This window comes from Epinephelus lanceolatus, chromosome 19 (assembly GCF_041903045.1).
Source record: "Epinephelus lanceolatus isolate andai-2023 chromosome 19, ASM4190304v1, whole genome shotgun sequence".
Taxonomy (NCBI): domain Eukaryota; kingdom Metazoa; phylum Chordata; class Actinopteri; order Perciformes; family Serranidae; genus Epinephelus; species Epinephelus lanceolatus.
The window spans coordinates 40703268-40991625 of NC_135752.1; the positions used below are offsets into that span (position 1 = coordinate 40703268).

The 288358-nt window shown below is 43.0% G+C and overlaps 9 protein-coding genes, 1 long non-coding RNA gene and 3 pseudogenes across 15 annotated transcripts in view; 3 read left to right on the forward strand and 10 right to left on the reverse strand.

Annotated features, from left to right (window-relative positions):
• Nucleotides 1-9841: 9841 nt before the first annotated feature.
• On the reverse strand, nucleotides 9842-27763 carry atp6v1b2 (ATPase H+ transporting V1 subunit B2). The gene is made up of 14 exons (XM_033646986.2): nucleotides 27538-27763; nucleotides 25082-25137; nucleotides 24295-24393; nucleotides 23431-23524; nucleotides 23221-23298; nucleotides 22296-22435; nucleotides 21917-22018; nucleotides 20272-20369; nucleotides 19095-19218; nucleotides 18864-19014; nucleotides 15759-15841; nucleotides 15333-15437; nucleotides 15103-15232; nucleotides 9842-13540 (listed from the first exon to the last, which is right to left on the reverse strand). The coding sequence occupies exons 1-14, from the start codon at nucleotides 27698-27700 to the stop codon at nucleotides 13404-13406; spliced, it is 1560 nt and encodes a 519-aa protein (XP_033502877.1). The 5' UTR covers nucleotides 27701-27763; the 3' UTR covers nucleotides 9842-13403.
• A 2301-nt stretch (nucleotides 27764-30064) lies between these two features.
• On the reverse strand, nucleotides 30065-48819 carry LOC117269261 (uncharacterized). Of its 3 annotated transcripts, XM_033646172.2 has the most exons (10): nucleotides 48676-48819; nucleotides 48451-48560; nucleotides 47429-47504; nucleotides 46891-47022; nucleotides 46681-46804; nucleotides 44949-45009; nucleotides 44828-44874; nucleotides 44660-44735; nucleotides 44118-44249; nucleotides 30065-30940 (listed from the first exon to the last, which is right to left on the reverse strand). In XM_033646172.2, exons 2-10 carry the CDS (start codon nucleotides 48471-48473, stop codon nucleotides 30319-30321), a joined length of 1293 nt encoding a protein of 430 aa, XP_033502063.2. In that variant the 5' UTR covers nucleotides 48474-48560; nucleotides 48676-48819; the 3' UTR covers nucleotides 30065-30318. The 3 variants fall into 3 exon arrangements, with proteins under 3 accessions (XP_033502063.2, XP_033502062.2, XP_033502064.2); XM_033646171.2 differs by having other exon boundaries at nucleotides 48451-48804; XM_033646173.2 differs by having other exon boundaries at nucleotides 30065-30937; nucleotides 48451-48802.
• A 3674-nt stretch (nucleotides 48820-52493) lies between these two features.
• LOC117269417 (caspase-3-like) lies at nucleotides 52494-55271 on the forward strand. Its single transcript, XM_033646416.2, has 4 exons — nucleotides 52494-52828; nucleotides 53726-53889; nucleotides 54025-54151; nucleotides 54235-55271. The coding sequence occupies exons 1-4, from the start codon at nucleotides 52612-52614 to the stop codon at nucleotides 54558-54560; spliced, it is 834 nt and encodes a 277-aa protein (XP_033502307.1). The 5' UTR covers nucleotides 52494-52611; the 3' UTR covers nucleotides 54561-55271.
• Nucleotides 55272-57589: 2318 nt separating this feature from the next.
• LOC117269726 (transcription factor 7-like 2) lies at nucleotides 57590-84750 on the reverse strand. Of its 2 annotated transcripts, XM_078161875.1 has the most exons (15): nucleotides 83883-84750; nucleotides 81677-81746; nucleotides 81049-81188; nucleotides 74255-74332; nucleotides 72244-72361; nucleotides 72094-72166; nucleotides 71939-72007; nucleotides 71272-71388; nucleotides 70999-71164; nucleotides 69033-69140; nucleotides 68894-68942; nucleotides 63604-67805; nucleotides 63256-63473; nucleotides 60304-60436; nucleotides 57590-59871 (listed from the first exon to the last, which is right to left on the reverse strand). In XM_078161875.1, exons 1-12 carry the CDS (start codon nucleotides 84051-84053, stop codon nucleotides 67285-67287), a joined length of 1680 nt encoding a protein of 559 aa, XP_078018001.1. In that variant the 5' UTR covers nucleotides 84054-84750; the 3' UTR covers nucleotides 57590-59871; nucleotides 60304-60436; nucleotides 63256-63473; nucleotides 63604-67284. The 2 variants fall into 2 exon arrangements, with proteins under 2 accessions (XP_078018001.1, XP_033502869.1); XM_033646978.2 differs by having other exon boundaries at nucleotides 63256-67805.
• A 2691-nt stretch (nucleotides 84751-87441) lies between these two features.
• On the forward strand, nucleotides 87442-107703 carry LOC117269368 (drebrin-like protein B). 2 transcript variants are annotated; one of them, XM_033646329.2, is made up of 16 exons: nucleotides 87442-88065; nucleotides 93717-93946; nucleotides 94071-94126; nucleotides 94951-95063; nucleotides 95172-95246; nucleotides 95752-95892; nucleotides 96695-96772; nucleotides 96863-97014; nucleotides 97116-97173; nucleotides 98308-98373; nucleotides 99981-100092; nucleotides 100168-100479; nucleotides 102231-102299; nucleotides 103895-103974; nucleotides 107302-107371; nucleotides 107461-107703. In XM_033646329.2, the coding sequence occupies exons 2-16, from the start codon at nucleotides 93864-93866 to the stop codon at nucleotides 107595-107597; spliced, it is 1602 nt and encodes a 533-aa protein (XP_033502220.1). In that variant the 5' UTR covers nucleotides 87442-88065; nucleotides 93717-93863; the 3' UTR covers nucleotides 107598-107703. The 2 variants fall into 2 exon arrangements, with proteins under 2 accessions (XP_033502220.1, XP_078018002.1); XM_078161876.1 differs by lacking the exon at nucleotides 87442-88065 and having other exon boundaries at nucleotides 92662-93946.
• A 1532-nt stretch (nucleotides 107704-109235) lies between these two features.
• LOC117269856 (scavenger receptor cysteine-rich type 1 protein M130-like) lies at nucleotides 109236-148630 on the reverse strand. Its single transcript, XM_078161872.1, has 15 exons — nucleotides 148367-148630; nucleotides 140866-140998; nucleotides 134443-134475; nucleotides 134005-134328; nucleotides 125319-125624; nucleotides 124935-125225; nucleotides 122932-123237; nucleotides 122554-122838; nucleotides 121534-121839; nucleotides 121153-121440; nucleotides 120110-120415; nucleotides 114885-115166; nucleotides 113496-113825; nucleotides 112177-112250; nucleotides 109236-112055 (listed from the first exon to the last, which is right to left on the reverse strand). The coding sequence occupies exons 2-15, from the start codon at nucleotides 140921-140923 to the stop codon at nucleotides 111936-111938; spliced, it is 3309 nt and encodes a 1102-aa protein (XP_078017998.1). The 5' UTR covers nucleotides 140924-140998; nucleotides 148367-148630; the 3' UTR covers nucleotides 109236-111935.
• Nucleotides 148631-154902: 6272 nt separating this feature from the next.
• On the reverse strand, nucleotides 154903-163107 carry LOC117269851 (uncharacterized; annotated as a pseudogene). Its single transcript, XR_013488101.1, has 3 exons — nucleotides 163066-163107; nucleotides 161654-161718; nucleotides 154903-157970 (listed from the first exon to the last, which is right to left on the reverse strand). The product of XR_013488101.1 is annotated as an uncharacterized LOC117269851 (transcript).
• A 14191-nt stretch (nucleotides 163108-177298) lies between these two features.
• On the reverse strand, nucleotides 177299-280722 carry LOC117269852 (scavenger receptor cysteine-rich type 1 protein M130-like). The gene is made up of 9 exons (XM_078161873.1): nucleotides 280503-280722; nucleotides 280122-280409; nucleotides 246507-246812; nucleotides 246126-246413; nucleotides 182644-182958; nucleotides 182263-182550; nucleotides 181098-181427; nucleotides 178495-178577; nucleotides 177299-178373 (listed from the first exon to the last, which is right to left on the reverse strand). The coding sequence occupies exons 1-9, from the start codon at nucleotides 280618-280620 to the stop codon at nucleotides 178254-178256; spliced, it is 2136 nt and encodes a 711-aa protein (XP_078017999.1). The 5' UTR covers nucleotides 280621-280722; the 3' UTR covers nucleotides 177299-178253.
• Nucleotides 198120-199659, reverse strand: LOC144458787 (uncharacterized; annotated as a pseudogene).
• Nucleotides 202089-213755, reverse strand: LOC144458717 (putative apolipoprotein(a)-like protein 2). Its single transcript, XM_078161877.1, has 4 exons — nucleotides 212892-213755; nucleotides 205787-205925; nucleotides 202997-203159; nucleotides 202089-202887 (listed from the first exon to the last, which is right to left on the reverse strand). The coding sequence occupies exons 2-4, from the start codon at nucleotides 205833-205835 to the stop codon at nucleotides 202758-202760; spliced, it is 342 nt and encodes a 113-aa protein (XP_078018003.1). The 5' UTR covers nucleotides 205836-205925; nucleotides 212892-213755; the 3' UTR covers nucleotides 202089-202757.
• Nucleotides 217409-219872, reverse strand: LOC144458716 (uncharacterized; annotated as a pseudogene).
• Nucleotides 220960-288358, forward strand: part of LOC144458721 (uncharacterized) — a 93508-nt gene continuing 26109 nt past the window's right edge. The window contains exons 1-2 of the long non-coding RNA XR_013488104.1: nucleotides 220960-221081; nucleotides 221211-221308. This is a non-coding gene — a long non-coding RNA (uncharacterized LOC144458721). The remainder of the gene's footprint in view (nucleotides 221082-221210; nucleotides 221309-288358) is intronic.
• Nucleotides 287916-288358, reverse strand: part of LOC144458719 (CD5 antigen-like) — a gene marked incomplete at its 5' end in the record, with an annotated part of 1171 nt that continues 728 nt past the window's right edge. Inside the window, one exon of the mRNA XM_078161879.1 lies at nucleotides 287916-288358. This exon is cut by the window's right edge and continues 241 nt beyond it. Coding sequence (XP_078018005.1) covers nucleotides 288244-288358 — 115 coding nt within the window.

The window sequence follows — 288358 nt, forward strand, 5'->3', positions numbered from 1 at the left end:
GTATTTCTTAAAGGGAGTTTGGTGTAATATTTTCCACCAGGAGCAGGATGGGAAACGATGTCAAAAGGAATCTAGTTGTAGTTTTGTTGACAGATGCCCTGAAAGATCCCCAGGTTTTATAAAATCTTACAGTGTGTGAGTAAAAATTCAAATTGTCTTTAGATGTGAAAGATGTGTCACACTTTAGATAAATTAATGAATAAAATGTAGGAAGATACCAAGTAGGAAATAGCAGCTAAAGTTAGCTTATGGCAACTAGCATTGTTATCTGAGGGAACAGTTGTATTAACATTAGTAGGTTAAAAAAAAAGGATCTAAAGTTAGCTAACGTTAGCTAGTGACGTGAGCCTGACAGCATTTCACCAGACCTCTGGGAACATTTGACCTAGCAGGTAGAAAATAGTAGTTCAAGTTAGCTTACCTTAGCTAGTAACATTAGCCTGAGAGCGTTTTACCAAACCTCTGGCAAAGAAAATGATAGCTAAAGTTAGCTAATGTTAGTTAGTAAGGTGAGCATGACAGCATTTAACCAGATCTCCAGGTTGACCTAGTAGGTAGAAAACAGTAGCTAAAGTTAGCTTACATTGGCTTGTAACGTTAGCCTGACAGCATTTCATCAGGCCTCTGGAAACAGTTGACCTAGTAGGTATAAAATAGTAGCCTAAGGTAATCAACATTAACTAGTAATATTAGACTGCCAGTATTACACTAGACCACTGGGAAATGTTGACCTAGTAGAAAATAGTCTCTTAAGTTAGCTAACATTAGCTAGTGACATTAGCCCGAAAGTGTTTTACCAGACCTCTGGGAACAGTTGACCTAGTAGGTAGAAAATAATAGCTTAAGTTAAGCTAGTAACGTTAGCGGGATAGCATTTAACCAGACCCCCAGGAAAGGTTGACCCAGTAGGTGGAAAATAGTATTTACTGTTAGCTAATTTTAGCTAGGAACGTAACTTTTGGTTGACCTGATATAAAACGGCAGCTTAACTTAGCTAATGTTAGCTAGTGACATTAGCCTGGCAGTGTTTCACTAGACCTCTGGGAATGGTTGACCTAGTAGAAAATAGTCTCTTAAGTTAGCTAACATTAGCCAGTAACATTAGCCTGAAAGTGTTTTACCAGACCTCAGGGAATAACCTATTAGGTAGAAAATGGTAGCTAAAGTTAGCCATCGTTAGCAAGTGACGTTAGCCTAACAACATTTCACCAGACCTCCAGGAATGGAGGAACTAATAGGTAAAAAAGCAGTAGCTAAAGTTAGCTAACATTAGCTCGTAGCATTAACCTGTCAGCATTTCACCTGACCTTAATTAAGACGTCAAATCCAGTAAATACCTCAATAAAAACAGTGTGTTTCTTGTTTTAAAAAGTATAAACGTAGGAAGATTTGCTGCATGTCGGCTAATCACTGATCTTTAAAGTTGTATACTGAGTGGGACGAGTGGTAACATTCGGTATACTGGTGTTTGACTTAATATCAAACTGGTTTAAATGTTTTACACGGGCTGACCCAAATTTTGAAAAACAGACAGTAATCTGTTTATTGGCAGATTATTTTGAAACTTTTGTCACACGTGTTGAATATTAAATGTGAGTAACTGACCTACATACATTTAACATACGATGACATTTTTCCACATGACATTATCAGACCAGTGTATATGTATTTTTAATGCACAGCGTGAGCTCGGGGGAAAAGAACACGACATCCTGGTTAAATTAAATGTATGTTTCTGACAGTCATGAAACTGTGATGTGATTCATTCCCGTGGAGAACGTCTCACTGCTCTCTGAAAGCTTCACGACCACCGTGATGTATTTTTACTCCTGTCAACATGATTCATACAGACCCATCATCCCCTTCACCCTCATCCTGGTGTTTCTATGTCAGAAAAGCAGAGGTCACAAATATGATGATTTCAAACTTGACAAAATCAAAACAGACCTGCAACTCGACTCCAACACTCGGTGCACTGAATGTCAAATTCTGGGCCGATATAACATTTGGCTGATAGTGGTAGTGATGTTCTTTTGTTGTTGTTGTTGTTGTTGTTGTTTATTTTGTTTTTGTTATTTATGTCCCCTATTGTTCCAAACAAAGAAATGTTCATTATAAAAATATAACTGCTTCAAAAGTCTTTTATATAATATCTCATAATTCCCTCTTTAATATCTATTTTATATTACTGTGAAAACATCAACAAATTTCTCCTTCAAACAGCTGAATTTATTAAAGTTTCTCACCAAAAACTCCATTTTACAGGATTACATTGAACACATCATGAGAACATTATTATTAAAGTCCACCTGATACTCAATTTTACTGAATAGAGCGTGAATGCATCATAATGTGACTTAATGTAACCTCACTGCTGCAATGCTAGTTTCATCGACCGCTAATAGCTAACAGCTAATGTTAGCTAGCTCCCCTCTGGCTGATGTCAAGCGCAGACTGTTTATAAAGATGGACGACAGTATTAAAAAAGATTTAACTGGACAGAGACTATCTCCTTTATTTGAGTTATTTTCTAAGAGGAGACTTTTTACACAAACTTCCATTTTAAAAAACGATTTCAAGTTTCAGTTACAGTAATAAAATGCTTGTTAAACCAACAATAACTCTCCTGTTTATATTCCTTTGAGGCTCATTCTGACTGATGATAATAATTCTGTGATACCATGTAAAGGCAAAATTTTCTGAGACGGTCATCGTACCATGAAAATCTCAAACAGCAGCAGCCCTACTGACGTCACTTGTAGTGACACTTTAACATGAATACTGGACTTCCAAAGGAATGAAGCCAACTTTGGCCCCCAACAGTCGACCAACTGTTAGTCGACCAGAAAGGTCATCTGTCGGCAAGATTTCATTGGTCACTTAGTCGTGGGAAAACAAAACAAAACAAACAAACATGAAACTCTGTCAGGAGCTGCGCCTTGTCAAAATAAATCCAAACCTATATGACTGGAGCATGTGTGACTTTACTTTGAAAGGACAGACACAGGAAGTGTCCACGCTCAGCAGTCAGACAGGAGTCAGATTAATTTCCAGGGCTGGTACCTGCGGTTATTCCACAGGCTAGTTAATAACATGTCGGGCAGGAAATCCAAAGTGTGGGATCATTTTGAGAAGGTGAAGGACGAACCCAAGGTGATATGTAAACTCATCTTCATTGGTCGACTACAAACATGACGTATCATCTGAAACATGGAAGTAGCTACATGCCCATTAGCCCACAGCGTCATTAACAGGCGGCTCGCTCAGTGTGTGACGTGCACTTGGAGATAAAATATAGGCCTATATTAATGAAGGTTCATTAGTACGGTTTGTATTTCTCTGTAATGTAGCACAGTGTTAACAATGTTACTGATACTATTCTTTCTCACACCTTCAACTCAAACCACCAAAATATATCATTTAATCATTACATTCATATCAGAAACATGCAGGAGACTAGTCCACTGTCTCGCTAGTCTCACAAATTCTCAGTCTTTTAACACCACGTGTGTTAAAAACTAACTAAATGCTAAAATAAAATCCAAATATAAACAAATTTAACATGAGTAAAAATACATGCATTTATTTTTCTTTTACAAACGAGCAGCGCTCTGACAGGCAGATGTACACGAGTCATTAATGATGATGATGGTGTTGTAACATGGTGCAATTACTGCTGCTACAAAATAAGACCTGAGCAAATAAACAACCATCTTCACTCGCCAGTTACTGCTGTCATACTTTCCTCCGCGCGCACGTATGTGTGTGCGTGTGTGCGTGTGTGTGTATGCCAGTGAGCATGCGTGAGTATTTTAACATCGTTATTTCAATTATTCGTGTGTTGTGAGGTTGAGAATACGTTGTGACAGCTCATGAATAATTCTAGTCCTGTGCGGGAAGCGTGTGTTTATCTACCCTTTAGACTGCTTATTGACACGCACGCACGCACGCACGCACACACACACACACACACACACACACACACACACACACACAGCTCCATTGAAATGATAATGCCACAGATAATTAAGAGTGATACTGAATTACAAAATGGATGAGATAGTCTCGGTTTGAGTCTAATTAAAGGTTCCATGGTCCTCTTTTGCGTAAAATTAATATGAATGCACACAGAAAAATACACTCATGTATGTTGGCTTCTTCTGCCCTGCTCACACACACACACACACACACACACACACACACACGGATAAATAAGAATACATTATGCACTGCTGGCAGAAAGCAGGAGCTGCACCGTGTTCTTGACCCACAGCCAGTAACATTTATCAAACAGGCGACAAAAGAAAAATGATATACTAATATAAATATAATCATGAATATGAACGGGCGGTATCAGTGCAGTGAATTTATATTTATAGTCTGATGCATTAAATTATATCTCACACATTTTGTCACAATTCAAACTGCCCTGTTTGGTTCGGTTCAGTCAAACTCCAGAGTGTTTGCCCCCTCAGTGCGGTTCGTTTGTGCAGGTGTGAACACACTAAAACAACCAGACCGAGACCTTCTTGAAGAGGTGGTCTCAGTCCGGTTCCAAAGGAACTCTGGTGCGGTTGGTTTGTGGTGAGAAGGTGTTCCGACCTGGATGTGAAGCAACTGCAGTCACATGACACATTGTTTGGGTTAAACATGAGCATGTTACAGTCCTGGAGGATTATTAATGTGCACCTCCTCCTGTACTGCCTTAATATGCACATTCAGCACATCCAATGCATCAAAACATTGTTTTCTAGTTGGAGCCGCGCCTCGTTTTCAAACTGTATGCTTTGACTAAAATGAACAATGACAGCAATATAGTCCACGATGAGCAGCGCTAAAATCAACCTTCTCGTCTGTGTCACAAACCACACGTGTCACATGACACTCTGACTGACGCCTCACAGTGGGGAGCGTTTGCTGCCTATAAATGATTTCTTTGTGAAACACTCGAGAGGTTTGGAAATAAATCCTGCGAGGACACCACGGAGCACAAAGAAAGTCTGAGCGCCCCGCAGTCTTTAACACACACACACACACACACACACTCAGTGATACACAGTGTGTGAGAGGACCAGTCACTGTGAGCAGTCAGAGCTGTGCAGAGAAACAGAGACGCCACAAACCTGCCACCATCCATCAGCATCACATCCTCACTGTGTCCACTCACATCCTGTCTACAGGAGGAGGAGAGCAGAGCAGAGGAGAGGAGAGGAGACAAGAAAAGGAGGAATTGCAAAGCTTTTCATCAAATGGCGCTGCTGTTACACAGGAAGCTGTTGTAATTTATGTCTTCCCCAAATTTCAGGTGTAGTAAGAGTCCAGGCCCGAGGACAGTGAGTCAAAGTCAGTCACCTAAAGGAGGTCGGCTCTGTATGATAAACATATACATTTGGGGGTCTCTGGCATCATGGGAAATGGAGGACTCAGTGTTTTTAGCCCCATGTATAAAAGCTGAGGACGTATCTGCTGCTTCAGTTCTGAGTTCTGCTCTTTGAGTTCGAGCAGCAACACGTGTTAATCCTGTGGTTTGGTTTGTGTTTAGTTTCCCCCTCAGCTCTGTTAAATCAACCTGTTGCTCGTTATAACTCCCGCTGGAACCAGATCACGGTCGTATTAAAGACCGAGTTGTTTTCCTCTCCGTGTCCTCAGAAGTGAATATCTCAAAGCTGCGACACGTTGACGTCCTGCAGCTGTAGCAGAGTCAGAGCAGCAGCAGCGTTTGAGTTCAGCTGCAGCAAAGCTTCATCTCTCACCGAGTAAAAACACTCCCGATGCTTCTGGCTCTCATCGTCTTTAAGTTGAACTCTGACCTGGTGAAGAGCGGCCGGTCGCTCCTCTCAAATATCTCCACCTCTAATTCTATTATTGGATCACAGAGGGAGGATCAAACTCACAGTGCAACAGCGCCTCTCTGTGGTTTATCTGCACAGCTGCACCGTCGTCCGCTCTGACACAAACTGCTTTATTCTGTGGACGTCAAGTCACTTCAAATATTAAAAACTAGTCACTATAAATGATCAATTCATTAACTCAGCCGTGGTGTCTGTTAATAAATCATCACACTTCCCAATAAACATAAATAAAAATATATATTCTGCAGATATTTGTTCACTGAAACCTTCAACATAACTCTTTGGTATAAAATATGAATGGCATAATAAAAAACAAAGTAAGACAGATTTACTTTCCAACTCATGGAGGTGTGTTACAGTTTGTGCTGCACACTGAAGAACAACACTGTTTCCTCTGTGCACTAAAAAACATCCACAGATCTCTAAATGAATTGTTTATATCAGACAGTATCGATGCACTTGTCAGATACATGACTCACACACTCATCTCTGTGAATGTGACATACAAAGCACGACCCCGTGACCAGATAGAAACGTCAAGATTGTACCTTTCTGCCGACCGCAGATACATTTATAGATATTAAATAGCAGCTACACTGTTTTGGCACAAATCCACTTGGTTAGGGTTCGGAAAGTTTTAAATACCCAGTTATAGTGGCACGTTTGCCGCTGCAAAAGCAGAGATGTCTCAGTAAAAACAACTGCTTTTTGTGCCTAAAGAGCCACTGGAGAAAATGACAGGTCTCCAAAAATAGGTAAAATGCTGCAGGAAACACAGCTACAGGTCGCTAACAGAACAAACAGAACAGTTAAAAAGTCATCAGCAGCCACATGTTTCCAGCAGCCAAAGGTTGCTACAACACACCCGCACATTGTCCTCTGGTGACTGGGTTAATGACAGGACGCCACAGGGCCGACAGTGCTGTGGTTCGTTACCACAGAAAAAGAGTCATTGAACATCACGGCTTATTAAAACGACACAGCTTGAAAACAAAAGTAGAAAGACGGAGCTGAGTGGAGAAGCAGACCTCCTGCAGACTGCATCACTCACCAACACACAGGAAGTTCAACTCAGCGCAGACAACACGCTCTTATTGTGAAAAACCTGTTTGGTACTGTTCACATATACTGCAGTACTGCTCACACAAACTGCTGTACTGTTCACATATAGGACTGTTCACATATACTGTGGTACTGTACATATATACTGTAGTACTGTACACATACACTGCTGTACTGTGCATACATACTGCAGTACTGCTCACATATACTGTGGTACTTCTCACATATACTGTAGTACTGCTCACATATACTGTAGTACTGCTCACATATACTGTGGTACTATACACAAACTGCTGTACTGTTCACATATAGAACTATTCACATATACTGTAGTACTGCTCACATATACTGTGGTACTACTCACATATACTGTAGTACTGCTCACATATACTGTAGTACTATACACAAACTGCTGTACTGTTCACATATAGGACTATTCACATATACTGTAGTACTGCTCACATATACTGTGGTACTACTCACATATACTGTAGTACTGCTCACATATACTGTGGTACTACTCACATATACTGTAGTACTGCTCACATATACTGTGGTACTACTCACATATACTGTAGTACTGCTCACATATACTGTGGTACTATACACAAACTGCTGTACTGTTCACATATAGGACTATTTACATATACTGTAGTACTGCTCACATATACTGTGGTACTACTCACATATACTGTAGTACTATACACAAACTGCTGTACTGTTCACATATAGGACTGTTCACATATACTGTAGTACTGCTCACATATACTGTAGTACTATACACAAACTGCTGTACTGTTCACATATAGGACTATTCACATATACTGTAGTACTGCTCACATATACTGTGGTACTGCTCACATATACTGTAGTACTGCTCACATATACTGTAGTACTATACACAAACTGCTGTACTGTTCACATATAGGACTATTCACATATACTGTAGTACTGCTCACATATACTGTGGTACTACTCACATATACTGTAGTACTATACACAAACTGCTGTACTGTTTACATATACTGTAGTACTGCTCACATATACTGTGGTACTGTACCCATATACTGCTGTACTGTGCATATATACTGTAGTACTGTACACATATACTGTGGTACTGCTCACATACAGACTGACACAGGAGTTCAGTCCACGGCGGGACATCCACAGACAGACAGACAGACAGACAGTGTGTGTGACTCACTGTTGTGACGCTGGTGTCTCCTGTCTGTCCTGCAGGTGAGTTGTCCATGTCCTGTAATGTCCCACTGCAGCTCCTCTGTCCACGGCAGCTAGCTAACCACTCCCACAGTCACACCTGAGCAGGTAAAGTTAGCAACATGCTAACTCTCCCTCCCTTTGTTTTAAATGATTGTGCTGAGTGACGTCACACTTCCGGAGACAACAGTGACGACATCTGACCGAAACCTCTCTGTTTTCCACTCAGAGGACGCCGTCTGCACCGCACCTGTTCTCCTCCTCTTCCTCCTCTTCCTCGGGTATTCCCGCCGCCGCTGCGAGCTGCCGGGAGAAGCTCGTAGTGGGGGCGGGGCTACATGTTTAGCCCCGCCCCCACCAATCACGGCAGTATCCGGTGGAAGAAGAGCGCAGAAGTTTTCCTGAGTCACAGTAGAAGAACTACACTGTAGAAATATTCTGTTTATAAATAATAATTCTGCTTTAAAATATTAAAAAGAAATTTTAAAAATGTGAGCATCAAGTATTCTTTTACAAAAAGTGAATCGATGAAGCAGAGCGGCTCATTTCAGAGTGAAATATTGATTGGATTATAATTACTGACGCATTTATGTGTTCATCACTTTAACTTTGCAGGTGTGAAGGTGGAGCTCATTTTCATGACTTTATATCACGCTACCGCTACGTTACATTCCTACGTTTCATACGCATCATATCAGTGTTTGTAAAGTGACGTAGTTTATAAAGTGACTTCATCATCAGGAGGTGTAGGGGATGATGATGGACACCTCAGAGACACCTGCCAAGCTGCAGACCAAAAAAACACAACACAGTGACCCATCACTGTGTTTCCAGCGACTGTAAACCTCCCACGGTTAAAAACACGCTTAGTCCCCAAACGCAGGTATTTTGTGGTGTCTCTTTAACCCCCAAACATGGATATTTTTAAGCAACCTGTCACTGTATTTCCAGCGCTTTATAGACCCAAAACGTGGGTGTTTCTTCGCAGCCTAACACTACATTTCCAGTGACGATTATGTCATCAAACACTGGTGTTCAATAGCAACTAGTCACAGGGATCGTGCTACCACAGGGTGTGTTGGGGGATTGAGCCCCAAACAGGTATCTTAAGCCAAAACATATTTTTCAATCTATAACCAAATGTTTTTTGTGCCTAAATCAGAGCACCTTGCTCAACATAAACTTTCAACGAATCCACCAGATAGTAACGTGTAAATTTAACATATCTGTGGTTTGCATAAACAGACAATACCAACATTTATTCAGGCGGCTCTGTAGACTGTGAATTTCTCCTCTGGAATCAATAAAGTTTAAATCTACGGTATAATAAAACATCATTAATTTGTTGGTTATATTTTGTATTAATATCTGAATCAGCAAAGTAACTGCAAAGATATTTAATAAATGTACCGCAGTAAAAAAAAAAAAAATGCAATATTTCTCTCTGAGATTTAGAGAAGCAGAAGTGTAAAGTAGTAGAAAATGAAATACTAAGTAAAAGTACTTAGTTACTTTGCACACTGGCTATAGGCAGCACAGACTCATGACGCAATGTATGTTACCTGTCATCAGTTATTAAACAGCTTCCAGTTTGAGGAAACAATCAATGAGCTGGAACAGATGCATTTTTTTAAATCAATATTAAATGTATCTTCTTCTATTAAAAACCCATCAGTGCTCATTTTGAAGCAGATACACATGAACTCATCTGATCACAGCAGCTTTTATTTCAGAGACATTTGAGGCGCTGACATTAAACAACGATGCATGCAGGCTGATTATTACAGCCGGTCACTGTGCACACACTGTTCAACAGAAACACACCATCTACAAACATTCAGAAGTAAAGAGAACACGTACACAGAGAACGTCATCATCTAAAGGAACCACAACATCCAGCAGTAAAGGAATGATGGGACAGCTTCCTCATACATCATCATCATCATCATCATCATCATCATCATCATCATCAAAGCTGTGATATAATTTCACTTGCCGGCTCTCCTACATGGCTTCCTTGAAAAGTATCACAGCTTCTTCCAGACGAGGCCTCGTACCTGATGGCAGAACATGACAGTCTGTCAGAGTGTCACAGTCGTATGGCATGTACAAGGACAGGAAGGTGCGCCGACTGACCGCCAAAATAAAACATTGTGATGAAATGCCTGCAGGAGCCTAATGAGCACACACGCCTGTCATCACACTTCAGTTCACTCAGGAGCGAGGCTTTCAGCCCCAAAACATGGCTGCTTTCAGTGAGCCCTCACTGTGTTTGCAGCATCTTTCTTTGGCCCTCGAACACGGGCGTTTCTAGCGACCTGTAACTGTTTCCAGCGTCTATTTGACCCCAAATGTGAGGGTTTTTTTTTTTAGAGAGCTGCCATGGGTCTCCAGCTGCTTTTTAGCTCCCAAACAAAGGTGTTCTTTAGCAACCTTTTTAGCATCACTGTGTCTCTAGCACATTTTTTTCACCTCCAAACATGGGTGTTCTTTTCGGACCCTGTCACTGTTTCTGGCGTCTTTTTTTCCTTGAAATATGGGTGTTTTTAAGTGGGCCGTCACTGTGTGTTAGATGTGTTAGGCTCAAAAATCCACTACGTGTCACTGTGTCTTTAAACAGTTTGTCTTTACAGGACGTTAGTGACTGAAACAGTCACTCGAGGGTGCAGGAAGTGCAGAGAGACCACAGTGATGCAGCGGCTAGCAGTACAGCTGAAGGTATTTTTAAAGTTTAATTTTATTTCCCTCATTATTTGCATAAGAAGACTAGAGGGGAGCACTCCTGGGGGCGGGGAGATGATGCAAGCTCACCTGCAGGCCTGCACCATAAACACACCTCAACAGTGCTTATGTAGGGTGTCCCTGCAGACCAGAGACTCTGAGAGGCTGTGGTACCTCAATCAGTTTATAATTTGGCCAGTCAGAGGCTTACAATCTGCTGTCAGTCCAGTACTGTTTGTTTTAATTCAGTGATCCACTTCACAGTTTTACAAGAGGGGAGGAACATATACAAGTCAAACCCCAGGAACAGCAGTTACACCGTCCAGGTCTGTCACATGACGCCATGTGGCCCAAAAAGACTTTTTCCTATTGACTTACATCGTAGAGACGTCTGTAAATCAGTGGAAACGTCTTTTTGAGCATCGCAACCCCTAAGAAATGACTCAAGTCACTATCACGATTCGACCCGTTTGGTCCAGTAACATTTCCAAAATCTAGAGGAGCTGCACGATCGGATCATTTTGTCCCCATTCATGTTAGCGGAACGCTGAACTGGAAATTAGCTACTCAGCCAAGAGAAGTCAGCCTCTTGTCTGCTGCTCCATGGGCCCAACACCTCACAAGATCCGAGTAATTTCATACCGTGGAAATAGAGCTTTTTTGTTTCATACACCGCTGAGCAACTTTCATAGTCTGAACGGGGCCCCGCCTCCAACGCTGTATCCAGGTCTCTTTATACATCCATGATAAGACTCACGTTCTTGGATTTCCGTCACTTTGCAAACATTTTTTTGTCATGCTCCGTACGAAAAGAGTTGCGATGACTCAGCAGGCTAACAATAAATATTCTTAAGATCATTATTGTAAAAATGATGTTAGTCCTAAGCTCAACATTGGTGTGAATATTGGAAGCGAAACTAGACAACTTTTCAACTAGCTAGCATGCTAACTAGCGCGCTTGCTTGCGTGCTAGCTTGCGTGCTAACTAGCTAGCTAACGCTGCGTGCTTACCATCAACTCCTTGATCATAACAGAATATAGTAATTTTCACCACAAGAAAACCTGTTCTTTGTTTAGATTATTAAACAGACAGTGGGTCATAGATGTTTCTGGCTGTCAGTGTTAGCTAGCGTGCTAATATTAGCAATCCTTCATCTTCTCAGGATGGTACCTGGTGGCTAAAGAATATAGCGTTTCTTCAGATTACATACATCTTATATCCTCTAAGTAATATTTTTATTGTACGCACAAAACACAAAACACTGAAATTCCCTTTAAGTGAAAACCTACTTGGTCATAAACCTTTTTCTGATTCTACTTCCAACCATGTGGCAAAAAACTCGCACTTACTCTGTTAGTTTGATGCTAACACATGGAAGTTGGCATCTTGTGGTGTCCTTTCTAAAATGAGTGGTGGTGAAAGTTACGATATTCTGTTATGATCAAGGAGTTGATAAGTAGACAGTTTTTGCAAGCTAGCACGCTAGCTAATTGAAAAGTTGCAAGCCCAAGGCTAGCATTATTTTTTACAACAACAATCTTCTGAATATTTATTATTAGCCTGAGGTATCACACTTCACCCCCAAGACAGACACATCGTATCATATCGTAATCGTAAATATCGTAACGTACCGTATTGAATCGTATCATAGACATTTTTCTGTTGTTTGCTAGCTGATGGAAAAGACATGGAGGCACCTTCACGCAATAAGTTACTGTCTTTGACTGACAGACAATTCTAAGTCTGATTGGACCACAACCTTTAAAAGTCTACGGTCTGCCGAAACACAAACTTGAACCCGGCTGACACTTTGGACCAGAGAGACACTCTCCTGGCCGACGTTCACTCTGACGGTTTCTTTCTAAACAAACCAAATGTTTTATGTTCAGAGTGAATCCTCGAGCTCTGATAAACGAATCGTCTTCACTGCCTAAACTGGGACCTGCTCATTAAAACATTGCCCGTCAGTGCAATTAAAAACGCTTCTTTGCTTTCTTGCAGGGAGTCGGACAGCTGGTTAGCTTAGCTTAGCATAAAGACTGGAAACAGATGGAAACACTTAGCCAGGTTCCGTCTGATTAACACATTTTAGCTTGTTCACTGTCTACGTGCAGAAACCAAAATACGACACGATCATTCGCTGTTTTACAGGGTTTAGTGTCCAAACACCGGTATTTGCCGACATCAACTTCAAAGCCTGGAAAAGGAGGGACAATTACTGTGACTTCTCCGGTATCATTTGCTGATGATAGGCATGACACAATAATTAAAACGTCATCGTCATCATCATCATCATCATCATCCACTTAGACATTAAAGACATTAACACTCTCACTGTATTCTCTAACATTCTCACTGTAAACACTCGGTGTATTTCCCTCCTCATGTTTCTGGTTGTTTAAGCAGGAATGTCAATGTGTTGTCACGAGTGTCAGGACGTTTACAGCATCACATCATGTGTGACGGTACAACACGTTACTGAATGTATGCAGTGAGACGTCACTGAACAGATGGAAGCGGCAGGACTGGTGGAGATGATGTGTGTCTGCTTAATGTTTGGCTTCTCGGGGGTAAAACTCAGCCAAGGTGGTCTGAGGGATCCTCTTCAGCATCTCTTTGGGGAAGATCCTCATCAGCTGCCATCCGATGTCCAGAGTCTCAAACACGCTCCTGTTCTCGTAGGCACCTGGACACACAAACACGTGGACGTGAATATTAATAAACCTGCTTCCTGGTGACGCTTTTGGACTTGTAAAGACATTTTAAAGATACAATCTGTAAATTTTCTGCAAAATGTTGAAAAAAAATGACACCAGTGTTTGGATGCATGGATGTGTTTAGCAAACCATCGCTGCATTTCCAGCAGAATTTGTGCAACCAAACGTGGGTGTTTTTTATCTACTCAATCTTGCATTAGCAGCAACTTTCGTACCACCAAACATGGGTGATGTTTCAGTAAGCCGTCACTGAGTTTCCAGCGGCCTTTGGCCATCAGACGTGGGTGTTTTTTAGTGAGCTGTCGCTGCATTTCTAGTAATTCTGTGCTACCAAATGTGGGTGTTTTCTAGCAGCTTTTCGCTGCACTTTCAGCAGCATTTATGCCCCCATGCGAGCTTTGACTACATTTCGAGTGCTGTTTATGCCTCCATGTTTTTTTTTAAGCAAACCACTGATGCATTTCCAGCAGTGTTTGTGCAACCACGTGTGTTTTTTTTATCAACTCATTCTTATACTAGTAGCAACTTTCTTGCCACCAAACATGGGTGTTTTATGGTTAACTGTCACTATGTTTCTAGTGGCATCTGTCCCACCAAATGCGGGCGATTTTTTGGTAAGCTGTCGTTGCATTTCTAGTGAAGTTTGTGCCACCAAACGTGGATGTTTTGTAGCTGCCTATCGCTGCACTTTCAGCGGCATGAATGCCCCCACGAGAGCCTTGACTCCATTTCAAGCATTGTTTGCTGAAAAATACCCATGTTTGGTGCCACCAAACATGGGTATTTTTCAGCAAGCCATTGCTGCATTTCCAGTGGAGTTTGTGCAATCAAACATGGGCAATTTTGGCAACCTATTGCTGTTTTAGCAGCAACTTTTGTACCACCTAACATGGGTGTTTTTTTAGTGGGATGTCACTGCATTTCTAGACATGCTTGTGCCAACGAATGTGGGCAAATTTTCTAGCAGACCATCAGCGGCGTTAATGCCCCCCTTCCTTGCCTGGACTGCATTTCCAGTGGTTTGTATCGCTACAAGTAGGTGGTTTTTAGCAGACCATCATTGCATTTCCAATGGTGTTTGTGAAACCAAATCTAGGTGTTTTTAAGTGACCCATCACTGTATTTCCAGCAGCACTTGTGCCACCAAAGGTGAAAGTTTCTAAGTGACCCATTGCTGCATTTCTAGTGTCACCTGTGCCGCCAAACATAGATGGTTTTAAGTGATGTTTTAAGCACCATTTGTGCAATCATGTGATTGTTTTTAGTAAGCTATCACTGCATTTCCAGCATTGTGGTTTTTTGTAAGCCGAGTTTCCAGCAGCATTTGGCCATCAAATGTGGGTGTGTTTTTTTCTCAACCCATCACTGCATTTTAAGCAACATCTGTACCACCAAAGGCGACTGTTTTTTAGCGACCTCTCAGTAAGACTTCTGTTGCATATTTATTTCCTCCTCAGTCGACTGATCGACTGATTGTTTCAGATCTAGCAGGAACTAAAAACTCTGAGCGATCGGGCGCAGCCCACTGCACCTTGGGCGATGAAGTTTTTCTCGAACTTGGTCAGGAACTCCAGATAGAGCAGGTCATCAGCTGTCAGAGCCTCCTCCCCCACCACCGCCTTCATGGCCTGGACGTCCTTCCCTATGGCATAACACGCGTACTACACACACACACACACACACACACACACATATATTTTCAGACTGCGGTTGTAAAGTAAAATGTATGGAGTGTGAAACAGGAAGTGTGTTATAACTCACGAGCTGGTTGGAGACATCAGAGTGGTCTCTGCGGGTCATTCCCTCCCCGATGGCAGATTTCATGAGACGAGAGAGAGACGGCAGCACGTTGATGGGAGGATAGATCTGACCAAAGACACAACACAACCAGACGTCAGTGAGAAGATTAGAACTACTGCATCTGTCCTACAGCTGTTCACACACTTCCTGTCCAGGCTCCAGAGGAAGTTAATTGGATTTCATTTCCACAAGACAACTCTCACAGTCGAGGTTTTGTTTCCTGTTCAGCAGTGCGGAGCAGCAGCACGTCATGTAGGCTGACAGATTAAAAGAATCTGGTTTGGATTTTATTTTGGTGACATTTTCTAGATTAAATTATGTTGGTGAATTAATAAAACCCTGATGAGGAGCTTCAGCGTCCTGTGAGGCTGCGCAGCGCTGTGTTACCTGTCTGTTGTGAAGTTGTCTGTCCACATAGATTTGTCCCTCAGTGATGTAACCCGTCAGGTCAGGGATTGGATGAGTGATGTCTGAGAGACACGAGAACACACTGTAAATACATCACTGCAGTCAAAATCATAATCACAGTGAGCTGTGTGTGAAACAGGATTTATAAGAAGAAGAAGAAGAAGAAGAAGATTTATTTATAAAGCACATTTCATATAGAAAGCAACACAATGTGTTTCACAAAAAAACATGTATAAAAACATAAAATATGAGCACATATTTACAAGCACGCAGACAGACAACAAACAAGAACATGAATGTATGCAAGCATACATGGATGCATCTTATTTAAAGTGCATAGTGATTCTAGTATTTAGTGATAAAAAAAAATTAACAGGCTAGTTAAAAACAGCAGTAAAGAGAAACGTCTTAAGTTTACTTTTAAAAGAGCTCAGTGTTGGCGCATTTCTGACATTACCTGGAAGGTTATTCCATCTGCTAGGAGTATAGCAGCTAAATGCTGCGCACACAGGGAACAACGAGGAGCCCATTAGCTGATGACCTGAGAGTTCTCATTGGCTCATATGGCACAAGTAATTCTTTAATATAATTAGGGGCAAGGCCATTCAGTGCCTTATAGGCAATAAGAAGAATTTTAAATTCAATTCTGGCCTTCAATGGGAGCCAGTGTAAGGACTGAAGAACTGGGGTGATGTGTGTATATTTCTTAGTTCTGGTTAAAATACGTGCAGCAGCATTTTGAATAAGTTGCAGTCGTTTGATGGATTTTTGAGGGAGTCCGGAAAAGAGGCTATTGCAATAATCGAGTCTGCTTGTTACAAATGCATGAACCAGTTTATCAGCATCTGAATTTGTCAGAAAGTCTCAGATTTTTGAGATGTTTTTCAAATGGAAGAAGGATGATCTTGTGACCTTGTTAATGTGAAAGTTAAGATCAGCATCAGATTTCTGGCATGTTCTTTGCACTTGAGAGCAGATGAACGAAGAATGGCAGAGACTTCCTGTCTTTTTGCTTTTGGACCTATGATAATGATTTCTGTTTTATCATTGTTTAGCTGGAGGAAATTTTGGTTCATCCATGTATTAATGTCATCGATGCATTTGAGTAGTGTTTCCACAGGGCTCAAATCATCAGGAGAGAGGGAGATATAGAGTTGTGTATCATCTGCATAATTATGGTATTGTATATTATGTTTCTGTATAATGTGCCCAAGCGGAAGCATGTGTAAATTAAACAGGAGTGGACCAAGGGTTGAGCCCTGTGGAACCCCACAGGTCACAGCAACTTTGTCAGATGCATAATTATCGATGGACACAAAGAAATCCCAGTCTTGTAAGTAGGTAGTTTAGGACAGGACCGGAAAGTCCCACCCAGTTATGCAATCTGTCAAGTAAGATCCCATGATCGACAGTGTCGAACGCGGCACTGAGATCTAGGAGTACGAGGATTGAGAGCTTGCCAGTGTCCATGTTTAAGTGGAGATCATTTAAAACTTTAATAAGGGCAGTTTCTGTGCTGTGGTGAGATCTAAAACCAGACTGAAAAACATCAAATAGGTCATTTGTTATCAGGTAATCATTCAGTTGACTGTACACAATTTTTTCAAGGATCTTGCTAAGAAAAGGGAGATTTGAGATTGGTCTATAGTTGCTTAAAACTGAGGGATCTAGACTGTTCTTTTTCAACAATGGTTTTATAACAGCAGTTTTAAGAGCACTTGGGAAAACACCAGACTGGAGGGAGCAATTAACAATTTGTAGTACTGTAGTGCTTAAACAGCTAAAAGTAGTTTTAAAAAAGCTAGTCGGAATTGGATCCAGGCAACAGGTGGAGAACTTGAGCTGATGCACAGCATCTGCAAGGGTTGTAGAGTCCACAGGAGGAAAATATGACATATCAGAGGTTCTATTCATATAAGCAGGTAACACATCTTTGCCAAGGCTCAAGGAGCTTATATTTTTTCTGACTGTGGTAATTTTGCTATTAAAAAATGTTGCAAATTCCTCACATTTTGTAGTGGAGAGTAAGTTTGGGTGGGTAGAAAAAGATGAATTTAAGAGTCGATCAACGGTAGAGAACAGTACTTGTGCATTGTTCAAATTATTATTTATGATATCGGTGAAAAATGATTGTCTGCTGGTTTTTATTGCCTTGTTATAGTTGGAGAGGCAGGATTTGTAGATGTCATAGTGAATTTGAAGCTTGTTTTTTCCTCCATTTTTCGCTCTACTCGTCTACTTTCTTTTTTTAGTTGTTTCACAAAAGTATCATTTATCCAAGGAGCCTTTTGTTTTCCAGAGATTGTCAATGAGGTTTGTCACTCTCAGATTGAAGTTGTCTACCAGGACATCTGGGGACATAGATATAGACAGAGCCAGATGTGACATGGATGTGGGAAAGGATTCAGTGAAAGATTTAACGGTATCAGCACCAATATAGCGTTTTTTTACTGTCGGCATCCCTAATACTTTTTGTGGTGTAAATGAGGCATCAAAATAAATACAAAAATGATCTGATATGGTGATATCCTTGATTGAGGTGATTGTAATATTGAGTCCCTTTCCAATAATCAGATCCAGGGTATGGCCTCGGTTGTGAGTGCGGCCAGACACATGCTGAGAGTAATCAAAAGCCTGTAATAGGTTTATGAACTCTGTTGAATCATGATCATTTGGATTGTCTACATGAAAATTAAAGTCCCCTGAAATGATGATATAATCAAACTCGGTGGAAATTGTGGATAATAGCTCAGAGAACTCCTCAAGGAACCCATGTTTACATTTTGGTGGACGGTAAATAATTCTACAAGTAAATAATTATACTTGTGCATTGGTGTGTCTGTGTCACTCTGCAGTTACACCTCCTAAACACTAGTTGGAGGTGTGGTTTCTGTGAAGTGCTCTAAAGTTTAGTTGATTCAAAACACACATTAAACACACATTAAACACACATTAAACACATGGTGCACTTCAGGCTATAGCGTAGGGTACGGCGTGGTGTCTATAAGATCGACACAGAGCCTACACCTTGGTATGGCGTCTATTCGACGCAGAAGTATAAACTCTTCCTGAGTGTGTGCGTACCGTCGTTGGGCATGGTGAGGATGGGGATCTGGGTGATGGAGCCGTTACGTCCTTCCACTCGGCCCGCCCTCTCGTAGATGGTGGCCAAATCTGTGTACATGTAACCAGGGAAACCTCGCCGGCCCGGCACTTCCTCTCTGGCAGCAGACACCTGAGTTCGGATGAGATGCAGAATTCATTTCCTATTTCCTGTAGTCACCTCAGAGTGAATGCTCTGAAATGGGGACTGACCTCTCGGAGAGCTTCTGCGTAGGAGCTCATGTCAGTGAGGATGACGAGGACGTGCTTCTCACACTGATAGGCCAGATACTCTGCTGATGTCAGAGCCAGACGGGGTGTGATGATTCGCTCGATGCTGCAAAAAAGAGAGAAGTTTATGGTACAACTTAAATGATTAATTTAATATCAATAATCTACTCCATGTAAATAAAGTGTGGTGAAAAAACAGTTTCAATTTGAAACTAGAATTATTACCACGCCCCTAGATGGACACAAGGTCACAGTAACCTTGAACTTTGACTACCAAAATCTAATGAGTTCATTTGCAGGTCCAATTGGATGTTTGAGCCACATTTGAAGAAATTCCTTTGAGATGTTGTTCTGATATTGTGTTCACAAGAATGAGATGTACACAAGGTCACAGAGACCTTTGACACCAAATTTTGATTCAGTTCATCTTTGACTCAAAGTGGACGTTTGTGCCAAATTAAAGAAATTCTTGCAAAGTTTTCTTGAGATATTGTACTCATAAAAATGACACAGACAAGGTCACATTGACCTTGCCCTTTGAACTTTGACCATTAAAATCTAATCACTTTATCCTGAATCAAAGTGGACATTTGTGACAAATGTGAAAAAATTTCCTCAAGGTGTTCTTAAAATATAATGTTCATGAGAATGAGACAGAAAAGGTCACAGTGACTTTTGACCATCAAAATCTAAACAGTTAAACCTGACTCAAAGTGGATGTTTGTGTCAAATTTAAAGAAATTCCCTCAAGGTGTTCTTGAGATATCGTGTTTGTGAGAGTGAGACAGATGACATCACAGTGACCTTGACCCTTTCACAATTAAAAACTTCATCCTTGAGTCTAAATGGACGTTTGTGCCAAATTTAAAAAATATTCCCTCAAGATATCGCGTTCACCATAATTAGACCGACAAGTCACAGTAACCGTGACCTTTGACCTTTCACCAAAACCTAATGAGTTAATTTTTGAATCCAAGAGGGTGTTTGTGCCAAATGTGAAGAAATTCTCTCACAGCCTTTTGAGATTTTGTGTTCATAAGAATGGGACAGACAGCCCTTTCAATTAATGTTTTAATTAGTCACTAATTATTCCAGATAAAGTGTTTTTTTGTTTGTTTTTTTTTAAACTAAAAACAAGGTGAGGAGCTGAAGGTCATACGTGGGGTCGTTGGCCAGGTTGAGGAACAAACAGACGTTGTCCATGGAACCGTTCTCCTCAAAGTCAGACTTAAAGAACCTGGCGGTCTCCATGTTCACCTGATGGCACAGAGAAGACACAACAGTATAACGTTAGCACCTTTTAAAGTTGGTTAGCGCCAAGCAGCAACGTCTGGGGCTGAAAAATGAAGCCAAAACCTGCAGTTCTTCTGATGTCCACTAGATGCTGGCTCCAACAGTGAGTCAGTCCCCACAGACCCCCCATGTTAACATGTAGAAATAAACATGTTTACAGCCTGGTACAAGAACAGTTTTGGTCTCTGTAGCTAATTTCAACATTCATGAATTTATATAGAACTCACCTGTTTACATTTTATTACAGCTTAAACGTTACGCATCATTAAGGGCGGGGCCTCTTTGCATTAACATTATCACAGTTAACCATAGCTGTAAATGCACTGTGCTAACCAAGCTAGCAGCTAGCATTCGCAACCCCCTCTCGTGCAAATATGGTCGCTTCTTAGCTTCAAAACTCCAAAATGAAAATGGCCAAAATGCCGAACTCAAGGTTTGAAAACAGGAGTCCAGCAACCAGTGGATGACTTCACGGTGGCTACAACCGTTTTATACAGTCGATGGTTAGTCATCAAACGCCGCCGCTTTGTCCGTGATTTTGGCGTCGGACACTGATTCCCCTTTGACCACCAAAATGAGTTGAGTTAATTCCTGAATCCTGAAAGAAGATGTTTGTGCCAAATTTGAATATATTCCCCCAGGGTGTCCTTGGGATATTGCTCTTACAAGAATGAGACAAATGAGGTCACTGTGACCTTGACCTTTGACCAACAAAATCTAATCAGTTCATCGCTGAATCCAAGTGGATGTTTGTGCCAAATCTGAAGAAATTCCCTTACAGCACTTAAGATACTTCATTTACAAGAATGACACCGATCAGATCACAAGAAAGAGACAGACAAGGTGACTGTGACCTTGACCTTTGACCACGAAAATCTAATCAGGCCATTGTGGAGTCAAAGAGGACGTTTGTGCCAAACTTTAAGAAATTTCCTCAAGGCATTTTTGGGGTATCACCTTCACGAGAATAAGAAAGACAAGGACACGGTGACCTTGACCTTTGACCACCAAATCTCTATTAGTTCATCGTTAACTCTAGGCGGAGGTTTGTGCCAAATTTAAAAATATATTCCCTCACAGTGTTCTTGGGATATTGCTCTCACAAGAATGAGACAAAAGAGGTCACGGGGGCCTTGACCTTTGACCACCAAAATCTAATCAGTTTATCGTTAAGTTCAAGTGGACATTTGTGCCAAACTTGAAGAAATTTCCTCGAGGCGTTCTCAGGTTATTACGGTCACGAGAATCGGATGTATGTACATATGAACTGACGGACAGACAACCCAAGAGCTTGATGCCTGTGGCCACGGCTATCACCGGCACGGAGGCATGACATCAGGCGGTATCGTCTGGTTTAGACGTTTAAAGAAAAGTTAAATATTTATCTGTGGCTCCATGAATTCTTTCTGACCAGCAGACGTCATATCTGGGGATGAAAACACCTGAGACAGGTGGAGAGTTGAGAGGAAAGTGTCAGAATTTGCTGGTGAAAAATAAAGTGCAGTTCTCACCCCCATAGCTGCAAACACGATGGCAAAGTTGTCCTCGCTGTAGTCCATCACGTCCTTGGATTTCTTCACCAAACCGGCCTGTCGACAGATCTGAGCTGCGATCTGAAGAGCGGAGGGAACGAGGTCATCACACAAACCCTCAACAACATCCGAAGCTAATTCACTGCCCTGAACCGTTCATCTGAACAACTCCACACTGCGCCTCCTCTGGTCCTCAGCAAAAAATCAGTTTTAGCTTTCTACATTAATCAAATCCAGCCCAAATTAAAGTGACACAATTAATGAATCAATGTTATTCATTGCAGTTAATGAGGATTCAGCACACAGAACATTCACAGGCCTCCCTCCACGTTCAAACAGCTCCTGTGTCAGTCTGCACCTCGTTGTGTGGCAGCCCGGCAGCAGAGAAGATGGGGATTTTCTGCCCTCTGGCGATGCTGTTCATGCCATCGATGGCAGATATTCCCGTCTGGATCATCTCCTCAGGGTAGATACGGCACTGAGGGTTTATAGGCTGGCCTGGAACATAAACACAACCATACACTCCTGTAAAAGCCGACGTATGAGGTGTGTTAGTGGTGTTGTTTCAGCTCGAGACTCCAGCACAGCTTCACTATATCTACAGAAGACATGCAGCAGGATAAATGTTGGCACTGTATGTTTCTACAAATCAAGACACAGTGAAACTTTACATTTCAAAAACACTGTGGTTTTGTTTTGGCACAAAAACTATTTGGTTATAGTTCAGAAAAGATCATGTGTTGGGGTCAAAGTCCTGCAGGACAAACTCTGTGTCTGAGTACAAAAACAACCACTTCTCATGACACTATGCTGGCTTGGAAACTATAATGACGCTGCAGGAAACACAGCGACAGGTCACTAAAAACATCCATGTGTGAAGGCTAAAAAGCCACAGAAACACAGCAACAAGTTGCCTAACAATCGCCCATGTTCCAGAGTTAAAAAATGTCCGGCAACACAGCAATGGCTCTCTAAACAACATCCACATTTGGGAGTTAAAAAGCCGCCGGAAATACAGGGTCAGTTCCCTTAAAACCACCCACGTCTGAGGGCTGAAAATCCTCAAGAAAAGGCGCAGGAGACTGCTCCCAAAAAAACATCAACATTTGGGGGCTGAAAAGCCGTAAGAAACACGGTGACAGTTTCCTGACAAAACACCCTTTTATGGGGTTAAAAATCAGCAGGAAATACAAACAACAGGTCCCTAAATTCACCCACGTTCTGGGGGCCAAAAACCTGCTGGAAAAACAGACAGGACTCAAAGTCAAAAACAGTCAACGTACCCATGATGTCCAGGAAGTCTTCAGCCAGGACTGCTGGTCCTCTGTCGATAGGTTTACCAGATCCATTAAACACACGGCCTGCAAACACGCACACGCACACACACACACACACACACACTTTATCATATATCAGCACACAAACATACAAACCAAACCGAGTTTCTGTGAAGCTGCAGCGTTGTCTCAGTTTGACATGTTTCTGTGTCATACCCAACATGTCCTCGGAGACAGGCGTCCGCAGGATGTCTCCTGTGAACTCGCAGCTCGTCTTCTTGGCATCGATACCTGAAGTCCCCTCAAACACCTGCAGGGGGCAGAGTGGAGTGAATCAAAGCTGGAGCCAGAAGGAAATGTTGGTCATTATATGTTTCTGCAAACCACAAATACGTCACGTCACGCCGTACGTTTCAACGCACAGATGTTTCAGTGTTTCTAAAATAAGATCTGAGCTGACGTCACCATCAGGAGGTGGATGGTGCGACACCTCGGAGAGACGCCTGTCAAGCTGCAGACCACTGTTCAACACCAACAAACAACAAAGCTGGTGTGTTTTAGGGAACCGCTGCCGTGTGTTTTAAACGAGGGTGTTGTTTAGCGACCTGATGATGCAGGTACAGGGCTGAGAGGTTGTTTCTTAGCGAGACACGCTGCTTTACCTGAAACGTAAAGTTTCAACATATCTGTATCTGTGGTTTACGGAAAATTACAAAGCCAACATTTATTGTGGCGACTTGGTTTGAAACTGAGCATTTATCAACACATCAGTGGAGCAGCAGGTTAAATTAATGTAAACCCTCCGGCTGTGGGTCACAGGTGTGCATCTCACCTGTCTAATGTTGGTTTCAGTGCTGGTTAAGAAAGGTGAAACATGGAACAGGACAGGATCTTTGAACAAAGTATTTGCTCTGTTGTGATCTTATTTTCTCTCGTTCCTGTAGCAACGTCCACGACCGTTCATCTTGAGGACATGTTTCACTCTGATGTCAGCGCTACAGGAAGTGTGTCGGGCTGATCCTCTGAGGAAGATGAACGTCTGAACTGAACTGAGTCCAGTAACAGCAGAGATGTGAGTACCTGCACCACAGCTTTGGAGCCGGTGACCTCCAGCACCTGGCCGCTCCTCTTGGTCCCATCAGGCAGCGTGAGATGGACGATCTCTGCGTAGCGAGGAAACTGTTAGAGTGAAGCAGGAAACACTGACGTCAGACAACTTTCTTTATTGGATTCTGAAGTGGGACGACATTTACAGGATCAAAAATATCACTTTGAGAACAACAACACCAACAAAACAAGCGTGACAGCACAACAATCAATAAAACAACATTTTAAAACAGACAGATTCATATCAGTCCTGACCAGATGTTCACAGGCCTCTAACACAGATGTAAGAAGTTACAGAGAATCTGCTCATAGATGGTGACTGACACATCGTACGGACACGCTTTTAGTTAGTTGTTGTCGTGATTTGTAGGATAATGTGTTCATAATGTGCAGCGCAAAGTGCCACGCATCTCAGCAACATTTACAATACGATTTTGATTATTGAAAAATGCAAACGTTGTAATTATATACACAGAATGTTTAAGCTTCTGGATTAAATTATGTTCAACTTCAGACGAGTCGACTCAAAGTCTAAGCTCCCGTTTAAACGTTAGGAACGTCGCTCGTGTTGAGGGACCTGATAAAAGTGGAATATCTGCACATTGACGAGAAATGTTCTGTTCCATTTGGACGTCATTTGAATTCCTAGAAAATTAAAGTATCACATTTTCTCTCCTGAGGACTGAGGGCTTTGAATAAAGGGTGAGAACAGCAGGAGAAACTCTGAGATGTCTGAATCTAGAGGATGTTTGTTTCTTACCTTCACCTGATCCAGAATCACCAGCGGCCCGTTGACTCCAGAAACTGTTTTATAGGCTGAGGAGACAGAAACAGAAACAAGATGTGTTGACTGAGCCTGAAACCGATTCTCCATCAGAGGGCAGAGCTCAAGATTTGGCCGGGCCGGTGTCGCACAACCGACTGACGGCTGAATCAGTCAATCGACAAAAAATCAGTGAGCAACTTTTTTTAAAAAATTGAATTGTTTAAAGTCATTTTTTGAGCAAAAAACTGAAACACAAAGTTCAGATAAACTTCACTGATCTCCAGAGAAAATTCAGGTGTTGCAGCACAAAGACAGAAATAAGTACAGATAAATAACGAAATATTAAACAACAAAAAGTGAACAAAATATAGTCACGAGTGAGCCGAAAGCATTTCAATAACAGCACACGCAATTTGTTCCCAATTTATCGTATCTGAATAAAACTTGGTGGCTTCATTCAGGACGTAGTGTACGAACTCTAGTCGGGTTGCTCAAAGACAGTTTGAATTAATTAATTGAATTAATTTTCTACTAAGCTTCGCCCCTTGAGGACTGTTTTAATGATGGCGGCCATGTTGGTTTTTTTACCAATATTGCTCATTTATTGTAGGATCATGTCTCTCGGTCTCAAAAGGCAGTTTGCCAGATTTGGTGCTGATAGAGTTGAAATTTTTAAAAAGTCGTTCGTTTCAGTGTTTTTCACAAAATGAGCACAAAATCTGTCGCAGCGGACGTTTACAGTCCACGAGGGTTTTTGTGCACTGAGATGTACGTGTGTAGAAAATTTCACGTCAATCAGAGTTATGGTGCGAGGGGGCGTGGCCTTTCCAAAAAAGGGATTTCGGGCGTTAATTACAGCGCCACCATGTGAGGAAGCATTTGGACGTCATTCCCAGGTATTAAACCAAGATTCATGTTTGAGCTCATTTCAGCTGACTGCAGTCTGAGACGCAGCAGAAGACAAGAAACAACAACAACAACAAACTGGCACAAACTGAAAAGAGTCGGCTCATTTTCAGAAGGAAAATAAATTAAATAAAAAGTAAAGTAAGAGAGATGAACCAGGAGCACAGGAACACAGGGAGAATCTGCAGTGAGGATTTTTCTGTTTAAAATTACAGTGAACTGATTATTTTCAGGTTTTGGACATTTGAAGACATTTGAAGACATTTAAAGACGTCCCCTCTGTGATGAACATTTAACTCTGTGATGACCGGCCTGTCTGATCTTCATCTCAGTCTCATGTTAAACTGTATTTACGGTGCTCCTCATCACAGTGCGTCCGACAGAAGGACGAAGCAGCTGCACAGTGTTGGTATTTTTATCCAGCTGAGGCCCACACACTTTTATACAACACAGAGAATCAACAGCACGAGCTGCAGCTCAGCGTCAGGATACAACTGTGGATTGTTTTTATAACCACTTCATTTTTTTGAGTCCAAAAATGACGTCACAATATTCTGAAGCTCCAGAGTTTACACCTTCACGTCTTCACCTGTCTGAGCCAAAGAGACACAGAGAGACAGATTCACGTCTGAGAAGCTGCAAAATGTCACTTGAAATGTCACCTGACCAGGAAGAGACGCATACCGACCAGGAAGAGACGCGTACCGACCAGGAAGAGACGCGTACCGACCAGGAAGAGACGCGTACCGACCAGGAAGAGACGCGTACCGACCAGGAAGAGATACGTACTGACCAGGAAGAGACTCACAATGACCACAATTAAACATTAAACAGCTACAAAGAGACACAAGACGACTACAGGGAGACACAGGTCGACCACAAGTGAAAAAGACGACTACAAAGATGCAAAACAGCTGCAAAGAGACACAAAATGACTCAGGATGACTATGAAAAGAGAAAAACAACCACAGAGACAGAACGACCACAAAGACACACAAAACCCCAGAGAGATGATTCACTACGACAAAGAGACTACTACAAATGGGATAAACAACTACAAAGACACACATAATGACCACAAGGCTACAAAAAGATACAGAACGACAACAAAGAGATGCAGAACAGTTGCAGAGACACAGACAGTCTCACGAGGACTACAAAAAGAGATACACAACCACAAAGACACACAAAACAACTACAAAAAGGCACAAAACGACTTCAAAGAGACACAAAACGACTTCAGAGAGATGTGTAGAGACAAAGAGATGCAACACGACAACACAAACAGGATGAGGAACGACAAAGAGTGTGTGTGTGTGTGTGTGTGTGTGTGTGTGTGGGGGGGGGGGGGGGGGGGCCCTCTGAGCCCAGGGGCCCTCTGTCTCCTGATGTCTGACAGATGAAGTGTCAGGTGTCTGATGCTCTCAGATCGCTGACTCATCCTCAGGACGGGACTTTCACGTGTCTTCAAAATGACGCAGACCTGTGGAGTCCTGAATCAACCAGAGTCGCAGCAGCTGAAGGACCGACGCGTTCACACTCACTGAGGCGGGGCTGCGAGATGTAATCCCGGCTCACGGCCATCACATGCTCCCGGGAGGCGGCGGAGGACCGCGGGGCGGCGGCCGTCGGTTTGGTCCCGCTGACAGCCGAGGACAGCTCACTCATGGCCCCGTTCACCATCCCTCTGAGAGCCTTCATCGCCATGTTTCCACCTGCAGCACCGCAGCAGCGTCCGAGTCGTGACAGCCCCGGCGCATGCGCAGCAGAGGAACACCAGCTGCATCGTGAGGGTTGGTCACGTTATAAAGTTTTATACCTGTTAAAAAAAAACACTCAGGTTTCACCTTCTGTCCTTAAAGTCCGCTACAAATATGGAGAAATGATAAATCAGAACATTTACAGGTCTTTATGAGGGACATGATTATGAGGGACATGATTATGAGGGACATGTTAGGGACTGTTCGTTACTTACTGTGGGGGACATGCACTGCAGAGGGACTAATGTTTCTTTACAGTTATTAAATGGTTGTTATTTGTGTTTATTTTACAGCACAATTTATTAAATCATCAAAAAAAAATTATAGAACAAAAAAGGGCAACATTTTGAAAGGAAACCTGGTTGCAAGTCCCCATGTTTGACTTAAAAGTTGGAGGTAAAATAAATGTAAAATAGAAATATTTATATTTGTATTAAACACTTACTCTTGTATGCCATCTCCTAAACATTTACATTTTAAAACCCCTTCCCTAAACATTTTATACGCCCCTCCCTTGCCTTACATACATTACATACCCCTCCCTAAAACATTGAAATTTATATACCCCTTACCAAAACATTGACATTTGTATACCTCTCCCTAAAACATTTAAATTTGTATACCCCTTCCCAAAACATTTAAATTTGTGTACCTCTCCCTAAAACATTTAAATTTGTATACCTCTCCCCAAAACATTTAAATTTATATACCCCTTACCAAAACATTGACATTTGTGTACCTCTCCCCAAAACATTTAAATTTATATACCCCTTACCAAAACATTGAAATTTGTATACCCCTTACCAAAACATTGAAATTTGTATACCTCTCCCTAAAACATTTAAATTTATATACCCCTTCCCAAAACATTTAAATTTGTGTACCTCTCCCTAAAACATTTAAATTTGTATACCCCTCCCCAAAACATTTAAATTTATATACCCCTTACCAAAACATTGAAATTTGTATACCTCTCCCCAAAACATTTAAATTTATATACCCCTTACCAAAACATTGAAATTTGTATACCTCTCCCTAAAACATTTAAATTTATATACCCCTTCCCAAAACATTTAAATTTGTGTACCTCTCCCTAAAACATTTAAATTTGTATACCTCTCCCCAAAACATTTAAATTTATATACCCCTTACCAAAACATTTAAATTTGGATACCCCTCCCTAAAACATTGAAATTTGTATACCCCTTCCCAAAACATTGAAATTTGTATACCTCTCCCCAAAACATTTAAATTTATATACCCCTCCGTAAAACATTTAAATTTGTATACCCCTTACCAAAACATTGAAATTTGTATACCTCTCCCCAAAACATTTAAATTTGTATACCCCTCCATAAAACATTTAAATTTGCATACCCCTCCCCAAAACATTGAAATTTGTATACCCCTCCCTAAAACATTTAAATTTATATACCCCTTACCAAAACATTGAAATTTGTATACCTCTCCCTAAAACATTTAAATTTGTATACCTCCCCAAAACATTTAAATTTATATACCCCTTACCAAAACATTGAAATTTATATACCCCTTACCAAAACATTTAAATTTGTATACCCCTCCCTAAAACATTGAAATTTGTATACCCCTTCCCAAAACATTTAAATTTGTATACCCCTTCCCAAAACATTTAAATTTGTTTACCCCTTCCCAAAACATTTAAATTTGTTTACCCCTTACCAAAACATTTAAATTTGTATACCCCTCCCTAAAACATTGAAATTTGTATACCCCTTCCCAAAACATTTAAATTTGTATACCCCTTCCCAAAACATTTAAATTTGTATACCCCTCCCTAAAACATTGAAATTTGTATACCCCTCCCTAAAACATTTAAATTTGTATACCCCTTCCCAAAACATTTAAATTTATATACCCCTTACCAAAACATTGAAATTTGTATACCCCTTCCCAAAACATTTAAATTTGTTTACCCCTTCCCAAAACATTTAAATTTGACCATCAAAATCTAATCAGTTTATTATTGAGTCTAAGAGGACGCTTGTGCCAAATTTGAGGGACTAAGATATTGCATCTATGAGAATGAAGCTGACACAAGGTCATAGCTCCACCCTCTCATTCAAATATGTTCACTCCTGGCTCCAAAAATCTAAGATGGCGACAACCAAAATGCCGAATGGGAGGCTTCAAAATGGGAGTAAACAAACCAGTGTGCGATGTCACAGTGTCTACAACAATTATTTCCTTCAGTCTGTGGTCAGAAAAGATCACATGCATCAAACATCATTTTATTTCATACAGTAAAGCTCAGTAAAGACAGGATCTAAGTTTCATCAGCTTTATTTTAGCCCATACATTAAAATGTGTCATCAACTCTGACATCTCTGATAACCACCACCACACAGGGGCGTGTGACCCTCACCTGTAGACGAGAAGACATTTTGTAATTTCAGTAAACATGTAGACTGATCTGAGCAGCACACACAAGACGTCTGTCTGTCTGTCTGTCTGTCTGTCTGTCTGTAGCCCTAAATCGTCCCCCTGTTGATGAGCAGCATGTCTCAGTGTCCTGTGGAGACGACACTAATAGTCGTTATATGTTTTCACTCTGTGTGTATGTGTGAAGTGATGTCTCATGTTAGGACCCGCCCGCTCCTCCTCACGCCGGTCGTAGCCGTTGGACTCGTTGGTCCAGCATGCGGAGTAACGAGGGAGAGGAGGAGGAGCTCTCCATCTGTCCTCCTGCAGGCAGGACGATGACCTCCTCTCCGGCTCTGAGGGAGCATATCTGGACCTCCTCTCCGGCTCTGAGGGAGCGTATCTGGACCTCCTCTCCGGCTCTGAGGGAGCATATCTGGACCTCCTCTCCGGCTCTGAGGGAGCATATCTGGACCTCCTCTCCGGCTCTGAGGGAGAATATCTGGACCTCCTCTCCGGCTCTGAGGGAGAATATCTGGACCTCCTCTCCGGCTCTGAGGGAGAATATCTGGACCTCCTCTTCGGCTCTGAGGGAGCATATCTGGACCTCCTCTCCTCTGAGCCAGGGGGTCTCCTACACTGACTGTCAGGGTGAGGAGGCGTCCATCGATACGGGTGAAAGTGGGCTCCCATGGGTGGGGGGAGTAACGGCGGAGTGGGGAGGAGGCCATCGTGTGAATGGTGCCAATGTGGGTGATGGTTTGTTTCTATGGGAGGAAAAGATCTGCTGGAACAGAGACAGACAGAGGGACACTGTTAGAGCAGAGACAACTAGAGTTAGAGTTCTGTCTTAGTCAGCCTGAGTTATGGCCAAAAACAGTGAGCTTTGACCGCCAAATTCTAACCAGTTCATCACGGAGTCCAAATGGATGTCTGTGCCAAATTTGAATAAATTCCCTTATGGCCTTTTTCATTTCAGATATCACATTCATGAGAATAACAGAGGCGCAAGGCCACAGTGACCTTGACTTTTGACATATGACCACCAACATCTAGTCAGTTCATTGTTGAGTCCGAGTGCACGTTTGTGCCAAAGTTGAGGAAATTCCCTCAAGGAATTTGTGAGATATTTCATTCACGAGAATGACACAGACCTGGGGCCTCATGTACAAAGACTTGAGTGGATTTCCTACTGAAACATGGCGTACGCTTAAATCCAAAAAACGCTGTACGCACAAAAACATCCAGATGTATGAATCTGTGCGTACACATGAATCCAAGTAAATTTCCTTTGTACATCCCAATCAACGTGGAATTGAGCACACGTTGGAGTACCCGACCCCTCCCTGTCCACGCCCCCATTTAAATATGCAGAATGAGAATGAGTAAGACGGGAAAAAAGAAAATCTTCACAGAATGCGAATTGGAAACGCTACTCACTGAAGTGGAAACGCTACTCACTGAAGTGGAAACGCTACTCACTGAAGTGGAGACTCTACTCACTGAAGTGGAGACTCTACTCACTGAAGTGGAGACTCTACTCACTGAAGTGGAGACTCTACTCACTGAAGTGGAAACGCTACTCACTGAAGTGGAGACTCTACTCACTGAAGTGGAGACTCTACTCACTGAAGTGGAGACTCTACTCACTGAAGTGGAAACGCTACTCACTGAAGTGGAAACGCTACTCACTGAAGTGGAGACTGTACTCACTGAAGTGGAGACGCTACTCACTGAAGTGGAGACTCTACTCACTGAAGTGGAGACTCTACTCACTGAAGTGGAGACTCTACTCACTGAAGTGGAAACGCTACTCACTGAAGTGGAAACGCTACTCACTGAAGTGGAGACTGTACTCACTGAAGTGGAGACGCTACTCACTGAAGTGGAGCCTCTACTCACTGAAGTGGAGACGCTACTCACTGAAGTGGAGACTCTACTCACTGAAGTGGAGACGCTACTCACTGAAGTGGAGACGCTACTCACTGAAGTGGAGACCTCTACTCACTGAAGTGGAGACCTCTACTCACTGAAGTGGAGACTCTACTCACTGAAGTGGAGACTCTACTCACTGAAGTGGAGACCTCTACTCACTGAAGTGGAGACTCTACTCACTGAAGTGGAGGCCTCTACTCACTGAAGTGGAGGCTCTACTCACTGAAGTGGAGGCTCTACTCACTGAAGTGGAGGCTCTACTCACTGAAGTGGAGACTCTACTCACTGAAGTGGAGACTCTCCTCACTGAAGCGGAGACTCCACTCACTGAAGCGGAGGCTCTACTCACTGAAGTGGAGGCTCTACTCACTGAAGTGGAGGCTCTACTCACTGAAGTGGAGACTCTACTCACTGAAGTGGAGGCTCTACTCACTGAAGTGGAGACTCTCCTCACTGAAGCGGAGACTCTACTCACTGAAGCGGAGACTCTCCTCACTGAAGCGGAGACTCTCCTCACTGAAGTGGAGACTCTACTCACTGAAGTGGAGACTCCACTCACTGAAGTGGAGACTCCACTCACTGAAGTGGATGCTCTACTCACTGAAGTGGATGCTCTACTCACTGAAGTGGAGACTCTACTCACTGAAGTGGAGACTCTACTCACTGAAGTGGATGCTCCACTCACTGAAGTGGATGCTCCACTCACTGAAGTGGAGACTCTACTCACTGAAGTGGAGGCTCTACTCACTGAAGTGGAGACTCTACTCACTGAAGTGGAGGCTCCACTCACTGAAGTGGATGCTCTACTCACTGAAGTGGATGCTCTACTCACTGAAGTGGAGACTCTACTCACTGAAGTGGAGGCTCTACTCACTGAAGTGGATGCTCTACTCACTGAAGTGGATGCTCCACTCACTGAAGTGGATGCTCCACTCACTGAAGTGGAGACTCTACTCACTGAAGTGGAGACTCTACTCACTGAAGTGGAGACTCCACTCACTGAAGTGGATGCTCTACTCACTGAAGTGGAGGCTCTACTCACTGAAGTGGAGATGCTACTCACTGAAGTGGATGCTCTACTCACTGAAGTGGAGACACTACTCACTGAAGTGGAGACGCTACTCACTGAAGTGGAGACTCTACTCACTGAAGTGGAGACTCCACTCACTGAAGTGGATGCTCTACTCACTGAAGTGGAGGCTCTACTCACTGAAGTGGAGGCGCTACTCACTGAAGTGGAGACGCTACTCACTGAAGTGGAGCCTCTACTCACTGAAGTGGAGCCTCTACTCACTAAAGAGGAGACTCTACTCACTAAAGAGGAGACTCTACTCACTGAAGTGGAGACTCTACTCACTGAAGTGGAGACTCTACTCACTGAAGTGGAGACTCTACTCACTGAAGTGGAGACCTCTACTCACTGAAGTGGAGACTCTACTCACTAAAGAGGAGACTCTACTCACTAAAGAGGAGACTCTACTCACTAAAGAGGAGACTCTACTCACTGAAGTGGAGACTCTACTCACTGAAGTGGAGACTCTACTCACTGAAGTGGAGACTCTACTCACTGAAGTGGAGGCTCTACTCACTGAAGTGGAGACTCTACTCACTAAAGAGGAGACTCTACTCACTAAAGAGGAGACTCTACTCACTAAAGAGGAGACTCTACTCACTGAAGTGGAGACTCTACTCACTGAAGTGGAGACTCTACTCACTAAAGAGGAGACTCTACTCACTGAAGTGGAGACTCTACTCACTGAAGTGGAGACTCTACTCACTAAAGAGGAGACTCTACTCACTGAAGTGGAGACGCTACTCACTGAAGTGGAGGCTCTACTCACTGAAGTGGAGACTCTACTCACTAAAGAGGAGACTCTACTCACTAAAGAGGAGACTCTACTCACTAAAGAGGAGACTCTACTCACTGAAGTGGAGACTCTACTCACTGAAGTGGAGACTCTACTCACTAAAGAGGAGACTCTACTCACTGAAGTGGAGACTCTACTCACTGAAGTGGAGACTCTACTCACTAAAGAGGAGACTCTACTCACTGAAGTGGAGACGCTACTCACTGAAGTGGAGACGCTACTCACTGAAGTGGAGACTCTACTCACTGAAGTGGAGACTCTACTCACTGAAGTGGAGACTCTACTCACTGAAGTGGAGGCTCTACTCACTGAAGTGGAGACGCTACTCACTGAAGTGGAGGCTCTACTCACTGAAGTGGAGGCTCTACTCACTGAAGTGGAGGCTCTACTCACTGAAGTGGAGACCTCTACTCACTGAAGTGGAGACCTCTACTCACTGAAGTGGAGACTCTACTCACTGAAGTGGAGACTCTACTCACTGAAGTGGAGGCTCTACTCACTGAAGTGGAGACTCTACTCACTAAAGTGGAGACTCTACTCACTGAAGTGGAGGCTCTACTCACTGAAGTGGAGGCTCTACTCACTGAAGTGGAGACTCTACTCACTGAAGTGGAGACTTCTACTCACTGAAGTGGAGGCTCTACTCACTGAAGTGGAGACGCTACTCACTGAAGTGGAGACCTCTACTCACTGAAGTGGAGACCTCTACTCACTGAAGTGGAGACTTCTACTCACTGAAGTGGAGACTCTACTCACTGAAGTGGAGACTTCTACTCACTGAAGTGGAGACTCTACTCACTGAAGTGGAGACTCTACTCACTGAAGTGGAGACTCTACTCACTGAAGTGGAGACTCTACTCACTGAAGTGGAGGCTCTACTCACTGAAGTGGAGACTCTACTCACTGAAGTGGAGGCTCTACTCACTGAAGTGGAGACGCTACTCACTGAAGTGGAGGCTCTACTCACTGAAGTGGAGGCTCTACTCACTGAAGTGGAGACCTCTACTCACTGAAGTGGAGGCTCTACTCACTGAAGTGGAGACCTCTACTCACTGAAGTGGAGACTCTACTCACTGAAGTGGAGACCTCTACTCACTGAAGTGGAGACTCTACTCACTGAAGTGGAGACTCTACTCACTGAAGTGGAGGCTCTACTCACTGAAGTGGAGACTCTACTCACTAAAGTGGAGACTCTACTCACTGAAGTGGAGGCTCTACTCACTGAAGTGGAGACTCTACTCACTGAAGTGGAGACCTCTACTCACTGAAGTGGAGACTTCTACTCACTGAAGTGGAGACTCTACTCACTGAAGTGGAGACTCTACTCACTGAAGTGGAGACGCTACTCACTGAAGTGGAGACCTCTACTCACTGAAGTGGAGACTTCTACTCACTGAAGTGGAGACTCTACTCACTGAAGTGGAGACTTCTACTCACTGAAGTGGAGACTCTACTCACTGAAGTGGAGACGCTACTCACTGAAGTGGAGACGCTACTCACTGAAGTGGAGACTCTACTCACTGAAGTGGAGACGCTACTCACTAAAGAGGAGACTCTACTCACTAAAGAGGAGACTCTACTCACTGAAGTGGAGACTCTACTCACTGAAGTGGAGACCTCTACTCACTGAAGTGGAGACTCTACTCACTAAAGAGGAGACTCTACTCACTAAAGAGGAGACTCTACTCACTGAAGTGGAGACTCTACTCACTGAAGTGGAGACTCTACTCACTAAAGAGGAGACTCTACTCACTGAAGTGGAGACTCTACTCACTGAAGTGGAGACTCTACTCACTAAAGAGGAGACTCTACTCACTGAAGTGGAGACGCTACTCACTGAAGTGGAGACGCTACTCACTGAAGTGGAGACTCTACTCACTGAAGTGGAGACTCTACTCACTGAAGTGGAGGCTCTACTCACTGAAGTGGAGACTCTACTCACTGAAGTGGAGGCTCTACTCACTGAAGTGGAGACGCTACTCACTGAAGTGGAGGCTCTACTCACTGAAGTGGAGGCTCTACTCACTGAAGTGGAGCCTCTACTCACTGAAGTGGAGACCTCTACTCACTGAAGTGGAGACTCTACTCACTGAAGTGGAGACTCTACTCACTGAAGTGGAGACTCTACTCACTGAAGTGGAGGCTCTACTCACTGAAGTGGAGACTCTACTCACTGAAGTGGAGGCTCTACTCACTGAAGTGGAGACGCTACTCACTGAAGTGGAGGCTCTACTCACTGAAGTGGAGGCTCTACTCACTGAAGTGGAGACCTCTACTCACTGAAGTGGAGGCTCTACTCACTGAAGTGGAGACCTCTACTCACTGAAGTGGAGGCTCTACTCACTGAAGTGGAGACTCTACTCACTGAAGTGGAGACCTCTACTCACTGAAGTGGAGACTCTACTCACTGAAGTGGAGGCTCTACTCACTGAAGTGGAGACTCTACTCACTGAAGTGGAGACCTCTACTCACTGAAGTGGAGACTTCTACTCACTGAAGTGGAGACTCTACTCACTGAAGTGGAGACTCTACTCACTGAAGTGGAGACGCTACTCACTGAAGTGGAGACTCTACTCACTGAAGTGGAGACTCTACTCACTGAAGTGGAGACCTCTACTCACTGAAGTGGAGACCTCTACTCACTGAAGTGGAGACTTCTACTCACTGAAGTGGAGACTCTACTCACTGAAGTGGAGACTCTACTCACTGAAGTGGAGACGCTACTCACTGAAGTGGAGACTCTACTCACTGAAGTGGAGACGCTACTCACTGAAGTGGAGACGCTACTCACTGAAGTGGAGACCTCTACTCACTGAAGTGGAGACCTCTACTCACTGAAGTGGAGACTCTACTCACTGAAGTGGAGACTCTACTCACTGAAGTGGAGACTCTACTCACTGAAGTGGAGGCCTCTACTCACTGAAGTGGAGGCTCTACTCACTGAAGTGGAGGCTCTACTCACTGAAGTGGAGGCTCTACTCACTGAAGTGGAGACTCTACTCACTGAAGTGGAGACCTCTACTCACTGAAGTGGAGACTCTCCTCACTGAAGCGGAGACTCCACTCACTGAAGCGGAGGCTCTACTCACTGAAGTGGAGGCTCTACTCACTGAAGTGGAGGCTCTACTCACTGAAGTGGAGACTCTACTCACTGAAGTGGAGGCTCTACTCACTGAAGTGGAGACTCTCCTCACTGAAGTGGAGACTCTACTCACTGAAGCGGAGACTCTACTCACTGAAGCGGAGACTCTCCTCACTGAAGTGGAGACTCTACTCACTGAAGTGGAGACTCCACTCACTGAAGTGGAGACTCCACTCACTGAAGTGGATGCTCTACTCACTGAAGTGGATGCTCTACTCACTGAAGTGGAGACTCTACTCACTGAAGTGGAGACTCTACTCACTGAAGTGGATGCTCCACTCACTGAAGTGGATGCTCCACTCACTGAAGTGGAGACTCTACTCACTGAAGTGGAGACTCTACTCACTGAAGTGGAGACTCTACTCACTGAAGTGGAGGCTCCACTCACTGAAGTGGATGCTCTACTCACTGAAGTGGATGCTCTACTCACTGAAGTGGAGACTCTACTCACTGAAGTGGAGGCTCTACTCACTGAAGTGGATGCTCTACTCACTGAAGTGGATGCTCCACTCACTGAAGTGGATGCTCCACTCACTGAAGTGGAGACTCTACTCACTGAAGTGGAGACTCTACTCACTGAAGTGGAGACTCCACTCACTGAAGTGGATGCTCTACTCACTGAAGTGGAGGCTCTACTCACTGAAGTGGAGATGCTACTCACTGAAGTGGATGCTCTACTCACTGAAGTGGAGACACTACTCACTGAAGTGGAGACGCTACTCACTGAAGTGGAGACTCTACTCACTGAAGTGGAGACTCCACTCACTGAAGTGGATGCTCTACTCACTGAAGTGGAGGCTCTACTCACTGAAGTGGAGGCGCTACTCACTGAAGTGGAGACGCTACTCACTGAAGTGGAGCCTCTACTCACTGAAGTGGAGCCTCTACTCACTAAAGAGGAGACTCTACTCACTAAAGAGGAGACTCTACTCACTGAAGTGGAGACTCTACTCACTGAAGTGGAGACTCTACTCACTGAAGTGGAGACTCTACTCACTGAAGTGGAGACCTCTACTCACTGAAGTGGAGACTCTACTCACTAAAGAGGAGACTCTACTCACTAAAGAGGAGACTCTACTCACTAAAGAGGAGACTCTACTCACTAAAGAGGAGACTCTACTCACTGAAGTGGAGACTCTACTCACTGAAGTGGAGACTCTACTCACTGAAGTGGAGGCTCTACTCACTGAAGTGGAGACTCTACTCACTGAAGTGGAGACTCTACTCACTAAAGAGGAGACTCTACTCACTAAAGAGGAGACTCTACTCACTAAAGAGGAGACTCTACTCACTGAAGTGGAGACTCTACTCACTGAAGTGGAGACTCTACTCACTAAAGAGGAGACTCTACTCACTGAAGTGGAGACTCTACTCACTGAAGTGGAGACTCTACTCACTAAAGAGGAGACTCTACTCACTGAAGTGGAGACGCTACTCACTGAAGTGGAGGCTCTACTCACTGAAGTGGAGACTCTACTCACTAAAGAGGAGACTCTACTCACTAAAGAGGAGACTCTACTCACTAAAGAGGAGACTCTACTCACTGAAGTGGAGACTCTACTCACTGAAGTGGAGACTCTACTCACTAAAGAGGAGACTCTACTCACTGAAGTGGAGACTCTACTCACTGAAGTGGAGACTCTACTCACTAAAGAGGAGACTCTACTCACTGAAGTGGAGACGCTACTCACTGAAGTGGAGACGCTACTCACTGAAGTGGAGACTCTACTCACTGAAGTGGAGACTCTACTCACTGAAGTGGAGGCTCTACTCACTGAAGTGGAGACTCTACTCACTGAAGTGGAGGCTCTACTCACTGAAGTGGAGACGCTACTCACTGAAGTGGAGGCTCTACTCACTGAAGTGGAGGCTCTACTCACTGAAGTGGAGGCTCTACTCACTGAAGTGGAGACCTCTACTCACTGAAGTGGAGACCTCTACTCACTGAAGTGGAGACTCTACTCACTGAAGTGGAGACTCTACTCACTGAAGTGGAGGCTCTACTCACTGAAGTGGAGACTCTACTCACTAAAGTGGAGACTCTACTCACTGAAGTGGAGGCTCTACTCACTGAAGTGGAGGCTCTACTCACTGAAGTGGAGACTCTACTCACTGAAGTGGAGACTTCTACTCACTGAAGTGGAGGCTCTACTCACTGAAGTGGAGACGCTACTCACTGAAGTGGAGACCTCTACTCACTGAAGTGGAGACCTCTACTCACTGAAGTGGAGACTTCTACTCACTGAAGTGGAGACTCTACTCACTGAAGTGGAGACTTCTACTCACTGAAGTGGAGACTCTACTCACTGAAGTGGAGACTCTACTCACTGAAGTGGAGACTCTACTCACTGAAGTGGAGACTCTACTCACTGAAGTGGAGGCTCTACTCACTGAAGTGGAGACTCTACTCACTGAAGTGGAGGCTCTACTCACTGAAGTGGAGACGCTACTCACTGAAGTGGAGGCTCTACTCACTGAAGTGGAGGCTCTACTCACTGAAGTGGAGACCTCTACTCACTGAAGTGGAGGCTCTACTCACTGAAGTGGAGACCTCTACTCACTGAAGTGGAGACTCTACTCACTGAAGTGGAGACCTCTACTCACTGAAGTGGAGACTCTACTCACTGAAGTGGAGACTCTACTCACTGAAGTGGAGGCTCTACTCACTGAAGTGGAGACTCTACTCACTAAAGTGGAGACTCTACTCACTGAAGTGGAGGCTCTACTCACTGAAGTGGAGACTCTACTCACTGAAGTGGAGACCTCTACTCACTGAAGTGGAGACTTCTACTCACTGAAGTGGAGACTCTACTCACTGAAGTGGAGACTCTACTCACTGAAGTGGAGACGCTACTCACTGAAGTGGAGACCTCTACTCACTGAAGTGGAGACTTCTACTCACTGAAGTGGAGACTCTACTCACTGAAGTGGAGACTTCTACTCACTGAAGTGGAGACTCTACTCACTGAAGTGGAGACGCTACTCACTGAAGTGGAGACGCTACTCACTGAAGTGGAGACTCTACTCACTGAAGTGGAGACGCTACTCACTAAAGAGGAGACTCTACTCACTAAAGAGGAGACTCTACTCACTGAAGTGGAGACTCTACTCACTGAAGTGGAGACCTCTACTCACTGAAGTGGAGACTCTACTCACTAAAGAGGAGACTCTACTCACTAAAGAGGAGACTCTACTCACTGAAGTGGAGACTCTACTCACTGAAGTGGAGACTCTACTCACTAAAGAGGAGACTCTACTCACTGAAGTGGAGACTCTACTCACTGAAGTGGAGACTCTACTCACTAAAGAGGAGACTCTACTCACTGAAGTGGAGACGCTACTCACTGAAGTGGAGACGCTACTCACTGAAGTGGAGACTCTACTCACTGAAGTGGAGACTCTACTCACTGAAGTGGAGGCTCTACTCACTGAAGTGGAGACTCTACTCACTGAAGTGGAGGCTCTACTCACTGAAGTGGAGACGCTACTCACTGAAGTGGAGGCTCTACTCACTGAAGTGGAGGCTCTACTCACTGAAGTGGAGCCTCTACTCACTGAAGTGGAGACCTCTACTCACTGAAGTGGAGACTCTACTCACTGAAGTGGAGACTCTACTCACTGAAGTGGAGACTCTACTCACTGAAGTGGAGGCTCTACTCACTGAAGTGGAGACTCTACTCACTGAAGTGGAGGCTCTACTCACTGAAGTGGAGACGCTACTCACTGAAGTGGAGGCTCTACTCACTGAAGTGGAGGCTCTACTCACTGAAGTGGAGACCTCTACTCACTGAAGTGGAGGCTCTACTCACTGAAGTGGAGACCTCTACTCACTGAAGTGGAGGCTCTACTCACTGAAGTGGAGACTCTACTCACTGAAGTGGAGACCTCTACTCACTGAAGTGGAGACTCTACTCACTGAAGTGGAGGCTCTACTCACTGAAGTGGAGACTCTACTCACTGAAGTGGAGACCTCTACTCACTGAAGTGGAGACTTCTACTCACTGAAGTGGAGACTCTACTCACTGAAGTGGAGACTCTACTCACTGAAGTGGAGACGCTACTCACTGAAGTGGAGACTCTACTCACTGAAGTGGAGACTCTACTCACTGAAGTGGAGACCTCTACTCACTGAAGTGGAGACCTCTACTCACTGAAGTGGAGACTTCTACTCACTGAAGTGGAGACTCTACTCACTGAAGTGGAGACTCTACTCACTGAAGTGGAGACGCTACTCACTGAAGTGGAGACTCTACTCACTGAAGTGGAGGCTCTACTCACTGAAGTGGAGGCTCTACTCACTGAAGTGGAGACTCTACTCACTGAAGTGGAGACTCTACTCACTGAAGTGGAGGCTCTACTCACTGAAGTGGAGACTCTACTCACTGAAGTGGAGGCTCTACTCACTGAAGTGGAGACTCTACTCACTGAAGTGGAGACTCTACTCACTGAAGTGGAGGCTCTACTCACTGAAGTGGAGACTCTACTCACTGAAGTGGAGACTCTACTCACTGAAGTGGAGGCTCTACTCACTGAAGTGGAGACTCTACTCACTAAAGTGGAGACTCTACTCACTGAAGTGGAGGCTCTACTCACTGAAGTGGAGACTCTACTCACTGAAGTGGAGACCTCTACTCACTGAAGTGGAGACTTCTACTCACTGAAGTGGAGACTCTACTCACTGAAGTGGAGACTCTACTCACTGAAGTGGAGACGCTACTCACTGAAGTGGAGACTCTACTCACTGAAGTGGAGACTCTACTCACTGAAGTGGAGGTGCGCAAAATGTACTTTTTGGCATGCTGTCCTCCGGCATCAATACTAAACACAAGAGGAGTCAGTGGGAGAGTGTGTGTGAGGCTGTCAATGCTGTGGGGTCAGAAAAGTGTACACACAGACCCGTTGAAACACGACCCGCAGCCCGACCCGTAACCCGGATTTAAAGTAATCATTTTGGGTCATACTGGCTGAATATTGAACAGCATATCGCCACAGTTAACGTGCCAGTGAGTAAACAACGACCTGAATGAAGCAGCTCTCACAATAAAAACCTGACTTCAGCTCCATCATCAACCCTCTGTGTTCTTCTCCCATACGAGTGTAAAAGCACTTGTTTGTTACGTTTAATGCTTTTAAACTTTTAATCTATGTAAAGGAACTTTACATGTGTAATAATAGACTTACTTTCTGTCCAGAGCGACGTTCAGCAGTTACGAGCCGTCACGTGTTTTTAGAATCCATCGAGGAGAGAAGTAATCCATCAGGGAAACACTTCAGAAACATTATAAAGTGATAGTTGTACGTTTTATCCACTTATTTCTCAAATACCTAAATAATTATTTACTGTTTTGGAAGCGGCGCTTGTTAGACAGTGGCAGCCATGTTGATTCTGTCGTCCAATCACAAATTGTGTTATTAGATGGTGAAACGCGTGTAAACAGCTGAACCAATGACTGTTAAGAAATAGCGGAGGCGATCCTCATAGAGTAAATAATGACCAAGATAGTTATCTGTAGTTTACCGAACTAATGACTGATGTGTTTATCTAAAACTCACGATCCGACCCGCATGTTATTTTTTCCACCCAGATCCGAACCCGGGAAAAAATGTTTTTTTAAAAACCACCCGCAAATCAGCTGTTTTTGCAGGTACCCGTCGGGTGCCCGACCCAGTGCAGGACTCTGGTTTAAACACAGAGACAATCAGGGGCTTGTTAGAAAGCTCTGAAGCTGTAGTTTAACCAGCAACAAACAGCAAGTCACTAACTTTAACCACTAACTAGTACTGATAATATTTGGGGGCGCACATGCTCAGTGCACATCAGGGGGATTAATATTAGGACAATTAAACGAATAAATCATTTACTCACCAAGAAGCCACCCATCACACACAGTGCATCTGTACATTGAATGAAAATGCTTCCTGTTGACAAACAAATTCATCCTGCGATGGCGCTTTGTGTGTGCAGTCGATAGCTCCGGTAACATTAGCAAAACCGGCTCTCGCTCTCAAATTGTGCTTTAATGTTGGCCTGTTCAGCTGCATATGGGAATTTGATATACCTGGCTGACATGCGGATAATTCCCACACAGCTGGCATGACTCGGCTCAGGGTCGACTGGCACAGTCCCGATCGGTCGGCCAGCTCCCTCTGGAATGCCCTGGAGCTAGGAGCCCCAGTGGGGTCAACCTAAAGCGGCTGATGAGCCAGTTGTTATCATGTGCCAGTGCCATCTGTCTCTGAACACACGCTCTCTTTGTATTGCACCATTTACAATGTCTTCATACTGCTAAAGCAGCCGTTGTCGTTAACGCTATTTTCTGCACCACTTTGATATCCACTCATCTAATTGCAGACACGTGGGTGTGTTAATTGTTCGTCAGTGTTAATTGTTCATGTGTCTCTGATGTGCACATCACTCTGAGGACTGACTGTTTTCACATTTATTTATTATAACAGTTTCCCAGCATCATCTCTAAGTGTCACCAAAGGATCAACAGCTGTAGAAACGTGTGTACGCCAGCCATGAAGTTGGCGTGAGTTACCGCACATTTCCACGGTCATTTCACTCTTGATACATCTGAACTTTGCCGTGGAAAAGGACGTACGCCACGTTTTTGTGCGTACGTACCCTTTGTACATGAGGCCCCTGGTCACAGTTACCTTGACCTTTATCTGATGACCATTAACATCCAATCAGTTCATTGTTGAGTCCAAGTGGAAATTCCCGTGATAATGTATTCACGAGAATGACCTCTGACCACAAAAATCTAATCATGTCATCTTTTCGACCAAGTGGACGTTTCTGCCAAATAAATTCCCTATGAGGTGTTTTTGACACATCGTGTTCAAAAGAATGGGACCAACAACCTGAAATCATACTATCTCCGGCCACAGCTATCACAGGCACGGAGGCATGAAGAGACATCAAAGAATTTGCGAGCCGGGGGGGGGGGGGGGGAGGGGGGGGCGTCGACACATTTGGAGAAATACGTCAAACAGGAAGTCTCGTTGGTTCCTACCTGTGGTACCGTGAGACATTAAAGTGTGGCCGTCTGTCATCTCTGCTGTTGGAGTCAGACGTGTTGTAACTCAGCCGATGAGTAGCAAGACCTCTCATTGGCTCCTGCTCGGACTCCTCCATCCCCTCGTTACTGTTTTAAACCAATCACAACAGATTAGTCACAGCGAACCAGAGCCTAACGTTGCTATGGAGTCAGTGAGTTAACTGTGAGCTAAAACATAGCTTTTAGCCTATATCTGTTTACATTTTGTCAAACAGTCTCCATTACAGTATGCCGAATTATCCATTAGCAGCTCCTGTCTGCAGTGGACCCACTGATGTACAGACGACTGTCACTGGATTACTGTGACACTGAAGAAAACTTTAAAACATAAAATTCTCAGGCAGGTTCTGAACTATCTTTTCTATGACTCCTCAGTGAATTTATAATATAAGAGATAATATTCTCATGAAGTGAAATTCTCATAAATCTGCAAACCACACATAACCATAAATAAAATACAACACTATGAAAGATCTTTTTAAAGATAACGTGATCACCTCCTCTTCGGCCCACATCGCAGGTCGTCCAGATAGTTCTGTCTCTCTACAGCGTGGCCCCGCGACGAGTTGAACACTGACAACAAAAGAACATTTAAGATGTTTCACTTTAATTCAGAAATGAGTCAAACACAGATTAAAACCAGACGACTGTGCGTCAGCACTCACACTCCACAGCTTCTTTAGGATCCATCCCATCAACATCTATCAGATACCTGCAGGTCAGACACAGCTGTTAAACACTGATCACACCAACACTTCATGTATGTGTGATTCACACTGAACACACCTGCAGATCAGGTAGCCGGTGCGGTTCAGACCGTGGGTGCAGTGGACGCCGATCAGCTTGTCTGTAATGCAAGGGACGGTTTATTTGTGACTAAAATCAGTACACAGTAGAATATAGTAGCACTTTACCCAGAGGAACAACCTGTTAAATCAGTGAGTCCCAACCAGGGGTACTTATACCCTGGGGGGTACTTCTACTCGCAGTACTGCAGCACAAAAATCCCCTCCGGCATAAAAAGCATTTTCCCTGTAGACGACCATCATGAAAGAAACGTCTGTAAATCTGTAAACCTCCAACTGTAAACATGGTCAATATGACTCTTTTTATTAACGTTTGGGCCATGGTAGTTTTTATTTGTAAAACTTCCCTCAAGTCGAGAAAAGTGACATAAAAATCTGTGATGTCATCACAATGTTGAGTCTATGAACCAAACGGGTGAAACACTGCTCAGCATATTCAGTGGGTATCATGCCGTGGAGGTAAACCTGGAAGCTCGGAAACTTTTTTGGTGTTGGTGAGCAACTCCACTGGACTGAATAGGCGCCATCTTGGCATTCGATATTATTAAAATCTGTGGCACTTATGCAGGTAATGGGGGCTGCATGGACACACTGTGCTAAAGCATAACTGTTTGAGTTTAAAAAAACAAAACAAAAAACCCAGATATTGCGCTCCAGCTTGAACTCAACGTGCTGCAACTGAGAGTACGTGAAAAATAGGAAGCAAGCAGAGAAGTCTCAACAGCAAACTAAAAGTAATGTGAAAATGTCTAAAATGTAGCTAAAAATAATTTATATAGAGTACACATAATTAGCTAAATAAGTAATGGCTATGTAGCTTAAACTGCTAGCTAAAACTAATAGTTATGTAGCTTAAATAGTTCGTTTACTATAAAGTACTGATTTTGTTAGCTTATTAAAAGTAATGGTTGCGTAGCTTACATTTTTAGCTAACTAAAAGTAACTGTTATTTAGCTTAAATTGTTAGGCTACTAAAAGTAATGATTATGTGGCTTCGGTAGTAAGCGAACTAAAATGAATGGTCATGTAGCTTTGATATGTAGCTTAAATCGTTAGCTAACTGACAGTAATAGATATGTGGCTTAAACTGCTAGCTAAAACTAATGGTTATGTAGCTTAAGTAGTTCGCTTACTAAAAAGTACTGATTATGTAGCTTAAATTGTTAGCTAATTAAAAGCACTGAAGTGGCTTCAGTAGTAAGCGAACTAAAACGAATGGTTATGTAGCTTTGATATGTAGCTTAAATCATTAGCTAACTGACAGTAATGGATATGGAGCTTAAATCATTACATTGTAAGCTAACTAACAGTAATGGATATGGAGCCTAAATCGTTAGCTAACTAACAGTAATGGATATGGAGCTTAAATCGTTACATCGTTAGCTAACTAACAGTAATGGATATGGAGTCTAAATCGTTAGCTAACTGACAGTAATGGATATGTGGCTTAAATCGTTAGCTAACTAACAGTAATGGATATGTAGCTTAAATCATTAAATTGTTAGCTAACTGACAGTAACGGATATGGAGCCTAAATCGTTAGCTAACTGACAGTAATGGATATGGAGCTTAAATCATTAAATCGTTAGCTAACTGACAGTAATGGATATGGAGCTTAAATCGTTAGCTAACTAAAAGTTAATGTTATGTAGCTTCCTGACATGTTACACACTAAATAACAGTAATGATCACTCGTCAGCAGCATCTCTCACCATTCTCTGCGTTATCTCGTAGAAACCTGCGTACAGCACGTTTGAAGCTGAGGATGGTGTCGTCACTGGGAACCTCGTGACCGGCTGTGAAGATCTTCACAAACAGCAGTGAGTCTGGGACGTCCTGCGCACGGGAAAACAATAAATATTCATCACTTTAAACTGAAAAAGAAGAAGCGCTGATCCAGTCCTGGGCGTGTGGTCGTTTACCTCTAGTTTGTAGTAACGTGTGGTGAAGGTCAGGTCGATGATCAAACCAAGCTCTTGATTTTCTTTGTTCAGAGCGTCCAGCAGCTCCCACGGACCAAACGCATCCGAACATGGCAGCTGACGGTTCAGAGACTAACAGATAAAACACAGATTTTCATCAGCGGTCACAGTCTCACTGCTCGCTCCCAAAATCTCTGCCAAATTCTGTGATACATAAACTTCAGCTTTAAAGAGAAACTCTGGTATCTTCTTAGTCTTGTTACACACCACTACAACATACCAGCTGTCTCCGTCCAAGCACTTGAACACTGTTTAAAATTTAGTTTGCACCAAGTTTGAGAGAGAGACACTGCATGATATTAAATAGAAGTAACCACCGTGACATTTTCACGGCCTCCATGCTACTTTCCACTGTTTGCTAACCTGTCCGTGACATCCAACGTGACACACCAGAAAACACAAACTGCTGCAGAAGATGGGAAAGCTGTTGTTGTTTTAATGTTTTAACGTATTTAAAAAACCTCCTTTATCTCCTGACCTGTTTCAGAGGCACTTTGAAGGCGATGAAACGAGTCCCGTGAAGTCTTTTACCGACCGCTTTGTAATCCAGCCACCTGTCAATAAGAAACAACATCAGTGTCACGGTCAGTATGTTTACATGACATCAGAGAAAAATCTGTTTACTGCGTCAGTCCGAATCAAACCGGACTTTTAAAATACACGTAAACATGTCCGTCTGACTGAAATCGTACTGAAGCTGTTTTCATTAATAATTATAATTCTGTAACACTGAAACTGTGATATTTTCTGAGACAGTGAAAATCTCCTACAGTTTCAACCCAAATTCTGACCACTTGTTTTCCACCGATGGACCCTGATGAGGACTGTTGGTCCCCTAGCAACAGTCTTAATCGGGGGGCAGCTCTAATTTTCCTCTCAGGTACTTCCTCCACCTCTGACGTCAGCTGATCACTAAGTGGTAAAGGCAGAGTAATGTCCTGAACTCTTTTATCTTGAAGTCAGAAAAGTTTAAATGTTACTGATCAGTGAGAATCATTATCAGTATCAGCTGATCTCTGGTTTCTGTTGTCTTTAACACATTGTCATTATTCATGAAGCAACAACACAGACCTGACGTCATCATCATGATCTGCTCCCACTGATGAACCAGTCTGAACTGGTTTCACTCAAGTGGAGCAATAATATCAAATCACACCAGATTTGCTGTGATTTGTTTGTTTGTTTGTTTCTTCTGTTTTGCTTGTTAATATGTTCTTGTCTTGTGTCTGTGTCATTCATTACTTTGGGCTGCGTGTTTGTATGAGAGGTGCTGTACAGATAAAGTTATTATATTTACAATAAAATATAGGACGTTATTTGGTGCCACGTCACTTCCTGTTCCGTGTTAATGGTACTGAGATGTTTGTAGTTTGAATCCAGGACTGACTGAAGGTCTCTGAGCTGTAGTTTCGTCCCCTCAGTAAACACACTGAGTCCTGTGTGTTCATCATAAAGAACCGGACAGTAACTCATCACGTGACTGTTAAATGTGGTGCTCACCTGTCCGGTATTCCCCTCTTCATCGTCCCACTGTGTCTCTGTCTTCTGTGATTTAATCAACCTCACTGTGTGAATCTAAAGATAAAAACACGTCACGTCCCCACGTGCCTCTACAAGCGGAGACACACACACACACACACACACACACAGTCCGTTTAAAACTCCGTATTTCCGGTAACACCAGCTGAAGCTCCTCCCACCGTCTGACTGCAGGTAAACATCCACCTGAGCTCATGTGAACCTCCTGTGAACACCAGCATCCATCTTATAACTCTCCTCAGCCTCCTGCCTGCTCCCGACACAAACTGAAAACAGATCCCGCTCCGGTCGCGCCTAGATGACGTCACTTCTTCCGCCTCTTCCTTCTTCTTCGTTGGTGTTTTCCGGCAGTTTGCATCCTTCACGGTGCAGTGCTGCCACCTTCTGGTTTTATCCGACCACTGCTGCTCCTGTGATCTGCTCCAGGCCTCAGGTGAGTCCCTCACACACCTGGACATCACCTACACACCTGGACATCACCTTGATTTAAACATGATTTAACATTTATTTAGAAATGATTGATTTTAACCTTTTGAAATCAGGAAATGACCCAAAAAATAGCAAGAAATTAGTAAAAGAGAGGGAAATAATAGATTTAGAAAACTATTTAAAAAAAACTGGGGGGAAAAAAACCAACTTGAGAAAAAAAATATTTATAATCATTATTATTATTATTATCATGAAATTTTTGCATTAAATTACATATTTATTGTATTTCTTTTTCCATTGTCTTCCCCTGTTTCCTATGACATTGATAAGTCTCGTGAGAGACAAAATTTGGACCCCACATTACCTGAGGGCCACTGGCCACGTTGTCCTAGAGGAGACAGATTTTTTTAAAATGTTTGATTTAATAGAAATGATTGATTTTTAACCCTCTGGAACCTGACAGCAACCCAGCTTGGTTTCTTTCATGACATGGGAAGAAGGCAGCGAGCAATGGAAGAAGAAATGACCCAGAAAATTAGCAAGAAGTTAGAAAATAAATAAATACTATAAAAATTAATTTAGAAAATGATTTAAATTGTTCCATTATTAAAATTTAATTATTTATAATTATTATATTTTTTACATTTTAAGAACATGTTACGGAATTATTTTGATTTTTAAGGACCCATTCTGGGACATCTCCTTCTTTGTTTGTTTTTAACTTGATTTCTTTTTTATTTTGATTTTTTTTAAATGACAATTATCATTATACACTGAGAGACACAGTGGAGCGTTCAGCCTCAGCAGAATAAATGCCTTACATGTTAACATCCAGTAGGTGGCAGTGAAGAGCAGTAAAGTGACCAAACAGCTGGAGAAACACACTGACACACAGGAAGCGGTCATCACTGAGCATGTCTGACTGAAATATGTTCGGTCTCTTGAATGTATATTTAACACCTTGCACGAACTGAACAGATTCAAGTCTTTTATTTAAGTGTCACTTATCTTTAACATGTCAAACATAAAGTGTCGTCACGCACACCCGACACAAACTGAAAGACGTTAAACAGAAACTCAGCGTCTACGTTCATCAGACATGGAAAACCAATCAGGGAGCAAAAGCAAAACTCAGCGTCTGACAGAGTGACAGTGAGAGTACGAGAAGACGAGAGAGAGGAAAACAGACTGATGCTGATCGTCAGTGTTATATTGACAGAACAACGAGATGATCAAGTGAACATGATGTTGAAGAACATTCACAAGACAGTGGAAAGTAGAGATGTGCATCATATTCAGTAGTGATGCACCTGATGAATGAATGAATGAATGCTGCTGTCAGCGTGCTTTGTTTCAGCTCTCCACCCTGCAGAAGCTCTAGCCTGGAAATCCAGACCCAAATCTAGAAAGATTTAGGGTCTGGCTATGAGTAATGCAAATGGCCCAACTCGAGGGGCGGCACCAAGCATGCATTTGAAAATATCACTGCATGCAATTGGATAACGCTACGACCAATCAGAACAATACACAGGCTGACGTATCCAGAGCTTAGCTACCAGTGGAGCTAACTGGTAGATTAGACTCTTGCCGTATCCGGTCAGCAAAACAGCAAAAATGTCCTTCTTGCAAAGGAAAGATTCGAGCACCGTCTTCTGTTCCTCTTTTAGAGAAAAAGCCAAGTCTAACTCGTTCATTGTAGCGGCCAAAGCCGTTTCAAACAACTGGTGTTCATCCGTAGCCATCTTGCAATGTTTACTGACTGATTCTGGACTTCGTTGACGCAGCGCTGTCGTCATCTGTTTAGCTCGCCTCTGGCCCGCCTATATCAGATACACCGATGTGATTGGTGCAGCTCAGCTTCAACGGCATGGGTAATGAGCATCATTACTGATTGGCAGAGTGACTTGCTGAGCAAATTCAAATTGTGCTCTCGCGAGAACTCTGGATTTCCAGGGTACAGAAGGTCGGTACACATCACACAACACACATCACAACATCTGACAGAGCACAATGACATTTCAGAAAATACAGCGAGGTTTTAGAAAACTCATTTCACAAAACATGACTTTTCAAAAAACATATTACACAAAACACAACATTTGATACAGCATGACACACTTTTACAAAACACAGATATGTCACAAAATACAAAATTTCAGAAGACACAACATTTACCAAAACACGGAGACATTTCAGGAAACACGGAGACACTGGATTTGAATGAAAGCGCCCGGTCTCCACAGACAGAGGAAGGATACGACATCTCATCAGACACAGTCACACTCTGAGCTGTCATCAGCTTTGATTTACACAAAATAAATTCTGACCATCACGTTTATAATTTTCAAACAGTGTTGTTTTAATGTGACTAATATGTCTCTGTCTCTTACTCTGCTCATGTTCACACTGTGTCGTACGTCGTAGCATAAGCTGCGTACATTATAAATGTTGTACACACTCAGCACATTAAACATATTCTAGATTTTTAAATGTTATAAATATTTTGAGTTTATATTTTTACAGACTTCCTCCTCGTACTTCTCACTTCTATTTCCACATCAGAGCGAAGTGACGAACCACAGTTTCCTCTCGTGGACTCATAAACGATTTCTGCCTCTGATTTGCATATTGAAGAGGACCGGCTGACTGTGGGCCTTTAATGTAAATGTTGTTAAGTCCTCTACATGCTGCAGCATCGGGCACACACATACTGTGACGTGTCACAGAATCTCTCTGAGGATCAGTCAAATATTTCTGATCTCTGAACGCAGCACATGATGTAACCTGTTTGTTCCTGCCACACTGACTGATGGGTCTGATTGTCAACGTGATCTAAATGAGATTTGACAGAAGAACCCAGACGTGGAAATTTACTGATGACTGTTTTTCTTCTGAGTGTAACCTGTGTGACCTGATGTGTCACTCTGTGTCTCCTGACAGGTTTATGGTTGGAGCTTTATGTATCTCTGTGTGTTTCCACCTGAGAGTCCCGTGGCGCCGAGGGTAGAAACACAACTGTTAAGGAAACACATTTCACAGTATGTGGTTGTGTCCTGACCCTCAGGTTTTATCACTGAGGGATAATCAATCCTTTCAGGATGTCTCAGTCTTAAAACTCTTCAAATTTAATTTAACTGAACGTTCAGTCTCAACTTTGAGGCCGTCGGGACGAGACGTCGTTGAAGTGAACGTCGTGCTGAAACAAAGCTGCAGAGGAGCTGTCCTCCTGATCTCAGTGAGGTCACCTGCTGACCGGTTGTACAGCAGTTCCTGATTGGAGTGTGCGGCGCGAGCTGTCGACCTGCTGCAACTCTGAAATGTTCTTCTTCTCTGAAACCTGTCGTGACTGTAAAAACCCTGTTTTCATGTTCAGCACTGACTCATGTAGAAAAGCAAATACCTGAGGGAAACACGCCTGAGGAGGAGGATGTGCAGCTCAGAGTCATTTCCCAGCATGTGAAGGAAAAGGACAAAGTTACGCAACATGACTGCACCTGATGCTTGCTCATGTACCTGCCTGCAGAGGAAAGCCCATATATGGTCAAACAGGTGTGCCGGCAGATTAACAGCTGTGCAGAGCAGAGACACAAACACACAGTCTGTTAGAGACAGACATAACTCTGACAGACTTTATCGTCCACGCTGCAGACGGCTCACGCCAGAGGAAGAAGAAGAAGAAAAGAGAGGAGGAGGATGCTGCAGAGGAGAGGACTGATGGATCACAGGGGGGACAGGAACAGGGCAGTGCTGGTGTCGGTGGCACAGTTTGACCACGGGGTGCAGCTGGGGAGGAGACCAGGAGCCCAGAGGGACACCAAGAGACTCCACCGCACCCTCAGCAAGCTGGGCTTCAAGGTGGACATCCACAGCGACCTCAGCGGGGATGAGATCTATGAGCTGTTCCTCAAAGGTAACACACACACACACACACACACACACTCTGTGTAGATCCATAATGACTGACAGGAACACAGAAAAGCCGTTACTGTGCGGAGAACACACACTTTGACGTTATTTATTTAGTCAGCAGATCCTGTCAGTGACCTCTGACCCTCCTTAAAGTTCCCTGAAACCTCTTCAGCTGCTTAAAGGACCTCTAGAACCTCCATCCTGGACATCAAACCCTCTTGATTAGTACAGAACCTCCTCAATGACCATTAGAATTTCCTCAGTGGCATCTAGTACCTCTTAAAAGACCCCTGGAGTCTCCTCTCTGGCCAGCCAACCAGTAAATTAGCATAGAACCTCCTAAATGACCTCTAGAACTTCCACAATGACCATGAAAACCTCTTCAAGGAAACTGGATCCTTCTGAATGACTATCAAAACACCTAAATTACTTTAGAGCCTCAATGACCAACAGAACCTCTTCAAGGATCCAGAGAACCTGCTTTCTGGCCATTGAAACTCCTAAACTACTATAGATTACTCTAGAACCTCTTCCGTGACTTCTTTCTGGTCAACAACACTTCTAGATTACTAAAGAACCTCCGTAGGGACCACTTAAACCTCCCCAATGACCATGACCTCTTAAAGGTCCAGCAGAACCTCCCCAGTGAAGACCTGAACCTCTTTAAAGAACCCAGAACCGTCTCTAGACTGTGAGGACAGAACTGACAGGAAAGAGTGTCAGTGAGGTTTAATGTTTAATCTGTCAGCTGATGTCAGACGACACCATCATCAGTCAACATGACACTGTTAAAGGACGTTCTGTCAGCTGAGACGTTTTACAACGACGTTGTCAAACACCAAAACATCAAGTCTAAATGTGTGTGTGTGTGTGTGTGTATGTGTGTGTGTGTGTGCAGAGAGCAGGCGGCCTGTGAAGGACTGTTTCCTGGCTGTCTTGTCGTCTCACGGGGACGAGGGCTGCGTGTTCGGAGCTGATGGAAAACCTGTCCAACTGTCGCGTGTCTTCACATATTTTGACAATGAATACATGGACAAGAAGACCAAAGTCTTCCTCATACAGGTCAGACACAAACACACACACACACACACACACACACACACACACAGTGTTACTGAGGACTTTGGTTTGTTTTTTATGAAGGACATTTTCTTGGGACGTTGTCTCTGTGTCTCTGAGGACATTGTCTCTCTGCAGGCGTGTCGGGGATCTGGTCTGGATGATGGCGTGGAGGTGGACTCAGCTGCTGACATCACGGCGTGCAGTGTCTCCCAGCACCTCTCTGTTCCTATAGACACAGCTGTGATGTACGCCACGCCACCAGGTGAACACCTGTCCATCACCAGGTAGCATGTCTGTCTCGGTCCTGGCTCCTCTCTGACGTGTTGTCTCTGTGTCCGTCCTCAGGTTACGGAGCGTTCATGCACCCGCTGGGATCCGTCTTCCTGAAGACGTTCTGCTCGTTACTAAAGGACGAAGACAATCGTAACCTGGAGCTGACGCGCCTGATGACCCGCCTCTCCCACAGCGTGGCCTACAACTTCCAGGCCACAGGTGGCGCTCTGGCCAGGAAGAAAGAGATGCCATGTCTCCTGACGCGACTGACCAGAGAAGTGTTCCCCTTCGCTGAGGCGGAGAAAGGCAGCGGGGCGGCGGCGGCGGCGGCAGGTCTCTCAGCCACCTCGCTGGTGGCCACTGAGAAGGTGTGGACACGGACTCCGTCCATCAGTTAGACTGCAGCAGCAGATTGAAGGGGACTGCATTTGGACATATGGAGACAATCACCTGATGGACATTTCTGTCCTCAGAAGAGACAAACCTGTTGGTCATTTCCTCACGCTCTCTGACTTCCTGTAGGAAAGACGCCATGGAGGAAATGTCTGCTGAAGTCTTGTGGACATATTGTCCACTCCCTGGACTCTGTCATATATTTCTATGGAACACTTTATTTAACAAACTGAAGTAAACGAACAATAAAAAATTCACATCATGTTTGAACTCGAATCTTTTCAGACAAATGTTAAACGTGATGACACGTTTCTGTCTGTGAGGCCGCACAAAGAAACTCAGTGAAAACACAACATGTGAATCTGTGACTCTGCTCCGAGTGTCTCGAGTGTCGGAGTTCTGTTAGAGACAAATTAATGTCCTCACAACAGCTTTAACTTCAGTCCATTAGCATGACACAACAAGCTTTTAGCTGCAGCCCCAGTGTTAGCATGACATTACAAGTTGCAACCTGTTAGCTTTAGCCTCAGTCCAAATAGTCAAAACATATTTAAGACCTAAATTATCCAGTTAATTAGCTTATAATTACTCAGTGATCTGTAACATTAGAAATTATGGAAGGATTATTCAACTCAGGACAGGAAGTCAGAGACTGACAGACTCAGGTGAAACATGTTAGTCTGTCAGGTAAAATAAATAAAGGACTGGAACATGTATTGAGCTGTGTGTGTGTGTGTGTGTGTGTGTGTGTGTGTGTTTTATAAGAAGCATAAATTCATGACAGGAGTCAAACCTCAGCAAAAGTGAAAGTTGACGAAGGACACCTGTGACTTAAAACAAAACTGATACCAAGAGATAACAAAGGTAAGATGGCAGACACACGACACGTTCAAACACATCCAGCTGTTGCATCATCACATCCTGCTGACTGACGAGTCCAAAGGTCGGCTCCACCTGACTGCAGGTCACAGGTTTCCTTCATAAAACAAGAGAATGCTGAATTTTACCTCCTGAACCACCAGATTTCACTGAGTCCACTGAACCATAAACTCAGAGTTCATGTGCAGCTCACACTCCTGCAGCAGTCTCATGATGAACAGGGCGGCAGCGGGGTGAAGTTCACCGCACGCAGCTCTACTACAAAATAAAATCAGAACCGTTTTAAATAGTATCAAACAAACAAAAAAGTCTGCATGTTGCCTCAGCCTGTTAGCATGATATCACAACCTGTTAGCTTTAGCCTCATTACATTAGCAGATATCCTGAGCTAGGACCTATTAGCCTAAACCTCAGTCCGTTAGCATGATATGAGCTGTTAGCTTAAACCTCAGTCCGTTAGCATGATATAATGAGCTGTTAGCTTTAGTTTCAGTCCTTTAGCACAATATTTGTTGTGATATTGGGCCTTATAAATAAAATTGATTGATAATATCACAACTTCATAACTTTAGTCTCAGCCACATAGCACAATCACAACCTGTACCTGTTAACGTTAGCTTAGCCTCAGCTTGTTAGTTAGGTTTAGCTTTAGCATGATATCATGAGGTGCAAACAATATCACAGGCTCCCTCAGACTGTTAGCACTATATCAGTTCTGTTAGCTTGAGCCTTAGTCTGTTAGCATGACATCACAACCTATTAGCTTTAGCCTCTGTACATAAATAGATATCCTGACCTAGGACCTGTTCGCTTTAACCTCAGCCCATTAGCATGATATTAAGACCTGGGACTGACTGGGACAGTTAGTTTCTTAGTAACAATTCTTACAGTTACACACTGATCTGGATTTTGGAACATATTTAATTCAAAATGGCGGCACTGAAGCACTCAACATGACGGATTCAGTGTCACTTCCTGGTCAGTAATGCAGGGGTGTGGCTAAACACCAGGATCCGCCCATCAACCAAATGTCTTTGTAAATTTCTATTTAAAGCAATGAAAAAAAGATCTTTTTAAGAAAATACAAATTTTTCAAGTGTAATTTACATAAATTTAAATTTTGGTGTTAAGTTTTGGGACAGCCACTTTTATTTTGAATATATTTAAGTTATTATTATATTATCTGTCTGAGGAGTTATTTTTTATTATTATAATTTTAAGCCTCAAAGTTTGAATTAATTTAGTTAGAAATAATGAACAATATTAAGTGAGATGATGAGACCACAGAGAGTGCAACAAACACTCTTAAATAAAGTCAAGTCAACTTTAATTATAGAGCACATTTAAAAACAACAATCATTGACCAAAGGGCTTTACAATGGATACAATTATGCACAACAAGAAAAATAATCAACCAAGACAGTAGAGTTCGTCTTGAGCAAATTCAGTGAAAAAGATGAATATCAAACAATATGTTCTCATGATGAATCACCAAAAGCTAAGGCAAAGAGATGGGATTTTAGCCGGGCTTTGAATGTATTTAAAGAGGGTGAGGATCTAACTGTTTGTGGCAGGCTGCTCCACAGTTTCGGACCAACAACTGAAAAAGCTCTGTCACCTCTGTTTTTAACTTTAACTTTTTTGACCAGCGTCAGATGACACCAAGATTCTTTATGTGAGATTTTAAACGTGAAGACAGAGGACCAAGAGCACTGGTAACAGAGGCAGAAGTGTCTGTAAGGCCAAAGGTGAGGACCTCAGTTTTGTCATGGTTCAGCTGGCGAAAGCTTCATGCCATCCAAGATTTTATGTCATTAATACAGAGTTATAGTGAATTAATGCTGCAAGGATCTGATGGTTTCAAAGGGAGGTATAACTGGGAATCATCTGCATAACAGTGATAAGACATATTGTATTTCCTTAGTATAGAGCCTAATGGAAGCATGTATAGTGAAAATATAATTGGGCCTAAAATGGAGCCTTGGGGAACACCATAAACACACAAATAAAATATGCTACAACATGTTAATTATCTGAGTTTGTCTCTGTGAGTGAAACATTTCACATGACCACACACAGTCATCTGATCCATCATTAATATAAAAGTATTGATTAGTTCAGGTGTACATGGTGAAGCTGAGATCAACACTGAATATGAGATTAAATTCAACTTTAATGTCACTGCAAAGAGTCCATGTACTGAGATAATGAAATATTAAACAATATATACAATACCGTAAAACTTACTAAATGCCCAGACCCTTTCACAGCCCGGTGTGGCTACACGTTTAGACAAATAAAGGCCTGTCTCAATTAGAGGCCTGGTCTGGCTGCCAGCAGTTCTTGTTGACAAAAGTTCTTTGGATGTATAAACCACATTTTTTGGCTACCTACTTGAGCTAATGTTGGTTATCTGTTTAGATCACACATGCAAGCATACATATTTAATTTTTGTCAGTATGGAGATGCTACACATCGTTAGCTTGGCTGAGTTCATTTCACTGAAACCATGAGCGCCAAGGATGACTAAATTCTTTCAGATTTACCAGCATGATGAAAAAACAAGTGGTGACTCCCTACGTTTCCTCTGTTGCTGTCATAAAGTCAGAATATGTGTCCGTTCCTGGATCACCCTGTACGTTATTCATGTTCCTCCAGTCTGTAAGTGTCCTCAGATCAAAAGGGGTTTCATAAAAATATTAAATATTGTTTAAAGAGGATAAAGTTTTGTTGTGTCGGATGCCGAAATCCTTGAGTGCCGTCAAACAAGCGTTGTGATACAACACATAATTAAAACATTCAGACTGGTTCATATAAACAGTTTGATTGTATTTCCTGATCTTTGCTGAGCAACAGTTTTGTGTGAAAGGAATTAACTTTAGGCCTGTAACAAATACAGGCCTGTTGACTTCAGTGATAAGCAAATCAAAGCTACTAATAGAAGTTTTACGGTATATAGAATTCACAGTCAGAGGGAGATATGAATATGGATAAGATATGAACATGTGCAGCAGTTACAGTCAGCAAAATAAACAGTGCAGGTAGAAGTGATGACATCACAGGTACAGTATAAACACAGTGTATAAACTTTATGTGAGATATAAAATACATACAACACCAATTCCAACCCGGTCCAAAGACGAGATATTTAATGTTCAGACTAATAAACTTCATTCTGAACTCGATGCGACACGGTGGAGCAGTGGTTAGCATTGTTGCCTCACAGCAAGACGGTTCCTGGTTTGAACCCTCTGTGGGGGAGCCCCTCTGTGAGGAGTTTGGACTGACACAAAGTGGTCTGACCAGTCCTTCAGTTCAAAGCCAGCATCTGTACAGTCATCATCATATTCAGGCTAAATATCATATTCCACCACTGAGGAGATCGTTCAGACACACAGGATCGGACACATTTACACACTTCATCTCAAACTGCAGATCTGATGAGACATTACGTCACACGGTGATTGAACGAGACCTTGTCTTGTATCTCCAACGTCTTGTGAAGTGTCTCAGTTCCACCTTCATCTGTTCAAACCCATTCACGACCTTCTGACACTGATCAGCTGACTGTCTGATGGAGTCTCTTAACTTCTGATCCTCTTCAGGAGTCGCAGTCACTCTGAAGACACTCACAATGAGCACTAACAGATCACGCATTACTGCCATCACTGCTACTGCCACACCCAAAACTTCTCCACTTGTCTCGGCCAGCTCAGACACTTCTGTAAGCATCCTCTGAAAGTCCACCATGTCTGACAGAGTGACTGCAGCCTGAACTTTCATAGATGTTGTCTTCAGCTCTTCACATGTCATCTTTATTTCTTCCAGGTTGATCTTCAGCGATTCAACAATCTCCATGAATTCTTTCCCCAGCTCTTCGACTTTATGTACACTTTTGTTCTCTTCTTTTTTTTTTGTTAAATTTGCCTCGACAACAACAGCACCACCACCAACAGCAGCAGCAGCAGCAGCACCACCACCAACAGCAGCAGCAGCAGCAGCAGCAGCACCACCACCAGCAGCAGCAGCTAGTCCTGCCAATAAGCTCGCCCCCCCAGTGAACGGAGCTGCAAGGATCATGAGTCCGAGTACTCCTCCTACTCCTCCAACAAAAGCTCCTGCTCTTCTCTGTTCATCTGTCTTCTCCTGCATCTTTTTCACTTCATCAACGATCTTGTGAAACTCTCCTACAATCTGTCTCATCCTTGGTTCACTGACGTCAAACGCTGAGATGAATGAAGCTGCATGTCTCATAAGATTCTTTGTTGATTTAGAAAAATTAAGGTCTAGTTCTAGACTCTTGCTTCTTCTTATTGCTGCCATTTTCAGGAGCTTCCTGCAGACTGAACGTGCTCACAGGTTTTCCTCTGCAGAATCTGTCGATCGAGTTGTTAACAGTGTTTTAGTCCACTCTGTGATCAGCTGATCAGGACGGCTCTGAGGAGACAGGAGGAGACAAGTGAGCCTTTTGGCACATTTACAGTGATGTTGATCAATGTCCCTGAAAATCAATAAATTAAAAAAAGGACAAAAACCAGTGTTAAACATTGATGAAGAAAATCAACAAAACATTTTTGGGCAACGACCTTAAATTTGATATATGTTCAAATGTTCGCTGTTTTGAATTTTCATAGACTACAAAGTTATAAATTTTACTCTTCAATCTTGAATTTACATTTATTTCTGTATTTCTGTGTCTGTATGTTAATGAGGTGGGAGGTCCTACCTCTGTTTTTATTTCAGCATTTGTTTATTCTTGTATTAATTTATTTTTGTATTCATTTGCTTATTTACATCTTTATTCATCTATATGTCTGTCATTTCTCGTCCTCCAGACGATATCTCCACAGTGGCTGAACGGATTCTTACCAGTTTATAAAGAGGCACACATGCTGAAACTCATTCCTGGTTCTTGGATGCTGACTCTGACACTCGGTTGGAGCGAAGCCATCAGTAATGCTGTTGGTTCGACCAGTAATTCCTCTGGTATGACAAGTCAAAACTTAACAACAGACAGCAGGGAGGAAACAAACACAAGTGCGTGAAAATAAAGGAGATGTTTGCGGACACTATGAAAAATGTGCACCATCACAGTTTCCCCAGTTTACAGCATCAATCACTTGAACTCCGGCTAAATCAGACTTTAACACTGGAAGGTGACGGAGTCATCTCAAACCAGAGCACACGCACCTCACCTGCTCCTCCACCCTGTTCACCCTGAGAATCAAACCTCAGCTCACAAGAACCAGCTGTCAGAAGTACAACGTTACACCAGCAGCACATTAAAGTCAGTGTAAAATCCTTTAAACAACAAAGACAACATGACACCATCTGACAACCAGCTCCACCTACCAGGTGAAAGACGCTGCAGCGTTCAGGTGTGACGCAGCGGGGTGAACATTTCCTGGAGCAGTGAGGAGCAGGGCGGAGCCAGAGGAAACGTTTGTGTCAACACCTGCTGGTTCAGCTGACTCCTTTTCTTATTTTGGTTTTGCCTTGATATGACAGTGTTAGGAGTGACAGAGAGGGGGGGGGGTGACATGCTGCAAAGGGCTGGAATCTAAATCACAGCTGCTGCAGCACAGACACTGCCTTTGTACATGGGACGCCCGCTGTACCCACTGGGCCACTGTGTGCCTTGGATGACTTGTTATGTTACAGTACAGAGGTGCAGCGGTGGAGGAAGTACTCCAATCTGTCAAATCAGTCAAACAGCTGAATAACACTGATCATCTTGTTACAGCACAATGTTCTGCTGGGAAACTCTTGGCTCCTGCATTCATGTGGATACACTTGACGCTGGAGTCTGGTACTGGATCGTTGGCAATGGATCCTTTGAGACCTGTTGGTTGTGAGGTGGGGTACTGGCACATCCCACGGATGCTCCATCAGATTGGGATCTGGGGATTTTGGAGGCCAGGTTGATGCTTCACTCTTCGTCATGTTCCCTGGGCAGTTTCTGAGCATTGTTTGTAGTGAGGCATGGTGCATGTTCTGCTGGGGGGGACTTGGTCCACAGGTGTGTCTGGATGAGTGACGTTTTTCAGGTAGCATCCACATGAATGCCAGGACCAAAGGTTTCCCAGCTGAGCATGGCGTTGTAACGAGATGGTCAGTATTGTTCATGTCATCAGTCAGTGGTGTTAATGTTCTGGCCGATCATTCTGACCATCACACATTAGCTCATAGGTTGTGATATCATGCTAACAGACTGAGGCTAAAGCTAAAAAGTTTGCTACTTAGATCTTGATATCCTGCTAAAAGGCTGCCACCAAAGCTAAGGGGTCATGGTGTTGTGCTAATGCACTGAGGCTAAGGCTAACAGCTTGTGATATCGTGCTAACAGGCTGAGGAGTCTTTTAAGAGATTTTCATGGTCATTGAGGATGTACCAGGAGACAGTTAAGAGGGTTTGGTGAATACTGAGGTCTCTTAGGAGGTCAAAGTGGTCACTGCAGAGGTTCTGGAGTAATTAAGGAGTTCTGATGGGCAGAAAGGAGGTTCTAGAAGAGGTTTTCATGGTCATTGGAGAGGTTCTAGAGTTCATTTAGATGGTTCAAGTGGTCAATGAAGAGGTTCTGTCGAAATGTAAGAACTTTGATGGACAGAGGCTCTAGAGGTCTTTTAGGAGGTTCTAGTGAATACTGAGGAAATTCTAGTGGTCTTTTAGAACATTCAAGTGGTTGCTGAACAGGTTCTGTCGTAGTTTAGGAGTTTTGATGGCCAGGAAGGAGGTTCTAGGGGACCTTTAAGAGGTTTTACTGAATACTGAGAAAATTCTTGAAGTTATTTAGGAGATTAAAGTGGTCACTGAAGAGGTTCTATGGTAATTTAGGAGTTTTGGTGGCCAGAAAGGAGGTTCTAAAAGAGGTTTTCATGGTCACTGGGGAGGTTCTAGAGAAATTTAAGAACTGTGATGGACAGACAAGAGGCTCTAGGTGTCTTTCAGGAGATTTTTATGGTCATTGGGGATGTTCTAGTGAATACCGAGGCAATTCTAGAGGATTTTTAGGGGGTTAAAGTGGTCACTGAAGAGGTTCTGGAGTAATTAAGGAGTTTTGATAGTTACTGGTGAGTATCTAGGGTCCTTGAAGAGGTTTCAATGGGCACTAGGGAGGTTCTTTACTAATTTAGGAGTTTCAGTGGGCAGAAAGGTTATAGAAGTCCTTCAAAAGGTTCTAGTGGTCATTGAGGAGGTTCTGTCATAATTTAAGAGTGTATGTTGTCATTGAAGAGTTTCAAGGGGACCTACTGGAGATTTTTGGGGTTGTTCAGGTAACTGAGGTGGATTGATGAATCTGTTGGGGGGGGGGGGTCATTTAGGGGATTCTAGAGGACCTTTAGGAGGTTCTCAGGAGCCCTTAAGTAACTGACAAGATCATTATCGACCAGGCCCAGCTGTTCTACTGAAGTCAGGGAGAACTGAACAACAGTGTCAAAATTCTGGGTTCCCTTTGAGGCGACTGAGGTCGTCTTCTTTACATCTGATCTGTGAACTCAGAGGTTTTAGAACCGCTGGGTGAAGTTCTCCTGACAGTGTGGAGGAACAGTCAAACAACTGTTAGACCTCGTGTCGGAGAATAAAACGATAAAGTTTTATAATATTGCTCCATCACAGCTTCTTTGGCAGCTTCCAGAGGAACAATTAAATCTGTTCCTTGTTACAGAACATAAAGTTCTGAGACACTGGATTTAGTCCGGCTTCACTGAGTGAAGTTGATTTCCAGAGAATTTCATCAGGAGAACCGCCCGTAAACCTCAACTGGACGAGACAGAGACAGAGACAGAGACAAATGGGGGTCGATGAGATGTTGTGTTTTACCTTTAAAGATTAGCTCGTAGATCTCGTCCTCGCTGAGGTCACTGTGTATGTCCACCCTGAAGCCCAGCTTGCTGAGGGTGCGGTGGAGTCTCTTGGCGTCTCCTCCCCAGCCTCACGGACCAGCACTGCCCTCCTCTGAAGCATCGTCCTCCTTCTCTGTCTTCTCCTTCTTCTTCTTCTTCTTCTTCCTCTGGCGTCAGACTCTAACATTCTGCCATCTGCAGCATGGATGATAAACTCTGTTAATCTGCCGTCACACCTGTCTGACCATATTTGGACGTTCCTCTGCAGGCAGGTACAAGAAGAGGGATCAGTGTTGTGTGTGTTTATGTCACAGTGTTATGTAACCTTATCTCATTTCTCAGAAACAACTCTGTACAGTCTCTCTGCCGTCCACCTCAGGTGTGTCCTCCTCAGCTGTGTCCTCCTCAGCTGTGTCCTCCTCAGGTGTGTCCTCCTCAGGTGTTTGTTTTTATGATCCAGATAAAAAGCAGTGTTATCGTGGTCATGACTAATTTCAGGGAAGAAACAAAATGATCTCATGTCCAACATTTATCAGCGCTGATCCTTCACCTTAACAACACCCTCAGTTAGGCTCACACCTGACTGTCAGCTGTGTTTATTCAAACTGATAAATGACTCAGCTGGAAACTACGGTGGCCAACATGGCCAAACTACAACAGCCCAAAATATGCCCATCTGCAGAAACGTGCTGCAGCTTCAGAGAGGCACGAGAATGTAAAACAAATAAGACTGAAATAGAGACTAAACAAATACGTTTAAGACAACACGGTCCTCCACTGCCTACACTGGTATGTTTGCTTATTGTGATGTCATTTCCTGAAGTATCTTCAAATGCTTCACATCTCTAAAATCTAAAACAACCTGAGCTCAGAGGTTATGGAAGTCAATAAACCATAATATTTAATAAAAGTATTGAAATTGTGTCATTTATTATAATAATGATGTAAAAACTGGACGTTTGTCCATCAGATTTTACAAAATAAAAACACAAAACATTTTGATCCAAAACATTAAAAATGTAGAAACATAAACAAAATATTTCTTCACACTCCGTAAGTTATTTGAACTCTTTTCATTATTTAGTTTTTGAGATACGATCATTTTTATGAGCAGAGTAGTAATAGTTTCATCAGTCGTTCCTCTGGCGCCACCGTGTGTTTTTGCGCCACACATAACGATGTCATCATGAGTGTACAACACGATGACAGGCAGTGTTGGGCAGTAACGTGTTACGGTAATAATATAACATTTTCCAGTAACGAGTAGTGTAACTAATTACTAATGAATTGTCAGTAATAATATCAGTTACCCCAAAAACCAAACAACTTGTTACAACCTAACTTTACATCTTACTTACTTACTTAGGCCTGTGACTCCAAGAAGGACCATAGGCCACTGACAATATTTCTCCACCTCGTCCTGTTCTAACTTTACATCAGCAGACACATTTTAGTGATCGCCATGCTGCACACACGCGTCATAAAGCGGTGAGCTAGTTGGAAACACTAACCTTAGCAGCTGGAAATATCTGATTTGGTCGGGAGGAAAGATGTTAACAAAACTGCTGCTGCAGGAAGTCGGACTAAAGCGGAATTTATACTTCTGTGTTGAATCGACACTGGAGCTATGGCGTAGGCGCTTCATCGACATGGTGCCTACACCGTAACCTACGCCGTGTACTGACGAGCACCTCCCCAGAAATGTAACTCCACGTCACAGTGACGGCATTCTTGGAACCCATTGGCTGTATCGCCGTCCAGTAGACAGCGATACAGCCTCTGGGGGCAGACCCCCGATTTTTTGGCATTTCGGTTTGATTTGGGCGGAGGAGGCGAATTTCCGTTTCCGACTTCGGTTGATATATAAGTAAATATGCTGAACCATTGCAATTCAGAGTTTGCAGTGACGCCAATTATGTTCCGCCTCGTTAGTTCACCGCATGGACCGTTTAACCTGGCAACAACGGCAGCCAGCTCAAACGTGATTGGTCAATATCACACGGACTACAAACCGGAAATCGGGGCTTTTCCGCTCTTCTTCCAGAGGCAAGATCTCCGGGGTTTGTGTACAGACTCTACATTCACTGAATGTAGAGTCTGTAGAGACTACAGTGACGCAGACCTCCTGTCTGTCTCTGTGAGCTGAAACCATTTCCCTCAGTGGAAACAAAGCTTTGATTTACTTTAATTTCACAGATAAGAAACAATAAATAGTGAAGACAATAAAGCCTCCACACACTGTGTGTGATTTATCCTGCCTGAAATATGAGCAGAGCAAATCTCTGCTAGCTGCTAGGCTAATTTATACAATGTAAAATGCCATAGGGTTGTGCTAATAACGTTAGCATGTTGTATTTGTGTCTCTATTAAGCCATGTTTAATGTGTGTTTAATGTGTGTTTGTGTGTGTGTGAACTCCGCTTGTGTGTTCGACCAATGCACATTAGCTGCTACCACAGCAACATCAGTTAGGTAACGTAACCATGGCATACGGGCGGAGTTAATTCATGTCAATGAATGTTTTGTTTGTCTAATAAAGTCTCGTTCTGTGTTTAGTTGAACTTGAAAATCCTCGGAGGAGTCCAATGTTCAGTTTTTACGAAAATTCTGTTTTAATAGTTTTAAGCCTAGTTTTTGCTTGCAAAAATTAGCATTAGCATTATCACAGATAACCATAGCTGTGAGTGCAACCAAGCTAGTCACTAGCATTTTTATCATTAAGTATTTAGTACCGTTTATTTTAATTTTTAATGTCATTTGGACGTGTGTCACAGCTCTGCCTGCCCAGTCTGTAGCTTTCTATTCACCGCGGTTTTCCCATCTCAGTTCACCTGTTCCTCATCACTCTGTCAGTACCTCAGCCTCACAGACACTCTCTGCTAGATAGTTCTTCACCGCTCATGTAAGACTCTCCAGCACTTTATTTGGGACTGATTTCCTGTGCTTGTGTCTGACCTGCCTGCTTCCTTTGAATCCCAGTACATCAGCCTTCTGTCTCCGCCCTCAAGATCTTCTTCTGCGTCCTTGTTCCCTGTTTGCCGTCACCACCTGATGACAACGCTGCAGTGCGAGTCTTCACATCTGCTTACCTCTGATCTCCAGCGGTCCAGAGACTTTCACCGTGTCACCACACTAGTGTGCGCACAATCCTGTGAGTTCTTACCTGCTGGCTTCTCGACCCTTTGCCTGGCCTTCTTCTTCTTGGTTCTTCTCTGGTTCCAGATCTTCAACCTCCATGACTACGTCTCCTGGCTGCTCCTCCATGGTGCCGTTACCTGTTACTGAACTGAACTGTGTGCGTTTGGGTTGATGTCACTGACCACTCTTCTGCTTTTTAGCGCAGTTCAGCCTGCAGGATGTCAGAGACTTTGTGGAGAAACTTTGCTGCTGTGTTGAAGAACAATCAAACGAAGAGTGTGTGCGAGGCTGGAGTTCATATACTGGCTGTGTGTTACCAGGAACAGGTGAACTGAGTTGCCTTGATGAGGTAGCGTAACTAAAACTGAGACAGGAAACCAGGCTGAATGGAAAACTACTGACAATATGTTTATTAATACTCCGACTGTTTGAGTGACGCTTCAGTTTCCTGCCTCCGATCAATGAAGTTTATTTTATCACAGCTGTGTGGTTTATGACACAACAGACACATTTCAGCTCGGTCATCACTCAGGCAGCGAATCAGAACTCAGTGAATATTTATTAACACAGAAGAAGCAGAAAAAAACCCACTCAGAACTAACAGGTGAAAAACAAACAAACCCCGGTGCCACACCTCGTTTCATTACAACAAGTCGATCGTTCATAAAAACTAGAAAAAGTGAAAGTTTGCAAAAACACAGCGTCTGACGGAGTTAGAGATGCAGTCAAATATTGACCAATTATATTCTCGCTAATATAAAACGTGCTGATAAAAAAAGTTTAAAAAAGAGAGGGCGTATTTACAGCGTTAAAAAAGAGGTACGAATCACTTTGTGTTTCTTCTGATTGGATGAAGTGAATCCTGCTCCTCACAGCTGATTGGCTCTTCTGAGAGAGAACGGCTGTGAGAGAGCTAAGGCACTGTGGGAGCTCCCTGCTGACTGGTGAGCGGAGGTAGGAGGAGGGACCAGGAAGGGCGGAGGAGGGGGTGAACACCTGGAGGGGGCGGTGTGGGGTGAGGAGGTGGGGGTGTCGCGGCTCAGAGGGAGCGCGGTCCGGTGAGGTTTGGTGGTGAGGGACAGCGGCTGCAGCTGCTCGCCATATGGCGACGTGTGTCCGCTGTAGGAGGAGTGTGTGTGCTCGGTGTGCGTCGGCGCTGGGGCGGCGGGCGAGGCCAGCGCAGTGGTGGGCGTCGCCGGGGAGTCCAGGGAGGATGCGGGGCTGGCCTGGGACAGGTGTGTGTGCGTCAGGTGGGAGATGGTGTGTGGCTGTGACAGGTGGGGGCGGGGCTGTGTGTGCGCAGTCTGTGGGGGCGGAGCGTGTGTGTGAGGCGTCTCCTCAGGTGGTACACAAGGTCTCTTCAGCTGAGGGGGGAGGTCCTCCGCAGGATCTGACCACAAACACACAAACACACTCGTCATCCTTCAGCTGTTACGTGAAATAAATAAATAAATAAACAAATAAATAAATAATAAATAAGAGGCGAAGGACCAGCAACGTTTTTCACTTCTTCATTCTTCTCAACATGAACCACATCTGAGCTGAGTTTTACTTTGTTGTTACACTTTACAAAGAACAACAAAACAAAGAAAAATAAAACAATACAAAGATAAACATTATCAATTATTTTCATTATTGATGAACTGTGAATAAAATATAATAGATAGATAATAGTGAGAAATCAAATCAAATCACCTTCAGTTTATGAAAAGACTTCAGGCCCGTCTGTACGTATCCAGATATCTTTGTGAACACATTTTCCTCTACGTTTGGGCCTCTCGTCCACGCAAACAGAGTCTGAGGTACTGTAATTTTTTAAAAACGCCCTCCAAGGCAGGATTTATACTTCTGCATTGAATCTACGGCGCAGCCTGACGTGCAGCTCCCCAGAGATGTAACTCCACAGTGTCACAGTGACGCAGACCTCCTGTCTGTCTCTGTGAGCTGAAACCATTTCCCTCAGTGGAAACAAAGCTTTGATTTACTTTAATTTCACAGATAAGAAACAATAAATTGTGAAGACAATAAAGCCTCCACACACTGTGTGTGATTTATCCTGGCTGAAATATGAGCAGAGGAAATCTCAACACTTTCCGTTTCTGTTTCAAAATAAAAGTCCCCTGACAACATTTCTGTGAACAGAATCCCTTCATTTGTTAATGCAGCTTTTATTGTGAAATATTTGCAGGATCATGTTGTTGATGATGCAGCAGCTGTGCGCAGCAGCAACACTGTCTGTGTGAACGTCTGGAGTCGTTTTAGTGTTCCGATAGAGTTTTTATAAAACCAGACAGACACAGATTTTTTTTTGTTTTCTTAAACGGAGGGGAAAATATCTGTTTATAAAAATATCTGGATACAAACAGACAGGACCTGGAACCAACAATGAAATTCATCCATCTAAAACCAGCAGGAGAGAACTCAACCCAGGACAACATGCATTTATTTATTGTGTGACTGACAGCAGCGTCATCTTACCTTCGAACTGACTTTCACTCTTCACCCTCTTCCTCTTCTTCTTCTTGCCCTGCAGACACACACACAGACAGACGTGTGATATGAGCCGATGATGTCAGCGTGCTGACGTGATCATGTGACACAGATCAGCTGGACTCACGTAGTTGTCTCTGGCCGACCAGCCCGGGTACAGTTTGGAGTGCAGGAGTCTCTCTTTCCGAGCCAGTTCGTAATATTTGGCCTGTTGGTCTTTGGACAGCGAGTGCCACTGTGGACGGGAGACAGACAGACAGACACGGCCGAGATGTCACGTGCACGCTCATCATTCAACTTTCATTAAATAACAACTGGAGCGCACAGACAAACTTTCAGCTTTGACTTTTTGTAATGTTTAAATTAAATATTTATCCATAAACTTTGACTTCATCCTCTGATTTTTCAGCCTTATTCTTGAAATATTACAACTTGATTCTCAAATTATTTCAACTTATATTTAGTCATTTTTTCCTCTGTATTGTAGAAATATTGTTACTTTTTAACATTGTTGACCTAAAATATTCTGACTTTATTCTCAATTATTAACAAAATATTACCACTTTATTATTGAAACATTATAAATTTATACATTAAAACCTTCTCAGTTTCTTTTTTAAGCTTCCTTCTAATAATTTTACAACTTAATGAACAAAACATTACGACTTTGTTTGATAACTTTCAACTCCTTCTCTTAATACAAAAACTTTTTTATTGAAAATCTTCAACCCAATTCTAAAAATGATATGATTTTATTATGAAATTATTTGTACTTTTTTTCTCATACAATTTTTAATTAATTGTCAAAGTATAACGTTTCTTTAGGATTATTTTGCTTGAGAATATTATGACTTTATTGAAGAAAATATATCAAAATATTGACGATTTAATATATTCAATATACTATATTCTCTAAATATAATGACTTATACTCTATTTTCAACTTTATCTCAAAATATTGTGACTTAATTTTTGAAATATTATGATTAGATTCTCAGTGTTGTGACTTTTTTTTATCTTGAGTAATTTTTTTTTCTCAACATTTTGAGAGTTTATCATGGAAATTTTGCTTTTTCCAGGACATTTTTAACATTTAACTCAAACTATTACAGTTTTAATCTCAACTCAATCTCAACTTTAATTTTTTTTTTAATTCGTAATATTAAGACTTCATACTACATACAAATATAATAACTTTGTCTCATACATTTTCTGCTTTATACCCATAATATAACAACATTTTTTACTAAGCACTATGACTCCTAACTCTCTGATTATTTTTTTTTTTAGATTTTTTTTTTATTGTGAATGGTAAACTCTACTGTCAAAATATTACAACTTTATTATCAAATTATTATTTTTTGTTGTTGTAAATTTTCAATTCTGTTCTCAAAATATTACGACTTGATTCTCAGTGTATCAGGACATTTTTGTGGGAATGTTTTCCTCAAATATTAGGACTCCGTTTTAGAAATATTAGGACTTTTTCCAGGACATTTTCAACTTATACTCGAAATATTACGATTTCATTCTGAAAATATATTCACTAAATGTCATCCATTTATACTTAAAATTAAATACCTTTCGTACATTTTCAGCTTTATTGTCATAATATTACAACTTTATTTACAAACATTTCTAATTTTAAAACCTTTTATCAAAATATTATGACTTTATTATGAAATTATTCTCACTTTTCCTGTCATTTATTTGCACCTTTTTTCTTAAAATATATTAAAAAAAACTTTTCTGGAAACCTTTTCCTTAAAATATTGTGACTATTGTAGATTAAAAAAAATACTGTCACATCTTCCAGGACATTTTCAACTTTATACTCAAAATATTATGATTTTATTCTCAATTATTATCAATTCATGCTCAAAATATACTGACTTTTATTCTCATAATATTACAACTTTATTAACGAAACATTCATTTCAATTTAAACTCTATCGTCAAAATACCACGACTTTAGTATCAAATTATTGGTACTGTACATTTTGAGTTAATTCTTGACATATCAGGAGTTTCTAATAAATTGAACAGGTCAAAGCCGCAGAGCAACGGGCTGACAGACGGGCTGACAGACGTACCCTCTGTCCAAGGATCTGGTTGATGGTGGCGCTCTCCTTCACTTTGCACTGTGCGACCACTTTGGGCCGCTCCTCCCTCATGTACAACATGAAAGCATTCAGCGGCTTCTTGATATGAGGCCTTTTCTCTTCTTCTTTCTCCTGCGGGACGTCAGCCACTGACCTCCTGCACCAACAAAGAAGAACATGTCACCACGGTGTTTACGACACAGTCATTAAAACATTCACACGCGCAACAGTTAAACGTGTGTGTGTGTGGTGAGGCGTCGGTACCCCGGCTGGCTGCTGCCTCCAGGCTCCTCCTTCACTGCTGTGGGGACGATGGCCGGGTGGGGGATGGACGACTGGGGGGTCGACACCAATCGTGGAGAGAAGTTGCCCGACACCAGGCTGTCGATCAGACACGCATCAAACATTCAGTTAAACCTCGTCAAAATAAGTCAACTTCATATTCACCAACGCTGAATGCAACATTTCACAATAAATAAAATCAACAGTAAAACTTCATCAGAGAAGTTTTTATTCTCCACAATGTTCAACAAGAGCTTCACAGGGAAAACACAAACATATTTAACATGAAAATCATAGAAATTATTTTCATTATCAATCTGAATTCTAATCAGTTCATCGTTTAGTCCAAATGGATGTCAGTGCCAAATTTGAATAATTCCCTCAATGTGTTGCTGAGATATCATGTTCACAAGAATGAGACAGATGAGTCAGTGACCTTTGACCACCAAAATCATATCAGTTCATGGTTAGGTCTTCGTGGACGTTTGTGTCAAATTTGAGAAAACTCCCTCAAGGTGTTCTTGTGTTCACCAGAACGAGACAGACAACCTGTAAAACACGATGTCTCCGCCCACGGCTAACTCCAACACGGAGGCTTAAAGACGACCCCGACCTTACGAGGGGTTGGACAGGTGAAGACAACACTCACCTGGACGCGTTCACAGCCAGAGCAGCAGGTGAGAAGCCTCCCGCGATGGGATACATCGTCTGTCCCTGCCTGCATGGAGACAATCAGACGGTCAAACGTCCCGCGGACTTTTCTAACAGTCACATGTGTTTACGTAGACAGCGTGTTCTACTCACAGCCACCCCAGAGGGTGAGGGATCTGAGCCACGCCTCCAGGAGACACCGGGTAGCAGGGCGTCCTCGACATACCTGTAGGTGAGATTCACACACAGTTACAGTCATCAGTGTGTGATTACCTGCTCAGGTGTATCTGGTGTGAGACTCACCTGCGTCAGGGGAGAAGCCAGGTGAGGCCCTCTGAGGGGAGAAGGCCTCCGGGCTGTAGGACAGCAGCGGGTGGAGGTGGGTCATGTGAGGGTGCTGCACCACCGGCACGCTGTTAGACTGACGACACACACACACACACACACACACACACACACACACACACACACACACACACACACACACAGAGCAGGTGGTTTAATGGGGACGCAGTGATGTCATGTGTCCACCAGGTGGCAGCATTTCTCCTCTGAGTAACAGCAGCTGTGAGCATCCAATAACACCACCTCCACCCTCAGAGACAGCAACACATCAGGTACAGTCAGTCTGGTTTCCTGTATTAGTTGGTTCCCTCACAGAGACGTCAACTGTCTATAATAACAATTAATAACTTATTTATATATCACTCTACAAACACAGTTACAATGAGCTGTACAATAAAACTAAACACACTGAAAACACAAAGATTATAAAACAAACTAGTGAATGCAATCTCTGTGGAAATTGCGGGTGTGAATGCGCAATGCTGAAGCTTCCCCTCAATGCACCCTTTAAATGTTGAATAATACTATTAATGTATGGCTGATGTGGAATATTATAAGGTTTTTTGACACTGCAATGCTGGCTGGAGTGTGTAAGAAGAGGGTGAGGAAGTAGGAATAGTTTAAATAGTGTGAACAGGTTTAATAATACAGAAACACGCATTCACACCCAATAACATCATCAAATGTCATCTGGTAAAAGATAAAATAAGGAAGGCCAAAGCTAAAATTAAGATAACAAATGTGAAATAACATCAACAAGAGTTATTAAATAGATCAGATCAGATAAAATCAAGATACGCTTTCTGACAGAAGTACGTTTTTAGGAGGGACTTAAACGAAGACTGACACAGTCACACAAACTTTTTTTTATTTTGAGAGCTACCTCCCCTCCACATGAATACATGTTGATTATATATTTTATTTTGTTGGGTGCACTTTAACGTCACTTGAGTGATGCCGTCAGGACTGAGGCGCTTGGCGTTGAACCGCACCCTCTGGTGTCACAATGCTTAGTGAGGAATCTCTGTGTTGGTTCAGGAAACATTTAGAGTTTAAAGACATGACGATGTTACTGAAGGTTTTATGTGACACAAGTAGTTAAGTTGCAGATAAAGTGCGTCTTTTAAGGAAGTAAAAATCTTCCAGGAAGTCCCCGTTTGACGGGAAATCATGATTAACTGATAACATTCAGCTCTGTTCATTTCTTCTCTTCAGGAGTCACGAGACATTGATCAGTCTGATCAGATCAGGAGCTGATTATTATTATCTGAACCTAAATGTGTGAGCTGGGAGGAAGTGAAGGAGCTGGATTATGCAGACAAAGGTCTCCTGCAGGGGAAATACTTGAAGCAATGTCACCACGTCTGCACAGCAGGTACAGTATTGACAGAGGCTCCTTCACATGGATGTAAATACAGAATTATACCAACAGTGATCTCCTGCAGTCATCAGTGGGACACTGGTTTTCAAAGGGTAAGAACCAAAAGCAGCTCCACAAACACCTTCAGCTGCAGCGTCACCATTCAGTGACACAGGCAGGATATAACAGCTCGTGTGACGCGTCTCTAACTGGACAGAGCAGGTTTTGTTCTGGTTGTGATGGTGAGGTGAGTTCCTCTGAGGCAGCTGCATGACAGCAGACACGCTTGGCTGAAAATCAGATATCTGATGAGATGAAGGGAACTGACTCGAGATAAGAACAGTTCACACATTTAGATCAAACTGTGTTCAGGTGCTGAATATCAACTCCTATCTGTATGACAGCACGGTGGTGCAGTGGTTAGCATTGTTGCCTCACAGCAAGAGGGTTCATGGTTCGAGCTCTTCTGTGTGAAGCTTGCATGTTCTCCCTGTGTCAGTGTGGGTTTCGTTCAGGTGCTCCGGTTTCCTCCCACAGTCCACAGAGCTGCAGGTTTACTGGTGATCAAAACTGTACGTAGGTGTGAATGTGAGTGTGTGTGTGTCTTACCAGGTGTGTCGGAGCAGCAGAGTCTCGTAACGCTGCTCTTCCTGGGACATCGAGCAGAGGCCACTGGAACGGCAGGTACTGTGGACACAGACACAGAGAGGGACAGAGGGTCAACCAGCCGAAACTTAAAGTATCACCCTGTGGTTGTATGACTCCGCCCAACAGTCCACCCTGTGGCTGTATGACTCCGCCCACCAGTCCAGTGTCTCTGACAGTCTCCATCCATGTCAGTGAAAACATGGATGCTTCACACACAGAAGATCTATACAATCAGCACAGTTTCAAGATTAGAGTCACCAATTCAGTATCTGACCAAATGTCTCCCCCTCTGTTCCTGAGATATGACGTTAAAACATGATGATGTCACAGTCAAGCTGACCTTTGACCTTTTGACCTTCATTATTTTATCCTGTTAGACATTTGTGTCAAGTTTGGTCAGAATTAGTGTCTGAATTCTTCAGTTATGGACAAAAGCATGATTTGTGAGGTCACAGTGACCTTTGACCACCAACTTCTGATCAGTTCATTGTTGAGTCCAAGTGGACATTTGTGCCAAATTTGATAACTTCCTTAAGGTGTTCTTGAGACACTGCATTCATGGAAATGCGACAGATAAGGTCACTCTGACCTTGACCTTTAATCTTCAACCACAAAATTCTGATCAATTTATCGTTGAGCCTACAGGAACGGTTGTGCCAAATTTGAAGAAATTCCCTCAAGGTGTTCTTAAATATCACATTCACGAGAATGAGACAGATGCAAGGTCACAGTGACCTGTGGGGGGGGGGGGGGGGCGGGGTTCAATGAATTAGAATTGTTTTGAATTGAACGTCTTCGGCTGTGAACTGTGGTTTTATTTTCAGTCCAGCCTCACGTCAGGAGCAAACATGCGAGTGTGCAGGATGCTGTCGCCACACATCATTACCTTCGATAACGGGTGAGATAACATCGTGTAACGCTGCCCATCTCCCGCATGTTTACATTGTTTCTGCTGAACAGGACTCACACTCCCAGAACATACTGACATGAGCAGGAACACACGACTCACACAGGACAGGAAGGAGTCACAGATAACAGCTCTGCTGTGTCGTGGCTGAAAAGGACATCACAATCAAGACGTTAAACTTGAAGAGTGTGTGTGAGCACGCTCAGAGGGCTCAAATTAAAAGGGAAAGTTCAGATATTTTGAAGTGAGGTTTTATTCAGCAATGTGTCTCCACTATTTAAAGCTACCAAAGATCTGGCACCGTGTCAAGGTGATCACCCCGCCGAAGCCAAACAAGCTGCCTGATGACCCCAGAGGATACCGGCCCATCTCCTTGTGCATTACATACAAGCTCCTAGAACGTCTCATCCTGGCACATCTCAACCCAGTGATCGACCCCAAGCTGCCCAAAAAACAAGTGGTAGGTCGACAACAGACCAGGTGACTCTCCTGAGCTAAGACACAGAAGACAGCTACTAGGCGGGAGAGAAGGCTGGCACCGTCTTCCTGCACCTCACAGCTGCACACGACACTGTCTGGCTGCGTGGCCTAAATATGAAGCATCTAGAGACCATCCAAAGACAAGCACATGGTGAGCTTCATTATGGAGATACTGAGCAACCGCAGCTTTTGGCTATTCACCAGCAACGGCCAAAGCCGCAGGGTGAGACAGCTCAATAACGGTGTCCCGCAGGGCTCAGTGCTGGCACCTCCACTGTTCAACATCTTTGTCTACAACCTACCTGCAATGCAATCAAGGAAGTACGGCCACACAGATGACCTGGCCATTCTACTCAGCAGTAGAAGAGGGCTTCTCTGAAGACATGAACATCCTGTCTTCGTACCTGAAGAACTGGTGCCTCAAGCTCAGTGTTGAGAAGACCGTAACATCAACGTTCCACCTCAACAAGGAAGAAGCGACCCACGAACTAAACATCATGATCGACAGCGTCAGGCTGCAGTTCCAGCCCTTCCCCACATATCTGGGTGTGAAGCTCGACACAACACTGTCATTTAAACAACACCTGGTCAGCGTCAAGGCAAAGACGCCCACCTGTGCTGCACTGATACGCCGTCTAGCTGGTACCACGTGGGGAGCCATGATGAAGACATGGTGCATTTCCATCAAGGGCTTGGTGTTTTCAGACGCCAGTACCATGCTCCAGTCAAGAGGCTGGACACCACGCCCAACACTGCTCTACGGACAGTCTGCTCATGCCTACGAGCCACCTAAACAAACTAACTTCCTGTCCTCACCGCTATTGCTCCAGCAGAGGTCAGATGAGAACCAGCCATTGTTCGAAAGGCACAGACGAGTGAATCCACCTCCTCCACAAGATCTCTATGGAGACACCACAGTGCTCGCTTCTCGAGTTCTGGCGCCACTTTGCCACACACGCCCAAGAACTTCTCCGTACGACACCACCTGCCACGCCGAGCTGCGCATCTACTCCTTCTCCAGAGTCGGTCCAAAAGCCAGGGCGCCCACATTCAAGCAGGTAGCGGTGGAGTCTCGCCGACTGCAGTCCTGTTTTTACTTTACATATCTGCTTTATTTTACGGTTTCATGTTCATCAGGCTGTGACTTTATTTACATTAATCTGTAGAGTAATACCTGATGATTTACAGACCAAAATAAATTATATACTCGTTTTTAAGTCCAACCAGGAGAAGTTCCAGCTGGTAGTAATCTGTAATCCTCACAGCTGGACGCCACTTTACCCTCCTGACTCTGACACACTGGACCTTTACATAGACACACCGACTGCTAAAGAGGGAAACAATAAATGCTTGAAGTCGACAAAACAAGGCACCAAACAGCCGCCATGTTGACTGATTAACTACGACTGATCATATTTTCCCTCGTAATTCCTCTTATTCAGCTTCAGACGACAAAACACACACTCATCACATCTCAACACATCTGCCTCTGTGAAGCCTCGTCCCGTCCCCCACTCTGAGACACTAACTGGATCCAGCTGTTGGAAATACCAGAGAAACCACACACACACACACACACACACACACACTCAGAGTCTATTACTGAGGGAAGCATAAAGTCAGAGTGTGACTACAGGGGGAGAGCTGTTAGGCCCACTGCTGTTCACTGAGCTCATGTTGAAGACAAAGAAACACCAACAAACAGCAGAGCAGGGCTGCAGCTAGCCATTCTTTCAGTAATCGAGTATTCTATTGATTATTCTGGTGATTAATCGAGTAATCGGATGAGAAATACTGCGTGTTTTTATTAAATTACTTTGGCAGTATTCAAGGAGAAAATAAGGAAAGTCTCTAAAATGAGAGAATGAGCAACAGATTGGTTTCCTTTAATTAAAGTTCGAGCAGAGTCACACAAATGACTGATTTCACACGCACTCACGCTACAGCACCATTTCTCACGCTGCCAAAATTAACCAGTGTTGGGCACGAATTTAACAGCATTCTCAGGAGCGTTGTGGTGACGTCACTACTTTCTGAGTCAAACAGCTTCTCAGTAGTGACGTTAATGAATTGACTGAGTAGCGCAGCAGCGTCTGCAAAAGTTACAAACTCTTATTTTCCAGGAAAAACTGAAACTTTTTTTCTGCTGAGGTCTGGATAAAAGTCGGGATATTAAAACTGAGGATAAGTCATGTGACTGACGCCAGCGCCACACCGAGGCATGTGGACGACAGGGCTGCCACTAGAGTTGTGCCTGGTGACTAATTTCTCTGTTCACTAAACGATAATTTTAATTAAGACTTGTCGACGAGTCTAAAAAAGGAAAACACTCAGAAAACAGTCAAAAGTTATCACAATTTATTGTTAAGTGTTTGAAACATTGTCCCAAACATACTGTGCGCATTCAGAGCCCTTTGAAGCCTTTAATCACAGTCTTCAACAACCATGTTGGATTTTAAATGCTGCTGAAGTACGAGACACTTTGTGCCGTGCAGTATGATATGGATTAATCGTTTATATGGTTAATCACGCACATCTCTAGCTGCTACCCGTCCTGTATAATATGGGATCATCCTATATTAGAAAACCAAATGTCCTGTCCCTCACTGAGTCAATACAGGACGCAGTTTGTCCCGTGTTTCTGTGCACACAATACTCTACTGCATAAATGAGAAATATTCAACTGAACAAGTTTCATGAGACACAGCAGAGAAATAAGTTTTTTAGTAATTGAATTATTCGAGAAGGAAGGAGGAATCGTTTCTGCCCAAGCAGAGAGAATACTCACACTAACACTGTGTTCCCACCTCCTGAGACATCACTTAGCGTGGTGTGAGACATTCATCAGTTTGTGTGTTTGTGTGTGTGTGTGTGTGTGTGTGTGTGTACGTTGTTTCAGACAGGTTGTCCTCTCAGTATTTTAAGACTCTGGAGACAATGTGGAGTAAACAGAGGAATTGTGGGATTGTTCCGCCTGCTGGAAGGGACCAACTGTAACTAAACACACACACACACACACACACATACCACAGCTTATCTCCCCTCCGTCCATTCACTGCTGCTCAGCTGTGACACGTCTGTGCGGGGGTGATCACATGACCTGCACTCAACAAAGCTCTCTGACAGTCAGGTCTGTTTCCTCTTTACTGTGGCACAGTAACAGCACCCAGCTGGCTCTGATGTCTGGTCCCCAACCACTCAATTATTTTACAATCTGGATTAATATCAAGGTTTTTTCAGGGTATTTCTGCATTAACTATATTCCTGACGACATGACAAACTAGTAAATACACACACAGATATATATTATTATTAATTGAAGAACACAGAACTGTGGTAAAATAGTTTCAGCTTGTTTCAAATCGTCGGTAAAAACTAAAGAAAAATGATCTCTCATTTCTTCCGTTTGTGAACAACAACAGTAACTCAGGCGGAATTTATACTTCTGTGCTGAATTGACACCGTAGCCTGACGGCTAATTTATACAATGTAAAATGCCATAGACTTGTGCTAATAACGTTAGCATGTTGTGTTTGTGGGGAAAATGTGTCCAGATAAAGACAAGTGTTTGTCTGTGAATGCTGCGAGTTATAGTGAAGCTGATTTGTGTTTGAAACTGTCTCTATTAAGCCATGTTTAATGTGTGTTTACTGTGTGTTTAATGTGCGTTTCATGTGCATTTAATGTGTTTCATGTGCGTTTCATATGTGTTTGTGTGTTTCATGTGTTTACTGTGTGTTTACTGTGCGTTTCATGTGCGTTTAATGTGTTTCATGTGCGTTTAATGTGTGTTTCATGTGCGTTTAATGTGTTTAATGTGCGTTTAATGTGTGTTTACTGTGTTTAATGTGCGTTTCATGTGCGTTTAATGTGTGTTTCATGTGCGTTTAATGTGTTTAATGTGCGTTTAATGTGTGTTTACTGTGTTTAATGTGCGTTTCATGTGCGTTTCATGTGAGTTACATGTATTCATTGTGTTTCATGTGCGTTTCATATGTGTTTAATGTACGTTTAATGTGTTTCATGTGCATTTCATATGTGTTTAATGCGTGTTTAATGTGTGTTTAATGTGTTTCATGTGCGTTTAATGTGTTTCATGTGTTTCATATGTGTTTACTGCGTGTTTAATGCGTTTAATGTGTTTCATGTGCGTTTAATGTGCATTTAATGTGTTTCATGTGTGTTTAATGTGTTTCATGTGCGTTTAATGTGCGTTTAATGTGTTTCAAGTGCGTTTAATGTGCGTTTAATGTGTTTCAAGTGCGTTTCATATGTGTTTAATGTGTGTTTAATGTGTGTTTAATGTGGGTTTTGAATCAACTAAACTTTACAGCACTTCACAGAAACCCTGCTGCCAACTAGTGTTTAGGAGGTGTAACTGCAGAGTGACACAGACACACCACCACAGGCTCTGCCACACAAGAATAAATCCTGTTTCAGAGTGAGATTCAGATTCTGTCACAATATTAATATTTCAACTAAATCAAATCTACCTATAATTACACATTTTAAAAAATTTCCCCTGGGATCTATATATATATAAATCACCTCCAAACATCAGGCTGTTACGAGACATTCACATATATGTAGTCTTTTCTGTCGAGCTGTGAGCGTCACGACGGTGAGGGGAGGTGAGCAGCAGACGGGTCGTCTCCGTGCTGGCTCTGCTTCCTGCCTCACTTGCTGAGCACAGTAAACAGCCTGTATTATGGTTCAGGTAGCGTCCAACTGACGATGGCTTGTTTACGCTGAGCTGCGTTCAGACTGGCAGGGGCATCATCTCCTCCTCTTCCTCTGTCTCTCACCAACACTCCTAACACTCCTCCTGAGGAGGTCTGCACTGTGTGAAGAGGAGAAGCTGAGCTGTGTCCACTCGACATGTGTCAGAGGTATAATGAGACGACAGTGACAGAGGGGAGGACGCAGCTGAATACATCGGACGGACTTTGAAACAGGAAGTTTTACAGCTTCAGTCTTGTTTTTCATCCCAACAAGTCTCCAAACTGTCAGGAATCACATTTTGGATGAGGCATGTTGAAGTCGTGTTTATGTATAATTTACTTTATTATAAGCCCACAGTCAGATGTCAAGATCTGGAACCTAGAAACACTGAATGTGCCCACCCAAGAAAAACTCTTTAAAACACATTGTCAGATGGGTGAGTAACGATTAGGGCTGCCCCCGACTAAAAGTTTGCCTAGACAACCAATGGTCGTCCCTTCCTGCTGCGTTAGTGTGATGAAAAGCTGTTGTGTTTTACCAAAAACACAACAGCTTTCCCTCGAGCTGTTCTTGAGATATCACGTTCACATGAATGGGACAGACAACAGACAACCTGAGGACAGAACTGCAGGGTCTGCAGACTTACCGTCCTGGCACTTGGTGGCAGAGCTGCGTTGGCGAGGTAGGGACTGCAGAGGTTGCCCAGGTCCGGGATCATGAAGAAGGGGTATCCGACATATGGCGAGGGCTGGAAGAGACCGCCATCCTGCTGCTGCCTCCTCAGGGCTGAGGGACAAGGTCAACAGCAGAGTCACACTCACACAAACATCAGCTCATCGTCATGCTTTGACTGATCTAACACGGCAGCGTCGACACACTCCAGTGCAGCTGGTGGCAGTTCACCTTTAAAGTTGGTTTGAGAGTTGCCAATAAACTCAGAGAGGAAGAAGAAGAAGAACTAAAGTACTGTTGTATAAAGTTAAATAAAGTACTGTTGTAATAAATTTAAATAAAGACTTGTTATAATTAATAAATCACAGTGGACCCACTGGTGCTTCTATTTTGAAGCGTGCAGCTCGTCTCAGGCAGGATGTGATGATGTTTTTGCTGTGAACCTGAAGCATGCAGTCAACAGTTAGCTGTTAGCAGTTAGCACAAAGTCAAATTATTACAGCTACGCCTTCTTCACTGTGAGATGGAAACATGCAGCTCTCCTGTTCATACAATAATGTCTGACAGTCACACTGGTGCTCCATGGTGGAGAGTGTCATTACCTTCTTCAAACAGGTGAGTGTGTGAGGTCCTGCTCTGCAGATGTGGGTTTGTCCTGGGGCGCCTGTCGACCTGCGCACAAACACACACACACACAGGCACATAAACAAAGACACACCAGCACTACTACGGAGACACATCTGTGCCGATATTATTTGTGTGAACAGATCAACAGTCTGTGTGTTAATGTGTGTTAATGTGTGTATCTGTAAACATACAACAACTTCCACAAAACTTAAGATTTGTAAACTCAAAAAAACATTTTGCAAATATTAAATGGAACTGAAAATCTGCAAGCAAATTACAAAACAAAAAGATTCAGTGTGACTAAAATGAAAAACACAAACATAGAATTTGGAGCATGTTCTTTAGAAATCTTTTTTTTTTTTTTAAGAAAACGTTTTATTTAAAAATGGGCAGTAAAATAAACACATTACTTCATTGCACATGATGTGTCCAAGGATCGTCGGAAGTTTCTGGCTGTGATAAATGGTGTAATTTTGGCGATTCTTAAGAAACAGTATTCTTTTTGTTAAAACAACAGGTTTTCTTTAAAAATCAGCTGTAAAATAAATAAAATTTCCGTCAGAAATTTAAAAACCCAGTACAGTTTTCAGTTTCTGGCTGTGATAAATGGTGAAATTCACCATTCTTTTTGTTTAAAGAAAACAACTGTGGGTTTTCTTTAAATATATACATATATATAAATAAAAAACATGTTTTAAATAAGTTAGTAGATAGTTTTTAAATAAGATTTAGAAACCATGCCTTCCAAATCTGCAGGTGTTTTTATTTCTTCCCAACATTGAGCTGATATTTGTGAATCTTGTGGTTTTGTCGTTTACACACACACACACACACTAAGTCTCTTTTTTTTTTTTTTTAATTTTTGAAATTCGTTTGTGGATCTGGAGTCCCATTTTATTTTTGCACATTTATTTATTTTTTTGAGTTTACACAAAAAAACAACAGAGGTTTGGAAAGGCGTGTTTTCTTTAAAAATCAGTGGTAAAATAAATATAAAATAAACACATTACAGAAGTGTTCACATGATGTATCCAAGGACCATTGGAAGTTTGAAAATCAAACAATCATTTCTTTTTTACAGCTTGTAGCTGTAATAAATGGTGAAATTTGCCAATTTTTAAGGATAACAACCACAATTATTAATAGATTTTAAAATTTCCAACGGTCCTTGGACACATCATGTACAGTGAACACCTTTTACATGCTTATTTATTTTACTGCCAGTTTTTAAATAAAACATGTTCCTTTAAAAAAAAAAAAAAAAAAAAAGATTTTTAAAATAAACGTGACTCCCAAACCTGCGACTGTTTTTCCCAATAATTACAACTTTTGAACTGATATTTGTCAATCAAATTTTGATTTGTGAATCTTGGGGTTTTTCATTTTTCACACACTGAGTCTTTTAAATTTCTGTAATTTGTTTGTGGGTGTGCAATCCCACTTTATATTTGTAAATTAATTTCTTTTTGAGTTTACAATTTTTAAAAAAAAAAATAAATACAGCCATTTAAATTTCTATAAAACTGATCTGCAAATACACAAATTATAACAAATGGAAAACAATTTGTCTTTTTATTACCTGTGCGTACAGATCAACAATCTGTGTTTAAGTGTGTAATCTGTAAATATAAAACCAACCTCCACAACTACAAAAAAACATTTGTAAATTCCAAAGAATAATTTCAATAATAAATGGATAATAAATAAATAAAAACATGCAAATATAAAAAGATTTGCAAATTATGTAGAAATCAATTTGCGACTTCCACACAACAAAAAAATGCTTGTAAATTCCAAACATAAATAATAATTTCAATAATAAATGGATAAATGATAAATAAATTAATACTTCAAAAATAAATAAATGTGTAAATATGAAAGATTTGCAAATCGTGTAGAAATTAATTAGCAAGAACTTGTAAACTCACAAAAGAGCAAATATAAAAACAGCTGCCACTAAAAACAAAAAAACAAATATAAAACAACTCTGTAAATACACAGATATCAGTGTGAACACGTCAACAATCTGTGCGTAAATGATAAAGATATAAAACACATTGTGCCCCCCCCCCCGTTAATTAAAACACGACCCACAGGTAGTATTGAGCCCAATGAGCCTCCGTACCTGCGGACGGACACAAACAAGCTCCTCTGGACAGAAGTTGGTCTCAGTTAACTCACCTCCGAGTCTGAGCTGGACTCGGACTCGTTGACCAGAGAGGACTTGACATCGTCCAGGTCCCGTTCAGAGGACACGTTCCTCTTCTCCTCCTGCTCCCCCTCGTCTTTAAACGCGATCAGCTCATCGTTCGCTCCCAGGTCGTCTCCGTCCGCCCCGGTTAGCTGCGGCATGTCTGGACGTTAGCCGCGGCAGCTAGCATGAAAGGCTAACTCCTGTGTGCTAACAGCTAATGTTCGGCTAACGTTAGCCGCGTGATGAGCGCATCGCACGCAGCGTTAACGCAGAGTTCACTCAATGTTTTGTCTGTTGAGAGGAAAGAAAACTAGCTTAGAAACTAGCCGAGGAGCTAGCTAGCTCCCTGACGCGTCGGATTCCTGAGGAGTGAAGTTTCCACGGAGAAAAGAGTCGGTAAAAAGCGGCGCATCGGTAAAAACCAACTCTCCAGACGGTTAAAAGCGAAGTGCTGAGCGGAGAGCTGAGCGCTTCACCGCCGCGGACAGCACAGAGCGCACCGCAGAAAAGTTTAGTCCACATGAAAAAGTCGAGGCCCGCTGTGATTTCATCCCGACATCGGTGCTCCGCTCCGGAACTGGCTCCGCTCCCGTTAACGGCGGCTTTTAAATGGTCGTTTCCGCGTATCACGGAGGTTCTGCTGATTCAGAGAGTTGTGCGGAGCCGTGCGGGGCGGAGGCGTGGGAAAGTCACGGAGCTGCTCAAAGTGGAGTGGAAGGAAAAACACTGCGCGGCGGTCGGAACACTGGAAGAGGAGGAGGAGGAGGAGGAGGTCCCAACAGACCCCGGATCAGTTCAACAAAGCGCGCTCCTGTGTGACGTCAGCACCGGAGCAGCCCGCTGAACTGATCCCGGATCAGAGACAACAGGTTGATCCGTGTGTGTACAGAGAGGAAGAGGAGCAGAGAGGAGGAGAAGAGAGGAGGAGGTCAGATAGGAGGAGAAGAGAGGAGGAGGTCAGATAGGAGGAGAAGAGAGGAGGAGGAGCAGCAGAGAGAAGGAGAAGAGAGGAGGAGGAGCAGAGAGGAGGAGCAGAGAGGAGGAGGTCAGATAGGAGGAGAAGAGAGGAGGAGGAGCAGCAGAGAGAAGGAGAAGAGAGGAGGAGGAGCAGAGAGGAGGAGGTCAGATAGGAGGAGCACAGAGAGGAGGAGAAGAGAGGAAGAGCAGAGAGGAGGAGAAGAGAGGAGGAGCAGAGAGGAGGAGGAGCAGCAGAGAGAAGGAGAAGAGAGGAGGAGGAGCAGAGAGGAGGAGAAGAGTGGAGGAGGAGCAGAGAGGAGGAGGTCAGATAGGAGGAGCACAGAGAGGAGGAGAAGAGAGGAAGAGCAGAGAGGAGGAGCAGAAAGGAGGAGGAGCAGCAGAGAGAAGGAGAAGAGAGGAGGAGGAGCAGAGAGGAGGAGCAGAGGAGGAGGTCAGATAGGAGGAGCACAGAGACGAGGAGGTCAGATAGGAGGAGCACAGAGAGGAGGAGAAGAGAGGAAAAGGTCAGATAGGAGGAGCACAGAGAGGAGGAGAAGAGGAGGAGGCTCAGAGAGGAGGAGGAGCAGAGAGGAGGAGGAGGAACAGAGAGGATGAGGCTCAGAAAGGAGGAGGTTAGAGATGAGGAACACAGAGGAGGAGAAGAGAGGAGGAGGAGCAAAGAGGAGGAGGTCAGATAGGAGGAAGTTAGAGAGGAGGAGCAGAGAGGAGGAGACAGAGAGGAGGAGGTCAGATAGGAGGGGGAGCAGAGAGGAGGAGGAGGAAGAGGAACAGAGAGGATGAGGCTCAGAGAGGAGGAACACAGGAGGAGAAGAGAGGAGGAGGAGCAAAGAGGAGGAGGTCAGATTGGAGGAAGTTAGAGAGGAGGAGCAGAGAGGAGGAGGTCAGATAGGAGGAAGTTAGAGAGGAGGAGCAGATAGGAGGAGGTCAGATAGGAGGAGGAGCAGAGAGGAGGAGGAGGAACAGAGAGGATGAGGCTCAGAGAGGAGGAGGTTAGAGATGAGGAACACAGAGGAGGAGAAGAGAGGAGGAGGAGCAAAGAGGAGGAGGTCAGATAGGAGGAAGTTAGAGAGGAGGAGCAGAGAGGAGGAGGTCAGATAGGAGGAGGAGCAGAGAGGAGGAGGAGGAACAGAGAGGAGGAGGTTAGAGATGAGGAGCACAGAGAGGAGGTGCAGTGTTAATTCATCTCACCAACAGACACAGCTCATCAGTACGGTGGCTCATTTGTGTCAATATTATAACAGGTCAGCAGTCAATGGAACAACTTCCACTAATATAAAGAAAGACTCTAAACTGCAATAAATCATAAACAGATAATATAAATAAATAAATAAACACAAACTTTCAGATATTTTTAAATCCAGGTTTTTGTTTACATGTGTTGTTTTTGTGAGTTTACACATTTTATATATATGTGGAAGTTGTTTTTATTTACAGGGATACACATTCACACAAAAAATATCGAGACAAAACTTTCTCCTCATTTGTTTATCTGCAAAATATTTTTTTATTCACAAATATTTTCTTTGTTCTTGTGTTTAAAATTGACAGATTTCACATCAACATGTCAAATTCTCGTCTTTATTTCCAAACAAATACAACATGCTAACGTTGTTAGCACAAGCCTATGGCATTTTACATTGTATAAATGAGCCTAGCAGCTAGCAGAGATTTCCTCTGCTCATATTTCAGCCAGGATAAATCACACACAGTGTGTGGAGGCTTTATTGTCTTCACTATTTATTGTTTCTTATCTGTGAAATTAAAGTAAATCAAAGCTTTGTTTCCACTGAGGGAAATGGTTTCAGCTTACGGAGACAGACAGGAGGTCTGCGTCACTGTGACACTGTGGAGTTACATTTCTGGGGAGCTGCACGTCAGGCTACGGCGTAGATTTGATGCAGAGGTATCAATTTCACTTTAGGCCCCGATCACACAGACAGTGTTTTGCAGGTTACAAAAGGTGAGGCAAGCCACACTGCCTGTTTTTCTAGAAATTAAATTCCACTAGTGTGTATCCTGCAGTAATGAGTGTGTAGCTGCTGCCATGTTGAGGCAGAGGGTGCTGTCTGTAGCTCTGGTTGAGGGTGAGAGGCTGTCAGCAGATAAACAGAGATCTGTGTGGGTACATGAGACCCTAAAAAAGAGGCTGGATCATGGGGAGTACCACCAGTTGGTCCAGGAGCTTCTCCTCCATCATGGACGTTTACAGTACTGCACTTATCTGCTGTTTTCTATTGACATGGTGCTAACTGTGCTTTGTAAAGTCGTATAGCTCTGGGTATCCAGCAACCACTACCACCAGTTTCTCCTCCATTGGTTACCAACTGTGAACTTGTTGCCGTGACCACCACAGAAGCCCCGCCTCTCAAATCATCTCATTGGATGATGGGAAAAAGAGGGGCACTTTTCCGCTCTGAGTTGAAGTTTTTTCAACTCGAGTTCAGAGCGCTCCAACAAAAACACCAGGCGCCTAGAGCGCAGAAACACGAGGAGCAAAAAGTTTAATTCTGATTAAAAACATTTAGAAAAAGTCGCCTCCAGCTGCTGAAACACTTCATGTGTGGTCGGGGCCTGAAACCTGACCTGTTCACAGCTGACCTCTGTCACTCGAAGAGTTCGGCCTGTCATGTCCGTCACGTTCGTGACGGTGTCTTCAGCCCCGTCCGTCAGGCCGACTGAGAGACGAGCGTCACGCTAAAACCCAAACTGTGGGTGGACGCTGAGACAGACGGACACACAGCAGCAGCAGCTGTGGATCACAGAGGCTTCAGTGTTTGGCTCCGGGCCACACTGTGAGGATCCTCACCCTCAGAGCAGTACAGGGTCGGGGGGGAGACGGGGGAGTCGCTGCATACCTCTGCTCACTCGTAACCCCCAGATCTGCCTCCTGCCGCCGCTGACCTCCACAACACGTTCATCAGGGAGTGTGCCGAGGTCTGAGAGCCACGCCGACGGGGAGGAAATCCCTCTTTTGTTTCCAAGGAAGTCAAGTGTGTTGTTTGTGTGTTTAATGGACGAATCTGGAAACCAGACAGAAAGAGAAAGTAACGGAGGGACGGCCACATGTCACGACTCTGTCAGCAGGAAGTGACCTCGCTGTACGTCAAAATTAAATCACTGTCTCAACTCGTCTGACCACAGGAACAGAAACATATGGAACGACTGCACCGTGTGGACAATAAATAACATACGGTAAAAAATATATATAAAGGCAGATGAAAAATGTTAAAATGAAAATGAACGGTAATTAAATGAAGGGTAAATACATTTTAAAAATTAAAAAAGAAATATCAGGATCACCTTTTATCAGTCAATTATTGCCTACATTTATTTTAATATTAATTATTTCAATATTCATTTTTATAGATTTTTTTGTCAGCTTCCATCCAAAAATCAACATACTTATCAATTTTATTAGGAAAAAAAAAAAGTTACTTATTTCTTGGGGTTTTTTTGGGGAAAAAAAAACAAACGCCAAATTTTCCCATAATAACATGAAGTCTTTAAAAATATGATCAGCAACAAATTTTCAAGGGTCTTTCCAAATTTTTTAAAAAACAAATAAATAAAAAGCATAATTAAATAGGAAAATAAACAAATTGGGGGATTAATGTAAAAGTAAACTAACAAAGAAGAAAATTAAAACAAATATCAATGTCACATTATAACAGTTAATTAATGCCAATATTTATTAATATTTTTTAAATTTGGTGAATTTTTTTGTTTTGTTTTTAGTTTGGCAAACACCCCCCCATACATGATAGCCTTTTTGTTATTAATATAGATTTATGAATTTAAAATAACTATTATAAAAAATATTATTCATTTTTCATTTATTTTTTTAAGTAATTTCGTTTTTATTTTTGGCTACTTTCATCCTCTGTACTGCAAAGCCTTTTTCATTACCTTCAAATTCAAAAGATTGTTTCACATATTTCTCAACACCGTTCAGGATTTTTCCCCCAAATTTGATAAATAAATGAATGGAAACAAATTGCCATCTTCTAACAAACTATTGTGGTTTCTTTTCTCTCTCTTTTTTTTTTTGAAGAAACCAAACATTTTCTTAAAGACATGATCTGAGACAAATGTGCAAAGGTCTCATCAGAAGTTTAATAAAGAGGAAAATTAAATAGATAAGTAAATGAATGGGGGATGGATATAATTTGTAATTTAGTAAAATATAAAAAGAAACAGACGGAGGTGGATCCTGATTATCACCAGCTCGTTCTCTGCAGGAGAGAGGAGTGAAGTTGTGAGTGGGGGCGTCCATTTTATGTTTGTGCATGTGTTTGTTTGTGTGTTTGTGTTTTCAGGTTGGATCTTTAAGGCACTGATGAGCATGTGTTAACAAAGTGAATGAAACGTGTTGAAATCAAACAAAGCTTCGTACCGTTCAATAAAAACTTCAGTTATCAGAGGTCGTGTTCAGATTCAGGAGGTCACGACACGACAGTGCGTCACAGATTCACACATTCAGGCTGTTCTCTTGAACTTTTCAGATGTTTTTCTATGAAAAATAATACATCAAATACGTACATATCCCACGTAAGGCTGCGATCACGTGACCAATGCGCTGGCGGCAGTAAAGAAGGAAGCAGTCCTGAGCACTCGTAAGGAGGCAGGTTGGACTGTATCGATGTTTTTTTTTTTCTTCAATGTTTAGGAAAACAGAACAGGTTTTGGCTTTACAGTCTTACCGGACCGCTCTCTTGGGTAAAAGTCAGTGTCTGTTGGACCCTGCCGCCCCACCTGAACTTTTATCCTTATCCTGCTGTGTCTTCGCCTGATGCCGCCGAACACCAACAGCAACCGGCCGTGTAGCATGCCGACATTAAAGGATGCCTTTTTTCGTTGGTTTCTGGCGCCACATGTCACTGCCCAAGCGCCAGATTTCGACGACTTCAGAGTGAGACCGGGCTCTTTTTTACGAGAGATGAACAATTGGAACTTCAGCTACCAATTAGCACCGCGATAGCCAAGACGCGCATATGACGCGAGTCCACTAAAAATATTCTAGTGTTCAAACTTGTGCGAGTATCACAACAACACCACATTAGGAGGGGTTTAAATCATATGAAAAAAAAACAGAAATGAAACAGATCAAAGTTTTGAAGTCAGGATACGTTTCACTTCAGGTTCGGCCTGTCACTGGAAACATACTGAAAACCACAACACAAACTGTGAACTGTTAAAGAATGAACATGTCCTCAGTGCGTCAGAAATAAGTCTGCAGTGATGAAACTTAGCATCAGGCTGCATTAAGAGAACGACTGAGTGTGTGTGTGTGTGTGTGTGTGTGTTTACTCAGCCCAGAGCTCATTACAGAAACTGGGAGGAAATGAGATGCTGTAAAAGCCAAACTCTCGCTGCTGCAGCTCAGACTTGATTTACAGACTCTCTCCTCAAACACAACACGTCTTGTTTCTGGTCTCGGCGTCTCTGAGGTTTGTGTCATGTGATGTGGGCGGTTCTGGAGGATGACATGTATGTATGCTGAATGAAATGGTTGAGGAGTGAGGTCATCAGCAGCTGCTCTGTGGGGCTCTGTCTGCACCTGGAGCTCAGCGCTATCATCTTCCAAAATGTCCGCTCATCATATGGAACATAAAGTTTGTCTGACTTTTCTCCTTCTGCAGATTTACAGGAATAAAAATTCTACAACCTCAGATTCTGAAAAACCCTGAATTATTTTTTTAATCAGACATTTATGTGTCACGTGGACCTTACACAAAGCACGACCTCCCTTAATGTGTTCACTGTCATTTTTATTGTCTTTGAACAAACTTTGCTATTCGAAAACAATTATAATTATTGTAAAAATGAGCATATTCAAAGTTGAAAACTAAGGTTCGAATATTTAAAAAAAAAAACAAAAAAAAAAATGGCGCTCTACCGTGCATTAAGAGATGTTTTTTTTGGAAATACATGACTGTAAGAGAAGCCCCGTTTACAAACAGACCTACAATGCCTCTCCTCTCCTCTCTCTCTTCTCAGCAGAGGGCGCCCTAACCCTAACCCTAACCCTAACCCTAACCGCTTTTCATCGCACCAACGCTTCTCCTTGCTAAAGGAGAGAGGCTGGATGGGGGAGGAGGCAGCTTAGCCTCAGGGGGTGAATTGCTGTTGAGATTCAGCCCATCAGTCACCCATTCATTTATTAACAGGATCGTCTGCCAGCTCTGTGTGTGTGTGTGTGTGTGTGTGTGTGTGTATGTGTGTGTGTGTGTGTAAATGAGGCTGTAGAACAGGAGCTGATTAGCCTAGCTTAGCATAAAGCTCAGTACCAACAACAAATAATCACACCTTGTCTCCAAACATGATGATGACGATGATGATGATGATGATGATGATGAACTACAGATCTTTAGTAGGAACCAATGAGCTTAAAGCTGAGAGACACAGACAGGAAGTCACACACTGACTGACACTGAGTTAAATGTTGACACACTCAGAGCCTTCAGGGTTAAAGTATGAAGGATTTGTTATGTTCTACCTCCCCCTGGTGGTCAAAGATGTGCTTTGTCTGCAGAGGGTCCAGAGGAGCAGAGGGTTCAGAGTCTGCAGACGGTCCAGAGTCTGCAGAGGGTCCAGAGGAGCAGAGGGTCCAGAGGAGCAGAGGGTCCAGAGGAGCAGAGGGTCCAGAGTCTGCAGAGGGTCCAGAGGAGCAGAGGGTCCAGAGTCTGCAGAGGGTCCAGAGGAGCAGAGGGTCCAGAGGAGCAGAGGGTCCAGAGTCTGCAGAGGGTCCAGAGTCTGCAGAGGGTCCAGAGGAGCAGAGGGTCCAGAGTCTGCAGAGGGTCCAGAGGAGCAGAGGGTCCAGAGGAGCAGAGGGTCCAGAGTCTGCAGAGGGTCCAGAGTCTGCAGAGGGTCCAGAGGAGCAGAGGGTCCAGAGGAGCAGAGGGTCCAGAGTCTGCAGAGGGTCCAGAGTCTGCAGAGGGTCCAGAGGAGCAGAGGGTCCAGAGGAGCAGAGGGTCCAGAGTCTGCAGAGGGTCCAGAGTCTGCAGAGGGTCCAGAGGAGCAGAGGGTCCAGAGTCTGCAGAGGGTCCAGAGGAGCAGAGGGTCCAGAGTCTGCAGAGGGTCCAGAGGAGCAGAGGGTCCAGAGGAGCAGAGGGTCCAGAGGAGCAGAGGGTCCAGAGTCTGCAGAGGGTCCAGAGGAGCAGAGGGTCCAGAGGAGCAGAGGGTCCAGAGTCTGCAGAGGGTCCAGAGTCTGCAGAGGGTCCAGAGGAGCAGAGGGTCCAGAGTCTGCAGAGGGTCCAGAGGAGCAGAGGGTCCAGAGTCTGCAGAGGGTCCAGAGGAGCAGAGGGTCCAGAGGAGCAGAGGGTCCAGAGTCTGCAGAGGGTCCAGAGTCTGCAGAGGGTCCAGAGGAGCAGAGGGTCCAGAGGAGCAGAGGGTCCAGAGTCTGCAGAGGGTCCAGAGTCTGCAGAGGGTCCAGAGGAGCAGAGGGTCCAGAGTCTGCAGAGGGTCCAGAGGAGCAGAGGGTCCAGAGTCTGCAGAGGGTCCAGAGGAGCAGAGGGTCCAGAGGAGCAGAGGGTCCAGAGGAGCAGAGGGTCCAGAGTCTGCAGAGGGTCCAGAGGAGCAGAGGGTCCAGAGGAGCAGAGGGTCCAGAGTCTGCAGAGGGTCCAGAGTCTGCAGAGGGTCCAGAGGAGCAGAGGGTCCAGAGTCTGCAGAGGGTCCAGAGGAGCAGAGGGTCCAGAGTCTGCAGAGGGTCCAGAGGAGCAGAGGGTCCAGAGTCTGCAGAGGGTCCAGAGTCTGCAGAGGGTCCAGAGGAGCAGAGGGTCCTGTTGTTCAGAACATTTAATCCAGATCGATGATGCAGGTTTTTCTGATCAGCTGATCCATTGCCTGAATCCAGGCATCTGCTGAGATCAGATCATCCTGAGTGTTTTGGATCAAAGGAATCTCAATCTGACCAAAAAGTTTGGACTTACACAAACTGAAGGTTTGATCCAGATCAAAATCCAGACTGGATTACATGATCTCATCTGATTTCAGACTCTTCCCATTTTCAGGATGTGATTCAGTCCGACAGCTGAATCAGATTATAACTCGGAGGGAGCAGCGTGACATCTGACGTTCGTCCTCAGGTCCTTAAAAACAAGTGACAGAGTCAGGAGGTGTGGCGTCAGACAGAAGCCGGCTCAGAGTGCCCAGAGTCTGACAGGACGTCTGCACGCTGTTCTCAAAGCTCCTCGCGTCTTATAACTGTGCAGCGTTTCCATCGTCGTCAGCTGTCGTCAAATCACCAACAGGTTCAGCCCACTCTCAGGTTGGACCAATCAGAGCAGAGCTCAGTGACGCTGTCTGAGCCTCACACACAGGGAACCAACACGTTCTCATCCCAGGTCATCACGTATCGCCTCTTTGTCAGACTCTCACATCACAATATGGCGTCTGATGTTTACGCTCGTCACATGCAGCGTCTTTTCAAAATAAACTTCCGTATCCACAGGAAATGCACACTTCCTGCTCGTTAGATGAAACAGACTTTTTCAAAGTAAACAAATTGTCTTAATTTGACAGTCAAACAAAACCTCACAGTTCAGTTCATCACACACACAACACCAACGGCTCCTGGGCGAAAGTCCAGGGTTTGTTGAACCGCCCACCTGTGTGTGTGTGTGTGTGTGTGTGTGTGTGTGTTTATGTGTGTGTGTGTGTCACACAGGTGTATTTTCTCACTCAGACTGCTGATGAGTGACTGAGTGAGTGACTCAGTCAGGTGGAGGTGTGGAGCGTCTGGAGGAATGTGGCGGTGCAGGTTTGTGTTTCCTGCTCCGACCGGTCCGACTCATCAGACCGCAGGAAGTCTCAACCTCAGTCGTTGTGTTTCTTCTCCTTCACAGATTCATCCCGTCACTCTCTGTGTGTTTGGTGTGACGCTGTCGGCGGCGACACTTGGACGTGTCCCCTCAGGCTGCTGGACCCTGCTGTGAGTTTGTTGTTGGTCACTGGAGCCGGTCGGAGCGGTGGATGAACGGAGGCGTGGGGCGATGGCGGTGAATCTGAGTAAGAACGGTCCTGCGCTCATGGACGCTTATAAGGAAGTGGTGGATGGCAACTTAGACACGAACTGGTGAGCTGTCTCTGATCGTTCATGACAAACTTTACTTCCTGTTTGAAGTGTGTGATGATCAGCTGCTGACGGAGGAGTGTGTCCTTACACTGTGTGTGTGTGTGTGTGTGTGTGTGTGTTTCAGGGCTCTGTTCACGTATGAAGGGAACAGTAATGATATCCGTCTGGCAGATAAGGGAGGTAAGACATGATGGACACAGTCAGTCACATGTCCAAGTCTTAAACAAGTCCCAAGTCATTGTGGTGAAAATCAAACAAGTCACAAGTCGAGTCACAAACTCAAAGATAAGTTAAACTGCACCCAGTGAAGGAATGTAACTAAACACTTTCACTGTGGTGCAGATCTGAGTCTGCCTGTACTCCACTACATTTATCTGACCCAAACCCAACCTCTTGTGTGTGTCGGCTAAATGTAACCACATGTGTGTTGTTGAAGGAAAAAAACATTGACGTAGTGCTTTTATTTTGAAAGAGACTGTATGCAAACTGTACATTTCCTGTGAAAACAGAAGTGTATTTTGAAAACAGACAATGCATGTAACAGGCTGAAGTTGACACGGCGTCCCAGAACGTCAACAACCAACACACCCAGGGTACCTTGGACGTCATATGTGGACGTGGAAAGTCCATGACCAAACGTGGACATGTGACGAGGCAACACATTCTCACTCCGACCCCGTCTGTTTTCGAAACACACTTCTGTTTTCACAGGAAATGTACAGTTTGCATAGTCTCTTTCAAAATAAAAGCACTACGTCAGTACAACATCGTGATTTTGAAGTTTTGTTTTGTTTTTACCTTCAACAACACACACGTGGTTACGTTTAGGAAAAAAGAACAGGGTTTGGCTTGGACAAGTACCTTGTACAACCCCACATTAAAATATCTGCACTTTAAGTCCAGGGCTGTATGAATGTCAGTGTCATGAGAATTACATGTAACAGAAATGTTGTTTCTGAGTGTTGCTTGTGGGTATTCTCCAACGCGCCTCGCGGTGTGTGCAGATGGTGGGTTGGAGGAAATGGTGGAGGAGCTGAACAGCGGGAAGGTGATGTACGCTTTCTGTCGCGTCCAGGACCCAAACTCTGGACTGCCCAAATATGTCCTCATAAACTGGGTGAGACGCACAAACACACACAGACACACACACACACAAATCTAAAAATCAACATACAGATATGATCGGCTCACTTCCTGGAGTTTATATGTGCCCACATGTGTGCAGACAGGTGAAGGTGTGAAGGACTCTCGGAAAGGAATATGTGCAAACCATGTCGGCTCAATGGCCAACTTCCTGAAGGTGAGTCTGATCTGATCCATCTGCGATCCAGCGTCCTCATGTGAGGACATCACATTCTGTTTAACTCAGTGTTCATGGACACGTTTTTATGCCATCTAGTGGCAGTAAGAGCACAACACCCTAAGCCATGGAAAAACAACATGGCAGCCATCTCTGTCAAGTCAGTGTGCAGCTGACCCCAATACTGAAGTGGAGGAGGTCCAAAACCTGATCACATGTTGTGGTTGAGACTTGTTTCGTTATGTTTAATAAAGTTTGTAGTTTGATATGAAGACACGTGACCAGTTTTAGTAACAGTAAGAAAATAAGACACTGTTAATGAGGAAGTACTCATTTAAGGACATCAGGACTTTTTTTATTGTCTTGTTTGAGGACGTTGGGACTTAATGAGTCCTGCTGACCCCACTGTGCTGGGAGAAATTAAGGATGTGTCCCAAATGGGAGCTCAGCTGTCAGGAGGTGAATGCAGACTCAATGATTGGCTGTAACATGTGTGTAACCACAGGGAGCCCATGTGACCATAAACGCCCGCGGAGAAGAAGACGTGGAACCGCAGAGCATCCTGGAGAAGGTGGCCAAGGCCTCTGGAGCCAACTTTAATTTCCACAAACAAACAGAGTACAAAGACGCTCCCAGAGGACCCGTGGTGAGAGGACACACATTTATATTTTCACCTGAGTCACGGTTCTTAGGATGATAAAGGTTTCTACGATAACTGCACTCGAACCAAACCGAAACATGACAAACTTCTATCAGGTATACGGTCATGGTTAGGTTTAGGCAGCAAAAGCACCTGGTTGGGTTTCGGAAAAAAGAACAGGATTTGGGTTAAGAATCCTACAGGACGTGAACACTGCTATCTCAGATAAAACTTAACCACATGTTGTTGTTGCCTACATGTAACCACGTGTTTTTGTTGCCTAAACCTAACCACTTGCTTTTGTTGCCTAAAGCTAACCACGTATTTTTATTCCCTAAATGTAACCACATGTTTTTTTTGCCTAAACCTAACCACATGTTTTTGTTGCCTAAACCTAACCACGTGTTTTTGTTCCCTAAACGTAACCACATGTTTTCGTTGCCTAAACGTAACCACTTGCTTTTGTTGCCTAAAGCTAACCACGTATTTTTATTCCCTAAATGTAACCACATGTTTTTTTTGCCTAAACCTAACCACATGTTTTGTTGCCTAAACCAAAACACGTTTTTGTTGCCTAAACGTAACCACGTGCTTTTGTTGTTGAAGGAAAAAAACCCTCAATGTGCGGTGTTGTACCAACAACGACAAGACAATGTATGTGACAGACTTAAGTTGACACGGCGTTCCAGAACGTCAACAACCAACACACCCATGTCCACGACCAAACATGGACATGTGACGAGGTCGCAGTGAGGATGTGTTGGTGTAGCAGAATAAAACAAGTCAGCGCTCTCCTCTGCTCCGACAGGGTTCGGTGTATCGGAAGACAAACGCTGTGGAGGAAATCCAACAAACCAAAAAGGACGACTTCTGGGTCCAAACTCAGGTTTCTCTTCATATCGTCATATTGTTGTGAGTATCCGAGTAAACAACCTGAGTATTATCTAATGTAAAACAAACAAACTCTGTCCTTCAGAGGGATGAAGAGGAGCGTCGACGGGAGGAGATCCAACGAGCAGAGCTGGAGAGACAGACAGTGGAGAGGGAGAGGAGGGAGATGGACGAGAGGCAGGCAAAGGAGAGGGAGAGGAGAGCAAAGGAGAGAGCTCAGCAGATTGAGCAGGAGAAGTGAGTCAAACAACAACGACAATAACAACAACAACAATAGGAACAGCTAAACAAAGAACCAGAGCCACTGACAGCTGCTTTCTATGCTTGTGAATTTTCAGGTTGTTTCAGAGGCAGAGAGAAGAAGAAGAAGAAAGACAGAGGGAGCAGCAGCGACAGGTGAGATGATACTGGAAAAATCTGTAAAGACCCTTTTGGGGCCGGCGTCACGATGACATCGTGTTATCAGCTGGAGGTGCAGCTGCCTCTCCCCCACAGGGCTGTAGGCTCCATAGGAGTGTTAAAATGTGTTTGTCTTGTTGTGTTATTGGGAGCCAGAATAGAAGGAGTCATGGCTCAAAACCAGCCGCCACTGCCCGTCAACAAAAACAAAGACAACTATGGTTAAATGTGATAAGACCAAAGGACTGGACGGAGGCCATTATCAAAAATGCTCACATGTGCAGCGCACACTTCATATCAGGTTAGGGAAAAAGTATTTCCTGTTGTAGGGATGAATAAGGTTATGTGTATTAAGGGTTATCATGTCCACCTCATCAGAAACTGGGGAGGGATTAAGAGGAAGATTGGATTTCTCTGCAACGCTAACTTTTTAGCACATTAGCTAACGTTAGCTTCCATAGCAAAACAAACAAGTGTGGTCCTCCTTTGTAAGATTGGCTTCCTGTGACATCATCCATCCACTGAGTGAGAGCATACGGGTCGGCCAGTCTGGTCCCGTTGGTCAGTGTTTACTTATTCAAGTAACACTGGCGGTCCCGGAGAGTGAGTGACCTGACATGGTGCGTTGGTAAATTCAGTCTGACGCTCTACACTAAAATGAGAGCCCTGTTGGTGGAAGAAACGCAGCGTTATATTTCTACATGAATGAACCAACGGTTAAGTTAATCACACATTCACTCCGCTCGGCGCTCTGCTGCTCCGTCTCCACAGACAGAGTGTCCAGAGTGCGCTCTGCCACTCTGAGAGTGCGCTGCTCTGGATAACCCAACGCTACATTCAGACAGCGCTCCAAATTTATCAACGCTCCAGTTTGTGTCAGAGTGCGCTCCCACACTCACAATGAGTGTTTCTGAACGCACCACTCACATCATCTTCCTCCATCGTCTAAAACAAAACAACACAACTTGTTAGCTAGCGCTAGCTAATGTCTGTGGAGAACTGTTTTGCCTCCAGCTAAGCCCCGCCCACTAGTAGTACGACTAACAGTAACAGGGTCTATAGGCTTGTCAGTCACTCTCACTCAACAACATTATTTTTCTCACTAAACAGTCAATCATGTGTCTGTTTTAGAACCAGCCAGAAAATGGATACAAGAAGTCGGGAATTAACTCTGCTGCCTCGGTGCAGAAAGCTAACGTGAGTATGAACTCGTATATGATTCTCCTCATATGAGTGTATTAACATGTGGAGAAGAAACTGGTGTCAGAAATGTGAAATACTCATTTTAAGAGAGATTTTCTGTTATTTTATTTTTGCTCTTGAGAAACCAGGTCTGTCAGGTTTGGTGGGCAGCTCTCAACACTACATTACCCATGAGCCTCAGCAGCTGTTGCTGTGGAAGTACCTAAAACCGACCAGAATCAGAAAGTGGATTGACTTTAAACTAGAGATGGTGAAATCAGTTTTCTTAACCGTGTCATTTTTGGCACTGTTAGCAGTGCACATAAAGGACTATGAAGCTGTGATTGGATGTTTCTTAAAGAAATGCACCCTGGGAGTCATAGTCTCCTTCAGGTTTTATGTCCACATGCTTCTACCCATTTATGAATTTATTTTTTGTTACAAACTGAACATGTGGAGTGTGAAAGACATAAGCATTTACTGGACAGGGAGGGTCTCATGAAAGAGGCTACTGTGGTGCATTATGGGAAATGCAGAATCCTGATTTTTTTTTTAGCTTGACCCTTACCAGGGACTAAATGACCTTAAACCTTGTGTATGTAACTTTTTACATGATTGCCCTTTATTGGCAGCGGGTGATCAGGTCGTACCGTAACTAACTAAAAACAGAGACCTAACTTTCTTGTTTTCCCTAATTTCTCTGAGAAAATCCAAAGGATTTGATTTCATGTGCGTTCCCAAGTATCTTGCCTCTCCTCAGCTCTGCTGCAATGCTAACAGTGTGCAACACTAGCTAACGTTAGCAAAGAAGTCTGCTGATATCAACAAACAACTGTCCACACATGCTGTGTTACCACTACATTTTGCAGCAGTGGCCTGGCGGAGACGGCCCTTCACTTATAGCGCCCTGTAGCAACTCACATTCAGCCAGAGCAAGACCAAGCGTCGGGGGTCTGATCCTGGACTGTCCTCCTGACTGCCCAAGTCCCCGCTTGATCAGCAAACTTTCTGTTGCTGCCGTTACACTGGTAAAGGCCTTACCATACTGAGTCCAATTTTGTTCGTCTGAAATTGTTGCACGTCTAAAAATAATTACGACTTTACTTTGAGTCACTCATGTTTGCACACGGAGTCTAAAACACTTGTCCCTCACGAAAATTTTTGGAACAGATTCAGTTTTCTGTGTTTTTCGCCTCCATCAAAGCCTTTGGAGATGTTTGACTGAGAAACACTGACGAAAATGTGGCGGTGGGACACAGCCGCAACAAGACAACGGAATGGGGCGCAGAGTCATTTCATAACTCAGACAGCTACGTTCAGCAGGTCAGGTAGTGATATTCAGGTGGATGATGATGAAGAGGAAGAGCCAGAGCCGGCTTGAGTCAAGCTCAGACCGGCCAGTTCACACCGCTGACACTTTTCTCTGTGACGTTCTAAAACAGTTTCATCTCGTCACCAATCTTTGGTCTGAACTGGACTTTGAAGTTACACAGAGAACCTTCAAACAAGGGGGACATGTCTCTGCTGCTTCGATTCCAACCTGTCTTTTTACAATCTGTCTCCTGCGTGTCCCATTAGTATACAGCTGAAATACCGCTTTAAGCTCTTGCTGTCGTTCACAGGAGGCCAAATCGCTGATTTCTCAGAGGTCATTTAATCCCAGAGACATATTCAAACAGAGGGAGCAGAGCTTTGAGTCCAACAACCGACTGTCTCCTGCTGCATCCAGACCTGGTAAACAACAGATCCAGAGTAAATAACACTGATGACACGTGACGTGATTAATAATGTTTTCACTCTGTCATGCAGGGAAGCTGCAGAGTCCGTTTTTATCCCAGAAATCCTTGGAGAGAGAAGCTCCGCTGCAGCCTCAGTATCCAGCTGTGACCCCCCTGTCTCCTGTCTCACCTGAACGGTCTCACTCACCTGTTCCGGGTGAGACCCCCCTGTCCACCGTCTCACCTGAGCGGTCTCATTCAGCTGACCAACCTGTGTTCCCGCCCTACTCCATGCACCCCCTGTCTCCTGTCTCACCTGTCTCACCTGTGCTGTCTCATTCACCTGCTCCAGCTGTGTCACCTACACCGCCGAAGACAACAGACTCACCTGTTCAGGCTGCAGGTTAGACACACGACACATATTGATCATGAGCTACCTCTCCTCTTGGGTGGTCAGGTACCTCTTCATCTCACCGACATCAAAGGAAAGTTTTTATTAAAGGATTCTTCAAGCTGAAATGGAGTCACAAGGCCAGAACAAAATGTTGGCATCGCAAGTTTCTGCAGATCACTTACATTTTCATTTGTGTTATATCATCAATTCTTAAGTGAGCCGACTTTGTCATCATAAGGTGGGGGGGTGGTGGATGGTATGACACCTAGCTGAGACGCCTGCTAAACTGCAGACCACTGTTCAACACCAACAAACGACAAAACTGGTTGTTGATTCGCGACCTGTCGCTGCCTTTCCAACCAGGATTGTGACCCCAGAATTGAGCCCTTTTAACCAAAACACAATCTTTTCCTAACTGTAACATGATTTTGTGCCCAAATTTAACCACGTTAACCACAGTGATGTTGAAGTGAAAGTTTCAACCTATCTGCCACATAATAACGTACAGATGTAACGCATTCGCGGTTTGCAGAAACGTACAATCCCAACATTTTTTTCTGATGACTGGATCATGAATACTTTAGACCGAAATAAATCTCTTTCTGATTATCAGACTGCAAACGACAATAAATTGTTGCCTAGCTAGCTAGCACACCCAGCGATCCCTCTGCTTTTGTCCCTGGTGCTAGGAGACCTTTCACCACGGGAGCAAATTTGCCATTCCTATGATGTCTAAGGCACAGCCTGCCTTACTCAGGGACTGCCCATTGTTCAGATGTCCCAAAAACCCAGTCCCATTGGTCCAAAAAATGTCCCATTGAACCGAAAGCCCATTTCTGCGACAGCCCATTATCCCCAAAACAAATGCCCCAGGAAGGTTAGGAAAAGATCAGGTCTGGTGGCACAAACATCGCTGGGAAACCCTGCGAAGGGTCGGTAAAAGCACCAGAGATCGGTGGCTGAAATACAGCTGGGGAACACTGCCAACAGTTGGTGAAAACACCCAGGATTAATGGCTCAGAATACTGCTGGGAAACAGAGCGAGGTTTTGGTGAAAAACACCCAGACTTGGTGGCTCATATGCTGCCTGGAAACAAGGCTAAGGGTCGATAAAGACACTTGAGATTGGTGGCTCAAATGCCAGTGGGAAACACCATGAAGTTCCGATGAGCCCATTCACTCCGAAGTCATCGAAATCCAGGACGAAAGTTAAGGCAGCAAAAGTGCAAGTGGGGTGGGCGGGAGGGGTTGTGGATGGGTCCAACAAACCGTCACCTGAGAGAGCGGCGTTCCTATCCTGTAAGAGTCTAAAGCCAAACCCTGTTCTTTTTTCCTAAACCCAACCACATGCGTATGCTGTTGAAGAAAAAAAATAAATTTACGGTGTTGTACTGACGTAGTGCTTTTATTTTGAAAGAGACTGTAGGTAAAAGTTAAATTTCTTTTGAAAACAAAGTCTATCTTGAAAGAAGAGAACTTCACACAGCGTCCCAGAACGTCAACAACCAACACACCCAGGGTACCTTGCACGTTGTACGTTGACGTGGAAAGTCCATGAACAAAACGTGAATATGTGACGAGGTCAGAATGAGGACGATGTTGTTTCATTGATAAATATTTGTTGAACCTACATACAGATGTGAAGGGTAACCAACAGCATTGATTCATGAAAAAATGAGACAGAAAGACAAAATCTGGAGATACAAGGTTTCTGTGACTAAGTATCCAGACATGTCTCTCTCTGTCGTTGATCCACACAGATGCTGTTTACACAGAAGAGGAGGAGTGGTCAGATGAGTTTGATGAAGATGCAGATGAACCTACTCCAGGTATGGTGATGTTCTCTGTGACAACTTTTGTAGCTGTGATACTCAACCTACAAATCTGGCTTGCAGCAGGGTGCTGGGTGGCTTAAGCCCCGTCTCCACCAAACCCTTTCAGTCCAGTCCCTTTGGAACCAGCAGTAAGCCTTCAGACATGGTACCTAGACCCTCGGTGTGTTCAGACAGTCCTCTTAAATGTGGGCGGGGTTGTTGTCACTCACTGCTCCGTCCAGCACTCGCTGTATTTCCTCATCAGCGGTGACACAGATGGAAGTCTGCACCTGGTTTATCGTCCACAGAACGAGGCTGCACGCCCACATTTTCACAACAAAATAGAACAGGCTGCAGTGAGAGTCTCTCTCCATGGGATATTTAAAAATAGCAGCTTTGTGCATTTAGTCCTTCTCAGGCAAGCTCAGGGGTTTAGTGTTGCTGTAGCCCACAGGAAGTGAGGATTAGAATATATGACCTTCACATAATCCGCTCCAAATTAATCTATATTTTTAAAGTCATTACTAAAAGTGTGTGTCATATAAAAACTAAAGTGATGGTCAAAGTTGTCACAGTGAAATTTAAGGTGTGCTGATGGATTCACGTCATCAACTCATGCATTGAGTAACATTACAAGTTAACGTTCCACCTTAAAAGTGGAAAAAAATGTGACTGAACTGAACTGAACCGTACTGCTCGGTGGAAATGGAGCATTAGTGACCATTTTGTAATTCACCATGAAACTGATTCATACTGGATTTCTGTTTTTGGACAGAGTGTATAAAAAAAACATCCAAACAGAAGTTGTTTACAGAAAAAGTGTCACAGAAGGATCCTCCAGACCCCCAGCAGAGGTCTGGGCTAATCTTAGAAACGGCCCTGCATACACCTGATGTTTGGCTGGATCTGACTTCTGGCAGAGATAAGCGAGCAAACGTTGAAAATAGGCAATTTATTTAGAAATATCATAGTCATCTGTTTATTAACAGATGAGTGTCTCAGACTCACAGATCAAAACAAGTTTTTACAAACACCTCCTGGAGCAGTGGTGGCACTTAACTGAGTACACCTACTTTAGTGCTACACTTTTTACTGCACTACATTTATCTGTCCAACTAAGATTTTACACACAAAACAAATCAAAGTCCAGCAGCCTACAGGCAGCCTGCTACAATCTAAAGAACTGAGCCATTGCTCATTGCATTTTTGGCCATTTTCAGAAGTCGTACTTTGAGGAACTCCTTTTAGAGATTTGATCCAATCGACTTCAAAGTTGGTCTGTCCCAGTGCAACACTTTAACGATGAAAAGTTATTAATTAAAAGCTTGAGTTTTCATTGAACCGTGTGACTGTGGCGATGCGTCAAACTGTTTCGCCACAAAACAGGATGTAGTTAGTAACTCCAGTATACATGGTTCAATCTGCCCCAAAACTGCACAGGATTGATGACAGTCCTGCCCTGAACACATCGACAGGCCAAGTGAGAATATGTTGAAACACTAAATAGTCTGAGCACTTCCAGCTTCACTGTGCTGCAATACAAAGAACATCACAATGGCAGAATTTAAAAACTTATCATGCATTGATCCATAAATGTCTCCAACCTGCAGAGGATCTGTACGAGGCACCACGTCCGTCAGCAGAGACAGAGGACGACCTGTATGAAAATGTCTACCAGCACGTCCCCACAGTGAGTCCTCTCTGTCCTTGATTCTACAAAGTACATTTACTGCAAGTACGTTACTGGAGTTTATACAATGTATTAGACCTCCACCACATTCAGAGGGAAACACTGACCTTTTTACTCCACTGCATTTATCTGACAGCTGTGTCAAGACTTTACATTAAAGACATCAAAGTTTATAAAGTACAACGTAATTTAAAAGATTTTTTTTTAAATGAAATCTTCAAATCAAATCTTCAGGTCATGCCTCCTCGTCATGTTTCAGATGTTTATGAGTTTTGGCACATCTCTCCTCTGAACGTCTCAAAGTTTTGAATATTTGACAATGTCACAACTTTTTCTTTCCTCTCTGTCCTGAGCACAGATACGAGGCTGGTATCCGTCTGAACATCTCACTCTCAGAAAGAATATGACGAAGCGTAATTTTCAAAATGCTGAACTATTTATTTGTGCCTGCGACTGGAATTTTGAATTTCTTTTAGCAGAGCTGTTCTCTGAGAACAAAGTCTCAATATCAGTCAAACCATTGTGCTGAGAAGTGAGTTTTTATTTATCTGTGATAGTCTGGTGACCTGTCCAGGGTGAACCCCGCCTCTCACCCAATGTCAGCTGAGATAGGCTCCACCCCCCTGCGACCCCCAACAGGATAAATGGTTACAGAAAATGAATGAACTATTTTTTTTATCGTTGGGCACCTGATGACACTATTGTGTTTTAATCACATTAAAAAATCATAAATAGTTTGATAAGAAAATGTTTGTATCTGAAAAACTAAAAGGAACACAATTAAATATTTGGTATCTATGAACTTTGAACAAGTTCAGCATTAAAGTTATATATACACATGTGCAGTGTTAAAAATATTTCTTTCTGGACAACATTTAATAAACACAGTGTAGTGTTTTTTCTTTTTATTCATTCATTTGCTGTATCCGCTTATCCTATTGGAGCTTATCCCAGGTGACACTGGGTGAGAGGCAGGGTTCACCCTGGACAGGTCACCAGACTATCACAGGACTGACACATAGAGACAGACAACCATTCACACTCACATTCACACCTACGGACAATTTAGAGTCACCAATTAACCTGCATGTCTTTGGACTGTGGGAGAAAGCTGGAGCACCTGGAGGAAACCCACGCTGACACAGGGAGAACATGTCAGAGCACCTGGAGGAAACCCACGCTGACACAGGGAGAACATGTCAGAGCACCTGGAGGAAACCCACGCTGACACAGGGAGAACATGTGGGAGCACCTGGAGGAAACCCACACTGACACAGGGAGAACATGTGGGAGCACCTGGAGGAAACCCACACTGACACAGAGAGAACATGTCAGAGCACCTGGAGGAAACCCACACTAACACGGGGAGAACATGTCAGAGCACCTGGAGGAAACCCACACTGACACAGAGAGAACATGTCAGAGCACCTGGAGGAAACCCACACTGACACCGAGAGAACATGTTGGAGCACCTGGAGGAAACCCACGCTGACACAGGGAGAACATGTCGGAGCACCTGGAGGAAACCCACGCTGACACAGGGAGAACATGTCGGAGCACCTGGAGGAAACCCACGCTGACACAGGGAGAACATGTCGGAGCACCTGGAGGAAACCCACGCTGACACAGGGAGAACATGTCAGAGCACCTGGAGGAAACCCACGCTGACACAGGGAGAACATGTCGGAGCACCTGGAGGAAACCCACGCTGACACAGGCAGAACATGTCAGAGCACCTGGAGGAAACCCACACTGACACAGGGAGAACATGTCAGAGCACCTGGAGGAAACCCACACTGACACAGAGAGAACATGTCAGAGCACCTGGAGGAAACCCACGCTGACGCAGGGAGAACATGTCAGAGCACCTGGAGGAAACCCACGCTGACACAGGGAGAACATGTCAGAGCACCTGGAGGAAACCCACACTAACACGGGGAGAACATGTCAGAGCACCTGGAGGAAACCCACACTGACACCGAGAGAACATGTCGGAGCACCTGGAGGAAACCCACACTGACACAGGGAGAACATGTCGGAGCACCTGGAGGAAACCCACGCTGACACAGGGAGAACATGTCAGAGCACGTGGAGGAAACCCACGCTGATACAGGGAGAACATGTCGGAGCACCTGGAGGAAACCCACGCTGACACAGGCAGAACATGTCAGAGCACCTGGAGGAAACCCACGCTGACACGGGGAGAACATGTCAGAGCACCTGGAGGAAACCCACGCTGACACAGGGAGAACATGTCAGAGCACCTGGAGGAAACCCACGCTGACACAGAGAGAACATGTCAGAGCACCTGGAGGAAACCCACGCTGACACAGGGAGAACATGTCGGAGCACCTGGAGGAAACCCACACTGACACGGGGAGAACATGTCAGAGCACCTGGAGGAAACCCACACTGACACAGGGAGAACATGTCGGAGCACCTGGAGGAAACCCACGCTGACACAGGGAGAACATGTCAGAGCACGTGGAGGAAACCCACGCTGACACAGGGAGAACATGTCAGAGCACCTGGAGGAAACCCACACTGACACAGGGAGAACATGTCAGAGCACCTGGAGGAAACCCACGCTGACACAGGCAGAACATGTCAGAGCACCTGGAGGAAACCCACGCTGACACGGGGAGAACATGTCAGAGCACCTGGAGGAAACCCACGCTGACACAGGCAGAACATGTCAGAGCACCTGGAGGAAACCCACGCTGACACAGGCAGAACATGTCAGAGCACCTGGAGGAAACCCACGCTGACACGGGGAGAACATGTCAGAGCACCTGGAGGAAACCCACGCTGACACAGGGAGAACATGTCAGAGCACCTGGAGGAAACCCACACTGACACAGGGAGAACATGTCAGAGCACCTGGAGGAAACCCACGCTGACACAGGGAGAACATGTCAGAGCACCTGGAGGAAACCCACACTGACACAGGGAGAAGGGAGCATTATATTTCTACATGAATGAACCAACGGTTAAGTTAATCACACATTCACTCCGCTCGGCGCTCTGCTGCTCCGTCTCCACAGACACAGTGTCCAGAGTGCGCTCTGCCACTCTGAGAGTGCGCTGCTCTGGATAACCCAACGCTACATTCAGACAGCGCTCCCAATTTAATCAACGCTCCAGTTTGTGTCAGAGTGCGCTCCCACACTCACAATGAGTGTTTCTGAATGCACCACTCACATCATCTTCCTCCTTCGTCTAAAACAAGACAACACAACTTGTTAGCTAGCACTAGCTAACGTCTGTGGAGAACTGTTACCTGTTTCTTTTGTCGACTCAGATTTTTTTATGTGTTTTAAATGTCAGGATGGAGACCAGGATGTGGGGACGAGTGGACAGGACATCAGAGCCAGAGCTCTGTATGACTACCAGGCCGGTATGTACACACACACACACACACACACACACTATGTTCAAACTGACATATGTTGATGCTGCTCATCTTACCGGCACTCTGCTCCACAGCGGACGACACTGAGATCACCTTTGACCCTGATGACATCATAACGGGGATCGAGATGGTGGATGAAGGCTGGTGGAGAGGATACGGACCTGACGGACACTATGGCATGTTCCCCGCCAACTATGTTGAGCTTCTCTAGGTTTCATCACTCTCTTCATGTTCCATAAACACTGAAAAAGGTCACAGACAGGAAGTGGAAGACAGTAATCATAATAAAAAGAAAGTGTGGTATTTTTCAACTTGGATCCTGTTCTCCTGTGTTTTTGTGTCTGAGGCAGCTTTCACACCTGCCCTGTTTGGTTCGCTTCAATCAAACTCATGTTCGCTTGCCCCCTCAGTGCGGTTAGTTTGGGCAGGTGTGAACACAGCAATCACACTCAGGTGCGCACCAAAACAACCGGACCGGTTTGTCCGACTACAAACGAACTCTGGTGCGGTTGGTTTGTGGTGAGAAGGTGTTCCGACCTGGATCTGAACCAACTGCAGTCACATGACACCAGAACATTACAGCTGCTCTGACACACACACATGCCATCAGTCACAGGCAGTCTTCATGCAGGCTGCTGGGGCACAACCCATCATTATAGGGTTATCTTTTTAATTTTGGTGGTGAAGATGGAAAATGTGTTTTTTACTGACACAAACATGCAGCAACATTTTAGCATGAAAAAACAAACCTGTGGCTTTTGTCCTGAAGTTTGTGGAGGGTGGAGTTTGTGTGTGTGTCTGCATGAAGCAGTGCATGCGGCACATTCTTCTTCTGTAGGAAAAGAGAAAAGTAGGAGACAGTTGAAAATCTCTGTTAAAATGTTCCAGTGTGACGACTGTCTTTTTTAAACTTCATTTTATTTTACATCAAAAGCAGCTTATAATTCTTTTTTTTAATTTTACGTCAAAATGACTCCTTTGTTTTGTTTAATTTGTTTTTAAATACATCAAAACTGGGTGATAAATTATTTTCATAAATTTTATTTTGCATTAAATAACTCTTTCATTGTTTTATTTAATTTTATTTTACCTTAAGTACTTTATATTTGTCCACAGACATCCACAGGCCTGTGACCTCATGGAAAATCCTCAGTAGCTCTGAAAATTACCCACAATCCTCCACTATGTACTACGTCACACCAGTACTGAGTTTTGACAGCAGGTGGTGCTGTCGCTCCCTCAACTGAATATAATCTGAGCATAAAGCATCTGAACAGCAGAAATAGCTGAGACACAAACTGAACATATAAAGGTCACACATAACGAGACTGTTATTAAATTCAGATGGATTTAACCTCATTAACTGTGTCACATCTTTATTAAGGACCTCGGCCTACAGCTTCCTGAATAAATGCCTGATAGCAAAAACATGTAAATACAAGATTTCCAGGTCAAACTCTTTTGCCTCATTTAAAATTTGAATCAAATCTGTAGCTACAACTGTGCTGCAGCAGTACACAATCAAATACATGTAGTCCTGCTCAGTTTCTCCACTGACATTAACTAGTATATATTTGTGTCTGCCTGCTGTTACTTATATCCTCACAGCAGCCAGTACACATCAGTCAAGCTTTCACTAGGTCACATGATTTCAAATGAATATGGATGTGTCGTTTGATCATCACACATGTGAAAGTTTCACCAGGTCACATGGCTTATGTCTACAACTTTCAAAATATGAGCTCACACCACCTTCATAAGAACCCTTTACTTTTTTGAAAATGAACTTGATAATGAGCGCATTCATTTGTTGTACACCCAAGCTCTTCAACAGGTTACTTCAAATTACTTTAAAAATGACCTTAAAAGTGTTTCCATTTATTTTCATCAATATTATTTCTCTGAACCCAACTGAATGACCTGGAGGGTTACAGCAAATTATCTCATTTCAAGTACAAGTCCATAACAGAGTGTTACAAACATCAGGAAAGAATACACATCTTTGAGGAAATGTTACAGAAGACATTTTGTTTCCATAGTGGACATATCACAGTTACATTTAGTTAAAACAATGTCAGGACATTCATTTACATAAGTAATTGTTTCACTTTATTGTTCAAGTGGAAAAAATTACTAATTAACAGTCCTACATTCTCTCCCTGTCCCTGCTCTCAAACAACAATTAAGATGGGATTACTGTTTGAACTTTGTCATGTCCCTCTCACAGACTACTCGCACTACAGTACATCTTGGGCAGAGCACACACACATAAAAGAAAATGAATGAATCTCATGCCACTAAACACATGATGATGATGTATTGCGTTAATTTTCTCCCAACAGTGACATCTGGCTGACTGATTCATCACTGCAGCTCAGAGTAACACGAGACACCTGTGTGATGAGACCTGGAAAAAAAAAAACCCCAAAGATTATATTTAATTAAAAAAATAATCCCCACACTGTTAATCAGCTAAAGTGATTATAGACGCAGCACTTCAGTCAGATAGACCTCATCAGTCATTCACGTCTTGTCCACTCCTTATTTCTCCTTCACTTCTTTTAAACAATTTTATTACCATATTTTTATTCATACTTTTGATGAGTTATGAGGATATTTGGTATCAAAGCTGTTCGGTGAGAAATTTAGCAACATTCTTATGAAACAATAAAATTCCTTCCATCACAAAATTGAGCAAAATCCTTCTTTCTTAAGTTCAGAAAACATCTTTATTGTAAAAATGCAGAATTGTCCATCACAAAATTAAGCAAATCTTGCCTTTAGTAATGAAACTGGCAAAATCCATTATCATAAAATTGGGCAATTTTTCCATCAAAAAAAACATGCGCAATTCTTTGAAATAAGCAAAATCCTCCATCAAATTATAATATTTCTTTTTTTTGTGTTAATGATATTACAGCTAAAGAAATATGGGAGCAGAAAGAGGGGTGACATGAAATGAAGGGCCGCAGGTTGAAAAATCCAAAATCTATTATCACAAATAAAGCAAAATTTTGCATCCTAAATTGGCAAAATCAGTCATCAGAAAATTTGGGTTTTTTCTAGCACAAAATTAAGAAAGATCCTTAAACAAAATCCTTCATCAGAAACAAAATGTTTATGAAAGAAGCAAAATCATGGAAGTAAAGAGGAACCACACCCATTTTCAAAATTCATATATGTCATTCCTATGATCTCTGGCAGGTAAAAAAACCAAAAAGAGTAAACATGTACAACTTTCTCCTGAATCCAAAAACTAGAGTGCTAAAAGTCAGAGCTGTAAGACTTATTCATAAAGCTGATCCAAGAGAACACGCCAAAGGACAAAGTCAGGACGACTGAAACTTAAAGACTCAGTTGATTTACGAACACTGTTATTTATGTATGGAGCAAAATGCAGAGTGTTCTTCATTTTAGAGGACGATAAGCACAGAGAAAATTTCACTTAAAGCACCAGTTTGGATGGATGACATAAAAACTAATGTGTTCTATAGTGATGGGTGGATTTAAAGGGTTTCTAAATATTGTCCAGGTCAAGAAAACGTACAAAGAAAGAACAATTAGATGATATGAAGTCGTGTAGAGGCTGTTTCCTTGTTGACATTGTGTGCATCTAGCCAGCAAAATTTGCTCTGGGTAACACGTTCATCTTGATTATTGAAACAGGTGCGAAGGGACTTTGGCAGCACAGACCACCTGATTACATCAGAGGCAATTCTATTCAGCATGTTGCTGAAATTATGTTTAACTATAGCTTGAACTGAAGGGAAATTTTCAATTGACAGGTATGTGAAATTTTTTACGACTGGAATGAGGGAAGCGACAGGGCACTGGTCATTGTCTGACTCAGTGGTAATATGGCCAATAGATTCCCATACTGATCAAATATAGACAGGATCTGCTGAATACACAGAACAGCATTATTTATGTACAATAGCATGTCATCCACGTATAATGAAATATGGTGATGTGTGATCAACAGCAGTGGAGCATGACAAACAGTCTGTGCCAGTGGCTCGAACGAAAGTGTGGACACCAGTGGGCTCAAAGGGCAGCACCGCCTCGACCCTCTGCAGATGGGAAATGGAGGGGAGCAAATTCTGCACCATAGCTGTTGGATTATCATACAGCACCTTGACAGTGATAATGAAAGGAATGCCAAAGCCCATCACATGAAGCACTGACCACAAAAGCTGCCACTCTAGATGGTCAAAGGCCTTCATTGCATCAAATGACAGGACTGCAGCTGGAGAAGCCAGGACCTGACCATCTTTGAGATGCAATAACCTCCGACATTATCTGAGGCCAGCCTTGATTTTATAAAGTCTGTCTGATCACTACTCACCAGTTTCTTCTGTTTTTTTATTTATTTAGTTTTTCCTTCTGCAGTTACTGTCAGTATTGGTTATTAACTGTGACTGACAGATCATATATTTATTCTGATCATTTGTGTTTTGAGTGGGGGGGTAAAATATGATTGTTTTTTATATTGTGACTTTGACATGCGTATAAAAACCCATGTGGATGTGAGGTGAGCTCCTTGGAGGTGCTACTCTGCTCCTTGAGCTCCTTCCTCTTCAGTCGGCCCTCCTTCAGCTGCAGCAACACCCAGGTTATAATAATCCAGCTCAATGTTCTCCTGTCTGGCCACCTTCTGCCCCCTGCTGGCCTGGAGACACATGACAGCACACACATGCAACTTCCTGCATCACTCCTCTCTTCACTTCAATAAACACAGACTGAGTGCTTCATGTCAGTCACAGGTCTAAACAACAGACACATGTCAGTACCTTACAGTAGAAGTAAAGGACAGTGACCAACGGCAGACTCAGCACGACGGTTCTGATGATGAAAGGTGTTGGATCTGAACAAACACATAGAAAGTCATTACATCTTTTGATGTTCACATGATAAAGTCCTGTGAAAATAATCTGTAGAGATAAACCTGAGGTGACTTTAGTGAGACTTTTCTATGTGGGCTGACATGTGGGTGTTTCCCTACCAGACAGTAGGCCGATACAGTGAAGCCTCTAGCTGTACCTGTGACATTAAACAGTCAGTACTCAGGTGTAAACTAGAACAAACCACAAACAGCTTCAGTGTCTGGTTCTCTTTTGACCCTCGCTCAGTGTCTCACTATAGGAATCACCCTCTGCTGTGACCAATCACAGAAGCTCCAGCACGTCTGTTGGCATCTGTGGAGTCCAGTGATCCCAACAGACGTGCTGGAGCTTCTGTGATTTTGTTCAAGCAAAGAAGAACAAAGCCTTGTTAGCGCTGAACTGCTAACTCTGTAAGGACACACATAGAGAACAGCTTCCTCTACACCACTGGAACACTGCACAGCAAGGACTGCATCAGGAACCACAATTCTTTTAGCTTTACTCATCCACAACAGATGATCCTCGGCTAACACGCTGCACAACAAAGCAACTCTTCCCTCCATTCATGGACTGGTAACACACATTTCAGAGTGGCCTTTTAGAGAGAAATAGGTCTTTTGTGTATATAGAAAACGTTTTAGATCTTTGAGTTCAGCCCATGAAAAATGGGAGCAGTATATATATATATACATAGCTGATGTAAGGTGAATTACTCCTGTGTGGGATCAATAAAGTTCTTATCTTAGCCATCTGAGAAGATCAAATACATTGTTTTTGGTGCCTAACTGTTTCCCAAGTATATTAGTGTGTGTGTGAATGAATAAACGAGAGGCATTAACGTAAATTTCTTTGTAGAAAGGCGCTTTATGAAATTAAGTCCATTTACTTGTATTAGTTTACGGCGCAGCCTTGCCACATCCAATATGGCGGCAACATACAGCTCAGCGCTCGATGTGGCATCTACGTATATATGTCTATGATAGTAACACCTCACTGAGTTGTCAGAGAACCAGAGTTATACTGGTAACCAAACATGCTCAGTCCTACAGTAAATTGTTGCTGTTGCCATTGAAACACTTTGTATAAGTTTGGTTACTATATGACATGTGTGACACAATGACAGTCGTCACAGTGTCATTCCAGAAACAACATGTGGTCAGCTGATCATTTTCAGTCAGTGTGGACCAATCATCTTTTCCAAACCTGCATGTAAACAGTCAGCTTACCTGAGACAGTGACGGAGAGCAGACGGCTCTCAGAGGAGAAGTTATGAGAGAAAACATAGAGGTGATAAACACAGCTGTAGCTTCCTTGGTGGGCGGGCTCTGCTTCAGGAAACAGGAAGTAGGCAGAGTGATTGACAGCTGGTTGGGTGTAGTTGTGTGCTGAGTTGGAGGAGGTGAAGGTGAGCTGGAAGGAGCCTCCTGGGTACTGTGGCTGGATGGAGCAGCTGATGGTGAAGTTGGAACCTCTGAGCACCTGAAACCCCTGCTGCTGGGCCTTGGAGACCCCGTCCATGGAGGAGGACACAGAGATGTTGGGCTGAAGCAGCAGGTCTGTAAATACAGAGAGATGATTGGCTGAAGCAGCAGGTCTGTAAATACAGAGAGATGATTGGCTGAAGCAGCAGGTCAGTAAATACAGAGAGATGATTGGCTGAAGCAGCAGGTCCGTAAATACAGAGAGATGATTGGCTGAAGCAGCAGGTCCGTAAATACAGAGAGATGATTGGCTGAAGCAGCAGGTCCGTAAATACAGAGAGATAATTGGCTGAAGCAGCAGGTCAGTAAATACAGAGAGATGATTGGCTGAAGCAGCAAGTCTGTAAATACTGGGTCAGCACCAATAGTACGTCGTGGTACACCTGCAGTGTTCCAATTAGGTGGAGTCTGCACTCCTTTTGACAGTTATCGTAGCCAGTAGATACGCCACATCCACTGCTAAATTTAAGCGTTGACGTCACCACGACCACATGACTCATACAAACACAAATGAAAGCTGTGTAAATGGAGTGGAGTCTGTCAGCCAGTGGCAGCAACCACGTAACTGTCACCTGAGAAAACAAACAACACTGTTGGTCTACAGGTCAAAAGCCAGGGTGGCTTCCTGAGCTGACAAATAGTTGCCTGCATAGACAGTAATGTTGACAATTTGATTTTATGTAAGTCTTATTCATTTCCCTTCACTTGTTTGTGTTTGTATGAGTGATGTGGTCGTGGTGACGTAAACGCCGCTCTCTCTGCTGAACTTCAGCAGTCAGTCCGGTGTATCTACTGGCTATGATAACTGTCTGATGGTGTGCAGACTACATTCATCTGGTGCACCGCAGGCGCACACTCGTGTGGTAATGGTGTGGACCCATTGGCTGAAGCAGCACGTCTCTAAACAAAGAGACAGACAGACAGACAGACAGACAGGTGTGTCCTGTCAGGTGAAGCTCAGCAGGCTATGGATGGATGGAAAGCTTTTAGAAACAAGCCCAGTTCTCTACAGTTTAGGATGTCATTGTCCTGGATAACTCTCCAGTTCACTCCACTGACAGTCACTGTAACGGAACATAACAGAAACATCACTGTCATAGATGATGTCATAGATGATGTCACTGATAGGCTTACCTGAGCAGGGAAAATTCCAGGTGTAGAAAGAGAAATCTGACTTTACACACTCCCTCAGAGCAGATCCAGACTCAATACAGTCAGACCTGATCCACCACACAGGTCTGCGTATGGAATCCTCTTTCTGTCCTACAGAAACAGCAGAGCCACAGTCCAGATCTCTGCAGGCGATGGCTGCTTCCTTCAGGGTCAAGTCATAGCCATTCACTGGTCTCCATTCTCCATGTTTGACCTCCAGTGTTCCTGCACAACGACTGTGTCCTCCCACCAACCTGACAGGCTCTGAACAGAAACCAGAGAGTCATCAGTAAAAGAACAAAGTGAGTTTCATTAGAAGAGAAATGAACCAAATCAAAGCTGCAGCTCCTCCTCTGTCCATCAGCACATTTAACTCTATGTCTGCTGCTTCTGAAGCTGCTTTTAACACAAATTTTACCACAGAGGAGCTGGTCTACATTTTTAATCAAACCTGTCAGACGGTACTGGAATCTACTGCTGCATACAAATATAAAAAGTCAAATAGAATACCCCAACCCTTGCTACATGACTCCAACTGGAAATTATTGAGAGACTGTAGGAAAAAGGCAAGAAAATGGAAAACTATGGTTATTTTATCAATTCTAAGCCTGTTTCTCCGTCCTTATCTGAAATCATTTACTACATGAAACCAACCATGTGCATTCTCGATTTTATTCCCACTAAATTTCTCAAAGAGGTTATTGACACAGTTTTGCATGGTATTTAATTGAATATTAATTCCTCGACAGCAGAAGGAACTTGCCCATTTACTTTCGAACATGCTGTGGCCCAACCCCTTTTAGAGAAACCGACCCTTAAAAGATCAAGGTTAGGTTTTTAACAATTGCTCTGAAAACGTTTAGGCCAATTTTTAAACTTCTCTTTTCATCAAAAGTTTTAGAAAAAGTGGTTTCAACCAAACTTTCATCGTTTAAGTGTCATAACAGCAGCTTTGAGAAGTATCATTCAGGCTTTAGAGCTTTATGTAGTAACTCTTAAAGGTGACCAGTGATCTCCTTTTTGCTGCCAACAGGGGAGGGAGTGCAGTTTTAATTCTTTTAGACCTAAGTGCAGCCATTTTAATCAGTTGTCTTAAAACCTGGGTTGGCATCACAGACACTGCAATTCGTTGGTATATTTTTTTTTACCTTTTAGTCTATTCACATTACCTGTGGTGTACCACAAGGCTCAATTTTAGGTCCAATTCTATTTTCTATCTACATGCTCATCCTTGGCAAAATCATCCAACATTGCAACATATCTTTTCATAGCTATGCAGAGGACATACAGATATACTTCCTGCGGAGACCTGATGACCCCAAAACCCTCGCTGCTGTTTTAGATTGTCTCAGTGGTGTCAGCTGTTGGATGGCACAAAATAACCTTCAATTACCGAGCTCAAAATCAGGAGTCATACTGTTCCCACCCTCAAACCCAGCCAGTCACATTGTGAATGCCCCTGGTCCCCTGCCCACTAAACTGAAGCCCATTCCCAACATTTAATTCAGATTTAAGCTCTCAATCAGCCTCCATGCTGACGACCTTGCAGCTGGCCTGCTGGCACTGGCGGAGGTGCAACAGGCAGAAATGCCTTGCAGAACAGAAACACCTGTACTTGCATCTAAGTCTATCTGGAACACCAGTGACTACAGTGAATAGGGCAGCTGACACCTAGGAAAGACTGGAGGGCAGTCAGGGAAGACTGACTGCACCAGGGGTGGACGGGCTAGTTACTCTTTCCACATGCCAATGACATGACTGCTTCACTATCTATCAATCAATCAATCAATCAATCAATCAATTTCATTTATAAAGCCCAATATCACAAATCACAATTTGCCTCACAGGGCTTTACAGCATACGACATCCCTCTGTCCTTATGACCCTCACAGCTGATCAGGAAAAACTCCCCAAAAAACCCTTTAATGGGGAAAAAACGGTAGAAACCTCAGGAAGAGCAACTGAGGAGGGATCCCTCTTCCAGGACGGACAGACGTGCAATAGATGTCGTACAGAACAGATCAGCATAATAAATTAACAGTAATCCATGTGACACAATGAGACAGAGAGAGAGAGAGAGAGAGAGAGAGAGAGAGAGATGCTGGTAATGACAGTAGCTTACAACAACATTAATGAAAGTAATAATATTATAGTTATAGTTCTGGCTACTGTGGTACAATATGTTGAAAGTACATATTAATATCTGGCAGTATACATGTGTGACAATAGTCATATGTGTATAATAACAGTAGAAGTATGACTAATGACTAATGATGGCAGCAGCAGCAGGAGGCATCTGGCAGGACCACGGCAGCAGCACAACCACACACGTCACGCTGTCCAGGCACCGCTGTGATATGAGTTAATCTGAGAGACAGTGGAGCACAAAGGCTCCGGAGAAGAAGCCGAGTTAGTGACATCCAGAATGGCCGAGTTAGCAAGATGCAGTAATAGGATACGAGAGAGAGAGAGAGAGAGAGAGAGAGAGAAGGAGAGAAGGTGCCCGGTGTATTATAGGGGGGTCCTCAGGCAGACTAGGCCTAAGTCAGCCTAACTAGGGGCTGGTACAGGGCAAGCCTGAGCCAGCCCTAACTATAAGCTTTATCAAAGAGGAAAGTCTTAAGTCTAGTCTTAAATGTGGAGACGGAATATGTTTTGAAACTACAAGCACAACACAAAGGCAACAGCCTGGGATGGAAAATGGACCAATCAGGATGGATAATACCAGAAAGACTGGAACGGCAGCGAGTAATGACCTCAAGATCCTTTGGAAATGCAGCTGCAGATGGGCCAAAGTGACATCACACTGGGGCCTGTGAATACATCAAGGAAAGTCAAAGTGCCGGGGGAGAAACCATATGCAAACTTGTACTGCTTTGGCAGGTGAGACTAGGGGGACTCAAAGCCTGGTTGAGCACCACAGTGCTGCTGAGTCCACTATTTTAGATGGTGACAGAGAGGAGCTGCAACAGCCATCCTCACAGGAAGTGCAACACCAAGAGCAAGAACATGCCCCACTGCAAGGAATGTGCTTTGAGCCTGAAAGCAGCCAAATGACGAGAAAACCACCAGAGGAGAAGCAAATCCGCCAGGCCAAAGTGAAGTGGCCCCAAACCAGCACCAAAGAGGCATGGAGATGCTTTGAGCAGAATTTACATCCAGTCCTCCAGAACTAGCTAGCTAAAGGGCAGCGCAACTGCCAAACTCAACCTCTTTTGAAACATCATCTACAAAGAAGGCAAGCAGAAATTTGGAGAAATTCCCAAGAAGAAGATCAACCCCATGCAGAGAAGAAGAGAGAGGAGGAAAGGAAAGAAGGAAAAACGATTTCTCTGGAAAGCATGGAGGAATGCACAAAAGCGAAAGAAGGAGGGTCGTAAAGCTCTCTGGGACCAGCTGAAATCAAGACTTGCCAAGCTCAGGAGAGCAGAGAGGATTCAGAAACGCAGGAGCAAGAACGAGAAAGCACGCACAAGCTTTTTCTGAAACCAGCCCCCAAGATGTGGTCAAAGATCACAAAGAAGGAAAGAAAAGAGCTAGTGGTCTCAGAAGTAATCAGGATGGAGGATGAGACATAGACTACAAGATCAAAGCTGTGAGCCAGCAGCAGCGAGGAGGGTGGACAAACTGGGAGGCAGTCACCAACAGGGTCATGTGGAAGATACCTCAGGCAAGACTGAACTTCCTTATTGGGTCCACTAATGACACCCTACCATGCCCCCAGAATGTACATTTCTGGCATGGCTCACAAACAAACTGCAGTCTAAATATACAGATGGTGCCACAGCCAAGTGCTCCAAAAACTGACAGAGGTGTTGGAGGAACGCAGATTTGAAGCCAACAGAGCCAGCCCATCATTCTCCAAACCATGGATAGGCTTCATCAGGCAACGAGCTTAAGCAGAAAACATCAAGCAGAGGGAGTGGTCTGTACTGAAACCTGGATGTGTGTGGTAGATGAGGGTTGACCTCAACCAGCTGCTGAAGTTTCCACCTGATATAACAACAACTTCCCTACAGCCAGGCATAGTCTTGTGGTCTATCTCTGCCAAGACAGTGATCACGGCAGAACTCACAGCACCAAGATAAGAGGTGATGGAGGCAGCTATTGAGAGGAAAAAAGGAGAAGTACAGCAAGCTTGCTGCAGCTTGCACTGAAGCAGGGTGGAAGGCATGCACCTACCCTGTGGAAGTCGGATGCAGAGGCTTTGTTGGAAAATCCACCCAGGAGCTACTAAAAAGCCTCAGAGTCACTGGGTCCAAGCAAGAGAAGGCACTCTGGGAATTGGCTGAAGAGGAAGAGAAAGGAAGCTTCGTGCTGTGGCTTAGAAGAAGAAACCCAAAGTGGGGGAACCAAGGACCCTAGGGCCAGCCACAGGAAGCGGAAGCAAGATGTCAACACCTAGACATGTTCGAGGATTCAAGGGGTGAAATATCTGCGAAGGGTGGCTCCCAGCTGACGACCCCGCAGATGATCTGCTGGCACCAGTGGAGGTGCGACAGGCAGTTATGCCTTGCAGGTAACAATCACCTGTGCTTGCATCTCAGCCACATTTCGAAAAAGTTGTCCAGTCCTGCTTCCTCCAAATGAGAACCATCTCCAGAATTAAACCAATGCTCTAACAATAACAATAACATAATTTTGTAGCCTTAGATCCTTCCCTAGTACCCTTCTGGGTGTTCCAAAGTCAAGACTAAAATCTAAAGGCAAAAGTCCTTTTGCCATCATATTCCCCCCAGCTTTGGAATGACCTGCCTGAGGAGATATGGCTGGCACAATCAATGGCTTCTTTTGATTCACATCTTAAAATCCATTTCTGTAGCCCTACTTTTATGTGTTCTTGTCTTCTTATTTATCTTGTAATTTATCTTTTTGTTTTTTTGCGATTTATCATTATTAGCAGTATTTTGTGTGTACAGGTTTATTCTTTTATTGTATTTACTTGTTTGTTTATGTTTAGTATCATATTTATCTCTATTTCTCATCCTCATCTGTCGTCTTTCTAATACTTCCTTGTGTCTAATCTCTTGTTTAATTCTACCTTAATTTCTGTCTGGCCTTAGTTCGGCACTGTTGTTTGGCTTCCATTGTTACACTGCCTCTGGGGTTTCATGCTTCTGCTTTGCTTTGTTTGTAAAAGCACTTTGTAATCTTTGCTTTCAAAGTTGCTATATAAAAGGTTCTTATTATCAACGTTATTATTCTACCTGAGCATTTGAGTCCAACAGCTTTGCCAGGTGAGCAGGTGTTTCTATCTGAGCCTGAGCTTCTACAGTCCAGGAGAGCAGACTCATGGCCTCCACACTGGAACTCTTTGGTCCACATTGGAGCCTCCACTTCTCCATAGAGTGCCCCCTGGAGGACTGAAGGAGCCCCACAGCCAAGCTCCCTACAGACCACCTCTGCATCCTGCTGGTCAAAGTCAGCTTCACACACTGAGGACCACCTCTGGTTAGACTTCACCTCCAGTCTGCCTGAGCACAGACTGGTCCCATCCACCAGCCTGACAGAGTCTGGAGAGATAATAGAAGATAAAATAGAGAGAGATAAAAGACACCAGACACTAAATAAAAAGATGTCATCAAACAACAATTCACTGATTCAAACTGGACTCACAACAATTCCAACATCACTTCATCATTAACAACAGAACACGTCTGTATAAGACCACAGACTGCAGCTGTCTGACATCACATTTACATTTCATACTCTCTAACATACGTTATCCATTTCTCTGTCCATTTTTTTCTGAGATGATCTGTAGGCCACAGTAAAAATGTGTTTAGAAAATGATCCCTAAAATCTCAAGGGATAGGGGCTGGACTCTCCTTTAAGGAGTTGTCCAGGGTGAAGGACGACACGTGGGTGTGGAGATACTGACGAGCCCCCGGCTGAGCTGAGCTGATCAAAGTTGTGTCCAGTAGGTCATTGATGCCTGTTATGATGGCAACCAAAGAACCTGCTGCTGGAAACCAGTGGCTCAGAAAGCTGTCAAGCTGAAGGAGGAGTCCTTTCAGGCTGGTTGGTGGTTGGCCCAGGGGACTCCTGAAGCAGCACACATGTATGTTTCATATATACAGATATATATCTTGGTGCATTCAGCAGCTGATTTACTGAGGCAGCAGCTCATCAGACTCCATCATGGCTGCTGGAGACAGTCTGCTGCCATTCCAGCTGGAACATGTGTGAGTCATCCTGGGGACATTACTGTCATAGATGATGTCACTGATGATGTCACTGATGGGCTTACCTGAGCAGGTGAGATCCAGGATGGTGGAAGAGAAATCTGATGTTGCACACTCCCTCAGAGCAGATCCAGAGTGAACACATTCAGACCTGATCCACCACACAGGTCTGTAGGACTCCTCTCTCTCTCCTACAGAAACAGCAGAGCCACAGTCCAGATCTCTGCAGGCAACACCTGCTGTCTTCAGGGTCCAGTCAGAGTAATAGCCAGTCACTGGTCTCCATTCTCCCTCACGTTTGACCTCCAGTGTTCCTGCACAACGACTGTCTCCTCCCACCAACCTGACAGGCTCTGAACAGAAACCAGAGAGTCATCAGTAAAAGAACAAAGTGAGTTTCATTAGAAGAGAAATGAACCAAATCAAAGCTGCAGCTCCTCTTCTACCTGAGCAGGTGAGTCCAACAGCTTTGCCAGGTGAGCAGGTGTTTCTATCTGAGCCTGAGCTTCTACAGTCCAGGAGAGCAGACTCATGGCCTCCACACTGGAACTCTTTGGTCCACATTGGAGCCTCCACTTCTCCATAGAGCGCCCCCTGGAGGACTGAAGGAGCCCCACAGCCAAGCTCCCTACAGACCACCTCTGCATCCTGCTGGTCAAAGTCAGCTTCACACACTGAGGACCACCTCTGGTTAGACTTCACCTCCAGTCTGCCTGAGCACAGACTGGTCCCATCCACCAGCCTGACAGAGTCTGGAGAGATAATAGAAGATAAAATAGAGAGAGATAAAAGACACCAGACACTAAATAAAAAGATGTCATCAAACAACAATTCACTGATTCAAACTGGACTCACAACAATTCCAACATCACTTCATCATTAAAACACGTCTTTATAAGACCACAGACTGCAGCTGTCTGACATCACATTTACATGTCATACTCTCCAACATTCGTTATCCATTTCTCTGTCCAGTTTTTTCTGAGATGATCTGTAAGCCACAATAAAAAATGTGTTTAGAAAATGATCCCTAAAATCTCAATAACCAGACTCTCTCCTTTTAAGGAGGACGCCACGTGGGTGTGTAGATACTGAGGAGCCCCTGGCTGAGCTGAGCTGATCAAAGTTGTGTCCAGTAGGTCATTGGTGCCTGTTATGGCGGCAACCAAAGAACCTGCTGCTGGAAACCAGTGGCTCAGAAAGCTGTCAAGCTGAAGAAGGAGTCCTTTCAGGCTGGTTGGTGGTTCGGCCCAGGGGACTCCTGAAGCAGCACACATGTATGTTTCATATATACAGATATATATCTTGGTGCATTCAGCAGCTGATTTACTGAGGCAGCAGCTCATCAGACTCCATCATGGCTGCTGGAGACAGTCTGCTGCCATTCTAGCTGGAACATGTGTGAGTCAACCTGGGGACATTACTGTCATAGATGATGTCACTGATGATGTCACTGATGGGCTTACCTGAGCAGGTGAGATTCAGGATGGTGGAAGAGGAATCTGGTGTTGCACACTCCCTCAGAGCAGGTACAGACTTAACACATCGAGAGTCGATCCTCCACATGGAGCTTAATGGGGACCTTTTCTGTTCTACAGAAACAGGAGAGCCACAGACCAGCTGTCCACAGACAACACCTGCTGTCTTCAGGGTCCAGGGAGAGTAAATGACATTCACTGGTCTCCATTCTCCATGTTTGACCTCCAGTGTTCCTGCACAGTGACTGTCTCCTCCCACCAACCTGAAAGGCTCTGAACAGAAACCAGAGAGTCATCAGTAAAAGAACAAAGTGAGTTTCATTAGAAGAGAAATGAACCAAATCAAAGCTGCAGCTCCTCTTCTACCTGAGCAGGTGAGTCCAACAGCTTTGCCAGGTGAGCAGGTGTTTCTATCTGAGCCTGAGCTTCTACAGTCCAGGAGAGCAGACTCATGGCCTCCACACTGGAACTCTTTGGTCCACATTGGAGCCTCCACTTCTCCATAGAGCGCCCCCTGGAGGACTGAAGGAGCCCCACAGCCAAGCTCCCTACAGACCACCTCTGCATCCTGCTGGTCAAAGTCAGCTTCACACACTGAGGACCACCTCTGGTTAGACTTCACCTCCAGTCTGCCTGAGCACAGACTGGTCCCATCCACCAGCCTGACAGAGTCTGGAGAGATAATAGAAGATAAAATAGAGAGAGATAAAAGACACCAGACACTAAATAAAAAGATGTCATCAAACAACAATTCACTGATTCAAACTGGACTCACAATTCCAACATCACTTCATCATTAACAACAGAACACGTCTTTATAAGACCACAGACTGCAGCTGTCTGACATCACATTTACATTTCATACTCTCTAACATACGTTATCCATTTCTCAACACTTTCAACATGTTTTCAAACAATAACATAATCATCTGTGATTCTACAGAGAAGTTAAAAGGTCTCACTCTTTCTGATTATTCTGAGAAGATCTGTAACCCACAATAAAAAAAATTGTTAAGAAAATGATCCCTAAAATCTCAAAGGGATAGGGGCTGGACTCTCCTTAGGATTTGTCCAGGGTGAAGGACGCCACGTGGGTGTGGAGATACTGACGAGCCCCCGGCTGAGCTGAGCTGATCAAAGTTGTATCCAGTAGGTCATTGGTGCCTGTTATGGTGGCAACCAAAGAACCTGCTGCTGGAAACCAGTGGCTCAAAAAGCTGTCAAGCTGAAGAAGGAGTCCTTTCAGGCTGGTTGGTGGTTGGCCCAGGGGACTCCTGAAGCAGCACACATGTATGTTTTATATGCACCAATCAGCAAAAACACTAAAACCACTGACTGGTAACGATAACATCATTGATCATCTTGTGATAATAAAAAATACTTGTGGGCAACAGCATTCACAAAAGACAAAAAAGTCAAAATGTATAATTTAATAGGGCAACACACGGTCAGACACGTTTCAGCCTAAGCCTTCTTTAGTGTATCAAGAAGGCTTAGGCCGAAACATGTCTGACCTTCTTGATACACTAAAGAAGGCTTAGGCTGAAACGTGTCTGACCGTGTGTTGCCCTATTAAATTATACATTTTGACTTTTTTGTCTTTTGTGAATGCTGTTGCCCACAAGTATTTTTTGGAATCATTCTGCAACTTGCACCCATTGTTTTAAAAATATTGGAGTTGTGTGTCCTCCTTTCTTCATCTTGTGATAATACAATGTTCTGCGAGGGAACTATGGGGCCTGGCATTCATGTCAATGCTATCTGAGATGCTCCATGCACCCAAGCAGTATTGCAGACCAAGTACCCCCTTTCATTACAATGACAATCCCCAATGGCAGTGTCTCCTGCAGCAGGACAATGTGCCATGTCACACCACATAAACTGTTCAGAAATGGGCCGAAGAACATGACAAATAGCTCAAGGCATTGACCTGGCCTCAAAATTCCCCAGATCCTAATCTGATCAAGTATCAGTGGGACGTGCTGGTACCCCACCTCAAAACCCACAGGACTCAAAAGGTTTCGCCACCGACAGCCTGATGCTAGACACCAAAGGACACCCCGCAGAGGTGTACTTGTACTTTGTCAGCAAACATGATTGGGTGGATGGAGTGCATCAAGTGGCACCCACATTAATGCCAGGGTGCAGGTTTTATCCAGCAGAACATTGTAACAAGATGATCAATATTATTTACCTCATCTGGGAGTGGTTCTTATGGTTGCACCTGATTTCTTGAGGCAACAGCTCATCAGACTCCATCATGGCTGCTGGAGACAGTCTGCTGCCATTCTAGCTGGAACATGTGTGAGTCAATCTGGGGACATTACTGTCATAGATGATGTCACTGATGATGTCACTGATGGGCTTACCTGAGCAGGTGAGATTCAGGACAGAGGAAGAGGAATCTGGTGTTGCACACTCCCTCAGAGCAGATCCAGAGTGAACACATTCAGACCTGATCCACCACACAGGTCTGGCTGAGGACTCCTTTCTCTCTCCTACAGAAACAGCAGAGCCACAGTCCAGATCTCTGCAGGCAGCACCTGCTGTCTTCAGGGTCCAGGGAGAGTCAGAGCCAGTCACTGGTCTCCATTCTCCCTCACGTTTGACCTCCAGTGTTCCTGCACAGTGACGGTCTCCTCCCACCAACCTGACAGGCTCTGAACAGAAACCAGAGAGTCATCAGTAAAAGAACAAAGTGAGTTTCATTAGAAGAGAAATGAACCAAATTAAAGCTGCAGCTCCTCTTCTACCTGAGCATTTGAGTCCAACAGCTTTGCCAGGTGAGCAGGTGTTTCTATCTGAGCCTGAGCTTCTACAGTCCAGGAGAGCAGACTCATGGCCTCCACACTGGAACTCTTTGGTCCACATTGGAGCCTCCACTTCTCCATAGAGCGCCCCCTGGAGGACTGAAGGAGCCCCACAGCCAAGCTCCCTACAGACCACCTCTGCATCCTGCTGGTCAAAGTCAGCTTCACACACTGAGGACCACCTCTGGTTAGACTTCACCTCCAGTCTGCCTGAGCACAGACTGGTCCCATCCACCAGCCTGACAGAGTCTGGAGAGATAATAGAAGATAAAATAGAGAGAGATGAAAGACACCAGACACTAAATAAAAAGATGTCATCAAACAACAATTCAAAACTGACAACAATTCCATTCATCAAAACTTTCAACATATTTTCTAACATTAACATCATCATCTGCAGATTTCTTTCTTCTGTTACTTCTGCTCAGGTTGTCAACAATCTTTATGCTGCACACCAGGGCCATAATCACCTACTCAGCACTATTCAATTGACATCTTCTGTGACCCAACCATTAGGGGGGTTGGGTTAGTTGATCAGATTAGTTGAGTTTCCCTTTGGGGATGAATGAAGGTCGGTTGGTCTGTTGGTCTGTCTTCGGAACATTCTCAGGAGAAATTTCCCCCTATCCATTTTAGAGCATTTTGAAACAGCAATCTTAGATCAGAGCTTCTCAAGGTTTTGATCAATGAGTGCCATTTTAGCACACACTGTGACTTTTTTATGACAGTTTGACTTTTTTTTATGACATATTGTACTATGACATTGTTTTAATAATATATAGGCTACTATGACGTTTTAATGACGTTTACATGTTCATGACATACCAACACATTCTTACTTCCACCTCGTCATATATTGACTTTTGTTTTCCACGTCCACATACAACGTGTAAGGTACCCTGGGTGCGTTGGTTGTTAACGCTTTAGGACACTTCTGCCTGTTACATGCATTGTCTTCTTCGGCGATATACTTCTGTTTTCACAGGAAATTAAATGTTTACATACAGTCTCTTTTAAAATAAAAGCACTATGTTGGTACAATGCAGTGAATTGACGATTCAACAACAACGAACTTGTGGTTGAGTTTAGGAAAAAAGAATGGAGTTGGGCTTTAGAATCTTGTGGGATGCAAATACCGCTCTCTCTTGGGTGAAAGAAGTAGTTTGTTGGACACATCCACCACCACTCCCACCGGCCTTACCCAGACTTTTGCCACCTTAACTTTCGTCCTTGTCCCGCAGTGTTTCCCCTGATGCTGCCAGGTGCTGTTACACTAAAAAGCAAACGGCTGTGTATCATGCTGACATTAAAGGACACCTTTTTCATGAGTTTCTGACACTGCAAGTCACCACCCAAGTGCCAGATTTCAACGATTTCGGAGTGAGACCTGGCTCGACATACTATTGACACTGACAGTGATATAGCCCATCCAACACCCATATACATTCCAGTTTTCCACTTTTTAGCCTAATACATTTGAAAGTAATGAAATAGAGACAGTATAGTCTTTGACACTGATTGTACCCCTAGCAGGTGAGCAAAGGCTAAACTGTAGTACATCATAACACTACAAGCGGTAATACTTTGTCCAGTTATCCGACTACTTAATGTATTTGCTTGGTGAAAATATCATACTTTGCAGCTGAAATCCCTCTTAAATGACTCTTGACAATTACCTTTCCAAAATACCGATTGACATTATCTAAACCAAGGACAAAATAATCAAGACTACTAACAAAATCTTGGAGCAGAATAAGGAAGCTAATGCTGTGGAAGTGGCTGAATTTGAAAATGCTAGCAGTAGCAGTAGCCCTGACCTGAACATTTTCTGGTCAATGGATGGAATGGCCAACAACATCACAAAGGATATTGATGATAAAGTTGACACAGCATTTGTCGTCATAAGATAAACAAATGGCCCAAATATAGGCACTGGGAGCTCAAGTTGGTGAGGCGCAGGAAAGAATTGCTAGTGTGGAGACCACGACAGAATCGCTGCAGTCCAAAGTGATAAATCTGGAGAAACTAGTGAGTTGAATGTTGGAACACACTGATGACTTGGACAACCCATACAGGTGCAGTGCATGTTTGGTTTGTCTACCTGACGGTACAGAAGGATTGAATTCTATGAGCTTCATGAAGAAGTGGTTACCTAACTATCTCAAAATTACAAGCAAAATGGGAAGGGTGATACCGGGCCATGCACTCCATTCTCTTGCACCAAAACCTGGTCACAAGCATCCCCCCAGACTGATCTTTATGAAGGTTCACAACTTCACAGACAAGCAACTTGTCAGGAATGCTGCACACCATCTTGGCGCAGAATTGGGACATCACACACATACTGGGCCAAAGATTTCTTTCTTTAGTGATAATTCAGTGGCAGTGGTCAAGAAACACAAGGCCTTCCATGACATGAGGGAACAGCTGAAGAAGATGAATATTGACCATGCACTGACTTATCCTGTGATGCCTAAGATGAAAGTCAATGGTACAGAGAAGAGGTCTGATATACCAGAGGGAGCCATAGCATTTTTGGACTTAGTTAATTAAAATATCTGGATCAGCATAAATCTCAACACTGGACAATTTTCTCTTTTTGTTATGCTTTGATAATTGGACTGGGACTATGACAACTAACATTATGTGAGTACTTGCATGATCCTGTCATTTATTACTTTCATTTCCTATTACAGCTTCCCACGGAGAGAAACATCATATCACCATACGTAAAATGGAACTTGTGTTTTTTCTGTGGTTAGGTGTGAGTATAGCGCTTAGTTGATGTGTTCGCTGTTAGCCGTGGGGAGTAGGAAGACTGAAGTTCTCTGGACATTTAGTAGGGATATTCCCCCATTTCCCCTCGGTCCTGTTTTATGTGGGGGGTTTTTTTTACATTTTTTTTTTTCTTGCACAGCTCATTCATTGAGTTTTTCTGTTTTATAAATGGAGTGTGTCATGATATGTTTAATCTTACGTTTACATTAATGCTTTAACATAATTTAAGCATGTCCATGGGCTCCGTTATGTATCTCTGTGGCAACCACACTGCAAACTTTGAAAGCTTTTTACCTCATGACTCCCTGACAGTCATTATGTAATGTCACATAATTTGCTTAATATTTGAAGCACAAAATTATATGAAAAAAGAATTTGGATTTTTTTTTAAATCAATATATTGGAATGGACAGTTTTAGCATTTTGGAATATTAGGGGTGAGGCTGCATAAGTAAAAAGTATTAGCATCTAAGTATACTTAAAATAGACTACCAAAAGTAAAATTACTATATGTATAATCACCCATTTAAGGATAAAATCTATATAAATATTATATTATTTTGGGGGCGGCAGTAGCTCAGTCCATAGGGACTTGGGTTGGGAACTGGAGGGTAGTCTGCTCAAGTCCCTGTCCGGACCGAATATGGAGCGTGGACTGGTGGCTGGAGAGGTGCCAGTTCACCTCCTGGGCACTGCCGAGGTGCCCTTGAGCAAGGCACAGAACCCCCCAACCGCTCGGGGCGCCTGACCAAAGGGCAGCCCCCTCACTCTGAGATCTCTCCACTTTGTGCATGTATAGGTCCTGCTTGTGCATGTGTGTGTCTTTCAGACCTGTGTGTAATTGACAAGCAAGAGTGAAAACACTGAATTTCCCCTCAGGGGGATTAATAAAGTAAATAAACTTAACTAAACTTTATCATAAATATTGATGCATTAATGGTACAGATTTTAAAGGTGAAGCTCATTTTAAATGTGGGCTTACTGCTAGGTGGTTTAATCTATACTAATACATCATAAGTTATTAGTTGGTTAATATGTTGTATTAATAATCTGAACCTATAAAGTAACTAAAACTGTCACATAAATGAAGTAATGGAGTAAAAAGTAGAATTTTTGCCTCTGGAATGAAGAATAGAAGTAGCCTACAAACCAGCATAAAATGGAAATACAAAAGCACAAGTAATTTAAAATTGTTCTTAACTGCAGTAGTTGAGTCAATAAAGGTTTATTGATAGCAATTGTAATTCTACTCGGAAAGTCACACTGAGGCACTAATGTTTTAAACATCACAATTCACAATAAATCTGAAGAATAAATGTCACTTTTCAACTTACACATTTCAACTCTCCAATGATAAAGATGTGACTTTGAATGAAAATAAGGTGTCAGAGTACAAAAAAAGCATCAAAATAGAGCTTGTTTATCAAAAAATTCTTCCTGGGGGAGGATCCCTATGGACCCCCCTAAAGAGGTCAACTCTAAGCTCCAAGTGTCCTCAAACCCTAAAAAATAATGCCCATTTAGCTTTGGATAAAAACAAAAACATCCACGTGATAGTGTACGGTCTGAAAGATAAATTCATATAATCAACCAGCATCTCTTACTGCCAACCCCTAGTTTGAAGCAGTCTAGAACTGGGCCCGACTGGGGGGCAATGTATCCCCCATCTCCACACAGAGAAGTCAAAACGTTTTCACGTTTTCTCATTTTTCTGAGGTCTGTGACCAAGTATGGAAATCTGTTTAAAAAATCTGCAAATACTGAAAACACAGAGATAGCTTGTACCATCACCCCGAAAAGACTGGAATATAATATGTTGACAATTAAAAGGACAGAAGCTGACATGGCAAGAACTCAATATCATTATTATGAGAACGGAGACAAAACGGGCAAACTACTCAGCTGGCAAATTAAGAAGGAGGAAAATGCTAAAATAATTCACTCTATAAAAAATAAAGAAGGGGAAATGGTACATGACCCAGAAGAAATTAATAAGTGCTTTGAATCATTTTATCAAGATTTGTATCAATCTAAAGGTAAATTAAATGTAACAATGTGCGATCAGTTTATGAATAAAGCATCTCTGCCCAGATTATCTGAAGATTTAAAAGAAAAACTAGAGCGACATTTTACAGCAATTGAAATTTTAAAGTCAATGGACCATTTACAAATAGGGAAAGCCCTGGGCCCAGATGGCTTCACAATAGAGTTTTTAAAGAAATTTCGGGAAAGGCTTCTCAGCCCATATCTAAATATGCTTAATGACTCCCTCCAAAGAGGACAACTACCCCCAACACTGGAAGAAGCAACAATCAATGTTTTCCACAAACCATCCAAAGATGAAAACTTATGTGGATCAAATAGACCACTATCATTGCTTAATGTTGATTTAAAATTGTACTCTAAAATGTTGTCACTCAGATTGGAATCAGTCATAAACTCACTGATCCATAAGGACCAGACAGGTTTTATTCAACATAGGCAAGGAGCAGATAACATCCGCAAATTATTTCATATAATAGAGAGATCCAAAAGTGTGACGGATCCCAGATTTGTAAAGGCGATGGATGCAGAAAAAGCATATGACACTATTGAATGGGACTTTTTATTTAGGACTATGCAGCACAAGAACTTTGGTGAAACATTTGTAAATTATATAAAATGAATATACAGAAACCCCAAAGCGCAAATTCTTACAAGCGGAATTTTATCAAAACCCTTCTCCCTAGGAAGAGGCACCAGGCAAGGGTGTCCCTTATCACCATTATTATTTGCCCTTGCAATAGAGCCTCTGGCAGCAGCAATTAGAACTAACACAAATATTAATGGAATAAAACTTGGTACGGAAGAGGTGAAAACTTCACTATACGCGGATGATTTATTGCTGTATATTACAAAACCAGACCAGTCGTTACCAGAATTATTTACAATATTAAAGTCATAAAAGAAGTCATAAAAATGTCATTCAAGACCTTTATTTGTCCCCGAGGGGCAATTGATTCTGCCGCAGTAGCAATAAAAAACAACAGCAACAAACAACAATGACAACAACAAGGTTGACACACACAAGGCAACAGTCACATAAAATCAGTTGTAACTAAATAAATAAAAATGCATAATATTACAGGAATATATTACAGGAATACAGCAAATTAGCAGGTTACAAACTTAACTATGAAAAAACAGAAGTAATGCCTTTAAATGACCACACACAGGTTAACGCTCACCAACTGCTGTCTCAATTCAAATGGCAACCAAAAGTACTAAAATATTTAGGGATATTAATTACAAACGATTTGAGCAAAGTCTACCAAGCAAACTATCTGCCATTACTGGAGAAGGTTAAACATGATTTGCAGAAATGAACAGCTTTATCCATATCATTAATCGGAAGGGTTAACATCATTAAAATGAATGTGTTGCCAAAATTCATGTATTTGTTCCAAACAATCCCAGTAAAATGTCCGTTCAAAATGTTCACAGAAATAAACAAAATTATTTCTAAGTTCTTATGGGCTGGAAAAAACACCAGAGTGAAGATCACAACATTACAAGCCCCATTACATAAAGGAGGTTTAAACTTACCTAATTTTAAAATATATTATTTGGCATCGCAATTACGGGCGGTATGGTTTTGGCTTCAAACTTGACTAACCATAGAATAGCAGATTGTTGACCCTATCCCTTTGAGTACAATCCCGTTCATAGGCTCATTAAAGAACCTGCACAAGCTTACTAAAAACCAGACTGTGTGCCATACATTTGAATGTTGGCAGGAAAGCCACAAACTATTGGGACTACGGAATGCTTTATTTAAACATACTCCATTATGGAATAATCCATTAGTCCCAGACAATATTATAGATGGTATCACACTTAGGTGGAAAGAAAAGGGAGTCAAAGAGCTAGGCGATCTCTGTGATAATGATATATTTGCCGATTTCAGTTTTTTGAAAGATCGATATCAACTTCCAGGGACACACTTTTTTAAATTTCTGCAAATAAGGAGTTGGGTCAAATCAAACATCATGATGAACTATCCCAGTATTTCAGATACTACAATAGAAGAAACTATGTTGAAAGCAAAGGTACAAAAGGGATTAATATCAAGATTGTATAATACTATAAACAATGGAATGAACCATAATCAGCACAACATAAATATGAGTGGGAAAAAGATGTGGGACACGAATATATGCTGAAGGAATGGGAAGATCTATTGGAGAAGTCACAAAAAAAATTTGGTTAACACCAAACATAGACTTATGCAGTTTAACATATTTCACCGTGTGTATTATACTCCCCACAGACTACAGCAGTTTAGCCCTAATACACCATTTAAATGCCCAAGATGTAATGCAGATAATGGTGATATGATACACATGTTTTGGAGGTGCACACACTTGGAAGGATTTTGGAATAAAGTTTATAAATATACATCCGAAATGTTACAGAAAAGAATTATCCTGGACCCCAGAATATCAATTTTGGGTGATGTAGAAATGTGTAAAGACGTTAATAATGATGAAAAAAAATTAATATTATTAATAATGACAGCAGCAAAATACATGCATATTAGTTAATTGGAAATCCAAATATGCACCTCCAATAACACAATGGTGGAGAGAATTACTCTCATACTGCACTCCAGAAAAAATCATGTATAATGTTAAAGGTCAATCAATGAAATTTGATAAGATATAGGGCAAACTTGTTAATAATATAAAAAAGATAGAAGAGCAGATATTGCTTTAGATTAATTTATGGATATTTCTTGTGTGTATGTAGGTTATGAGAGAATATATTTTTGTATTTGAATTAAAATTATAATGAAATGATGTTGGTTGGACAAAGAGAATGCTGAATATGTACATATGATGGGTGGGGAAGGTATGGGGTAAAGGAATGAGTAAATTTTTTTGTTTGTTAGTTTGTTTTTTGCTTGTTTGTTCTTTTTTGTGTGTGTGTGTGTGCGTGTGTGTAAACGATGATGATTGTATTGACACACACAAAAAAGAAAAACCCAATAAAATGCAATTTAAAAAAAAAAAAATCTGTTTCCTTTTCACGAGTGGTTGGCCAGAGGGACTCCTGAAACAGCACACATTTATGTTTCATATACTTAAGGTACACTACACAAGAGGGAGCGTCATTGTTCCTAATATCAGCACAGCTGTGATTCAGCCACAGATGATTACAGCCGTGCTGATATTCAGAACAACAGCACTCCCTCTCGTGTCATATTGCTTTTATAAAACAGTGCTACAAGAACTTTTTATAAGTTAAAAATAAAAGCTGACAACAGATTATTATTTGTCCACCAACACAAATAGTTCTGCAACTGAACCGGGACTGGACTGTTGCTAAGCAACACATACACATTCCTGTGCACTAGCTCGCTACTCTATGTAAGTCTACAAGTTACCACAAGCCAGCAACTGTGTATCATGCACATTAATCTGAATGTTTCCATTTATTGTGTGACCAGTGAAATAAGAATAAGAGTCTGCTGACAATCACTTTGGTGGCATATTTGTGATGCTGAAGAGTTAGCAGCCGATCAGACAGTAGTGCTGTGGCATCTTCTGATGTCATATGAGCACACTTGGATATTTGCAGTGAAGTATTCAGGCTTCTTCCCTTCATCTTCATCTGAGGACCATGCTGTTACACTGTATATCAGCATTCATGATGTGCCTCCTGTCCAATCAAACCGCTTGGTTGGAGTGAACTGTTGTATTTACAGATATATATCTTGGTGCATGTACGGACACAGCAGAACATGTGTGAGTCAACCTGGGGACATTACTGTCATAGATGATGTCATACATAATGTCCGTGATGGGCTTACCTGAGCAGGTGAGATTCAGGATGTAGGAAGAGGAGGCTGATGATGCACACTCTGTCAGAGAAGATCCAGAGTGAACACAGTTAGAGTCGGTCTTCAACATATCCATGTCTAAGGAGACCTCTTTCCGTCCTATAGAGACAGCAGAGCCACAGTCCAGCTCTGTGCAGGCTGCAGTTGCTTCCTTCAGGGTCCAGGGATAGGACAGTGGTGCTCCCCGGGAAATATATGGAACATCAGTCACTGGTGTCCATTCTCCCTCTAGTTTCAGCTCCAGTATTCCTGCACAGCGACTGTCTCCTCCCACCAATCTGACATCACCAGGCTCTGAACATAAAGCAGAGAGTCATCAGTAAAATAAATTAAATATATTTTAAACTAAAACTTGACTACTGATTCTGCGTTAAAGGTTCTTTATTTGTCTTTTCTTTCTGTGTGTACCTGTTGAGTTGTGTTCTCCTTCAGCCTCGAGTCCTGAGGAGGCAATCAAAAGATAAACATCAGTATAAAGCAGTTTGATTGGAGCACAGCTGTGAACACAAACACCTCAGTGAACTCACTCAGTTTACTACAGGTGAGATGAACACATGAATACACAATATAGAGTTAAAGGAATAGTTCAACATTTTAGGAAATATGATTCAGTTCAGTTTATTCATAGTGCAGCATCACAAAAGGAGTCTCTGCACACGTTACAGATTAAAACATCAAATTTAAAAATGTTGGAACAGCAACAATAAAAGAGTTTGGGGAAATGCTTAAAGTTAAATATCTATTAGTTTATTCTAGATTTTGTATTTATTTAATGAGCATTGTTGCAGGGAGCCTGAGAAGGTTTTCAGTGCTTCACTGCAGTTGTTTTTCGTATGATAATAAATAACTTGAAACTAATTGTTAGGTAGAATGAGTTCCATCCATCCATCCATCCATCCATCCATCATGGAGCTATGGAAAAGTTACCATCAGGTGCAGCATATACCAAGGTGATGCCCTGTCCCTGCCACTGTTCTGCACAGGCCTGAACCCCCTCAGCCAACTCATCACAAAGAGCGGCTACAGATACTGGTTCTGAAGTGAAGCAACTGTCACTCACCTCCTCTACATGGATGACATCAAGCTGTATGCCAGGAGTGAGCAATACATCAACTCACTGATCCACCTCACCAGGATCTACAGCAAGGACATTGGAATGTGAAGCGAACTAGATCAGTGTAGTTGAATGGTGTCCAAGAGAGGGAAGACAATCAGAACCAAGGGGGTTGAACTTTCAGAAGGAAGCACTGCAGATGATCCGGCCAGCTACAAATACCTTGGGATCCCACAGGCAAATGGGAACAACAAGGAGGCCGCGAAGAAGTCAGCCACAGCCAAAGATAAGATACACCGTTATTGATCCCATAATTGAGAAATTCCAGAAATTTATACCGATACAGAGTAAGACATGCCCTGAAAAGTCAGGTGAATGGAAAGAACAAGGTCCGAGCCATCAACACATACACCCTGTCAGTCATCAGATACCCTGCTGGTATAATAAGCTGGCCAAAGGAGGAGCTAGAGGCCGCTAATATCAAGACAAGGAAGCTTCTCACAATGCATGGAGGGTTTAACCCAAGTCCAACCCCCTGAGACTGTACATTGAGAGGAACAAGGGAGGCTGAGGACTGGTTAGCGTCAGAGCCACTGTCCAGGACGAAACACATTACCGTTTTTTCCCCGTTAAAGGGTTTTTTGGGGAGTTTTTCCTGATCAGCTGTGAGGGTCATAAGGACAGAGGGATGTCGTATGCTGTAAAGCCCTGTGAGGCAAATTGTGATTTGTGATATTGGGCTTTATAAATAAAATTGATTGATTGAACCAAGATCCAGGAATATATCAGTAAGATGGCCCCCAAAGATGAGCTGCTGACTGAATACCTTAGGCAGCAGAAGAAGATGACAAACCATCATGGAAGGACAAGCTCCTGCATGGCATGTACCACCAAAAGATTGAAGAAGTGACCAACATTAAGAAATCCTGCCAGTGGCTGGGAAAGGCCGGACTGAAAGACAGCACAGAGGCACTAATCATGGCAGCACAGTAAACAGCACTTAGTACCAGATCAATAGAAGCAGGGGTCTACCACAGCAGAGAGGACCCCATGTGCAGGCTGTGCAATGATGCTCCTGAGACAGTTCAGCACATTACAGCAGGGTGTAAGATGCAGGCAGGAAGAACGTACACAGAACGCCATAACCAATTGGCTGGGATAGTGCACAGGAACATCTGCACTGAGTATGGGCTGGAAGTCCCAAGGTCACAATGGAAGACACCTCCTAAGGTGTTGGAGAATGACCGAGCTAACTACTAAACTATCGTGTTGAGTGAAAAACAATGTAGAAAGCATTAGAGATCTAGCAATTCCATGCGACAACATCAGGAAGACAGTACATGAGAAGCTGGACAAATACCAAGGGCTGAAAGAGGAGCGAGAAAAAGATGTGGGGAGTAAAGGCAACAGTGGAGGACTGTGACCCCCAAACTGGGAGAGTGGCCTCAGCAGATTCCAGGTACAACATCTGAGGTCTCTGTCCAAAAGAGTGTAGCCCTGGGAACAGCTAAGATACTGCACAGAACCCACAAACTCCCAGGCCTCTGGTAGAGGACCCTTGGGCTACCTCCTGTTCAGTGCTGGGATTTGTGATTTAAGTGACAGAACATGAACACAACAAATAGACTATTTCAGATAATAAATATTCATGTCAGTTAACGTTAGCTTCCTAACAATGGAGGACGTCAAAGGAATGTATGCTATCACCTAATATTACCTGAAACTCGGTGTCGGGGAGAGTCCCCTGAAATGAAACATGTTACAGCTGTAACACACATTTTCTCCTGCTATGTAAATGTTATCATGACATAATTTTTAATGGTGAATGGACTGCTCTTGCATAGCGCCTTTCTAGTCCTTCAAACACTCACAAGTGCTCTTACACGATGTCAAATTGATCCATTCACACACTTATGGCTGAGGCTACCATACATGGTGCCACCTGCCACTCAGTAACCATTCACACCCTCTCACACACTGAGGCAACAGCCATCGGGGGCAATTTGGAGGTTCAGTGACTTGCCGCAGGATTCTTCGAATTGTGGACTGGATGAGCTGGGGATCGAACCATCAATCTTCTGATCAGTGGACAACCCACTCAACCTCTGATCCACAGCTATCCCTGTTTTGTCGACATGTGACCAGTAACAAACATTCTTGAGAGATATCACCAGGATTCGTCCACTCTGCAAGAAACTGATCCAGGGATAGTTTTTAAATATAAATTTGTGTTTTAGTCTATTGTAGAGCTAATATCAACACGGTTGTCTCCATGTATCTGTTTCTTCATCAGTTAGCATAGTTTCCTCACATCATACATGTTAGTTCTGGTCTGTAAGGAACACCAAAGTACAGGTTTGACCAGCAGCTCAATTATAACACATATTTTTTTATATACTTTATTAAATTCAATTTTTTCACTCTGGTGTCATTAACACAAAGGTCCGAACACACACATGCACAAACAGGACCTATACATGCACTAAGTGGAGAGATGTCAGAGTGGGGCTGCCCATGACAGGCGCTCCGAGCGGTTGGGAGGTTCAGTGCCTGGCTCAAGGGCACCTCGGCAGTGTTGCTGCAGTGCCCAGGAGGTGAACTGGCACCTCTCTAGCTACCAGTGCACACTCCATATTTTTGGTCCGGACGGGGACTTGAACAGGCGACCCTCCGGTTCCCAACCCAAGTCCCTATGGACTGAGCTACTGCCGCCCCCCAGTTACATCTGTAACTGCCTAGATTTATGGGCACAGCTCGATGACTTGTACATATAAAATATTGTATATCTATATATCTTTTATTTCTGTTTTCATCAGTAAAACTTGCAGATATAAATGGACTGTGTGGCTGTAGTTGAGACTGTTAGTGACTTGAGGTGTTGCTACATTTGTGACCCTCCAGGGGTCACTGTGCTATTTCACACAGGCTTCCCCAAACTGCACTCTGTTGTTCATTATATTCTAAATCAGATAAAGGTTGTAAAAATTTTTTGACAACTTCCATCAATCATACTGGCTGAATAAACAACCATAGGTGTAACAATGCACTTGACACAAATGCTCCAGCTCCTGCATCGGATGAAACTATTATGTTTTACAGATTATCTGATCACATCCTTGGAATGAAATCAACGTTAAAATAGTCACTAGACTGAAATGTTGTTGATTTGCCATAAAAACGGTTTATTTAACGTTGTTTTTAGTTGTGTTACAACATAAATCACTAACAATGAAGACATGTGCTTCGTCTGTAACATGGGACAGTGTCCACTCGAGTCTTAATCTATCACAACTTCTTTTCTCTGTCAAAACACCCTGTTAACATGTATCATGACCCACGACATGTGATGTGTGTATATGTGTGTGTGTGTGTGTGTGTGTGTGTGTTTGTATTTGTGTGTGTGTGTGTGTGTGTGTGTGTGTGTGTGTGTGTGTGCTCGCATACTTGTCCACAATACATAGTAAGGATTGACTGCATTTGGCACCAGAGCGAGGACATTTTGAGAAGTGAGGACAATTTGGTCGGTCCTCACTTCTTCAGCGGCCTGTTTGAGGGTTCAGACTTGTTTTCAGGGTTCAAATAAAGGTCAGGCATTTAACTGTGATGGTTACAGTTAGGGACTGTTCTTTACTAATCAGAGGAGGGGTGGCTGCGGTGTGTCCTTTCCTGAAGCTACAAATATTTATCCTTGAGCCTCCCACAGTGACAGGAAGAAACTATATTACCCTCCCTTCACCTGAAATTAGTTATTAGATTTTTAAGACTTAGTTTTTGATGCAAAATAAAGTGATTTTAATGAAATATAACATGCACCTCTCCAGAAATGTAACTCCACGTCGCAGTGATGCAGACCTCCTGTCTGTCTCTGTAAAGCCTCCACACACTGTGTGTGATTTATCCTGGCTTCATATGAGCAGAGGAAATCTCCGCTCGTCGCTAGGCTAATGTATACAATGTAAAATGCCATAGGCTTGTGCTAATAATGTTAGCATGTTGTATTTGTTTTGGAAACCTGCTTAGTATAAGGCAGCTGTTTTGTCAGTGAACCTTGTGAGCTGTAATGGAGCTGAATTTTGTAACGTTATCTTTGTTAAATGCTGCCGTTGTCCCTGGCTTCATATGAGTAGAGGAAATCTCTGCTAGCTGCTAGGCTAATTTATACAATGTAAAATGCCATAGGCTTGTGCTAATAAGGTTAGCATGTTGTATTTGTGTGTCCAGATGAAGACAAGTGTTTGTCTGTGAATGCTGCGAGTTATAGTGAAGCTGACTTGTGTTTGAAACTGCCTCTATTAAGCCATGTTTAATGTGTGTTTAATGTGTGTTTAATGTGTGTGTTTAATGCATTTTGACTGTGTGTTTAATGTGTGTGTTTAATGCATTTTGACTGTGTGTTTAATGTGTGTGTTTAATGCATTTTGACTGTGTGTTTAATGTGTGTTTAATGTGTTTTGACTGTGTGTTTAATGTTTTTAATGTGTTTTGACTGTGTGTTTAATGTGTGTTTAATGTGTTTTGACTGTGTGTTTAATGTTTTTAATGTGTTTTGACTGTGTGTTTAATGTGTGTTTAATGCGTTTTGACTGTTTAATGTGTGTTTAATGTGTTTTGACTGTGTGTTTAATGTGTGTTTAATATGTGTTTTGAATCAACGAAACTTGACAGCACTTCACAGAAACCTCCGCTGCCGACTAGTGTTTTGGAGGTGTAACTGCAGAGTGACACAGACACACCACCGCAGAAGTAAAAATGCTCACAATAGCATAGGCGACATGCGTAGGGTCAAAGCACAACCATAGATCCCCTTTAAGGAATGCAGCATGCCAATTAGGGTCCTCACAAGGATAGAAGTACAAGAATGTGTGTGCGTGTGTTTATGTTTGTGTGTTTATGTGTGAGTGTAAGTGTGTGTGTTTGTTTGTGTGTGTGTGCATGTGTGTGTGAAAGTGTGCGTGTGTGTGCATGTGTGTCTGTGTATATGTGTATGTGTGTGTGTACTTCTTACTGCACACATGAAACTACAACTATTAAAATGGTGGTTGTGTTGTGGTGTTTTATCCACCAGGTGTCACTATGTTAACTATGTGTTTCAAGCTCTGCGAAGCTTCCTGTGACTGCTTCACAATAAAAGCCCCCCTGCGTTTGTCCAGTTGAAGTGTTTTAATGTGAAGCAACATCAACAAGAAATGTTGCATAACTTTCAGCAGCTCTGATCAGGCTGCAGGAGAGTGAACAGGAAACATCGAGGCTGATACCAATCAGATGTTGCATCACACGCAGCATCGTTTCCTACACATCTGTCCTGAGTCTGAATCTATGGCGGACTCCCCCACTACTGATGAGAACCACTGCACAGACAGATCATTACTCAGTTATACTAATTTATAAAATTGATTTGATGTTGCAGAAATAAAACTGGACTAAAAATAGATTCAAAAACTAAATAAAGTTTTTGTCCAGTGAAGATGATCGTCACACTTCTCTGAAGTTCATTTCTGTGAAACTGATAAAATCAGATTTGTGCCGTCAGTGTGTTCTTCTTATTTCGGGCAGTCCCACTGACTGTTTAAGTGAGGCCTGTACATGAACCGACTGGTCCATCTGAGATAGTCACTGAATATAAACACACTGATTGGATGTTGGATAATAGATTAATAACTGACTGAAAGAAGAACAGAATAAAACTTGATGTTGGTGTGTGTGAGCAGTTTGTTCTCTGATTTAAAGGCTCAGTACAAATATTAATAATAACACATCATCTTTAAGCAGAGTCCTACCTGAGCTCCACAGCACCAGCACCAGTACCGACAGGTGATCCATGTTCAGGTGGACCATCTCTCTGCCCGTCCGTCTTTCTTCCTGTGTGTCCGCTGTCTACTCTGATCATCACGTTATGTCCTCAGTGTGTATCTGCGCACAGGAAGAGGTGGAGCTTTACTGAAATATATCTGTCACATCCCGCCTCTCTGTACCTCCCTACAACTACTTTTTTCTTAAGGAGACAGGAGGGGATGACATGCAGCAGGGGGGGGCCAGGCAGGAATAAACATGTGTGTGTGTATTTGTGTGTGTGTGTGTATGTGTTTGTATATGTATATGTGTGTGTGTTTATATTTGTTCAGTCAGGTCCATAATTATTTGGACAATGATACAGTTGTCATCATTTTGGCTCTGTACACCACCACAATGGGTTTTAAATGAAACAATGAATACCTGCTTAAAGTGCAGACTCTCAGCTTTCATTTAAGGCTTTTTTCAAAAATGTAGTATGAACCGTGTAGGAATGACAACCATTTCTTCACACAGTCCCCCGACTTTAAGAGCTCATAAGTATTTGGACAAACTAACATAATCATCAATTAAACAGTCAGTTTTAATACTTGGTTGCAAATCCTTTACAGTCAATGACTGCCTGAAGTGTTGGACACATAGGCATCATCAGATGCTGGGTTTCTTCCCTGGTGATGCTCTGCCAGCAGGATGAAAGCTGAAGTGTTTGGGGCACCATTATCTGCTCAGATTCAACCAAATGCTTCAAAACTCATTGGACGATTCTTCACAGTGCAGATGGACAATGACCTGAAGCATATTGCAAAAGCAACCAAAGACATTTTTAAGGCTAAGAAGTGGAATGTTCTGCAATGGCCAAGTCATATCATCTGACCTGAATCCAACTGAGCATGCGTTTCTCTTGCTGAAGCCAAAACTGAGGGCAAAACACCCAAAACACAAGCAGGAAGTGCAGACGGCTGCAGTAAAGGGCTGGCAGAGCATCACCAGGGAAGAAACCCAGCATCTGATGATGCCTATGTGTCCAACACTTCAGGCAGTCATTGACTGTAAAGGATTTGCAACCAAGTATTAAAACTGACTGTTTAATTGATGATTATGTTAGTTTGTCCAAATACTTATGAGCCCTTAAAGTCGGGGGACTGTGTGAAGAAATGGTTGTCATTCCTACACGGTTCATACTACATTTTTGAAAAAAGCCTTAAATGAAAGCTGAGAGTCTGCACTTTAAGCAGGTATTCATTGTTTCATTTAAAACCCATTGTGGTGGTGTACAGAGCCAAAATGATGACAACTGTATCATTGTCCAAATAATTATGGACCTGACTGTATATGTGTATATACATGTGCGTGAGTTGTGTGCGTGTTTTTTTATGTATGTGTCTTTACGTGTGTGTATGTTTGTGTATGTGTGTGTGTGAGTGTACATCAGAATCAGAATCAGAATCAGAATCAGAATCAGCTTTATTCTCCAAGTATGTGTGTACATACAAGGAATTTGACTCCGGCAGACTTGCTCTCAATGTACCAGAAGATATTTGTGTGTACATGTGCGTGTAAATGTGTGTTTGTGTGCGTGTGTTTGTTTGTATGTGTGTGTACTTATGTGTGTGTGTCTTTACGTGTGTGTGTGTGTGTGTGCGTTCACATACTTGTCCACAATACATAGTGAGGATTGATTGCATTTGGCAACAGAGCGAGGACATTTTGAAAAGTGAGGACAATTTGGTCGGTCCTCACTTCTTCAGCAGCCTGTTTGAGGGTTCAAGTAAAGGTCAGGCATTTAACTGTGATGGTTACAGTTAGGGACTGTTCTTTACTAATCAGAGGAGGGGTGGCTGCGGTGTGTCCTTTCCTTGCTACAAATATTTATCCTCAAGCCTCCCACAGTGACAGGCAGAAACTATATTACCCTCCCTCCACCTGAAATTAGTTATTAGATTTTTAAGACTTAGTTTTTCACTTGTGTCATGCTGATTAATTAGTTTGTGCTAACAATTGTTTTTGGTGAAATTGATAAATGAGATGTAATATAAAATGATTTAAAACTCTGTTGTTCTCCTCCACGAGCTGTGCCAACAGCAGGCACTGCTCTTCTGTTCAGTTCAGCTTTCTTGTTCTTTTTTCTCCATTTCGTTTGTTGTTTTGGTCATTCTGCCAAATCAAACCGCTTTTTACAAGGAGGCCAGCAATCACAGTAATTGCTGACAGCTGAGTCTGCGTCCACCATTAAAGGAGCTATATGTATGAAATCTAAAGCAAGTAGTCGTAAAATCATCCTAATATGTCACAGAGACTAAGGAATAATGTTCATATAACATACTGATCTCACTGACAACAATAATACAGCCAGAATATTCACGTTTAAAAAAAAAAAATTACGGTCTGCAAATCATGTTTATGTTTTGAATTTATGTTTTGGCCTGTTGCGCCACCCACCGCCGTCTACCAGTCACGCAGTCAGTAGAGTCTCAGCATCAGTTACAGTTACGACTGAGCTACAGCAGCATGGCAAGCAGCATTAGCAGTGTCCCGGTACATAGCATTAGCAGCCAGCTCCTCCTCAGCTGTATCCCGGCAGCAGCGTTAGCAGCAGAGAAGCCGGACTTGCTCGAACGGTCCGCTGGAAAACCGAAGATCAAGGATGCAGCAACACGGCCCTGCCACGGCAGCCGCCCATGGGCAAACAAATCAGTCTCCAGCATGCCGCTGTCCAGCAACCTCGAATCTGTAGGGGAGAGGGGGGCGGATCAATATAGATATCAAATATCTATATTTGAGGGGTTTCATTCCCTTCTATTCCCCTGTCGGGAGAAATTTTCCCAGTATTCACCGGCTCATTATACATTATCCCGCTTATTACACGGCTAATTATCAGTTAAATAAATAATGTTGTCTGCCTCCGCGAAGTGCATTAAAACCGACCGGATTTGACAACTTTTGGTGAAAGTTTTGTACTCACCCAGGCTTAGTGGACTGAACCGAGGCATAAAACTCGCCTAAAATGTCATTAAGCATGACTGCCGAGTGTGTATTCAAATCCGTGTTCTTTTGTTTTTGGCAGAGAAAGTCCGTCAGTATAGTAGCGGCATCCCATTCCTCAGAATCCTTGTAGCTACTCTCCAAATAAGTTAAAAGAAATGTTAAAATCAGCCACTTCTGTTTGTTTTTTCCCTTTGGAAGTTGTTTGACAGCTGCAGTGTTGCAGGGCAGCGTCCCTAGCAATGCTGGACTACATAGCAACTGTGTAATGACCGTTGCTACTAGCAGCGGTCATTACACAGTAATATCAGACCACTGAATGCCGCGACTGACCAATCAGAACACAGCATTTAATAGAGCTGTGTAATAAATCAATAAAATAATCAGCATGCGAATGAGGTACATTTTGAAGTTGTGTAACAATTAATTTAAAATTGCTGAGTTTCATCATCATGACATAAAATTATTTTCACGATTACACATTTCTTAATACAGACTAAGTTCTATGATCAGTTGATTTCACTGTCCATTCATCACTAGGAGTGCATTTGTTTTAATTTTATTTTTTCCTTTTTGTAACAACCAATCACAGCTTTTAGAAGACTGCGTCATACCTAGTAACGGGGTCAACCACACCTCCTCACTAAGATAAAAGTTTCTGTCCCCTCCTTACTCAGAGTTGCTCTCAGAAACTTCCTGAATCACTCTTAAGCTAAGATTTCTTGCTAGGAATTTTTAGGCTAAGTTAGGAGCTCTCTGAGAGGACTCTGAGAATCTTTGTGAATACGGGCCCTGGTTTTTAGACAATCAAAAAAAAAAACTGCTAGGTGTAGTGATTTTGGGGTATAGGCTTGTGTTCTACATTGTATTGATAAACTTTTTCATATTATGCAAATGGATTTAGCAGATCTCTGTTGTCGTCCCTACAGATGAACATAACTTCATGGACTTTTTTTTTTACTAAATGTTCCCTCCACCCGGTTCTTGAATATTTCCATTTTTGATGCCAGTGCTCCATATAAACAGCTCACCACTACATTTTTCTTTTTTTTCTGTGCAGATTTCTACTGTGGTACATTCTAATACATTATCAACTGATGGTGACATGCTTTCCACTGCCTGAGGCCTGTACTAAGAAGCAAGATTTGAAGTTAGCGTGGTAACTTTGGAGTTAACTCTGGGTCTATAGTAATAAGAAGCTGGTTCCCTTTTTTATCGGCATAAATCACCATGGTAACTGATGCTGAACAGCTAACCAGCTTCAGAGCAGGTTAACTTCACAGTATGTGACCACAGCCCATCAACACGCCGACCTCAGCCTATATACTGTTACAGGTCAGTAGAATCATTTCATTATTTTCACTGGTTTTAAAATAGAGCTTGGAACAAACACAGAGATGGTTTACACACTAAACACATGATTTTAACAGGATTTTAACTGATGCAAAGTTTATTTTAGTTGTAGTGAAAGGGTTGATTTTTAACACTGATTCATCACTGCAGCTCAGAATACCATTAGACACCTGTGTGATGAGAACTAGAATAAAAACAAATCGTATTTTATTACTAAAATAATCCACACACTGTTAATCAGCTCCTGTTATTATAAAAGCGACATCTGGGTCAGATAGACCTCATCAGTCATTAACTAGGCTACTTTTCCACCCTTCACCGCAGTAGCAGAAACATTTTTAAATTGTTTTATGTGACATTCATCATCATCCAACTAAACAGCAGTGATGTCTCAGCTCAGTGATACCTGCACGTAATTTAAGTCTCGGCTGAAGGTGAAATTTTGCAAAGTATTTTTAATGTTTCTGCGTTTTCTGTTATGAGATTACAGATGATCGTTTATATCCCATGCCACGGACATTTTACTGGCTCACAGTCACAAACACTTTCGGTACTGTTTCTTATCATAACATATGAAGCAGCCTACTTCATTTATGGTTCTGATGATGTCGCGTGTCATTAACATCCCCGCCTCTTTCACATGAACGTGCTCGTGGCTGATAGGAAAACCCAGAGTTGACTGAACTAGTTGATAACCAGCTTTGTAGTACCAGTTATCAGATGGCCGATGTGACAAGTTAGTCAAACCAGATAAGCAAAAGATATCCTGGGTAAGTTGAACTGGCTTTGTAATGCAGGCCTCTGATATTTGATGTTTTTATTGACATACAAAGCCACGCCCCTCCATTCTTGTTCATCATGTTCATATAGTTTAATTCATATCTATTTTTCTCAAAGTCCACAACTGTCTCAGGACTGATCCAAGTCTCTGATATGGCTTTTATACTGAATGGCTTCTTGAATTGACTTGAATAATATTTCATGCTCTGAAAGTTGGTGTAAAGACTTCAGCTGTTAAAGTGGATAATTGATATTTCATCATCTGACTTAATTGTCATGTTAAATGCTCCACCTGTGTAGTAGCAGCAATTGTAATTAGTATTGCTGAATACATTATTTTCTGGATCCAGGTCATTTTCCATATCTTGTGATTTTTTTGTTTGCTATATTCAAACATTTTCAAAACCAGTTTATCATATTGTGTCGTTCTCATTATTGTATTTCATCAGCTTTCAAAAGCTTATGGAGTCACTTGTATTTTCATAAATTGTGGAGTTCAGAGGACCCTGCATACAGTTACTACGTCCACACTCTCGCTAGCTGCTCACGAGTCATGTTAGCTGCATGATGGAAGGTCACACTACACTACAATATATGTGTGGTCAAATGTGTCCCAGGCTGCCTCAGCAAGTGATTTGAGTGATCACATCGCAGTGCATCTTGTTGGTTGTTTAAACTTGTATTTAACGCTGGCCACATGTGATTGGATCGTCCAAGACATGTTACTACCAGGTGTAAACAGGCTCTCAGTCACATGATCGGGTTTTTCTATTGGCCAGTTACACAACTGGACCAGTGGATCAGACAGTTTTCATACTGAGAGACAGAAAAGAAAAGTTACAATTACAACATTGTGGGTTTACCTCAGTGTCTCTTCTTCTTCCTTTGCTTCTCTTGTAGAAAAGATCCTACTGAACGGTCAGTGGTGAAATACTTTGATGTTTTCAACTATTTTATTGAATCACAAGGTAAAATCCCCATTTAAGATACTAAAGATCAAAACCAGGCATTACATAGCTTAGTTAGCTTCAACCTGTACAGTTTGTCTGGCCAAATTAGCAAAATGCTGGCTGCATGTTTGCATACTGAGTGTCAGGATCCCACAGTTTCCTCATATCCTCCTGCTCATGCCTCACGTCTTATTGTTTTAAAGCTCAGTTTTTTGGTTTGGCAGTTTGTGAAAACTTAGTTATGAATTCTTTACAGTGTTGGTAGTGCATCCCACCACAGAGCAGCTTTTAGGTAGTTTGTGTTTGCTAGACGTTAAAGACAAGGAGGCACCTTCAGGTAATACAAAGTCAGTGGTGAGGGCGGGAGTTAAATGCACTCTGTCTCTATTGGGCTTCTCTCAGTGTGTCTGTGTGAAAGTATCCAATCTGCACATCAGCGTCATGACAACTGTTGCTAAGTGAAGACTGCGAGCATGTAAAGGCGGGGGAGCAGAGAGCGGCCTCACTTCTCTGAACTGCATTTCTGTGAAACTGAAAAACTTTAATTAGATAAGAAGCTGCTGAGAAATTACTAATTATAGGAATGTGGTCTCTGTTACCATGACAACCAGGCTGAGATGTTCCTATGAGCTTAATGCAGTCAGAGTCTTCTTGTTATTTCCTGTAGACGTGTTAACATCAGCAGAGTCATTCAGAGGAGACTGAATTTCAGCAGTGAATAACCATTATATTGATTATTGATGAATCTATGATGATGTTTTTCAGTAATCAATCACTGAGTCTATAAAACATCAGTAAACATGTGCAGCACAGTTTGTCACAGTCCAAGGTGACGTCTTTAAATGTCTTGTTTTGTAAAGATATTCAGTTGATGTGAATCTCTGCAGGAAGCTTAGACCTGTCCCTTCCTGTTGGATTCCTTTTAACGTCTGAATTCAAACATCGTCCCTCAAACTTTGAGCAGGAAAATGATGATCCGAAATGGTGCAGGATGATATTTGAGTGTTTCTATCACTGTAACTGTCTGTGTCTCACTCAGGTCACTGACACTCATGTTTCCACATGCTCCTGTTGTTTGACTTTAATTAGCCCTTCATTAGCTCTGCTGCTTCCTTTATTCATATCAACTCTGATTCTACTGCTTTTATTTTGAAATGATCTGAAGCTGTGAATCTGTTTAGCAGCATTAACCCTTTCAGTCCCACTGACTGTTTAAGTGAGGCCTGCACATGAACCGATTGGTCCATCTGAGATAGTCACTGAATATAAACACACTGATTGGATGTTGGATAATAGATTAATAACTGACTGAAAGAAGAACAGAATAAAACTTGATGTTGGTGTGTGTGAGCAGTTTGTTCTCTGATTTAAAGGTTCAGTACAAATATTAATAATGACACATCATCTTTAAGCAGAGTCCTACCTGAGCTCCACAGCAGCAACAGCAACAGCAGATCCATGTTCAGGTGGACCGTATATCTGCGTACAGGAAGAGGTGATGCTTTACTGAAATATCTGTCAGTGTGTCGTCTATAGTTTGACAGTGAAGAGTCCAAGTCTGACTGAGTCTCTGTCACATAATCAAGTTTTTCTGTTAGCCCTATTTACAGTTTGACCAGTGGATCAGATGATTTTAATAATAATAATAATAATAATAATAATGATAATGATACATTCTATTTCTGGGCGCCTTTCATGACACTCAAGGTCGTCTTACAGTGTAAAATACAAGGTAAAATACAATAAAATACAAAGTACAAGATAATTAAACATTTTACAACAAACAAACAAACAAATATCAGTTTAAAAAGCAAACAAAACAAACATAAACAAAACATCTACCCACTCAAAGACAGAAGGAAAGCCTGAGCAGGTGAGTTTTCAGACTGGATTTAAAGTGTGGTAGTGAATTTTCATACTGGTATCCAGTCTGAGACCAGTTCTCACACACAAATATGTGTTTAGTAAAGTATGATGCTGTGAGGCCAAACAGGAGGACGACAGTGGAGAGGGAGTCTCCTCCAGCAGTGTGGAGTTCCTCTGTGATGGCAGTGGAGAGGTTAAGAAGGTCGATCTGTGTGTTTCACAGAACATAAAACACATGTGCCCACCACTGGATTTGTAATGAACAATATGTAATGTGTGACATTTAAAGTAACTTAACCAACATTGGAAGTCCGCAAACATCCAGAAACAAGGAAAACTAGAAAGTGAGACCAGTGACACACAAATTTATCCAACAACAAGCCAATGACACTTCATATTTCATATTTATGACCTCATATCTCATAATTAACAGTTTTCTGGTAATTATCACATCTATTATCTGGTGATAATGAAATAGTCTTATTTTCTCTGGTAAATGCAAAGTGCTAGATCACAAACTAAACCAAGCTATCTACATTTATCCCACTAACAAAGTTACATGCTCATGTTAACGCTAACTTTGCTCACCAGGTCAGACTAACAAGCCCTAGCTAACTTTACAATACCTTGTCTAAACACCCACATCATTTCTCCTCAGTTCTCTACCTCAGTTCAGTGTTCACTTTCCCCTAGCTAACACCACCTGGATAAATACTACTTCAGGAGTACAATCACTGCAGTGCTACAGTCTCAAAACATAAAGGTAAACTGGTGTACTGGTACAAGTGGGACTGTGTTGACTGTGTTCATGAGAACAGTCCATTTGAACCACACACTGAGGTGGAATAAATCACTTTGTAAGTGGACACTTTGTGAAATGTCCAAGTTCACAAACTGTGACGTATGTTGATGCTGAACTTACCTTTAAATTCTTTCTTTGGTGTCAGTCGCTCAGCATCAGTGTTCTTGTTACTTGGACGTCTCAAATGAAAATGTTGAAAATAGGACCAAACCAGCTGCAAGTGAAGGCAGCACGTGTCTCAACATTTCAGAATCACACAAGAACAACTTGTACTTACCTTCTGCAGTTAGTCACATGTCATAAATATCATTAGTATTTAGTAAAAACTGTGATTGTAAATTGTTTCTTTGAATGTGTTTTGTGGACTTTATAAAATATGGAGTTTGTTCCTGTGATGTTTGTTTAATGACTTTTTTGTTTTGTTGGTTTGATGTGAAGAGCCATCATATTTTCTGTTTTATTAATTTGTAAGGTTGATTTTATTTATGTTTTTTATATTCATTTGGTTTGATACAATGTGTTTATGTGCCACTGTGTTTTCTTGACTTGTCTATTAAAAATACTTTAAATATATTGTTGATACACCATTGATATGAAACATTTTTCTGGAAAATGTTACGTTTTCTGTTCTGGTAGTCTGAAATGAAAATGTTGAAAATACGGCCAAACCAGCTGCAAGTGAAGGCAGCACGTGTCTCAACATTTCAGAATCACACAAGAACAATTTGTACTTACCTTTTGCAGTTAGTCACATGTAATATATCAAAATAAGTTGGTTATTATTGTGATAGTCATGTGTTGTCTTTAATGTGTTTTTTAGACTTTTTTTGTAAAATGTTGGATTACATATTGCAGCCTAATGTTTGTTTGTTTGTTTTGATTGTTTTGGGATTATCTAGTTTCATGTAAGTGCCATGATATTTTCTGTTTTATTCATTTCTTGGATGTCTTTTTTAAACATGTATTGATTAAATAAAATGTGTTCATGTGCCACTGTGTTTTGTTGATTTCTTTGGTTAAAATTAGTTCTATACTTTGTTGATACATGATTGGTGAGAAACATTTTCTGTTCTGTTGATTAGTCCATAAAATGTTGTGTTTTCCTTTTGTGAACTTTTAGATGTGTTTATACTTTAAAAGGGATTAAAAATGTTTCGAATCAGTACAAAGAGTTTGATATTTTATTTGAGTCAGAGTCGAAACATTTCTAAATTTGTTTTTGTAAACTCTAACTTTTCTCACCATGCCAGACTAACAAGCCCTAGCTAACTTTACAAGACCTTGTCTGAAGTGAAGGCAGCATGTGTCACAACATTTCAAAATCACACAAGAACAATTTGTACTTCCCTTTTGCAGTTAGTCACATGTCACATGTCATATATATATATATATATACAGTACAGGCCAAAAGTTTGGACACACCTTCTCATTCAATGCGTTTTCTTTATTTTCATGACTATTTACATTGTAGATTCTCACTGAAGGCATCAAAACTATGAATGAACACATGTGGAGTTATGTACTTAACAAAAAAAGGTGAAATAACTGAAAACATGTTTTATATTCTAGTTTCTTCAAAATAGCCACCCTTTGCTCTGATTACTGCTTTGCACACTCTTGGCATTCTCTCCATGAGCTTCAAGAGGTAGTCACCTGAAATGGTTTCCACTTCACAGGTGTGCCTTATCAGGGTTAATTAGTGGAATTTCTTGCTTTATCAATGGGGTTGGGACCATCAGTTGTGTTGTGCAGAAGTCAGGTTAATACACAGCCGACAGCCCTATTGGACAACTGTTAAAATTCATATTATGGCAAGAACCAATCAGCTAACTAAAGAAAAACGAGTGGCCATCATTACTTTAAGAAATGAAGGTCAGTCAGTCCGGAAAATTGCAAAAACTTTAAATGTGTCCCCAAGTGGAGTCGCAAAAACCATCAAGCGCTACAACGAAACTGGCACACATGAGGACCGACCCAGGAAAGGAAGACCAAGAGTCACCTCTGCTTCTGAGGATAAGTTCATCCGAGTCACCAGCCTCAGAAATGGCAAGTTAACAGCAGCTCAGATCAGAGACCAGATGAATGCCACACAGAGTTCTAGCAGCAGACCCATCTCTAGAACAACTGTTAAGAGGAGACTGCGCCAATCAGGCCTTCATGGTCAAATAGCTGCTAGGAAACCACTGCTAAGGAGAGGCAACAAGCAGAAGAGATTTGTTTGGGCCAAGAAACACAAGGAATGGACATTAGACCAGTGGAAATCTGTGCTTTGGTCTGATGAGTCCAAATTTGAGATCTTTGGTTCCAACCGCCGTGTCTTTGTGAGACGCAGAAAAGGTGAACGGATGGATTCCACATGCCTGGTTCCCACTGTGAAGCATGGAGGAGGAGGTGTGATGGTGTGGGGGTGTTTTGCTGGTGACACTGTTGGGGATTTATTCAAAATTGAAGGCACACTGAACCAGCATGGCTACCACAGCATCCTGCAGCGACATGCCATCCCATCCGGTTTGCGTTTAGTTGGACGATCATTTATTTTTCAACAGGACAATGACCCCAAACACACCTCCAGGCTGTGTAAGGGCTATTTGACCAAGAAGGAGAGTGATGGAGTGCTGCGGCAGATGACCTGGCCTCCACAGTCACCGGACCTGAACCCAATCCAGATGGTTTGGGGTGAGCTGGACCGCAGAGTGAAGGCAAAGGGGCCAACAAGTGCTAAACACCTCTGGGAACTCCTTCAAGACTGTTGGAAAACCATTTCAGGTGACTACCTCTTGAAGCTCATGGAGAGAATGCCAAGAGTGTGCAAAGCAGTAATCAGAGCAAAGGGTGGCTATTTTGAAGAAACTAGAATATAAAACATGTTTTCAGTTATTTCACCTTTTTTTGTTAAGTACATAACTCCACATGTGTTCATTCATAGTTTTGATGCCTTCAGTGAGAATCTACAATGTAAATAGTCATGAAAATAAAGAAAACGCATTGAATGAGAAGGTGTGTCCAAACTTTTGGCCTGTACTGTATATATACATATACATATATAGTATTTAGTAATTAATGTGATTGCAAATTGTTTCTTTGAATGTATTTTGTGGACTTTGTAAAATGTGGAGTTTGTTCCTGCGATGTTTATTTAATGACTTGTTTCTGTTTTGTGATTATTTGGTTTTATGTGAAGGGACATCATATTTTCTGTTTTATTAATCTGTTAAGGGTTGATTTTATCTATTTTTTTATTTTTCATGCTGAACTTACCTTTAAATTATTTCTTTTGGTGTTGCTTAGCATCAGTGCTCTCCTAACTTAAACGTCTCAAATGAAAATGCATATTTTGTGCTCAACATTCAATGTTAAAAATATGATCAAACCAGCTGCAAGTGAAGGCAGTGTCATTTTTTTTTTAGTTGAGAACAATTTGTACTTACCTGCTGAATCAAACCTGCTGGCTGGCAGGTTTGATTCATTGAAGCCTGAGGCTGAGCGTTTAGCAGGAAGTAGAAACATGGCGTGTCCTTTTGTGAATAAAGTGGTGGACATTGAGGCAGAAATTATTCAGAGGCTGTTGTGTAAGGAGAAGGTTTTAGACCCTGTTTGAATGTCATATCATTCCTGGAGTAGTGTCTATATTAAAGACACTGTTTCACCTCACACTAAATCAATAACTGTAAAACTTCCATTAATAGCCCACGCTAGTATTTGCTTCAATCGCTGAACTCAACAGGCCTATATTTGGGACAGGCCTTTAATTCCTTTCACACAAAACTGCTGCTCAGCAAAGATCAGGAAATAGATCACCCTGTTTATTTGAACCAGTATAAATATTACTTGTGTAAAGCTTCAGATAATATCTTAGTTACAAATCATTCATTTGATTTAGCGCTGACAGACAGGGCATCAGAGAGAGAGAGAGAGAGAGAGAGAGAGAGAGAGAGATGGCACTCCAGGATTACAGCACCTGACCGACACAACACCACTTTATCCTGTTAAAACAATCCTCACAGCTTTTTATGAAAAAACACTTTGACTCTTTTCATTTTAGGACCCTTACAGACTAAAGGAATATGAATAATTTACAAGGTAATCCAGGAATGGACACATTTGATGTAGCCTGGCTTTATACATTTGAAGAGCTACTGTACGACTACTATTCCTACAAAAAAATTAACTGCTGGCAACCAGACCAAGCCTCTTATTGAGACAGGTCTTTATTTCTCAAAATGTGTAGACACACCGAGCCAGCAAGAGGGACTGGGCATTTAACTGAAGTTTTAAGGTATCTGAACAGTCTTCTCCAGCCAGATATATCAAATATTACACATTGTGGGTTTTCTTTTAACATCAGAGACACTGAACACATCAGCAAGGCAGCGCTCTGTCCAGCTGTAAGAAAAGAGACTCTGGCTCTGAAAACACTTTGACCTGTTTATGTGGATACATGATGCAGTGATTCATGAATACTTTTCTTAGATTCAAAGATGTAACTGGCTCATTGATGGGACTCAACATCCCATAATAGCTCCATGTGAGAATAACGGAGATTACATGAAGTCATTTCACAGCAGTTAAATGAACCTCAGCCTAATATTGACAGAGTGAAGTTAATATCTGTGTGTTTGATGTTGAGTTTGTGCACAGTGTGTTTGGGCTCCATCACATTACAGCTGAATAAGAGGATACAGCAAATTATATTAAAACATATGACAATTGTTAATATATAAAAATGTCTCTATATTTTCTGTTTATTATACACATTAACACATCACATTGCATCACTTAATTACCTTTTAACATGCTCTGCAGTCTTTTTAAGGACACGTCCAACCTCTTACGCTGTCATTAAAATCTCCAGTTCAGTTGCTATAAAATAAGTGGCTCTGCTTTTAACTTTCTGCCTGAGAAAATCATGTCACTTGTGCTCCATTGCTGATGACTTGTGGCACTCACCATGAACACACCTCAGGCTGAGTGAGCCTGCTCTCTGAAATAGGGCCCAGGTGTGTGTGTGTGTTGAAGGTGAGCAGAGTCTCGTCAGGCCACATCATCCCTACAGTGATGCAGTGTTGGCTCCCTCTAGTGGTCACTACAGAAACCATCACCAACAGTCTTCATGACACTTGAATGAAGCATCAGTTTTAATGGTGGTGTGTGTTTGTCCAGTGAATCTGTGTCAGAGCTGCTGCTCACAATGAACTCAAACTGTTTCAGTAACAAAGACAAACAAAGTTCAGCAGAAACTTCAACAGAGCCAAAAACCTGCTGATGGTCCAGTGAAGACGCTCTGAACAAACTGACTTCATCAGCACAGATTTTATTCAGGATTCACAGAAAACAACACAATATATGACATCACTGACAATATGGCTTGTTAACAACATAAAGGACAAAATAAATGGAACAAAATGTTTCCACGTGTCCCGCGTCATGTGACATGTTTTAACTAGTCGTTACAAGCATGAACACACATGAAGACAGCGGGGTATGAATAAAATAAAAGTACATCAGAGTGACATCAGAATCAATTAAAAGAATCACATGAGAAAAAGATTAGAAACAATAAACCAACACAAAGAATCTACAGATAAATAAAAGTATTTCTGTCCAACACCATGTGACCTTAGTTTGTGATATCCTCCTGAGACCCTGCGTCCTTATGAGGACCTCATATTTTGGGTTTCCTGCACCTCATACTTCATTCTGCTTAACTTGGACCTGTTGTCACAACCTGTGATCCCGACACAACAGTGGACGAGGTACAAACCTGATCACATTCATTATTTATGTTAAATAACGTCTGTAGTTTGATATGGCAACAAATTTGACCAATTTCAGCAACATTAACAAAGTAAATGCTGTTAATTATGAAGTGCTCGTTTGAGGACATTTGGACTAAAATATTGTTTTGTTTGAGGACATTTGGACTAAAATACTGTTTTGTTTGAGGACATTTGGACTTTTTGTTCAGTTTAGTTTTTTGCACAACAACGTTCAGGTGTTGAAATAATTGAAACAGTTTTATAATTTATGACACACTTGTGACTATTAAAGATAAACCCATCGTCCCCGTGTGAGGACACATCTACTGACTGTTCAAAGACAATGTGTAGTGTTTAACAGTGATCAGGTCCTACATTCCCAAATAGCTCAGAGAAATTGAAAATGCATACCAAACAAAAGCTGAGGTCTCAGGAGGATATAGAGGAGGGAGGGAGCTGTTGTACTCAGCATTAACCAGCAGGGGGCGTCCTCACTCCATTTCAAACCAGAGCTGTAGTTCAGACTGGTCAGTAATGTGTACAGTGAAGTGACTGTTGGTCATTAAACATGAAACTACAAGAACAAACAGAAACATTATAAACCACAGAGGGCGCTGTTTCCATGAAGGACACAGTTACATTTAAAAGCTGATTACATTTTCATTTTCTGATGAAGTTATTACATCAACTTTACACTTTAAGGTTTACTCTGCAGGATGGAAGGTTATTATTTGTTGGCCGTTTGTCTTCGCTGTCATTGTGTCTCTTGGATGTCTGCTGCTCACAGTCTGACACCTGGTAGCTAACCACCTCACCTGAGCACTGTGGGGACACTCAAATGTCCTCAACACAGACAATAAGAAGAAAATAACAACTCCAGGGAGTCTCTGCAGATAAATCCACCACACACTGAGAGAAGGTCATAAGTGATGATTGAGAGTGATAACTGCAGGATGAGTCTATACATCGATTTTTATAGATACAGAATTAAACACAATTTATCAACAGTGTAGACTTTGTTTTCTACACAGCTGTCTACTCACAGTGATTCTGATCAACTACTTCATCACTTCTGTCAATACTTTACCAGCTGCAGACATGTAGCGCCTCACTGATCTGGTTCCTTCATCTTCATCCATCCGTCTTTTAATCTCTTTCAGTTTCTGGACCTTCTCTGTGTCTCCTTTCTCCTTCATCTTCTCAATCAGGAGGTCCAAGTCGACATGAGTGGACACTGCATTCACTTTCAGGGCATTCTGCTCCAGTTTGACGACATGATTGAAGGACTCTTCCAGGAACTGGTCAGTTTCTCTCTGAAGTTCTTCACTTTTCTTTTTTAGATCTTCCAAAAGACTTGACTTCTCCTCACTGCCTGTCTCATTCACATGTAGAGTCTTTTTAACTCTCTTTGTCTTGGTCACATAAATCCAGTTTTCTTTGACATGATCTGATACAGGACACTTCCCGGTACATGAAGTGCAGCGGCCACCTTTTATGACCTCACAGTGTCCTGGTTTCCAGGCCATTGTGCATCCAGGATAGTGACAGTTCTCCTCGCAGACAGTGCAGCAGACAGCTCCTTGAAAGAACAACCCCCACATCCCACCATAGATAGGTTCTTTTTCTTTGTAAGGCTCATCAACTTCCACAGTGAACTCCTCATTCTTCAGAGCTTCCTGAGTCTGTTGGATTTCTGTCTGTTTTAGTTCAGTCAGCTTGATCCTCTCCTGCAGGTTTTGGATGCAGGCTGTCAGTCTGATTTGTGCCCTCAACACTTCGATGGTTTTCTCTGGGTTTTGAGGTTCAGTGTTTTTCAGGAAATCAGTGAACTGACTCATTCCTTCCATTGTCACATCCCACACACTCTTTAAAGCAAACTTATTTCTTCTTGTTCTCTCTGTGCTCTGGCGGTTATTGAACATAAAATGAAGAAGCTGATTCTCTTCATCTTTGGCACATTTGATTTTTGCGTCTTTTAGAGCTCGTAGAACATTTTCAGGAGTCAGACCATCTGAGTGTGTGATGAGGACGACAATCTTCTCCTCCATGTTTTTTCCAAACAGAGACATGACTGAATCAAAGATGTACCTCAGTCGATCACTCAGTCGATTTTACTGGCTTTCATCACCAGACCCACTGCATTGATCTCATGGACGCCATCGTCTGAGCGGAATAAGTCAAATAATCTTTGACTGATGATGACATCATGTTCAATCCCAGTAGTGCTCCCAAATCCAGGAGTGTCGATGATGGTCAGAGAGTAGGGCAGAGTTTTATCTTCAAAACCAAAGATCTCGTACACGATCACATCTGATGTCTGACTTTGTGACTGACTTTTCCTCTCGTCCTCTACGATCTGAAACCAGACATCGTCCTCCCACTCCACTCCCATGGCGTAGTTGACCAAAGCATTGATCAGAGTAGATTTTCCTGCTCCTGTTTCACCCACAAGCAAGATGGTTTTGTTTTTCTTGTTTGGATCTTTCTCACCAAGAGTCATTTTTGTCAGAGTGCCAATACTCTCTTTCTTTGATTTCAGCTGGTAGAGAGAAGGATCTTTTGAAGGGATTTTATTGCTCTCTCTGATGATGTCGTCATATTTCCTGTAAAGAAAAAGTTGATAATTTACATATTTAAATTTTATGTACAGATTTTACACCTCTCTCCATGTACATCTACAGTGTCTTAGTTTCTAGTTCTTGTCAAAAGCAACACTAAATCAAATATAGGAAAACTATACCACAATTTCTAATTACTGATTTGAACAAAATGTTGCAGCCATTTGTTAAAAGTGCACTAGTGTTGTAATGCCTCTCGAATCAGGTCACATGATTTTGAAAAACACAGGCAATTTAAAGGGACAAAGATAATGCATCAAGAAATATTAAAATGAAAGCTTTAAACATGAAAATCCAAATTTAAACATTGGAAACCAACTGAAAAGTGTAATGGGTGTGGTTTTAACCCAATTGCAGCATCACAGGCAGACAGGATAATTTTATGAGCTTTAATATTCTGCTTGTACACATTACACTACTACATTACATCTACTCATGACTCCATATCACATCACAGTATTGCATTACATTACATATGTTTTGTTAACTTACTGTTTATTTTAGCTTATTCATATATGTTCTCATCTATAGTTGTAATTTCATTCATTCAAATAAACACAAGAAGTTTGTGCTCTAGAGAAAGGATCGGCACTCAGTGAATAACCTCCTAAGCCCTATGACAAGCTAATATGGCAAGGCTTAACTATACAGACCCGTGAGCAGTGATAACTAGCATGTCTTTGGGGTCATCAGGTGGGAACCTCCTTTCACCAGTGTTTGGTCTAGTTGGTCCCACGACACCTCCAGGAGGCTAGACAGTGATCTCTGGTGTCCCAGAGACACTCCCCTAATGCCAGGTCTCACTGCTCCCCGCACCAACCCAACAACCTCCTTTACCTTACTTACACATGGCCTTCTCAGCCCAAACAGCACTGCCACCTTCAACAAACCCAGGCTCCGTACATGCGAGCTCCAGGCAGAAGCAATGCTGATACTAGCTTTCCTAGCACATTCACCATACTCTATTTCACACGCTACATAGCATAACTACAATATAAGCTAACGTTAAAGGAGATAGATAAAGTCACAGGATCAGCAAACACACTCACCTTGCAGCATGGTCTCAAACAAAATGGATTCCAATAGGCCACTCCCACACTTAAATACTTCCTCTTCCTGGATTTCTCCTGACAGGAAGTGGATCTCTCCACCTGATCTTAAGGAGTTATGTGCCCTGCTTAGTAGTTCCCCCTGCTGGCCCCCAGCTGACATTATTTCTTCTGTAACAGATAAACTGGCTGCATTTAATTGCTTCATCTGACATTTCCTTCACTGTCTTCCTCAAACTCTGTCCCCGCACTCCGAGTTCCCCCAGGAGCGAGACAGTTGATCTTGCTATGAATCCCCTACACCCCACTTCCACTGGACAAATCCTAGTCTTCCATCCTCGCTGCTCAGCTTCTGCTCCTAAGTCTGCATATCTAAGCTTTTTTCTTTCATAGGCTTCTTCCACTGAGTCTTCCCAAGGAACTGTCAGCTCAATGAAATAAACTATCCGTTGACTCACTGACCACAACACTAAGTCAGGCCTCTGCCTGGTACAAACTATTTCCTGGGGAACAACAAGCTTTCCCCCTAAATCTACTTGCTTTACTTGTGATTTCATTGTAATATCACCGATCATATCGATTCCACAGTATGGTTTTTGTCATCATTACAGTCACGTAGACAAACATTTATAGTTAAGAATCCTGTACTCTCTGATAATCGTCCAAGAGTTGGTATTCTTGTTTAGTTACCTATTGATGATGCTATGTATGAGTAAAATCACTGTATGTAATATTGATGGGTTCACGTTGAAGGTCGCCAGTGGGAGGGGCTGTAAGTAAGTTTTCCTGTAAACAGCCGACAGGTTTTTCGCTCTTACACATTGTGAACCTATTTTGTGTGGCCAGCTATGTTTAAGTGAATTGCCTAATCATGCACTAGCATAATTAAGAGAGACATAGGGAATTCTGGCAACTTGAAATCACTTATGCATGTTCAGACAGTTAAGGTCAGATCAGAGGCAGAATACTCCTGGAGAACAAATTCTTTGTGAGAGCTGGAAAGTATGGATTTCACATCCCTAAGGTCTGTTTCCTGGGTTTCATGGTGGCACCATTAAGGTGGAACCTGTCATGGTCAAGATGGTGCTCATGTCCTAGATCCAGGAAGGAGCTTCACTGAAAGCTGTTAGCAGTCAAGGTGGCACTGGAGGAGTGGAGGCCTTTGTCAGAGGGAGCAAAGTAACTGTTTATCATCTGGACAGATAACAAGAGGTTCTCTCTGTTGCCAGTGCTGGGCCCTCTTTTATTTTCTTTGTATCTTCTCCCACTTGGTTCTATTCTCAGGAAGCACGGCATTCTATTCCACTGTTATGCTGATGACAGCCAGATCTATGTCCCCCTTAAAAAGGCTGATTCATTCTCCCTTAAGCCGCTGTTAAATTGTTTAGATGAGGTCAAGGCCTGGATGGCTCTAAACTTTTTACATTTTAATGAAAAGAAGACTGAAGTGATGGTCTCTGGTGGCACCTCTGTGACCCCCCCAGTCGATCTGGGTTCCTTGGCACAGTACACCAAATATATTGTTAATGATCTGGGGGTAAAAGTGGACGCAGATCTCAAGTTTGACAGCCAAATTAAAGCTGTGGTGAAAACAAGCTTCTTCCAGTTAAGGCAGCTGGCAAAAGTAAAACCTTTTCTCCAGAGACAGCACTTTGAAACGGTAATCCACGCCTTTGTGACCACTCGGCTAGATTACTGCAATGCACTTTATATGGGGGTCAGTGGGTCCTCCATCGCACGCCTTCAACTGGTACAGAACGCAGCTGCACGTCTTTTAACTGGCACAAGAAAGTTTGAGCACATTTCACCGATTTTAGCTTCACTCCACTGGCTACCCATCCATTTTAGGATTCATTTTAAAATTCTTATATTTGCTTTTAAAGCCTTGAATGGTCTTGCCCCAGCGTACCTCTCTGAGCTTCTGTACCCCTACACTCCCAGCCGCTCTCTCAGGTCAGCTGACCAGCTGCTCCTGAGGGTTCCCAAAACTAGGCTGAAGCTCAGAGGGGACCGAGCGTTTTCGGTTGCAGCTCCAAAACTGTGGAATGAACTGCCGCTGCACATTAGACAGGCCTCCTCACTGTCTAAGTTTAAAACTCTTCTTAAAACACACCTCTTTTCTTTGGCTTTTGACACCACGTAGGTTGTTGATTTTATGTAGTATTTTGTCTTTTTATTATGTTTTATTGTGCTTATTTTACTGTACAGCACTTTGGAAACCTTTGTGTTTATTTAAATTGTGCTTTATAAATAAAATGGATTGGATTGGATTGGAAGAGACAGAGAAACTGACAAGCAAAGTGGGCCCTGTTTTCATTGTGCAGGTTCCAAGAATACCAAACCAGACGCATTATAACGCTTCTCACCTGTCCAGCCTTGGGAGATTCTGCCTCCCTCCTGTGTTATTGGTATGCACTCTGACTCCTCTTGCCTCTTGCTAAAGTTTGCCTCTTTTATTTGCCTTCCTTGAGCTCTGCCTCTTTATCAGGTTAAGATTTTTGGGATTGCTCTTAACTTGATGTTTGAGTTTTGATAGAGGGTTTCTGTCTGTTGTGTGGTACCCAGTATCAGAGCAACATAAAAAAAATGTGAATGGCTAATTGTGTTAATGTTACTTACCCTTTTGCCATGGTGGTCCTAGTGGAGATGGCTTCACAAAGTTGGGTTGAAAGAGGTGTTGGTGCCTGGATGAAAAATAATATTAATATTGTTTTCATTCATCTCCTACACCAACAAATGATTGCAAAATTACAGTCAAATCAACAACAGGCTGGAAACAACTGCAGAGATGTTAAAGGATAATTCTGCTCTCACTGCATGTTTTACGTCATTAAATGAAGATCACAGTTCAAATGTAAAGCAAACAGGGTTTAAGGCTCATAGTGTTCCAGTGCAGCCAGTCTCCTCAAGATTCTGTCCATTTGGTATCAAACATAATGCTGCTTCATAACAAGGGCTCTATGAATTCAAGATCAACAGGCTGACTGACCCATCGTCAGCAGTGATGTGGGTGTTGTTGGAATGTCCTGATACAAAGGAAACTGAGCACAAAGGTGAAGCTCGTGATTTATCAGTCAATCTGCATGTCAGATAAGGTGTGGTCATGAGGGCGGTGGCTGAAACTATGAGACCTGTGTGCCTGAAAATTATTGGTGCATCTCAGGTGTCTTTAATCCATGTGACTATATGATTCTCACTGTGGCACAACACACTTCAGCAGTGGACAGGACACATGAAGAAGACAACTCAGAGTAGGAGACCTGATTTGATAGAGCTGATTTCTAAATGATGGAGGAGAGAGAAAATATTCAGGAGGAGGAAGAGAAGAGACAGGCCAGAGACAACCACAGAGAGTGTCCAAGGTTTCAATTTCAATTTCAATTTCAGTTTATTTATTTAAAAAGGGACAGTGCATATTAATGAACATATACACGTAAATATGCCAGCAGGTTGATATTACATCAGAAAAAATAGGATAAAAAAGAAAAAAGAAGACAAAAAGAAAATAAACAGAACATACACAATACAAGTACACGGATCATTCAAGACATATACATACAAGTACACAGGACGGAGTATAGAGACCAGTCGAGCTAGTGTGCAAAGAAGGAAAGTGCTTACCATAAAGTGCTGGTGCAAGTAAATAAAGTGCTGTTGCATAGATAACAAATGGATTGCACAGATTTGGGATCCTTTCAAGCAAAAACCAATGAAAACTTCTGTACAGTAAAACTGTCCTCACCAAACACAATACCCCAAAAAGCAAAATATGAGGTGGGGCAATTTTTTTATGCAGTTTAATAAATAAATGTTGATATTTCTACAAAGGAAAACAATTAAGTGTTCATTTAAGAGACCTGTCTCAGCTTCTCTTTTGTATCTTTACTATTGCTCTTCATCAAAGCAAAAGTATTTCTTATTAGTAGTTGTCCTTGATTACTAAAATGATCAATAGCTGCAGTTGTTTATACTTTGAAAGAGTAATAGAAATACTTTCTAATGTCAAGGTCAGGATTTTAAAGTAGTCTTACCTGTGTTGGTTGCTCCAGAGAGCCTTTGCGATGCTGTGAGGCAGGAAGATGAAGAGCACTCAGTGTTAAGAGTTTTCTGTCAGTTGAGGGGACGAACCTTCACTACTCACATGATTTCATTGACTTGTCTTTAAATAGAATCTCCTCCCTCCTATCAGCATCTCAATACTTTTTGTTTTCCTTTTTCCAGTTCTACCTGAGACAGCGCCTCCTGTCCTCTGTCAGATAATGTCCCGCTCTAGTCTGGAGAACGTGAGACAGCGCCTCATGTCCTCTGTCAGATGATGTCCCGCTCTAGTTTGGAGAACGTGAGACAGCGTCTCATGTCCTCTGTCAGATAATGTCCCGCTCTAGTTTGGAGAACGTGAGACAGCGTCTCCTGTCCTCTGTCAGATAATGTCCCGCTCTAGTTTGGAGAACGTGAGACAGCGCCTCCTGTCCTCTGTCAGATAATGTCCCGCTCTAGTTTGGAGAACGTGAGACAGCGTCTCATGTCCTCTGTCAGATAATGTCCCGCTCTAGTTTGGAGAACGTGAGACAGCGTCTCCTGTCCTCTGTCAGATAATGTCCCGCTCTAGTTTGGAGAACGTGAGACAGCGCCTCCTGTCCTCTGTCAGATAATGTCCCGCTCTAGTTTGGAGAACGTGAGACAGCGTCTCCTGTCCTCTGTCAGATAATGTCCCGCTCTAGTCTGGAGAACGTGAGACAGCGTCTCCTGTCCTCTGTCAGATAATGTCCCGCTCTAGTTTGGAGAACGTGAGACAGCGTCTCCTGTCCTCTGTCAGATAATGTCCCGCTCTAGTTTGGAGAACGTGAGACAGCGCCTCCTGTCCTCTGTCAGATAATGTCCCGCTCTAGTTTGGAGAACGTGAGACAGCGCCTCCTGTCCTCTGTCAGATAATGTCCCGCTCTAGTTTGGAGAACGTGAGACAGCGTCTCATGTTCTCTGTCAGATAATGTCCCGCTCTAGTTTGGAGAACGTGAGACAGCGTCTCCTGTCCTCTGTCAGATAATGTCCCGCTCTAGTTTGGAGAACGTGAGACAGCGTCTCCTGTCCTCTGTCAGATAATGTCCCGCTCTAGTTTGGAGAACGTGAGACAGCGTCTCCTGTCCTCTGTCAGATAATGTCCCGCTCTAGTTTGGAGAACGTGAGACAGCGTCTCATGTTCTCTGTCAGATAATGTCCCGCTCTAGTCTGGAGAACGTGAGACAGCGTCTCCTGTCCTCTGTCAGATAATGTCCCGCTCTAGTTTGGAGAACGTGAGACAGCGTCTCCTGTCCTCTGTCAGATAATGTCCCGCTCTAGTTTGGAGAACGTGAGACAGCGTCTCCTGTCCTCTGTCAGATAATGTCCCGCTCTAGTTTGGAGAACGTGAGACAGCGCCTCCTGTCCTCTGTCAGATAATGTCCCGCTCTAGTTTGGAGAATGTGAGACAGCGTCTCCTGTCCTCTGTCAGATAATGTCCCGCTCTAGTTTGGAGAATATGAGACAGCGCCTCCTGTCCTCTGTCAGATAATGTCCCGCTCTAGTTTGGAGAACGTGAGACAGCGCCTCCTGTCCTCTGTCAGATAATGTCCCGCTCTAGTTTGGAGAACGTGAGACAGCGTCTCATGTCCTCTGTCAGATAATGTCCTGTTATAGTCACATATGAATCCTCTGAGCTTGAAGCCCAGGCGTCACAGGTTAACTCCACTCTTCCTGCTGTACTCAAAGGTTCCACAGCCCTATGCGTCACTTCTCTGTAGAGCTCGGGTACAGCTGTGAGGGGGCGGAGTCACATACCTGGGTTCACATGTTTTTAGCGTGTAACAAAAGCCTTGGTTTTCAGCAGCACTGTATGAACGCAGATCTTTCACAGGAAGTAGGTGATGGACTGTGTCAGGGCCGTGGGCAGGTTAGGCAAATTCTATAGGCAGAGATACTGGATGAAGCGAGATACCCCACTCAGCTCACTTCCTGATTCAGTGACGTCAGCGCCATGCCTCCGTAGGAGACTTGCGGCAGCTCTGAATGTATTGTCGTCAATGAGGAAAATGAACGTGATCTCAATTTATGGTCAATTCTTTCGCCCTGTAGTCACTAAAATAAATATTGGGTTCGTTTTCCACAAGCCACACATCTTACCAACATTCTGATACTAAAGCTGCATTTTTCATCCGCACAGATCAAGAGAAAATTAACTTTGTTTGAGCCCTGTCCGTCTCAGAAAACAAGTTCTCGCGAGATCTTGTGATCTTGATAAACAGGCGGTAAAATCACAGTTAGCTTACAAACAGTTATTTACCGCTAGTAATAAATAAAAAATGCCCAAGCTTTGTGCAGCAATAGGCTGCAATAATAGGAAGAATGTATTTTCATTCCACCTGCTTCTCGATCCGCATACACAGACATCCACAGAGCCTCTGTTCAACACGGTGGTGGTGGGGTGGGTGGGGGAGGGAGAACAGGCTCTGATTGGAGGGAGAGCTAACCACGCCCACTTAGGAGACAGGAAGAGTAACCATTTTCTTAACATTGGATAAGCCTACAGTGGGGTATCTCCTTCATCCAATATCTCTGCTATAGGCGCCAGCATGCCAGAGGGCGCCAGGGAGTGAGGTGTTTTTTTTTGTTTTGTTTTGTTTCCCATTCTATTAAAAAAAATAGACAAGAATATGCTACAAAATAACAACAGTACATATAGTCATACGTCTTTAAATAATAATGAAATAATATTTCTAATTTAAATTTCTGCCTGCTTGGCATCCTTCTTCCTCTCTGGCAGGCAGCACCAATTTCGTCACAGTCCCTAACCGCGCCCCCCTCCCCCCACTACCTGCCGTCTTCTGTAATGTGATGCTGCTGAGTGACAAACTGAGTCAAGTGCCTCCTGCCATGCTAATGCCATCATGAAGAGGCTAAAGCCCTCTGGGCGCAGTACAAAAACAAAGAAAAGAGGAGAAGAAATGTGAACGAGACTGAGGTAATGATGTGATGTGATGAAACACTTAATTTAAAATGGTAGAAACACAACGTAAGTTACAGTTACTGAAGCACTTGCGAGCTAACGTCAGCTCATTAGCCACTAATGATTAGCGGTTAGGCTAACGTACAGTACTACTACATAAACTTACTGCGACTTCATTAGCCACTTGTTTTAGGAACACTTTCAGCATTCAGCTAGAGTTAATGTCAGTTAAAGTCCGTGTAAAGCAAATTCTGCTATTTTCTTCTAAACACATTAAATAGGTCATAAAAGTATTCCTCAAAATGTGTAAAAAAGCCTTTCAACCATTTACAATGGAATTGTGGAGCTAGGCTCCACAAACTGTTGTGTTTCTAGGTTTCAATTTTCTGGATTTAGTGGGCAGGTCTTAAATCATAGCCGCGTTACGTAACGGAGCTATCCCTGCTGCAAACACGCCCCCTGAGGCTGTAGCAGTATAAATACACACTCTTGTACAGTAGGTGGCGGTATGCACCTGGAAGTTGTTTGCGATCCGCCAATAAATTGAGAGAAGAAGAAGAAGAAGAAGAAGAAGAAGAAGAAGAAGCAGTAGTATAGAAAAGTAGCAGTTTCACTATATACATATATATATATATCACATTTTTCACGTCACTATATCACCGTGTAGACTAATCTGATGTTTGTTAAGTCTATAAACACAATGACTGAACAAACGTTACTATTTCTGTGTGCACGTTTAGCTGGGCTAACCATTAGCTGTTAGCCGTTAGCCATTAGCCGTTAGCGATGTCTGTAATAACTCAATAAACGGTCCGTGAAAAAAAAATTTTTTCCAGCGGATATCTTAGTTACAACATGATTGAGCTAGCAAAGCAGTTTTGTGTTGCTATGTGTGGTATTTATTCAGTTTTGGGAAATCACGATGTCTAGAAAGCATCAGTGGCTGCAGCTGACAGGGACAGCTAACAGCAGCAGCAAAGCTAACATCAGGACGTCATCTGTTAAAAGCCTCCTGTTGTCGGATACGACATGAAACTACTCCAGTTAGCTCAATCATGTTGTAACTCAGACATCCGCTGGAAAAAATATTTTCAGTCAGTGGAGCCAAACCGACACTCTCCCTCCCTGGATTACATCCTCCCGTTCCGCTGGCTGCCGGTGCGGGGTTACGTCTTTGTACAGTACACAGAGGCAGCTTCCCTCCCGCAAGTGGGCGTGGACTGAATAGCTGCAGCCTGGAGTCACGAGACAAGAGGCTGCAGACATCCCCTCCGGACACGCCCCCAGCGTTTCACAGCAGAGAGAAGTGCTTCCATGATTTTGAGCTAATTTTATATACTTAGAGATTTTTTTAATCTTTCAAATTTGGCTCAGTGATTAATGACACATATTTCTGTGATGTGACAAACATAACAGACATTTTTTGCTGCTTTACACGGACTTTAATGTTGCTCCCATCTTAGAGAAAGTTGGAAAGAAAGACTCAAAGTGTTTGGGGGAATGAATAAGCAACATAATTTAATATATTGGCCTATCTTTTCTTTTAATGTTTAGTGTGCTGATGCACAAACCACTCACTGTTTACCAGCCAGGCATATATTCATATACTGTATATTTATGTTTTCCAATTTTCAGATTTGTGATGTTACATTTGCATTTTTTATATTTTGGCTGTTTGATGTGTTTAAAATGTCATTAGATCAAGGCAGGCTGTAATGATAGGTGCTATTATCGTTATGCCATGATGGTTTCACAACAGCTATTTGATTAATATATTGTAAAAGCCCAGTTTGTCAAATATATGCATCTCCTCTTTCTAGATGCACTTCTGAAGTATTTGTCCCCCACCTCTGCAAATCCTGGGCCTACTAATGTAACTGCAGCCACCTCATCCACCTCAGCACCAAGTGATGCAGCCTCAAGTGCATCTCCCTCCCACACACAAACTGCCAGTGGAGAAATAAGATTATTTAGAGAATGTAGACTGTTAAGAGATTAACAAGTTTTTTTAATTTATTGTGAACTGTAAGTTAATATAACTTAAGTAATGTTCATGTTCTTTATTGCAATGCAACATTTGTTTAATAATTAATAAAATCCAGACATTTTTTCAGGAAGTTTTTGAAATGTTTCTTTAGTAGTTTTTGAAAACCGAGGTTTGAACCGAACCGTGAGTCGGGGGGGCGCCAGCAAATATCTTGCCTAGGGTGCCAAATTGGTCAGGCACGGCCCTGACAAGGGCTCTATGAATTCAAGATCAATAGGCTGACTGACCCATCATCAGCAGTGATGTGGGTGTTGTTGGAATGTCCTGATACAAAGGAAACTGAGCACAAAGGTGAAGCTCGTGATTTATCAGTCAATCTGCATGTCAGATAAGGTGTGGTCATGAGGGCGGTGGCTGAAACTATGAGACCTGTGTGCCTGAAAATCATTGGTGCATCTCAGGTTTCTTTAATCCATGTGACTATAGAGCACCATCTGTTTGACACGCATGATTCTCACTGTGGCACACAAACACTTCAGCAGTGGACAGGACACATGAAGAAGACAACTCAGAGTAGGAGACCTGATTTGATAGAGCTGATTTCTAAATGATGGAGGAGAGAGAAGACTGACTTCCTGTTGGGTTCAGTGTTTGTCTTCAAGAGGCTCATATAAAAATCTGGACATATGTGAACCAAATATTGTTCATCTCTGTCATATTTAAAGGGCGCGGCCTCAGCTGTGATAAACCTGTGGGAGGCGCATCGAGTCATTTTGTCACACCTGAACAAGAGACCCACGAAATACAACATTTTTCACCAGTTCTGATGCACTTGCAAAGTTCTGAGTTTCAAGCACCTTTAGCCCCCAAAAAGGCAACTTTTCTACATTTTATTCTATTTTATTTTATTTTATTTTATTTTATCTTAAGTCAAAAACTTCTATTTTATTTTTATTTTAAAGAGGCAACAGATAGGATTCTGGGTTTTTTAGCTTGGCGCCACCTAGCGTCAGTGGTGTTGCTCGCACTGTGGCAACGACCAAATTGAGCATGGGGATCAGAGATAATGAATAAAATGTAGGCTGTAAAGCCACCAGTATACCTCTATGGATATGTAGAATGAGAAGGTGTGTGAACACTCTACTAAATAAATGAGTAAAGAGACCGAGCAACAATTATCAGATTTATCTGAAGAAAAAACAAATAGTAATGCAAATAATTATAGCAGAATGCACAGTACCAGTACAAACAACTCACATTAAATGATACCAATATGTACAGTATCAGTACAAACAGCTCACAGTAAATGATATCATCATGAGCTGTTTGTACTGGTACTGTGCATTCTGCTATAATTATTTGCATTACTATTTGTTTTTTCTTCAGATAAATCTGATAATTGTTGCTTGGTCTCTTTACTCATTTATTTACGAATCCTGTCTGTTGCCTCTGTAAAGTTATCTTTTACACTTCTGGCTATTTGTCCTTCTAGCACCTAAAGATAAGGTTCAAGTGCTCCTAGTTAGTAACATGTAGATAAACCTAAATAAATCTAGCTAAACCTAGCTAGAGTACCCCACCTACCTCAGCTGGACACTTTGTGAAAAGTCCAAGTTCACAAACTGACGTATGTTGATGCTGAACTTACCTTTAAATTATTTCTTTGGTGTCAGTCGCTCAGCATCAGTGTTCTTGTTAATTGGACGTCTCAAATGAAAATGTTGGAAATACGACCAAGCCAGCTGCAAGTGAAGGCAGCACGTGTCAACATTTTAGAATGAAATGAACTTACCTTTAGCAGGAAGTAAAATTTCACAGGATATCATAATAAATATTCACTGCAACAAAGCACATCAAAGAAATGTACATTTTCAAACAGTGGTGGTTGTCTTGAAAGGGAACATGAGCAGTACTCCCACATTTCTGGCTGTTAGGAGCCTTTGTAGGACTCATAACAGGAAGTAGGAAAATAACATTAAAATATGACCTGGAAGCAGGAAATAACAAATTGTCAAATTGAGAGAACGACGACAATACGTTTTAATACCTGCTGCAAATGTAAGGACCTGGATCAGATGTCATTATTCAGATAACCTATGTAGATCCAGATCACACGTCATAAAACAGGTGTAAGTGGGGCCATTTAGTACTCCTACACAGGTGTTTACACCTGGATAAATACATCAAGCTAACTGCTGCAAACACTCAACACCTGAATACCTCAATTCAATGTTAAATTTCCCCGAGCTAACACCACCTGGATAAATACACCAGTGTTATTGAAACTTTAAGTTCTTAAATGAAAATGCAAATTGTGTGCTCGACCTTCAATGTTGAAAATACGACCAAAATAGAAAACAATTAGTACCTTACCTGACATGTGATCATTAACGTATCAATAATATTCATTAATTGTTGTGATAGTAATTTGTTTTATTGAATGTCTTGTTTTGTTTTTCTAAAATAATGGATTTGTTATTGTAATATTTTTTGATATCTTGTTTCTGTTTTGTCCATGTGTTTTTGAAGCTTTTGGGATCATCTGCTTTAATGTGAACTGCCAGTATATTTTCTTTTATTGATTTGTTTTGTTGATTTTGTTTCTTCTTTATATTGATTGGATTTATTAAAATGTGTTTATGTGCCACTTTGTTTTGTTGACGTGTTTTATGGAATCAACGTCTGTGCTGTTGATAATAAAGGAAGTTTTCTGTTCTGTTAACTTGGTAATGTGTTATTCTCAAAAGGTATTATAAAGCTCACTGTCAGAGCACAAGTTTAAATACTTACTAAATACTTTCAACCCGAAAAGTCCCCCAGATGGGGGACTTTGAGAGCGACTTTGCAAGCACAATGTGAAACAATGCACTGATCAGGAAGAATATAGTGATGTTGCACATCAAATTAAACAGCAGAACCTGGGCTACACGGCTGTAAAAACCCTTTTTACAAGCCCCAAACACAGCTCAAACAACAACTAAATAAACAACAACAAACCCAACTCCATACAGCACCGATATCCCGACCCACTCGGTATATTTCGGGCTCTAACTTGACCACATGTTACTCAAAACACACACCGTTCATCTCAAATGAAAGCTGAGACTCCACTGTGTCCACATATATGCACCAAATCACTCTACCACAAACCATCAGAGAGTACAGGCCAAAGAACAACAACAACAGAAATCATTTCGCCAAAATATATTCGTAATACCTCTTTTACCTTGTTGCTGGTGTTGATTCACGCTGCATTCCTGTATTACCGGATGTGGTCCGTCATTCAAATGAGTCTGGGCAGAAAAACTTGTTCCTTGGGAACAAAAACAATGACCACTCACAGCAGCCAACATCTCCCCACAATGCGTTCTGCTGACTCTGATTGGCTTACAGTGCTGTCAATCTCGTTCTGGTGGTGTCAATCACTCAAATCGTCCAAGCTGTCGCGGAGATACGGGCCTCCAAAGCTCAGAATAGAAACTCAAATGTTCAAATGTAGTAGGTGCATATTGGTCAGTTTGGAGTGGGAAATAGAGGAAAAAAACAAAACAGACAGTTGTATGTGTTTATCCTAAACATCAGTAGGGATTTACAGAAACAAAACATGAAAGAAATAGGATTGTACGTGACAAAAATCACATGCAAACATGGAGCAATTTTGGAGAGCTCGCCTGAATTTTCTGTACTAAAACCTCTCTTATATTGTTCTGCTTCACTTTATCAGAATCAACCTTTGCAGAGTTAATGTTCACATATTGTACTATGATGTGATAGAGGTTTAGAGCTGCAGCTGCATCATTCCAAAGGGAAACTCATCCTGAAAATGCTTTTTTTTTTTTAGGCGAACCTCAAAATATTTCATTTGTGCTGTGTGCCATCTTCATTTACTCTTCACATAACACATATACTGATATTTACACATCTTAACAAATCTCACAAGTGTTCCCTTTACCATGACACCACAAGTATTCAAATAGACCTTGTGGTTGCAGAGATATATTCATTTCATTATGGATATGCAATTTTCGAGCAGAGGTCTATAAAATAGGGTTAGGGTTTAAAATACTTTTTCCCAAATAATCACGCCTAGCTAAGCACCATTAGCCAACTAGGGCTACTTAACGAGAAAGAGTCATTGAAAAAGACATTAAATTACCACTTACTACCTATTCCAGTCTAAATACCATATGACGTTTACTCACCTACCTTAACAGGACGTAGCAGGATAGTTAGCCAACTACTCTAACAACTGCTAACAAACTCCTTCTGGCTGTCTACACAAACTAAACCAAGCTATCTACATTTATCCCACTAACAAAGTTACATGCTCATGTTAACGCTAACTTTGCTCACCAGGTCAGACTAACAAGCCCTAGCTAACTTTACAATACCTTGTCTAAACACCCACATCATTTCTCCTGGCTTACTATCATACTACTTCCTACCTACTCAACACCTGACTACCTCAGTTCAGTGTTCACTTTCCCCTAGCTAACACCACCTGGATAAATACTACTTCAGGAGTACAATCACTGCAGTGCTTCAGTCTCAAAACATAAAGGTAAACTGGTGTACTGGTACAAGTGGGACTGTGTTGACTGTGTTCATGAGAACAGTCCATTTGAACCACACACTGAGGTGGAATAAATCACTTTGTAAGTGGACACTTTGTGAAATGTCCAAGTTCACAAACTGTGACGTATGTTGATGCTGAACTTACCTTTAAATTCTTTCTTTGGTGTCAGTCGCTCAGCATCAGTGTTCTTGTTACTTGGACGTCTCAAATGAAAATGTTGAAAATACGACCAAACCAGCTGCAAGTGAAGGCAGCACGTGAAGACGTCCTCAGGTGATGACGAAAACGTCCTCAGGCAGGCCCGGACTGGCCCACGGTAGAACCGGGTGTTCCCCGGTGGCCTGGCCCCCAAACGGCCTGCTCTGGCCTGCCTGTCTTTTTTTTTTTTTCTCTCAAGGTGCGCTCTGCAGCGCAGGTGGCCGTGCCAGCTGGCAGAAATGATAGGTGCTTGTCAGTATTTGTCACAGCGATTGGTCAAAAAGGGTTTTTTGTAGATTCAAGACCTGATTAGTTTGTTTCGCTTTCCGCCCGCGCCCAGATCATCGCGCCTGTAAACTGAAAGCAGCTTGGTTGTGGAGAGTCAGGTGGAGCAGAGAGCAGAGGGTGTGTACCTGTGCCTGTGTGTGCAGACTGTGCAGTAGGAGCTCTGCAGCTCAGCAGCGCTGTTACAGTGGACCGCAAAAGAGGAAAGGTGGAGCTGAACGGGAGAGAGATAAAAAACAAAACAGGGCCATTGAGGAGGAGGCGGCCAAATGTCATAAACTTACAGATACGGCCTGAATTTGTCCCAGTCCGGCCCTGTCCTCAGGTGATGATGAAGACGTCCTCAGTTGATGATGAAGACGTCCTCAGGTGATGATGAAGACCTCCTCAGGTGATGATGAAGACCTCCTCAGGTGATGAAGACGTCCTCCAGCTTCAGTTTTTGGATGCATCAGTTTCTTATACGTTTGTATTGATATTTTCTAACAACTGTTCATCTTTTCTGTTTAAATAAAGTTTAACATTATTATAAGTTTCTAATCATCTGTTTTTCTGATGTACGGCTGGCGCCACCTGCTGGCCTAAAGGACACATCACTGCTGGTTTGTCTTCTCTCAAATAAAAACTGCGTGGTTATTAATTCATTCACTCATTTTGACCCAGTTTTAAATAATAAAACATCATTAACATAACTACTAATTATAAAACAGACTCACTAAAACAAAATCAATAAAGAAATTGTCCCCACATGGAGCCATCAGAATCAACATTGTCTAAATCCTCTTTGTTAGTTTAAAATAATTCATATCAGTGTTTTCTCATTGGCTGACCCGAACAAGGAGCTCAGAGACCAACGCAGACCGATCATGTGATGGAGCTGTTTTCGATGCAGATCTGAGGTCAGACTGTCACTGTTTCCTCTGTGAGCCCATAGACTGTGTTTTATAAAGTGTTTGTTTGATGGCTTTAATTCTTTTTATCGCTGTGTGTTAAAAGTGTTGTGTGTCATTGTAAAGTGCTGAGTCACTGTTAGAAAGAGTGTCAACAAATAACGTGTATAATCATCATTATTAATATTAATGTCACGTGTTGGTTGGCCCTCAGTTACAATCAGTGAATCCCTTTTCACATGTGATCAGTCAGTTGATGGGTGGGTATAAAAGCAGCGATCACAGTGCGTAAAGACGCACGACGGCTTATTCGGCACTGTTAGAGGATGTGGTGGATGGGAGACTGGAGGGAGCAGATCTTCAGGGACCAGCAGGACCTACTGGCCAACGATGATGAGTGGCTTATGAGCCGGTTCAGACTGCTGCGTGTGGTGCTGCTGGATCTCTGCGCTGCGTTGGGCCCGACGTTACAAAGACGCACCCGCAGGACCCAAACTGTGCCGGTGCTGCACAATGTGGCACAACTAAAGAATGTGCACACGGATGTTGACCCCGACCCTTGAGCCCTATCACAAGGCTTTTGAGCCAAATGCTGCTGCTGGGCGCCAGCGTCTGGATGTGACGCATCGTTTATGAACACAAGAGGTATGAATCAGTGAATCAGTGACGACACGTCTGCTGCTGCTGGATGGATGAGACGCACGAGGTGCAGGGCAGACGCTGGGCACGCTCTGCTGAGCTGCATCACCATCGAGCTCACTGGAACACCCAGGGACTACGAGAAAGAAATATAGTTTTCATTTTGAATAACGCCAGTTGTTTTGGATAACGTCTATATTGTGTTTGTACATATGTGTTTAAACACAACTTGAGTGCACGTGGTTTACAAATGACTGACCTCATCCATCAGCTCCATCTGCGCCCCCTCCGCCTCAGTGAGCACTCCACTCAGGAAAGATTTACTGATGATCTCTGCCAGTTTCTCACCCAGGGGGCTGAGCTCGGGTGGCCCACCACTTCTTGACCTCTGACACAGTCTGAAGCAGCAGCATTGACAGCATCTGCCACCAGCTGCCTCTCCACTGCATCTTTAGCCTTAGCAATGACACGTAGTGTGCCCAGCAAACATTTCCTGTTTCCAATCACACTTCATATCTGATCATTCACATGAAGGAACAGTTTGTGGTTCTTATCAGATCTGTTATCTGCTGACAGTGACAGAGTCCAATCTTCTCTGGTGAAGGCAAAGAAAGCAAACACAACATTTTCCCAACTAAGAGGAAACCACTTCAAATCAGCTCATTCACAGAGTTTGATAGTTTATTAAAGAGGCTTTATTTTCTTTGAACATAGTAGATGACACTGATCCATTTATTACAGTCATCTGCATCATTTCATCTCTCTGTGTATGGAAGCTTCCAGCAAACATGATTCAACAATGGTGACATCAACGCTGAATATCTGCCACATATTTGAACACAGAGCTGCACAGGTGAGTGGAAAGTTCTCCTTCTGATGGCGCTCAGCTTTGGTTCTGCTTGTTAAATGGTTGTGAGCAGACGGTCGCTGCAACACGTTCTCATCCCAAGTTGTCACATATCTCCGCTTTGTCACTGGCCTTTCACGTCTATGTATTACAGCTAGATAACCTGCTGATGATGTTCCGGCACGCCGCAACCAACACCACGACGTCAACAAAAGCACGTGGTTAGATTTAGAAAAACATCATGCTTTGACTCTACATTCACACGGGAAGCGAACACCAGGGTCTCAGCTGAAAGTCCAGGATTTGTTGGACCCATCCACCGCCCCTCCCATCCACCCTACAGGGCCTTTCATGCTCCTTATGTTACACCGTTACCGGCAGCATTTTAACCCGATGCCGTTCAGTGGCCTATCATCACAGCACAACAGGTTCTGTCTGGCCACGTCACAAACTGACGCCCTCCACTGCATATTATACTGTCATACATGACACCAAAATCACTGACAAAGCGGTGGTATTTGACGACTGCAGAATGAGAACAGGCTGGTCACATGGTGTCGTCTTTTCCACGTCCAATAATGATCCTCCTGGACCAACTTCACAAACCCCTAAAGTACTTTGTTAAAGTAGTGCTGGTACTAAATGTCTCTGTGCAGGTATGTGTTTTTAATTCTGTCCTAAAATGTCCTCATATTGTCTTTAATTGGTTGTAAACAGACGTCCTGAACTAACGTCCTCTGCACGTAGAATAAACCTCTCATTTTTGTTGTATTCTTTATGATCTCTGAAGGCTCCTGATACACGTGTTCATATCTTTATTCATATAATTTCATTAGTTATGGGGATATTTGGTATCAAATCCTTTCAGTTCAAAATTAAGCAACATTTTTATGAAATACACAAAATCCGTCATCACTAAACTGAGTAAAACCTTTATTAAAACCGCAAAATACTTCACGAAGAAAAAAAAGGCAAAACTCTTATAAAAGCAGCAAAATCATTCATTATTTCTATTTTGTTTTGTTTTGTTTGTCTGTTCATGGTTTTCTTTTTTCTTTTTGTCTTTAATAATGGTACCACACACCACTAAGTAAATTTCTACATCACATAATTAAGCTTTTTTTTGTTTATATTTAAATTTTTTTCATTACAATAGAAAATTCTTTCATCAAAAATCAGAAACATTTTTATGATTTAAGCAAAATTCTTATAAAAATGAATAAAACTCTTATAAAAGAAGCAAAATCCATCCATTCATTATTTTTATTTTGTTTTGTTTGTCTTTTGGTGGTTTTCTTTTTTTGCTTTTAATGATGGTACCGCACACCATTAAGTAAATTTCTACATTACATAATTAAGCTTCTTTTTTTTAATATTTCAATTTTTAAAAAAAAAAAATAAATAAATACAAATAATTACAATAGCAAATTCTTTCATGAAAAAATTAGAAACTTTTTTATGATTTAAGCAAAATTCTTATAAAAATTAAAAAAATTCTTGCGAAAGAAGCAAAATCAAATCGATAGATTTTTAAAAAAAAATTTTCTATTTAATGATGGTACCACACATAAATTTCTACATTAAACAATTAAGCATTTTTTAAAATATATTCTATTTTTTTTAAAATTTTTAATTACAATAATTACAATAGCAAATTATTTCTTCAAAAATTAGAAACATTTTTAGGATTTAAGCAAAATTCTTATAAAAATGAATAAAATTCTTATGAAAGAAGCAAAGTCAAATATTACTGATACTTTTTTTTTTCCCTATTTAATGATGGTCCCGCACACCACTAAGTAAATTTCTACATTACACAGTTAAGCTTTTTTTTGTTGTAAATATTTTTGTTATAAAATAAAAAAATATTTTATTTTTTAATTTTTTATTACAATAATTACAATTGTTAAGCAAATTATTTCATCAAAAATTAGAAACATTTTTATGATTTAAGCAAAATTCTTATAAAAATGAATAAAATTCTGATGAAAGAAACAAAATCATCAAATATTACTGATATTATTTTGTTAATTATTATTTTTTGCCTTTAATGACGGCACAGCTGAAGACAGACAGGAAATGTGGGAGGTTGGAATCAAACCTGTGTCGCTGCAGAGGGCTCAGTCTATATGGGGCGAACACTCTACCAGGTGAGCTACAGGTTGTCACATCCAGCACATCAATAAGTAAATTCCTTCGTTACACAATTAAGCAACAATGTTATGAAATAAACAAAATCAGTCATCACAAGATTAAAGGGGAACCACACCCATTTTCAGAATTCATACATGTCACTCCTGTGGTCTATGGCAGGTAAAAAGAAACATTAGTAAACATGTACAGCTTTCTGCTAAATCCAAAATCAATCTTGTGATGTCACAGGGTATAAAGTCTGGAGCTGCTCCGGTGACAATGACATGTTCTCTAATATTGATTGAACTTTCTGAAGTGTTTATTTTATTTCATATAAAACATTATCTGACCAACATTGTTCCTGATGGACCTGTGTTGGTGTATCTTTGGTTCTGAACGGCGCCGGCTGCTCCGACTCCAGTATACCTGCTTTCAAGTCTAGTTTTCAGATGAAACTTTATATTTGTGTTTTTAAAGATTGACGTCTTCAGTAGGAACCAATGGGCTCAGAGCTGACAGGAAGTCAGACAGTATGAAGAGACTAACACCTTGTTGATTTGGTCTTTTCATGTTGACAGTAAGAAAAATATAGTATATGACGTAATATCATAACTCCATCCTTCTGGTTTAAAGGGAACATGCGTATAAAAACCCATGTGGATGTGAGGTGAGCTCCTTGGAGGTGCTACTCTGCTCCCTGAGCTCCTTCCTCTTCAGTCGGCCCTCCTTCAGCTGCAGCAACACCCAGGTTATAATAATCCAGCTCAATGTTCTCCTGTCTGGCCACCTTCTGCCCCCTGCTGGCCTGGAGACACATGACAGCACACACATGTGACTTCCTGCATCACTCCTCTCTTCACTTCAATAAACACAGACTGAGTGCTTCATGTCAGTCACAGGTCTAAACAACAGACACATGTCAGTACCTTAAAGTAGAAGTAAAGGACCATATTCTCCAACAGCAGACTCAGCGGCAGGACGACGGCTCTGATGATGAAAGGTGTTGGATCTGAACAAACACATAGAAAGTCATTACATCTTTCGTTGTTCACATGATAAAGTCCTGTGAGAATAATCTGTAGAGATAAACCTGAGGTGACTTTAGTGAGATTTTTCTATGTGGGCTGACATGTGGGTGTTTCCCTACCAGACAGTAGGCCGATACAGTGAAGCCTCTAGCTGTACCTGTGACATTAAACAGTCAGTACTCAGGTGTAAACTAGAACAAACCACAAACAGCTTCAGTGTCTGGTTCTCTTTTGACCCTCGCTCAGTGTCTCACTATAGGAATCACCCTCTGCTGTGACCAATCACAGAAGCTCCAGCACGTCTGTTGGGATCACTGGACTCCACAGATGATTTTTGTTCATTTGTGTAACTCTAAACTGAACAGGTAAAGACTCGTCCTGTAAGTTCAGCCGTCTTAGAAAAGGGCTGCTGTGGCCTCCTTTGATCATCAGCCATTTGAACTCAGTTACTCAGGATACTTAACGTTTCACACCTCATTGTGAAGTTCCACCCATGGACCCAGTTTTCAATTACCATTGGTCACTGTGACATGCAACCCTGTGATGTCACCAGGCCAACAAACCCTCCAGAGCAGCCACACTGAAGTCTTCTAAATCAGTGGTTCTCAACCTTTGGTCAGTGATGTATACATCACTGACCAAAGGTTGAGAACCACTGATTTAGAAGTCAATGCTTTGTGCTGGTTAGGGGGTATACCCCCTAACCAGCACAAAGCATGTTTGGTTGAAAAAACCAGATGAAATACACAGCGCTGTGCCATCAGTGTCTGATTTAATAAACTTTGTAACTAGACACTTTCAAATTTCAAACATTTGAAAATTCATCAACAAAACATTTAAAACTCAGTGTGCATATTATTGCTCATTTGTAGTGGTTTCTTTTGAACTATTTGGAAATACAGATATAAAAATAACTAAAGACTTTTTTAATTTTTTTTTGAATGGATGCTAATTTTAAATATATCTTTTTTAAAATCTCACGTACACCTGGAGTGCCTTCACATACCCCCAGAGGTACAGTACCCCCATTTGAGAACCACTGTTCTGAACGGTAAAAGACACCAGACAAGTTAGCGCCTTTAGCAGACACAAAGTTTACAAGCTAACTTTCCAAGCAAAGAAGAACAAAGCCTTGTTAGCGCTTAACTGCTAAAGGTGTGTTCACACCGGACCTGTTTTTTTTTTTTTTTGCTGTCGCTCGGTTTGCCCCTTTGATATCGCTTCATTGCTCAGTTGCAATTGCTCGTCAATGTGGCAGAAATCAAGAGACTCGCTTTGATGATCATTGAAGCGATCAGGGAATTTTGGGGGGAATTTTCTTTGGAAACGAAAATGTATGCTTTGGTGTACTTTTACAGAGTTTTGCAATATGTATAGCCACCTGTAGGGCCTATGTATCAAAATGTATAACTTTCAGCAGCGCTCTGCCGCGGTCGGAGGTATAAATGCTCAGAAGTCTAGTGTGTTTCATTTTTGTAACTTAAAGGCTTCTGAAAACATACAAGACACATTTTTAGTAAAAGTCATAGGAAGAGAAGCTTGTAGGTTTTATCTAAACAGAGTTATTTGTATTATAGAAACCGTTGTGGCGACTCTAGGACAAGTGCACTTACATTGATCACTTCCATAAAATAAAACGAGAAATTGGAGAAGATTGAAAAAAATTGTTAAAATTAAATTAGGGAACTGATCACAGATGTATTGTCTCTGTGTGTTTTTACATCTATTATTGCTTTTAATTTGCAGCTATACTTTTAATGAAGCTGACATGTCATGATAGTCAAGAACCCCCCGGGATTCCGGGATTACGGCAGCCAATCAGCGTTGAGCTGCAAGCGACAGGACCCAGCGAAATACCGCTCCAGATGAGATTTCTCATCTCAAGCGACGAGTCGAAAATCGCTCTGTCGCTCTGTCGGTGTTGCTCGGAGCCCGAGCGACTTTTCTCCCGGGCGAATATACGCTCAATCGCCCGTTTGCATTGACTTTGTATGTAAACTCGTCACTAGCGAAAAAAAACCCAGGTCCGGTGTGAACACACCTTCACTCTGTAAGGACACACAGAGAGAACAGCTTCCTCTGCACCACTGGAACACGCTGCACAACAAAGCAACTCTTCCCTCCATTCGTGGACTGATAACGTAACAACTGGGCAGAGCATTAGTACAAAAGCACAGGCTGAGCAAGACTGTTGACTTTTGTCAGTGTCTGATGTGGTGGCAGTGGAGCTTTTGTGATTGGTCACATCAGTCTCACAGTAACACCTCACTGAGTTGTCAGAGAACCAGAGTTATACTGGTAACCAAACATGCTCAGTCCTACAGTAAATTGTTGCTGTTGCCACTGAAACACTTTGTATAAGTTTGGTTACTATATGACATGTGTGACACAATGACAGTCGTCACAGTGTCATTCCAGAAACAACATGTGGTCAGCTGATCCTTTTCAGTCAGTGTGGACCAATCATCTTTTCCAAACCTGCATGTAAACAGTCAGCTTACCTGAGACAGTGACGGAGAGCAGACGGCTCTCAGAGGAGAAGTTATGAGAGAAAACATAGAGGTGATAAACACAGCTGTAGCTTCCTTGGTGGGCGGGCTCTGCTTCAGGAAACAGGAAGTAGGCAGAGTGATTGACAGCTGGTTGGGTGTAGTTGTGTGTTGAGTTGGAGGAGGTGAAGGTGAGCTGGAAGGAGCCTCCTGGGTACTGTGGCTGGATGGAGCAGCTGATGGTGAAGTTGGAGCCTCTGAACACCTGAAACCCCTGCTGCTGGGCTTCGGAGACCCCGTCCATGGAGGAGGACACAGAGATGTTGGGCTGAAGCAGCAGGTCTGTAAATACAGAGAGATGATTGGCTGAAGCAGCAGGTCTGTAAATACAGAGAGATGATTGGCTGAAGAAGCAGGTCTGTAAATACAGAGAGATGATTGGCTGAAGCAGCAGGTCAGTAAATACAGAGAGATGATTGGCTGAAGCAGCAGGTCTGTAAATACTGGGTCAGCACCAATAGTACGTCGTGGTACACCTGCAGTGTTCCAATTAGGTGGAGTCTGCACTCCTTTTGACAGTTATCGTAGCCAGTAGATACGCCACATCCACTGCTAAATTTAAGCGTTGACGTCACCACGACCACATGACTCATACAAACACAAATGAAAGCTGTGTAAATGGAGTGGAGTCTGTCAGCCAGTGGCAGCAACCACGTAACTGTCAACTGACAAAACAAACAACACTGTTGGTCTACAGGTCAAAAGCCAGGGTGGCTTCCTGAGATGACAAATAGTTGCCTGCATAGACAGTAATGCTGACAATTTGATTTTATGTAAGTCTTATTCATTTCCCTTCACTTGTTTGTGTTTGTATGAGTCATGTGGTCGTGGTGACGTAAACGCCGCTCTCTCTGCTGAACTTCAGCAGTCAGTCCGGTGTATCTACTGGCTATGATAACTGTCTGATGGTGTGCAGACTACATTCATCTGGTGCACCGCAGGCGCACACTAGACCCATTGGCTGAAGAGGGATGGATGGACGCTCACTTCTCTTTAGGAAGTCATTTACATTTAAGTCAAATAGAAACCACTGACTGTCACTGTGACAGAGGAAGGAACATACTGGAAACATTGCTGTCACTGATGATGTCACTGATGATGTCACTGATGGGCTTACCTGAGCAGGTGAGATTCAGGACGAAGGAAGAGGAAGATGATGTTGCACACTCCCTCAGAGCAGATCCAGAGTGAACACAGTCAGACCTGATCCTCCACACAGGTCTGTCTGAGGACTCCTCTCTCTCTCCTACAGAAACAGCAGAGCCACAGTCCAGATCTCTGCAGACAACACCTGCTGTCTTCAGGGTCCAGTCAGGGTAAAAGCCTATCACTGGTCTCCAGTCTCCCTGTTTCACCTCCAGTGTTCCTCCACAACGACTGTGTCCTCCCACCAACCTGACAGGCTCTGAACAGAAACCAGAGAGTCATCAGTAAAAGAACAAAGTGAGTTTCATTAGAAGAGAAATGAACCAAATCAAAGCTGCAGCTCCTCTTCTACCTGAGCAGGTGAGTCCAACAGCTTTGCCAGGTGAGCAGGTGTTTCTATCTGAGCCTGAGCTTCTACAGTCCAGGAGAGCAGACTCATGGCCTCCACACTGGAACTCTTTGGTCCACATTGGAGCCTCCACTTCTCCATAGAGCGCCCCCTGGAGGACTGAAGGAGCCCCACAGCCAAGCTCCCTACAGACCACCTCTGCATCCTGCTGGTCAAAGTCAGCTTCACACACTGAGGACCACCTCTGGTTAGACTGGTTAGACTTCACCTCCAGTCTGCCTGAGCACAGACTGGTCCCATCCACCAGCCTGACAGAGTCTGGAGAGATAATAGAAGATAAAATAGAGAGAGATAAAAGACACCAGACACTAAATAAAAAGATGTCATCAAACAACAATTCACTGATTCAAACTGGACTCACCACAATTCCAACATCACTTCATCATTAACAACAGAACACGTCTTTATAAGACCACAGACTGCAGCTGTCTGACATCACATTTACATTTCATACTCTCTAACATACGTTATCCATTTCTCTGTCCATTTTTTTTTTCTGAGATGATCTGTAACCCACAATAAAAATGTGATCCCTAAAATCTCAAAGGGATAGGGTCTGGACTCTCTCCTCGTTAAAGCTATGGTCTACGTTTAGAAAGACGATGAGAAAGATTTGAAAAAAGCATGCCCCCTCCCACTCACACACCCCTCCATCTGTGCTCCATGATCCCTCCCCTCCGAGCTCATGTCCCCCTCCCCTTGGAGCCTCCTAACGACACACCCCCTCCCGCAAAGCAACGTACAGTTACATACAGCATACAGTTATCTATATCACAACATCCACAATAAAAACAAAATATTACCTGTACAACAAAAACTCTGTTGTATCAGCATCACTTTTCAGGCCCAGATCTTGCCAGAGCTTTCTCCATCGGTCAAAGGATGACCCGATGTTTACTCTGCTTTGAGCCCTCAATTTGTCGCATTTCCTCTTCGTTTCTGCCTTTTCAGAGGCAGACTTGCACTTCTTTTTGGCCTTTGCCAGTGGGGCAAGCAGAGGCCGCTTACTGCTGTCGCTCTCTTTATTTCCATATCGAAACTCGTGTAGCTGAATCGCTCAGGGCCTTACAAACTGCTCGTACTTTCAAATGTGGAGGGGGGTTGGGACGAGGCGGGACAAGGAGCAGAGGAGTGTCAGAATGGAGTGAGGGGATTGGACGGAGGGTAAGAGAGAGAGAGTTCAAATTTGAGCAAGGAGTAATTCCCATGCATACCAGATGGCTGTGATTGGTCAATTCTTTTGCAGGCCTGTAGCCGCCAGAGAGAATGGATTTTTTTTGGTTCCTTTTGCTCTTCACATTTAACCCTTTTCCACCAAAACAGCTCCAGTGCTGGTGCTGAGCTGGTGCTGGTTCTCAGTTGGTTCAACTTGCGAACCAGCTGAGAACCAATTTGTTTTTCCACGGCTCGAGGTGGTTAGGGTGCCACGTCATCGTGTCACTGTATATGTCAGTTACGTCGAACAACAACAAAAACGATGGCGGACCACATACTTGTGCAGCTGTTACTCCTGGCACTACGAGGCTTCATCGGCATCCAAACACGGCAGATACATCATATTTGTGCTGCTCGACAAGATTTGTATGGACGGCGATTACATTCCAGAAGACAGGTAATAACCTAACACGGTTTGTCTCTTAATAACACTGAACGTGACATTGTTATGTTAGCCTTTGTTGTAAGCTAACGTTAGCTGGCAGAGCACAGCTAATTCACAACGCAAATGTGTATGTGTACTTATTTAGACAACTGAGGGCTAGTTTATTGTAGTTTCAGCTGGACAAAAGAGGATGCTTAGCTCTGTGAAATGAACATTCTTGGTTTGTCACTTAATTTTCTTGGTCATTTTGGCTGTGTTCATGTATACACACACATATATATATATATATATATATATATATATATATATATATATATATATATATATATATATATATATATGTATGTTGGGATTCACAGGACCACAGATGATTCATCATTTGGTAAAATCATCACTGGACATTTAAAGGCTTTTTCCTCTGCATGCTCTTTGTCTTCAAACAAAGAGAGCTAGGTGACACCCATCTCCACAGGAGGTCTCACCTCACACCTCAGTGAGACACAAGTCTCACAACTTGATTGGACAGGACTTTTACAGTGACATGTGACTCTGTGATGTCACAGGCATGTAGAAGTTCTGCTCCCTCCAAGCCTTTTCTCTCTCTTGCTCCAGCTGTTGAACAGCTCACACCTTTTCCCGGCTGGGCCTGGAACAGTCCAGAGGCCCAGACCCTTGCTCCATAGCCCAAACCACTAAAGGGAGGGCAATGGATCATAGACTCTCTGGCAAACACAAGGTTTGCAACTAGCTTTCCAGCAACAAGGAACTAAGTGAGTTAGCAGCCAGCGTCTAACTCTGCTAAACCCTGAGCGACCAGCTTCCTCTGAGTTTCACATTTGGAACAAAGGACCCAACAAAGACTGCAGCTGGAACCATCTTCCCAACCTTCTTCTGCCGGCTAACAAAGCAGCACACCACCAAGTGACTCTTTGTTCCATCCATTCAAGGATCGGTAATGTAACAACTGGGCATAGCTTATCACAGCTTTACAGACAAAGCAAGACTGTTTGACTTGTTGTATGTGATTTAATCCTGTTCATTGAGTTATTGTTGTGATAGTTTGCAGTTAGGTCATTGATTAGTTGGCTTCGCCAAAGCTAAGTGTTTCGTTTGCTAATACTGTTCACAAACAGATTCTTGCACACAACTAAACAATCTCTGCCCTAATCCAGACCGTTTGCAACACACGTCACATTGACACAGACTCATTAACAAACAGGCTTTCAACAGAGCTACATCCAAACAGGAATCTCAAAGTTCTTGCTTCTTTTCCTTTGTCTTTGTCCTGACGACACCTCCCCCGAAAACTGAAGCAGCCTTGATTCGGCCATTTTGGTAGTTCTCTGTTGTCAGCCATTTTGTTTTGTAGGCCAAACGGCTCCTTGATCACCACACCCGCCTTTGTCTTTCTTTTCTCTCTCTCTCTCTCTCTCTCTCTCTCTCTCACACACACACACACACACAACACACATATACACACCAAGCTATAGTTAGTTAGAATTTGTGTGTTTTGGTTTGCTTTGCTAGTTTGTGAATAAATATAATTCTTTGGAATCATACCTGCTGTCTGTTTAATGTTGCACAAGAGTGAATGAATAGTCAACCTCTGCTGCGTAAAGAACTCCGAAATCTTTCAGGTGTTACTGTTAATTTTGGTTGTTGTCATTAATTTAATTATTAATCAAACTCCAAATTAATAGTTTAGCCTTTTTTATGAGACTGATATCTTTAACTGGCTATCATTTTTCCCTTTACGGGAATGGTGCCCCACGAGGTGATTTAATGTTAATTAAGTCACATTATTTAACATGATTATTAATTATTAATAATAATTATTATTTCCAATAGCCAATTAAATCCCTACATATTTGGTGCCTCTTGGTGAGACCTAATATATTGATCCCAACATATTTGGTGCTGCCGTGTGAAGCCCGAATTTATGATCCCAACGTATGTATATATGGCATCAACAGAACGTAATAAACTCAGTAGAATGCTATATTACACTTAAAATGTGCTGTACATTTCCTCATACATTAAATGTACAGCACATTCACATGCTATGAATGCAGAGCTGCAAGACCCTGTATGTATCTGCATATACACACATTTATGTACAGACACTCATGCGCATACACATTTATTTGAGGCGTAAGGGTTAAATAGCATGATGGATGTTCATTTTAGTATTGATCGCTCTCCACTCAACATGCTTATTTACCTATACATTTTTGTCCTACCCCATGCAGAGCTGGCTCATGAAGCCCTTTGCGGACACTGGCAGATTGACCCCCGAACAACACACTTATAACTACAGATTAAGAAGTGCACGGTCAGTTGTGGAAATGGCTTTTGGGAGATTGAAAGGACGGTGGAGGTGCCTCCTAAAAACCTGCCATTCAAATGTTTGTTTTATTTAGTTCTGGTTGTGTATGATGCACATGTTTTGGCTGCTACTCTCCATTGTTTTTGCTGTTTTGTTGCTGCTTACCTGACAACTTTTGTATTGTTTCATCCTTCAGTTCAATAAATTCATAGAAATGATGATGTCATGTTCTCATTTCTTTATAAACACAGTGACTGAAGACATCTATGAAAAGTATCTTCATAAATGGGTAACCTGTTGAGTTCTTGACTTGTTTTTACTAGCTTTACTTGAACTTATTACACAGTTAAATTGTACATCATTAAGTGAAAACATACAGAAGCAGACATTTCTCTTTAGAAAGGAATTTATTTATATACAAAAAACAAGCTAATGATAAAAGTGACAAGTGTACATTGAATGTGCAAAACTAAAACTTCCCATGAAACAGAACTGCTCATTTCTGGGCTTGGGCCTCCATCACAGACACCATGTGCCCCATCAGTCCAAGAAACACACTGGTGTCAGTCTCCAGCTTCTGCAGCAGGGCATCATTCAGGTCCTTGCTGTGCTGCGAGAACCTCTCGTCTGCCCTCTCCAGGTATTCAAGCAGCTCTGTGTTACTTCATTTTCCCTGTGTACAAGAATAGAAGAATCAGTTTAGAAGTTTTTCATTAAGTCTTAAGTAGATAAACACAGGTTCAGCAGTACAATGTAACAAACATGTCAGCTCAACAATCAGCACTAGTCTTACAACACAATATATAGACCTCACACCATATTAACAGTGACAAATGTACATAGTATTGCTGATTGGAGCATGTAGCTGCCCTGGTTCAATGGCAGCAGTCATGGGTGGTAGGGGATTGTGTATGAATGATTGTTCATTTATCACAGCACATATCTATATTATCAAGTCATACTTTTAGGTATATCTCCATGTCTGCATAGTGTCTGGTGAGACAAACTACTGGATAAACAGCAGAACAACTCTTACCTGGTCTGGTCTGGTGGCTTTGACCTGAGCTGCTGGATGGTGTTGGCAAGCTGCAGTGGAGTGGCGACGTTAGCTCCAAGTTAGCATTGTCTTGTTCAATGGTAGATAACTCTGTAGACCACATGAACAGGGCTTTAAACAGTGACTTGTCCACTACACATTATACAATGTTTACCCAACTGAAAGTGGGGCTGGTCGTTGAGCCAATGGCTAAGTAACTTGCTAACGTTAGCTAATGTTAGCAAGGCTTATCTGTTAATCAGTTAACATTAAGCCAAGCAGACATCACAAACAATAGCTGTGTCCCAATTTAGGACCGCATCCTCCGAGGGACACAGGCCTAAATTGGGACACAGCTGTTATCTGAAGAAACTGGTAAAACTAAACAACTATGTGCAAGGTGAAAATGTTTGAAAAGAAACTTACTGGGGTCCGTTTGCGGCAGTGTTACGCTTTCGTCCACCATCGCTTCCAGCATTCATTGCAGTGGCTGGGTGGCTCAATAACCCAGCCCCCTTCCCTGTGACGTATGTGGTTCGTTCTTCTAGTCCAGCTAAGAACTGGTGCCACTCTGGAACCAGTTTTTCTGGCCCAGAGCCAGTTCATGTTAATAATAATGATCAATCTTTCTAAACGTACTAAACGTAGACCATAGCTTTAAGTTTGCAGACGACATGACCGTGGTGGGTCTCATCAGAGACGATGATAAGACAAACTACAGGAGCGAGGTGAGCCACCTGGCCTTGTGGTGCAGCCACAATAATCTCTCTTTGAACATGGAGAAAACAAAGGAGATTGTTGTTTTGATTGTTTTATTTGTTATAGTGTACCGTGCTCCTGGCCCGTATTCTGAATTTGTATCTGAATTCTCAGAGTTTTTATCCAGTTTAGTTCTTAAATCAGATAAAGTTATTATTGTAGGCGATTTTAACATTCATGTCGACGTTGATAATGACTCCCTGGCTACCGCGTTTATCTCATTAATAGACTCCATTGGCTTCAGTCAGGGTGTACATGAACCCACTCACTGTTTTAACCATACCCTCGATCTAGTTCTGACGTATGGAATTGAAATTGATAACCTAAAAGTCTTTCCACAGAATCCCTTGCTATCAGATCATTATCTGATTACTTTTGATTTCTTTTTACTCGATTACACGCCACTCAGCAACAGTTACTATACTATATGTTTATCAGATAGTGCTGTCACAAAATTTAAGGAAAAGATTACTTCGTCGTTAAATTCAATACCAATACCTTCAGTAACAGAGGTTTCCCGTGCCGACTTTAACCTCTCCCAAATTGATCATTTTGTTGATAGCGCCGTAGGCTCGCTGCGAACAACGCTCGACTCTGTAGCTCCTCTTAAAAAGAAGTTAACAAAGCAAAGAAAGTTTGCTCCTTGGTATAACTCTCAAACCCGTAGGTTAAAACAAATATCGCGAAAATTTGAAAGGAATTGGCGATTAACCAAACTGGAAGAATCTCGTTTAATCTGGACAGACAGTCTCAAAACTTATAAGAGGGGCCTCCGCAATGCCAGAGCAAACTATTACTCAGCATTAATAGAAGACAATAAGAATAACCCCAGGTTTCTTTTCAGCACTGTAGCCAGGCTGACTGAGAGTCAAAGCTCTATTGAGCCTTGTATTCCTTTAGCCCTTAGCAGTAATGATTTTATGAGCTTTTTTAATGACAAAATTCTAACTATAAGAGGCAAAATTCATGACCTCCTGTCCTCAGATGGTAGGCCTACCTATCTAACCTCAAACACAGCTGTAGAATCTAATATATATTTAGATTGCTTCTCCCCAATTTCTCTTCAAGAATTGACCGCAGTGATTTCTTCATCTAAATCATCAACGTGTCTCTTAGACCCCATCCCAACTAGGCTACTTAAGGAGGTCTTTCCTTTAGTTAACACTCATATATTAGATATGATCAATATATCCCTATTAACAGGCTATGTACCACAGTCTTTTAAGGTAGCTGTAATTAAACCTCTCCTAAAAAAGCCCACCCTGGATCCAGAGGTGTTAGCCAACTATAGACCAATATCTAATCTTCCCTTTATGTCAAAGATCCTTGAGAAAGTAGTCGCAGACCAGCTGTGTGATTTTCTCCATGATAATAATTTATTTGAGGAATTTCAGTCAGGATTTAGAGTGCATCATAGCACTGAGACAGCACTAGTTAAAATTACAAATGACCTTCTGATTGCTTCAGACAAAGGACTCGTCTCTGTCCTTGTTTTATTAGATCTTAGTGCGGCGTTTGACACAATTGACCATCAAATTCTACTGCAGAGACTGGATCACTTAATTGGCCTAAAAGGTTCTGCACTAAGCTGGTTTAAATCTTATTTATCTGATCGTTTTCAGTTTGTTGACGTTCGTAATGAATCATCCTTACGTACCAAAGTTTGTTTTGGAGTTCCGCAAGGTTCTGTGCTCGGACCAATCCTATTTACTCTATATATGCTTCCTTTAGATAACATCATTAGAAATCACTCTATAAATTTCCATTGTTATGCGGATGATACTCAGTTGTATTTATCGGTGAAGCCAGAAGAAAGTAATCAATTAACTAAACTCCATAACTGCTTTAAAGACATAAAAAATTGGATGAGCACCAATTTCCTGATGTTAAATTCAGACAAAACTGAAGTTATTGTTCTTGGCCCCAAACAACTCAGAGACTCTTTATCTGATGACATAGTTTCTCTAGATGGCATTGCTCTGGCCTCTAGCACTACCGTAAGAAACCTCGGAGTAATATTTGATCAAGATTTGTCTTTTAATTCTCATTTAAAGCAAACCTCACGGACTGCATTTTTTCATCTGCGTAATATTGTGAAAATCAGGCCTATCCTGACCCGAAAAGATGCAGAAAAATTGGTCCACGCTTTTGTTACCTCAAGGCTGGATTACTGTAACTCTCTATTATCAGGTAGCTCTAGTAAGTCCTTAAAAACTCTCCAGCTAATTCAGAATGCAGCAGCTCGTGTACTAACAGGAACTAAGAAACAAGATCATATTTCTCCTGTTTTAGCTTCTCTGCACTGGCTCCCTGTAAAATCCAGAATTGAATTTAAAATCCTACTGTTAACTTATAAAGCTCTAAATGGTCAAGCTCCGTCATATCTTAGAGAGCTCATAGTGCCATATTATCCCACCAGAACACTGCGCTCTGAGAACGCAGGGTTACTCGTGGTCCCTAAAGTCTCCAAAAGTAGATCAGGAGCCAGAGCCTTCAGCTATCAGGCTCCTCTCCTGTGGAATCATCTTCCTGTTACGGTCCGGGAGGCAGACACCGTCTCCACATTTAAGACTAGACTTAAGACTTTCCTCTTTGATAAAGCTTATAGTTAGGGCTGGCTCAGGCTTGCCCTGTACCAGCCCCTAGTTAGGCTGACTTAGGCCTAGTCTGCCGGAGGACCCCCCTATAATACACCGGGCTCCCTCTCTCTCCCTCTCTCTCTCTCTCTCTCTCTCTCTCTCTCTCTCTCTCACTCTCATCCTATTACTGCATCTTGCTAACTCGGCCATTCTGGATGTCACTAACTCAGCTTCTTCTCCGGAGCCTTTGTGCTCCACTGTCTCTCAGAATAACTCATATCACAGCGGTGCCTGGACAGCGTGACGTGTGTGGTTGTGCTGCTGCCGTGGTCCTGCCAGATGCCTCCTGCTGCTGCTGTTATCATTAGTCATTAGTCATACTTCTACTGTTATTATACACATATGATTATTGTCACACAAGTATACTGTCTGATACTAATACATACTTTCAACATATTGTACCACAGTAGCCAGAACTATAACTATAATATTATTACTTTCATTAATGTTGTTGTAAGCTACTGTCATTACCTGCATCTCTCTCTCTCTCTCTCTCTCTCTGTCTCATTGTGTCATATGGATTACTGTTAATTTATTATGCTGATCTGTTCTGTACGACATCTATTGCACGTCTGTCCGTCCTGGAAGAGGGATCCCTCCTCAGTTGCTCTTCCTGAGGTTTCTACCGTTTTTTTTTCCCCGTTAAAGGGGTTTTTTTTTTGGGGAGTTTTTCCTTATCCGCTGTGAGGGTCTTAAGGACAGAGGGATGTCGTATGCTGTAAAGCCCTGTGAGGCAAATTGTGATTTGTGATATTGGGCTTTATAAATAAAATTGAATTGAATTGTTGTCGACTTCAGGAGAGCGCGCACCCAGCATTCCCCTCTGACCATCAACGGTGCTGCTGTAGAGAGGGTGAGCAGCACAAAGTTCCTGGATGCATGTCACAGAGGACCTCTCCTGGACCCTCAACACTACTTCTCAGGCCATGAAGACTCACCAGTGCCTCTACTTTCTCTGCAAGCTGTGAAGAGCCAGAGCCCCAGCCCCCATCATGTCCACATTCTGCAGAGGCACCATCGAGAGCGTCTTGACCAGCTGCATCACGGTTTGGTACGGTGCCTGCACAGCATCCGGCCGCAAGACCCTCCAGCACATTGTGAGAACAGCTGAGAAAAACCATCAGTCACCCCCCCCCACCCCCCACCCCCCCAACACTTTTACATCACCCGCCTCACCTGCAAAGCCCTCTGCATTGCAGGTGACTCCACCCTCTTCAGCCTGCTGCCATCGGGGAGGAGACTACAGAGCCTCCAGGCCAGGACCAGCAGACTGAGGGACAGCTTCATACACCAAGCTGTCAGGACACTCAACTCCCTCCCTGCTCTGCTCCCCCTCCTACTGCTTATTTTTAGTTCTAGATTGATGTGAACATCGCTGCAACACGGGTCTGAGAGTAACGTTATTTCAATAGTCCGTGTGTCCAGTGCATATGTGATATTGACAAATAAAGTTGACTTGACTTGTGAAGGACGCCACATGGGTGTGGAGATACTGACGAGCTAAGCTGATCAAAGTTGTGTCCAGTAGGTCATTGGTGCCTGTTATGGTGGCAACCAAAGAACCTGCTGCTGGAAACCAGTGGCTCAGAAAGCTGTCAAGCTGAAGAAGGAGTCCTTTCAGGCTGGTTGGTGGTTGGCCCAGGGGACTCCTGAAGCAGCACACATGTATGTTTCATATATACAGATATATATCTTGGTGCATTCAGCAGCTGATTTACTGAGGCAGCAGCTCATCATGGCTGCTGGAGACAGTCTGCTGCCATTCTAGCTGGAACATGTGTGAGTCAACCTGGGGACATTACTGTCATAGATGATGTCACTGATGATGTCACTGATGGGCTTACCTGAGCAGGTGAGATCCAGGATGGAGGAAGAGGAAGATGATGCTGCACACTCCCTGAGAGCAGGTACAGAGTGAACACAGTTAGAGTCGATCCACCACACAGGTCTGGCTGAGGACTCCTTTCTCTCTCCTACAGAAACAGCAGAGCCACAGTCCAGATCTCTGAAGACAACACCTGCTGTCTTCAGGGTCCAGTAAGAGTAATAGCCATTCACTGGTCTCCACTCTCCCTGATGTTTGATCTCCAGTGTTCCTGCACAGTGACTGTCTCCTCCCACCAACCTGACAGACTCTGAACAGAAACCAGAGAGTCATCAGTAAAAGAACAAAGTGAGTTTCATTAGAAGAGAAATGAACCAAATCAAAGCTGCAGCTCCTCTTCTACCTGAGCAGGTGAATTTCATATTCTGTTTCTCTCCTTATTATAATAAATAATAATAATAATACATTTTATTTATACAGTGCTTTTACAGCTCTCAAAGACGCTTTACATTTAAAAGAAAAGAAGTACATACATGTAAGTGCAAAGACATAAACAGAAGACAAAGACAATATAAAACAACAAGGTGCAAAAGCATAGTGCAAAACAAAGAAAAGGAGGGCACATGAGGAACCGAGAATGAAAAGCTAATATTAAAGGTTAAAAGCGGATTTGAAAAGGTGGGTTTTGAGGAGTGATTTGAAGGTGGATGGATTTGGACAGTCACGGATGTGTATAGGGAGGGTGTTCCAGAGGGAGGGGGCGGCTATGGAGAAGGCTTTGTCACCCCAGGTTCAGTGCTTGGTCCTGTGTGGAGGAGAGAGGAGGTTTTTGTCGGATGATCGAAGGTTGCAGGAGGGAGTGTGGTGGTGGAGCATGTCCGTGAGGTAGGAGGGGGCCTGGCTGTGGAGGGCTTTGTGGGTGAGGAGGAGGATCTTGAAACTGATTCTGTACGGGACAGGGAACCAGTGAAGGTTTTGCAGGACAGGGGTTATATGTTCATGGGAGCTGGTGTGGGTGAGGAGGCGGGCGGCAGAGTTTTGGATGTACTGAAGTTTGTTGAGGACTTTGGATGATGAGCCGTAGAGGATGCTGTTGCAGTAGTCCAGTCTTGAGGTGATGAAAGCATGGATGAGAGTTTCAGTGGCAGAGAAGGAGAGCAATGGACGGAGACGGGCAATATTTCTAAAGTGAAAGAAGGCAGTTTGGGCAAGGCAGCTAATGTGATGTTCAAATGAGAGGTTATTGTCGAAGATGATACCAAGGTTGCAGATGAATGGGGAGGGAGAGAGGATGGTGTTGTCAATGCTGAGGGTGAAGTTTTGTGTTGCTGTAGAGAAGGATTTTGGGCCGATGAGTATTATTTCAGATTTGCCACAGTTGAATTTGAGGAAGTTGGCTTGCAGCCATGATTGGAGTTCAGTCAGATAGTTGGTGAGGGTAGAGCGGGTGGCCGGGGTGATGGATTTTGTGGAGATGTAGATTTGGATGTCATCAGTGTAGCAGTGGAAATGGAGACCATGACGACGGATGATGGAACCAAGGGGGAGTAGAGTAGATGATGAAGAGGAGAGGACCAAGCACCGAGCCCTGAGGGACACCTTGAAGCAGGGGGACAGTGGCAGAGGTGCAGTTGTTGACGTGGATGAACTGATGTCTGTCGGTGAGGTATGATTTGAGCCAGGACAGAGCAGAGTCAGTGATGTTGAGGGAAGTTTGTAGGCGGGACAGCAGAGTGGTGTGGTTGATGGTGTCAAAGGCAGCAGTGAGGTCGAGGAGGATGAGTATGTTGAGGTGGCCAGAGTCGGCAGAGAGGAGGAGGTCGTTAGTGATTTTGAGGAGGGCGGTTTCGGTACTGTGTTGAGGGCAGAATCCGGATTGAAATGGTTCATATAGTTCATGAGAGCGGAGGTGGGTTTTGATTTGGGAGGCGACAACACATTCCAGAATTTTTGACAGAAAGGGAAGGTTCGAGATGGGAAGGAAATTTGAGATGATGTCAGGGTCCAGGCCGGGTTTTTTGAGGATGGGGGTGACAGCGGCCAGTTTCAGGGATTTTGGGATAGAGCCAGAGGTGAGGGAGGAGTTAATGATGGTAGTGATGAGTGGGGAGATTGTTGGGAGGCAGACTTTGATGATGGAGGATGGTATGGGGTCCAGGACGGAAGTGGAGCTTTTCATCTTGGAGATGATGGGGAGGAGTTCCAGGGAGGAGACAGGGATGAAGTGTGACAGTGGTTGAGTGGTGGTGGAGGCGGTGAGCGCCGTAGAGACTGAGATGGGGGGTGGGGGGGTGGGGGGGTTGCTGAGTTGAGTGTTGATGGTTTCGATCTTTGATTGAAAAAATGCCAGGAAGGAGTTGCATGTGTCAGTTGTGATGGAGGAGAGGGTGTTGTCGCAGGGTTTGAAGAGTTTATTGATGGTGGAAAAGAGAGTCTTGGGGTTATTGGAGCCAGAGTGAATGAGTTGTGAGTAGTAGTTGGACCAGGCGGCAGTGAGGGCGTCTTTGTAGTTTGAAAGGTGGTCTGTATAGGCATGGAGATGGACTGTGAGACTGGTTTTCTTGTAAAGTCTTTCAAGCTAGCACTTACGGGTTTTCATGTGACGGAGTTCAGGAGTGTACCAGGGAGATAAGTGAGTGAATGAGACAGTTTTGGTCTTTAAGGGAGCCAGTTTTTCGAGGCAGAGGGACAGTATGTTGTTGTAGAGGGTGACCAGGTCAGAGGGGTTTGGGGTCAGCGGGGTGATGAATGTGGACAGAGTATTTGCCAGTGAGTCAGAGAAAGCAGAGGGGGAGATGGACTTGATATTTCTGAAGGATATAATGCATTTGAGTTTTGGGGGAGGGAGGGGGGTCTTGAAGTTCACAGTGATGGCCAGGTGATCCGAGATGTGGAGGTTGGTACTGGAGAGTTGGTGGAGGGTGAGACCGGTGGAGAAGACTAGGTCCAGGATGTGGCCGCGACAGTGGGTGGGGAAGTTGACATGCTGGGTGAAGTGAAGGCAGTGGAGCAGTTCCAGGTGGTCTATTGCACTTTTGCAGTTTGGATCATCGATGTGGATATTGAAGTCCCCCAGCAGGAGAATTGAGGGGGATACGGCAGATAGCTGGGTGAGGAATTCAGTGAGGTCTGAGAGGAAGGAGTTGTTTGGTTTGGGAGGGTGGTAGATGATGGCGATGACCAGGGAAGTGGGACCAGACAGTTTGAGGGTGACTTGTTTGAAGGACTGAGCGGAGGTATGGAGGTTGTGGATATTTTAAAGCATTTCTTGTAGATGGCAGCAACGCCACCACCCCATATGTCTGGGCGGGGTTTGTCGGTGTAGGTGGAGTCAGTGGGTGTGGTCTGGTTTAGGGAGAAGTAATCCAGGGGTTTGTGCCAGGTTTTGGATGATGCAGTGGAAGTCCAGTTTATTGTCAGTGATGAATTCATGTAGGATGGCACTTTTGTTGGTCAGTGAGCGGGTGGTGAGTAGAGCCAGTTTCAGGTGTTGTAGGGTTTGAGTAGCACAGGGGGTGGCAGGAGTGCAGAAGATGGGGGATAGGTTTTTGTAATTCACAGTTTTAGTGCAGTAAGGGCGGGGTGGTCTGTGCTTTATGGGGAATGTCTCAGGTGGGAGGGTTAATGTTTGATATGGTCGGACGGGGGCGCTGGTGAGTGGGGCTGTGCTCTGAGCTGCAGTTGGAATGGTGTGAGGAAGTGTGTCGGTGGAGGGGGCATGTGATGTAAATAGTCATGCACGTGGCGCGTGATGTACGGCATGCTGAATACTGGCTGCCAGTGTGCGGCTTCCCAGGGAGGTAGGGTGAATGCCATCGTGTTTGAAGAAAGAAGGACGGTTCCAGAAATGATTAAAATTGTCCACGAAGTTGAAGCCTCGAGAGTAGCAGGCAGGCCTGAGCCAGGTATTCAGCAGGTGCAGCCTGGAGAAGCGAGCGTTCCCGCGACCAAGTGTGGGAATGGGACCGGAGATAAAAACGGACTTTCCACAAGTGCGTAGGAAGTCCAGGAGGGAGGTGGAAGCACTTTTGGTCAGCTCAGAGGCGCCCCGAGCCAGGTCGTTGGTCCCTACATGCACCACGATGCGGGTGATGGAGGAAGGGAGTGACTGCAGCAGCCCAGGGAGTTTTCCCAGGATTACCGGGACTGTGGCTCCGGGGAAACAACAGGTGGTGGCATTGAAGAAGCGGATTTTCCTTGTGATGCAGTCTCCGATGATCAGGGTGGTTGGAGGGAAGGGCGGGCGAGGAAGGGTTTTTGCCGGGTTGGATGGTGGCGAGCCAGCGTCCGGGTCATCTGCTGGCTGCGGGATCGGTGACCGGGCACGATTGGAAAGGTGTTGTGGTGGATCGGCCGTTACAGCCCTAGGAGGAGGAGAGTCTGCCGGGAGCGTGGGGTGGAGGAGGCCTCCAGAGCTTCTGAGGACAGCTTCCTTCAGGAATTTGCGGTAGTTGTCCGGGAGGAGAGCTGGTGATCCGGGACCGCAGCAGAGCCACTCTGGGTATCAGCAGGTGCTGGCGGGGAGGAGGGCTCCACGTCACCCATTGGCACCGGGCCGCCGGGTCGGCGAGCTGCGGGTACACTGCCAGCTGCCAGTGTGGAGCCAGCCACGATGATCCCAAAGGTAGGGCAGCTGGAGCGGGGAGACGGCGCCCCAGCAACCACCACGGCACCGGGGACAGTGGGGCCTTCGGAGCGGGAAGCCATCAGCCGCAGGTGTAGGACTAAGATAAGATAAGATACACCTTTATTGATCCCATAATTGAGAAATTCCAGTGTTACAGCAGTCAAGGAAAAAGAGTCAGATTAAAGATTTCAAAAACTAGTCTTAAATAACTTAAATAACTAGGCATGGGCTTGGCAGCTTGGCTGTCATCCTCCTTTCTCCCACCACCTGCACAGAGTCCAGAGAGCATCCCAGGACAGAGCTGGCCTTCTTGATCAGCTTGTCCAGTCTCTTCCTATCTGCAGCTGAGACACTGCTGCCCCAGCAGACTACTCCGTAGAAGATGGCTGATACCACCACAGTGTCAAAGAAGGTCTTCAGGAGCACCCCCTGCACTCCAAAAGACCTGAGCCGCCTCAGCAGGTAGAGTCTGCTTTGGTCTTTCCTGTATAGTGCTGTTATGTGATTAGTCCAGTCCAGTTTATTGTTAAGATGAACACCCAGGTACTTATAAGATGTCACCATCTCAATGTCCTTTCTCTGGATGTTCACCGGTGTTGGGGGGAGGAGTCTGCACCTGCAGAAATCCACCATCAGCTCTTTGGTTTTCCCTGCGTTGATCTGAAGGTGGTTCCTCAGGCACCAGTCCACAAAGTCCTGGTTCAGTTCTCTGTACTCCCTGTCATCCCCATCTGTGATGAGGCCGACTATGGCAGAGTCGTCAGAGAACTTCTGCAGATGACAGGTGGGGGTGTTGTATGAAAAGTCTGCAGTGTAGAGGGTGAAGAGGAACGGTGCCAGCACTGTCCCCTGCAGGGCCCCTGTACTGCAGACAACCAAGTCCAATACACAATCCTGGGTCCTGACATACTGCAGCCGGTCCGTGAGGTAGTCGAGGATCTAGCATGTGATGTGATTAGCCACCCCTATGTGCTCCCTCAGAAGCACAGGCTGTATGGTGTTGAAAGCGCTGGAGAAATCAAAGAACATGATTCTCACAGAGCTTCCAGGCTTCTCCAGGTGAGAAAGAGCTCTATGCAGGAGGAAGATGACGGCGTCGTCCACCCCAATGCCAGGCTGGTAGGCAAACTGCAGCGGGTCCATTGAAGGGCCTACTGCGGGGCGGAGACGAGACAGGACCAGGCGCTCCAGAGTCTTCATGAGGTGTGATGTTAATGCCACTTGTCAGAAACTGCTGAAGTCCTTGGGGTGCGGAGTCTTGGGCACAGGTACCACGCAGAATGTCTTTCACAGCTGTGGTACTCTCCCCAGCCTCAGGCTCAGGTTGAAGATGGTTTCAACTATCCTGCACAGTTGGTCTGCGCAGGACTTCAGGAGCCTGGAGCTGATGCCGTCTGGACCCGCAGCCTTCCTCGTCTTTATCCTCCTCAGCTGATCTCTCACCTGACAGGACAAGCTGGAGCAGGGGGGCTGTGTGCTGGGGGGTGTGGGGTGGTGAGATGTCCGGGGGAGCGGGGGTGGGGGAGGTGTCGAAGCAGTGTGCCAGGAGTGTAGGTGGGGGGGAAGGTGAAGGTGAGGATGAGGGGGGTTGCAGCCGTGATGTCTGAGCCAGCTAACGTTACCCCAGATGTGGAGCTACCTGAGCCCGAGGGTGAAGCACCAGTAGCCGCAGGTGGAGAGGGGCCAGCGGCCTTTCCAGAGCCAGGCGTTGCACAACCACCAGCAGCCGTGTGCAGAGAGCTGGCGGCGGGGCTAGCACATTGGCTAGCTTGAGCTATGCTAACCGGGAGAAGATCTGGGTTGTCTGCTAGCGCCTCGAAGCGATTGGAGAGGCTCAGGCGAGGAGGAGATGCAGTCGCATCCTGGAGTCTCTTTCTGTCACGGATCACAACTTCAGTCCAGGATGTCTGGAGGCTGGGTGTGGAGGAGGAGGAAGGCCGCGGACCGGTGGAGGTATCCCATGGGACGGTGTCCTGGAGGGCCGCTTTGAGGGAGACAATGTGCAAGGACTGTTCGTGAGCCAGGTCCAGGCAGGAGGTCAGAATGGCCTGTTTATCTTGCAGTTCCTGGGAGAGTCGGCGGATGTCTTCCTTAAGGTCTGTAATCTGTTTATTTGCTTTTGTGAGCATTATGTTGTCACAGGCCATGGATATAGCATGTTGGCTAGCTTGAGCTAAGCTAACGGCTAGGTGGTGCCAGTAGTCAAGGCGTGGGTAAATGCAGAAATAGGACAACAGCCAGTAACGTTAGAGCCAGCAGGGTTGTGATAAGGAGGGAGGGGTGTATAGGTGCCACTGGAGGGAGAATAGCTTCTTGGATCAGCAACGTGTCAGGCGTGGAGAGCAAGCTGCCGTGCTGCTATGCTATATCTCGTTGTTATTTGAGTCTTCAGCCTTCAACCTGCAAAGCATGTCAGGAAAAACTCCCTAAAAAACCTTTATTCGGGAAAAAAGGAAGAAACCTTCAGGTAGGCCGAGTCTTTGCAGGATCCCCTACCAGGACGGCTGGCCGTTCAGGACTCTCAGACTCTCTCCAAGTTGCTTTCACATAACATGTGCCGGGTTATTGTTTTGATGGTTTTGCCAACCCTGTTACCACAGAAAGTATTACTATATCTAATATTCCTAATTAGACTTATGTAATAGATGGCACATTTATGAGCAGTACTTAAATCCCTGTTTTCATTCAGATTATCAAGTGCACCCTGATTTTGCATGGCGATCACATGTCTATTAGGAAAAAAGATAATTTTTTAGAAGAGAAATATGAAAAGAATGGCCCTGTCCAAAATATAGTATAGTTTAAATTATAATGATGAGAGTTGAAAGTCTCTTTTAATCATCATTTTGACATTTGACATTATGAAATTAACACCAACAATAGGATTGACTGCCAGCCCTGTTACAGTAACAGCTGATACACATTTTACTGCCTACACTGAACATCTTTGTCTACACACTACTATGAAGTTTCCCCTCCCAAGTCACAGGGTATTGTTCTGCACTTGATTGGTATTGTTGTATCAGTGAAGCACGTCACATTTCTAAGAGGTCTCATGTTGTTGTTGTTGTTGTTGTTGTTGTTGTTGCAGTTCCATGCACACATTATTGACAAGCGTTTTGGAATCATTTTTGTTATTGAGCATTTCATTTATTTAACATAGTAACCAATAGTAAAAAGGGTTTTGTAGCAGTTAAACAGGACTTAGAACAACCAGACCATACAAACATATCAAAGGGCTCATTCACAGTAAATCAAGTAACCAGTTTCATCATATTGTGGACATTAGCTGAATAACACTCACATGATGACTTTTAAAAATGTTTTCATTTGATAAGGCTGACCTTTAAAGACAGTAAAGCTATCTATGATGATCATCCCTGCTACTCACATGTCAAATCCTGTTACTGTGGAAAGGTAACAGCGTTGACAGTTTATGGCTCGTTAAAACAAATGTGAGCTAAAGCACATGCTGTGTACTCTGAAAGGCAATTACTTGTACATATTGATTATATTATGAAAAATACATGTTAAAAATGGTATCAGGATTGAGGTTGTATGCTTGTAGGAAAAGGAATGTGATGTTGCACACTTTGTCAGAGCAGATCCAGAGTGAACACAGTCAGAGTCAACTCTCCACACAGATCTGTGGGAGGACTCCTCACACGCATGCTCACTCACTCACTTACAATTGCTTGCTGTCATTGTCTGAGGCTGTCAATTAAGAAATCAGCTGTTCTGTCAGATGGTCACTTTTAACCAATAGCACAGCAACACACCTTCACTGTTGGCCATCTTGCTGCTGTCTTTTTAAATATGATTGTCTTTGTTTCTGTAGTTAGTTCTGTAGCCACGCCCCACCTAACAGTCAACACCTAGTCTTCACAGATTCATCATCTTATCTTTTCATCAGTCCATCAGAGTCACCACCAGTGTCTGGACTCTATGGGGAGATTTATCTTGCTGCTGCTCAGGGAAGACGCCCCTCAATTTACAAAATCTCCCTGTAGAGTTTCAGCGCCAAAGTCTTTCTGTCAAATCTTAACCATCACATATCTGTACTTTTGTAATCTGTATTCATCATTTATCTTTACTTCATTCACCCGTCTTCATTGCCAGTGACTTCTTCTCTGTAGCTGTTGTTCATATGACAATAAATGACTTGAAACTTGAAACCAGTTGTGAAATACACATCAGGAGAGTTTGTACCCATTTTACCCCTATATTATGGCATGCCATTTAGGACATTATTACAAATATATATAATGTGAAGTTGCAGTACATGGAATGAAAGTCAGAATATATGGAATAAAATCTAAATATATAGATGACACTTGAATATTTGGAATGAAACTTGAGACTATAGATGTGTCACATCACTGATATGACACACAAATAAACAAAAGATGAACAATAAACTAAATAAATAAGGACAAACTAAGGACGTGCAGTGTTGAATTTGGCACAAGTTGGACACAGAACACATTTAGTAATAATAATCTTTGAATACACAAGTGAACAGGATCTGTGCAGCAGTAAGGGCGAGGCTCCAGAGCTCTGTGAACTGAGTCGAGCATGTCTTCATCTATGTCCACTGTTTAAGTTTGACACTAATGATGTCACTGCTGTCAAAATATCTCCTCTAATTAAAGCCATGCTCTAGTTTATACCCATGGCGGTTATGTCGAAGCAAGCAACTAATACACCTATTTGGATTAATTAATATATCTGCAAAGTATATTTCAGCGGTGTCTCTGAGTAGAAGTGACTTTGGTGTGTTTTTATTTAGTGTTTTAGGGGCCCAGGGTAAATGCTGCCTTGCTTTACTTTTCACCGTTTCCCTCACTGAGACTGTAACACATGCAATCTAACATCTGTTCAAGGGGAAGCTTTCAATTCTGGATAGTTTGAGAATAATAATGCATCATATCATGATTTGCATATTTTTAAGTGCTTTGGGGGGTTGTAAATTATTTCAGGGTCCAGTGAGTCAGAATAGCAACATGATTCAATATTTTCATGTGTAAACTTCATAATAAATCTCTAGCTGTTTGGGGCCCAGGTGTATTGGTCAGGATCTAAGGAAGTGTTGTGTTGAGCATGAAGTTGTTTGTATGAGCCGTTCTCCAGAAAGCTACAAGCTGCAATACCACAGGCCCAGCAATCGGCCTGTTCTGAACACACGTGTTTCCACTGACCTTCATCATCACCGTCATCATTATTGTAAATGGGTGAAGAACCACCATCACTGATTAGTTGTACCTATGTCACATCTTGGCACCTTGCAGTGCTCCCAGCGGGTTTCAGAGTCAGTGGTGTAACACCAGGGCATCTTCTTATTGTCAGGGTTACGACAGTAGTTGTTATCCAGGCCTCTGACAAATGACAGACAGTAAGAATGATGAACACAGGTCAACTCAACAATAAAGGCAACAGACCATATGTCCCTCTTTAATGAAAAACAACATGTTTCAGTTACAGTACTTGTGGGGGTAGTTCTCTGGCGTTCTGTTGTGTTGATGTGGCGTCTGAGCCGACCAGCTCTGGCATGTTTTGCCAGATTCAGTCACAGCAATCCTGCCTCGGTACATTTCACCATTACCAGTGGCACAGGTCAGCTCTGGGATGATGGTGGGAGGCTCGAATGCTGAGCACAGAGGATGAGACAGACTGGTTGTAAAACTCAAAGACAATACACGTGAAGTAGTGGCACTTTAAAATCATGTCAAATTACAAAGTAAAACTAACTGTGAAAATAGTGATTACTAAATTGCTGCTGAATTAATAAGAATAGAATCTGAAATACTTTATTTATCCCTGAGGGGAAATTGTGAATATATATTTTTATATACATATAGACATAATGAGCCCACAGTGACACATTTTGTTATATGTCGGCCTGTCAACTATTATTTTACTGTAACATATGACACCAAACCATCTACATTTAATGCAGCACTTCTGATGACACCTATGACAGATATAATAACAGACATGATTCTTGGACTTTTACTGCACACGAGACTAAAACTATTAAAATGGTGGTTGTGTTGTGGTGTTTCAGCCACCAGGTGTCACTGTGTTTACTGTCTTTGATGCAGTGAAACTTTGAATCTTTCTCAGCACTAACAGAGAGACAGCTGCAAAGCTTCATAAGGCTTCATTCAGCCATCACTACAAAACAACCACCATCAGACGTGAAACCACCACAAAGACACGTCTGATAATCTGTCTGTTACTCACCATCATATATCAGATTAATCCACTGACAACAAGATGAACAAAATGGCCACTGTCTTGTTTGGTTGACACACTTTTTCACCTTAATGTCAAACACGTAGTGTTTCCTGTGACTGCTTCACAATAAAAGCCCCCCTGTGTTTGTCCAGTTGAGCTTTCTCACAATTCGCCCACAGACTGTCAAAATTGGCTCACACCTCTCCTCCACCCACACACTCAGCACCGGCTCTCCCCAGGGCTGCGTGCTGAGCCCCCTCCTCTACTCTCTCTATACATATGACTGCAGTCCATCCCATCCCACGAACACCATCATAACGTTTGCAGATGACACCACCATCATTGGGCTCATCTCCAGTGGAGATGAGTCTGCCTATAGGGACGAAGTGTGAAGGCTGTCTACCTGGTGTTCAGAGAACAACCTCTCTCTGAACATCAAGAAAAACAAAAGAACTCATCATAGACTTTAGGAAAAACAGAGATGACCCCGCCCCTCTCTTCATCGGAGGAGAGAGTGCGGAGACTGTCACCTCCTTCAAGTTCCTGGGCACCCACATCTCAGCTGATCTCTCCTGGACCACCAACATCACAGCTATGGTGAAAAAGGCACTGCAGCGGCTGTACTTCTTGAGAGTTCTCAAGAAAAACAACTTGGAGAAGAGGCTGCTGCTGGCCTTCTACTGCTCCTCTGTGGAGAGCATCCTCACATACTGTCTCTGTGTGTGTGGTATGCTGGCTCCAAGGCAGCTGACAGGAAAACCCTCCAAGGAGTGATCAACTCAGCTCAAACAATCATTGGTTGCCCTCTGCCCACACTGGATGACATATCCAAATCCTGCTGTCACAACAGGATCATATCCACAACACCAGACCCCTCACATCCAGCCCATCACCTGTTTGAACTGATGCCCTCCAGGCGGCGCTACAGGTCAATTAATTCACACACCTCTCAGACTCTGCAATAGTTTCTACCCCTGGGCCATAAGAACTGCCAACAAACACTGATTCCCCCCCCCTCCCTCCAGCACACACACACACACACACACACACACACAGACAGACAGACAGACAGACACACACACACACACATGGAGACAGACACACGCACACACACACACACACACACACACACACACACGCACACACAGAGACAGACAGACAGACACACGCACACGCACACACACACACACGGAGACAGACAGACAGACACACACACACCCACAGGAACAGTCATGCACTTATATTTATATTTATTGCTAAATTGCACAACTGTGTCTGTTTTATTTATTGTTTTTTTTCTACCAGTAGGTGTTTTATGTCATGTACGTTTTTATTGTCTTCTTTTGCACTGTGTGGGCTGAGCACCCATAATTTTGTTGTACCCTGTACAATGACAATAAATTCTATTCTATTCTATTCTTTTAATGTGAAGCAACAGCAACAAGAAATGTTGCGTAACTTTCAGCAGCTCTGATCAGGCTGCAGGAGAGTGAACAGGAAACATCGAGGCTGATACCAATCAGATGTTGCATCACACGCAGCATCGTTTACTACACATCTGTCCTGAGTCTGAATCTATGGCGGACTCCCCCACTACTGATGAGAACCACTGCACAGACAGATCATTACTCAGTTATACTAATTCATACATTTATTGGATGTTGCAGAAATAAAACTGGACTAAAAATAGATTCAAAAACTAAATAAAGTTTTTGTCCAGTGAAGATGATCGTCACACTTCTCTGAAGTTCATTTCTGTGAAACTGATAAAATCAGATTTGTGCAGCCAGTGTGTTCTTCTTATTTCGGGCAGTCCCACTGACTGTTTAAGTGAGGCCTGCACATGAACCGACTGGTCCATCTGAGATAGTCACTGAATATAAACACACTGATTGGATGTTGGATAATAGATTAATAACTGACTGAAAGAAGAACAGAATAAAACTTGATGTTGGTGTGTGTGATCAGTTTGTTCTCTGATTTAAAGGTTCAGTACAAATATTAATAATAACACATCATCTTTAAGCAGAGTCCTACCTGAGCTCCACAGCACCAGCACCAGCACCAGTACCGACAGGTGATCCATGTTCAGGTGGACCGTCTCTCTGCCCGTCTGTCTTTCTTCCTGTGTGTCCGCTGTCTACTCTGATCATCACGTTATGTCCTCAGTGTGTATCTGCGCACAGGAAGAGGTGGAGCTTTGCTGAAATATATCTGTCACATCCTGCCTCTCTGTACCTCCCTACAGCTACATTTCGGGCCTTTATCAGAGTTATAAGCCTGCGTCAGTGCTGACTTACTGACCATGTGCAACACCATATCTACCTTATTCTAAACATGTGAAACACACCACCTGTTACACCTCAGATAGTAAAACATGATACTACCTCTGTCATTTCTGACAGCCATTTCAAAGCACTGTCTTACTATGTCAGCATATTGTTAAATTTAACAGAGCCTGAGCTAGCTTACAGTAACATCTACTCCTTCTAAAAGATTATTAGGATTTCTTGTGACTCATAAACAGACGCTAACACATTCGATAAACATTTAACATGAGTCTGTGTTAATTTTAGCTTACAATGACAACACTGTGGGTTTACCTCAGTGTCTCTTCTCCTTTCTCCGATCCAAGATGGTGCTCCGTGGTCGGCGACACAGTGTACCTCTGAGTCAAGCTTTATGTAGTTACCATTCTAGTATTAACTTTACTGTATTTTCATGTTTGCTATGTCAGAGCCAATGTTAAGTATGACCGTGAGACTCTGTTACAACTCGGCAACTTGAGTCAGAGGATTTTTCGACACTAATATCCTCAAAACCTTCCCGGACCTACAGCTTCACGCTGGACCAACAGCAAGCCGAGCCGCAGCAGGGGCACTTCCTGGCGCCCGGAGGCCGACGAGGAAGCAGGGCAGGCAGGGAGGAGTAGAGCGGAGACTCCGCCGACTGGTTAGGAAAGGACGGCTAACTCTTCCGGTCATACTCTTCGCTAATGTTCAGTCTCTGGCAAATAAGATGGACAATCTACTCAGTGGGATGGCTACTCAGAGGTATATACAGGACTGCTCTGTGTTATGCTTCTGTGAAACGTGGCTCGGACAGCGGACCCCCGATGAGGCTACAACACCGGCAGGCTACAATGTTTACAGAGCCAACCGCAACGCCATGGACCGCGGAAAAACTGGTGGGGGAGGAACAGCAGTCCTTGTCAAATAATCCTGGAGCACCGACAACACGGTAATATCTCAGTTATGTTCTGAAGATGTGGAGTATATCACCCTGAGGATCAGACCATTTTATTTGCCCAGAGAACTGCAGTGCATTATCCTGAGTGTAGTGTATGTCTCCCCCTAGGCTAACGAGGACAGTGCACTCAGAGAATTGTACAATATGATTAGCAGACATGAGAAAGCATATATAGATGCTGCTGTCCTTATCCTGGGAGATTTTAACAGATGCTACCTCAGGAAAAGCATCCCCAAGTTTCACCAGTTTATCAGTTTCCCCACCAGGGGAGATAACATCTTGGACAAATGCTGTAGTAACGTTAAAAATGCTTATACTGCTGTCGCCAAGCCGCATTTTGGAAAATGCAGCCACCTTGCTATCTTGCTACGGCCCACCTACACCAAGAGGCTCAAAGCAGACCCAGTCACAGTGAGGACTGTGAGGATGTGGACTGACGATGCACTGGCAGAGCTGCAGGGCTGTTTGGAGGCCACAGATATGAACATTTTTAAGGAAGCCACAGATAATATACACGAATACACAGATACTGTTAGCAACTACATTGACTGGTGCACTTCAATCTGCATCCCCACCCGGACTATTCGTGTGTTTCCCAATCAGAGGCCCTGGTTGCTGTAAGCAATAAGATCAGAAATCGGTGCACAGCTTTCAAATCAGCAAACATCATGGAGTACAGGCAGTCCCGATATGACCTCCAAAAATCCATCCGGGCTGCCAAGAGGACATACACGCAAGGACTTGAGAGCCGCTACAGGGAAAATAACACTAGGAGCATGTGGCAGGGAATCCAATCAATCACCAACTACAGAACATCTGCAAACAGAACTGTGACCCGGGATGCCTCTCTATCAGACAGCCTCAACAGTTTCTATGCCAGGTTTGACCAACACAACAGAGACACTCCCCAAAAGGCCCCCTGTGACCCTGATGAGAATGCACTCCAACTGACGCACACACAGGTCCTTGGGGCTCTGAGGCAGGTGAACCCCCGCAATGCAGTTGGACCTGACCGTGTGGCACAGAGAGTCCTGAAGGCCTGTGCAGAACAGCTGGCGGAGGTGTACACAGACATTTTTAACTCCTCTCTCTCACAGGAAACAGTCCCACGCACCTTTAAGTCCTCTGTTATTGTGCCAGTTCCCAAAAAACCTAACACCACCACAATGAATGACTTCTGACCTGTTGTACTAACTTCAGTTGCCATGAAGTGTCTGGAGAAGCTGGTGTTAAAGCAGATAAGCTCTGTGGTCCCAGACACACAGACCCCCTCCAGTTTGCCTACCGCTCGAACAGATCAGTGGACAAAGCGGTGGCACTGGCACTTCATTCCATTCTGCAGCACCTGGACTCTCCCAACACTTACGCATGGACACTCTTCCTGGATTACAGCTCCGCCTTTAATACAGTCAGACCAATGAAGCTGACTGCCAAGCTGGCGGACCTGGGAGTACCAACACCCACCTGTAACTGGATCCTGGACTTCCTCACAGACAGGCTGCAGGTGGTGAGGATGGGAAAGAAGGTCTCTGCTGAGCTCACAGTGAGCACAGGAACCCCCCAGGGCTGCTGTCTCAGCCCTAAACTCTTCTCACTATACACATGACTGTGCCTCCACTCAGGACAATAACATCATCTTTAAGTATGCGGATGACATGACCATCCTTGGCCTGATCAAAGGGGGGGATGAGTCATCGTACAGGGACCTGGTCCACAAGATCACTGTCTACGGAGAGGACAATGATCTTGTTCTCAACCTAGACAAAACAAAAGAACTCATTCTGGATTTCAGGAAGACAGCCCCCCCTCTGCAGCCTCTCATCATCACTGACACTACCTGTCCCTACATATACACATATACAAAATGTGCAAAACTGTAATGGACTCACTCTCCACATGTGCAATATATTATGTGCAATAAGTGATCAGTATTAGGAATGTCATTACTCGTTACATCTTTTTATATTTATTTTATACAGGGTTCTCTCCACATCCACTGTACTGTATTACCACTTATGAGTGGATTTGTATATTTGTGTGTTTGCACTATTTGAGCTGCTCTTTTATTTCTGACTGATAGGAGTTTTTCTGTGTCTGTGGGTCAGTTCATGTCTGTCCCGGCACCTTTGTCATGTGGTGTACCGCAGGGTTCTGTCCTCAGTCCTATGTTATTTGCCCTCTATATGTTGCCTCTAGGTCGCATTATTGACAGATTCTAAGGCATTTCCTATCATTTCTATGCAGATGACATTCAACTGTACTGTTCATTTTTACCTGAAGAGGTTCACAAACTATCTAGTTTACTTGATTGTCTGGAGGCCATAAAAATCTGGATGTCGGACAACTTCCTCCAACTTAATAATGAAAAGACAGAAACTCTAATTGTTGCCCCAGACATTGTAATCTCAAACGTGAAGTCTTGTATCGGGTCTTTAACCAATTGTGTCCAATGCAAACTTCGTAATTTAGGTGTCATATTCGACCAAGCCCTATCATTTGATAATCACGTCAGCCTACTCACCTGATCTTGTTTCTCACAACTTAGGAACATTGCCAAATTAAGGTCAGTTGTGTCCAAAGCTGAATTGGAAATGATCATTCATGCTTTTACTAGCTCTCGCTTAGACTATGCCAATGCACTTTTTACCTGTTTGAATAAATCCTCGTTGGCCCGTCTCCAAACTATCCAATATGCTGCTGCTTGGCTTTTAACCCGTAGCAATAAGAGGGCTCATATCACTCCAATCCTGTCCTCCTTCCACTGGCTTCCAGTAGAATTCCGAATCAGCTTTAAAGTATTGCTCCTGACTTTTAAAGCCCTACATGGTCTAGCCCCTGCATACATCACAGACCTCCTTCAACCTTACACTCCTTGTCGCACTCTAAAATCCTCGGATCAGCTCCTACTGTCAGTTGCATGTACTCGTTTCGTCACTCGTGGAGACCGAGCTTTCCAAGTGGTTGCTCCCAAACCTTGGAACGCCCTCCCCTTTTCGTTGCAATCCGCAGCATCATGTGACACTTTTAAGAAACAACTGAAAACACTGCTCTTTAGCCAGGCCTTTGGTTAACTAACTCCTTTTACCCCATCAATCTCTTACTATTTTTCTTTTATCTAATGTTTTATTTACATTTTGCACTTTGCAGACACCTTGTCTTTTGCCTTGCTTTGTTTTTAATGCTTTGTTTTGTGCTTTGTTTTTAATGTTGTCTTATTTTGTTGTACTTGTTTTGTCTGCTGGAAAGCACTTTGTGATGTAGTATCTGTGAAAGGTGCTATATAAATAAACTTTACTTACTTACTTACTTACTTATTTTAGGTCTTAATTAAACATGTCTATTTTATATTTTTATATTTTTTTTAACTAAGCTGACAAAGAGAGACGCACAAGAATTCCAATGTGCCTGTACTGTAACGTACCTGTGCAAATGGCAATAAACTCTATTCTATTCTATTCTATTCTATTCTATTCTATTCTATTCTATTCTATTCTTTGCTTATCTTGTAGAAAAGATCCCACTGAACGGTCAGTAGTGACATACTTTGATGTTTTCAATTATTTTACCAAATCACAAGGTAAAATCTCCATTTAAGATACAAAAGGTTAAAACCAGGCATTACATAGCTTAGTTAGCTTCAACCTGTACAGTTTGTCTGGCCAACTTAGCAAAATGCTGGCTGCATGTTTGCATACTGAGTGTCAGGATCCCACAGTTTCCTCATATCCTCCTGCTCATGCCTCACGTCTTATTGTTTTAAAGCTCAGTTTTTTGGTTTGGCAGTTTGTGAAAACTTAGTTATGAATTCTTTACAGTGTTGGTAGTGCATCCCACCACAGAGCAGCTTTTAGGTAGTTTGTGTTTGCTAGACGTTAAAGACAAGGAGGCACCTTCAGGTAATACAAAGTCAATGGTGAGGGCGGGAGTTAAATGCACTCTGTCTCTATTGGGCTTCTCTCAGTGTGTCTGTGTGAAAGTATCCAATCTGCACATCAGCGTCATGACAACTGTTGCTAAGTGAAGACTGCGAGCATGTAAAGGCGGGGGAGCAGAGAGCGGCCTCACTTCTCTGAACTGCATTTCTGTGAAACTGAAAAACTTTAATTAGATATGAAGCTGCTGATAAATTACTAATTATAGGACCGTGGTCTCTGTTACCATGACAACCAGGCTGAGATGTTCCTATGAGCTTAATGCGGTCAGAGTCTTCTTGTTATTTCCTGTAGACGTGTTAACATCAGCAGAGTCATTCAGAGGAGACTGAATTTCAGCAGTGAATAACCATTATATTGATTATTGATGAATCTATGATGATGTTTTTCAATAATCAATCACTGAGTCTATAAAACATCAGTAAACATGTGCAGCACAGTTTGTCACAGTCCAAGGTGACATCTTTAAATGTCTTGTTTTGTAAAGATATTCTGTTGAAATGTTGACTCCTCCCACTACTGTGATGTGATTGGCTGAATTAAAAACTGATAAGTTTTTTGGGATTGTGAGCCTCTGATTGCCCCCCGCCCTCTTGAGCTCACATGTGGATGTCTAAAATGGTGGCTCTGAAACTCGCACATGCGCACAACTAAAATTGTGTCTCTGTGGCTCTGCAGGGGGATGATACTGTGTATTTGTGTTACCATCATCATCATCAGCAGAGTCACTATTGTTGTTAGTGGGGAACAAATAACACTGACAGAATACCTGTTGTATTTTCACTCGTTTAAATTTCCATGTCACAAGTTTTATTATTCTGACATTCTCACTGTTCTTCAGTCTACAAACATTTCACTCTCCTGAATTATTTAACAATCAGATAAGTTCTGAATAACTTTATCGGCCAAACACGTGAAAACACGTGGAAGGAATTTGACTCTATGTAACAACAGACCGTAAAAACAATCATGGACGTAACCACTGTGACGTCACCCACTGGTTTGGGGAAACCCATTTTGAAGTTTGGCATTTTGGTCATCGCCATCTTGTTTTTTTGGAGCCAGAAGTGACGAGAGGGTGGAGGAGTGAGGGGTGGATTTGACAGTTCACTATCAATCGACAGTCTGTCACTCAAAGAGGCCCCGCCCTTAATGATGCGTAACATTTAAGTGTTAATAAAATGTAAACAGGTGAGTTCTATCTAAATTCAGCCCCATACAGTTGTCATGAATGTTTTTTGTACCAGGCTGTAAACATGTTTATTTCTGCATGTTAACATGGGGGTCTGTGGGGACTGACTCACTGCAGGTTTTGTCACTTCAGTGTTGGTTTTATTTTTCAGTCCTGGAGGTTGCTGTTTGAATTTAACCTACAAACACAAAAATACACACAAAAATAAAAACAAGGACAACAAAGATGGACAAAGACAAACACCAACAATTAACTATGAGCAGATATAAATGTAGCTGTAGATGTAAACAGTAGGATGGTGCAGAGTGCAGAGGGCGCTGGAATAATAAGATCAATATAGAAAGATTCATGTACAGGGGTTTTTAAATAAACATGAGGTGGATGGATGTGACAGTTTATACAGTTTATACAATGTCCTCAGATTTAGGTTTCACAGTGACGAGATTTACATGATAAAAAACTAAACTATAAAAATATAAAATTTACAGGTACTGTCGATGTTTCAGCTTCAGTTTTTGGATCCACAAGCTTCTTGTACCTTTGTATTGATATTTTCTAACAACTGTTCATCTTTCATCAAACTGTCCTTTTAACAAAACTCATCACAACAAAGTTGGTGTGTGATAACAACAGTGTCATTGTTTTTTTGAAAGAGATGCTGCTGTTGAGTCAAACTTTAACACATCTTTGTAAAACTTCCACAGACTGAATGTCAGCAGTCTGTAGCATGGTACAAAAATGACTGAGTTACTTTCCTCAGGACACTGACCATGAACTTTGGATCCTCAGAGGTGTGTCTGTTGCCCTCCACGCCATCGTAGAAGATGATGCTGCCGCCATATCACCAAACGTTCAAGACGTGGCTGTTGTGTTGGAGGGGGCCGTCGTGCTGCATGACCTACCAGACCTCTGCACTGCTGTTGCAGACCTCTTTTACCTTCTGTATGCCGTGAACATTATGGGGTACACCTTTGAAGCAGTCCAGACCGTCTTTATCGAGCTCGTCTCTCAATGAATGTGTGTGGGGAGGCCAGTTCCTGTGCATTGTGGTTAGTGCTCATGTTAAACTTCACAGCCATTCAGCCAGTCATTTGAAGCATGTACGTCCCCTTTGGCTCTGAAATAGAGATTGTCAGTTGAAGTGTCAGTGTCAGTTGCCACTTGACAACAGGCGCAGCTTTTAACTGGTCCATTTCATTGTGGTTAGTGCTCCTTTAAACATTTCACTCACACAGCTGATTTTCAGGATGAATGTTTGTGGCATTGTCAGTAGCTATTTTAGTGTTTGAGGTCCAGTAGGATTTATCACTATATTCACTCATGGAGAAAACTCAGAGTGTTTTGTTTACTGTCAACAATATAGTAACACTAGTCCATACCCACTGAGTGCACAGTTGCCCACGGACAGTTTCACATGTTGTGTGTTTGGGATACAGGTCATAGGAAATTGCAGATTAAATAGTCAACTGAACCCATTAAGAAGAGCAATGTATTCAGACAGAGTGTTTGTGAACTTGATAGTACAATTGCTTTATTTAAAGTACAGTAGATTGACCACGTCAGTGAGTAGAAAAACGTGGGACAGACAGAATGACTGACTGACAGAATGACACACTGACAGTTTCCATGATTATGTACAGCATACCATACCATGACTTAGTCATACCAAACATTAGAAAACAACACCAACATTGGTCCACAGGGGGAGCCACAGCGATCGGTCGCATTTTAGCCATTTTGAAGCATTTTTCTGTTGTTATAGCGCCACCCAGTTGCCAATTAGAGTTAAATTTCTCCAGTCACCTTGAGGCGTCCTGTTCTACATATCTACCAAGTTTAGTAAAAATCCATGTGGCGGTTAGGCCTAGATAAGAAATGAGCTCTCTAGCGCCCCCATTTTGTTTGATGGGGTCAATAATGGAGGGGTCCCCTCAGATTATGTGTGGTCATATGCCTACAAAGTTGCGTGGTGATGGGTGAAACCCTTGAGATGTTATACACCTTTATGTGATGAGCCACGCCCTCCGCAATATTCATTGCCTTATAGAAGCTCAGTTTTAGTAAGTTTTCCAACTTTTGCCAAGAGGGAACTTTAGATATTGGTCCCTAGATTATGTTCACCCAGTTTCATGCAGATCGCTCAAACTTCCTAGGAAGAGATCCATTTGAAGTGTTTTTCAAAAAATTCAAAATGGTGGAAAATCTATATAAGCGGAAGTTATGGGTTCTTGAGGCAAATGTGTTCCTCATGAGGAGAGGCATCTCTGTGCAAAGTTTCATGTCTCTACGACATACGGGGCATGAGATATGCCCATTCAAAGTTTGATATTTCAATGGGTTGCTATAGCGCCCCCCTTTGGCCAGTTGATGTAATATTGCTTCATTGGCATCCTCCCATGACCCTCTACCACTGTGCCAAATTTCACATGGACTGACCAAGTCAGTGAGGAGAAAAACATGGAACACACACACACACACACACACACACACACACACACACAGAGTTTTCGTCATAAGATAAGATGATGACAACATGTTGAATTTGTATGAATATTGAACTGGAGGCCAGATTTACTTCAGTCATGTTGAATCATGTTTGTTTAAAGCAACAAAGCAGGTTTAGTTCATTTTCAGCTGTTTGCTCTTTATTTCATTTACTCATTCATTTACTGAGCACACCTTAAATACAGTTACAGTTAGAAAGGCAGAGTTTTGGGGCGTTGGTGGCTTAGTGGTAGAGCAAGCGTCCCATGTACAAGGCTGTTGCCGCAGCGGCCGGGGTTCGACTCCAGCCTGTGGCCCTTTGCTGCATGTCACTCCCTCTCTCCCCCTCAGTCTTGTCTGTCCTACCAAATAAAGGCTAAAAATGCCCCAAAAAATATCTTTAAAAAAAAAGACAGGCAGAGTTTTAAACTCAGAGCTGTACGTTTATACAAAAAGTAAATCTGTGTTAATTGAAAGGCATTGAAGCTGGAATTTAACTGTTAGCCTGACAGGAACGTCATAATGAGGTAAATAAGAAGATCCCAGTTGGCACAACTCTTGTCTAAACCTGTGAACCTTCGTAAAGTCAGCAACAGTCACAAGTTGAGAAGACTCAAAAATCTATTGCATCATGTGGCCTTGATGATTTGTGTTTACTCAAGGTTTTCTTCTTTCACAGTGTGTGTGTTGAAGTTGAGCAGAGTCTCGTCAGGCCACATCATCCCTACAGTGATGCAGTGTTGGCTCCCTCTAGTGGTCACTACAGAAACCATCACCAACAGTCTTCATGACACTTGAATGAAGCATCAGTTTTAATGGTGGTGTGTGTTTGTCCAGTGAATCTGTGTCAGAGCTGCTGCTCACAATGAACTTAAACTGTTTCAGTAACAAAGACAAACAAAGTTCAGCAGAAACTTCAACAGAGCCAAAAACCTGCTGATGGTCCAGTGAAGACGCTCTGAACAAACTGACTTCATCAGCACAGATTTTATTCAGGATTCACAGAAAACAACACAATATATGACAATGGGCTCTAGTTTCGCAGACCGGGCGAGGCGGGGGCGCAGCGCACCTGTGCTTCACCAACTGGGTGTGGCCAGGCGGATTTTGCAAGTTTGGCACACCGTGCGCCTGGCGCAGCTACTCCTCTTTCCCACCTCTGTCCCTCCTGCCGGCGCAAGTCGGAAAGAGGGAGGAGAGAAGGCGTGGAGTGGGTTTTACACACATCACACCAATCAAATGAGCCCCTCTCCTCGCCCTTAAATGCGCCGCATGAAGGTGTAATGAGAGTTTACTCAATTTGCCATGGCAGAAGAGAGCAGCAGCGTCAGACGACCAAACTTCTCCCAGGAGGAAACTGATGTTTTGGTCCGGGAGGTCCAAGCTCGCAGTGTCCGAATATACGGAACTGCGAGCAGACCTCCACGGGCTGATGATGCAAAGGTAGCCTGGGAGGAGGTCACCACATTTGTAAATCAATGCTGCGTTTCTCTCGTGTGTGCGTGCGCGCTCTCTCTTTCTCTCTCGCAGTCTCACTCTGTTTCTTTTCTTTTGACTTTTCTAAGATGACAGATGCTGAATATATACTCCCTATCTGATGCTGTGGCTGTTTGTGGTTGGCTGAGAGGGATGTGAACTCATTAGTTTGCAGGCTGTGTTAATCAAATCAGGTTGGGTTTCCATTACGCGTGCCAAACGTGCCAAACGGTGCCAATCCCCTTTGATCTGACATCAGATGTGACGGGACAGTCGATATAGAGATACATTTATGTGCTGATTGCAGATAGTTGCATTGAATAGTGGTTTTGTGGCTATTTATTGCATTGTTAATGTGCCTGATATTCTGGAAACCTGCCTGTGAGGTTTTGGTGACATGTGCGCACTGTCCACCAGTCAGCCAAACTTCGGCTTACACCGGCTGCGCTCCGCCTGCGCTGACAGTAGACCTGGTTTCAGATGGCGAAGCCTTTTCGCACGAAACTGTCACTGCGCCAAGCTGGATCTGTCAACACCTCCCCCTGCTGCGCCGCCACACCCATCTCAGCGCACCTCGGTCTGCCAAACTACCAAACTGAGCGCGCCTCAGGTTGCGCTGCTCGAAACTAGCTCTGTGCGGGGTTCGCCACCCTGTGCCACCTGCGCTACGCCGGGAAACTAGAGCCCTATATGGCTTGTTAACAACATAAAGGACAAAATAAATGGAACAAAATGTTTCCACGTGGCCTGCGTCATGTGACATGTTTTAACTAGTTGTTACAAGCATGAACACACATGAAGACAGCGGGTAACTAACATGTAATAATATTGATTGTAATAAAAATCAGAGTACATACGACAATCTGACTTTAGTTCTGTGACATGTTCCATATAAACTGATTAATATGAGAAGAAAATGTCATGTTTAACTGATTTATATGTTTATACTGTATTTATTATATATGTCAGTGTTGTGTTACTGTCACAACAAGAGTTTATTAAAATGTCTGTCAACATCAGAATCAATGACAGCTTCATATCCATTAAAAGATTAGAAACAATGAACCAACACAAAGAAACTACAGATAAATAAAAGTATTTCTGTCCAACACCATGTGACCTTAGTTTGTGATATAGAGCAAGGAGAGAGCTGTTGTACTCAACATTAACCAGCAGGGGGCGTCCTCACTCCATCTCAAACCAGAGCTTTTGACCAAATCACATGGTCTTCATCAACAGAGTGAGTCTACTTCCCATGATTCTGAGCAACTCCACGACTTCTCATCCATGTTGGCTTGACAGGTGAAACACTGCTGTGTGATTCAGTCAAAAGCTCCAGAACAAGTGAACATTGAGTTGAGATTATTTCATCAACTACCACAGTGTACATACTGGATGTATCTGCTTCTGCTGTACACTGTGAAACTAGTGAAAGCACTTTGTTCAAACATGAAGTGAAGCAAGACATATGCTGACAGATATTGGACTTCATTTCTTGTCTTTTCTATGTTGTTATTTTCTTCCTTTTCTTCATTTTCTCCCAGCAGTACAGGTTTTAATTTCATCAATGAAAAAATAAATTTTTATCTCCAACAAACACAAGCATAAAACTAAATTAAAAATGACCTCTGAAAACAAAATCTATGACAAAATGTTTTACAATTTTCCATAAGCAAATAGAAATTAAACAATAATGTGAAAAATAGATGAATGGACAAATTAAGTGAGCCGCCCTTGTTAAAGTCTTCAATGACATTCACTTAAAACACAGACAGTGGCAGAACTTCAGTCTCAGTATTTCTGGATCTCAGTGACACAACTGACACGGTCGACCACAACATATTACCAGACTGACTGGCAAACTGGGACTCTGGCACAGTACTAAACTGGATTGATTTCCTCCTCCCTCTCCTTTGAACTGCCTTGTTACCAAAATGCGTTATAGAAATAACCTTTCCTTGCCTCACACTTCATATAAATATAATAAAAAACATACTTTGTCATGTTTAATATCTATAAACATATATCTATATATGTTTGTAGAATCTGGAGGTGTCAGGTCAAGATTTTGGTATCAGGAGCGTTCTGGCTTTCATCTGCAGTCTGAATAGTATTGACCAATCATGTTTGAGCAGCAGGTAGGTCTGTGTGGAGAGGCAGAACACATAGACTGAAAAACAAACTCAGAGCCCGTTGACTATCATCTTACAATGATTTAGCTTTTGAAAGAAAATCTCCACATTCATAGGCAGATATCTGTTTACATGTTTTATATTAGCCAAAATAACTTGGGCACAGAAGAGGAAGTCTTGGCTCAGATATCCGCGGGCTCAGCCCAAAATATTTGCCAGACTATCAGACTGACAGTCAATGGGTCCCAAAATTGTATTACGTTTAAAAAGTCAGCCGTGGCATTTGTTCTTTCAGTGCTTTACCAGCTGCAGACATGTAGCGCCACACTGATCTGGTTTTTTCATCTTCATCCATTCGTCTTTTAATCTCTTCCAGTTTCTGGACCTTCTCTGTGTCTTCTTTCTTCTTCATCTTCTCAATCAGGAGGTCCAAGTGGACATGAGTGGACACTGCATTCACTTTCAGGGCATTCTGCTCCAGTTTGATGATATGATTGAAGGACTCTTCCACTGAACTGATCCGTTCCTCTCTGAAGTTCTTCACTTTTCTTTTTTTACATCTTCCAAAAGACTTGATGTCTTCTTACTGCCTGTTTTACTCTGTTCATAGTTCTCTTTCGCATCTTGTAGAGTCTTTTTAACTTTCCTTGTCTTGGTCACATAAATCCAGTCTTCTTTCACATGATCTGATACAGGACACTTCCCGGTACATGAAGTGCAGCGGCCATCTTTTATGACCTCACAGTGTTCTGGTTTCCAGGCCATTGTGCATCCAGGATAGTGACAGTTCTCCTCGCAGACAGTGCAGCAGACAGCTCCTTCAAAAAACACCAACCCCCATTTCCCACCATAGATAGGTTCTTTTCTTTGTAGACCTCATGAACATCTACAGTGAACTCCTCGTTCTTCTTCATCTCTTGATGATATTTCTTCAGAGCTTCCTGAGTCTGATGGATTTCTCTCTGTTTTAGTTCAGTCAGCTTGATCCTCTCCTGCAGGTTGTGGAAGCAGGCTGTCAGTCTGATTTGTGCCCTCAACACTTCGATGGTTTTCTCCAGGTTCTGAGGTTCAGTGTTTCTCAGGAAATCAGTGAACTGACTCATTCCTTCCATTGTCACATCCCACACACTCTTTAAAGCAAACTTATTTTTCTGTTGTTCTCTCTGTGCTCTGGCGGTTATTGAACATAAAATGAAGAGGCTGATTCTCTTCATCTTTGGCACATTTGATTTTTGCGTCTTCTAGAGCTCGTAGAACATTTTCAGGAGTCAGACCATCTGAGTGTGTGATGAGGACGACAATCTTCTTCTCCATGTTTTTTCCAAACAGAGACATGACTGAATCAAAGATGTACCTCAGTCGATCACTCAGTCGATTTTACTGGCTTTCATCACCAGACCCACGGCATTGATCTCATGGACGCCATCGTCTGAGCGGAATAAGTCAAATAATCTTTGACAGACGATGGCATCATGCTCGATCCCTCTGGTGTCTCCAAATCCAGGAGTGTTGATGATGGTCAGAGAGTAGGGCAGAGTTTGATCTTCAAAACCAAAGATCTTGTACACGATCACATCTGATGTCTGACTTTGTGACTGGCTTTTCCTCTCCTCCTCTACAATCTGAAAGCAGACATTGTCCTCCCACTCCACTCCCATGGCGTAGTTGACAAGAGTGTTAATCAAAGTAGATTTTCCTGCTCCTGTTTCACCCACAAGCAAGATGGTTTTGTTTTTCTTGTTTGTCTTTTTTTCACCAAGAGTCATTTTTGTCGGAGTTCCAGTACTCTCTTTCCTTGGTTTCAGCTGATAGATGGAAGGAGATCCTGAATGGATCAGAACTTTGGGGGTGATGTCTTTATGAATTGATGAGGTGTTAATAGTCATAACATACTTTTCATTATTAGTAAAAAATATTGATAGCTTATGCACAACAGTTTGGGAATAAAATGGAAATGATGATTAATATGGAAGGTGAAGGAGCCAGTCTCCATGATGGTTACCAGTCTGAGAATCTGCACTATGAATATTTCCCTTGCTGTGTAGATGAACTGAGCTCGTAGACTCCAAATCTGCACAAACTAAAATATCTAGAAGTCTCTCTGATCACCTCTGATCATTTTTATTTTATATACTAGGAATGATTTCTTTTCTTTACTTGTTTGTTGCGGCAATTCCTTTTCTATCTAATGGAAAGCACTTTTAATTATCTTGCTGTTGAAAGCTGCTTTGGGAGGTTTCGCTGTCATGTGATTTCAGAAAAACAGTTTGCCTTAAAACTCAGAAAAACAGGAAGTGAATGAAAGGAGGAGTGTTCTACAAAAACACAATACAGGGAAGCTCAAATATTGCAGCAGCTAATGACATGATATGAATGTTAGTAATAACAAAAAAATAAAAATAAAAGTAAGGAAAAACAGGGTCCTTCAAAGTAAACAATGTTTGATTTGACTAAGTTCAGCTGCATAGTGGGTCTGGGCCACATACTAACACTATAAACTGTACAACATGCACTATTTAGTCAGTTTACTGAAATCATATTTACAAAGAATTAAATAATGTTGACAGTGTAGCCCTCTGACTTTATACAAGCATGTTTTTACTCAAAAACAAACATGTTTATTTCAGTCCTCATAACTTTAGTTGGACTTACAGGTTTGAATATAAACAGATCGTAAACAGTAACATTCATTCGTTCACAATATAGTACAGAGAAACAGTCCACATTCTGCTCATGAGTTCGCCTGTTTGTCTCTGAGTCTGTTTCTGTGAAATCATGTGACCACAGGGCGTTCACCCTCTCTGCAGAGATATAAACAGCTCTCTGCTCTCTGTCTTCGTCTCCAGCATCATAGACCATCAACACAGGTAAGAACACTCTGAATTCTTAAATATGTCACCATCAGGAAATCAGAGGGAAATTCTATCTGCCATAACTAATAACTGAACATACTATCTTACGTTCACATTATTCATTACTTTCTTTCTTTCTTCCAGACAGACGACATCCTCAGTTACTACATCACAAAGTTTTTGGGACTTCAGAGAAATTTCACTGTGCCACTTTCTGGTGCGACCAGGACTTGAAAACAAAGGTATGGTCTAACAGGTGGGATGTTTGTCTGCCAGGTCAGCCTGTGTCCTTAAAAGACCTCACAAACATGTCCCTAAATGAACTGAACAAACAAAAGTAAAGTAATAAAGTGTTTAATCGGTTTGATAGATGGCCATTAATGTGAAATATGTGAATGTTCATCACCTCTAACTCTGCTGGACCCTCCGGTAGGTCCAGTGTTGTCTGGTCTGGATCACTTAATTGGCCTAAAAGGTTCTGCACTAAGCTGGTTTAAATCTTATTTATCTGATCGTTTTCAGTTTGTTCATGTTCATAATGAATCATCCTTACGTACTAAAGTTTGTTTTGGAGTTCCACAAGGTTCTGTGCTCGGACCAATCCTATTGTATCCTATTCTATAAATTTCCATTGTTATGCGGATGATACACAGTTGTATTTATCGATGAAGCCAGAAGAAAGTAATCAATTAACTAAACTCCATAACTGCCTTAAAGACATAAAAACCTGGATGAGCACCAATTTCCTGATGTTAAATTCAGACAAAACTGAAGTTATTGTTCTTGGCCCCAAACAACTCAGAGACTCTTTATCTGATGACATAGTTTCTCTAGATGGCATTGCTCTGGCCTCTAGCACTACCGTAAGAAACCTCGGAGTAATATTTGATCAAGATTTGTCTTTTAATTCTCATTTAAAACAAACCTCACGGACTGCATTTTTTCATCTGCGTAATATTGCGAAAATTAGGCCTATCCTGACCCGAAAAGATGCAGAAAAATTGGTCCATGCTTTTGTTACCTCAAGGCTGGATTACTGTAACTCTCTATTATCAGGTAGCTCTAGTAAGTCCTTAAAAACTCTCCAGCTAATTCAGAATGCAGCAGCACGTGTACTAACAGGAACTAAGAAACGAGATCATATTTCTCCTGTTTTAGCTTCTCTGCACTGGCTCCCTGTAAAATCCAGAATTGAATTTAAAATCCTACTGTTAACTTATAAAGCTCTAAATGGTCAAGCTCCGTCATATCTTAGAGAGCTCATAGTGCCATATTATCCCACCAGAACACTGCGCTCTGAGAACGCAGGGTTACTTGTGGTCCCTAAAGTCTCCAAAAGTAGATCAGGAGCCAGAGCCTTCAGCTATCAGGCTCCTCTCCTGTGGAATCATCTTCCTGTTACGGTCCGGGAGGCAGACACCGTCTCCACATTTAAGACTAGACTTAAGACTTTCCTCTTTGATAAAGCTTATAGTTAGGGCTGGCTCAGGCTTGCCCTGTACCAGCCCCTAGTTAGGCTGACTTAGGCCTAGTCTGCCAGAGGACCCCCTATAATACACCAGGCACCTTCTCTCCTTCTCTCTCTCTCTCTCTCTCTCTCTCTCTCTCTCTCTCTCTCGTATTCTATTACTGCATCTTGCTAACTCGGCCATTCTGGATGTCACTAACTCGGCTTCTTCTCCGGAGCCTTTGTGCTCCACTGTCTCTCAGATTAACTCATATCACAGCGGTGCCTGGACAGCGTGACGTGTGTGGTTGTGCTGCTGCCGTGGTCCTGCCAGATGCCTCCTGCTGCTGCTGCCATCATTAGTCATTAGTCATACTTCTACTGTTATTATACACATATGACTATTGTCACACATGTATGCTGCCAGATATTAATACATACTTTCAACATATTGTACCACAGTAGTCAGAACTATAACTATAATATTATTACTTTCATTAATGTTATTGTAAGCTACTGTCATTACCGTCTGTCCTGCATCTCTCTCTCTCTCTCTCTCTCTCTCTGTCTCATTGTGTCATACGGATTACTGTTAATTTATTATGCTGATCTGTTCTGTACGACATCTATTGCACGTCTGTCCGTCCTGGAAGAGGGATCCCTCCTCAGTTGCTCTTCCTGAGGTTTCTACCATTTTTTTCCCCGTTAAAGGGTTTTTTTGGGGAGTTTTTCCTTATCCGCTGTGAGGGTCATAAGGACAGAGGGATGTCATATGCTGTAAAGCCCTGTGAGGCAAATTGTGATTTGTGATATTGGGCTTTATAAATAGAATTGATTGATTGATTGATTGATTGATTGATTGGTCAAGCATCATTCAGACTAAAAGAACTTAACTTTCTCGAGAGATTCCAAAGTTTCTAAAGACTGAGTCTGCAGAAAAGTTTCCACATATACAGTCAGGTCCATAATTATTTGGACAATGATACAGTTGTTGTCATTTTGGCTCTGTACACCACCACAATGGGTTTTAAATGAAACAATGAATACCTGCTTAAAGTGCAGACTCTCAGCTTTCATTTAAGGCTTTTTTCAAAAATGTAGTATGAACCGTGTAGGAATGACAACCATTTCTTCACACAGTCCCCCGACTTTAAGGGCTCATAAGTATTTGGACAAACTAACATAATCATCAATTAAACAGTCAGTTTTAATACTTGGTTGCAAATCCTTTACAGTCAATGACTGCCTGAAGTGTTGGACACATAGGCATCATCAGATGCTGGGTTTCTTCCCTGGTGATGCTCTGCCAGCCCTTTACTGCAGCCGTCTGCACTTCCTGCTTGTGTTTTGGGTGTTTTGCCCTCAGTTTTGGCTTCAGCAAGAGAAACGCATGCTCAGTTGGATTCAGGTCAGATGATATGACTTGGCCATTGCAGAACATTCCACTTCTTTGCCTTAAAAATGTCTTTGGTTGCTTTTGCAATATGCTTCAGGTCATTGTCCAACTGCACTGTGAAGCATCGTCCAATGAGTTTTGAAGCATTTGGTTGAATCTGAGCAGATAATGGTGCCCCAAACACTTCAGCTTTCATCCTGCTGCTCTTGTCAGCAGTCACATCATCAATAAATACAAGAGAACCAGTTCCACTGGCAGCCATCATTAGGCTCTGGGGTCTTTCTAACGACACAGCGAAAGCAGTTTCTCACATGATTGATGATATCCCGTTCCATCCCTATCCAAAAGAATCTCTGCATGGCAAGAGAGAGTGTCCGGGCTTGCCCCTGATGGCCAGCAGAGTCATGGAGGCCGTGGAGGACTTGGGCCTTTAGGGAGTCTGGAACCACAAACTGGTGAATTGTCATGTTCATTTGTCTGTCCTTCTTTACCTTGTACAACATCCCGTCCTTGATAGAGAGCTTGGGCCAGTGCCTCAGTAGTTTCATCACACCGCGGGACTCACCAGCACGCTCCTGCCTAGTGGGCCTCCTGTGACGCTGGATGTAAAAGAGACCTCTGCTCAAGATGGCGTCCTGCTCTTGCAGACCAACCAGTTCACTCTTTGGCAGAGAGGCGGTCTGGTTCACACTAGTAAGCTGGGGAATAGCTGGTCCTGTGACTCTCACTCGGCTGACACCACCAGAATCGTGTGCATCCAGCACAGCTGAGATGTCCTGTGCAGGGAGGGACCCCTGAGAAGGAGGCGGGGTGACAACAGTTTCCTCCAGGGACTGATCAACAACCAACTGACAGTTAGTAGTACATCTGAATGCATCTTGCACAGTCTTATCCACCATTCTGCTCACTTGGTTCAGTAATGAGGCATAAGGTTCAGTTACAAGACGGTGGCTCATGCATGATTGGACAAATGGCTCTCTACTTAGTGCATCAGCAACCACATTCTTTGTGCCAGGGACATAGTTCAGGTCGAAACTGTATGCTACAAGCTTTGAAACCCACCTCTGTTCGCATGCATCTAATCTAGGCTTAGATAAGATGTATGTTAAAGGATTATTATCAGTCCAGACTGTGAAACATCGCCCTTTCAGCCAATGGCTAAACTTATCACACACCGCCCATTTAAGAGCGAGAAACTCCAACCGATGTGCTGGATAGTTCAGCTGGGAGTGTGATACTGTCTTGCTGGCAAACGCCACTGCTCTGGCAATTTTTCCACCAGGGGGCAGCTGTGAGAGGACAGCTCCTAGGCCATCAAAGGAGGCATCAACTGCCAGGATGAATGGTGCATTAAAGTCCGGATGGGCTAATGCAACACTGTGCACAAGCTCATATTTCAAAGTTCTGAAAGCTTCTCTGCACTCATCAGTCCAGTCAGGTGGAGACAGTTTCACATGGCATTTTTCGAATTTTGGTTTATGGCCTCTCCCTCTTTTGTGTGGTGCAGCAGGCTCAGCTACAAGGTTGAACAGTGGCTTAGCTTTAGCAGAACATCCCTCAATAAAATGATGGTAATAAAGAACCATTCCCAAGAAAGATCTGATTTTCTTAGCACATGGTGTCCCCCCATCAGGTTCCATCAGGTCAGCTTCCTGCACATCATTTATAGCCTGCACTTTACTCGGGTCTGTCCTAACACCATCTCCACATATGATGTGTCTCAGAAACTTTACAGACCGGCAAAGAAAGTGACACTTCTTAGGTGAAAGCTTCAAGTTGTTGACAGCGAGGCGTGAGAAAACCATCTGCAGCCTCTCAAGGGCAACCTGTTCGGATGGAGCATAGACCATAAGGTCATCCAGGTAACATAACAGACTTGTGAAGTTCTCATCACCAAAGATGGACATCATCATTCGCATAAAAGTGGCAGGACTGTTTGACAGGCCCTGGGGCATCCTGTTATATTCATGGAGGCCAAATGGGGAGGAGAACGCTGTATATTTTTTGTCGTCCTCATGCAGTCTGACATTGTAGAACCCTGATGTGAGGTCCATTGTGGAAAAAAACACATTACCACCAAGTGCAGCGAGGGCGTCCGTCTGATGAGGTAAGGGATGTGCATCTTTCACTGTTCTTGCATTCAACCACCTGAAATCATTGCAGATGCGAAGATCACCATTCGGCTTGACAACCAGAACAAGGGGAGATGAATACTCGCTCTGAGACTTACGAATTATCCCTAATTCCTCCATCTCATTCAGGGCAGTCCGAAGCTTGTCATAATGGCATGGTGGGACCAGCCTGTATGGACGTCTGAAAGGCTTGTCATCCACTAAGTGGATTCTGTGGACAAAATCTTTTACCTCACCACAGTCCATTTTATGCCTTGAAAAGATGGACTCACACTGCTCAATGATCTGCAGCAGTTTATCTTTCCACTCGGGAGAGACTTCAAAAGATGAGAGGTCCAAGTCCTGCAAGCCCATGTCAGTCAAGATGCGTGATATCTCCTCCTCTGATCGTGGTGCAGGTGAAGAGCTCTGTGTGAACTGTGCACTGGACTGGATGCGATCAGGCTCAGGTAAGTCCTGGACAGAAAGACAGGGGGACACATCTGCAACCTTTGCATTCCTTTTGAGGGTGAGTGGCTTCTCGGTGGGATTAACTATTTTGACTGGAACCCAGCCATCCCACCATAGGGAAGTGACAACTCTACCCACCAGAATATGTGCAGGTCTGGTTTTGGACTGGCAAGGTAAGGCAAGGCAAGGCAAGTTTATTTGTATAGCACAATTCAACACAAGGTAATTCAAAGTGCTTTACAGAGACATTAAAAGCAACAAGACACAATTTAAAACAATAAAAACAGTCGATTAAAAAGGGAAATAGAAATTGAGAATGATAGTGATAATAATAAAAACAGTCAGGATAAGAAAAGAAGTAGAATAATAAAAGGCATAAATCAGCAGTGTGTAGTTAAAAAGTATGGGCAGTAGAATACAGCAGGTAAGTATTTAATCTAAGAGTATGCTTCAGTAAACAATAGTGTTTTTAGCCCTGATTTAAAGGAGCTGACAGTTTGAGCAGACCTCAGATCTACAGGAAGTTTGTTCCACAGGTGAGGAGCACAATAACTGAATGCTGCCTCACCTTGCTGGGTGGGTTCAATCATGACTGTACTTCCCACTGCAGAGATGTCAGATGCAGGTAACTTAGCCCACATCAAATGTTCAGACATGGGCTGTAGAGTGACACATTTTTTGAGTTTTGCTGTGCCGATTCTGTTTGGCATCGTTCCGCCTTTCCAGTCATCTGAGCAAGACAGCAGAGACACTAAACGGGGAAGATTATCATACAGAGCACAGTTCACTGGAGGTGTGATGTTCTGGCCACGAACAGTCTCCTTCATCTGCGAAATAAGCCACTTGATGGCATTGCTGCCAAGAATCATTTCATCGCTTTGGCCTGGGACAACTAGTACAGGAATTATCATCTTGCAGCCGTAAACTGATGCAGTGAGTTCATACATGGCAGACGGTGTGACAAGGTGACCTCCACAGCCAACAATGACAAACTCCTCGGCTGATTACCTTTCGATGTTAGGGATAGACTCAGGGGCGGAAATCCCGGGGGGGACAGGGGGGACATGACTCCCCCTTCAATAAAGCTGTACCCCCCTAGAATAATTTGAGACACAATTAATAATTTTTGAACAATGCAGTAGTATTTATTAAAAGCACAATGTAAGCGGTGCTCATTATAAAAGCGCAATAATGTGCTATTTAAATCTTAAAAGATTTAGTCCCCCCCCCCCATTCCTAGTAGTGGTATATCCCACACTCTTTCCAACGGGCGGGGCTAGTTAGTACTTGGCAGCAGTTGCAGCGCGTGGCTGGACCCGGCTGCCCACATCGTGCAGGGTAAGATGTTCACTCGCAGACACAGTTTAACTTACACATGTTACAACACATCCCATTTACTGTTACAACAAGCCCCAGGCCCAGGCTGATAATATAAACTGTCTGCAACATTTCTCCTGCATTGTTCAAAAGCCAGAGTTTAGTGATAGTCAGAGAGGACAGGAGAGAAAGAAGAGGGAGAGGACAGGACAAGAGCAGTCAGTGACGGAGCGGCTCGTAGTTAATATCTGTAGGCTCTCCACCTGTCAGTGAGACAAACATGACAGACGTGCAGTTTAACTGATGAGGAGCGGCCATTACGCACGATTATTACGCACGGTTTTGAGGTGCGCAGCAGCAGATCTCACAGCACACTGTTTATAAACCAGTTCACCAGTTTAATTGCAGGAAATGTTTATCTCACTGCCGGTAAAAAAACGAAAAAAACAAACAAAACGGTTTGCTCCTGCAGCCAGAGATGACGGATCCATTCCACACACCTGAGCCAGGTGAAAAAGAGGGAGAGAAGGAGAGAGATCAAGTTTCTGTCTTTGACGAATGAAGCCTTATTGTTTTGCTGCTATTAAACAATGAGATACATGTTTTCTCCGTTTACTTAATAGCATAAATATTCACACTACTGCGCACGGGGAGACAGAGACCTGCTCTGCTCCAGACACACTCAGCGCCTTGGACAGCACGGCGCACCTGACTGTTGTCGTTGTGTACATGTTAATTTTATTTCAATCATTTTGTATTAAATCTGGACATGTGCAGGTGGACTCAGCCAGTGCTAAGAAAGGTCCTATGCCTGCCTGTTGGAGAGATAGAGAGAAGATTAAAGCGTCAAATTGCGGTAAAAGATGTTGTATAAAAGACAGGCTACAACTTTTTTTCCTTGTCCCCCCCCTGGAATTATTCTCTAAAATTTTACTGTTTATTGTCCCCCCCCAACTATGAAATGGGATTTTCGTCCCTGGATAGAGAGTAAGAGGTTTGCGTCAGCTGTCTCACTAACTGTGCATGCCGTAGATCCACTGTCCACTAGTGCTCTGAGAATATGCCCACTATCAGTAGTCACATCTGTGTAGAATAGGCTATCAGTCTTTGAGAGTCTTTGTATGTTTTGCACAATCAGAGTTTTGTGTGACGGCACTATGCTGCTGTAAGTGTGACACAATGTCTCATAATCATCAATGTCTGTCAAATCCAAGGTGGGAGGCTCACTCATTTGATCTGAGCTGTCCTCCCCTGCACGCAGATCATTTGGTTTCCCTGCTGGCCATGGAGAGTCGGACGTCTATCCTCCGGGCAGTTGCATCTTGAATGGCCAGGTAAATGACACAGAAAACACAGCCTGTTCTCTCGGCAGTGTGTGAGCTGTCATTACATATGGAACATGGCATGTCATTCAAGCCCTCAACTCTTGGAAGTCTGTTTTTGGTGTTTGGCTTTTTTGTGGCTTGAGCATAACCTGGGCCCTGAAGCAACACTTTTTCTAGCAAACCAATCAGCCTCTTTAGGGCAGAAATGTCTTGACTCACAGCCTTCTTCTGTTCAGGGGTGTCTTTAACCAAAGTAGGATTGGGGCTAACCTCAATTTTACTCACGTTGATTTTGTTACTTCCCTCAGTAGACGACCTGAGTCCCTTCTCCAGATGGTATTCATCTACCATTTCCTGGACTTCACGAGCTGACCATTTATCAATCGTCTTGGACCTGAAGGTAAGAGTTAAATCCCTACTGGGGCAGTGTCTGATGAACATACGCGTAACTTCAACACTGGGGTTGTCAAACATCTTGCCCTGTTCTTTAAGACAACTCACAGCGACATCAGCGGCTCTGTTCAGTCTCAGCCAATACTCATATGGATCTTCTTGTTCTTTTGGCAGGGTGGAATAAAAGTCAGCTAGGGGCACAAAAGAGCAATGGCTGGAGCTGAAGTGTTTTCGCAGGAGTCCATAGATGGCCTGTGGGTTTTGCTGTATATCAATTTCGCCATTTCTTATTCCAAATCTCACAACATCCTTTGCCCTGCTTCCCAGGTGTATGAGAATTTCCTCAGCTTGATTCTCCAACTGAACACCACTTTTCCTGATGTAATTTTTCATTGATTCCTCCCAGTCATCGACAGCCAGTGTATCTGAACTCTCACCTCGGAATACAGGTGGGTCTTTGACGCCTCTCTGAGTGACTAGCTGGACTTGGGAGAGATCCAGTGTGCGCCTGGAGGCAGAGTCTGTTTTATTGCATATTTCTTCAGTAGTGGGGCGGCTTAGCTCAATATATCAGAACAATCGTTCATTTTGTGATGAAAGCACAAAATTTGGTACATGTGTTGGTGGATATATTTCAAACAAATCTGGATATTGGGGCATTGCAAAAACGCACCCTGGTTGCCATAGCAACCATTTATTCAATAAAATTAATCAAAATGTTTAAATGATTCATTACAATATTTTAAAAATGTAAATATGTATTAAATTAAGAAAAATACAGTTAGACACACTCACAGTTCACATTAAATTAAGAACAAGCGCAAATTCGCAATAGCTGTGACCTCATACATGCATGCATCCACACAACACGCATACACACAACCTCAAGAAAAGCAAAATTTTCATTTTGAAATGCTTAGTATAGCGCCACCTATGAATGAATCCTGGTCATTTTTTCTGGCATAGTTACTCATGGTCTCTACTTGCAGTATGCAAATTTCAAACATTTTTGGTCAAGTACTTTTTGAATTATTCAAGAAAAGCTTTGTGGACCGACCGAAGGACCGACTAACCAACCAACCAACCAACAGAGCGACCTATAGAGATGCTGGTTGCAGCTAAAAAATACAGTTAGACACATTCACAGTGTCTCAAACACTTTCTACCCCACCACCACTACAAGCCACCTAGCCAACTGCCAGCCAACTGCCAGCCAGCGGCAGTTGCTTCCTGCAACAAGCAGTGCAGTGGACTGTCCATCAAGGTAAACATTTTATTTCAACTGTAACTATGTAATATTTTTAGGATGTACACATTTTGAACATCATAGGTAAAGGCTAAAGAGAAAAACAATCAATATGGGCCTCAGTAGAAAAGTAAATTCTAGGTGGCTGTACCTACACTAGTTGCCAATGGTTGCCAACTGCTAGTAATGGAAGAAGAATAGGAAAAACTTTGAGGCAACAACAACTTAGATTTCACGGACCCCTAAGTTTCTTTAGTGGGGCGGCATAGCTATAAAATTGTTCATTTTTTTGATAAAAAGCATCAAATTTGGCAGAAGTGTTGACAAATATATTTAGAACAAATCTGGGTATTGGGGCATCACTTCTTCTAAGTTGGACCATGCTACATGCCTCCACCAAGTTTTGTGAAAATTGGTTGGACAGTTTTCACGTAATCCTCATCCAAAAAATGAATGGAAGTGAATGGGCGGCCAGCTTTGCTTGACATGGAAAGAAGGCAGCATGGTCAACATGGAAGTCACTGCCAGAACTGACAGATGCACTACTGACGCTGGCAAGTGGACCAAAGGAGATCCCAGATGATGCAATGAGCATTATTGAGAGTTTGTCATATTTCTCTTTGACAGAACCAGCAGCTGCACCAAGGTAGATGGCACAAGAAGGAAGCTCTTTCCACGGAAAAACTCAGTACAGCAGTGCTGGTTCTGTCAAAGAGAAATATGACAAACCTCTCAATAATGCTCATTGCATCATCTGGGATCTCCTCTGGTCCACTTGCCAGCGTCAGTAGTGCATCTGTCAGTTCTGGCAGCGACTTCCATGTTGACCATGCTGCCTTCTTTCCATGTCCAGCAAAGCTGGATATGGTGTCACAGCCTGTCAAAGCATGGAACATTGGAAGGGCACATGACATCTCTGGTCCGAGACATGCAGCCATTTGGTGGGCTGCAAGATAGCGAAAGCTCTTGCCTGTTCCGAATGAAACATATTTTTCACTTTAACTGGTCTCTAAATTATATTTGTGGTGCTGAAAACATGGTAACAGCAGCTTGGGGGGGTGACCAAAGTGTTCTATTCCAGTATGTTAAGCTATAAATGTACCAAATTTTGTGCTTTTATCGCAAAAATGAATTTTTTTTAGCTATGCTGCCCAATTTATTAGTTTGTTAGCAGAATTATACAAAAACTGCCTGACCGATTTTCACAAAATTCGGTGGAGGGATGTAACACATGCCAACTTAAAATACATTAAATTTTGGTGTTGATCCAACTCAGGGGGCGTGTCCACGGGCCGCCCACACGTGCCCACCCATTCACCTCCATTCATTTTTTTGGATGAGGATTATGTGAAAACTTTCCAACCGATTTTCACAAAACTTGGTGGAGGCATGTAGCATGGTCCAACTTAGAAGCCATTACATTTTGGAGTGGATCCAGTTAACAGGACGGGTCCATGGGCAGGTAGGATTCAATTGCCTGCTGTGGCCACCAGGGGGTGAGTTTCTGATGCCCCAATATCCAGATTTGTTCTAAATATATTTGTCAACACATCTGCCAAATTTGGTGCTTTTATCACAAAATTGAATGATTCTAGAAAAATATTGAGCTATGCTGCCCCACTAATCTGGCAAATGATTAAAATATTTTCATTTTTTGCTTTTTAAGGAGCAACATAGGAAGACAAGCCAAAGAGGAGTCCGTAAACTGTGTCCTCTACCTGTTCCTCCTCTCTCGTCCTCTAGATTTATAGAATAATGGCTGACTTTTTGCCAGACTTCGACTTTGTGGAGGAGGAATTTGATAGGGTAGAGGACGAGAGAGGAGGAATGGCTGCTGCAAGGCTGCGTAGCTCTGGAGATTGGTGGTGTACCTGTGAATGCTGTGCCCCAGTGCCCACAGAAGAGGAATGCCTCTGTTGCAAGGAATGGGACCGGTTGCAGCCTTATTTTCAAGGTCTGGATGTGACCGAGGATGAGACACCTCCACCTGGAGTAGTATCCAGCTGGGCTTTATCTAGAGCTCGCCAGATATATTTCGGCCGCGCTTTGGAAAGCAGAGCTAGATGGTAAACAAACATGGCAGCACACCGGTAAGGTAAGACAACACGTTTACATGTCGTTTTCTATATGTTCTCTGACATTTATCCTAACAATATGAGGCGGTCTTTGTGGAAAAAAAGCTTGTTTAGTGGACTAACTTTGCACTTGAAGGTTGCCCGTTCACTTACGTTTTAACAGGTCTGACGCTACTATGCGCCCCGGCTGTATCTAGGCTAACGGCTAACATGCTAACGGTGCTTTGAGGATTACCCATAAATCTTAGTGATCGTATAGTGGATTTATGTAAATAAAATAATGAAACAAAACAGAAAAGTCTCTCTTTCACAAGAAAAAAATAAATACAATAAAATATAAAAATAAACAATTTTCAGTCTCTGGACTGTGACCTGTTTTTAAGTATTTTTCATTTTACCATAACATTTCTGTAACACAATTTTTCCACAAAATACACAGTAAATGAATTAAACAACAATCCACCTGCATGTCTAAAACAGTACAACATACCTGGGTTAGACAAAGGAAAATACAGGCACAGGTGAATGTTAGCTAGCGACACTACAGAGACTACTTTTACTGGCGATAAAACACATAAAAACGAGTGGTTGACTTGACAAAAACATGGCGACTTCATCCCAAGATAACCAATATACAACCAAATAAAGCCAGTTTACTTTGTAAGGCCTTTTGAAGCTAGTTAACATTATTTTTGTCCACAGACATTCACAGACACGTTACCTCAAACAAATCCTCCGGCACATTGAGGATTACCCATAATCCTTCGCTACAACTCTCGTTGCAGGTACATATTCATGACAGCAGGTGGCGTAGTCTTCACATTTTTAGCAGGATTTAACCTGAACCAATTTAACTATGTTACACCTGCCAGGCGATGTCTGCATTCTTTTTTGTTAAGTGTTCATTGATGTAAACTCCCATCTCGGACAATTTCCTCGCTTGTTTCAACAAGTCAGTTTTGCTTTTTCGGTTAGCAAAGCAAACTATAATGGTCGGCTTTGCTTTGCTGTCCTTACAGTAAAGCGTGTGACAAGCTGAAATGTCACCACTGTTGACCGTAATGTTTTGTTTTTCCAGAGTCTGCAACTCACGTACAGGTGCATCCTCACCTTTATCCGTGTCAGACGCAGCTCATGCGTAAGTTTGGTGCTTGGTCTGAAGTCCGGTTATAATTACATCATCTATATGGGTATATTGTATGGAAGCAGCTTGTGACCGATATTTAAATTAAAATGCATTTGCAGAAATGCTTTTTAATTTTAAGAATGTGGCTGCATTATTTGACTCATAAATAAAATTAATGATCAATCAATCTATTTGCATTTTCATTTTCTTCTTCTAGACTGCACATTATTTCACTTAATTAAATTTAAAAAAAAAGACATTTGAGATTTAATTTTCAAAATATGCCCCAGCAAATAGATACCAAAATTCAATTTGAAATGTAAAATTTGAAAATTAAAATGCATTTGCAGAAAACTCATCTCCCCAGACTCTCTAAAATTTGTTCTTGTGACTTTAATCACTGCAGTGCTGACAAGGAGCTCAGAGACTGCCGCAGACGGACTGACAAAAGACAAAGGGAGCACAAAGACTGATCACACAAGGAGAGGAGTCTTATAACGAGGGACAGGTGACAGCACGGTTGATGGGAACAGGTGAAACAAATCAGGGCGGGGCAGACAATCACCAAAGCAGCAAATAAAACCAGACATGACACATGAGGAATAAACCTACAAAATAAAACAGGAAACAGACTCAACATGAATGAACAACATGAAACAAGAAAAACAGAAAACTCAGAACCCAGAAAACAAAGTCCTCAAGATAACAGACCAGAACAAGAACCCAGGATCACGGCTGATGACGGACAATTAATTTATTCAGTCTCATTAAATATACTAAACTTCCTACTGGCCAACGATGATGAGTGGCTTATGAGCCAGTTCAGACTGCTGCGTGTGGTGCTGCTGGATCTCTGCGCTGCGTTGGGCCCGACGTTACAAAGACGCACCCGCAGGAACCAAACTGTGCCGGTGCTGCACAATGTGGCACAACTAAAGAATGTGCACACGGATGTTGACCCCGACCCTTGAGCCCTATCACAAGGCTTTTGAGCCAAATGCTGCTGCTGGGCGCCAGCGTCTGGATGTGACGCATCGTTTATGAACACAAGAGGTATGAATCAGTGAATCAGTGACGACACGTCTGCTGCTGCTGGATGGATGAGACGCACGAGGTGCAGGGCAGACGCTGGGCACGCTCTGCTGAGCTGCATCACCATCGAGCTCACTGGAACACCCAGGGACTACGAGAAAGAAATATAGTTTTCATTTTGAATAACGCCAGTTGTTTTGGATAACGTCTATATTGTGTTTGTACATACGTGTTTAAACACAACTTGAGTGCATGTGGTTTACAAATGACTGACCTCATCCATCAGCAGTGGCGTTTTCTTCCGGAGGCCAAGGGAAGCCAAGCTTCCTCTGTTTTTTCAGATTGTAATTGTCATTTTAATAAAAACACTTTGTTTAACAGTTTCAGTAATTCTTCTGTGCTGTTGTTGTCATCTCTTCTGAGTATTTTACAATGAGTGAAACAGCGCCCCTCTAAATGAATGTGTGGTGAAACACAGTACTGTACTTTATATTGCACTCCGGTAGAGTGTCTTGTCTGTGGGGAATAGACAAGCTAGATAACTTGCTGATGATGTTCCGGCACGCCGCAACCAACACCACGACGTCAACAAAAGCACGTGGTTAGATTTAGAAAAACATCATGCTTTGACTCTACATTCACACAGGAAGTGAACACCAGGGTCTCAGCTGAAAGTCCAGGATTTGTTGGACCCGTCCACCGCCCCTCCCATCCACCCTACAGGGTCTTTCATGCTCCTTATGTTACACCGTTACCGGCAGCGTTTTAACCCGATGCCGTTCAGTGGCCTATCATCACAGCACAACAGGTTCTGTCTGGCCACGTCACAAACTGACGCCCCCCACTGCATATTATACTGTCATACGTGACACCAAAATCACTGACAAAGCGGTGGTATTTGACGACTGCAGAATGAGAACAGGCTGGTCACATGGTGTCGTCTTTTCCACGTCCAATAATGATCCTCCTGGACCAACTTCACAAACCCCTAAAGTACTTTGTTAAAGTAGTGCTGGTACTAAATGTCTCTGTGCAGGTATGTGTTTTTAATTCTGTCCTAAAATGTCCTCATATTGTCTTTAATTGGTTGTAAAGACAGAGACACAGTCCTATACGCCTCTCTGAGCTTCTAGTGCAGTTACCCAGCCATAGTTTTCATAGTTTTATACAAACGGTGTCTGTCCCCCGACCACCTAAATTATTTAAATCTAAAATTAAACAAAGAGGAGTTGTGCATAACAACCTCATAAAAATTAAAACCTCTTCTGTGACAGAAAGACGAAACAGGAGAATTAAATGTGGACTGTTAAACATCAGGTCTCTATCGTCTAAAGCAGTGTTAGTAAACGAATTAATATCAGATAATCATATTGATTTACTCAGTCTCACAGAAACCTGGCTGTGTGAAGATGAATATGTTAGTCTCAATGAATCCACTCCTCCCAGTCATAATAATACCCACATTCCTCGAGGCAGCGGCCGAGGAGGGGGAGTTGCAGCCATTTTTAACTCTAGTCTGTTAATCAGCCCTAAACCTAAACTAGATTATAATTCATTTGAAAGCCTCGTTCTTAGTCTTTTACATCCGACCTGGAAAACCTCGCAGCCACTTTTATTTGTTATAGTGTACCGTGCTCCTGGCCCGTATTCTGAATTTGTATCTGAATTCTCAGAGTTTTTATCCAGTTTAGTTCTTAAATCAGATAAAGTTATTATTGTAGGCGATTTCAACATTCATGTCGACGTTGATAATGACTCCCTGGCTACCGCGTTTATCTCATTATTAGACTCCATTGGCTTCAGTCAGGGTGTACATGAACCCACTCATTGTTTTAACCATACCCTCGATCTAGTTCTGACGTATGGAATTGAAATTGATAACCTAAAAGTCTTTCCACAGAATCCCTCGCTATCGGATCATTATCTGATTACTTTTGATTTCTTTTTACTCGATTACACGCCACTCAGCAACAGTTACTATACTAGATGTTTATCAGATAGTGCTGTCGCAAAATTTAAGGAAAAGATTACTCCGTCGTTAAATTCAATACCAAGTCCCTCAGTAACAGAGGTTTCCTGTACCGACTTTGATCATTTTGTCAATAGCGCCGTAGGCTTGCTGCAAACAACACTTGACTCTGTAGCTCCTCTTAAAAAGAAGTTAAAAAAGCAAAGAAAGTTCGCTCCTTGGTACAACTCTCAAACCCGTAAGTTAAAACAAATATCGCGAAAATTTGAAAGGAATTGGCGATTGACCAAACTGGAAGAATCTCGTTTAATCTGGACAGACAGTCTCAAAACTTATAAGAGGGGCCTCCGCAATGCCAGAGCAAACTATTACTCAGCATTAATAGAAGAAAACAAGAACAACCCCAGGTTTCTTTTCAGCACTGTAGCCAGGCTGACTGAGAGTCAAAGCTCTATTGAGCCTTGTATTCCTTTAGCCCTTAGCAGTAATGATTTTATGAGCTTTTTTAATGACAAAATTCTAACTATTAGAGGCAAAATTCATAACCTCCTGTCCTCAGATAGTACCTATCTAACCTCAAACACAGCTGTAAGACCTAATATATATTTAGATTGCTTCTCCCCAATTTCTCTTCAAGAATTGACCGCAGTGATTTCTTCATCTAAATCATCAACGTGTCTCTTAGACCCCATCCCAACTAGGCTACTTAAGGAGGTCTTTCCTTTAGTTAACACTCATATATTAGATATGATCAATATATCCTTATTAACAGGCTATGTACCACAGTCTTTTAAGGTAGCTGTAATTAAACCTCTCCTAAAAAAGCCCACCCTGGATCCAGAGGTGTTAGCCAACTATAGACCAATATCTAATCTTCCCTTTATGTCAAAGATCCTTGAGAAAGTAGTCGCAGACCAGCTGTGTGATTTTCTCCATGATAATAATTTATTTGAGGAATTTCAGTCAGGATTTAGAGTGCATCATAGCACTGAGACAGCACTAGTTAAAATTACAAATGACCTTCTGATTGCTTCAGACAAAGGACTTGTCTCTGTACTTGTTTTATTAGATCTTAGTGCGGCGTTTGACACAATTGACCATCAAATTCTACTGCAGAGACTGGATCACTTAATTGGCCTAAAAGGTTCTGCACTAAGCTGGTTTAAATCTTATTTATCTGATCGTTTTCAGTTTGTTCACGTTCATAATGAATCATCCTTACGTACCAAAGTTTGTTTTGGAGTTCCGCAAGGTTCTGTGCTCGGACCAATCCTATTTACTCTATATATGCTTCCTTTAGGTAACATCATTAGAAATCACTCTATAAATTTCCATTGTTATGCGGATGATACTCAGCTGTATTTATCGATGAAGCCAGAAGAAAGTAATCAATTAACTAAACTCCATAACTGCCTTAAAGACATAAAAACCTGGATGAGCACCAATTTCCTGATGTTAAATTCAGACAAAACTGAAGTTATTGTTCTTGGCCCCAAACAACTCAGAGACTCTTTATCTGATGACATAGTTTCTCTAGATGGCATTGCTCTGGCCTCTAGCACTACCATAAGAAACCTCGGAGTAATATTTGATCAAGATTTGTCTTTTAATTCTCATTTAAAACAAACCTCACGGACTGCATTTTTTCATCTGCGTAATATTGTGAAAATTAGGCCTATCCTGACCCGAAAAGATGCAGAAAAATTGGTCCACGCTTTTGTTACCTCTAGGCTGGATTACTGTAACTCTCTATTATCAGGTAGCTCTAGTAAGTCCTTAAAAACTCTCCAGCTAATTCAGAATGCAGCAGCACGTGTACTAACAGGAACTAAGAAACGAGATCATATTTCTCCTGTTTTAGCTTCGCTGCACTGGCTCCCTGTAAAATCCAGAATTGAATTTAAAATCCTACTGTTAACTTATAAAGCTCTAAATAGTCAAGCTCCATCATATCTTAGAGAGCTCATAGTGCCATATTATCCCACCAGAACACTGCGCTCTGAGAACGCAGGGTTACTCGTGGTCCCTAAAGTCTCCAAAAGTAGATCAGGAGCCAGAGCCTTCAGCTATCAGGCTCCTCTCCTGTGGAATCATCTTCCTGTTACGGTCCGGGAGGCAGACACCGTCTCCACATTTAAGACTAGACTTAAGACTTTCCTCTTTGATAAAGCTTATAGTTAGGGCTGGCTCAGGCTTGCCCTGTACCAGCCCCTAGTTAGGCTGACTTAGGCCTAGTCTGCCGGAGGACCCCCTATAATACACCGGGCACCTTCTCTCTCGTATTCTATTACTGCATCTTGCTAACTCGGCCATTCTGGATGTCACTAACTCGGCTTCTTCTCCGGAGCCTTTGTGCTCCACTGTCTCTCAGATTAACTCATATCACAGCGGTGCCTGGACAGCGTGACGTGTGTGGTTGTGCTGCTGCCGTGGTCCTGCCAGATGCCTCCTGCTGCTGCTGCCATCATTAGTCATTAGTCATACTTCTACTGTTATTATACACATATGACTATTGTCACACATGTATACTGCCAGATATTAATACATACTTTCAACATATTGTACCACAGTAGCCAGAACTATAACTATAATATTATTACTTTCAATAATGTTGTTGTAAGCTACTGTTATTACCTGCATCTCTCTCTCTCTCTCTCTGTCTCTCTCTCTCTGTCTCATTGTGTCATATGGATTACTGTTAATTTGTTATGCTGATCTGTTCTGTACGACATCTATTGCACGTCTGTCCGTCCTGGAAGAGGGATCCCTCCTCAGTTGCTCTTCCTGAGGTTTCTACCATTTTTTTTTCCCCGTTAAAGGGTTTTTTTTTGGGGAGTTTTTCCTGATCAGCTGTGAGGGTCATAAGGACAGAGGGATGTCATATGCTGTAAAGCCCTGTGAGGCAAATTGTGATTTGTGATATTGGGCTTTATAAATAAAATTGATTGATTGATTTATTGATTGAAATTGGTAAACAGAAGTCCTGAACTAACGTCCTCTGCACGTAGAATAAACCTCTCATTTTTGTTGTATTCTTTATGATCTCTGAAGGCTCCTGATACACGTGTTCATATCTTTATTCATATCATTTCATTAGTTATGGGGATATTTGGTATCAAATCCTTTCAGTTAAAAATTAAGCAACATTTTCATGAAATACACAAAATCCGTCATCACTAAACTGAGCAAAACCTTGATTAAAACCATAAAATACTAAAATACAAATACTAAAAAAAGCAAAATTCTTATAAAAGCAGCAAAATCATTCATTATTTTTATTTTGTTTTGTTTGTCTTTTGGTGGTTTTCTTTTTTTTGCCTTTAATGATGGTACCACACACCACTAAGTAAATTTGTACATTACATAAGCTTTTTTTTTTTTAATATTTAAATTTTTTCAATGTTTTTTAATTACAATAATTACAATAGCAAATTCTTTCATCAAAAATAAGAAACATTTTTAAGATTTAGGCAAAACTCTTATAAAAATGAAAAAAATTCTTGCGAAAGAAGCAAAATCGTCAAATATTAATGATATTTTATCATTTTTTAAATTTTTTTTGTTTAATGATGGTACCGTACACCACTAAGTAAATTTCTACATTACACAATTAGGCTTTTTTTTTTTAATATATTCTAATTTTTAATTTTTTTTAATTACAATAGCAAATTTTTTTCATCAAAAATTAGAAACATTTTTATGATTTCAGCAAAATTCTTATAAAAATGAAGAAAATTCTTATGAAAGAAGCAAAATCATCAAATATTACTGATATTATTTTGTTAATTATTATTTTTTGCCTTTAATGACGGCACAGCTGAAGACAGACAGGAAATGTGGGAGGTTGGAATCAAACCTGTGTCGCTGCAGAGGGCTCAGTCTATATGGGGCGAACACTCTACCAGGTGAGCTACAGGTCGTCACATCCAGCACATCAATAAGTAAATTCCTTCGTTACACAATTAAGCAACAATGTTATGAAATAAACAAAATCATCATCACAAGATTAAAGGGGAACCACACCCATTTTCAGAATTCATACATGTCACTCCTGTGGTCTATGGCAGATAAACAGAAACATTACTAAACATGTACAGCTTTCTGCTAAATCCAAAATCAATCTTGTGATGTCACAGGGTATAAAGTCTGGAGCTGCTCCGGTGACAACGACATGTTCTCTAATATTGATTGAACTTTCTGAGGTGTTTATTTTATTTAATATAAAACATTATCTGACCAACATTGTTCCTGATGGACCTGTGTTGGTGTATCTTTGGTTCTGAACGGCGCCGGCTGCTCCGACTCCAGTATACCTGCTTTCAAGTCTAGTTTTCAGATGAAACTTTATATTTGTGTTTTTAAAGATTGACGTCTTCAATAGGAACCAATGGGCTCGGAGCTGACAGGAAGTCAGACAGTATGAAGAGACTAACACCTTGTTGATTTGGTCTTTTCATGTTGACAGTAAGAAAAATATAGTATATAACGTAATATCATAACTCCATCCTTCTGGTTTAAAGGGAACATGCGTATAAAAACCCATGTGGATGTGAGGTGAGCTCCTTGGAGGTGCTACTCTGCTCCTTGAGCTCCTTCCTCTTCAGTCGGCCCTCCTTCAGCTGCAGCAACACCCAGGTTATAATAATCCAGCTCAATGTTCTCCTGTCTGGCCACCTTCTGCCCCCTGCTGGCCTGGAGACACATGACAGCACACACATGCAACTTCCTGCATCACTCCTCTCTTCACTTCAATAAACACAGACTGAGTGCTTCATGTCAGTCACAGGTCTAAACAACAGACACGTGTCAGTACCTTACAGTAGAAGTAAAGGACCATATTCTCCAACAGCAGAATCAACGGCAGGACGACGGCTCTGATGATGAAAGGTGTTGGATCTGGTGCTGAAACACATGGACAATTGTCACGTCACGTTGAACCCGTCAAATAATCTGTAGAAATAAACCTGAAGTGACTTTAGTGAGACTTTTCTATGTGGGCTGACATGTGGGTGTTTCCCTACCAGACAGTAGGCCGATACAGTGAAGCCTCTAGCTGTATCTGTGACATTAAACAGTCAGTACTCAGGTGTAAACTAGAACAAACCACAAACAGCTTCAGTGTCTGGTTCTCTTTTGACCCTCGCTCAGTGTCTCACTATGGGAATCACCCTCTGCTGTGACCAGTCACAGAAGCTCCAGCACGTCTGTTGGGATCACTGGACTCCACAGATGATTTTTGTTCATTTGTGTAACTCTAAACTGAACAGGTAAAGACTCGTCCTGTAAGTTCAGCCCTCTTAGAAAAGGGCTGCTGTGGCCTCCTTTGATCAGCCATTTGAACTCAGTTACTCAGGATACTTCACGTTTCACACCTCGGTGTGAAGTTCCACCCATGGACCCAGTTTTCAGTTACCATTGGTCACTGTGACATGCAACCCTGTGATGTCACCAGGCCAACAAACCCTCCAGACCAGCCACACTGAAGTCTTCTAAATGGTAGAAGACACCAGACAAGTTAGCGCCTTCAGCAGACACAAAGTTTACAAGCTAACTTTCCAAGCAAAGAAGAACAAAGCCTTGTTAGCGCTGAACTGCTAACTCTGTAAGGACACACAGAGAGAACAGCTTCCTCTACACCACTGGAACACTGCACAGCAAGGACTGCATCAGGAACCACAATTCTTTTAGCTTTACTCATCCACAACAGATGATCCTTGGCTAACACGCTGCACAACAAAGCAACTCTTCCCTCCATTCATGGACTGGTAACGTAACAACTGGGCAGAGTATTAGTACAAAAGCACAGGCTGAGCAAGACTGTTGACTTTTGTCAGTGTCTGTGTAACATGTATTAATTTGATGTTTTTCTGTGAGTTTTATTGTTGCGATCTCTTTGTACTCAGGTTGTAGTCAGTTGGCTTTGCCAAAGCTAAGGTGATGTTAGTTTCCTGATGCTTCACACAGACAAAGTCTTGCATAAAACTCAACATCTGTTTTATTAACCCGGCACCTTTTATACAACTTAGAACACAAACGTATCGTCTACTTTGGCTTTCAACAGAGCTACACTCAGAGAGAGAACTCAGTGAACATTCACAAGTTTCCTTTGTTCTATTGTGTCTTTGTCCTGACTGACCTCTTGGTGGCCATTTTAGTTTCAGCCAGCTTTTTCTGTTGTCAGCCATTTTGTCTTTGTGTGCTCACACTCATTCCCCCCTGCTGTCTGCCAATGGTAGCCCTCCCTCCCCACTGGAAGATCAGACCAGAACCTGATCCACCTTCTACCCCTGTATAAGCCTCTAGTCCTACAGCAGCCTGTGACTCCTAAGACTGTGATGAGATGGAGATGGAGACACAGGAGACCAATGAGGTTCTGCAGGACTGTGATGTGCTCTGTAACTCATGACAGTTTGTTTAGAGGACATTGACGATCTCTCAGGACACAAACTGTACTTGCAAACAGACTTGCACTGGTTTGGCACCTTTCTAGTCTTCTGAGCACTCAAGGCACTTTTACACTACATCTCACATTCACCCATTCACACACATTGATACAAGGGGCCACCCGATACTCAGTTAAACATGAGCCAATTCAGTATCTTTTTCAAGGACACTTGGACATGCAGCCTGGAGGACCAGGGGATCGAATCACCGAACTCCTTATTACTGGATGACAGGCTCTACATCCTGAGGCTCAGAAGGGCTTCGTGGATAATGTTTAAACAGAAACTGTACACTGTTTCTCCAGCAACAGACTCTGGGACACCAGAGACATCAATGTCCTCCTGACAAGAAGAAGAGGGCCTTCAGAGAGGGGGACAGAGAGGAGGTGAAACAGGTTCAGAGGGAACTTGAGGAGAGGATTCAGCAGGATGAAGACAGCTACAAGAGGAAGCTGGAACATAAACTCCAACAGAACAACATGAAGGATGTGTGGAGTGGCATCAGGAGCATCACTGGCTACAAGCAGACTGGTAGCCAGACAACAGGGGGGGACCTGGACCGGGCCAACAGGCTGAATCACTTCAACAGATGTGATCACACGCCATCGTTCACCCCCTATGGGGAGGGTTCGTGGTCTCTGTCCTCCTGCACGTTTGGGTTCTCTGAGCACTGAATGAGGTACCTGAACACACCACCCTTCTTTCCTCTGTCAGAACTACACTTGAAATGGTGAGTTTGGGTTGAAGGGGTGTGTTGACAGAGTATAATGTGGTGGCAGTGGAGCTTTTGTGATTGGTCACATCAGTCTCATAGTAACACCTCACTGAGTTGTCAGAGAACCAGAGTTATACTGGTAACCAAACATGCTCAGTCCTACAGTAAATTGTTGCTGTTGCCATTGAAACACTTTGTATAAGTTTGGTTACTATATGACATGTGTGACACAATGACAGTCGTCACAGTGTCATTCCAGAAACAACATGTGGTCAGCTGATCATTTTCAGTCAGTGTGGACCAATCATCTTTTCCAAACCTGCATGTAAACAGTCAGCTTACCTGAGACAGTGACGGAGAGCAGACGGCTCTCAGAGGAGAAGTTATGAGAGAAAACATAGAGGTGATAAACACAGCTGTAGCTTCCTTGGTGGGCGGGCTCTGCTTCAGGAAACAGGAAGTAGGCAGAGTGATTGACAGCTGGTTGGGTGTAGTTGTGTGCTGAGTTGGAGGAGGTGAAGGTGAGCTGGAAGGAGCCTCCTGGGTACTGTGGCTGGATGGAGCAGCTGATGGTGAAGTTGGAACCTCTGAGCACCTGAAACCCCTGCTGCTGGGCTTCGGAGACCCCGTCCATGGAGGAGGACACAGAGATGATTGGCTGAAGCAGCAGGTCTGTAAATACAGAGAGATGATTGGCTGAAGCAGCAGGTCTGTAAATACAGAGAGATGATTGCTGAAGCAGCAGGTCTGTAAATACAGAGAGATGATTGCTGAAGCAGCAGGTCAGTAAATACAGAGAGATGATTGCTGAAGCAGCAGGTCTGTAAATACAGAGAGATGATTGGCTGAAGCAGCAGGTCTGTAAATACAGAGAGATGATTGCTGAAGCAGCAGGTCTGTAAATACAGAGAGATGTTGGGCTGAAGCAGCAGGTCTGTAAATACAGAGAGATGATTGCTGAAGCAGCAGGTCTGTAAATACAGAGAGATGATTGGCTGAAGCAGCAGGTCTGTAAATACAGAGAGATGATTGCTGAAGCAGCAGGTCTGTAAATACAGAGAGATGATTGCTGAAGCAGCAGGTCTGTAAATACAGAGAGATGATTGGCTGAAGCAGCAGGTCTGTAAATACAGAGAGATGATTGGCTGAAGCAGCAGGTCTGTAAATACAGAGAGATGATTGGCTGAAGCAGCAGGTCAGTAAATACAGAGAGATGATTGGCTGAAGCAGCAGGTCAGTAAATACAGAGAGATGATTGCTGAAGCAGCAGGTCAGTAAATACTCGGTCAGCACCAATAGTACATCGTGGTACACCTGCAGTGTTCCAAATAGGTGGAGTCTGCACTCCTTTTGACAGTTATCGTAGCCAGTAGATACGCCACATCCACTGCTAAATTTAAGCGTTCACGTCAACACGACCACATGACTCATACAAACACAAATGAAAGCTGTGTAAATGGAGTGGAGTCTGTCAGCCAGCGGCAGCAACCACGTAACTGTCAACTGACAAAATAAGCAACACTGTTGGTCTACAGGTCAAAAGTCAGGGTGGCTTCCTGAGCTGACAAATAGTTGCCTGCATAGACAGTAATGTTGACAATTTGATTTTATGTAAGTCTTATTCATTTCCCTTCACTTGTTTGTGTTTGTATGAGTCATGTGGTCGTGGTGATTTAAACGCCGCTCTCTCTGCTGAACTTCAGCAGTCAGTCCGGTGTATCTACTGGCTATGATAACTGTCTGATGGTGTGCAGACTACATTCATCTGGTGCACCGCAGGTGTACACTCGTGTGGTAATGGTGTGGACCCATTGGCTGAAACAGCATGTCTCTAATAAGGGAGACAAACAGACAGACGCTCACTTCTCTTTAGGAAGTCATTTACATTTAAGTCCAATGGAAACCACTGACTGTCACTGTGACAGAGGAAGGAACATACTGGAAAGATTGCTGTCATAGATGATGTCACTGATGATGTCACTGATGGACTTACCTGAGCAGGTGAGATTCAGGATGGAGAAAGAGGAAGATGATGTTGCACACTCCCTCAGAGCAGATCCAGAGTGAACACAGTCAGACCTGATCCTCCACACAGGTCTGTCTGAGGACTCCTTTCTCTCTCCTACAGAAACAGCAGAGCCACAGTCCAGATCTCTGCAGACAACACCTGCTGTCTTCAGGGTCCAGTCAAAGTAATAGCCAGTCACTGGTCTCCAGTCTCCCTGTTTGACCTCCAGTGTTCCTGCACAGTGACTGTCTCCTCCCACCAACCTGACAGGCTCTGAACAGAAACCAGAGAGTCATCAGTAAAAGAACAAAGTGAGTTTCATTAGAAGAGAAATGAACCAAATCAAAGCTGCAGCTCCTCTTCTACCTGAGCAGGTGAGTCCAACAGCTTTGCCAGGTGAGCAGGTGTTTCTATCTGAGCCTGAGCTTCTACAGTCCAGGAGAGCAGACTCATGGCCTCCACACTGGAACTCTTTGGTCCACATTGGAGCCTCCACTTCTCCATAGAGCGCCCCCTGGAGGACTGAAGGAGCCCCACAGCCAAGCTCCCTACAGACCACCTCTGCATCCTGCTGGTCAAAGTCAGCTTCACACACTGAGGACCACCTCTGGTTAGACTTCACCTCCAGTCTGCCTGAGCACAGACTGGTCCCATCCACCAGCCTGACAGAGTCTGGAGAGATAATAGAAGATAAAATAGAGAGAGATAAAAGACACCAGACACTAAATAAAAAGATGTCATCAAACAACAATTCACTGATTCAAACTGGACTCACAACAATTCCAACATCACTTCATCACCAACAGCTTCTGCTGAGGCAACACCACTGACACAAACCACATGTAGAACTGCAGTACACCATAATACTAGAACCAGCAATATTAATAATAATGAGAATTTGTTACATTTATTCATGACGTCTCCATTTTTGATCATTTTGGGCTTTTGTTTCATTTTAAATAAAGTCTTGTCTTTCACAGTATGAAACTCTTGTCACCAAATTCAGATGATAAATACAATTTTGAAGCTTGTGTAACCCAAGTCCCATGTAGCTATGTTAACCTCTTTAACTCCTCTCAGACACCAGCATCCGCGTTCCCCCCCTCCTCTGTTAAATGGGATGTCACAGGCGCACTATGTCATCAAACGATGTGATGTTTGGTATCACCGGATTCAGGAAGCTCTCGACTTTTCAAAAATAACATCGTTTTTCTTTTATTTATTATGTATTTCACACCAGAGCAGCCTAAACACACAAAGTCCAAAATCATGATGAGTGGTGACAAGTCATGTCATGCCGTTTTTCGACGGGAAAAGTTAAAGGATTACTCGCGATCTTATGTGGAGCTGTCAGTGGACACGTAGCTGTTTTAAAAAAGGTAAGAGTCTCACTCCTACCACTATTTTTGGCTGAGATACACCGTCTAGAAAGTGGGATCATAACTTTCACGTTTCATATGGCTTTATTTGGTGATATTTTATGGTGTTTCTGTGTCATAAACAACATCAGCTATCATAATCACACCTGATTTCAATAAGGTACAATGTTTGAAGCTGGCTGAGTGTTGTTTGATCACTGATAGTACTGTTTTGAAGCAGAGTGACCGACTTGTCAGTTGGAGCTCCGCCTGGATCTTTTCATGGACAAAACACTGTAGAATGGTCATACTTTGAGCAGTCTTCTTCAAATTTTCTTCAACAAGTGTTTATTGATAGTGTGCCTACAGCCCCACAGTGTCATTTACCTGTTCAGATGAAGCCACAGACAGTTATTCATCCTGAAATACATTTTATATGTTATTTTAGGCAAAATCTTTAACTTTTTACTGACTTCAGAGGCCCATTACTCTGTTTCTGTATCACCTAGAGTGTTTCTGACACTTTCACAAGAAACTTCAGAGAGTTTGGTTTCTGCCAAGACCTCATGCATGCATGTAGTCAGAGCGGTTCAGACGCTACAGTCATTTTAATTTGGGTATGTCATTTTAGGCGTTTTCGCTACAAAATGGGGGTGGAGTGCAAGTTCTATCTTGAGTGGGTAGTACAATGGGACAGGGCCTGAGTTCGTTGTTGAACTGTTACGCGTAATATGACCCTTGAGAATATCTTTAATTTACCTATTCTGAGTTTTCCCACAATTATGATTTAGAAACTACCTCTTAACAAAATTACAACTGTACTGTTACGCACCCGTCTAGGGATCAGGAAGTGTAACATAAAAATGGGCTGACACAAGGTAATGCACGACAAAAAAGGTGAGTTTATTCACCATCACACAAATAGAAACACAGTTTTATAAATAAGGAAGCTTTTCTTCAGGGTGAGCACAGGCCAAAACAACAAATAAAACAAACTATCTTTCCCAAAGTACTAACTAAACCCTATGTGAAAGAAAAGAAACAAAAATACAATCACTAAACCTAACTTCCTAAACTAAACAAAAACAGGAGAAAACAGTTCAACATAAATGGCAGCTCACCCCTACTGCTTAGTGCTATATACCAATATTTACAAGTGACGTGCAATTGACAAAGAAAAATGCTGTTTAGCGCTGCAACGGGTCGGCTGCAGACAAACGGCTCACCGCTCGTAGCGGCAGGACACAAACAACAATCTAACCGTTCAGCTAAAACTCACCGCTCTCCAGTCAGAAAACACAATAATCAGTTTACGAAGGCACAGGCAGGTTTGGCGTCGGGACGAGGAGGAACACTGCTGTCAAAACGACCCTCGAATTTTGACAGATTGCCGGGGTTTAAAAAGGCCAAGCCCCCGCGACAGCCAATCGGCAGCAGCCACGACCAGCCAGAACCCACCACTGAGAAAAGGAGACGGGAGCGGCACCTGGCACAGATCCTCAGAAAAAGAAGAGGTCTTACTCTCACATAAAAAACAATATACATGCAATAAATGTTACAATATACGGCTGCAGCCGTAACATGTACTTTAAATGCAATAATCCTTTTACAGGTATTAATCTACAAAATAAAATAAAATAAAATTTGGTGACCATTTCTTATGAAATAAAATATAAATGCTCAAAAAGTTATAAATAAAGGTTTACAAAATGAAATATCAGGTCTCTTTAGTTTTTAAACCTTTTCCTTTTACTTTCAAAATGCCTTTTATACCTTTAAGTTAAACAAAAATACCTTTTAAACAAAAAGTTACCTTTTAAGTACTATTGATATTACCAAAACACTGTTTCCATCACATTTAAATAATCAAAATTACTCAATTTATACCTGTGAGCCCACACACACACATTCATTCCTTAACCAGACACCAGAAAGTAGGACATTTAACCCCGTTGCAGGCCTGATTTGAAGCTGGGGTGCGGTGAGGCCTCAAAAGTTTTATGGCCGCTTCACTCCAAATGAGCATAAACAAAAAGCACGTGCACACAAGTTCAGTTAGTTCAGTTACGTTAGTACTTACCAGTGTTGGGGAAGTTACTTTTAAAAAGTAGTGTTTGCTTGTTACTCGTTACTTCTTAAAAAAAGTAATCCCTTACTTTACTTAGTTACCCTCTATGAAAAGAAAAGAAAACTTTTTACGTTACTCATTACTTTTACATTACTTTTATGGTGCTTGACTTTGGGTAGAACCCCATCTCATTTCCTAAATATGTACAGTATAGGCCTACTTAAAGTTCTACTATGGAGGACATAACAGGTATTTCTTTTGTGCTCTTTATTTTGAAAAAGCAATAAACAGAACACTTGAAACCAAACAAAACGTGCCTCATCTAAATCTAACAGAAAAAGAATAACTTCAAAATGGCTTGATGTTGATGGCTTGTATAAATAAAATAAAATGGCATGATACAGCTTGGAGGCAAAGACATTTTAGCCAAAATAAAATCAAGCACAACTTAAAGCATGACTAGCCTCAGAATTAACAGGCTATGTTCACTGAATATGCTGGCCCTTCTTCACAGTATGATGGCAGATAGAAAAGAGGATATTAGGCATAGGCTTGAGCTACGTGGGGTGGTGTGGCATGGGTGGTGGCGGCGGTGGCAGGTAACCTATTCAGCACAAAATGTGTGATTGTACCTCATCAGGAGCAGTCTTTCAAAATGTTTATCTGAAAGTCTGTTTCTTCTGGGGGTAAGCACAAGACCTCCCAGGCTGAACAGCCTTTCCACCAGTGCACTGGATGGTGTGGCAGTGTTGTATTTCAGGAACACAGCTTTCACTCGGGGGAAACTGTTGAGGACTTCTAACTCTGAGCCTGATCTCTTGTATTCAAGTACCTCCGAGTCTGCGCTGAAGAACATTGCGTCTTCCTCCTCCTCATCAAAAGAGAAAAAGTCCTTCTCATTGACGCTGCTGTGCTCTTGGTTTTTCTTCTCAGCGTGGGGGAGAGTGTGAGTGCGACACTCAGCAATGAGCAGCACATGCGCCTCTTCTTTCCGTTCCGCTCCCCCTATCCATCGAGCTTTGAATTTTGGCAACGTCAAGGCAGCCAATAAAGCTTCCCTGCTCTCCAACACCGGTGCGAATCGCGTCTTGATAGCCTAGGACAAGATGATATAGAAGACATAATTTTCAGACACACGACTCAATCTATCAATGGAGGCATAATAATAATAATACATTTTATTTGTAAAGCAATTTTCCTAAAATAATATCAAAGTCCTACAGAAACCAGAAACAAAATAACAAAACACTAAGAGCAATAACACATTAAAATCAGCAACTAATAAAAATACAAGTAATGCATTTATCAAAATTTAGAATATTTATGAAGAAATGTCCAATATACATGGACAGACAGACAGACAGACAGACAGACAGACCCCAAGCTGGGAAATTACAGTGCAGCAGCAGCATTACACACAGTGACAATAACAACATAGAGAATAAAGAATAAAAAGAAATATGCCTATACACATTTATATTTATGCCATAGCCTACACATTTATGTATTATATAAACTGTCTTACCTGTACAATCACACCAGGTAGGTCAGCTGTCATCCTCGACAGTCCATTTTGGAGTGCCAGTGTCCTGGACATCAGGGTCTCCAGGGTTGGTAGAAGAGCACCATAGTAGCTGTCTCCTTGCAATATATCCAGTGCTATTGTCAGGGGTTTCAAAACACTGCAGTATTCCTTTGGGAATAGATGTTCACACTCTGTCAGGGCTCAGATGTCCAGTCTAGAACAAAGTGCATTCAAATCTTGGGCCAGGATGTCACTGATACGAGACAAGGCATCATGGAAGGAATTCCACCTTGTTGATGTTGGCACAATCATTTTTTTCCCACAGACTTCATCAACAATCTCAGAGACCAAGGTGGAACGGCTTGCCTTTGTCCAAAGAGCAGCACACTTTGCCGTTGCACTCCTATACACACATTTTGAGTCACTGGATGACAGCCATTTGTCAATGTCATTGCATGAGATCAAATTGAGTGTATGCGAAGCACACCTGAAATGTGGGGGGAGAGAAAACTGTCCTTCTGTGGTCCCGAGCAACTCTCCCACATCTGTGAAAACTACATCTTGCTCTTCATTCTCCTCCTCGTCACGTTCAGGGGGCGTGGCTGCGTGTTCCTCCTCGTCAGGCTCAGAGGGAGAGGGTACATACGTCTTAAAAGCTTTAACAAAATTAGACCTGTTGTCTGTAACAGTGGCGGTGATCCTGCCTGAAAGGCCAAACACTGAGTGAATATGTTCCATTTCAAAGCCAACAACATCATATGTATGCCTGCCCTTTATTCGTTTGCATGCGATGGCAGCCTTCTCACATTTCAAGTTGTGTGGATTGATCCAGTGCACAGTTATTCCCAAAAAGCTTCTGTTATGGCTACTCCATATATCCGCAGTGGTTGACACATACTGCAAACCCTCGAACGTTTTCTTTAATTCCCTCTCCATTTTCTGATAACATTCATCCAGATAGCCCGTGAAAGTTCTACAATCTGGCCATGGTGGGCGCTTGTCTCCTGTTACCGGTATCTTGCTAAGTATCTGTCTGAAAGTGGGAGATTCAACCGTATTGATGGGCAGCATTTCTTCGACAATGAACGAAGCGACCAGTTTGTCCAACTCTTGTTTAGATACCTGGTGAAAATGAAATTTTTGTTGCTTATGTGGGTTTGGACTCGACGTGTCATCATTTCCCCAGGGATCTTGAGCTACAAACCTCACGTTAGCATGTTTTGCTTTTAAATGCTTAGTGAGGTTGGCTGTTGAGTTTACGGCAGTGGACAAAAGTTTATGGCCAGGGCACAGTGTACACCTCACACTCACATTCTTCCCCTTATTTTCAGTCAGTTTGAAATAATGGGAATACCTCCATCCCTCAAAAGTTACCGTTGGTTGTTGTGGTTGCTCCGCCGCGCTTGCCATGACCAACTACTCTCTGCATGCTACTGCTACCAGCGTCAGTGTGGAATGATGGTGTGTTCCAGTGCACCTAGGAAACTCGTACTCCCCAGTGCTTCCCAGTTGTGAGGGTCCCCGGGAAAAGTAACGTTGTGCCCAACTGACAAAGCAACTACATTCCGTTACCATATTTTCAGTAGTAACGCGTTACACTACTTTTTACCCAATAAAAGTAGTTACGTTACTGTAACGCATTACTACAAAGTAACGCGTTACACACAACACTGGTACTCACGAATCCAAAACGAGTTGTTAGTAGGGGATAGCAGGGGAAATAGAGTGACAGCAGTCACCGGGGCAATGGCATTCACAGTTAAGCAGTTAGTAAACGGCCTCATAGAATCACAGGAAGAAAACAGCAGGGTCCGTCCACCGGGAAGAGCGGGAAAACCACTCCGACCTCTCTCTCTCCACAGCGTCCATCTCCTTTAAGCATATTAACTCAGTTGAGCCACAATACCAAACGCTATTTCATGGCGCATTAACGTGAAGTCTGTTCTAACTGGGAAGCATTACAATGCTATGCTAACAGTATGATATCAAGGCAAAAATTCAGAATAAACTCCTGAAGGAAACTGTCCTTGACGTGCAGTCCAGAAGCATGAGAGACAATTTAATCATTTCTGGCATCCCGGAGAGCACACCAGACAACCCAGAAGTCCAGGTAAAAAAGTTCATGGTGACGGCCCTCAAGATCCCGACGGAGACTGTCAACAACATCACCTTTCACCACGTCCACAGGCTTGGACCCCGAGGAGGCCAGCGTCCTCGTCCGATCATCGCCAAATTCGAACATTATCAGCAGAAAATGCTCGCTAAGAGTAAAGGACGAGAGCTAAAAGGCACTTCGTTCGGTATGAACGATCAGTTCCCCAGGGAAATCAACGAGAGGCGTAAAGTGTTATATCCCATTTTAAAAGAGCACAGGCAGAAGGGAAATAGGACCTCTCTTGTGGTCGACAAATTATACATAGATGGGCAGCTGTTCCGGCACTCAGCCACCACCCCATGGCTCTTCTAAGTGAGATAAGTGCCCCTAAAACCACAAAACAAAGTAGAACCATAGCTTAATTGTATCATAAAAGGAATAAAAATAAAAAAAAGACCAAAAGATGTGTGTATGCATGTATATATATATATACTGGGGCTGCACTATTCTTGAAAAAATAAATAAATATATATATATATACAGTACAGGCCAAAAGTTTGGACACACCTTCTCATTCAATGCGTTTTCTTTATTTTCATGACTATTTACATTGTAGATTCTCACTGAAGGCATCAAAACTATGAATGAACACATGTGGAGTTACGTACTTAACAAAAAAAGGTGAAATAACTGAAAACATGTTTTATATTCTAGTTTCTTCAAAATAGCCACCCTTTGCTCTGATTACTGCTTTGCACACTCTTGGCATTCTCTCCATGAGCTTCAAGAGGTAGTCACCTGAAATGGTTTCCACTTCACAGGTGTGCCTTATCAGGGTTAATTAGTGGAATTTCTTGCTTTATCAATGGGGTTGGGACCATCAGTTGTGTTGTGCAGAAGTCAGGTTAATACACAGCCGACAGCCCTATTGGACAACTGTTAAAATTCATATTATGGCAAGAACCAATCAGCTAACTAAAGAAAAACCAGTGGCCATCATTACTTTAAGAAATGAAGGTCAGTCAGTCGGGAAAATTGCAAAAACTTTAAATGTGTCCCCAAGTGGAGTCGCAAAAACCATCAAGCGCTACAACAAAACTGGCACACATGAGGACCGACCCAGGAAAGGAAGACCAAGAGTCACCTCTGCTTCTGAGGATAAGTTCATCCGAGTCACCAGCCTCAGAAATGGCAAGTTAACAGCAGCTCAGATCAGAGACCAGATGAATGCCACACAGAGTTCTAGCAGCAGACCCATCTCTAGAACAACTGTTAAGAGGAGACTGCGCCAATCAGGCCTTCATGGTCAAATAGCTGCTAGGAAACCACTGCTAAGGAGAGGCAACAAGCAGAAGAGATTTGTTTGGGCCAAGAAACACAAGGAATGGACATTAGACCGGTGGAAATCTGTGCTTTGGTCTGATGAGTCCAAATTTGAGATCTTTGGTTCCAACCGCCGTGTCTTTGTGAGACGCAGAAAAGGTGAACGGATGGATTCCACATGCCTGGTTCCCACTGTGAAGCATGGAGGAGGAGGTGTGATGGTGTGGGGGTGTTTTGCTGGTGACACTGTTGGGGATTTATTCAAAATTGAAGGCACACTGAACCAGCATGGCTACCACAGCATCCTGCAGCGACATGCCATCCCATCCGGTTTGCGTTTAGTTGGACGATCATTTATTTTTCAACAGGACAATGACCCCAAACACACCTCCAGGCTGTGTAAGGGCTATTTGACCAAGAAGGAGAGTGATGGAGTGCTGCGGCAGATGACCTGGCCTCCACAGTCACCGGACCTGAACCCAATCCAGATGGTTTGGGGTGAGCTGGACCGCAGAGTGAAGGCAAAGGGGCCAACAAGTGCTAAACACCTCTGGGAACTCCTTCAAGACTGTTGTTCTTATCCCTCTCACTCAATCCCCCTCCCTCACCTCACACACAAATACACTCCATGTAACCCCTTTGTTTTTCAGGTTTGTGAATACTTCAAGGCTCAGGTGCTTCTGGTTGTTGAACATGCTTGTATATATTCTAACGCTCTGCTCCATAACTCTACGGTGCTTTATCATGACACATCGGTTGACTGTAATACATACACTTAACAATTACATCTACTCATGCAAAATCCACGCAGATAGAAACTCACATAGAAACACACACAGATTATTCTCCATATCCACACACAGTATGATAAAACCCCCACTTTGTCAATGTCACACGTAAACTTGGTTTCCTGGAATGTACATGGCATCCGCTCACAGGCGAAAAAAATTAAAGTGATGGACTTTGTCACAAAATTGAAAACAGATATTTTTCTCCTACAAGAAACCCACTTGCTAAAGTCAGAAGAAAAATCTCTTAAAGATCCAAATTTTAATCAAATTTTTTCATCCTGCTATAACAGCAGACAAAGAGGTGTCTATCATGGTCCACAAGAGACTACCATTTACTTTAAACAGCACGGTAACAGACCCAGAAGGCCGCTACATCATTATTCAGGCAACAATCTTTAACAAATTATATACAATCGTTAATCTGTATGCCCCTAATAATGACGATCCAGCCTTCTTTCACACAGTCTTCTCTCTACTATCTAACCTATCAGACAGCTCGACAACTATAATTCAGTCAGTCAAACTATTTGTATAGCACTTGTCATACATTAAAAATGCAGCACAAAGTGCTTCACAGAATAAAAACAAAAAAAATAATACATACATATTGAAAACCCACCCCTCCCACCCCCACATATAAACACACACACACACACACACACACACAGTCAATATAGTCAATAACATGGCTGGGCACTGAGGAACCAGGTGAGGAAAGAACCACCTATGGGGAGCCATCCACACTGAGAGGTGCCACAGCCCACGGCCACAGGGAGCGCCGCCACAGAGACCACCCCGACCCAGACAGACCAGACCATTTTTCCTAATCTCCACACGTGGTGTGGAGATTAGGAAAAATTAAAGAGTTAAAGATTAAAATAATATTAATAATAATAATAAATAAATAAATAAATGAAGATTTAGAAACTAAAATGCATAAAGATTTAAAACAAATCATTTAAAGGCAATAGAAAGTAAAAAGAACATATAATAGAAGAATTAAAAGAGTAAAAGAAATCAGTTAAAAGCTAAATTAAAAAGGTGAGTCTCCTCTTAAAAATATCAACAGTCTCTGCAGTCCTGATGCTCTCCGGCAGGCTGTTCCATAAGTGAGGGCCATAATAGCTGAATGCAGCCTCCCCGTGGGTTTTTGTTCTAACTCTTGGAACAATTAAAAGGCCGGTGCCGGAGGACCTCAGGATCCGCGAGGGTTGATATAATAAAAGCAGGTCAGATAAATAAGATGGCCCAAGACCGTTAAGACATTTAAAAACTAATAAAAGAACCTTAAAATTGATCCTGAAACACACGGGGAGCCAATGCAGCAATTGTAAAACTGGTGAAATGTGCTCCCACCCTCTGGTCCTCGTCAGCACTCGTGCGGCTGAGTTTTGGAGTAACTGCAGGTTAGAGACGGTCTTTTTGGGAAGACCAGAGAGCAGGGCATTACAGTAATCTAAACGACAAGAGCTAAAAGCATACATCAGCACCTCCGTGTTAGCCTGAGAGAGAAACAGGGCGGACTCTGGCTATATTCTTAAGATGATAAAAACCTGTCTTTGTTACATTTTTGATGTGTGGAATAAAACTAACCTCAGAGTCAAAAATGACGGCCAGGTTCTTTACACATTGTGAAGGTTTAAAATCTTGTAGTTTTGGTAAAAGTTTCTCTCTCTGGCCTTCAGGACCAATAATTAAAACCTCTGTTTTGTCCTGGCTGAGCTGCAGGAAATTCACTGCCATCCATGACTTGATATCTAAAATACAGTTAAAAAGGGCATCAATTGGCCCTGTGTCATCAGGAGATACGGCGATGTACAGCTGTGTGTCATCTGCGTAACTGTGGAAGCTGATGCCGTGCCTCCTGATGACATCCCCAAGGGGAAGCATGTATAGATTGAAAAGAATTGGACCTAAAATTGACCCTTGGGGCACCCCGCACCTGATTTCATGCGTTCTGGAGGAACATGTATCCATACTTACAAAGAAACAACGATCTGTGAGATAAGAGCTGAACCAGTTAAAAAAAGTACCAGAGAGGCCCACCAGGTTTCTGAGTCTGTTTAATAAAATGTGGTGATCTACTGTATCAAAGGCGGCGCTTAGATCCGGTAGTACCAATACTGTGAGTTTTTGTGAATCAACATTCAACCTGATATCATTCAAAATCTTTAAAAGGGCTGTCTCGGTACTGTGGTTCATCCTAAAACCAGATTGATATTTCTCTAAAATATTGTTTCCTTTTAAAAAATCATTTACTTGGTTAAAAACCAGTTTTTCTAAAATCTTACTTAAAAACGGTAAGTTGGATACAGGTCGGTAATTATTAAAAATGTTGGGATCTAAATTACTCTTCTTCAGAAGGGGCTTCACCACTGCTGTTTTGAAGGCAGCGGGGAAGACACCCGTCTGAAGAGAGCAATTTACTATATTTAAAATCTGTTCCTCAAAGAATCCATAAAATGTCTTTAAAAGCAATGTGGGAATTGGATCTAAAAGGCAGGTTGTTGGGTTTATCTGGGAGAAAACTCGACCAAGTGTCCTTGCATCAACCAGGACAAAACTCTCCAGTGTTTCCTCAGGTAAAAGCAATGATCCAGGTGTGTTAAAAATTACATTCTGTTGGGATAAAAGACTGGACCTGATATCATCGATTTTACTTCTGAAGTGGTCTGCAAAGTCCTCGCAGAGGGCATCTGTTGATATGTTGGATGGTTTATTAAAATTGGTGCTGGTTAAAAGATCGAAGGTGGAGAAAAGAAATTTGGGGTTGTTTTTATGATCGGAAATGAATTTTGAAAAGTGGGATATTCTTGCCTGTTTGACTGTTTTATTGTAGGTTTTGAGTTGTTTGCGTAATATTTCAAAATGAACTGTCAATTTGGTTTTTTTCCGCCTCCTCTCTGCACTCCTGCATTTTCTTTTCAGTCTTTTGATATTATCATTTCTCCACGGGGGTGTAGGTTTTGTTTTTATTGTTTTGGTTAAAAGTGGAGCCACTGAGTCAAGTGTTGACTTTAATTTACTGTTAAAATTGTCCACAATAAAATCACAGGGTGCAGGTAAAATTTCAGCGGGAGTGCTCTGTAAAATCTCAATAAAATTTGCAGCCACTTCAGAAGTTAGGTAGCGTTTCCTCACCGTTCTCACCGGGGCCTCCTGATGGCTAAAACTGGTGATGTTAAAATACACACAGTAGTGGTCAGACACAGCCAGGTCAACAACAGAGGACACACCAGTGGACAGGCCATAGGTTATGACCAGGTCCAGGGTGTGTCCTCTGTTGTGAGTTGGCTGTGTGACGTGCTGTTTAAAATCCATGCAGGTTAAAAGGTTTAAAAATTCTCTGGACATTCGATCCGAGGTATTATCAACATGTAAATTAAAATCACCAGTTATTAAAATTCTGTTATAGGTGGTGTGTATGATTGTTAATAGTTCTGAAAAATCAGTGATAAAAGAGGTGGAATGGTGGGGTGGTCTGTAAACTGTGACACAAAGAATAGGAGGGCTGCCAAAAACAAAGGCATGATACTCAAATGATGAGTAGCTGTTAAAAGAAACCTCAGTACAGTGCAGTGAAATTCTGGTGACTGAAGCAGTTCCGCCTCCTTTTTTACCCCCCTAGTAGAAAATAAAAAATTAAAATTTGGTGGGCAGGCCTCGGTGAGAACAACTGGTGTGTCAGTGCCAAGCCATGTCTCTGTTAAAAGAATACTGTCCAACTTGTTATCTAAAATCAGGTCATTTATGATAAAAGTTTTATTTAAAAAGAGAGCGCATGTTCAGCACGGCCAGGTTAATGTCTGTGCCGAATGTGCGCTCATCATCACAATGTGGTGAGCGTGGAGTAGGTGTGAGGGGAACCAAGTTTTTGGGGTTGCTATTGATCCATAGTGAAGTTGTTCTGTTAAATCTGTTTGAAATTCTGACTGGGATGGATATGGACGTGGGAGTGGGTTGGGGATGAACCAAAGAGGAAAGCAGGGGGGGCGTGTGCTTCCAATGTACGTCAGTCACACGGGGCACACTGAACAGCGTGCTGAATGTTAGCCGCTAACATGCGGCTGCCCAGCCTGCTCGGGTGAAGCCCGTCAGCCCTGTAAAAAGAGGACCGGTTCTAAAATAAGTTAAAATTGTCGATAAAAGTGAAACCATAGGTGCTACAGGCAGCCTGGACCCATGAATTGAGGGAGAGGAGCCGGCTGAAGCGTTCTGCCCCGCGGGACAGTGTTGATAAAAACAGACTTACCACAGTTTTTAAAGGTTAAAAAGAGCAACAAAATCCATTTTTGCCTGCTCTGATTGCCGACGGGCCGTGTCGTTTGAGCCCAAATGGAAAATCAGCCGATTTATGGAGGAAGGGAGTGAATGAAGCAGTTCTGGAAGACTGTCAACGATGACCGGAACTGTGGCTCCAGGAAAGCAGTGAGTTGTGGCGTTGAAAAACGAATATTCCTGATGATGCTGTCTCCAAACAACACGGTGGAAGGGGGGAAAAGAGGACGAAGAGGAACACGATGGGGATTGGGTGACTCACATGAGGCAGGTGGACGGTCCATGCTGCGTGACCGGGGGGCAGGAGCGGCGGCGACTCGGCAGTCCCGGTCCCGGCCCCGGCAGGAGCAGCGCCATCCCGGCTGTGGGAGAGAAGTCCCCCGGAGCGTCTCCGTACAGCCTCCTTTAGGAGCCTCCGACGCGCCGCGGAAGCCGATGTCCGGGATGGGAGTCGATGGTCGGGTCCTGCAGCCGTAGCACTCTGGTCCACAGGTGCCAGCAAGGAAGACGCGGATCCATCCGTGCAGGGCGCTGCAGGTGTACCACCGGCCGGCGGAGAGGGAGCCACAGCACCGTTAGATGCCGAGGCCGACTCCTCCAAGCGGGGAGCGGCTGGAACAGCACCGGTCGGCGGGGAAGGAGCCGCAGCGGCAGCGTCTGCAGGGCCAGTGTCTGGATCTCCGTCCGATGCCAGGGCGCTGTAGCGGTTTGACAGGCTGAGGCCCGGAGGTGAGGCAGCACAGCCAGGGCCTCTTTTACCCCTCCCGACCACCTCCACCCAAGGCCACCAGCGACTCTGTGTTGAGCTGGAGGACAGTGGAGGCCAAGCACTGGGATCCCAATGCACCATGTCCTGGAGGGCCTCCGTGAGTGAGGCGATCTGGAGCGACTGTTCATGAGCCACCTCCTGGAGGGTGGTCAGCATGGAGGATTTGATGTTTAGCTCACCAGAGAGCCGGCGAATGTCCTCTTTCAGGTCAGAAATCTTTTTGTCTGCTTTTACAAGCTGGGGGTCCACATCGGCGTGCATAGATGTAGCCATATATAGGCTATGCTGGCGGAAGTTTTCCCACCTGTCAAGCAGGCCGTGTCTGGCTGTTAAAACCCCTAATGCTTGGACATCCAGTGATTAAAATAACGTCCGATTAAATGAGATAAATAAAAACAAAAATAAAAACAACTGATGTCCAAGCAGATAGCTTAAAAGTCACTCCAAAACTAAAATAAATCAGTTTAAAATCACGGGTTAGGGAGAGCACAGGCTGGCAGCTACAGACGCCGACACATGCGCAAAGGAATCCCTCCAGTTTTCCCTCCAAAACAGCGTTGTCATCGTCATACGGAGGAGACTTTAACACAGTCCTAAATGCTTCATTAGACCGATCTAGTAACTCAGTACACACAAAGCAATCACAATCGGCTAAGGTAATACAGAAATATATGGATGATTTTGGGCTTGGCGATGGCTGGAGACTCAAATACCCATCAAAGAGGGAATATACTTTCTTCTCTCCTGTGCATCGCTCATTTTCAAGAATTGACTTTTTTCTCTTAAATAACTCCATCTCACAAAAAATTACCACAAAAATACACCCGATCATTATCAGCGACCATGCACCAATATCACTCAATCTGCAAATAGAAACTACCCATAAACGGTCCCCAACATGGCGCTTTAATATCTCTTTACTCAAAGACCCAGACTTTGACAAAATGGTGAGATGGGAGTGGGCAAACTTTCTTGAAGATAATGACGCTCCAAATTTATCTCCATCTTTAATATGGGAAACTGGGAAGGCAGTAATCAGAGGAAAAATTATATCATACTCCTCCTACAAGAAGAAACAGGAATTGCAAGCAGAAAAAAACATTGAGGAAAAAATTAAACAACTAACACAGGAATATGCAAACAATCCAAGTGATCAAGTATGGACCCAATTACAGTGTACAAAATCGCAACTGGACAATATTCTATCAAAGAAAACTGAATTTATCATACAGCAGCTAAGATATAATAACTTTGAACACAGTAACAAATCAGGAAAATTTTTGGCTAATCAGCTCCAACGCAATAAAGAAAAATCTCTGATACCAACAATACAGGGGCCGTCCGGAAATTACACACAATCTCCCCAGGAAATCAATCAGATTTTCTATTCTTTCTACCATAACTTATATTCAACAGTAAACAATCCAAACCCAGAAGACATTCAGGCTTTTCTTGATAACCTAAATTTACCTCAATTATTCACAGAGCACAGTAATATGTTAGACGCCCCCCTGACTATTAATGACCTGCAGAGCGCATTAGACAAAATGCCAACAGATAAGGCTCCAGGTCCAGACGGCTTTCCTGCCGAATTTATAAAACATTTCTGGACAATATTAGCACCACTTTTCGTCAGGACAGTGACAGAGATCAAAAAGAACGGAGGTATAAGACCTCACATGAATACAGCAGCAATCAAATTATTACTAAAGCCAGACAAAGACCCCACACTTCCTTCTAGCTATCGTCCTCTATCACTAATCAACAGTGATATCAAAATTATCTCAAAGGCACTTGCTTCTAGGCTGGAGAAAATAATTGCATCAATAATTCATAATGATCAAATGGGATTCATTAATGGCAGACACTCAAGTAATAACGAAACAATAATTGCTTTTGTGTTAACGCGTTGTACTTTACTTATCAGATTAAGAACTCTTCTGACACTTGATGCAGAAAAAGCCTTCGACAAGGTCAACTGGTCCTTCCTATTTGCCACCCTGAGTGGATTTGGCTTTGGAGAGTCATTTATCCAGTGGGTATCAGCCTTATATAATTCCTCTAAGGCCACAGTCACCACCAACGGGATCACATCTAAAAGCTTCACTTTGCAGAGAGGAACAAGACAAGGGTGCCCACTCTCACCTCTACTGTTTGCAATATTCATCGAACCATTGGCTATGGCAGTCCGTCGGCACAGCAAGATCATAGGTATCCACTCCGCCAACTCAGAGCACAAAATTAATTTATATGCCGACGACATTTTACTTTATCTACAAGAACCGAAATTGTCTTTACATGAAGTATTTAATGTCACAAATTTTTCTAAACTTTCGGACTACTCCATCAACTGGTCCAAATCGACAATACTGCCAATAATGGAGAACTCTTGGAATCCTGCAGACCAAAAATTTTCTCTCCCTGTGGGCAACATAAGATATCTATTTCCTCTAAACTATCAGACTTGGTCCACCTGAACTTTAGCCCGCTGCTAGATAAGATCTGTGGTGACCTGAAGCGCTGGAATAATCTTCCCATCTCCCTCCTGGGACGAATAGCCACAGTTAAAATGAAAATTCTTCCCCAAATTAACTATTTTTTTCCACGATTCCATTCACACCCACATCGAAATGGTTCCTGTCATTAGATTCTGCAATTATAAAATTCTACTCAAAGAACAAAACAGCAAAAATTAGCCTAAGCACCCTTCAGAAAAAAAAAGGGAAGGGGGGTTGGACGCTCCTAACTTTAAACATTACTATTTAGCTAACCAGCTACAATATATTAATACAATATATTATATAATAATATTGAAATGGTTATATCCTAATGAAGACTACAACTCCTGGCTCGAAGTAGAACAGGCGGAATGCAACAATATAAAACTCTCTGACCTCCCGTTTATCACCACTACACTCAGACGTCATAACTGTTTTAAGAACCCCAATGATTGCTTCCACCTTGTCTACCTGGTGGAAACACTAGAAATCACAAACTCTCCGACAGAACCTTGCTTGCTCTCTCCAATTTGGCACAACCCGGATTTTGAAATTAACAAAAGACCTCTCCATTTTAGCACATGGGAGATGAAGGGAGAAACTCATCTCCATCACCTTTTCCAAGACAATATACTTATGACATACACAAACTTATTTCAGACTTTTGAAATAAGAAATGGAAATTTTCTACAATATTTACAATTGATAAAAACAATCAAGAGGAGAATTCCAGCGCCTCAGGAAACTTTGCAGCCACCAGAATTTGCCAAACATATTACAAAGCTTTCTCCGAGTAATAAGAAGAACCTTTCTAAGATTTATAAATTACTGTCAGAGACTAGTTCTACACATTTACCAATTTTAAAATGGGAAAAGGAGCTGGGTGTATCACCGGACCCTGACTTCTGGATTCAGATATGCAAAAATACATTTAAGATGACAAGACACACTAATATACAACTTATCCAATTTAAAGTACTCCACAGAACACACATCACCCAACAAAAGATGAATAGAATGGGCCTTAGTCAATCTGACACATGCACTCAGTGTACTCAGAACACTGCAGACACCTACTTTCATGCCCTCTGGTTATGTTCACCTGTCCAGCACTTTTGGTCAACAGTCACTCAAAAACTCTCCTGCACCCTAGTGGCGCGCCTTGTCCTTCTGCTGGGGGTCGATTTGCTGCGGGCGGTGTGGCCCAGGTTGGGACCATTGTGGGGGCCTGACGCTGCAGTTGCCAGGGGGGCGGGGTTAGGTGGGGGCCCGTTGGGTTTCCTTGGGGCCCGCCTGGCCCGTTGTCCATGGGCGCTGGGGGCCTCGCGGCACCGGGGTCTGGTTGGCACCACCTTCTAGCTCCTCTCATCCATCCCTCCAGCCCTCGGGCCGGGCCTACACTGGCCTGGCCTCCTAAACCACATTTAGTTCACCCACCACACATTCCACAGTTTTAATGCACCACATACACTCACTCTTCGAGGTGCAGACCACTGATGGATTGGGGGGCTTCATGATGGGGCAGGCTATGGGACAGTGGTGTCCGGTAGCCCTCCATGTTGCCCCCCAGCCCATCCTTATCTGTCCTCCAATTTTAAAGCACCACACACACCTACATCTTGGGGAACAGATGGGAACAGGTTCTAGGTGCCTTATGGCTGCACGGGCTGCAGGACAGCAGTGTGCTGTAGCCATCAGCCTTGCCCTCACCTGTCTCCTATGTCCCTCAATTTTAATGCACCACATCACACTTATGGGCACTCACATTCACATTCACGGTGTAGGGTTAATGTTTCTCCGTCAGGGATCGGAGAATCATAGTAAGAGGGGGGGTGGTGGGTTTAGACACACTGTAGATACACATGGTATGGCTCGTGGGGCCCTCCTGCCCCGCCCGTCTGGGGTGTGTCTCTGGCTCTCTGGGGGTGCTGGCCATTGCCGCCCCGGGTCCTTGGGCCTGCGTGGTGTCCTGCGGCCTCTGCGGCTCCCTGGTCGTGGGGTCTGGGCGCTCCTGCGGTCTTGGGGTGCCATACCGCCCCCCTTCCCCCGCAGGGCTGGCCCTGGACCCTGGTGATGGTTTTCATAAACACATTGGGAGGGTTCAAATACACGCATGCATGGTCGATACTTCAGCTCCGTGACGCATCGCAAAGAACCGATGGGATCACTCCAAAGGGGCCCACTTGCTTCTCAAACCTACCACACTGCGCTGGCAACTCTTCTCTGCAATCGGGCTTTCCCCCTCCACCAAGACTCTCACATTTTTGGTGTTCAGTATAGACTTCTCTTTTGTTTTTGTTTTTCAGTACAGTATAGTAGACATGTATATGTTTATTTTCGATAATCTGCATGGAGCACAACCACCTCAAGGCCACAATACATCAGTTAAACTGCCTGTTTCTCCTCTGTTTTTTTTGTTTGTTTGTTTGTTTGTTTTTTCCTCCTTCTTCTCCACATGCACTGTCGCTATATAACTCAGGACTTAAGCACCTGCCCCTCAATCCCCCCTGCTTGTTCCTTACTTTCCCCTTGACACACTTTGGTGTATCACGGCCCTCTCTGGCTCATATTAGGAAGTTTTTCCAATAAAGGCTGTTAGGCTAGTCTCCAGGGAGGGTGGGTGACGGTCACAACCACGCACAGTATGGGTATAAAATACTTGACTGCAAGATTAACAGTGCATCAGTCTTCATAAGAAGCTTACACCCTTTAGTGGTGCTAAGCTACGAAGACCAATGCAGACAGGTAGGAAAAAAAAAAAAAAATTATATTATATTATATTAGGTTGTGTTACGTTATATTGTGTTATTTTATCAATCGATATATAGATATGCAAAAAATAAAAAAAGTGAGTGCTGCACTGGGTCAAAACCATCAGGAGACAAAAAACTGCTCAGGTGCTCTTCAAAGGCAGGGAATGAATAGACGCAATAAAAACAGAAGGACTGTCCTGATTGTAAACTGAAAGTTTTTTGGTTTTTTTCTCTCTCTCTCTTTCTTTCTGTTCTTGAAAGAAATGATTTGTCACATGATCCAGTCACATGAACTTTTCACACATTCCTAATGTGATTTAAACACCTGTTTGTAATTTGACTAGCTCATATCCTGATGAAGACTCGTTGAGTCAAAACGCGTTGATTTCCCTGTGCTTAATAAAGGATTTTTAATATTACCCCGGAGTGCCTCGGACTTTTCAGCTTGGACTGCATTTTTGAACATTTTTTGAAACTTTAAGTTTACAATCAGGACAGTCCTTCTGTTTTTATTGTGATATATAGATATATTTTATATTACTATGCATATGCCTCACCTTACCCAAACATGCACACATGCGCGCACACACACGCACACACACACACCTATGTACTGTACCAAAGCCACCCAAATTATCTTTGTATCTGCATGTTTTTGTCTGTTACTCCTTCTTGTTTGTTCCCACTGTCACTGTCGTTGTCTTGTAATTGCCACACAAATTCAACAATGAAAAAAACAAACAAAAAAAACAAAAACAAAAAAAAAAAAACAGAAAAATAAACTGGGAATGTAATTTGGGAAGGTCATACAGTTATGAAGCCTAATAACCACTAATTGTGTGCTACCAATGCCAAATACACCTCCTTGTACAGTATGTGTATTCCAACAATTAATCCTTTTATTGGTGAGGATATCTGCATGTCAAAGTGTCCTTGGGCAAGATGCTGAACCCCAGATTGCTCCCAATACTGTATGCACCCTCTGTGGTAGACTGAGGCATTAGTGTGTGTCTTACAATAGGTGAATGAGCAGCTGCACACTGCTGAGTGCTTTTATCTTAAGCACTTTATACTTTCTATAAACATAATTAAAATAAACTCCTGCTATAAAAGCAGCTATTTTATAAAATCTGCAAATAAAGCAGCTATTTTAAGAACGAGAAACAAAACAGCTGTAAAACCATCCGTGTGATGGTCATTGCACAGCTCCGTGCTGTGCAGCGCTGGATTTGCGGACCCAGCAGTCTGCAGAGGTAGCGGATGCCTTCCCTGTGAACCTGTACTGCTCGTACAGGTGGTCGTCATCAAAAAGCAATGGGTCCGACCTGTCTTGAAGCACTCTCTCCCATCAGAATGCCCTTCGCAGAATTAGTGCCTCTTCATCCAAAACATCATTCAAGAACGGACACGCCATTGTTAAGGAAGAAACACACATGTGCATGGGACTTTATATATTGCCCTCATCACTGACTTCATTGAAGACACCTGACAGTGCTTATCACACCAATAATTAGGACAAAAATAGGTAACACTTTACAATAAGGTACACAAAATTAGAGTAGTTACTGAGGAACTAATGAGGAACGAATGAGGAACTAATGAGGAACGAATGAGTAGTTACTGAGGAACTAATGAGGAACTAATGAGGAACGAATGAGTAGTTACTGAGGAACTAATGAGGAACGAATGAGGAATGAATGAGTAGTTACTGAGGAACTAATGAGGCACTAATAAGGAATGAATGAGTAGTTACTGAGGAACTAATGAGGAACGAATGAGTAGTTACTGAGGAACTAATGAGGAATGAATGAGTAGTTACTGAGGAACTAATGAGGAACGAATGAGGAACTAATGAGGAACGAATGAGTAGTTACTGAGGAACTAATGAGGAATGAATGAGGAACTAATGAGGGACAAATGAGTAGTTACTGCGGAACTAATGAGGAACTAATGAGGAACAAATGAGTAGTTACTGAGGAACGAATGAGGAATTAATGAGGAACTAATGAGGAACTAATGAGTAGTAACTGAGGAACTAATGAGGAACTAATGAGGAACAAATGAGGAACTAATGAGGAACGAATGAGGAACTAATGAGGAACTAATGAGGAACGAATGAGGAACTAATGAGGAACTAATGAGGAACGAATGAGTAGTTACTGAGGAACTCATGAGGAACGAATGAGGAACTAATGAGGAACGAATGAGTAGTTGCTGAGGAACTAATGAGGCACTAATGAGGAACGAATGAGTAGTTACAGAGGAACTAATGAGGAACGAATGAGGAACAAATGAGGAATTAATGAGGAACTAATGAGGAACAAATGAGTAGTAACTGAGGAACTAATGAGGAACGAATGAGTAGTTACTGAGGAACTAATGAGGCACTAATGAGGAACGAATGAGTAGTTACTGAGGAACTAATGAGGAACTAATGAGGAATGAATGAGTAGTTACTGAGGAACTAATGAGGCACTAATAAGGAATGAATGAGTAGTTACTGAGGAACTAATGAGGAACGAATGAGTAGTTACTGAGGAACTAATGAGGAACTAATGAGGAATGAATGAGTAGTTACTGAGGAACTAATGAGGAACGAATGAGGAACTAATGAGGAACGAATGAGTAGTTACTGAGGAACTAATGAGGAATGAATGAGGAACTAATGAGGGACAAATGAGTAGTTACTGCGGAACTAATGAGGAACTAATGAGGAACGAATGAGTAGTTACTGAGGAACGAATGAGGAACTAATGAGGAACGAATGAGGAACGAATGAGGAACGAATGAGGAACTAATGAGGAACAAATGAGAAACTAATGAGGAACAAATGACTAGTTACTGAGGAAATAATGAAGAAAGAATGAGTAGTTACTGAGGAATGAATGAGGAACTAATGAGTAGTTACTGGGGAACTAATTAGGAACAAATGAGTAGTTACTGAGTAACTAATGAGGAACTAATGAGAAACGAATGAGTAGTTACTGAGGAACTAATGAGAAACTAATGAGGAACGAATGAGTAGTTACTGAGGAACTAATGAGGAACAAATGAGTAGTTACTGAGGAACTAATGAGGAACGAATGAGTAGTTACTGAGGAACGAATGAGGAACTAATGAGCAATGAATGAGGAACGAATGAGGAACTAATGAGCAATGAATGAGGAACGAATGAGGACCTAACTATTAGTTAATGGTCAGTTCTTCATTAACTCATGATCAAATTTCATAGAGGAGTTAATCACAACTTAATAATTAGTGAACTAGTTACTTCACCATTATCATTAGTCATACTTCTACTGTTATTATACACATATGACTATTGTCACACATGTATACTGCCAGATATTAATACATACTTTCAACATATTGTACCACAGTAGCCAGAACTATAACTCTAATATTATTACTTTCAATAATGTTGTTGCAAGCTACTGTCATTACCTGCATCTCTCTCTCTCTCTCTCTCTCTCTCTCTCTCTCTCTCTCTCTCTCTCTCTCTCTGTCTCTCTGTCTCATTGTGTCATAAAGTTGTCATACAGTTGTCATTCAGTTGCTCTTCCTGAGGTTTCTACCGTTTTTTTCCCTGTTAAAGGGTTTTTTGGGGAGTTTTTCCTGATCAGCTGTGAGGGTCATAAGGACAGAGGGATGTCGTATGCTGTAAAGCCCTGTGAGGCAAATTGTGATTTGTGATATTGGGCTTTATAAATAAAATTGAATTGAATTGAATTGAATTGAACCATTACTCAATAATCTGTCCATTAGTTAACCTTTTTATGTCCTAAAGTAAAGTGACACATAATGAGTAGTCTTTCATTACTTCATCATCATGTTTACAATTAGTTCCTTAACAAAAAAAAATCACAGACAGCAGGATTCTTGAATAATTTTATTCATTATTTTCAGACCACATACACATTAATATGACCATCCATGTTATTCTGTACGATGATGCCTTAGAAATAAATATGGTAGTGTGTCACATTTTAGGTAGGCTAAGCTTAAAGAATTTATCATGGGGGCTGCGTGTAAAGTACTGTATACTGATCACACCGTTGTTCACAGTACAGTTGTTTGAGGTACACAAAATTTAGAGTAGTTACTATGAAACAAATTTGGAATGAATGAGGATCTAACTATTAATTAATGGCCAGTTCTTCATTAACTCCTAATCAAATTTCAGAGGAGTAGTTACTGAGGAACTAATGAGGAACTAACTATTACTTAATTGTTACCTACCCTTTTTGTGTACCCTAAAGTAAAGTGAGACATCAAAATGAGTAGGTAATGATTCAGTACTCGTTACCTACTCATTTTGAAAGAACCTGCTACTCATTCGTTCTGATTGAGTAGCAGGTTTTTGATTTTGTTTACCTTAGTTCCTCAGTAACTACTCATTAGTTCCTCATTAGTTCCTCAGTTCATCAGTAACTACTCATTAGTTCCTCAGTTCCTCATTAGTTCCTCAGTAACTACTCTAATTTTGTGTACCTTATTGTAAAGTGTTACCCAAAAATAATGTTTGAAATGTTTAATGTTTTTTTTTCATTATTGTAGGCTAAATGTATTTTGTTTGTTTAAAAATGGGTCAAATACATAACAACATGGAATAACTGTAAAACACATTGATTTCCGATGGCAGTGACAGCTGACTGGACACATAAGGCACCAGGATAAACTAAGAGCCTAACTGCACAGAATAAATCTCCATGGTAACATATGTGCCACTGCTTTCGAACAACCGAATCAAAGCTAAATTAAGACAGAATAACCAACATATCCCGGCTTAATCCCTTATCTAGGTTTGGAAAATCAGGGCTGTGGAAGATAAAACTTGCTCTCCACAACACGCTGCCTTTCTCTCTGTTCTCCGGACAACTGTACGTCTGTTTTTCTTCTGGCAGGGCTCAACACTACCCTGCGCCACTTGTCCCGCCCCTAACCGAAGAAATGGCTTGGATTGGCTGTTAGTTTGTTAAAACCCATTAACAATACAGAAACAGAATGGCTGACATTAGACTGATAACAGGTTAGATTTCATGGCTGATTACACTGATGGTGGTGGTGGGAATGATGGCGCCAGTGTGTGTGGCCTGCCATCTGTCTCTGCCAGTGTTGTGTGTGTTTGTACTGTTTATGTCACTTGTTAGTTTAAATGTCAACTCGCTACTGGTGTGTGATCGCCAAACACTGGTGACTATTCAACTTTCTGCCAAAGATCTGGTGGGGTTTGATCATGGTGGACAGAAAACTTTGCCCCCGCTCCTATCGGGGATCCCAGGTCACCTCTGCCACGCCCCTGCTCCACCTCTCCGGCGTAAGCACCACCGCCACCCGGGTAAACGCAGCGGTTGGCTGGTAAGGCTGAAGGCCTATTTGGCGTGCACTTCCATGGCTTCTTGGACTAGGTATGGAGCGGTGTCTCACCTCTTTATTTCTCGGCGCTCACTGGACTTTGTCGACGCCTGACTGGTACCTGTCGTCGGCCTGGATGAGGTGTTCCAGCCCTGCGGCCGCTGCTCTCCTCGTTTTAGACACTGTGGCTCCATTAAAAACCAGTCAGCCTAAAACTAAATCTGAACCCTGGCTAAATGACACGACTCGTGCTGTCAGATGCGAGTGCCGTAGAGCTGAGCGCAAGTGGAAGAAAGACACACTGCAGGTGTCTTTTCAAATATTAAGGGACTGCTGGCATCATTATCAGACAACTGTGAAAGATGCTAAAAGAAAACATTTCTCTGATATTATTTTGTCAAACTCTCACAAGCCTCGTGTTCTGTTTAAGACTATCAACTCTGTTCTTAATGCTCCGCAGACTGTCTGTATTGAGGCTTCCCCTGCTGTTTGTGAAGATTTTCTTTACTTTTTTATGGATAAGGTCACTTGCACTAGGGCTTTAATCTCACCTTCTGCTTATGACCCTTCAGTCTCTGTCCCCTGCTCAACTGTCTTTGGCAGGTTTGAGGATGTGACTCTGTCCATTTTACAGGAGATTGTTGGTCTTTTGAAGCCCTCTGGTTCTCCCAATGATGCTGTCCCCTCTCGACTATTCAAGGAGGTTTTTCCCACTGTGGGTCCATCTGTGGTTGCAGTGATTAACAGCAGTCTGTCCTCAGGTGTGGTCCCTGAAAATTTTTAAACATGCAGTAGTGCAACCTCTAATTAAAAAACAGGTCTAGCAGTTCTGGCTAATTATGGGCCTATTTCCAAACTGCCTTTCCTGTCAAAAATCCTTGAAAAGGTTGTCTACCGTCAGTTAATGTCCTTCCTGGAGGAGCACGATATTCTCAAGGTTTTCCAATCCGGTTTTAAAACATTGCACAGCACAGAATCAGTGCTTTTAGGAGTTTTTAATTATATCTTTTTAGCTTCTGATTCCTGTGATTGTGTTATTCTTGTACTTTTAGACTTGACTGTTGCTTTTGACACAGTGGACCATGATATCTTGATCTCACGTTTGGAGCAGTGGGTGGGCATCAGTGGCATAGCACTGGAGTGGTTCAGGTCGTACTTCGCAGATCGAACTTTTTATGTGAGCCTTGGTGACTCTGCATCCTCCTCTGCTCCTCTGTCGTGTGGTGTCCCACAGGGCTCAGTCCTAGGCCCTCTTCTCCTCTCTCTGTACTTGCTCCTGCTTGGTTCCGTACTGAGAAAGTATGGTATTTTATTTCACTGCTATGCGGATGATACTCTGATTTATATGCCTCTTAAAAACAATGAAGCATACTCTGTCAGTCCATTACTTAAGTGTCTTGACGACAAAAAGGCCTGGATGGCTCTGAACTTTTTAAATTTTAACAAAAAGAAGACTGAAGTGATGGTTTTTGGTGGTACCACTGAGACCCTCTGTCTAGACCTGGGTTCCTTGGCCCAGTACATCACTTTAACTCCCAGGTTAATGATGTTTGGTTTGGACTCTGATCTCAGGCTCGACAATCAGATCAATCAATCAATCAATCAATTTTATTTATAAAGCCATAGCCCAATATCACAAATCACAATTTGCCTCACAGGGCTTTACAGCATACGACATCCCTCTGTCCTTATGACCCTCACAGCTGATCAGGAAAAACTCCCCAAAAAACCCTTTAATGGGGAAAAAAAGGTAGAAACCTCAGGAAGAGCAACTGAGGAGGGATCCCTCTTCCAGGACGGACAGACGTGCAATAGATGTCGTACAGAACAGATCAACATAATAAATTAACAGTAATCCGCATGACACAATGAGACAGAGACAGAGACAGAGAGAGAGAGAGAGAGAGAGAGAGAGAGAGAGAGAGAGATGCAGGTAATGACAGTAGCTTACAACAACATTTTTGAAAGTAATAATATTATAGTTATAGTTCTGGCTACTGTGGTACAATATGTTGAAAGTATGTATTAATATCTGGCAGTATACATGTGTGACAATAGTCATATGTGTATTGTTACGACCCGGCTCAAGTGGCCATAACAAAAGAGAGACACACCATGATGAACGGTTAACGAAAGATATTTTATTAGAAGCAAATCAAACCAAATTAGACCAAATTAGCAAATAACTAAATAAGAATAACATATGGAGTGTGAATGTCAGTGATATCAGTACTATGTGTGAGTATTGAATGATGGGTGTGGGAGAGTGTGTATGTGTAAGTGTTGGAGAGTGCGTCAAAGCAAAGAAACTAAAACATTACCAAACCAGACCAGAGTGGTTGCCTGTAGGAAGAAGCAGAGGGTGAGTGAATGAGTGACCACAGCTTTTATCAGCTTCAGTGCACCGGGCCCAGGTGCACTGAGTTGCAATCAAGGCAGCTTGGCAGAGACAGGCCTGAGACACTCACAGCAGACACACCCCTAGATGACACAGGGATCATCACACCCTCCCCTTTAAGACAGGGGCCCAGAAGGGATCCCCGAAGTTCCACAAGACAGTTACCAATGCTAACAGGTGATAACTGCTAACAGGTACACACAAAAAAACAAAACAAAAAAAACACAACAACAAGGCTGCACACTAGCAGTCAAGATGCAGGTCAAAGACAACACTACTCCATCGGAGCACCTGAAAGGGCATCCGCCACAACATTATCCTTGCCCTTAATATGCCTGATGTCCAACCCATACAACTGAAGGAATAAGGTCCACCTCATCAACCGCCGGTTCGGACACTTTAGTGAACAAAGAAATGTGAGGGGGTTGTGGTCAGTATAGACCACCACTGGGCTACCTCCAGAACCAACGTACACCTCAAAATGTTGGAGTGCCCAAATCAAGGCCAATGCTTCTTTCTCGATTGTTGAATAGTTCAGACGGTCATAAGTTTTCTTTATCCCCAGATGTCCGCAACTATCATGCGCTGTTTGTAACACCAAATCATGAAAGCCACTTGGCACCACCACCTGAAAAATTGCCTTACCAACCAAGTCACCATCACAGGGCATCCACTTACGCACCAGCAGGTCTTCCTGAACGAAGTAACCCTGGGCTACATCCCTAATTTTGCCAGCTGGCAACACCTCATCCCACAAGGCAGACAAAGATGAATCAGACTTCTGACCCTTAACCCAATCCTCCTTTGAAGTAGACAGAGGAAGGTCAGGCAGCAACACCATATCAGGCACCACAACTTTACTACACTCCGGGACAGGCGGGTCAGGAGCAGACAGTTTACGGCTCTGTGCACGCGTCACGGCGCAGGCTGGAAAAACCTCAGGAAATCCAAGACCACCCTCATCCAGCACCCCAGACGATAATGGCTTGGACACCACCACAGGTGGCGGCACATTGGCCCACACGGCACCACCAGCTAGGTCGTTGCCCAAAATCATAACCACACCATCAAGTGGCAACACGGGGCGCACGCCAACAGGAAAAGTGCCCTGCACCAGCTCGCAATCCAGCACCAATGTATGACGCGGCACCGGAATCAAGCCCATCTCCATCCCCTTCATCAATACAAAGTCCCCTGTCTCTGATTCAGGTGAAAAAGGCAACACCGACTCCAAAATAAATGAGTGCCTAGCACCCGTGTCACGCAGTAGCTTGATTGGAACACGCATATCACTACCAACCAATGACACAACAGCGTCAGCAATAAAGGTCTCAAAACCAGACCCAGTAACTGAATCCATACCAACTGATACCTTATCTGACACTGCAACTGAGCCTACACTCGGTTCCACACACACTGGCTTGTTAACTGAAACTGTAGAGCAAAGCATAGCTGGAGCATGGTACTTTAACTTAGACTTCAACAGTGGACACCGATCCTTCCAATGACCCTCCCCCCGGCAGTAGTGACAGACCCTGGCCCCATCAAGTTGCCCCGTCGATGCGGACTTACGTGAGGGACGAGACACTGGAAAATTAGCACGACCATGGGAGTTAACATTGCTGTCATCTGCATCTTTCCGACCCCCTACAGGGCGCCCGTCTGTAAAACTGCCTTTATGTGTTAGTACAAAATCGTCAGCCAACTCAGCAGCCTTCAGTGCGGTGGATGGCCTCTGTTCATTTACATAAGCAGCAACACGCTGGGGGATAGCATTCTTGAATTGCTCCATCACCATCAGCTCACACAAACCATCAAAATCATCAACCTTTGCAGCTGAGCACCAACGATGAAAATGGGACGCCAAATCACGGACAAACTCAACATTCATTTGTTTATCGCCTTTCACCCAATTTCGAAACTTCTGGCGATAGGCTTCTTGGACCAGCTCATATGCTTTTAACACAGCAGACTTCACGATTTCATAATCCAAATCATCCTGTGCACAAATGGCTGAATAAGCTTCCTAAGCTCTCCCAGTAAGGACACACTGAAGCATCAGCACCCTGTCTGAATCTGGCCAATTCTTTGTATCCGCAACACGTTCAAAGAGAGTAAAAAAAATATCAGGGTCTTGCTCATTAAACTTCGGCACCAAACGCATGTTAGCCATGACATCAGTACCATTCGGCGCAGAAGCCAAGGGTCCAGATCCCTCTAATCCAGACACCCCTGAAGAAAGCTTGCCCTCCCTGATAAGCTGCAACCTGGTCTGCTCCAACTCTATCTTCATTCTCTCAGTGCCTTGCCGCAACCTCTCCAACTCAAGCTGCTTCCCTAACTCAAACTTCTTTTGCTTCTCCCTATTCTCCAACCTCAACTGCTCCTGCTGAAGTTGCATGGCCAATAACTCTTTCTGTTGCTCAAAAGACAAACCTGCCTGCACACCTGCTGGTACAGACCCCTGTGCAGCTACTGACTCCGCCTCAGCTGCACCAAGATCACTCTTCTGCAATATGCCCTGATCAAACAGATATGACAACACTGTCTCTTTAATGTCATCCTTCCTTTTTGACCCTGCAACCACCACTCCATAATGTTCAGCTATGTTCAGTAACTGCTCCTTCGTACAGCCCTGCAAAAATATTTCCGTAGGCACATCAAAAAAGCCAGCTAAGGAAGCCATAATTCACAACCTACCAATCAGAAAGTAAAGAGTTAACTGACGGACACACAGTGGGGCAAACTTCATCACCTGCCAGAGAATTTTCCCCTAACTGCCTAACCTAAAACTTATCTATACTTACCCCTAGTCTTCATGCGGATTGTGGTGGGTACTTACGCACTGAAGCCCAACGGACCTGTAGAGTGACCTGCATGCAGGCAACCCCCCAAAGTCACGCGGATGTGCCCCCGAGACAGCTGTCGCTGACACTAACCACGACACCACAACACTATGAAAAAAAACAAACAGAAGGAACCCAAAGGGGAACGCCACTAAACCTACCAGGGAAACCTCTGCACTGTGTATCAAGACAGCAACACTCACTTACTGAATGGCAGTCAACACTCCGACACCAGGACAGACACCAATGCTTCCTGCAAAACAAAACACATGATGCATCTCCCAAAACCAGAGCAAACAAAAGCCAAAACAGCTCTGGAGACAAACATGCAGCTCAAAACCAACACACAGCTGCATCAAATCAGCTAATTAGCTGCACCAACACACCATGTGCCCACCTCTGCCTAGGCACAAAAAACAAACGTTTAACAAACTAAACTCAATAGACGAGCCCCCATGTGTTACGACCCGGCTCAAGTGGCCATAACAAAAGAGAGACACACCATGATGAACGGTTAACGAAAGATATTTTATTAGAAGCAAATCAAACCAAATTAGACCAAATTAGCAAATAACTAAATAAGAATAACATATGGAGTGTGAATGTCAGTGATATCAGTACTATGTGTGAGTATTGAATGATGGGTGTGGGAGAGTGTGTATGTGTAAGTGTTGGAGAGTGCGTCAAAGCAAAGAAACTAAAACATTACCAAACCAGACCAGAGTGGTTGCCTGTAGGAAGAAGCAGAGGGTGAGTGAATGAGTGACCACAGCTTTTATCAGCTTCAGTGCACCAGGCCCAGGTGCACTGAGTTGCAATCAAGGCAGCTTGGCAGAGACAGGCCTGAGACACTCACAGCAGACACACCCCTAGATGACACAGGGATCATCACATGTATAATAACAGTAGAAGTATGACTAATGACTAATGATAACAGCAGCAGCAGGAGGCATCTGGCAGGACCACGGCAGCAGCACAACCACACACGTCACGCTGTCCAGGCACCGCTGTGATATGAGTTAATCTGAGAGACAGTGGAGCACAAAGGCTCCGGAGAAGAAGCTGAGTTAGTGAAATCCAGAATGGCCGAGTTAGCAAGATGCAGTAATAGAATACGAGAGAGAGAGAGAGAGAGAGAGAAGGAGAGAAGGTGCCCAGTGTATTATGGGGGGGGGGGGGGTCCTCCGGCAGACTAGGCCTAAGTCAGCCTAACTAGGGGCTGGTACAGGGCAAGCCTGAGCCAGCCCTAACTATAAGCTTTATCAAAGAGGAAAGTCTTAAGTCTAGTCTTAAATGTGGAGACGGTGTCTGCCTCCCGGACCGTAACAGGAAGATGATTCCACAGGAGAGGAGCCTGATAGCTGAAGGCTCTGGCTCCTGATCTACTTTTGGAGACTTTAGGGACCACGAGTAACCCTGCGTTCTCAGAGCGCAGTGTTCTGGTGGGATAATATGGCACTATGAGCTCTCTAAGATATGACGGAGCTTGACCATTTAGAGCTTTATAAGTTAACAGTAGGATTTTAAATTCAATTCTGGATTTTACAGGGAGCCAGTGCAGAGAAGCTAAAACAGGAGAAATATGATCTCGTTTCTTAGTTCCTGTTAGTACACGTGCTGCTGCATTCTGAATTAGCTGGAGAGTTTTTAAGGACTTACTAGAGCTACCTGATAATAGAGAGTTACAGTAATCCAGCCTAGAGGTAACAAAAGCGTGGACCAATTTTTCTGCATCTTTTCAGGTCAGGATAGGCCTAATTTTCACAATATTATGCAGATGAAAAAATGCAGTCCATGAGGTTTGTTTTAAATGAGAATTAAAAGACAAATCTTGATCAAATATTACTCCGAGGTTTCTTACGGTAGTGCTACAGGCCAGAGCAATGCCATCTAGAGAAACTATGTCATCAGATAAAGAGTCTCTGAGTTGTTTGGGGCCAAGAACAATAACTTCAGTTTTGTCTGAATTTGATCAAGGCAGTCGTTAGATCAAGCTTTTTCCAACTGAGGCAGCTTGCCAAAATAAAGCCAATTCTTCCAAGGCAGCACTTTGAGACAGTAATCCACACCTTTATCACCACTCGGCTGGATTACTGTAATGCACTTTATGTGGGGGTTAGTGGGTCCTCCATCAACCGTCTCCAGATGGTTCAGAACGCTGCTGCGCGTCTTTTAACTGGCACACGTAAACATGACCACTTTCCCCCCATTTCCCCCATTTTAGCCTCACTCCACTGGCTGCCCATACAATTTAGGATTCATTTTTAAATTCTTTTATTTGCTTTTAAATCCCTAAATGGTCGTGCCCCGCCCTACCTCTCTGAGCTGCTGCATACGTATTCACCTACCCACTCTCTCAGGTCAGCTGATCAGCTGCTCCTGAGTGTGCCAAAAACTAAGCACAAGCTCAGAAGGGACTGTGCTTTCGCTGTGGCAGCCCCTAAAATGTGGAACGATCTGCCTCTGCACATTAGACAGGCGTCTTCTCTGTCTATTTTTGAATCTCTTCTTAAAACGCATCTCTTCTCCCTGGCCTTTGACACCCTGTAAGACGTTGATTTTATTTTGTTTTATTGTTTGTTTTATTTTATTTTATTGTTTGTTTTTATTGTATAGCTGTTATTTTTTACAAATGTTTCATGTCTCTTAATTTATTTTACTTGTATTTTATACCTTTTGCGAGCTGTTTTGTCTTTTATTTATTGTCTTTTATTTATTCTTCTGTACAGCACTTTGGTACTCTGTTGTTGTTTTAAAGTGCTTTACAAATAAAGTTGGATTGGACTGACATCAGGTCAAACAAACTCCTTTTCTCCTGAATAACAGACTTTTAAAGGAACATAAATCTTTTTATATCTATTTATTTAACTTTATAAATTGTAAATATGATATTTATGCATTTATCCAGTTCATATTTTAACCCGTTTTAGTATTATGAACTGTTCTTTTTCATGCAACTATTTCTATGCTGTGTAACTGATTGTATGCGCTGTAGTCGGAATGATTTTAGACAGGGCTACACCTGTAAAGGACGACAAGCTGCCAACACTTAACAGCTGCACACTAGTCCTACTCAGCACCACTCTCCCTCTATGTCTCCATAAAATTATGAATGAAAGGCTTAAAGTTGTAGTAAGAAGACAAACTTGTGTCAGTGTGAACATGCTACACATCGTTAGCTCAGTTAGATTCTCCACAATTCAACTGCTGAGTTCATTTTACTGAAACCATGAGCACCAAATAATTCATTCAGATTACCAGTGCAGTAAACAACCGAGACAATAAAAGAGCTGACTCCCTACCTCTGAAGCAGTCCTACAGTCTGAATATGTGTCCAATCCCTGATTATTTATAGTCCTTTAGTCTGTAAGGCTCCACTGATCACAATCACTCAAGTGTTCCTTCATCAAATCAATCCCAGGTGTGAATAATATGCTGTGAAGTCCATTGCTAACTGTGCGTGCTAACTTTGGTCAGTTCAATATGTTCTCATCTTCCTGCTCTGTGTTGTTGGGTATGCTTGTTTTCGTTACCTTTGTGGCTACAAAATAAAAGTGTCCCTGAGTTTTTCTGTGTATTGGCCCCCCGAAGACAGCCCTAACAGTTCAGCATGCACTCCCAGTTCAGACGGTCAACAGCCTCTGCCATGTGTCATTGTGGCAACTGTACTGCAAACTTTAAAGGCCCTTTTCTCTCAATCATGACTTGCTGATAGTCGTTATGTCAGGTGACACATTTTACTGAATAAAAAAAGATATATATCTTGGTGCATTCAGCAGCTGATTTACTGAGGCAGCAGCTCATCAGACTCCATCATGGCTGCTGGAGACAGTCTGCTGCCATTCTAGCTGGAACATGTGTGAGTCAACCTGGGGACATTACTGTCATAGATGATGTCACTGATGATGTCACTGATGGGCTTACCTGAGCAGGTGAGATCCAGGATGGAGGAAGAGGAAGATGATGCTGCACACTCCCTCAGAGCAGATCCAGAGTGAACACAGTCAGAGTCGATCCTCCACACAGGTCTGTCTGAGGACTCCTCTCCCTTTCCTACAGAAACAGCAGAGCCACAGTCCAGATCTCTGCAGACAACACCTGCTGTCTTCAGGGTCCAGGGAGAGTAAAAGCCATTCACTGGTCTCCATTCTCCCTGTTTGACCTCCAGTGTTCCTGCACAGTGACTGTCTCCTCCCACCAACCTGACAGGCTCTGAACAGAAACCAGAGAGTCATCAGTAAAAGAACAAAGTGAGTTTCATTAGAAGAGAAATGAACCAAATCAAAGCTGCAGCTCCTCTTCTACCTGAGCAGGTGAGTCCAACAGCTTTGCCAGGTGAGCAGGTGTTTCTATCTGAGCCTGAGCTTCTACAGTCCAGGAGAGCAGACTCATGGCCTCCACACTGGAACTCTTTGGTCCACATTGGAGCCTCCACTTCTCCATAGAGCGCCCCCTGGAAGACTGAAGGAGCCCCACAGCCAAGCTCCCTACAGACCACCTCTGCATCCTGCTGGTCAAAGTCAGCTTCACACACTGAGGACCACCTCTGGTTAGACTTCACCTCCAGTCTGCCTGAGCACAGACTGGTCCCATCCACCAGCCTGACAGAGTCTGGAGAGATAATAGAAGATAAAATAGAGAGAGATAAAAGACACCAGACACTAAATAAAAAGATGTCATCAAACAACAATTCACTGATTCAAACTGGACTCACAACAATTCCAACATCACTTCATCACCAACAGCTTCTGCTGAGGCAACACCACTGACACAAACCACATGTAGAACTGCAGTACACCATAATACTAGAACCAGCAATATTAATAATAATGAGAATTTGTTACATTTATTCATGATGTCTCCATTTTTGACCATTTTGGGCTTTTGTTTCATTTTAAATAAAGTCTTGTCTTTCACAGTATGAAACTCTTGTCACCAAATTCAGATGATAAATACAGTTTTGAAGCTTGTAAAGGACGACAAGCTGCCAACACTTAACAGCTGCACACTAGTCCTACTCAGCACCACTCTCCCTCTATGTCCCCATGAAATTATGAATGAAAGGTTTAAAGTTTTAGTAAGAAGACAAACTTGTGTCAGTGTGAACATGCTACACATCGTTAGCTCAGTTAGATTCTCCACAGTTCAACTGCTGAGTTCATTTTACTGAAACCATGAGCACCAAATAATTCATTCAGATTACCAGTGCAGTAAACAACAGAGACAATAAAAGAGCTGACTCCCTACCTCTGAAGCAGTCCTACAGTATGAATATGTGTCCAATCCCTGATTATTTATAGTCCTTTAGTCTGTAAGGCTCCACTGATCACAAGCATTCAACTGTTCCTTCATCAAATCAATCCCAGGTGTGAATAATGTGCTGTGAAGTCCATTGCTAACTGTGCGTGCTAACTTTGGTCAGTTCAATATGTTCTCATCTTCCTGCACTGTGTTGTTGGGTATGCTTGTTTTCATTGCCTTTGTGGCTACAAAATAAAAGTGTCCCTGAGTTTTTCTGTGTATTTGCCCCATTCTTCTTCCTTGGAGAAAGATGGCGCCCGTGATGGCAAGCCGTTCTGCTGTTTTACGCCTGCCGAGATGCATCTGCTCTGCTGGTATATGATTGCCAAGCTCTCTTCAAAATCAGAGCCACGCTTGAGACTCTATTGCCGTCAGACCGCTCAATGTCTAACCAGCAAACAATTTCCCCTGTGCTGGCGGATATCCCCGATCACCTGCACCAACTGGCCTGTGTCTCATCCCGAAGGGAGCACTTCCAGAGGACGCGTCCCGCCTCCAGGCAGTACCACCAGTGGCTCTCTTGCCTCCTTTCCCGGAAAAAGCGCCTCAGAAGAAGGGGAAAACATGGCGGTGTGCTCGTCAGACTCAAGGCTTACCTGTCGGCCTCTTCCTCTTCCCCGATTGGCCTGCACTTGGGATCTGCTCCTCCTGCCTGGCTCTCGATCTGGAGATGGGTCCGCCCCGTCTTTCCGGAGCTGTCGCCTCTGCTCTCACCGGTGGCTGGACCCTCTGCTCCCGCTCTGCTGTCGGCCTTGTGCCGGCGTCGGGACCACGGCGTTCAGCATGGCAATCTCCGCCCGCTGAGACGCGCTGCAACATCACCTAGTCCGGAGCGAAACCTCAGCATGGTCTTGCTTAATGCTAGGTCAGTAATTAATAAAACTTTCCTGATGAATGACTTCTTCAGCTCCCGCAAAGTGGATGTTATGTTTGTGACGGAAACTTGGATCCCTGCTGGTGACGATACCCCGTTTTCGGAACTCCTTCCTCCAGGCTGCTCTGTCTTTAGCTCACCCCGCTCCTCGGGCAGTGGCGGCGGCATAGCCTCTGTATTCAAATCCAGTCTCCAGTGCCATCTGTCCCAGCCCGTGCCAAGCTATTGCAGCTTTGAATTGCAGCTTTTTTAATTTGTCACCAATATTTCACCTCCCGTCCTTTGTGTCACTGTATATCGTCCACCAAAATACAGCAAAGACTTTATAAATGACTTTGCGGACTTCCTGTCTGGGATCGTAGTGAAATACGACCACATTTTAATTTCTGGTGACTTTAACATCCACGTATGTTGCGAATCCCGTCCTCTGGCCAGGGAATTTTTAAACCTGATTAATTCTTTTGATTTTACCCAGTGCATAACTGACCTTACACATGAAAAGGGGCATACTTTAGACCTTGTCCTGTCCTATGGTTTGTCTGTCTCTGTCAATGAAATCTGCGCAACAGCATGTATATATCCGACCACCTACCCATGCTGTTCACCTTATCTCTGCCGGGCTCGGCGGATAAACCTACCGCCCCTGTGCACAGCCGGCGCGCTATAACCCCCATGACTGCAACACAGTTTTCTGCTGCTTTTACTGACTCCCCGTTATGTACACTAGATGAAAAATGTTCTCTTAGTGCTGACGACATATTGTCTCTTTTCAACTCCACATGCACTGAGATCATGGACTCCGTTGCTCCTCTCAGGCTAAAGCACACTACACCATCTAGTCAGCCATGGTTACAGTTTTTCTCAATTGCTAAGACACATTTCTGGAAAGCTGCTCTCCTTTTCTCTAAACTGTGAACACAAAACCCAATTTTCAAGCTACATTCACAAAACCTCAGACGCTTCTTGCAAAACAAACTTTCACCTCAAAACAGTTCAATCTGTGCTCAAAACTGAACTATGTTGTCAAAAAAAATACAAAAATCAGAAATCCTGTGCATTTATTCGTAGCACTTGTACAGTACAAAAACAAACAGAAATCTTGTGCACAAGTGCTTTAGCACTTGTATACAGTAAGCCTACGTAAAAATAAAGATATACAAATGAGAAGTGCATTACTCAGCCACAGCATCATTTCTCCGTACTGGGTCAGGCCACAGGACTTCATCCACATCACAGGCCACATTTTGTCTGGCCAGGCAACGGGGGAAAAAACCCCTGGCATGCCGTATCCAGGCTTGGCATGCCTCCACACCTATGTCACCACAGGCTAGTTCCATGGCTTGCAGGAGATTTACCCTGGTGTAAGGTTGGCGTTCATATACCTTCCACCACCATGAGGTGAAGAATTCTTCAGTGGGGTTCAGGAAAGGGGAGTACGGTGGAAGGCAAAGACTGATAAAACCTTGGTTCATATTGAACCACTCTCTAACCTGGAGAGCTCTGTGAAAACTCACATTGTCCCAAACAACAACATAGATGGGATGCTCCTAACCAGTGCTCTCTGAACTGGCTTATATATGTTCCCTCGCATCATTAGCCACAAGTGTGATCAATTTTGAGTTGTTGTGTTCAACCGGTGACACCTGTGCTTTAATTGTGTTTGACTTTTGCCACCTGTGCTCACCATTATGCAACACAGGTGCATCACAAAGAAAATGTGTTGGCAAGTTGTGTCTAAACAGGTGAAAAGTGCTTATGGTTTTGCCAAAAGAGTGACTGATTCAATCAGTGGGTTCAGGCAACTGAGCATTTGGTTCAGACAATAGGGTTTAGTGTTTTAGCAATTGAGAAAAACTGTAAATGAATCGACACGCGCCCTCAGACGCGCATGTAGACACGCTGAGAGAAAATGCAAGAAAGATAAGCTCCTTGTTTCCCGACAAATTCTCCATGGCTGCCTGTCTGACTACCAGAAAGCTGTCAAAACTGCCAAAACTGCCTACTTCTCTGCCATAGTCTCTAATAACAGCCATAAGCCCCAAGTTTTGTTTAATGTTCTTAACTCTCTCATTAATCCTTGTGATGTCTCCCCCCTTGTGCCAATGCCTTCCCTCTGTAATGACTCCTTTCTTTCTAAAAAAGCTTCTGCCCTCAGACCCACCCTCACTTGTGTCAGGCCCATCTCAGACTCCTCTACCCTCTGCCCTGCTATGCTTGACCACTTTGAGCCTCTGTCTCTCTCCCAACTCTCAGATGTAGTCAATCATCTGCAGCCTACAAAATGCCCCTCAGACAGTATACCCCCCCATATTCTCAGGGAAGTATTTGACTCAGTTGGAGATACTGTCTTACTGCTGATCAACACCAGTCTCAGTTCAGGCTGTGTCCCCGTAGCCTTTAAGCATGCTGTGGTGAAACCTTTAATCAAACAGAAAAATCCGGATCCCTCCATCCTCTCAAACTTTAGGCCCATATCTCAGCTCCCCTATTTATCCAAGGTTCTAGAGAGATCAGTATATAACCAATTGCAGTCTTTTTTAGTCCAGCACAGCATTCATGAAAAGTTCCAGTCTGGCTTCAAACCTAGACACAGCACTGAAACTGCCCTGCTGAGAGTCTTTAATGACTTGATTTTAGCTGCCGACTCAGGTAACTTTGTCACCCTGATGCTTTTAGACCTGTCAGCCGTCTTCGATACAGTTGACCACGCGATCCTGCTACACCGCCTCGAGCAGTCCGTGGGCATTACAGGCTCCGCCCTTAGCTGGTTCAGGTCTTATCTGACAGATCGGACTTTTTCTGTACAGTCAGGTCACTTTTCCTCTGCTGCAGCCCCACTGACCCGCGGAGTCCCCCAAGGCTCCATCTTGGGCCCTGTTCTTTTCTTGTTGTATATGCTGCCTCTAGGTGATGTTTTTAGAAAGCACAAGATTTCACTCCATTGTTTTGCTGACGACGTCCAGATTTACCTGCCACTAAGGTCTTTAAGCAAGGAAGCAATGCAACCTCTATTGGACTGTTTGAGCGATGTCAAATCTTGGTTGAGCTCTAATTTCTTAAATCTTAATGAGCCCAAGACAGAGGTTATCCTGTTTGGAGGCCACATGTCCCCAAAACTAGCTTTTTCCAGCTACATCTTCTAGCCAAAACCAAGCCCTATTTCTCAGCTGCAGACTTTGAAAGGGTGATCCATGCCTTCATAACCACCAGATTAGATTATTGTAACACCCTTTATGTTGGCCTGAATCAGTCCTCCCTCAACCGACTACAGCTCGTCCAGAACACTGCTGCTCGCCTCCTCACGGGCAAGAAAAAGCGCGACCACATCTCGCCAATCTTAGCCTCCCTCCACTGGCTCCCGGTCCGTTTTCGTATTGATTTTTAACTCCTTTTAATTGTTTTTAAAGCCCTCAACGGTCTGGCCCCTCTGTACCTCTCTGAGCTCCTTTTGCGCCACACCCCAACCAGAACCTTAAGGTCTTCGGACCAACTACTGTTGGTGGTGCCAAAAACCAGACTAAAGTCCCGAGGTGACAGAGCCTTCGCAGCGGCTGCCCCCAGGCTCTGGAACAGCCTCCCCCTTCACATTCGATCTTCCCAGTCCCTTGAGGCTTTTAAATCCTCCCTAAAACCCTTTCTTTTCCACCTGGTGTATCATTCAGCCTGAGCATGATGATCTCAAGTTGTTGTTGTTGTTTTTTTTTTAAATTGCTATTTTAATGTTTGCACTGTTTGCTCTGGCTTCTTATCGTTGTTTTCTACATCTATTCTATTTTTGTTATTGATATTGTTTTAACTCTGTACCCCCCAATGTGCAGCACTTTGGTCAACTGCCGTCATTTTAAATGTGCTCTAGAAATAAATCCTGACTTGACTTGACTGACTGGTGACAGCCCTAACAGTCCAGCATGCACTCCCAGTTCAGAGGGTCAACAGGCTCTGCCATGCATCATTGTGGCCACTGTACTGCAAACTTTAAACTCTCAATCATGACTCGCTGACAGTCGTTATGTCAGCTGACACATTTTACTGAATATTTCAGGTCCAAAAACAAAACTGATTTTAGAAAACAAATCAATCAATCAATTTTATTTATAAAGCCCAATATCACAAATCACAATTTGCCTCACAGGGCTTTACAGCATATGACATCCCTCTGTCCTTATGACCCTCACAGCTGATAAGGAAAAACTCCCCCAAAAAAACCTTTTACAGGGGGAAAAAAAAAACGGTAGAAACCTCAGGAAGAGCAACTGAGGAGGGATCCCTCTTCCAGGACGGACAGACGTGCAATAGATGTCGTACAGAACAGATCAGCATAATAAATTATCAGTAATCCGCATGACACAATGAGACAGAGAGAGAGAGAGAGAGAGAGAGAGAGAGAGACAGACAGACAGACAGAGAGAGACAGAGACAGAGAGAGATGCAGAGAGAGAGAGAGAGAGAGAGAGAGAGAGAGAGAGATGCAGGACAGATGGTAATGACAGTAGCTTACAACAACATTAATGAAAGTAATAATATTATAGTTATAGTTCTGGCTACTGTGGTACAATATGTTGAAAGTATGTATTAATATCTGACAGTATACATGTGTGACAATAGTCATATGTGTATAATAACAGTAGAAGTATGACTAATGACTAATGATGGCAGCAGCAGCAGGAGGCATCTGGCAGGACCACGGCAGCAGCACAACCACACACGTCACGCTGTCCAGGCACCGCTGTGATATGAGTTAATCTGAGAGACAGTGGAGCACAAAGGCTCCGGAGAAGAAGCCGAGTTAGTGACATCCAGAATGGCCGAGTTAGCAAGATGCAGTAATAGAATACGAGAGAGAGAGAGAGAGAGAGAGAAGGAGAGAAGGTGCCCAGTGTATTATGGGGGGGGGGGGGGTCCTCCGGCAGACTAGGCCTAAGTCAGCCTAACTAGGGGCTGGTACAGGGCAAGCCTGAGCCAGCCCTAACTATAAGCTTTATCAAAGAGGAAAGTCTTAAGTCTAGTCTTAAATGTGGAGACGGTGTCTGCCTCCCGGACCGTAACAGGAAGATGATTCCACAGGAGAGGAGCCTGATAGCTGAAGGCTCTGGCTCCTGATCTACTTTTGGAGACTTTAGGGACCACGAGTAACCCGGCGTTCTCAGAGCGCAGTGTTCTGGTGGGATAATATGGCACTATGAGCTCTCTAAGATATGACGGAGCTTGACCATTTAGAGCTTTATAAGTTAACAGTAGGATTTTAAATTCAATTCTGGATTTTACAGGGAGCCAGTGCAGAGAGAAGAATCTGCTTTTTCCAGCTGTGTATGAAATTATATGAGAAAGAACATTTAGATTGTTTTTAATCAATATATTGGATGGGACATTCTGAGTGTATTTATATATTTTAATTAGGGCTGAGCTCCACACAGAGAAGTGAAACAGTTTTCACTGTCTTATTTTTCAGAGATGATCTGTAAGCCACAATAAAAAAATGTGTTTTGAAAATGATCCCTAAAATCTCAAAGGGATAGGGGCTGGACTCTCCTTTAAGGAGTTGTCCTGGGTGAAGGACGCCATGTGGGTTTGGAGATACTGACGAGCCCCCAGCTGACCTGAGCTGATCAAAGTTGTGTCCAGTAGGTCATTGGTGCCTGTTATGGTGGCAACCAAAGAACCTGCTGCTGGAAACCAGTGGCTCAGAAAGCTGTCAAGCTGAAGAAGGAGTCCTTTCAGGCTGGTTGGTGGTTGGCCCAGGGGACTCCTGAAGCAGCACACATGTATGTTTCATATATACAGATATATATCTTGGTGCATTCAGCAGCTGATTTACTGAGGCAGCAGCTCATCAGACTCCATCATGGCTGCTGGAGACAGTCTGCTGCCATTCTAGCTGGAACATGTGTGAGTCAACCTGGGGACATTACTGTCATAGATGATGTCACTGATGGGCTTACCTGAGCAGGTGAGATACAAGAGGAAGGAAGAGGAATCTGATGCTGCA

Coding starts and splice junctions, on each gene's coding strand:
- atp6v1b2 (XM_033646986.2), bottom strand. CDS start 27,700: ATGGCGATGAAGGCTCTCAGAGGGATGGTGAACGGGGCCATGAGTGAG. Junction 20,370..21,916: donor TCGTGTTTGCAGCTATGGGG/GTGAGAACTGCA, acceptor CTGTGCCATCAG/GTGAACATGGAGACCGCCAG. Junction 15,233..15,332: donor CTGATGTCTCCAACCAGCTC/GTGAGTTATAAC, acceptor GTGTGTGTGTAG/TACGCGTGTTATGCCATAGG.
- LOC117269261 (XM_033646172.2), bottom strand. CDS start 48,473: ATGAAGAGGGGAATACCGGACAG. Junction 44,250..44,659: donor CGATGTGGGCCGAAGAGGAG/GTGATCACGTTA, acceptor GGTTTAAAACAG/TAACGAGGGGATGGAGGAGT. Junction 30,941..44,117: donor AATGTCTCACGGTACCACAG/GTAGGAACCAAC, acceptor TCTCTGTTCCAG/CAGATCTTTTCCTCCCATAG.
- LOC117269417 (XM_033646416.2), top strand. CDS start 52,612: ATGCTGCAGAGGAGAGGACTGATGGATCACAGGGGGGACAGGAACAGG. Junction 53,890..54,024: donor CCAAAGTCTTCCTCATACAG/GTCAGACACAAA, acceptor GTCTCTCTGCAG/GCGTGTCGGGGATCTGGTCT. Junction 54,152..54,234: donor GATGTACGCCACGCCACCAG/GTGAACACCTGT, acceptor GTCCGTCCTCAG/GTTACGGAGCGTTCATGCAC.
- LOC117269726 (XM_078161875.1), bottom strand. CDS start 84,053: ATGCCGCAGCTAACCGGGGCGGACGGAGACGACCTGGGAGCGAACGAT. Junction 72,008..72,093: donor CCTCACCCTCTGGGGTGGCT/GTGAGTAGAACA, acceptor GTCTCCATGCAG/GCAGGGACAGACGATGTATC. Junction 71,165..71,271: donor GGAGGCAGCAGCCAGCCGGG/GTACCGACGCCT, acceptor TTGTTGGTGCAG/GAGGTCAGTGGCTGACGTCC.
- LOC117269368 (XM_033646329.2), top strand. CDS start 93,864: ATGGCGGTGAATCTGAGTAAGAACGGTCCTGCGCTCATGGACGCTTAT. Junction 100,480..102,230: donor CTCACCTGTTCAGGCTGCAG/GTTAGACACACG, acceptor TGATCCACACAG/ATGCTGTTTACACAGAAGAG. Junction 102,300..103,894: donor TGCAGATGAACCTACTCCAG/GTATGGTGATGT, acceptor TCCAACCTGCAG/AGGATCTGTACGAGGCACCA.
- LOC117269856 (XM_078161872.1), bottom strand. CDS start 140,923: ATGGTCCACCTGAACATGGATCACCTGTCGGTACTGGTGCTGGTGCTG. Junction 125,226..125,318: donor TGTTGGACTCAAATGCTCAG/GTAGAAGAGGAG, acceptor GTTTCTGTTCAG/AGCCTGTCAGGTTGGTGGGA. Junction 113,826..114,884: donor CTGGAATTTTCCCTGCTCAG/GTAAGCCTATCA, acceptor CTGTATTTACAG/ACCTGCTGCTTCAGCCCAAC.
- LOC144458717 (XM_078161877.1), bottom strand. CDS start 205,835: ATGGATCACCTGTCGGTACTGGTGCTGGTGCTGGTGCTGTGGAGCTCA. Junction 203,160..205,786: donor GCTGGTGCTGTGGAGCTCAG/GTAGGACTCTGC, acceptor CTCTGTGCTCAG/CATTCGAGCCTCCCACCATC. Junction 202,888..202,996: donor CCAGAGAACTACCCCCACAA/GTACTGTAACTG, acceptor GTCATTTGTCAG/AGGCCTGGATAACAACTACT.
- LOC117269852 (XM_078161873.1), bottom strand. CDS start 280,620: ATGTGGACCAAAGAGTTCCAGTGTGGAGGCCATGAGTCTGCTCTCCTG. Junction 246,813..280,121: donor CCTGGATCTCACCTGCTCAG/GTAAGCCCATCA, acceptor TTATCTCTCCAG/ACTCTGTCAGGCTGGTGGAT. Junction 178,374..178,494: donor TCCTTTACTTCTACTTTAAG/GTACTGACATGT, acceptor ATGTGTCTCCAG/GCCAGCAGGGGGCAGAAGGT.